Source organism: Mesoplodon bidens, assembly GCF_964165515.1.
Source record: "Mesoplodon bidens genome assembly, chromosome: 15".
NCBI lineage: Eukaryota > Metazoa > Chordata > Mammalia > Artiodactyla > Ziphiidae > Mesoplodon > Mesoplodon bidens.
In genome coordinates this window covers 23,276,165-23,521,474 of record NC_138171.1, presented here as the reverse complement: position 1 = coordinate 23,521,474, position 245,310 = coordinate 23,276,165, and the positions used below count along the sequence as shown (strand labels likewise).

The 245,310-nt window shown below is 49.7% G+C and overlaps 2 protein-coding genes across 24 annotated transcripts; both read left to right on the top strand.

The window, feature by feature from the left end:
* The first annotated feature begins 19,341 nt into the window (after window positions 1–19,341).
* EPB41L1 (erythrocyte membrane protein band 4.1 like 1) lies at window positions 19,342–162,086 on the top strand. 22 transcript variants are annotated; one of them, XM_081255771.1, is made up of 25 exons: window positions 19,342–20,375; window positions 52,398–52,448; window positions 105,911–106,101; window positions 107,011–107,175; window positions 109,108–109,212; window positions 109,826–109,868; window positions 113,184–113,259; window positions 118,660–118,878; window positions 121,203–121,290; window positions 121,829–121,981; window positions 123,232–123,329; window positions 123,599–123,774; window positions 126,677–126,825; window positions 127,703–127,738; window positions 130,120–130,302; window positions 136,961–138,964; window positions 139,471–139,578; window positions 140,641–141,051; window positions 142,801–142,905; window positions 144,963–145,046; window positions 149,783–149,869; window positions 150,636–150,719; window positions 152,712–152,792; window positions 153,098–153,214; window positions 158,635–162,086. In XM_081255771.1, exons 3-25 carry the CDS (start codon window positions 105,925–105,927, stop codon window positions 158,641–158,643), a joined length of 4,758 nt encoding a protein of 1,585 aa, XP_081111897.1. In that variant the 5' UTR covers window positions 19,342–20,375; window positions 52,398–52,448; window positions 105,911–105,924; the 3' UTR covers window positions 158,644–162,086. The 22 variants fall into 22 exon arrangements, with proteins under 22 accessions (XP_081111897.1, XP_081111898.1, XP_081111896.1 ...); XM_081255772.1 differs by lacking the exon at window positions 19,342–20,375 and adding an exon at window positions 34,192–34,255; XM_081255770.1 differs by lacking the exon at window positions 19,342–20,375 and adding an exon at window positions 34,711–34,843.
* Window positions 162,087–165,215: 3,129 nt separating this feature from the next.
* On the top strand, window positions 165,216–187,862 carry AAR2 (AAR2 splicing factor). Of its 2 annotated transcripts, none has more exons than XM_081255210.1 (4): window positions 165,216–165,275; window positions 167,912–168,720; window positions 172,295–172,524; window positions 185,192–187,862. In XM_081255210.1, the coding sequence occupies exons 2-4, from the start codon at window positions 167,964–167,966 to the stop codon at window positions 185,357–185,359; spliced, it is 1,155 nt and encodes a 384-aa protein (XP_081111336.1). In that variant the 5' UTR covers window positions 165,216–165,275; window positions 167,912–167,963; the 3' UTR covers window positions 185,360–187,862. The 2 variants fall into 2 exon arrangements, with proteins under 2 accessions (XP_081111336.1, XP_081111337.1); XM_081255211.1 differs by lacking the exon at window positions 165,216–165,275 and adding an exon at window positions 165,421–165,505.
* Window positions 187,863–245,310: the final 57,448 nt, after the last annotated feature.

Genomic DNA, 245,310 nt, shown 5'->3' with positions numbered 1-245,310 from the left:
TAGAGCCTGACCCTTTGTTTGGGACTCTTGGGTTATGTCAAGTGAGGTGAGCAAGATCCTGTTTTGTGTGGTGAAGCAGGAGGCACCCATGAGCTATTTGCCTCTTCAAGCATTACTGGTAGCGCCGTGAAATTTAAATTCCCTTTTCATAGGTCTTCATCACAAGAAAGGTCATTTAAAACTTCACTGGCCTCAAGTAATTCCTAAAACATGCTTTAAAGATATAGACAGACAGGTAGTAGGTAGGTAGGTAGATATTTATCTGTATAGATATAAATATTAGAAAAATTCTAAAAATTTTGTTTTCATAATCCCAAATTTTAAATGTATATAATGAGAATTGAAACATTTCCACTATCTCACCCGTCTAATCTCATCTCACAAGGATAACTTGACTAACAGTTTGGTATGTAACCTTCTCAAAGTTCACATACTCATATCCATTTCCTTATTTATTATTTTAACAAAAAAAAAAAAAAAAGGAAGCTATACCAGCTCTGTCCAATAGAATTTTCTGCAGTGAAGACAATGTTCTATCATACATGTCCACCAGCCATATACGGCTACTGGGCACTTGAAATGTGGCTAATGTGACTGAGGACTGAATTTTTAATTTTAAGTAATTTAAATAGCTATAGGTAGGTAGTGGCCACCATAATGGTCAGCACAGTGTTATACATTTTGGTTTTTTTACTTAGAGTATCATGGACATTTCTTTTTTGTTTAATTTTATAAATTTTGAAATCATCTCACAGAAAAGTTGAAGTTACACTACAAAAAAGCCATTTGAGAGTAAGTTGGGACCAGATGCAACAGCACATCCAAATAATTTAGTGTTTATTTCCTCAAACAAGGACATTCTCTTATGTAACCACAACCATCAAAATCAGGAAATTATCATTGACACATTACAGCCATCGAATCCTCAGGGCCCATCCACACGTTGCCAGTTGTCCCAATAACATCCTTTATAACAAAGGATCCAGTTCACGATCGTGCAGTACACTTCGTTGGCATGCCTCTTTGGTTTCCTTCTGATACAGTTCTCAACCTTTCTTTGACATTCATGACCTTGATACTTTTGAAGATTATAGACCAGTTATTTTGTAGAGTGTTCTTTCTACAAGAAAGGGCCTGTTTGATGTTTTCTCATGGTTCGATTTAGGTTATGCATCTTGGGCAGGAAATCCCAGAAGTGATGCTGTGTTCTTCCCATTGGATGTTATCAGGTGGTGCAAGATTTCAGTTTGTCCCATTACTGGTGGTAACTTATTATTGGATTAAAATGGTGTCTCCACTGTAAAGTTACTCTTGTTTATTTCCTTTTCATTTTAAAATGTATGTATGCATGTACGTATGTATGGTGTTAAAAAAAAAACACATAACATGAAATTTACCATCTTAACCATTTCTACGTGTATAGTTCAAGAGTGTTGAGTATATTCACATTGTGAGAGAGATCTCCAGAACTTTTTCATCTTGCAAATCTGAAACTCTGTACCCACTAAACAACTCCCCTTTCCCCCTCCCCCCAGCCCCTGGTAAGCACCCTTCTACTTTCTGTCTCTATGAACTTGACAACTTTTGATACCTCATATAAGCAGAATCATACAGTCTTTGTCTTTTTGTGGCTGGCTTATTTCACTTAGCACAATGTCCTCAAGGTTCATCCCAGTTATAGCATGTGTCAGGATTTCTTGCTTTTTTAAGGCTGAATAATATTCCCTGGCATTTATATACCACATTTTGTTTATCCATTCATCTGTTGATGGAAATTTGGGTTCCACCTCTTGGCTTTTGTGATAGTGCTGCTATGAACATGGATATGCAAATATCTCTTTCAGACCTGTTTTCAAATTTCTTGGATATATATCCAGAAGTGGGACTGCTGGGTCATATGGTGGCTCTAGTTTTGATTTTTTTGAGAAACTGTCATCCTATTTTCCATAGCAGTTGCACCATGTTACAATCCCACCAACAGTGAACAAGGGTTGCAATTTCTCCAGATCCTTGTCAACACTTGTCATTCTGTTCTTGTTAGTAGCCATCCTAATGGGTATGAGTTGATATCTCATTGTGGTTTTGATTTGCATTTCTCTAATGATTAGTGAGGTTGAGCATCTTTTCATATGCTTGATGGGAATCTGTATGTCATCTTTGGAAGAATGTCTATTCAAGTCCTTTGTCAATTTTTTAATTGGATATTTTTGTTGTCAGAGTTTTTTATATATTCTAGATATATCAGATATATGATTTGCAAGTATTTTCTCCCATTCCATAGGTTGCCATTTCACTCTGTTGAGCGTGTCTTATTCCCTTCTAATAGGTATTTTGTGAGGAGGTGCTTTGGAACTATGTAAATATTCCCTTCCTTATCATGCTTTCCATTTATTTATTCATTTACTTATATCAGCATTGGACTCGTGGCTCCCTATTTTATTCAGTGTATTATCTGTTATTATCATTTTCTTTTCTTTTTTTCTTTTTTTGCGGTACGCGGGCCTCTCACTGTTGTGGCCTCTCCCATTGCAGAGCACAGGCTCCGGACGCACAGGCTCAGCGGCCATGGCTCACGGGCCCAGCTGCTCCACGACATGTGGGATCTTCCCGGACCGGGGCACGAACCCGTGTCCCCTGCATCGGCAGGCGGAGTCTCAACCACTGCGCCACCAGAGAAGCCCCTCATTTTCTATTTTGATGCACAAATTGCCACAGATTAGGCCAATGGAAGCCACTTGATGCTGGCTTCTGGGGTCCTTTTGACATGTCCCTATCATTCTCTGAGGCCCTTTCTTGTTTTCTGCTGCCACAAGATATTCCAGGATGATCTCGTACTTTCCTGTTGCAGCCCTGGAATTAACCATTTCTCCAGGGACCCTGCTTCCTTTTAATAGAGAATGGGATTTAGAAGCTTCTGGCCCAGGCTCTTCTGCTGAAATCTGTGGCTTTGAAAAGCCCAGCATCTGATCTGGAGAGGCATACCTCATCTACCAGCCAGAACAAACCCCTCATTTACAAAGGAGGGGACTGATGCTCAGATGGGATCAGGTGGCCAATGTTCCCTAGCTCGTGAGAGAGCTCAGACGAGAGCTGAGGCCTCTGCCTCCCTTCCAGTGCTCTTTCCCTGGCAATACATGTTGTTTGTTATGAGGTGTGATCCCGGTGGGGCCTGTCCCCTCTCTGGACTTCACTTTCCTCTTCTGTCCACTGAGGGTTAGCTTTGCCTGGGGGTCCAAGACTGCCTTTCTGAGAGCTAACCTTTTCTCTTTAACTCTTCCTGAGCCTACCTTCCCCCCACCCCCCAGACCTTTATGGGTGACTCCACCTTTAATTACAGAGAGCTTCACCTTTTATCTCCAGCTCTGGTGGACTGGGGTTGCAGACTGGTCCTAGCCTGGGATGAGTTGTCCAAATGCACCTGGTTCTCCCCTTCCAGGCCAGGGGTTCCAGGCATATGTGCCTCCCTGAAGCCCATCTCCGTCAGCTAACACCTGTCTCATAGGGGCGTCAATAGAAGATGGCAATGGGAAGGGCCTCCTCTACCTGCCCTCACTGGCTCCCAGCTCACCCATGTTATACCAAGAGCACCCAGGGAAGCACCAGAAATGCCACCTCCCCACATTTCGAGGCCAGTGTCTCTTGAGCTTCACTCTCAAAGCTGGGTGTAAGAAACCCTCTGGTATTCCATTAGAGAATACTTGATGCCTGACTGGGGTGGGTGGTGCTGCATCCAACCTTCACCCTCTGGTTTGGTCAGCTGATAGGAACCGCCAGCCTGGGAAGCCCTGTCTATTCAACTGATGCCAGCAGCAGCTACGCCATACAACTGTCTGAAAAGCTGAGCTTTTGGCTCTTTTGTATTCAACGGGCATTTCCTAAGCACCTACTATGTGTCAGGCATTGTGCTGCACCCTGTGGTAAGATGATTTAAGCCAGAGCTCAATCCAGTAGAATTTCAGGTAACAATGACAGTAGAAGTGGGTTCCATATGTCAATACAAGAGGCACAAGTAGGGGCTGCAAGGGAAGGGCCTAACTTCTGACATTTGGTTCTGGCATGTCAGGTTCTTGTAGGCAAGACTGTATACAAAATTTGAGAGGGCAACAAAGAATGATTTTGCTAGATGAAAAATTTGGAAAGGGGGGCTTTCCTGGTGGCACAGTGGTTAAGAATCGCCTGCCAACGCAGGGGACACGGGTTCGAGCCCTGGTCCAGGAAGATCCCACGTGCTGAGGAGCAACTAAGCCCGTGCACCACAACTACTGAGCCTGCGCTTTAGAACCTGCGAGCCACAACTACTGAGCCCACGCGCCTAGAGCCCGTGCTCCGCAATGAGAAGCCCGCGCACCGCAACAAAGAGTAGCCCCCGCTCGCCGCCAACTAGAGAAAGCCCGCGTGCAACAACAAAGACCCAATGCAGTCAGAAATAAATAAATAAAATAAATCGATAAAAAGAAAGAAAAACGTGGGAAGGGCGCCATGGGTGGAAGGAATAGCTTGAGCAAAGCTGCAATCACCGAAGCGCAGAACTAGTTACCTAGAACAGCAGGGCACGTCGCTGGGGCTTGTGGGGCTAACATCTAAGCAATGGAAGGCATCCTAAGACGTGACACTTCAGATACCTCAGAGCCCAGGCATGAAGGGTGTGGACACTATGCTTCTATGGAGACTTCATTAAGGTTTTCAAAATAACATTTATTTCTTAAAAGTTAACATGTGCATAATAGGAAACCAAAGAACACAAGAAGCAAAAAACAAAGTCATCCATCATCACAAGTAGTTTACCATCTGATGTGTCCTTCTAGGTCTCGTTTGTGTATTTAAACACAACTAAGCATCCATTTTTATGTAATTAAGATCATACAGTTATGTATCATGCTTTTTCACACATCATGAATATTTACCATTTCAAAGTCCCAAAGCTATGAGTATTTTGATAACCAAAAATACACTACACCAACTCAATCTGGAAGGAAAAAAAATGTAATCCTTTCTTGGCGACAAAAGCTTCAGAAAAGACAAAAATGGCAACAGTCCTCTAGATAAAGATATTGGCAGAGTTATGATTAAAATACTACATTCCCTTAAAGTTCAATTAAAAATGAGACATAAAGCAACACAGTACCCAAAGTATGATGCTTTTAAGAGGATTCATTATCTGATCTAACTATTAAAGTATTAGCAAGGAGGTATGTTTCCACTGAATTACTTAACAATGTATTCCTATAGTACAGCTAAGAGATGCACACACATCAATGGTTATCATCAAAATATAAAAAGGAACACATCCACATACTTCCCTCCCTTTTATACTTCCTTCTGCCCCTCTGCTGCCAACCTAATGAACAAGTCCTGGTGTACATTTCTCAGATGGTTTAACAATTCCATGTCCAAGATGCTACTATTTTACCAATTATAACAAAGATATTTACAAATTGGTTAATTCACTAGCTCTACTTTTTATCATACATTGTCACCTCAGGACTCCTAAAAAGCCTAGATGTTGCAAAATAATGAATGAACCTTGTCCATAATAAGCATTGGTACTTTATAAAAATGCACATTTAGACCTATGGTTATAACCTAAAACTGTCTTCTAGATATGGAGATATTAGCTAAGAGCCCTTCCCTTCACCCTTCCTCTTACCCCTCCTCCAGCATATCAGCGACTAAGTACAGGACTATATCTAGCTCCAAGAGGTGGATTAACATAGACACTCCCAGAAGACACAGCCCTTCCTAAAAACCAACAAAAGGGCATTTATTAAGGGGTTATTTTACTACCTCTACTTTTAATATACTTTGGGCATTAGGACTTGCTTATTCTTTAATACACAGCAATATTAACTAAAACACACAAATAGAACAATGGTTAGACAATCTGAACTTGTCTGAAGACTCATGGGCACAGATCCCTTCTCTGTACTTCCTTCCCTGTCCGCTCCCCGCCTCCCCACCCCCCAGTGAATAGTCAGCTTACTCTCCAAGACTCAAGTTTAACAATTTCCACTCCCCCAATACAAACATTCCTATGAATTAACAGAAAAAAAAAATACTTAAAAGGTCTTACTTTTAACTATTTTCAACATATGTTGTGCACTTTTACACATCTAGAAAGATTAGACGTTTCAAATACAGATTTAAGTTTGTCCACTATATATACACGTAGTAGCACTGAAGAAACTGCACATAAAGGCTATAGTCACAAAGTGTCTCCTAAACAGGAACACTCTGGCCTAAAAGCTTCCCCTCTTCATCTCTATCAACCCAGTGGACAAGAATAATAAGCATCTGTAATGCTTAGAGGGGATTTTGACAATTTTACTTCCTCCAGTTGTTTTCAGAAGTCTTTCCAATGAATTTTAACACAAAGTTACACAGTGTATTTATCGGCTCTTTTTGTCATACACTGGCGACCTCTTTAACACCCGGGAAGACGAGATGTTGTAAATTTGGACCCTCTGTCCTTTATGTACACTATGTACACAGCCAAGTAAAACAAAACGCAGAGACACACCAGACAATGGTTAGTCTTGGTATAAAGCCCTTTACACTTTCTTCTTTCTCCCTGAACCAGCACAAATAAAATAACGTGTACTGCTCAGAGAGGTGGTTTGATCATTTTGATCACTCCATTTCTAAAAGACAGTATTTCATATGAATTTTAACAAAAGGATATATCTACAAAACATGTTACTTCACTACCTCTACTTTTAACATACTTTGTGCACTTCTAAACATCTAGAAAGACTAGATGTTTCAAATAAGGACTTAAGTTTGTCCACTATATACACAGTAGTGTTGAATAAACTGCACACATGTAACAATGGTTAGATCTGAAAGTGTCTTCTACATAGGAACATTCTAATCTAGAACACTTCGTTTCTCCCAGTACCTCCTTTCTGCCATCCATCCAACATTGGGCAAGTACAGGCACAGGTGTCACTTAGATGTGATTTACAATTTCACTTCCAAAGGCCCTTTTCAGAAGACGGCCTTTCAATGAATTTTAACACAAAGTGTACAAAATGTGTTAGTTTACTAACTCTACTTTTGTCATACATTGGCAACCTCTTTAATATCTAGAGACTAGATATTATAAAATTGGGACCCATTGGTCCAGTATATACAAAATATATACAGTAAAGTTAAACAAAATGCATGTAACATATAGAGCAATGGATAAGTTGAAATGTTCTAGTACCTGCTAGCAAAACATCTTTTGCAATCTTTCCCTCCCACCTCCCTAAACCCAGTGAACAAGCACAGAGTATACTGTTCAGAGAGGAGGTTTAACAATTCCATTTCCAAAGACAGTATTTCCCATCAGTTTTTAAAAGCTATTTACAAGAAGCATTATTCTATTAAAACTACTTTTAAATACATCGAGCACTTCTAAACATCTAGAAAGAATAGATATTTCATATAAGAGCTTACTTGTCCACTATGTACACAACACTGTTAAATAAAATTGCACACATGTAACAATGGTTATAATCTGAGGTATCTTCTTCTAAATATGACCATTTGGGCCTGAACCATTTCCTCCCTCACTTCCTTCTCTCCACCGCCAATCCAGTGGACAAGTACATGCATGTGTAATGCTTAGAGGTGGTTGAACAAATTCATATCCAAAAGTCATTTACAGAAGACAAGCATTCCTATGAATTTCAATAAAGTATACAAAATGTGCTAATTTTACTACTTTGTCATACACTGGCAACCCCTTTAACATCTAGAGGCTAGATGTTGCAAAACTAGGACTCAATTTGTCCATTATATACACTATATACACAGCAAAACAAAATGAACATACAAAAAATGGTTTTGTCTGAAAATATCCAGGTATGAACACACTAGCATATTACCTTTTGCAATTCTTTCCCTCCCTCCTCCAAACCACTGAACAAGTATAAACAATAGTATACTGCTCAGAGAGGTGGTTTAACATTTAACATTCCCAAAGACTACTTCCTGTGAATTTTAGCAAAAAGATATTTACAAAGTGATATTTTACTACCTCTACATTTAACATACGTTGGGCACTTCTAAACATCTAGATGGACTAGATGTTTCAAATAAGGACTTAATTTGTCCACTATATACAGAGCAGTACTGAATGAACTGCACACATGTAACAGTTACAATCTGAGAGTGTCTTCAAAATACCAGCATTCTAGCCATTCTAAGACCAACCCCCTTCTCTCTCTCCCCCCTCCACCAACCCAGAGGGCTATCATGCTCAAATTTTCAGAAGACAATCTTTCCTAGAAATTTTAACACAAAATGTACAAAACGTATTATTTACTAACTCTATTTTTGTCATACACTGGCAACCTCTTTAACATCTAGAAAGACTAGGTGTTGTAAATTACGACTCATTTGTCCATTATATACACTATATACACAGCAAAGTCAAACAAAATGCAGGAACATAAAAAAGACAATGGTTAATCTTGCCTCACTATAAACACACTGGCACAGAGCTCTTTGCACTTCCTTCTCCTCCCCCCGACCTTGAACCAGTGCACAAACAAACACAGTGCATACTGCGTACTGTTCAAAAAGGTGGTTTGGCCACCCCTGCCCCCCAAAACAACATTTCATACGAATTTTAATAAAAAGATATTTACAAAATGTCTTTTTACTACCTCTACTTTGAAGATATATCAGGCACTTTAGAACATCTAGAAAGACTAGGTATTTCAAAAAAGTACTTATTGTCAACTACATATACAGTAGTAAGGAGTAAAATGCACACACAAAACAATGATTCTAATATGCAAATGTCTTCTAACTGTGACCAGTCTGGCACAGAACCTTCTTTTCTTCCTCCTCAACGTCTTCCATTCCATGGTCTCTAACCCACTGAACAAACGTGGACCTCTGTGGCTCCTGATGTCGCCTCTAGAGGTGGTCAAACAACTCCATTTCGAAAAGTCATTTCCAGAAGACATTTCTCTTCTACGTTTTTTTTTAAAGAAACAAATGGGCATTTACAAGACATGTGACTTTAACTCTATCATACGTCGGCAACCTCTTCACATCTAGGCCTATATGTAGCGAAAAGTTTTCTTTCGAAAGGTTGGGGGGAAAGTTGAGAGCAGCTTTTTCATATTATATACACAGGCCTTCTATAAACGGCCAGTAAATCTTCCCAAAGGGTGGCTGGCACTTCCTATTGGCCGCATGTGGTACGTTATTCTACCATTTCTATCTTCCGACATCGAGGTCTTGGTAGAACGACCACCAACCGCCCGATGACCCGCGAACGTTCCACCCGTCGTGGACCGGGGCTCCGCTCACCTTCCGGGCCCGTTAAGGCCTTTGTCCGTCGTTGTCCGGACGAGGTGAGGTCTCGTCCAACTGGGGCAGAGAGGTCACCTCAGGTCCCCGATCCGCGCGGGCTCCAAGGCCTAAGGGTGGCTGAGCTGGCGTCCACGTAGACCCCCCTTCCCGGGCCCTCGAGGCTCTAACGGCCCTCCGCGGCGTTCCAGTGGCCGCCATTCTTCTCGCCCTGCCACGCCCGACGCCCAAAGGCGCCACGTCCTCGGTGGCCTGCCGGGGGCTTCGCCTAACCCCTGCAGCGTGGGGTCAAGAGACCCGGCGGTGGGCGGGATCTGGGCTCCGAGGGGCCGCCGCCATTAGGTCGCGGAGGTGGGGGTGGGGGAGCAGTTCGTTGCTGCTTCCAGGCTCGGGCCCTGCCAGTGGGCGGCTGCGGCGAGGGCTCTGGGGCTCGGCAAGACGCAGCCTGAGCCTGTCCCGGGGGCCCCCCAGTTCACCTGCCGACCAGAGGCCGGAGGGCCTGGAGGGCCCCGGGCTAGAAGGCCGCGATCCGCTTCTTACCGCGCTCTCTGCCGGAACTGACTTGGCAGTTCTCTTTGCTGGCTAGAGAAGAGAGGTACCGGAAGTGCCAGCGCGCGGGACCCGCGAGCCAAGGTTCCGGGACTGAAACGTTCCGGCAGGGAGAAGGACGAGGGAGGTGTCACGTGAGGTCCGGTCGCCCTCTTGGCTTGCCCTAACAAACGGTAATTTTTCAGAATTCCCTGAGCATGCGTATTTCTCCATCCCCTCACACCCCCACTGTTAAGACACTGAGGCTCCTTACAATCTTTCATTCGTTCACTCATTTACCCCTTATTAACTGAGCACCTACTGTGTGCCACATAAGCACTGGGGAATGCAGCAGTGAAGGGGCGCGAAAATTTCCGCCCTCTTGAAATTTACACTACAGTAGGGAAAACAGACAACCCGTAAAATGTGTAAAAGGGCAGATGGTGAAAGTGCTATGAAAAAATAAAAGAAGGGGAATATGAGGTGTGAGTGTGGAATGTGGCCATGTGACTTTTGACCAGACATACGGAGGTGAGGGAATGGAGCCATCCAAGGGGATGTCGGGTGGAAGAGCCTTCCTGGCAGAGGGAGCGGCCAGTGCGCAGGCACTGAAGTTGAGGCGTATGGGGCTGGCCTGATCGTGGGACAACAAACAGGCTGGAGCAGAGTGAGCAGCAAGAGTGTAGACGTTAAACCACTCACATAATGCGAAAGACGGAAAAGGGAATTTGGTGTATTTTTCTGAGTGAAATGGGAGACGTTGGAGGGCTTTGCCCTGCAGTATGGAGAAGAGCTGAAGTGGGACCCGAGGTAGAGGAAGCAGGGAGACCTGCTAATAGGCCATTGCTGTCAGTGGGGTGAAACAGGATAGTGGCTTGTACCAGGATGATGGCAGCAAAGATGGCAAAACAATGATTGAATTCAGGATAAGTATAAGATCCAGCCTGAAGGTTACTGATAGACCAGATGTGAAGTTGGAAGAGAGGAATCGAGGATGGCTCCAAGGATTCTGGCCTGAGCAAATAAGGGAGGGAATTGCCATTAAGTGAGATGGGAGAAACCATAGCAGAGGGAGTTTTGGGGAGAATATCTTGACTTCAATTTGGGGCATAGTAAGTTTGAGATGTCTGTTTGACATTCAAGTGGAGATGTCAAGTAGATAGTTGTATTTGTGAGTCTGGCATTCAGGGGAGAGTTGGAGTTGGATATATACTTTTGGGAGTCATCAGAATACAGATCCCTTTAAAGCTATGAGGCTGCATGAGAGAACCAAGGGTGTACGCAAAGAGAGAGAAAGGTCTCAGGCCTGAGCTCTGGGGCACTGTAATGTGTAGAGATGAGGGCAATGAGAAAGAACCAGCAAAGGAGACTGAGGAGTGACCAGAGTGGTAGGAGAACAACCACAGAATGTGGTATCCTGGAAGTAAATGTGTTTCACGGGAGACTGCTGATAGGTCATGTAAGATATGGTTGAGAAGTATACTTTTAGCTTTTATAATAAATGCTGTGAGGAACTTTCTTGTGGATTTTCAAACTTTGTGGAGGCTTTCTAATTTCCTTTGGATGCAATTCTAGAAATGTAAAGAAGGATCAAAGCCTTGGTTCATGCTTAAGACTTTTGATGCAGACCCAGACAGGATTCCCAGGAGGGAAATCCTACAGTCAGAAAGACCCCTCTGCTAGAAGGCGGAAAGAAGGAGTGGTGAGAAGGCCAGGAGCTCTGGGCACTGCGGCTCTAGTCCACAATGAGATGACAAAGGCCTGAGCCATAGGAGTGGCTACCGGAGTAGAAAACAGGTGGGGTGAGGGTTTCTAGCTTTGCAAAGGAAGGCGCCCCTGAGCTCCATACCTGGAGAGAAGAGGGAGGAAGGGAAGGAGGAGCCACAGATCACAGGGTTTCAAACAAGGACTGGCTGGCTTTGTGGTTGATTGGAACAATAACCAAGACAAGAAAAAGGAAAGTCTCAGTGTGGAGTTCTTGGTCCCATTTCTGATCTCCCACCCTTCTAAGCAGTCAACAGCCTGGTATTGCTGGAACCTAAAGGTGATGATGGCAACCATGTACATATCCTACTTCCTACTTGATATCTCTAGTTGAATGTTCCAACAGTATTTTAAACTCTTCTTGTGCAAAACAAAACTCTTGGGACTTTCCTGGTGGTCCAGTGGTTAAGACTCCATGCTCCCAATGCAGGGGGCCCAGTTTCAAACCCTGGTCAGGGAACTAGATCCCACACACCACAAAGAAGATCCCGCATGCTGCAACTAAGACCCGGCACAGCCAAATAAATAAATAAATAAATAAATATTTAAAAACAAAATGAAACAAAACTCTTGGTATCTCCCCAGAGCCTGCTCTTCTCCAAGCCAGTAAATGGTAGGTATCATTCTCCCAGTTCCCCAGTAAAAAAACTGGGCCTCGTCCTTGATTCCACTCTCTCTCACTCCCTATCCCCCAACCATCACAAGTTCTATCTTCCTCCTAAATATATTTAAGGTACAGCCAATTTCCTGTGCTGTCCAATATAGTAGGCGCTAGCTACAGGAGGCTATTTTTTTCTTTTTCTTTTTTTTTTTTAGTATATGCATTTCTTTTTTTTTTAAACATCTTTATTGAAGTATAATTGCTTTACAATGTTGTGTTCGTTTCTGCTGTATAACAAAGTGAATCAGCTATACATATACATATATCCCCACATCCCCTCCCTCTTGCGTCTCCCTCCCACTCTCCTTATTCCACCCCTCTAGGTGGTCGAAAAGCACCTAGCTGATCTCCCTGTGCTATGCAGCTGCTTCCCACTAGCTATCTATTTTACATCTGGTAGTGTATATATGTCAATGCTACTCTCTCGCTTCGTCCCAGTTTACCCTTCCCCCCTCCCCGTGTCCTCAAGTCCATTCTCTACGTCTGTGTCTTTATTCCTGTCCTGCCCCAGGTTTATCAGAACCTTTTTTTTTTTAGATTCCATATATATGTGTTAGCGTACAGTATTTGTTTTTCTCTTTCTGATTTACTTCACTCTGTATGACAGACTCTAGGTCCACCTACCCAGGAGGCTATTTTTTAAAAATTGAAGTATAGTTGATTTATAATATTGTGTTAGTTTCAGGTGTACAGCAAAGTGATTCAGTTATATATTCATATTATTTGTATAATTTCAGATTATTTTCCATTATAGGTTATTACAAGATATTGAATATTGTTCCCTGTGTTACACTGTAAATCCTTGTTGCTCATCTATTTTATGTATAACAGTTTGTATCTGTTAATCCCACGCTCCTAATTTATCTCACCACCCCCCTCCCTTTCCCCTTTGGTAACCACAAGTCTGTTTTCTATGTCTGTGAGTCTGTTTTTATTTTGTATATAGATTCATTTGTATTATTTTTTAGATTCCACATATAAGTGATACAATATTTGTCTTTCTCTGTCTGACTTACTTCACTTAGTATGATATTCTCTAGGTCTATCCATATTGCCACAAATGGCAATATTTCATTTATTTTTACGGCTGAGTAATATTCCACTGTATATATCACATCTTCTTAAACCAATCATATGTCGATCGGCATTTGGGGTGTTTCCATGTCTTGGCTAGTGTAAATAGTGCTGCTATGAATATTGCGGTGCATGTATCTTTTCGAATTAGAGTTTTCCTCTTTTCCGGGTATATGCCCAGGAGTGGGATCTCTGGATCATATAGTAGCTCTGTTTTTAGTTTTTTTTTTTTTTTTTGCGGTAGGCGGGCCTCTCACTGTTGTGGCCTCTCCCCCTGCAGAGCACAGGCTCCGGACGCGCAGGCTCAGCAGCCATGGCTCACGGGCCCAGCCGCTCCGCGGCATGTGGGATCTTCCCAGACCGGGGCACGAACCCGCGTCCCCTGCATCGGCAGGCGGACTCTCAACCACTGCGCCACCAGGGAAGCCCTGTTTTTAGTTTTTAAAGGAACCTTCATACAGTTTTTCACAGTGGCTGCACCAATTTACACACCCACCAACAGTGTAGGAGGATTGCCTTTTTGCTACACCCTCTCCAGCATTTATTATTTGTAGACTTTTTAATGATGGCTATTCTGACGAGTGTGAGGTGATACCTCACTGTGGTTTTGATTTGCATTTCTCTAATAATTAGCAATGTTGAGCATCTTTTCATGTGCCTGTTGGCCATCTGTATGTCTTCTTTGGAGAAATGTCTATTTAGGTCTTCTGTCCATTTTTTTGATTGGGTTGTTTCTTTCTTTGTTATTGAGTTGTATGATTTGTTTGTATATTTTGGAAATTAACTACAGGAGGCTATTTAAATTTTAATTAATTAAAATGGCATGAAATTAAGAATTCAATTCCTCAGCTGCACCAGCCACATTCTAAGTGCTCAAGAGCCACAGGTGGCTAGTGGCTACTGTATGAGCACAGATATAGAACATTTCCACCATGCAGAAAGTCATAGGACAGTGCTGATCTATGACCTAGTCTAAATCAGCAATATCTCTAGTCCGGGTGACTCTAATAGCCTCTTAATTATTTTTTTTAATATTTATTTATTTATTTGGCTGCGCCGGGTCCTAGTTGCGTCTCGCGGGATCTTTTTGGTTGTAGCTTGTGGGCTCTTAGTTGTGGCATGCGGGATCTAGTTCCCTGACCGGGGATCGAACCCGGGCCCCCTGCATTGGGAGTGCGGAGTCTTACCCACTGGGCCATCAGGGAAGTCCCTATCTTCCTTTTAGAGATGAGAGGCAATGTAACTTATCTAGTTCTTAGGAAGAGCTAGGATTCTAACCTAGGTCATGTGACTCCAGAGCTCCCTGGGAAGGCACTATAGAGGGTCTAGAGGCCTGAGCACACACCAGCCTGCAGCCACCCACAGTTCAGACTAGAAACAGGGAAATTAAAAAACTTCTTTCTTGAAGGGCTTTCTATTTCAGATCAGGCCAGAGATTCTGGAGCATCACTCCTTAACCAGGAGGTAGATTCAGGGCCTCGGTCAGGGCTCAGGATCCTGCAGAGTAGGGCAAGCTAAATACTCCAGTTCAATGCTGAGCATCTTCAGTGGGGCTGGGGGACTGGTCTGCAGAACTCAGACAAGACTCTGAGCCAGGAGTGTACCGGGTCTGACTGCTAAGTCCGCCACGTCTTTCTGCCTATCTCAGATTAAGGATGAAACACGGGGAAAAAAGTAAAAATATCAAGCCTTCCTGGCACTTCTCCTCGGGAAACATCACATGTCAGGCCTGTGACACGGAACGTGTTTGTTAGGCCAACGGTTCCAAGCTCATTAGCAGGAATGGTGCTGAGCTGCAAGCCACCCACGCATCTCGTTTGGGAAACAGTGCAGCATCCATCCATCCCGGGCCTGGACATGCGCAGTTCTGCCGTTATCAACATCAGCACGCATCCGCACTGAGACAGGTCTACCTGGCAGCAGGGCCCTGGGAATGGCTTGTGTGTGGGTGTGTCCCAGAGAAGCAGCTCATAGTCCTCATCGTTATCATCACTGCCTGAATTTGGGACTTGGTTCTGCTTTAGTACAGATGTTTCTCAAATTTGAGTCATTCCCTAATCAACCTAACAACTTCCTCTATACCTATGTACCATCAATACCAGTTTTACTTAATAGCTGTCTGTGAATTGACTCACTTAGCACAATCAGCACTACATTAGCCTTGTCCTCAGTGGTATTTGTGAAATTGTCAATTTGACATGCAGGTTATGTTTTCCTAAGATCTATTAAAGTAAATATACAACTCTTAAAAAAGATCAGCTGAGTTCCACTTGAAATCATCTTAGTGTAACCAAGATGCAAAACAATTGGTGTCAAAGGGACATAAGAGACATCCTGAAAGAGTTCCCAATGGCCAAAGCTGGAGCAATTTGAGCAACAAAAGAAATAACATAGTACCAGATTACAGCCCAAAGTATAAACTAAATATCCATGAGTCCATACTGATGTCAATAAATAATTGAATAAATATATAAATGGAGGAAGAGGGACAAATCTTCCTAATAGAAGAATTCCAAATAATTTTCTCCTCCAAGATGTGGAGCTTAATCCCCCCCTGAGAGTAGGCTGCCCTTAATGACTTGCTTTCAGAAAGGAGAAAGAGAGAAAAAACAAGTAACTTCCCAGGAGAGAAACTTGGCGAACACTACCTTGGCTGGGTACTCAAGGTGATCAAGTCATATATTGATATCATGTACCCCTGACATGATGTCATGAAAAGGGCACTTCACCTCTGTGGTATCCTTCACCGAAACCAATGATCCCAGTCTAACCATGAGAAAACCATCAGAGAAACCCAAATTGAGGGACACTTTCTAAAACACCTAACCAGTACTCCTCAAAGCTGTCAAGGTCATGAAAAACAAGGAAAGTCTGAGAAACTGTCCCAGGCCAGAGGAGACTAAGGGAACATGAAGACTAAATGTAATGTAATATCTTGGATGGGACCTTGGAACAGAAAATGGATGTTAGGGGGAAAGCTAGTAAAATCCAAATAAAGTGTAGAGCTTAGTTAATAGGAAGGTACCAAGGCTGGTTTCTCAGTTGTGACAAATGCACCATAGTCATGTAAGATGTTAGCAATATGGGAAACTGGGGGAGGAGTGTATGGGAAGTCTCTGTGCTATGGGAAATCTCTGTATTCTGTAAATCAGAGATTTACATTTATTTTCTGTAAATATAAAATTATCTAAAAATAATTTTATTTTTTAATAAGGGGGGGTTATGTATACACTAGGGGTTTGGAGTATGAATTTTTGAAGACTTGTAGACCTGTGTATCTGTTTCCTGTAGCTGATGTAGCAAATTACCACAAAGCTGATACCTTAAAATAACAGAAATGTATTCCCTCATAGATCTAGAGGCCAGAAGTTCAGTAGCAGTTTTACTGAGCTGAAGTAAAGATGTTGCGAGGGCCACGTTCCCTCCAGAGGCTCTAAAGAAGAATCGTCCTTGCCACTTTCAGCTTGTGGCTGCCTGCATTCCTTGGCTTGTGGCCACATCACTGTGATCTCTGCCTCCGAGGTTGAATTGTCTCCTGCTGTTCTGTGTGTCTGTCTGCCTCTCTTTCTGCCTCCCTCTTACAAGGATATTTGTGATGGCATTTCGTGCCCACTTGGATAATCCTGGATGATCTCCTCAACTCAGCATCCTTAATCACATCTGTGAAGATTCTCTTCCCAAATAAATTAATATCTACAGTTCCAGGGATTAGGTCTCTATATCTTTGGGAGGCCATTATTCAACCTACTACAGTCTGGCTGTGTGAAATTTAGGACTTCCATAGTATCAATAAGCTTCCTCTAAAATTGAAAATAACAAAAATTATGTAACTATTTTTAAACTGTTCATTTGGGTTTCACCTGAAATCATCTCAGTGCAACTGGTGGGACCAAGCAACACCTTGCAGAACAACTGTTGTAAGAGACTGGCCTTAGAAGTCAGAAAGACCTAAGTTCTAAATCTGGCTCCATCATACACAAACTTGTGACCTTGGGTAAGTCAGCCAACTTCTTTTTTTTTTTTTAATAAATGTATTTATTTTATTTATTTTTATTTTTGGCTGCATTATGTCTTTGTTGCTGTGCGCAGGCTTTCTCTAGTTGTGGCGAGCGGGGGCTACTCTTGGTTGCCGTGCGCGGGCTTCTCATTGCAGTGGCTTCTCTTGTTGCACCGAGCAGGGGCTATTCTTGGTTGTGGTGCACGGGCTTCTCATTGCGGTGGCTTCTCTTATTGCAGAGCACAGGCTCTAGGTGCGCGGGCTTCAGTTGTTGTGGCACGCGGGCTCAGTAGTTGTGGGTCGTGGGCTTAGTTGCTCTGCGGCATGTGGGATCTTCCCAGACCAGGGCTTGAACCCGTGTCCCCTGCATTGGCAGGCGGATTCTTAACCACTGCGCCACCAAGGAAGCCCCAGCATACTTCTTGAAGGGCATTCTCATCTTCTCTACAAGAGGAATGCTAAGCCCTGCCTAGAGGAATGCTGTCAGAACCTGTAGACCATGTAGCAGATGTACAACACATATTCAGTCAACCTCCTCTTCATACCCCCTCCGCTTTACAGAGTAAGTTACAGCTCACAAAATATTTTCTACATACAAAAACATGTTTAATTGCCATAATATTTCACCCTGTGAGATAAAGCCAAATATTCCTTCCCATTATACAGATGGAAAAACCGAGACTCAATGTTAATTGACTTACCAACATCATCCAGTTGTTAGAAGGCTAGAGAAAACAGGTGTCTGAGAACATGATGGACAGGAGTCAAGAGGCAGTGCCCCCTTTAGATGGGGAGAGTTTGCCAATCTAGTCACTTGACTTGTTTTCATGACTTTCATTACCTTTTTGGACCTTGTAGGCATTTGTGTTTATGATCCATGATGTGTTTCTAACTCCTGACTCACATTGCTGGAATTTGTTCAAAGATCTTTCAGCTTGAACCCCTGAGGGGCCATGCTCATAGGGTTCCCCACCAACAGCTTTCAGTGGCCTCTTGGCCCTGGCTTCTTTCATCTCACAGGCTTTCCCGTCTCTGAACTCTGTGAGACAGACCCATAGTTTGTCCCCTGGTTGGGCCAGGTTCCTGGTTTTGATAGCTCCTTATTCTCAGTCCTAAAAGCAGAGACTCAAACAGGAGCCTCATGCACAGGGTTGGGCATTCTGTAACAGACCAGGGAGGCCTGCTGAAGGGGACTCATGCTCTGCCCTCGGAGGTCACAAGGAAAGGGCCAGAGGGTGTGTTGAGGGCCCAGGAGCGAATGTCAGGAGTTAGGCTGCCGGGCTTCCAATCCTGGCTCACCCCACAGCCCGCTGACCCTGGTCAAGTTACCAACCCTTCTGGTGCTTCAGTTTCCCATACGTAAAAAGGAAATCATTATTTCCCTCAAAGGAAAATTGTGAGGCCCAAGTGAATTACTGTACACGAAGCTGTTACTACAGAGCTTGGTACAAGGCGAGTGTTCGCCCTAGTCATTAGTAAGCCCAAAGAACCCTAAAAGCCTCTTTGCATGGGCTGTTCTCTCTTCTCGATACGCACCCTATGCCTGGGGAAATCTGATTCCTCCTAAAGGAGAGCTCAGGGTTCTGGAGAGGAGTAGGGGATCCAGAGGTTCTGGGTCTCTGCCACTGTGTAGCTTGACGTGCGTCGTTCCTGGTCTCCCAATCAGCCTCATCTGTACAAGGGGATGACAAAAGCGCGAGCCGCAGACTCTGCCGCCGTGCGGAGGGCAGCCTGCCCACCCCCGCCGCCCCTCCACTACACCGCCAGGACCTCCACTCCGCAGGCGCGGGGGTCGGGGGTCGGGGACCCCGGGGGCTGGGAAGGAGCGACTCCGGCCGAATCCGAAGCTGCCATGGCAACGTCCGAAGGCTGCCGGGAGGGGAGTGGACGGGAGGTCCTGTGCAAGAACGAGGCCCCGCCCCCAATGGGCCCCGCCCCCTAACAAGGCTCCGCCCAGAAGGAGGTCCCGGGCCTCAGTCCCTGGCTTTTGTGGCCTCCGCGGCCGCTCTGATTCCATCAGTGCCTGACAGACTGCCTCTGACTGGCCGACTGTGTCTCAGTGACCACAGACTGCCATCACTGCCTGATAATCCGTGTCTGTCTGGCTGTGTCGGACTGAACACAGATTTCATGGATGCCTGGTGGACCAAGACCGCGAGATCTGTCTGCCTGACCACAGTTGACTGACTGACTGACTGACTGCCCTATCTGGCTGATGGCATCTGGGCCTGATGGGGCGTGTCTGACTGAGTCGATCTGCTTCTGACTGACCAGACTCCATCGGTGCTCGACAAGCTGTATCTGACTGACAGAGGCCCTCTGTGACGGAATGACCAGTTCACGGATACCTCTGTGCCAACGTTTTGACCCCAACTCTGCTGTGTGGGCTAAGCAGACAGCCTGAGCAGCCGATTCTGACTACGGCCGGGCCCGCACGTCTGCCCGAGTCCCCTGACTGGCTGGCTGACAAGCTGGCTGGCTACCCTGACTGCACAGCCTCTGTGCCTGGTGGGGCCCGCCTGACTGGCCATCTGACAGGTGGGATCAGCCCACCTGATGGGTGGACCGACCGCATCTGCCAGACTGCGGTGGCTGAGGCTGTGGCTGGCTGGTTCTGGCTGCCCCGTCCGAGTCTAACTGGATCTCAGGCACCGGGTTCTGAAGGACGGAGTCCGCCTGACTGTCCCTTCCTGACCACCTCTGCCTGACGCAGCTCGATGGACAGCGTCCGTGTCTGGCTACACCTGCCTGACGGTCGCCTCCTCTACATTCGATAATGTCAGTTGAGTCAGATTGCTGCCTGAAGCACAGCTGACCAACTGAATCTGACTTGGCCCCTGAAATTCTCTCCCTGATGACCTCCTTCTCTCCAGCTGCCCAACAAATGGCTTCTGAAGTGTTACTTGTCCAGGGGCCTGGGGCCTAGACATTTTCAGCTAGAAGTCTGGCCTTGGGGGGGTCCATAACAAGGCCGCCAACAGGAAAGGGAACCCAGGATGGAGGCGCGTGGGAGAGGGAGGCAGCAGGAGCAGGATTCAAGGCCAGGTAGGGAGCAGCTGGGAGGAGCTGTTGGGCTCCTCAGGGCCCTGAGCTCAGGGATATAATTGTGTAACAGAGTCGGCGCCTGGCGGAGGTGGGCTGGTGTGTGGCTGCCACAATGCGTGACCCTGGAAACCTTGTTTCTTCCTGTTTGTGGGTTGTTTCTGTCAGTGCCTTGCTGCTCATGCAGCAGGGCCCTCCCACAGAGCTCAGGTCTCCTCACAAATTCCCGAATTTAAATCTTTCCCATAGTGTGTGTTTGTACTGGCCACATCAACTGCATGGAATGGAAGAAGAGGCTGTGTACTAGAATAAGGGGAAAGGAAATACAGGGCATTAGATTAGAGGGAAGTGAAAAAAAAAAAGCCTGTCAAGTGCATGGGTGTGCTATGAATTATAGCTCTTGCTATTAACAATAATAAACCAGAGCACTGGACTAGCTTATCTCGATAGAGCTCTAGCATTCTAAGATGCTGGCTTTTCCTTAATAACAGAGGTCTAGCAGCTTCATTGATTTCATTATAAGCCAAGGGAGGAATGGGAGGAAATAAACAGCTCTGCTCCCAAGGGCTGCTATAATAAAATGCCATAGACTGAGTTCTTTTTTTTTTTTTAACTATTATTTACTTATTTATTTTTGGCTGCATTGGGTCTTTGCTGTGTGCGGGCTTTTTCTAGTTATGGCGAGCAGGGGCTGCTCTTCGTTGCGGTGCGTGGGATTCTCATTGCGGTGGCTTCTCTAGTTGCAGAGCACGGGCTCTAGGAGCACAGGCTTCAGTAGTTGTGGCGCACGGGCTTAGTTGCTCCGTGGCATGTGGGATCTTCCCGGACCAGGGCTCAAACCTGTGTCTCCTGCATTGGCAGGCGGGTTCTTAACCACTGCGGCACCAGGGAAGTCCCAGACTGAGTCCTTAAACAACACACATTTGTTTCTCAAAGTTCTGGAGGTTGGAGAGTTCAAGATCAAGGTGCAGGTGGATTCGGTTCCTGATGAGGCCCTTTTCCTGGCCAGCGGATAGCCACCTTCTCACCGTGTCCTCACATGGTGGAGAAAGAGAGGGAGCTCTGATCTCTTCCTCTTCTTATAAGGACCCTAATCCCATTGTGGGGGCCCCACCTGCAAAACCTCCTCCAAACCTAATTACCTCCCTAAGGTCCCACCTCCAAATATCATCACATCGGGGGTTAGGGCTTCAACATATGAATTTGGGGTGGGGAGGAACACAAACATTCAGTCCATAGCAGGCTCTCACAACATGAAGCTGGATCTCAGCCAGTGTGGGCAGTGGAGCTTCCCCAGGGCAGGGGCTCTCAGGGGGCTGGGAAAAGAGACAGAAACAAGTTGCATGGAGTACTTATACCTCATTTACTTATTCATTCATTCAACAAGTATTTATTTATTTATTTTTGCGGTACGCGGGCCTCTCACTGTTGTGGCCTCTCCCGTTGCGGGGCACAGGCTCCGGATGCGCAGGCTCAGGGGCCACGGCTCACGGGCCCAGCCGCTCTGCGGCATATGGGATCTTCCCGGACCAGGGCACGAACCCGTGTCCCCTGCATCGGCAGGCGGACTCTCAACCACTGCGCCACCAGGGAAGCCCAACAAGTATTTATTGAATACTATGTGCCAGGCACTGTGCAGGGCCTTCAAAGAGCTTAGATAGATGGGCTCCAGGAATCCTTGTCTGTGCCTCTCAACTCTGGTCCTATCAAGGCCAGTTACTGAGTACCAATTGCTTTCTTTCTGGACAATGTGAACAACTGAAGGTGGAAGAGCTATTATAGTGCAGTGGGTCTCAAAGAGTGATCACCTAAGAATTTGTTAGAAATGCAAATTCTTGGGCTCTACCATAGATGAGCTGAATCAGAAACTATTAGTACTCTATGTTTTTTTTTTTTTTTTTTTTTTTTTATAAATTTATTTATTTATTTTTGGCTGTGTTGGGTCTTCGTTTCTGTGCAAGGGCTTTCTCTAATTGTGGCAAGCGGGGGCCACTCTTCATTGCAGTGCGCGGGCCTCTCACTATCGCAGCCTCTGTTGTTGCGGAGCACAGGCTCCAGACGCGCAGGCTCAGTAGTTGTGGCTCACGGGCCTAGTTGCTCCGCGGCATGTGGGATCTTCCCAGACCAGGGCTCGAACCCGTGTCCCCTGCATTAGCAGGCATATTCTCAACCACTGCGCCACCAGGGAAGCCCAGTACTCTATGTTTTAACAAGCCTTCCCAGTGGTGTTGATGTGTACTAAAGTTTCAGAACCACTAGTGGAGTGATTGAGTGTGTTAGCTCTGGTGTCAGACTGTCCACATTGGAATCTCAACTCTACTATGTAAGAGCTGTGTGACTTGTGCAAGTTAATGCATCTTTTTGTGCCTCATTTGCATAATCAGTATAATTACGATCACTTTAAACTCTTTTTGAGAGTATTAAGTCATATAAAGAAGTTAGCACATAAGTTCAATTCTAGGAATGTATCCTGTAGACCTATTCCAGCATATTCTGGATGATGTATGTTCAGGATATTCATGGATGCATTGTTTATGATAGAAAAGAAACTCCCTAAATATCTATCCATAGGGGACTGGTTTAATAAATCATGGTCCTGCCGTACGAAGAATGAGGCAGCTCTTTATAGACTCATATGAAAAGATCTCCAGAATTTTCAAGCAAGGTACAGAACGGTGTGTCTAGTATGCTCCCATTTGCATAAAGAAAAAGAATCTATAGAATCTTTAAAAATGCATGGATTACCTGTGAAAGCATACTCAGGATACAGTGGGACAAGAAATCGGTGGCTGGAAAGAGGGGAAGGAGGGAAATTTATTTTTACCATACATATATCTTTTTATGACTTAAAATTTGCAGTATGTACATGCATTTTCTGTTCACAAAAATGAAGTTTTTAAAAAAAGGAACTACTTAGCATAGTGCCTGGCAGCGGTGGTGGTGGCAGTGACAGCTCTAAGCAGATGAATCATTGCAGAAATGCCGCCCAGAGGCGTCCAGGGTGTGGCCACGGCCTCTCCTCCCTTCATTTTCTATAGTCCATGTTGCCCCATTAGAGAATCCTTGCACTTTAAAGATGGAAAGGGCCTTAAGATTCTCTGGTATAACGATTTTATTTTAAAGATGAAGAAACCAAGCCCCAAGAGAGGCCATAACCAGCCCAACTTCTCCCAGAGGACTGAGGCTCAACCTGAGGCCTCTTTTGTAAGATCTTAAGACTAAGCTTTCAAAAATTTTGCTTTTAGAACCCCATCACCACTCTTCTTGGAAATGGTAAGGACTCCTCCACATAGCTGTTAAAAGCTAGTTGAGGTTTAGTTCCTAACCAAACTTTCTAGCCTTATTTTCCACCTTCTCCTCTGTTAATTCTCTACCCTAGCCAAATAGGTCTCTTCATTTACCCCAAATGCTGCTGCTTTCCAGACACAACAACTTGCCAGTTCTGTGCTCTGTCTGAAATGCCTCTCTCCTTCCTGTCTATTTGTGGAGATTCTACCTACACCTACACACTGCAGCAGAATCACACCTAAATCACACTTCCTCTAGGAAGTCTTCTCTGATTACTCAAGCTCACGGAGCTCTCTTTTCCCTCTGAACTAATTTTAAAATTTCTTGTAAAACATCTACTTCTTAAGACAGGAATAGGATGGTTCTCTGCTCCTTGAACAATGGGAAGTGGACTAAGATAGAGCCAGCTCCTTATCCTGACTCCATTTCTGGAGAAAAGTGGGTAAATGACCTTGGCCTTCCTTATTGTCTCAGGGAAGCCCTGGGTGAGGATGCCACTGAGCCAGCCCGGAGCCAGGACCCTGTCTGCAAAAACTGCTGGGCCTGTTCCTACCCTGATGTTTACTTGGCCAGGAGGCCCAGCGTGATGAAACCCGGCCCTGTTGCCGAGCACCTTGGGAGGCCTCCCTCCAGGGTCCCTCTGTGCTCAGACAGTGGCCCTTTGTGGAGGAGAGGAGCAGGACTGAAAGTGGAGCCGCTGGAAACCCTTCCTCCTCACCCCATCCCCCCGCCCCCCACCCCCGGCAGTCATGGACCATCCTGCGCCTGGGTGGCCTCTGTGCAAGTCCACGGCTGGCCAAGTGTGGTAGGTCCTCCAGGCAGCCAGCTAGGCTGGAAGGGCGAGGAGGGGTCCCGCCAGGATGGCCTGCTGAAACAGAGGCTGCTTCTAATGGAGCTCTCCAAAGAGGAGACTGGTCCCCCTGCAGGCCAGAGTGACACTTTCACCATTCCCACCACTGCCAAATATGCCCCTAGGATTTAGGGCTGGCCCTCCCTTCTGAGGTGGGTTGTCCCTTCTGCCCCTGTTTCACTGGACCCTACGCTCACTCGGGGGTGGGGTTTGGGGGGTGGGGGATGGGAGGGAAGATTGGGAATGCTTAGATGTCCTCCCAAACCTCGTGGGTAGGAATCAAGGGGAGGGACTAGTGACCACAGGAAGGAAGGTCACGTGTGGTATAGGTGAAAGTGCAATCACTGGTCGGGGGTCAGGAGGCCTAGGACTCTAGTTCCTGCTGAGCCACTGACTTGCTGTGTGACAATAGCCAGTTGCTTTCCTTTCCTGTGCCCCTGTGTCACTTTCCCAGATGCAAACTTATGGAGGCAGAGTGAACTTTTGCAGTTCTGATGTTTCAATATTCTGTGATCACAGGCAGGAAAAGGAAGAGCTGGGCGTGGGTTGGAGGTAGGTAACTGACACAGTACTCTCCGTGGAGGAAAAGGAAGAGCTGGGCGTGGGTTGGAGGTAGGTAACTGACACAGTACTCTCCGTGGATTCACCAGCAGTCGCTAAGCAGCCTCTTCTCTGCCTCCAGGATTCCTTCCCCCTCTTGTTTCCACCCCACTTTGAGGGCTTCTTGTGATGAGATCTAGAAGCTGTTTGATTTGGATTTGTTTTATCCCATATTTTGCCCTCAGAGGGAGGGGACCGTGCACAGAGCAGGAAGGGGGTCAGGAAATAAAAGAGAGAAGAAAATTAAGAGGTAAGGGTGGTGGGATTTCCTTGGTGGCGCAGTGGTTAAGAATCTGCCTGCTAATGCAGGGGACACGGGTTCGAGCCCTGGTCCGCAAAGATCCCACATGCTGTGGAGCAATTAAGCCCATGCGCCACAACTACTGAGCCTGCGCGCTAGAGCCCATGAGCTACAACTACTGAGCCCATGTGCTGCAACTACTGAAGCCTGTGTGCCTAGAGCCCGTGCTCCGCAACAAAAGCCACCGCAATGAGAAGCCCACTCACCTCAACGAAGAGTAGCCCCCGCTCACCGCAACTAGAGAAAGCCTGCGCGCAGCAAGGAACACCCAACACAGCCAAAAATAAAATTAAAAAATACAAAATAATAAATAAATAAAATTTAAAAATAAAAGAATGTCATAGCCATAGGACATGACAAAAACTGGTTAGAACCAAGTAGGTCCAAGATGGTGGAAGATTCAACTTCCAGTAAACCTTGAGCCTCATTATATGCTCATTGTAATATATTAGCATACTAAATGACACACCACTAGCACCATGACAGTTCTGAGGTTAACCATAAAAGGTCAAAACATGGGCGGTGGCCCAATTCCTTGAAATCTCCGCCCCTTCCCTGAAATAGTTGGAATACTCCTCCCACTCATTAGCCTATGAAATTACCCAGACCATAAAAACTAACCACCCATATAGTTTGGGGCCTCTTGTCTTCTGAGATGGCCCATACTCTGTCTGTGGAGTGTGTTTCTCTCTAAATAAATCCACTTCTTGGACTTCCCTGGTGGCGCAGTGGTTAAGAATCCGCCTGCCAATGCAGGGGACACGGGTTCGATTCCTGGTCCAGGAATATCCCACATGCCTCGGAGCAACTAAGCCCGTGTGTCACAACTACTGAGCCTGCGCTCTAGAGCCCGTGCTCCGCAACAAGAGAAACCACCAAAATAAGTCCGCGCACCACAACGACACAACTAGAGAAAGCCCATGCACAGCAACGAATACCCAAATCAGCCAAAACAAAACAAAAAATCCACTTCTTACCTATCACTTTGTCTGTCACTGAATTCTTTCTGCGATGAGACATAAAGAACCTGAGCTTCATTAAGTCCAGAGACCAAGTGTGTGATCTCAATTAAGAGACGATAGGTTGGGCTTCCCTGGTGGTGCAGTGGTTGAGAATCCATATGCCAATGCAGGGGACACGGGTTTGAGCCCTGGTCCAGGAAGATCCCACATGCTGTGGAGCAACTAAGCCCGCGAGCCACAACTACTGAGCCCACATGCTGCAACTACTGAAGCCCACGTGCCTAGAGCCCGTGCTCCGCAACAAGAGAAGCCACCACAATGAGAAGCGTGCGCACCACAGTGAAGAATAGCCCCCGCTCATGGCAATTAGAGAAAGCCTGTGCGCAGCGACGAAGACCCAGCACACCAAAAATAAATAAATAAAATAAATAAACTTATATATATAAAAAAAGATGGTGGGTTCTGGCTGGGTTCAAGTCCTGGCCTACGGGTTCAAGTCCCATCTGAGTCGCATGGTTTCATAACCATATGAGTCAATTCCTTATAATAAATCTATCTCTATATCTATCTATTGATATAGACATAGATATATAGAATATATATGCTACTGGTTCTATTTCTATGGATAACCCAGAGTAATACAATTTGTGATTTTTATGTCTTGTTTAAGAAATTCTTCTGTATCCTGAAGTCCTAAATATAATTTTCTTTAGTTACTTCTAAAGATTTTAAGGTTTCCTTTCCAAATTTAGGTCTTTAATCCAACAGGTTATTATTATGTATGCTATGAGATAGGAATCCAATTTTATTTTTTTCCAAATGAATAACCAGTTGTTCAGTATCAGTTAAAAATAATCCATCTGGGCCTCCCTGGTGGCGCAGTGGTTGAGAGTCCGCCTGCCGATGCAGGGGATACGGGTTCGTGCCCCGGTCCGGGAGGATCCCATATGCCGCGGAGCAGCTGGGCCCGTGAGCCATGGCCGCTGAGCCTGCGCATCCGGAGCCTGTGCTCCGCAACGGGAGAGGCCACAACAGTGAGAGGCCCACGTACCGCAAAAAAAAAAAAATAAATAAAAAATAATCCATCTGTATTAATTTCCTAGGGCTGTCATAACAAATTACCACAAATTGGGTGGCTTAAAACAACAGAAATTTATTCTCTCACAGTTCAAGAGGCCAGAAGTCCAAAATCAAGGTGTGGACAGAATTGGTTCCTCATGGGGGGAGGGAGAAAATATCCATGCCTTTCTCCTAGCTTCAGGTGTTTGCCAGCAATCCTTGGTGTTCCTTGGCTTATAGACACATCACAGTAGTCTCTGCCTCCATCTTCACATTGCCTTCTTTTTGTTTCTGTGTGTTTTCTTATATGGATAGCAGTCATTGGATTTAGGGCACAATCTAAATCCAGGATGAGTTAATCTTTTTTTTTTGCGATACGCGGGCCTCTCACTGTCGCGGCCTCTCCCGTTGCGGAGCACAGGCTCTGGACGCGCAGGCCCAGCGGCCATGGCTCACGGGCCCAGCCGCTCCGTGGCATGTGGGATTTTCCCGGACTGGGGCACGAACCCGTGTCCCCTGCATCGGCAGGCGGACTCAACCACTGCGCCACCAGGGAAGCCCCAGGATGAGTTAATCTTGAGATCCTTGACTAATTACATCTGTAAAGATCCTATTTCCAATAAGGTCATACTCTTTTTTTTTTTTCTTTTTTGGCTGCATTGGGTCTTCGTTGCTGCACACGGGCTTTCTCTAGTTGCAGTGAGCAGGGGTTACGCTTTGTTGTGGTGAGCGGGCTTCTCACTGTGGTGGCTTCTCTTGTTGTGGAGTACGGGCTCTAGAGTGCAGGCTTCAGTAGTTGTGGAGCTCGGGCTTAGCTGCTCCGAGGCATGTGGGATCTTCCCGGACCAGGAATCGAACCCGTGTCCCCTGCATTGGCAGGCAGATTCTTAACCAGTGTGCCACCAGGGAAGTCCCAAGCTCATATTCTGAGGTTCTAGGTAGAAATGAATTTTGGGGGGATACTATTCGACCTGTGACACCATCCTTTGCGAGCCTTTTGCAAATGTCATTTCTGTTGTATATCAAATGTCCATATATGTATGGTCAGTGTGATCATTTTATAATGCAATTTCTGATGAAATGGTTATACACTTTTCACAAGGTCATCTTATTTAATCTTCACAACAGTTTTATGAGATAAGTACTACTAAAATCACTAGGTTATGCTAAATTATGTGATAACAAACAACCCCCAAATCTCAGTGGCTTACAACAAAGTTTTCTCCCTCAGATTACACATAGATAGCTGTGGGGCAGCTGTGTGTTGGCTGCAGCTCTGCTTTCTGTGTCTTTTCACTCTAAGGTCCAGGCTGAAGGCACAGCCCCCATCCAGGTCATGCCATTCCAGTGGCAGAGATTAAAGAGCTTGATTTTAGACTAAAACATGCAATGGTTTTTCAAGTTTCTGCCTAGAACTGGCATATATCTCTCCAGCTCAAATTCCACTGGCCAAAGTAAGTCATGTGATCAAGTCTGACATTGGTCTGGGGAAGTGTACTCCTTCCTCTGGAGTCACATGGCAACTGGCTAGAATGTGTACCCTTACTGGGAAGGGGGAGAGCAAATAATAGGAGACAATGATATCTCTCCCGGAGGGGTTAAGTAACTTGCCCAAGGTCAAATAGCTGAGAAGGGACAAGAGCCAGGATTCAAACTCAGGCAGTCTTTCTCAAAGCCATAGTGCACGCCATACCTCCCTGTTGCCTGCTAGATGGTGTGCAAATATATCTTAGCTTTAGCGCTTCTGTCTGTGCGTTCCTGCAGCCTGGAGTGCCCCTCTACCTCTGCATGTTCAACTTACCCTTTAAGACTCCACTCTGGTCTCAACTCTTTGTGAACTCCTCTCCTTGGAATTCATCACCATGGATCCCCATCACTCTTTATAAGTATATATTATTATTATTATTATTATTATTATTATTTTTTTTTGCAGTACGCGGGCCTCTCACTGTTGTGGCCTCTCCCGGTGCGGAGCACAGGCTCCGGACGCACAGGCCCAGCGGCCATGGCTCATGGGCCCAGCCGCTCCGCGGCATGTGGGATCTTCCCAGACCGGGGCACGAACCCGTGTCCCCTGCATCGGCAGGCGGACTCTCAACCACTGCGCCACCAGCGAAGCCCAGCATATATTATTTTGTACTTACTGTCCTATCCCCTCTGAAGGGTGGGAATGCACTCTGATTTCTCACGTCTCCTCTGCCCCCGGGCTTTGCACAGTGTCCCCTAAATGTTTACAGTATTTCGGGATGAGATGAGTAGGTGGCGGGGCCCGAGCTGCAACTGGGCCGTGCTCCTGGGGATGAGAACACTTGGCCTACTTTTTCCCCCTTCTAACCTAAGCTTAGCACCTGATGCTCCAGTGACTGGCAGGTCAGCTCTGCGTGACTCACTCTGTAAGCCTTCAGCACTGTCACCTCGAGGCCCTGGGCTGGGGTGTGTGTGTGCTGGTGGTGGTGAGTGAGGAGATGGGAGTTAACTTTTGCCTTTCAGAAATCCTTCCCTCCCCCTGCCCCAGAAAAAGGACAAGTAAAAGTCCTTGTCTTAGATGGTCTGGGCAAGTCCCTACCGATCAGGCCTAGGAAGACTGGGGAGGCCCTGGAAGGTGCAGGGAAGGAGGAAAGCACTGCTGGGTCATAGGAGAGGAACAGAGAACAGGAAAGAGTGTGAACTGCGCATTGAAAGCCTTTACTAACTTGTCCAAGTGACTTAATTTAACCTTTCCGAGCTTCCGTTTTCCCACCTGTAACCTAGAGACCGTACTGATCTTGCCCTCTTCCCTAAGCTGTTGTAAAAATACATAGTAAAATGCTAGAAGACTCTAGGAATACAGCCTTGACATCACACAGACCTGTATTGGAATCCCCCTCCTAAACTATGCAACTGTGGGAAAATTGCGAATCTCCATGAGCCACGGTGTCCTCATCTGTAAAATGGGGATAATAATTAGAGCTACCTCCCAGGGTGAGAAAGCTATGTAAGTAAAGGGCTTAGCACATAGTGCTCTATAATATTGGCTGTTTTCATATGCGTAGATGATACTTATTATTTAAAGGAAGGACCACAACTGGTGTCATTTGGGAATGTTAAAAGGAGGGGAACAGAGTCTAACTTTTCCTAGAACTGATTGCTTCCCTTAGCCAAGTATGAGGTGTGGCTCAAAGGAATGAGGAAGCAGTTCGTGTGGTGACAGCACGCTGTCTTCACAGATCTTTGGGGAGGAGTAGAGAGGTTAGCTGACGCTCCCCAAAGACTGGAGGTCCTTGTCCCCTGAGCCCACCCCCTACACATGCAGTCCATTGACTCCTTCTTGTCCCCTCCTACCAATCTAGTCACCAAGTTCTGGGGAGGCAGCCTTTGTAATAATAATGATAGTATGAGACTAGTGATATCGTTCCTTTGAAGTGTATAAAGGCTGTCTACTACATTGTCCCAGTTAGCCTTCATGATCTCTTTCCCATAAACAGAATCCAGAGTTAGCAGGGACTTGGAGACTCTTCTGCATTTCACAGATGGGGAAATTGAAGTCCAGAGAAGGGAAGGGATTTACCCCATACCCCACAATAAGTTAACGGCAGACGCAGAACTAAAACCTGTAGCTCCTGACTTCCAGCCCAGGGCCAGTGCTTCTGTCACCACACACCTGTCCTTGGCTTTCCATTCCCACTGCCACCTAATCTATTCTGTTATCTTCTGGACCACTGCAATGGTCCTCCCTGCCTCTGGTCCCTTCATATCAATCTCTTCTATATATACAGCCAGGTAACTGTCTGGAAGCACGGCCTTGATCTTGTCTTTCCCCTCCTAATAGAACTTGCTCATTTTTCAGTTTGAAGGGTCATCTGATTCCTAGTTCAGCCTCCAGTTGAAGACCCAGTCTTTCTCTGAATACATTTATTGGCAGGGAGTTCATCACTCCCAGGGTGGTCCATTGTTTTCTTGGATCGTGTGGACTGTTAGAGATCTTTATAATAAGCTGAAGTTCTCCCCCTGGATGTCCACACACCGGAGCTGAGTGGAATTCTTTCACATCCATTTGTCAGCACATTTGTGTTTAATATGAGCCAGGTCCTGGGTGGATTAAGTGCTGAGGGGAACAGAAAGGGGAATTAGAGATGGAGAGGGGGGCTTAGGCGTTCGCAGAGTTTTTTATTTTGTTTACTAGACCTAAATGATAAGAAACAAATCAAATCCCCTTTCTGTGTGACAGCCCTTCAGATGTTTGGAGACAGCCACTATATCCTCCAGTGCTTTAGCTTCTCAAGGATATTTAAATCATTCACCACACAACATGGCATCCAGGTCCTCAGCATTCTGGTCTCTTCTAGACTTGCTCCAGTGTGACAGTGTACTCCTCAGAACGTGGGGCCCGAGCTGAGCCCCGTGGTCCAGGTGTGATCAGCCCAGGGCAGCATAGAACCTCTAACAGAGGCTAACAGAGTTAGAACCACAGAGGTCTAACCTTTTGTTTCTTTGATACAGTTTATCATGTTCACTCTCCTCCCCTTCCTTTAAAAAAAAAATTAATTATTGATTGTGTTGGGTCTTCACTGCTGCGCACGGGCTTTCTCTAGTTGCCGAGCTGGGGCTACTCTTCATTGTGGTGCGCGGGCTTCTCATTGCGGTGGCTTCTCTTGTTGCGGAGCACGGGCTCTGCTCCGCAGCAATGTGGGATCTTCCCAGACCCGGGATTGAACCCGGGTCCCCTGCATTCGCAGGCGGATTCTTAAGGGATTGAACCCATGTCCCCTGCATTCCAGGCGGATTCTTAACCACTGCACCATGAGGGGAGTCCCTCCTCTTCTTCCTTTTTTCTTTCCTCCTTCCCTCCCTTCCTTCTTTCTTTTTTTTAGCCACATTGCATTGTTGAGCTTGAGGTCAATTCAAACCTGTAAGTCATTTTCACCGGAACTGCTCTTAATCTAGATTCTTTCTACCCTGTATTTTGGGCACTTGTCCAATATGGCAGCCACTAGCCCCATGTGACAATTTACATTTAAAGTACTTAAAAAGAAAAAAAGAAAAAGTTAAAATTAAAATTTTAAAATTAATTGAAATTAAAATTTTAGTTTCTCAGTTGTAGGAGCTACATTTTAGGGGCTCAACAAGCCACAGGTGGCTAGTGGCTACTACATCAGACAATGCCAATTTAGGATATTTCCATCATCACAGAAAGTTTTGTGGGACTGCTGTGGTTTGGACTGAAGGGCAGGAGTTTACATTTATCCCTTGTGGTACCTCATCTTGTTGGTTCCAGCTCAGCTCCAAGGCTGCCGAGATCTTCTGGAAACTAATTTTGGTTTCTGGAGTGTTTGAGGGCCCTCCCAACTTCCTGATGGCTGTAGATATGATTAGCGTTTCATGCCCTTTTCTGCTTCACCTAAAACCACTGATAAAAATGCCCAGCACAGCAGAGAGAGCTGCAACCAAGCCCTGCACATGGCCCTGTGATCTACAGCCTCAGTCATGCAATAGTTTAACAGATGAGCCTACATTCCAGGCCCTGTGTACTGGGTACTGGGTACACATAGGGAGACAGAAGACGGCAAGTAAAGAGTCATGCTGCGGTGGGTGCCCTAAGAATTCAAATGCCTTTGCCTCGCATTCAGGCCTGCTTCTGTCTGGCCTGTGGTAGTTAAGTGCAGGCTTGGGAATCAGCTTCCTGGGTTTGGATCCTGGCTCTGCCACTTTATAAACTATGTAATGTCTTTGTGTTTCAGTTTCCTAAAAAATAACCTCCATCCCACAGTGTTGTTATAGGATTAAATGAGTTAGTGCAAGTAAAGCTCTTAGAACAGTGCCTGGAATACAGTAAGTGCTCCAAACACATTAGCTATGATTAGTTCTCATGATTAATTATAATTTTCCCCTGGACAAGCCATACTCAGTCCTGCTGTGGAGTCTCAGTGCCCTCACTTCTGCCCTCTTTTAGTTTGTGGAAGTCTTTCCAGGCCCAAACTAGGCCTGCTCTCCTTGATTTCTTATGTTCTTAGCTGCTCACCTGGCACTTAGTATCCTATACTGGAGGGGGGATCGCAGTGAAGAACCTGAATAATTGTTGGGCTTCATCTTGGTTCTGCGCTGCCTGCTGGAGAGACCTAGGACAAGCTTTCATCTATAAAATGGGGATGATCATAGCTGCCGCATAGGACCACGGTCAGGGCTAAGTGAGACAAAGTAGGTGAGAGTTCCTGCACTTAGTAGGCCTTTTCATCCAGTGAAACCTCTGAAAGTGCTTCTTCCACGTCTCTGTGTTTCATGTAGTATCTAACAAAGGAGGTCAGGCTCATTATTCCCTGCAGTTCTGGAGGGCCTGTCCCTGTCCTAGGAGCCCTGGGCAGGAATTCCCTGTTTCTTCTTCTATGTAATGTGGATACCTAATCTGTTCCCCACCTTCTCCTCGCTGCTATCTCGGGCTTGCTGACCTTGGGGTGGTTCCTCCCCATCAGCCTCAGTTTTACTAGGACCGGAAGGAGCACCTATAAGGGCAGTGGTGATTTTAACTCTAATTTAGGAAAGCTCTTTACTTTGGGCGTGCCTGCGATTGTGGAGGGTGGGCGTCGGCGTCCAAAGCCAGGGTCCAGCCCTTGGGGATCCCCTCCCCAAGGGTCCAGAGGTATCGCCACCTGAGGTGGGGCTGAAATGCGCGGCGCGGTCTTCCTCGAGCTCGGGCCGCGGGAACAATGGGAGGGCGGCGGAGAGCCGGGTGGGCGTCGGCCAGGTCAGGGCTGGAGGTGGAGGAGGCCGGCGAGCTGGGCGCCGGGCCGTGGGGTTAGCCCGGGGCACCGGGCCGAGAGCCGAGGCGTCTGGGCCAGGGAAAACCGAGGTTGGCGCTGGCGGGGACCAGAAGGAGGCGGGGGGCGGGGCCCGAGCCCACCGGGCTGGGAAGGGAAGGGCGAGGGGGCCCGGGGTGGGGTCTCCTTTTCGTCGCCCCGTCGCTCGCCCCAGCCTACGAGCTCCGCGGCGGCACAGGTAGGCGCCGGCCCACGTTGGGAAGCGGGCGGCAGGTCACCAGCGCCAGGCGGGCTCGCAGGGCTCAGCCCCCTCCGCTCCTCCTCTCCCCAGGGGCCCGCGCGGCTCCTCCCTACGCGCGGCCCCGGCTCGGGCTGCTCGGGCGGCGCTCCTCCGGTTGCTCGCTCGCTCGCTTGCCCGTGGCTGCCGCGGCGGCCGGGATCGCCGCCGCTTCCTCGTGGGGAGCCGGCCGGGGCGGGGCGGAGTGGGGAGACAGGGTGAGGGGGGCGGGCGGGGAGGGGGCTGCGCCGCGGGAGGGAGGGAGGGAGCTAGCGAGCAAGCGAGCAAGCCAGCGAGCGGGGCATTTGTGCGCAGCTCAAGTGCGCCTCGGAGCCCGCCGAGCGGCCGCGGGACACACCGACCGAGGACAGACAGCGCCCGGAAGCCGCGCCGCCGCCGCCAGGTTAGCCGACCCCGCCGCCTCCTCCGGGCCCCCGGGACCCCGCCGCGTCTGGGCTGGTGTGTGTGGGAAGGGTGATCGCCGAGGGCTCCGGGCTCGGTTTCCCGTCCTCGAGCACTGACAGGCCGGCGGGCAGGCTCCGGGGGGCTGGACAGCACCGAGGCGGGGGGCGGGCGCTCGAGCCGGGAGCCCCGGGCCTCGGTTTGTGCGTCTCAGTGCTGGCGCCGTATGTGTGTCGGGGTCCACGTCGCCGGGTGTGTGCTGGGTGTGAGCGCGCGTGTGCCCGTGGGTCTGTGCAAGTGGATGATCGGTGTGTGCGCGCGTGCGTGTGTGCACCGGGTGTGCATCTGTGTGTGTGAGAGGCTGTGTGCCCTGTGTGTCTCCGCGCGTCTGGACTGGGCGGTGTGTGTGCGCGCGTGTCTATGCGTGAATGTGTTTATGAGAGGGTGTGTCTGAATGTGTAGCCGAGTGTGTGTGCATTTGGATGAGTGTGTGTGCCAGTGGCTTCGCTTGTGGCTGGAACCTGTGGCGGGAGTGTGTGTGTGTGCGCGCGCGCGCCACTGTGAGTCCCCGTGTGTGCGCGTGTGAGGGCGGGTGTGCACCCGCGTAGCCCCGCGTAGCCCCAGAGTGCGTGTGCGCGGCTTTGTCTCCGCACAGCCGGGAGGAAAGGGTGGGGGCGGCGGCCGAAGCGCTGCCGTCGCCGGGAGCCGGGCACCTGGCCGGGGCAGAGGGCAGCGGCGGCGGCGGGAGCGTCCCCGCCGGGCCTAGACTCCTTGCTGGCAGGTGGGCGGCCACACCCCGGGGGCCGGAGGGAGCCGGACTGACAGAGGGGCCCGCTGGAGCGGAGGGCGTGTCCTGCCTGGAGCCCGGGAGTGTGTGTGTTGGTGATGGTGGAGACAGCGGTCCCCAGGCTGGTGACCCAGTCGGTTCAGGGATCCATTTCCTGTCGTGGTGCGGGGACAGTCGGCCAGAGCCAGACCGGGTCTGGCCAGCTCAGCCGCACTCCCATCCTCACCCCTCCCAGCTCCCTGGGGTAGAGCCGCACCTTAGGTGCCCTGAAGGGAGGAGGGAGAACCACTCTCTTAAAGGGCCAGTGTCGTCTCCCCCCCCACCCCGCTCCAAGGAACGCCCCCTCAGATGTCTACTTTGAGAGAGGTCTCTGGGTGTGTCTTACTCCGTTCTCCATGTATCGGTGCAGCGCCTGCCTTTGGAGATGTGTGCATGTGTGTGTTTCTTGTGCATTTGGGGGTGCAGATGTATCTTATCCGTGAACAGTGAATAATGCATCTCTTGAAGTCTATGTGTATGTGTTTCTTAATGAGTTTTAGTATATTTGTTTTTACGTACACATAGCTGTTTGTATGTTAGTGAGTCTGTGCATGTGGGTTTGCAAGATAAGTGGCATTTTGCTGCCAACTGGAATAGGATAGAAAAATTCTGTCCAGGGCCACCCTATTTCAGAAAAACTGGGTGAAAAGGCGGTTTGGAAATTTAGCCCCCGGCTTTGTGGGTTTCAGATGCTGGTACTGAAATGTAGGTAGACTGGGATTAGACTGGATATGAGGATAGAAACCGAGACTCTTACAAGAGGAAGGAAGTGTTCTGGACGAAGGCTATCCAAGTGTAAGAATTCACCCTCCACTTCCAGTTCTTCTTCCCTAGAACTTCACCTCCCCCTCTGCTACTCAGCTTGCCAGGATAAAATGCACAGGATTTGGAGTGTAAAGGGAGGGAGCTGGGAGTATGAAAGGAAGGAGGGTGGATGGGTGATAGGATTGGGGACCAACAGCAGATTTTTGCAATTTTAAAAATGTTTCCCTACTGAAGGCAGCAGAAGCTGGGGGAAAGCTGAGCTTGCTGTCCCCTTTCCTGAATCCCTTTCCCAGGGCAGGAAAGGCTCTGGTCTGCAGCTCAGGAGCCCTGGAATTTGGTGCAAGGGTCTCCTTTGGACTTCGGTCAAACCTTTCATGTTTTTACCTGTTCACTCAACACATTTTTATTGAGCTTCTCTTATGTAAGGGTCTAAACCCCCTAAGCCTCAGTTTCCCTAGCTGAGCAGCTAGTAGGCTGGATTCTGAGACTTTGAGTCCCCTTCCCTTTCTCAGAGTGCTGGAGTTTGTCTCATCGTTACCCAGATTTAGGAATCTACCCTTTTAGTTCCCAAGGATCCTGGCCATGGGCCCCGCTCACCACTCCTCCTTGCCCTCGTATATTCTAGTCTAGAGCAGTGGTTCTCAAAGTATGGTCACCCCACCAGCAGCAGCAGGGTTACCTAGGATCTAGTTAGAAATACAAATTCTTGGGGCTCCCACCAGATCTACTGAATCAATAACTCTGGGGGTGAGGCCCAGCAGTCTATGTTTTAACAAACACAGGAAATCCTGATGCACATTAGAGCTCAAGAGAGGTGCAGGCAGGGAGCTGGAACCTCCTATAGGATGAAACACCTGGAAAGCATCTCCTGCCCCCTTCCACACACATACCTGAAGTAGCTGACAGCCCTAACCTGGCAAGTAGAGGTTCTGACTTCAAGTCCCAGGTCTTCCTTGTGATCTCGGACAAATCACTCCTTCACAAAATAATTCAATGACTTGTTGACAACATCTGCTCTGGGCTAGGTTCTGAGCAAGGGGTTTCCCTGCTCTGCTTCGTTTCTCCATTTATTACGTTGATTTACAAGGCCTGCCCACCTCTCTAGAAACCAGTCACTCTGGCCTTTTTTTTTTTTTTTTGCGGTACGCGGGCCTCTCACTGTTGTGGCCTCTCCCGTTGCAGAGCACAGGCTCTGGACGCGCAGGCTCAGCGGCCATGGCTCACGGGCCCAGCCGCTCCGCAGCATGTGGGATCCTCCTGGACCAGGGCATGAACCCGTGTCCTCTGCATCGGCAGGCGGACTCTCAACCACTGCGCCACCAGGGAAGCCCCCCCTGCTTCTTATGTTGGTTAACTACCACTCTTCAGATTTCAGCTGAAAAATCACTTTCTCAGGGGAGCCTTCACCAACAACTCCTTTAAGATAACTCAGTCTTCCCTGTTATACCTTCTTATAGCTCCCTGTATTTCATAGCACTTATGAGAGTTCATAATTGTATGTGAGCTTGTTAGTTGTTTGTCTCTCCTCACTGGATTGCAAATGCCATCTGGGCACAAACTTGCCTATCAGTCTTCCTAGTGCCCCCACACCGTGTCTGGCTTATGACTGGTGTTCAATAAATTTGTTGAATGGATGACTTTATAATATGGGACATGGTATTAAATGATACCCTTTGTCCTCTCAAGCCCTGACATTGTAATATCTAAACAGTCTTCAGACTTTTCTTTTTTGGCTGCGTCAGATCTTAGTTGCAGCACGCGGGCTTCTCTCTAGTGTGGCGTGTGGGCTCCAGAGCGCATGGGCTCTGTAGTTGCAGCACACAGGCTCTCTAGTTGTGGCGCATGCTCAGTAGTTGTGGTGCGCGGGCTTAGCTGCCCCGCGGCATGTGGGATCTTAGTTCCCCAACCAGGGATCAAACCTGCGTCTCCTGAATTGGAAGGTGGATTTTTAACCACTGGACCACGAGGGAAGTCCCCAGGCTTCAGACTTTGTTGAAGTAGATTTATCTGTCTTTTTTACTGCTAAGTCGCCTGGCTATAGATTTGAGCCCCTATTGTGTGGCCAGGCCTATGCTGGGTTCTGCTCTAGGGGAGACGGGAAAAAGCTCTTTAGGAGATACAGCCTACCTTGTTTTCTGTGTCCTCCTGGATTAAGATCCTGCAAGAATGAGAAGAGGAAGAACACTGAATAAGGAATCTAAAGACCTAGGTCCACGTCTTGTTACCTGACTGTGGGCAAGTCACTCTTCCTTTCTTGCTTGTTTCCTCTTCTGTAAAATGAGGGTATTAGGATGTATGGTGTACCTAACATTGGTTACTAGCACTGGCGCTAGAGTAGGGAGCACTGTCTTCGCTACCTACTAGTTGTGAGGACTTGGGCAAGTGACTTCATCTCTTCGTTTTCTCACCTGTAAAACAGGATCAGTAATAGCATCCGTTTCAAAGGGTTGTTTTGAGAATGAAATGAAGTAACATACGTGGACTGCTCGGCACAGTGCTGAGCACATAGTAAATGTTTGGTAAATGGTAGCAATTGCTACTGTTATGGCTACTCCACAGTTCAACATTCTTTTTTTTTTTTTTCTTTTTGCGGTATGCGGGCCTCTCACTGTTGTGGCCTCTCCCGTTGCGGAGCACAGGCTCCGGATGCGCAGGCCCAGCGGCCATGGCTCACGGGCCCAGCCGCTCCGCGGCATATGGGATCCTCCCAGACCGGGGCACGAACCCGTATCCCCTGCATCGGCAGGCGGACTCTCAACCACTGCGCCACCAGGGAGGCCCTACAGTTCAACATTCTTGAATGCCTTTATACTGGGCCCTAGGCCTACAGTGACAGAAATGAATACAACAGTGTTCCCAGGCTGAGTGTGCGGGGCAGACCTGCAAAGATGAACAATGTACAAGGTGGCGGGGTATGGCTGTTTGTGGAGGAAAAGGCAGTGTTTGGGCTGGATTTTATCTTCCAGGTAGTTGGAGCAGCATGTGCAAAGGCACCATGACTTGTTAGGGGAAATACAAATAGTTCCATGTGGTTGGAGCAGAAGGCGGTGAGTGGTGGGGACAGGTGGGGTGAGTGGCTGGAGATAAAGAGGAATTTGAGGCCAGATCTGACACAGGCTGAAGAGCCTGAGTCCTACAGGTTGTGAAGAGTTAGGCAAGATTAAGCTAGCCAGGAAGGATCGAATTTGCATTTCAAAACCACAGCTCTCCAGGTGGTGGTAGAGGCTGGCATGGGTGGAGGGGGAGGATGGTCCATCTGGAGTCGGGGCTCAAAGGGTGCTTATGTGCATGATGGAAGGGCCCAGTGCGATGGCTAGACACCTGGGACATGGAAGAAGCCCAGTTGATGGACTTCAGGCCAGCCTGAACCAGGGGAGTGAAGGAGAGCTGAGAAGGACTCCTTCATGGGCCCCAGGCCTCCATTAACCTCCAAGGCTGCCTAATGAGTGGGAATCTGAAAAATGGAATTTAAGAGTCTCAGGTCTGCTGCTCAATGGACTCACTGTGTATTAATTTCCTAGGGCTGCTTATTGAAATACCACAATCTGGGTGTCTTAAAAAAGCAGAAATTTATTCTCACGCAGTGTGGAGCTAGAAGTCAGAAAGCAGGGTGTCGACAATGTTGGTTCCCTCTGAAAGCTCTGAGGTGGGGTGGCAGGGGCATCTGTTCTGTACCCCTCTCCTAGCTTCTGGTGGCAGCCAGTAATCCTTGGAGCTCCTTGGCTTGCAGCTGCATCTGCCTCTGTTGTCACATGGCTTTCTCCCCTTTCTCTGGTGTGTCTCTGTGTCATCTCCTCTTCTTCTAAGGACACCAGTCATCTTGGGTTTAGGACCCACCCGTATCCAGCATGACCTCATTTTATTTTAACTAATTGCTTCCGCAAAGACTCTATTTCCAAATAAGGTCACATTCTGAGCGTCTGTGTAGACATGAATTTGGGGGGACACTATTCAACTCAGTACATACAGGAAGATGGAAAAGAGTGCAGGTCTTGGAGTCCCACAAGCCCAGGTCCCAGTCCAGGCTTTGCAATGGAGCAGCCATGAGGCTTTTTCTCAGCCTCAGTGTCCTCTTCTCTGAAACGGGGACAGTAGCACCTTCAGTGCCGGGTTGTGGTGGTGAGACTCGGTCAAGATAACAGATATGAGTGAGCCTAGTGAGGTGACGCACAGCAGGCACCCCGTAATTACTGCTTCTGCTTTGGCTCCCCCTTCTCTACACTTAGTAGCCTGGACAAGCCACTTAAAATTTTTTTTAAATTAATTAGTTTATTTATTTTTGGCTGTGTTGGGTCTTCATTGCTATGCACAGGCCTTCTCTAGTTGTGGCGAGCGGGGGCTACTCTTTGTTGCGGTGCGCAGGCTTCTCATTGCGGTGGCTTCTCTTGTTGTGGAGCACGGGCTCTAGGCGCGTGGGCTTCTGTAGTTGCAGCATATGGGCTCAGTAGCTGTGGCTCGCAGGCTCTAGAGCACAGGCTCCGTAGTTGTGGCGCATGGGCTTAGTTGCTCTGCGGCATGTGGGATCTTCCCGGACCAGGGCTTGAACCCATGTCCCCTGCATTAGCAGGCAGATTCTTAACCACTGCGCCACCAGGGAAGTCACAAGCCATTTAAATCTTGCTTCACTTTCCTTATCTGCCAAATATGAATAATCATCGTCCAGCTCTACTTAACTCTCCAGATTGTGAATCTCAGGGGATAATGAGAAAGCTCTTTGTAAACTGCTTTAGAGTTTGTGGCTGTGTTTTTAAATTATAATCGTCATCTTCATAATAACGCTTGGCCATTGCCACATCCATGGCACTCTCAGCAGAGCCCAGCTCGGCACACTCCTCTTCTGAGGCAAGTTCTCTTTGCCCCTTTGTGCTCCAAGGTATCCTACCAGCAGGATAGCTGCTGTCGGAGTTCGGAGAACCTTAGAGAAACTCCTCGTCCTCCGTTGCCCTCATTAGCCAGAGGAAGGAAACATGCTCTGAGGGAAGTGACACCCCGCAGGTCACACAGCTGGTCAATGGCAATTGGAACACCTCGTTTGTGGTTCCTGTTTAAAGTCTGAATGGTGCTTTTTCCCTAGTTGCAACTTCAGCCTCTGAAGCAGGACCTTGGGGCAGGTAGAGGCCTGGAGAGGGCTCCGCATGGGACCTGGAGGTGGGGACCCAGTGGGGAGAGTCCTGCTGAGTCAGGATCAGAATCCACAAGGGGGTCCCTGGGTCCTAAGTGAGCGAGTAGTGCCTCTGCAGGCTGAATGGGCAAGTGGTTTTGTTCTCAGCCTGGCTCTGGCCATCTCTGCCTGCTCCAGGGGAGGAGGCCGCCATGGGCAGGCAGCAGCCGTGTGGGAGCCAGAGCCTGGAGGTATCCCAAGGCTTCAATATCCCTACTGACAGCCAGGGTGGTGCTCCTCAGCAGACTGTATCCCTTTAAGCCTTGCCTTGGCGGACCTGGGGGAGGCTCTGGAAAGGAGAGGAGGCTTATCCTGTCTTGGCAGTTTCCCTGAAGTCATCTTCCTTTCCCCCAGGCTGGGGAAGCCAGGCCACTCCTCAACCTTGATTTTCCTTTCCCTTCCTCCCTCCTCTTCTCAGTCTTCTTTCCTTCCCTTCCCCTGCCTTCCCCTCCTCTCTCTCCCCATCATCTCTCCAGGTTAAAGGTCTAAAGAGAAAACCTCTAGACCCAGTTCATGTGGGTGGTTTGGGGGTTGCTTGAGGCCACCTAAGAATTAGAAAGCCTAAAGTCTTCCTCGTCAGAGGCTCGCTCTGGTGACTGATAAACAAGTGCTTACGTTTATTGGCTCACCATGTGCCAGGCCCCGTGCTCAGTGCTTTATGCACCTTACGTCTTTTAATCCTTGCAACTACCCAGTGAGGCAGAGATTACGGTCCCCATTTTATTAAAGGAGGCTGAATAACTTGCCCAAGGCCTACCCAGTCCTCAGCCAGCAAGTGGCACAGCTAGGATTTAAAGCCAGATCTAGCCAAAACCCACAGGTGGTCTGGATTCTTTCCTATACTGCCCCGGATGGAGCCTGTGAGAACGTTTAGGGGTCCACAGAGGGATGCACACTTGCTCAAATTTGGAGAACAGATTCTTGGCTCAGAGAGTGGAGTCTCCTGCTTCCTAAACCTATGCTGTCACCCCATCAGGGACTGGCCTTCCTACCAGGAAGGACAAGGCTCTGAGCCCCTCTGGTTCTAGGCAGCTGCCCACCTGTTGGAGAGATGCTGCATCAAGAGCAGGTACCAGGGCAGGACTGAAGGCACTTGGCTTTTTCTTTAGATGTTGTTTTGTCACTGGCCACCTTAGTTCTTCATTGATTATCTTGAGTCTCCCAATTAAATGAGCTTATCATCTGCAAAGCATGATAGTTTTATCTCCTCAGAAGGGTGCTTGGGGGCTTGGAGGTCCTCTGTCAGGCTCAGTGATGGAGGGGAGGGAGGCAGAGGCTGCAGCCAGGAAACGGAGATTCAGGAGCAGAGTTGTGTTAGAAAGGAAAAGGAAGGGAGCCGGACCTGGCTGAGGGCCGGAGTGAGAGTCTGGAGAGAGGAAAAGAGCCTTTAGGCTGGGGATGATAGGAACCCTCCTCCCACCCCAAGTGCAGCCCAGGAGTCCGGACTCCCTCCCAGGCAGGGCTGCTGATTTCAGAATGTCAATTCAGAATCTAGCCAGCTGCAGTCAGCTTGTTGGGCCTCCACTCACCCCCACCATGTCCATGACCATGACCAGGGCCAGCTTGAGCAGGTGGCTCAACCAGAAGGGACCTTGGTTAATGAGCAGTGGCTTTAAAACTTCTAGCCTGGGGGCTTCCCTGGTGGCGCAGTGGTTGAGAGTCCGCCTGCCGATGCAGGGGACACGGGTTCGTGCCCCGGTCCGGGAAGATCCCATATGCCGCGGAGCGGCTGGGCCCGTGAGCCATGGCCGCTGAGCCTGTGCGTCCGGAGCCTGTGCTCCGCAACGGGAGAGGCCACAGCAGTGAGAGTCCCGCGTACCACAAAAAAACAAAAAAAGCAAAAAACCCCAAAAAACTTCCAGCCACGGAGCCCTCTCTATGTTCAATCTGTGAACCAGCTAAAAGGAGAGCGGCTGAGCACCCTGTGGTGGGGGCCCCAGAATCAGCCTGTTTTAATAGGTTCCAGTCGAGGTGACTGGGACACAGAGGGTTCTCAGACTGCCCTCGGGAACGCTGGTCTCAGATGTTTGTGAACTTCCGAAACGGCATGCACAATTCTCAGAGTGTTCCCTGTCCTCCGGAAAGGATCCACAGGCACCATGTGAGTCTCTGAGTCACGACCCATAAAAGTTCAGAACTGTCGACTTCAGGGCTGTTTTGTGGAGTGGGAGCCTAATGACTGGAGAAAGGTGGCTGGGAGGTCACGGCAGAGTGAAGCATTGAAGGCAGATTTCTCCTACCGCTCAGCACATGGCTGGCTCTGCTGCCAAGGGACTGCGAACCGGTCTCTTCCCTATCTGGGCCTCAGTTTTCCCAGCTGTAAAAATGAGGGTTGGACAGGATAAGCCCAAGGTCCCATGCAGCTTTGATCTGTAGTTCTGGAAGCCAGGTCTCCTGCTGCCCAATTCACAGTCTTTTCCCCTTTCCTTGTTTCCTCCCCAGCATCACCCACTTCTGGTGGGGCCACTTCCTCCCTTCAGCATCTCCCATCTTGAGAGAGTCTGTACAGAGCCTGGATTCTAGCCCCTTGAGCCCCTTCTGGCAGACTATGTGCCCAGGCACTCAGCCCTCTCTCCCTTTCCATGCCCGCTTACCAGAATGAATCAGCTGCCTGGGAGTCTGGGGACGCTCATGGTGGCCTCTCTTCAGGGCCGGACACCTGGGACCAGTGCCAAGGGGAGGGGCTTGGAGAATGCATTTGCTGTGGCTCCTGGGACATGCCCAGTGCTTACCTGTGTCTTTGCTCCAACTTCCTGGGTTCATCTCTGCCAGGAATGCCACACCCCATCCTTCCCCAGTCACTGCTGAAATCCTGCCTGCCTTGTCAAGGCTCAGCTCAGATGCCACCTCTGTCCCCCAAAGCCTTGTGAGCCCTCCCGTCCCCAACCCCACAGGGAGATTTGTCTTTCCGTCCTCTGCATTCCCTTAGCACCTTATCTGGTCTCCTCTGGGGACAAGTTCTGCTTGCTCTTGGCTTTATCCTGGGACGTGGCTTGTCTCTCTTGCTAGATTGTGAGTTCCAGATGTCTCATGCTGTGCTCCCAGCACCTAGCATAGGGCTTTGCACAGAGTAGGTACGCAATAGAAGGTTTTGAAGTTTTATTTACGGAATCTGCCTCTGGCCCTGGGCTGGGCTGGCTTCTATGGGGCCCCCATAGCCCCATCACTGGCAGGTCACAGCTTCTCACATATCCCCTCCTTTATGTGTGGATTGGAGGGAGGCCAAGTAGGGCGGTGGATAAGAACTTAAATTCCAGTCTTATGACTGCCATCTCCTGGCTCTGTGACCTTGGGCAAATCATTTCACCTCTCTGAGCCTCAGTTTCCTCAGTTGAAGACAAAGGGGTAGGAATGACAAGTCTACGGGGGGCTTGAGAGGATGAACTGAAATGATACGTGTAAAATGCTGAGATCTGAGCATTGTAAAGAATAAATGGTCAATAAGCAATTATAATTCATTATTTTTCAGGTAATGGTTATTATCATTGTTGTTTTAGCAGGCACCTACTGTGTTCTCATGGTGCTGGGGGGCAAGGGTGAGGGACAGAGAAAAATAATTGCAGGAGTTCCTTGGTCTGCAGGGTCTTAAGGTCACATAGGGCTGGTAAGCCTCTCCTCCGGGGAGCAGTGTCTGGGAGAGACATGGCTGAGTGACTTGAGGAGTGAGTGACCAGTGTAGACCCTGTGCTGGAGGTTTGCGCTGGATGGACAAGAAGCGGGAGGGAGCCGTGGGGAGCAGGGACACAGGTATTCCCCGTGGAGATAAAGGAGGCGAGCGCCAGGCGGGGCATGGGAGAGTGGGGCACATTCTTGGAGCGATGCGGGCAGGATGCAGGAAAGGGCAGAGTGGAAGCCGAGGCAGCTCTAGAATCTCCACTTAGAAGGGCCTTAGGGTCAGCACCCCAGATGGAGGGGGAGCTTCAAGCTTTGTTTCACCAAGAAGAAATTGGGGGAATGGTAGCTCATGATGCCGCTACTGAGAACGACAGAGAGAAGACTGGAAAGGTGGGGCAGAAATAAAAAGTTGGGGCTTTTGTTGTGAGCCCGCAGGGCCTTTGTCCCTCTGCCCAGGCTTGAGCTGAGAATGCTCAGGGGTGAGCTGCAGCTCCCGGCGTCTGCAGGCCTGTTCTCAGAGTCTTTCTCGTAAATATCAAGGCTGCCTGTTTCCCTGGCCAGGATCTGAACTCTGGTCTGTCTGAAGTTAAAACGCAAACTGATCCCAGAAATGTCAGAATCTCTAAATACCGGGAGAAGCGATCCCTTAATCCACACCCCCTCACCTCCACATTACACAGATGGGAAGCAGAGGTCCAGAAGTGGGAGGCCCTGCCCAAGAACGCAGAGTGAACGGGCCACAGTGAGTTTCGCTCCAGCCTGGTGTGGGCTTTTGTCGTTTGTAGGCCTGGGTTAGGGGTTGGGGGAAGAGGGTGAGGAGGGGGCCCAGGGAGGGGTGTAAATGACAAACAAATGCCAAATTAGGAGCCGTCGGTTGCCAGGGTGTGTGTGTGTGATCCCAGGTGAGTGGGATGTGAGTGGGCTGGAGCCATCATCATCCCGGGCTTTCCTTCCCGGAAAGGAAAAAGGGCCACATAGGTGTGATCCAGGGGAATATTGGGATGTGGGGGAGTTCAGGGGGTGGCCTGAGAAGAGGAGGCTGTTGCCAAGCAGCAAGAGACATGACTGTATCACAGCGGCACAGAGTATCCCAGCCTCTTGGGCCTGGCCTTGTACAGCCCTGTAGGTGATACCGTAGTGTTATCTGTCACCCCTTGTTTATGGGGAAGAATGAGGGCTGCAAAGGTCACAGCTAGGAAGAGCAGCGCCAGGGCTGGGGGACTTCAAAGCCATTTCCCGGCATGTCCTGGGTGGCTGCCCTCTTGGTTCTCAGCCCAGCTTGGTCTCAGCAAGGACCCAGGACAAGTGAACTTTTGCCATCCTTCATTTCTCCTCCATCACTCCACCCCCTTATTTGTTAATTAGAAATATTTATTGAGCACCTACTATGTGCCAGGCGCTGTCTGTGACCTTATAGAACTTATGCTGTCACCCCTTAGCTGCCCCACACTGGTAGGTTGGGACCAGAAGGAGGAGGTGGGTTGCTTCACTCACCCCTTTCTCCCTTCACACCAAGCCCTTCCCCTCTATCCCCTTCCAAGTCCACCTACCCCAGATGGGACTTTTTGCTGGAACTGCCTCCTGCTGAAATGGAAACCAATCAGAGTTAATAGTTAAACCTAATAACTGGCGAGAGTTTCACGCGGTTAGGCTGGAGTGAGGGGGCTAAGTGCTAGCTGTGCCCCCCAGGAGAGGGGTGGAGCTGCCCAGGTTTTTCTAGCCTATACCTGCCACCCTTTCCCTGCTCTGGAATCTGCCGCCAGGGCCTGCTCCTCCCCTCGTCCCCGGGGGGTGAGGGGTGGACTGCCTCTTGGATCCTTTCCCTTGACTCCAGCTGAGGTGACCCTGGGAGGTGAGTACAGGTTCTGGCCCTAGTCCAAGGGCCTCTGGGTGAGTGTTCTTGGGTGAGATGTGGGGGAGGGCATGGCGCCGAGCCTCAGAGACCCAACCCAGAGGGCAGGCAGCCAGTGGACCTTGCTGGCTTTGCCTCCTGCTGGGTAGGGGTGGGGAGGGTTGGGAAGCGTACCCCAGTGGCCTAAGCCCCGTGTGCAGGACAGTCACCCAGTGCAGCCCATGCCACTTCCTTCCCTTTTCCCCTCTTCACTGGGTATCCTGTTAGGGGCCATTCTTTGCCATTTAGACTGGGACAGGAGGGAATTTAGTGGCAAAGGCTAGAAGCCTGAGCCCCAGACCGGGCCCCTGCCAAGCTTTAGGGACAGAGCTTAGGCTTCGAAGTCAGACAGGCTGTGGGTCAAACCTGGGAGACCTTGGAGTGGTGGCCCATCTCTCGGAGCCGTAGTGCCATCTGAGCAATGGGTACTCTATCCCTTTGTCACCAGTGCTGTAAGTATAAAGGCACCAGAGGTAGATATTAATATCGGGCTCCTTAGGGGGTTGGAATGAGTAGACACCATTCTATTGACATTCAACTTTATTTATTTATTTATTTATTTATTTATATTTTTTTGCGGTACGCAGGCCTCTCACTATTGTGGCCTCTCCCGCTGTGGAGCACAGGCTCGGGACACGCAGACTCAGCGGCCATGGCTCACGGGCCCAGCCGCTCCGCGGCATGTGGGATCTTCCCAGACCGGGGCACGAACCCGTGTCCCCTGCATCGGCAGGCGGACTCTCAACCACTGCGCCACCAGGGAAGCCCTCAACTTTATTTTGAGAGGCCTAGCTCTGGCTTAGGGCCAAGGAGGGCACCAGTCCCGTGACTTGACCGTTAGAGCTGCCCCATACAGTAGCCACCAGCCACATGAGACTACTGAGCATTTGAAATGTGGCTGGTGTCACCGAGAAACTGAATTTGTAATCTTATTTAATTTTAGTGAATTTAAAAATTAAAAAGAATACTCCGTTATTGGAAAACTTCTATGTATGTTTCTGAACTTAGATTTGTGCAAACACTTTTTCAATTGTAAAGGCTAAGAGACTCTAAATATCTGATGAAAATTTAGTGTCAGAATTGAGATGTGCTGTAAGTGTAAGGTATACACTGGATTTAGAAGATTTAGTATGAAAAAAAGATTGTAAAATATTTCAGCAATACTTTTGGATTTTTTCTTTTTTTGGGGGGTGGGTCTCAAGGCTTGCGGGATCTTAGTTCCCCAACCAGGGACTGAACCCGGGCCCCCAGCAGTGGAAGTGCAGAGTCCTAACCACTGGACTGCCAGGGAATTCCCTCAATAATACTTTTGATATTGATTACATGTTAAATAAATGTACTATTAAAATTAATTTCACCCATTCCTTTGTACTCTTTTAAATGTGGCTACTGGAAAAATTTAAATTACATATTTGGCTTGTATTATGTTTTGATTGGACAGCGCTGTTCTAGCCTAAGTTGAGTTGGACACATTTGAATAATCATACAAGAAAATAGAGCCTAGTTATTTGGGGAGGTTTGGGGGTGAAGGTGAAGTCGAGATATTCCCCCACTCACCACCCCCCATACCTGGGCCACACTCCATGGTGGAATGTTAGGCAGAATAACTCCACAGCCTCAAGGATAAGATCAGGGCTTCTGGTGTCAGATGAAGAGCCCCTGTCCGGGTGGCCATGCTATGCACTTGCTCTGTGGGTGACCTTAGGCAAGTCACTTCACTTTGCTGAACCTTAGTCTATCATCTGTAAATCTAGCCTAAGGGTGGGATTTATCTCATTGATGGAGGGGATCACCTGAGATATAATCCAAGTGCACGCTTAGCACAGTGCCTGCACATTTGCACGGCCGAGTCTTAGCTGTGGCTGTGGTTACTACTACTCCTGGTTGTGGGAGTTGTTGCTACTGCTATTGGATCTATCAGCTTGGATTCAGTTGTTCCATTTGTCCAAATGGGACATGGGTCAGAGGGAAAGGAGAAGTTAAAAGAGCTTGAGGGTGGGAGCTGGGATGGGGATTGCTTGCCTTTAGGGGAAGCTCCTTGGATCTTCTGGTTCTATAGGTGATCAGGCAAAGATGTGTGCCCATTTTATAGATGAGGAAGGTGAGGCCTGTTGAGATGAAGTGACTTGGCTATATAGCCAGAATCTGAATGCAGGACTTCCCATGCCTATTGTAGGAATATTGGAGCCAGCGTTAAGAGTCCCCTTCTGGGGCTTGTGAGAGCAGGGCCTGACCAGGAGTCTGGCACTTATGAGAAATGGTTATGAATAGTCTTCTATAACTGCAAGGGATCTCGACACCATTCAGTACAACTGTCTCATTCTTGAGTTGAAGAAACAGAGACCTGAGTGTGTGTATGTGTGTGTGTGACCTCCCTAGGATCAGCCAGCAAGTTGGTGGCCAAGCTGGAACTGTTTCTGTTTGTTTAGATCCAGCCCTCAGCTCGGCCCTGGCGGGACGGATGGCCCTGCTTGTCAGCCCCTCCTCTCCTGCCCAGTCCCCAGTGAGCACTGAGAAAGAGGCTTTTGTTTCACCCGCTCCTTCTGGTTTCCTCTCAAGGTAGCTTCACCACCACCCTCACTCCATCTGCCCAGATTTGCATTTGTCCCTGTTCCAGGTTTAAAGGGCCCTGAAATCTGAAGCTTCTCCACACACATCTACTTTCTGGATAGCCGTGGGGGAGACCAGGGGATTTTTCATCAAGAAGGCCTAGGTTCAAATCCCTCTTCTACCATGAATTCCCCCTGTGGCTCTGGTCAAGTCACTTGTAAGTTTTTCATCTCAACATCTTCATCTAAAAAAGAGGAACCCAGGGGCTTCCCGGGTGGTGCAGTGGTTCAGAATCCGCCTGTCAATGCAGGGGACACAGGTTTGAGCCCTGGACCGGGAAGATCCCACATGCTGCGGAGCAACTAAGCCTGTGCGCCACAACTACTGAACCTGCGCTCTAGAGGCCGCGAGCCACAACTACTGAGCCCGCACGCCACAACTACGGAAGCCCGTGAGCCTAGAGCCCGTGCTCCGCAACAAGAGAAGCCACCGCAATGAGAAGCCCACGCACCACAACGAAGAGTAGCCCCCGCTCGCTGCAACTAGAGAAAAGCCCGCACGCAGACGAAGACCCAGCACAGCCAAAAATAAAATAAATAAAATTTAAAAATAAATAAATAAATAAATAAAAAAGAGGAACCCAAATGGTTAGCGTATAACCTGGCAGTTAAGACCCTGAGCTCTGGGTCTCACCCCTGTGCTGATTCTCTAATGCTCTTCAGTGAGTCATTTCAACTCCCTGGATCCCGGTGTCCACATCTGTAAATGGCGGCTCCTCCTGGATTGTTGTCATAAGGAACTGTGCTGAGTTCTCCACATGTAGCATCTCATTTAATCCTCCCGTTAGCCCTGGAAGCAGACACTATGACTCCTGTTTTCCAAATGAGGAAACCGAGGCTCAGAGAAGTGAGGTGACTTGCCCCAGGCCACTTTGCTAGAAAGAGGTGGGGGCAGAATTCAAACTGGTCTGCGTGGCTGCAGAGCCCCAGCTTAAATCACTGTCCTGCACTGCCTCTCGGGTCCCTCGGTACCTGGCCCCCAGGGTGAGCCTGGGCTCTGGGAAACAGTAGATGGGGAACCAGGTTGTAAGCTGCTGGGTGATGGATGTTACAGCTGCAGTGGCAATGTCCTGAGGCCCCTGCTGGCCTCCGGAGCGGGGGCAGGAACAGGTTGCTCGGGCACACAGCTTTTGCTTCTGCTGTTCCAAGCTCAGCCCAGGTGGTCTTCCTATTTGCTCAGTTCTTGTGTTCTATGTGAAGCGGAAATACTTCATCCCACCTGGAGATAACTGTTCTAAGTGTGTGACTCCAGGGGCCCCGAGGTTGCTCCCTCCAACGATCCTGCCCACTGTGTACTAGGCCAGGCCTGCAGTTGGGGCTTAAAGATGATTGAAAAGGGGCTTAAATACTCTGTGAGTGAATTAGACCAGAACAGAACATTAATGCTAAAAAGACCTTAGGGACCCCTGAATCCAACCATGTTTATTTTATTTTATTTTTAAATTTTTTTTTTTATTTTTTTTTTGCGGTACGCAGGCCTCTCACTGTTGTGGCCTCTCCCGTTGCGGAGCACAGGCTCTGGATGCACAGGCTCAGCGGCCATGGCTCACGGGCCTAGCCACTCTGCGGCATGTGGGATCTTCCCAGACCCGGGCACGAACCCGTGTCCCCTGCATCGGCAGGCGGATTCTCAACCACTGTGTCACCAGGGAAGCCCTATTTTTAAATTTTTTTAAATTTTATTTTTTGGCTGCATTGGGCCTTTGTTGCTACGGGTGGGCTTTCTCTAGTTGTGGTGAGCAGGGGCTACTCTTCGTTGTGGTGCGCGGGCTTCTCATTGCAGTGGCTTCTCTTGTTGGGGAGCATGGGCTCTAGGTGCGTGGGCTTCAGTAGTTGCAGCACGCGAGCTCAGTAGTTGCGGCACATGGGCCTTAGAGCACGCGGGCTTCAGTAGTTGTGGAGGCAGGCTCAGTAGTTGTGGCTCATGGGCTCTAGAGCGCAGGCTCAGTAGCTGTGGTGCATGGGCTTAGCTGCTCTGCGACATGTGGGATCTTCCTGGACCAGGGATTGAACCCATGTCCTCTGCACTGGCAGGCAGATTCTTAACCACTGTGCCACCAGGGAAGTCCCCAACCATGTTTATTTGACAGATGGGGAAACTGAGTTAAGGATAGGCCAGGTTGAGAGAACAATGGGTGTGTCTCGTCCTGGGTGCTGGAGACCAGGGGACTGACATGAAACAGGCACCTGAGGGGTTGGCAGACCTTTCTCTCCCTTATCCCCCCAGATCTGGTCCACCGCCGAAGTCTGGAAATACCACCAGTCAAAGAGCTCTGGAATCCATCCACCTCATCCCAGCTCTGCTGTCCCCACCCCAGCCTGGGCCCTTGTCACATGTCCCCAGACAGCCACAACAGCCTCCTAACTCACATGCTAAAGCTACTCTTGCCTGTTTCCAGTCCATTCTCGACCCTACAGGTCAATGGTTTCTCATCGCTCTTAGACTCAGGACTGAATTCTTTACCTCGGCCTCCAAGGCCCTTCATGGCCTGGCCCCTCCTGGCCGCTCCAGTTTCATATTTGTTACTTTCCCTTTTGCTCTGCATAGTCACACAGGCCTTTCTGTGTAACAGGTTCAGCAACTTCCCAAAGGTTCCTCAGAGAGTCAAATGCCTGCCTCTCAGTTTCCAGCTCCACGCTGGGTCCACGAACTCAGTTTGAGGTGCTAACACTGTTTCCTCCTTCCAGGTGCCTGACTGCCGTCCTTACCCCCAGGGAGCTGGTGTGGTCGCAGCAGGGGTGAGTGTTACAGAGGCTCAGCCTCATCCTGGCTCTTTTGCTTGGGTTGGACAAATTTGGTCTTTCAGCCCTCAGGCTGTTTTAATATATTTTACTGCTGGGGAGGCGAGAGGGTTTGTCTAGGCCACAGATTCCTGGTGGGTTTGAAAAAGCGGGCCAGTGCTGAGGGTCATCTCTGGTTTTGGCCTGTTTTGAGGAGGGACTGCAATAGATATTCATTAAGCACCTCTCTGCTAGGCAGCATGCTTTGCCCAAATTGCTGATCCATCCACCATGGCTGGGGACGGATGGCCTTGGACCTAGAAGCTGGATCTGCTGACTTGCAGACCTTGTTTTCTTTTGCTTAACCACTGTGAAGTTGTAGACTAGATTCAGAAGAGGGTGTTTTCATTCTGTTCTGCCACTGACTCCTGCGTGACCTGGGGCAGCCACGTCCCTCTCTGTTGGCCTCAGGGTCATATATACATTGTCAGGGCGGGGAGGTGGGGTCAGAGTAAATGAGTTGCTTGCAAACTTTCCAGCAGTGAAATCCCCTTTTCAAATGAACCCCAGAGAATCTCAGTGTACAAAACAGTAAAGGGGTGGGATTGCAGCCGTGGTCAAAGTTGGGGTGGGCCGGGGGACTCTAATTGGCTAACTCCTCAGCACCAGCAGCCCTCTGTGCAAGACACTTTGCAAACTGCTGGCCTGGGACATGTCAAAGCCCCTTTCCACCTCCCGGGTTCCGTGACACTGGCAGGGTGAGGGTGTGGAGAGGGAACCGGGCCAATGAAGTTATACTGATTGGGAAATTGCGAAGTATTATGCAAATGTCATTGTGGGGTTATTAGTAAAGCACAACTGCCAGGACTGTGATGTTGTCATTCTAGAATCCTCTGGTCTTTACTTTTTTTTTTTTTTTTTTTGGCGGTACGCGGGCCTCTCACTGCCGTGGCCTCTCCTGTTGCGGAGCACAGGCTCTGGACGCGCAGGCTCAGCGGCCATGGCTCACGGGCCCAGCCGCTCCGCGGCACGTGGGATCTTCCCAGACCGGGGCACGAACCCGTGTCCCCTGCATCAGCAGGCAAACCCTCAACCACTGCGCCACCAGGGAAGCCCTGGTTTTTACTTTTGATTAGATGTGAGGCACCTCTGTACCCAGGGGAACTCTCCTGTGTGTGTATGTGTGTGCGTATGTGTGTGTGTGTGTGTAGGGAGCGAGGCTATGGGCGTTGAGGTGGGGCTGAGCCAGGCCAGGGCAGGTAGAATAGATGCCAAACAGAGCTGGGAGCATGTTGCTCCTGGGGGTGGTAGGGACAGAGGTGCTTTAATGCCAGTTAAAAGGAGCGATTTGGCTCTTTCCTGCCAGCGCATGGGCCCCACAGAGATTTCTGGGCAGGAAGCACTGCGAACAAGGAATCCTCTGTCCACAGTCACGGAACAGCCAGGACAGAGGAGGTGGATTAGGAGTTCCCAGGAGGGGGGCCTGCCAGGCTTTCCCTGACGTTTGGGCAAATGGGTGGGGAGAAGGGGAACTAAGTGTATGTGTACGTGGTAGGGGGAAGGTCGCGGTTGGTTCATACATTTATTCCACAAGTTCCTTGAGCTTCTGGAGCCCTCCAAGGAGCCAGGCTCAGAGGCAGGCAACTCTGTAGGAGTCAGAGCTGAGAAAGGTGAGACTCTAGATATTAACTACCATCAGTTTACCGGAGGAGACAGGAAATGTGAGAGATGATAGATTTTCACAGGCAGCCTGGTGCAGTGGAGTTCATTTGGCCTGCGAGTCCAGAGCCCTGCATTCAAGTGCGTGCTCTGACACTGACTTGCTCTGTGGCCTCGGCCTCATCACTTCCCCTTTCTGGGCCTCAGTTTTCTTTTTTGGAGAATGAGGGTAGACACAGCAGTCTTGTTTACTTCTTAATACTCCTCTGAGTATCCATTAGAATAAGGTATCTCAAATCTTTGGGGGCAGCAGAATCCTGATACGTAGGCATTTGCAACAGAACTGCTGTGGTTGAATTGGCAGCAACTTACACAGAATCTTGTTGCCCTCCTTACTGCCCTTTGTTCTGTGGGTGTTTTTGGAGGTGTCTCTGCAGATTCCCAGGGCTCCGGGAAGCAGTGTGTGAAGGCCATTGGGTCAGGATGATTCTTTAGAACATGCTTTGCGGACTGTCCTTTGCAGCCCAGATAACAGGGGTTGTGCTGGAACACACAGGAGCAGTCATAATACTGCCTCTGCCCTGCCCTGCCCATGGCCAGCACAGACTATGTCTTGGTCAGAGCCTGTATAATTGGGCCTGGATTTTTCAGAAACAAGTGACAAAAACTCTATTCAAAGTGGCTTTGAACTTCAAAGTGGACTTCAATGGATCCTGGGGCAGTTCATAGAACTGAAGGATGAAGAATCAGATAGACTCTCCAGCTCTCTCCCATCACGGCTTGTCTCTCCTCTCTGCCCTTATGAGGAACTGGCTGTCCACTGCCCCAGCTTAGCAACTCAGACAGAAAGAGAGAACTATTTTTCTTCTAGGGTCTATATATCAACCCAAGGGAAGGACTCTGATTGGTTCAATCATTGTTGCTGGGGATAGGGACATTCCCTATAGTGGCCAGGCCTGGGTCAAGTGTCTACCTGTGTAGCAAATGGAGGAGCAGAGCTAACACCAGAAGAAGGGGGAGTGGACAGAGCCCTGAGAACATACGAACATGTGAGTGGAATCTTGGGTTACAGGAGAGTGAGTAGCTTATAGGCCTGCAAAGCACCATAACTCCTCTCTTCAGTAATAGTAATACAAATATCAACAATGATAACAATAGGTAATGTTTATTGAATTACTCTCTCTATGCTGAGCATGGTCTATTGTTTTTCATGTATTATTTCATTTAATCCTCATGACAATCCTTTGGGTAGGTGCCATTACTCTCCCCATTTTATAGATGGGAAGACCGAGGCATAGCTAGTGAAGGTCACACATTGAGTAAGAGGAGAAGCTGGGGTTCAAGTCCAAGGAGTCTGTCTTCAGAGCTCACGCTCTGATCACTATGTCTACTGCCTCCTGTCAGCAGTTCAAGTGGATCCTATATCTACTTGCATGCTGCTCCGTGACACGGAGCTCATGACCTGCAGAGACAGCCCAGGCCCAGGTTATTCTGCTCTGGGAGTAGAGAAAGTCTTCCTTATGTTGCACACAGATCCACCTCCATAGATATCTATTCATCCGTTGTGTGGCTCTGTGGTAGGCTTTTCAGGAGATGTAAAAACTCATCTGTGGGACTTCCCTGGTGGCACAGTGGATAAGACTCCATGCTCCCAATGCAGGGGGCTTGGGTTCGATCCCTGGTCAGGGAACTGGATCCCACATGCATGCTGCAACTAAGAGTTTGCATGCCACAACTAAGGAGCCTGTCAGCTGCAACTAAGGAGCCCATGTGCTGCAACTAAGGAGCCAGTGAGCTGCAACTAGGGACCCCGTGAGCCACAGCTAAGGAGCCCATCTGCTGCAACTAAGACCAGGTGCAACCAAATAAATAAATAAATATTTCTTTTTTTTTTTAAAGTGCAGATTATTGGGCTTCCCTGGTGGCGCAGTGGTTGAGAGTCCGCCTGCCAATGCAGGGGACATGGGTTTGTGCCCCGGTCTGGGAAGATCCCACATGCCGCGGAGCGGCTGGGCCCGTGAGCCATGGCCGCTGAGCCTGCGCGTCCGGAGCCTGTCCTCCGCAACGGGAGAGGCTACAGCAGTGAGAAGCCCACGTACCGCAAAAAAAATAAAATAAAATAAAAAAGTGCAGATTATTAAAAAAAGAAAGAAAGAAAGAGAGAGAGAGAGAGAGAGAGAGGGAGGGAGGAAGGAAGGAAGGAAGGAAGGAAGGAAGGAAGGAAGGAAGAAAACTCATCTGTGAACTTGCCTGAAGGGTCACCGTAACAAATAAGTCACGTTACTGAGCTCCCAAGCTGTGCCAGGCTCTGTGCTGAGCACTTAATGTGCATTGTCTCATTTAATTGCAACAACAGCTCTGTGGAGTAGGTACTATTATCGCCCCCATTTTCCAGAGGAAACTGAGGCTCAGAGAGAAGTGACTCTCCCATGGTCAGGTGGCTAATAAATGGCAAAGCTGGCCTTTGAGTTCAGGTTTGCCTAGCTCTGAGCCTGCGCCAGGAACCACTGCAATCACCTGTGCCCCCCAGAGGGGAATAAATAAATATGTGCAGGTGTTGGCTGTGACACAGCCAACAGTGCACATTGCCACTGGAGAGGGACAGGAAACTGATGCTCAGAGAAACGGGGGGGCAGCATGGGGCACAGCAGTCAAAATATGCTTCTGGGAGGAGGGGACATTTGATCTAGGCCTTGGATGGAGCTGGACTGGGACATCTGGTTCAGGGAGGGCTCTCCAGGAGGACGGAGCTGCCTGGGAAAAGGCGTGGAAGGGAGAAGCAGGAGTGGTTCAGTTTGGCCGGAACTAAAGAGCTGGGGTTGGGGAGGGTGACTAGCCCATCTTTCAGGCTTCCCAGAAAGACCCCTCCTTCCATACTATTCTCTTCAGAGATGTGAAGAAGTTTGATCGTCTCCAGCTGCACACAGGTGCCCAGATCCTTCACCTTTTATCCCCCATAGATGGTGAACAAGGGCATCTGGGCACCAACAGGTGTCAGTCCTTCATTCCTGGTGGCGAATGATGGGAAGAGTGCTCCCCTGTGGTCCATTGCCCAGGGGTCAGCCTTTCCTCCAGGCAACACAGGCTCAAGGAACCAGGATTGTTTCTAAGAGCCTTGGTGAGCAGTAGGATTCCCCATCCCCTCCCCAGCCAGCAGGCTGAAGCACGTACCTCTAACCCACGGAGGGGCCCCCTTTCCTCCCCCCCCCCGCCCTTCCACACACAGCAGATCTCATCTACCTTGTCAGGAGATGGATAACGCCCTCAGGGCCTGGGCTCTGTCCTGAAAGTGCCTTCAGATTTTTTCTTTAAATAACTCAGGTGGAAAATTGGGGAAGAAGATGTCAGGACTGGGAGCCTCCCAGGTTTCATAGGATGGGAGAATGACAGGCATGTTTATTGAGCTGGACTCACGGTGTGTCAGAGGCTTTATCACCCCCATTTTACAGAGGAGGAAAGTGACACAGGTACAGTTGTCACATGAAAGGTGACATCATTGTCTCTTGCAGGAGGGATGGAGGTGGGGGAGACTCAACAGGGGAACACCTCCCACCCCCAACAGCCTCCTCCCTGCTCTTGCCCAGAAACTCCTCTCACAATGGTGGCTCAGAAATGCTGACTTTGGCTTCCCTGTCTGTTCCCCAGTCTCTCCCCCACGTGGATACTGACCATTTCCCCTGGCTTGCTGCCTGCCTGAGAGGTAGAGGGGCTGTTTCGGGGACGGGGGGGCCAGGCTTCACAAATGTCATACAGGCAAGACGCAGATGTCCAGTATTCCTTCTGTGACCCCTCTTGTCTCTGGGATCCCTGGATTTCTCCGACCCTTCTTGGAGGGATTCTAGCATTGCTGTAGGGGGAGAAGAGGTAGAAAAGGGCAGGGGAATTTTTTCTTGGGGCGGGTGGGGTGTTCTTCATTGCCATGGCTCTTATCTCCTGGACTAGAATCAAAGTCCCTTATATTTTTCCTATAAGGGCTTTTCTATTCATCATCTCATCAGATTTCCCCCATAATCCTGAGAGATAAGGCAGGGAGGATAGGATTATCCCCATTTTGCGGATGGGTTAACTGAGGCTCAGAGAAGGTAAGTGACTTCTCCAAGGTCACACAGCTAATGAGTGGCAGAGCAGAGCTAGAAGATAGAAACCAGTGTCTGGAATCCTGACCTTTCTTCCTGTTGCTGATGGCTATAAGGACAGCCCCCTTTCTGGCCCAGTATATGGGGGTAATGTCCCCAGTTCAAACTTTCCCAAGCTTCCTAAGGCCTGCAGAATAAAGCTTCATCACCAGTTCTGAATTTGATCATCCCCTAACCCAGCCCCGAGCCTACTGCTCTTGCCAATCTCGGCTGACATAAGAGGATGGCCTTTATCTTCTGATAAGGTGGATGAGATTAGACATTTGTTGGGGAGGATCCCTCTGTGGAATGTTGGAGGCACATGTTTCAGCCTGCTGCCCAGGGAGCAGATGGGGAAACTGAGGCCAGGGGCAGCACAATCGTTGCACCTAGGGCAGCTACAGAGGCAAGGCTGGGAAAAGGCTTGGGCTTGGGCTGGCCTGATATAGTGGGCCCCTTTCCCAGAAAATCCACAACTTTGTTTCACTAAGTGGAACACAGTGTCCACTGAGTGTTTACATTTTGCTCCACTTCTGCCCCAGAGAAATTCTTTCAGGGGCACCCTGGCCTTTTGGCATCTGGGCCAAACCAGGGAGGAGCCCTGTGTTCCTAGGAGCGTTGGGGCTTGAAGCTCAGCACTTGCTAAGTATAAATAGGGTTCAGGCAGGAATTAGTGGTGATGGTTGCACAACTCTGTGAATACAGTGTGGGCATGTTCTCTACCTCCAGACCTCTCTGGATTGGGGGCAGCAAGAAGCAAAGGTGCTGAGACTGGCTTCCTGGGCTTTATGGGGGCCTGGGGCAACTGTTTTGGCGTCTAGAACTCTTTGCTGACCAAGTTAGTTTCCCCATTTGTAAGTTGGGGACTAAGATTCAGACTAGGAAAGTAATTGGCATCAGTTGCTGGCCCTGGATGCAAAGACGGTGCGGCAGCTAGCAGTGGAGTGGGGGGCAGCATTATAAAACTAGAAGAGCAGACACTGCTTTCTTCATATGTGTGTCTCACATATGAAGAAAGGTCTCAGGAAAGGTCTGAACGAATGACCTGGGCAGGTCCCTTTCCCTCTCCAGGCCTCAGTTTCCCCCTCGGGATCCACTCTCCATAGTCCTTTGTATTCCTGCTCTTCTATGATCAGTGAGTTGAGATACATGGTTGCCAAGTTTTCCTGGGGGTCAGTTGCCTCATTTGTCAAACAGGGATGACAAAATCAGCCAATCCTACCCATCTCAAGGGTTACTGCTGCAAGGGTCAGAGAAGTGACCATGTTGCTTTGGGCCACGTCAGGCTTTGGCAAATGGGGAGTTGCTTTAGCAAGGTGACATGCTCCCACGGGGCAGTGGAATGAACTGGAGCTCCAGACTCAGACAGAATTGGGTGTAGTCTGTCCCTGCTCCACCACCTCTGGTGTGAATTTGAATACTTCATTTCTCTATGCCTCAGTTTTACCATCTGTAAAATGGACACAATAATAATTCTTGCCTCAGAGGTTATGGAGCCCAAATGAGAGAAGGCAGGCAACCTGCCTGGGACAGATTCAAGTGTTTAATAACTGATAGATTTTGCTATCAGTTTTTGGTGGCCATAATGATGATGATCACTGACCTTTAGAGATTGGGATTCTCTGGGGGCCAGCTGGGCTAGTGGTGGCAATGTTATTGTTATGAATAATCTCTTATATCTCTTTGGCACTTTACAAAGCATGTTCACATGCATCACTGTATGTGGCTTTCAGAGCATTCCTTAAGAAGGCATCACCATCTCCATTTTATTTATTTAAAATTTTATTTATTTTTGACTGCGTTGGGTCTTCGTTGATGCTTGCAGGCTTTCTCTAGTTGTGGCGAGCGGGGGCTTCTCATTGTGGTGGCTTCTCTTGTTGCGGAGCACGGGCTCTAGGCGCGCGGGCTTCAGTAGTTGTGGCTTGCGGGCTCCAGAGCGCAGGCTCAGTAGTTGTGGCGCACGGGCTTAGTTGCTCCGCGGCATGTGGGATCTTCCCAGACCAGGGCTCGAACCTGTGTCTGCTGCATTGGCAGGCGGATTCTTAACCACTGTGCCACCAGCGAAGTCCACCATCTCCATTTTATAAATGCAGTTGTGAGTCTTAGGAGAAGTGGCGTGCCCCTGATTTTAGCTCAGGTCTTCACGCTTTGGGAGCTCAACTCCTGGCCAGATGTGTTACTGGGATCATCTCTGGGTCTGGCAGCACCGACAGGAAAGTGGGGGATGATTGTTACTGACCCTCATTTTTACCCCATAAGTTTTGGAGAGTGAGGGAGCAAGTGACTGAATTAAATGACAGAGTGGCTGGCTTGGTGGCCTTGCCAAGTCACAGAAACACACACACAGGTCTTTTATTTTGGCCGTGGCGTGCAGCACGCGGGATCTTAGTTCTCCGACCAAGGATCGAACCTGTGCCCCCTGCAGTGGAAGTGTAGTGTTTTATCCACTGGACTGCCAGGGAAGTCCCCCTCACCACGGTCTTTAAGTCCATACATTCAGGGTGATTGGGGGCAACCTGTCTCTCACTTTGGGGCCCAGGATTTCTGAAGCTGTGGGCCAACAGTGTCCCTGCTTGTTCAATGCAGCCTACCTGGATCCTGAGCCTCTTCCGTTTCTCGCTTCTGTTTCTCGCTCCCCACCCCCATCCCCAGGGCTGGGGCCTAGAAGTGGATTCTGCCTCCAGTCAATCCGCCACTGAGTCTTGATTTAGTCAACCAGTGTGCACTGAGTTCCTGCCGTACACCAGGCACTGCCCAACGTGCTAGGACACAGAGGCGAACAGAACAGGTATACACGTGATCTGTATTGAACGGCAGAACTTTGTAGCTGTCTCTGGCAGTTTCCAAGCAGTGGCGAGGAAGGTGTCTCTCGGCTCCCCCGTGGGATGCGTGATTTTGAATTTGGGAAAATGTGCTGTGGGAGGAAGCAGGTGCTGGAAGCCCTGGGCTGAGGGGTTCCCCCTCTGCCATGGCCTTGCTGTGTGACCTTGGGCTGGTCCCTGCCTCTTTCTGGGCCTCCTCCTCCTGTCTACCAAGGGAGGGGATTGGTTGAGATACGAGAACAGTCTGACGTTTGTGGGACACCTGCCTGGCCCATGTGTCCCAGGCTCACAAAAGCCCAGACTGATGCCAGGGTCCCTTCCTGCCAAGCGGTTGGCTTCTGGGTCTTGCAGGCCTTGGGAGTGGTCTCTGAACTGGGTTCTGAGCACTTGGGAAAAGTTGATAGAATCATGAGCCCCCCAGATAGTCTGGCCTGTGGGCCCCGTGTCCCCGGCTGGCACTAGTGCTGACAGAACAGGTTCCGGCAAGGCAGCCCCTGACACAGAAGCCCTGTCCAGCAGGGGCCCTGCATACTGGTGGGTTTAACCTCTTATGCTTTCCTTTGGGCAGGAGGTGGTGAGAGGTGGGGTGGAGGTGGGCTGAGAGCAAAACTTAAAGGCTCCCTGAAACATGGAGTTGACCTAGCACCTCCAAGGGAAGGGTGGCGAGATTGAAGACTGAGAGGGCAGGTTTTCCCAAGTCCACACTGAGTGTCGAGTGCTGCAGAGCTACCTAGGAACGCTGATCTCCTGCCCCCCTCCTCCAACAGCCACATCTTGTGCTCAGCTATTTCCTGGGTCTTGGTTACTGAGGTTGGGGGAGGGCAAGGGGTAGAGCATGTGTGTCCCCAACAAAGCAGAGAGGGTGGTGGGACTTCATCCTGGTGGCTGTGGTTGGGAGGGGAGAAGTGTTTGTGTGTCATTTTTGTCACATTTCCCTGCCTCCTGTCATGTCTCCCAGATAAGTTCCTGGGTCTCTTGCCCTGGTGGCACTGACAGCTGACACGTTGAGAGTCCAGAGGGGGAGGGGAAGCAGAGGGCAGGCCCTTGTGCCAGTTGGCGACAGGAGGCCTGGCAAGTCCCAGCTGTGCCTGATTCCGGGTGACGGAGCAGTTCAGCCCTGAGTGCCCACCCTGGCCCTGGGGCAGTGCCTGTGTGGCCTGGCTGGCAGGCCAAGAGGCCTCTGTGTCCTCCCTGCCCCTTAGCTCTTGGTGTTTGTAGCCTACTCACACCCCTGTAGCTCTGGGCTCTGCCCCTTGGCCTGGGCACAGGCACTGGTTTGGCAGGTTTTGCTGCATCTATGAACAGTGGGAGGGTTGCGAGCTGGAGCAGGGCCGGCCCGAGGAAGCAGTGCTGCCCTGTCCTTGCCTCCCTCCCCACCCACAAGGCCAGCCTCACCTCTGCCCCCTTTGCCATCTTTCTCAAGGGAGGCTGCACGGGGAGCTGGAAAGCAGAAGCTGCTCAGACTCCTAGTTCTTTTTTTTTTTTTTTTAATTTATTCATTTATTTATTTATTTTTGGCTGCATTGGGTCTTCGTTGCTGCGTGTGGGCTTTTCTCTAGTTGCGGAGAGCGGGGGCTACTCTTTGTCGCGGTGCGCGGGCTCCTCATTGCGGTGGCTTCTCTTGTTGCGGGCTCTAGGCTCATGGGCTTCAGTAGTTGTGGCTTGTAGGCTCTAGAACTCAGGCTTAGTAACTGTGGCGCGTGGGCTTAGTTGTTCCGTGGCACGTGAGATCTTCCCGGACCAGGGCTCGAACCCGTGTCCGCTTCATTGGCAGGCAGATTCTCAACCACTGCGCCACCAGCGAAGCCTTAGACTTCTAGTTCTGACTCTATCACTTACTCAGCATGTCACATCTCTTTTCCTTCTTGGACCTTAGTGTCTTCATCTGTGCAACACGGTTTTCAGCTCAGTAATCCTCAAACAGCCACATACTATGATTCTAGTTCAAGCTCTGCCATGTTCTTTCCATCCTTAGGCAGGTCATAGCACACTGAGTGCCTCAGGTCCTGAGTGGGTAGAATGAGGGCCACAACCCTTGTCTGTTTCCTGGGTCTGGGGAAGGTGATAGGATCAGCCAACATCCTAGCAAGTAGCCCGTCTCCATCTATAGTCTGGCCTGCCCTTATCTGGCTCAAGCGGAGGGAGAGAGTGTACCTAGACTGGGGGCTCACTCCAGGGCGCCCACCACCCCGCCATCCTGAGCCCATAATTGCCTGGGAACTAGGCTTTTAGAGCTTCTCCATGAAGAGGTTGGGGGAGAACCTAGGGGGAAGGCCTTAGCACTTGCTGCCTCCTCTTCCTCCTGACTTTTATACATCAACTGGGGGTCCAGTTCAGGGGAAAGGGAGAAGGCAGGAAAAGTCCACCATTGCTGCAGCCCCGCTATGTGACACTGGGTACGTTGCATCCTCTCGCTGGTCCACATCTATACAGATCATTATATCCTCAGAAAATTCAAATTATGAAAATGTATAGGTCAGAAGAAGGAATAGAAGTTAAAGAGGACATTTCCAGCCTGGGAAGGGAGTAGAGAGAGAGAGAAGGAAAAGAGGATTAACATTTATAGTGCCAGTTACTTTGCATACATTACATACATTATCTATATTCTCAAGTCTCCTTTCCAAGTGGCAGGCAGAGTGGTCTTCATAAAATACACATCAGACCATGGCACTCAGTGTCTTTCCTCTGCTCCTAGAATAAACTCTGAACTCCTTACCATGGCTCCAGGGCCCTGAATGAGCCTGTCTCTGCTTCCCCCTCTCCAGTCATGTATCTCCTCATTGGTCATTTATTTCTTCTGTTGATTTAACAAATTTTTCCCCACCTCAGGACCTTTACATGTGCTGTTCTTTCTGCTTTGAATTCTCTTTCCCTGGCTCTTTGCAGTCTAGGATCCTTCTTATCCTTTACAACTCAGCTTAGTTAGACACCTTCCTTGCCGGCCCCCTGCACTGTTCTCTACCTCCGCCTCGATTCCTCACAATGCTTACCACAATTTGTAACCATTTGTCTTTTATTTTTAACAGCACGTTCACTCCACATTGCATGGCACCTAGTAGATATTCAGTAAGTATTTGTTGGATGAATGAATGAATGAGTTGTAGGGAAATGAGATGCTAGTTAAGTGCCTGGCTCAGGGCATGGCTTTTAGTAGGTGCTCAGTAAATGGCAGCTTTTAGTGAGAACCAACATGGCTGGGATGGTAAATACCAGTTTACTGTGGCTAGAGCACGCATGCATGGGGCTAGGGGATGCAGTGGGAAATTAAGGTTGAAACGGTGAGCTGGGGGACTTCTCTGGCTGTCCAGTGGTTAAGACTCTGTGCTTCCAATGTAGGGGGCACGGGTTCGATCCCTGGTCGGGGAACTAAGATCCCACGTGCCACTCAGCATGGCCAAAAAAAAAAAAAAAAAAGATGAGCTGGTACCAGATCCTGGTGATCCTCTGATGCTAGGCCAAAGAGTTTGGACTTCCTGAAAGACATTGCTGGGAGTCACCGCTGGGCCATTTATGGGAACTGTAGAGCTCTACTTCTGAGCTGGGGGCTCAGACTCTTTGTGCTTGAAGAGGTCGTGCTGTGTGGTTGGGGGAAAGCAGGGTTGGAGGCAGCCTCAGAGGAACAGGCTGGGCCCTCTCCGGAGGCTCTCTGAGGCAGGCTATTCCCAAAGCCCAGAAAGAAAGAGCACTGCCGGGAACAAGCTGTGTTTTCTGATACCACGTTGCCACTGCACTGTTCCTGGGGGCGCAGAGGACTGGGGCCACCTAAGAGTCCGATGCTTGGACTTCTATTCTGGCTCCTCTCCTTATCAACCATGTGACTTCCGCCAGCTTCATTCACATCTCTGATCCCATTTCTTCAGCCGTAAACAGGCTGCGTTAAGTACCTGCCTCATAGGGTTTTGGCGAGGATAAATGAAATGGTGCCTGCACAGGGCTTAGCAGAGAGCCTGGTGCATACTGAGCACTCAGTAAAGGTGAGCTGTTATCTCCATGCAACAGTGGGGGGTTCAGAAAGGGCATTCCAGGCAAAGGGAACCACAAGTGCAAAGAAAAAAATGCACAGGCGGGAAACAGGAGGGTGCTTTGGAGTGGTGGGAGTTTGCTGCGCACACTGGGGACGGCAAGAAAAGAAAAGTGGACCACAGGCCGGCCCAGGTCCTGCAGCACATGTGTACTGGGCCAGGAGCTGGAACTTGTCTGGAGGGCGATGAGGGCCACTGCAGGGTGTTAAATTGGGAATGGTGTGATCTGATTTCTGGTGGCGGGAGATTGGGCTGGAAGGGCAAGGCTGAGGCCTGGAGGCCAGTGGGCAAGCTGTTGGTGTGGCCCTCACCACTGCTGGCAAGCTGCAGTGGTGGGAAGTGATGGGCCTGAACTCGGGCCTGTGGAAGGACGAGAGGGAACAGATGAGAGAGTGGGTGACAAGGGTGAGAGGATGCAGCACAGGGCCTGATGGGAACGGGGCTGGGGTGGGGAGAGCAGCCGTGTCCTGGATGGCGGCAGGCTTTCTTTCTTTCTTTTTTTTTTTTGTGGGATCTTAGCTCCCCGACCAGGGATTGAACCTGCACCTTCGGCAGTGAAAACACAGAATCCTAACCACTGGACCGTGAGGGAATTCCCTTTTCTATCTTTTTTTCTTTTTTTTTTTAGGGTTTCTTGATAGATGCCTGAGGGATCGTAGAGCTGAAAGCACAGCCAGTGCATGTGGGTTTGGATGTCAATAGTTTGGCTTTTCTGGGAATTGAGAAGCTTCCTAAAAAAGCTTTTTTTTTTTTTTTGTTCTGACTCTCGGTGTGGAAAATCTTTCTAAAATCTGAATGATTGACTCCTCCCTGAGTGACAAGAGAGCCTTCTGTGGGGATGCTGCGTACACCTCGTCCCTGCTGGGCTAGGGACTGGGCAAGGGAAGGGGTGCTGGCTTGGCCTGTAGGTGGCCAAAGCTGGGGGTTTTATCTGGAAGCGGTTTTTCAGAGTCCATCAGTTTTGTTGTGATTTTCTTCCTTCTTCTCAAAGTGTGTACAAAGAGGTAATTCCGGGGAGTGGAATGATCTATGTATTCCAAGGCTCTGGACCAGGGGCCAGGCAAACTTTCAAAAGTGGTATAAGGGGGACTTCCCTGGTGGTCCAGTAGTTAGGACTCTGCGCTTCCACTGCAGGGGGCACGGGTTCAATCCCTGGTCAGGGAACTAAGATTTCGCAAGCCGTGCGGTGTGGCCAAAACAAACCGAAACAAAACTAAAAAATAAAACCCCAAAGTGGTGTAAGGTGAGCTCCTGCCTGTGCCCTGCCCTCAGTAATTTTTTTGGTGAGTGTGGACTGGGAGCTGTCATTCCAAAGAACCATAGGTCTTAGATTTTACACTTTACAGATGGAGGAAATGAGGCCCCAAGAGGAAGCGGATGAGACTTGCTCAGGTCCAGCTGTGAATGAATGCCGGAGCTGGGCCTGGACCAGGCGCCACCCTTCCAGCTCCAGGCTCTCCTGTGGCTCTGCAGCTGGCACGGCCTCTCAGAGGAGTATGGGGCTGATGAGCTGAGGAACATCCACACAGGGCCCCAGCCCAACTCAGGGGCACACACACTTGGTGAGAGAGGACCCCTCCAGACAGGGCAGGACTCAGCTATTGTCCTAAGTCCCCAACTAAGAGGCCCATCCCTACTCCTCCTCCAGATCTGAGATGGGTCCAGAGGCCTGGCTGGAGGTCGGAGGCTAAAACCAGAAGGATTGGGTTGGTTCCCTCCTTATGAGAAAAGGATCAGAGAGCCCAGTCTGAATGGGGTGGAATACAGCCTGCATCCTACTTCAGCTGATTGCTGTGCTGAGCAGAGGCCTTTGTCTGTGTTGCCAGGGGAACCAAAGCTTCTGCCTCCTTCCGGGGCTGTGATTGGCTCCTGGTAGAGCTTGAGCTTTGGTGAATGGAGGGGCTTCCCTCCTGCCCACGTCTTCCATGGAGGTGAGAGACTAGAGCGAGGCTGCGGTCCCCATGGAGGCACCGCATAGGTTTTTGTGTTCTGTTCCTTCAGCTCTAGCGGCGACGGGTCCCCTTGTTCGTTCACTCTTTCATTTATCCCAGGCAGCATCCGCTCCAGGCCCTTCATTCTTCCGGGTCTAGGAAAACTAACCTATGAGTCAGAGGACCTGGCAGAGCCACAGACTCACTCTTGGCCTTGGGCGGTTCCCTTCCCCTCCCTGGGCCTCAGTTTCCCTACTTGTAAAAACAAAGGCATTGGGCTAAACTCTCCCGGTTCTTCCAGCTCCGACTTCCCTGACCACACAGCTCATATCTTCTCCTTTTTGACTTCCCATCCTCCCGTCTGGCCTCTTGTTGAGCTCTGATCATGTTCTTTTTTGTAGGTGCCCATGCAAGATGCAGGGCAGAATAGGAAGTTGCAACCAGGTCTTAGCATCGTTTCTTTTTTTTAATTTTTTTTCCTCTAGGAAAATTTTGTTCTCTGGAGCCTCTCCTAGAAGCCCCAGATCCTGCAGCGCCTCTTGTCTCATCCCTTTCACTTGGACCGAGGCTCAGGGTAATATGCCAAGGAGTAGCTAACGATGGATGCCCATCTCTGCTCAGGGTGGGGTGGAGCATCAGGCAGGGCAGAGCGGGCTGGGGCAGGCGGGGATGGTTGGAAGAGCCGTGGGGCTCAGCAGTCCTGGGTTCCAGGCCTAACTCAGCTACATGCTGGCTGGGTGACCTTGGTCGGGTTGCTGAGCTTCAGTTTCTGCATCTGGGACACAGGAGTGATAATGCCACCCTTGGGGTTTTGCAAAGGTTGAACGCGATGACATGCCTGCCCTACAGGAGGCACCGAGTCCCCTTCCCTGGTCTCTCCCCTAAAAAAGGTAGGGAGCTGGGGAAAGTCCAGACTGAGGAGGGCTGGGGGTGGTGCCACGTGGTGGACTGTAGTTGCTGCTCTTTCCTGGCAGTGCCAAAAAGCAGGGAGCAAAGCGTTGCCTTGGGCAGCTGATGTCTGAGTGGGGGAGGCCGTGTGTCAGAGCTAATGTTTGAATAACACTTTTAAGATCCTCCAGGGACCTCAGATAAGGATTTTTCAGATGAGCTGAAAATGGAGCAAAGTAATAAGGCTGAGCTCACTGGCAGGAAAGGGTGCAGCCTAATTGGTACTGGCCTTGTCTCGCCCAGCCATGCTCATTACCACAGGCTGACTGGGAGAGTGGCCCCTGCATCTGGACTGTGGGCTGCAGCAAGGAAGGTCGGTTTTCTTAGAACGAGGGCGTAATGGGTGACTCGGCCCTGCTTCTTGTTGACTCACTAGATTGATGGTCAGAGGTGGCTTCTTAGGTCATTGGTCTTCAGAGGCTGGTTTAGCGTTTAGCTCTATGACCCAACCTTGCTCCACCACTGGGCTGTGGGAGCTGCCGCCTGGGCTGGGCCACCGCCTGCCCTGGGTGTGGTGGGAGGCTGGGATGGGACAGTGAAGTGGGATATGTGCACTGCTGGGGGCCCTTCCCTCCTCTGCTCAGGTCTACCGGGCTCCGTGATGAGGCGGGTGGACAGAGGAAGGGGCTTCTCCGGCAAAGAAAGCATGCTGGTGGTGTGACTCTGGGCATGCTGGATGTCTGCTTACACCAAGGAGGCCCAGCATCTACGGGATGGGCCTCAAAGAGGCTGAGGAAAGGCCCAAGAAGTGAGTGTGTGTGTACGTGCGTATGTGTGTGTGTGCAAGTGCACCCGTGTACGTGCTTGTGTAGAACGTGGTCCCCACGGAAACAGGTGGCAGAATTGGTGAGTGGTTGTGGACCAGGAGTGCCTTGTCCTGAAGACAAAGAAACTCCTGACCGGGCTCTTCTACCTGAAGCCTCCTCTGCTTTGCTGGGCCTGGGCTGGGAGTGGATGGCCGTGGGGTAGCGCGTCACTGCTTCTCCTGGGTGCCTGGTTTCCACTGGAAGTGCTGCTCCTGGGACACTGGCCACTCTGAGACTCCTCAGTGGGGAACGTGTGCGGGTCAATGACTGATTCTTCCTGGTGCCTGGGTTGCCTTGTGAAAGCTGTTGGGGACTTAGGGACAAGCATCTGGTCACCAACGCCTCCCAGGTGCCTCCGGGGGATCCCTACTTCCTTCTCTTCCCTCATCTCCGAGACACCACAGCCTTCTTTCCAGCTTCCCCACTACCTCCCCGGCCAGCTCGAATTTGCCTGTTCCCCCTCCTCTCCTTGACTACTCAGTGTGTGGCGTCCTCAGGGCTCCATTGCAGTTGTTTTTTGTTTTGTAATAATCCCTTTTTTTAAAAAAATGAGCAAAGTAATAACAGTACAGAGATTTTGGAAAACAGGAAGAGGAAAACAATGACTCCTGAGTATTGCTGAGAGTTTGGTTTCCCTCCAGGTTTTTTTTTACACAGTCATCATCCTCCCCAGTTCATCTTCAGGGTTGTCCTGCGTTTTTCACTTAACGGTGGATGCGAAGCCGCCTTCGGTGTTATTACAGAGGATTCCGTTAAATACGTGATCCATTTACCCCTTTTCCTGTTGATGGATAGTCCGGTTGTTTCCAGTTTATTCTCTTGTAAATAACATGGCAATGAACATTGCCTAAAAGTGTTTTTTCTTTATTTCAGATGAAGTCTCTTAGGGTGGGGTCCCAGAAGGGGAATTCTGGGTCAAAGGCTGTGGATGCCTTTCAGGCGCTCAGTAAATCTTGCCCAACTGCTGTGCCACTTTACAGCCCCAGCGTCCAGGGTGATGGAACAGGAATTGCTTTGGATTACTTTCAGGTCTGAAGAGTCTGTTCCTGGCGTCCAGCCCCTCATTCACCCTATGATGGGGGCAGAATAGGGCTGTGGAGTGAGGCTGCGTAGGTTCAGACCATGCTCCCCACTTGACCTGCTTGAGTCTGTTTCCTCGGCTGTAAAATGGGCATGATGGGAGTGACCACCTCGCAAGGTCATCGTGGGGCTTTATCAATCCGTGTAAAGTATGGAAGCACACAGCCTGGCACTTGATAGATGCTGAGCCATGGTGACAGTGGCTCAGAGAGAGGAAGCTACCTAGTGACTCAGACTGAGCTGAGACCAGCACTCAGGCTTCTGCTTTCCGGGAAGTCTCTTCCCTGAAGCCAGCCTACCCATGCAGATGGTCTGCCTTATGGGGATCAGTGTCCCTTTGTTGGAGAATGTGGTCGAGGGGCTGAGTCCGAGTGTAGCTGTAAGGTAGTGGCTCCCTTTCCTCCCAGAACCATCCGTTTTTTCTGGAGTCCTGTTTCCACCAAAGATGTCTCTCTGGCCTATTCCCTAGGGGTGATTCAGGGTATGTTCTGGCCCTAGGAAGCTCCCTGGCTGGCCCTTGAGGAGAAAATTTCATGGAGGGTTTCAATCCTGGAGGGAAAAGTGGGCTCCAAGGCTATATTAATTTTCTTTTTCTTTTTTTTTAAGGGTTTTTTTTTTTGATGTGGACCATTTTTACAGTCTTTATTGAATTTGTTACAATATTGCTTCTGTTTTATGTTTTGTTTTTTTGACCACAAGGCGTGTGGGATCTTAGCTCCCCGACCAGGGGTCCAACCCACACGCCCTGCATTGGAAGGCAAAATCTTAACCATTGGACCGCCAGGGAAGTCCCAAGGCTATATTAATTTTCTATTGTTGTAACAAATTGCCAGGGAAGTAGTGGCTTAAAACAACCTGAATTTATTACCTTATAGTTCTGGAGGTCAGAAGTCTGAAAGTGGACCTTATGGGGCTAAAATCAAGGTGTTGACAGGGTTGTGTTCTTTGTAGAGGCTCCAGGGGTGAATTAGTACCTTGCCCTTTCCAGCTTCTAGAGGCCACCCACATTCCTTGGCTTGTGGCCCCCTTCTAGTAATGGCATCATTCCAACCTCTGCTTCCATTGTGACCCCTCCTTCTCTGACACTCACGCCATCACTTCCCTCTTTTACTTATAAGGACCCTGTGGTTTCATTGGACCCACTTGGATAATCCAGGATAATCTACCCATCCCCAAATTATTAACCTAATCACATGTACAAAGTCCCTTCTGCTATGTGAAGTAATACATTCACAGATTCTAGGGATTAGGATGTGGTCATCATTGGGGGGCCATTATTCTGCCTACCACAGTGGCCAATTCTGGGGGCATCTCTGGATTAGTGGACCCCCAGGTACTGCTGGAATTGTACCACCAACCTCCATTATGGAGGAAAGGTCAGGGGAACCCAGCTCTAATTATGGTGCAGTTGGGGAGAGGCCTAAGAGACCGTATCACCAGGTTCTCTGTGGTGGAGGCCCCTGAGGGGAGGCAGTGTACCCTGCTGCAATGTGACAAAGGTGTTCCACAGCGTAAGCATCAGAGAATGTAGCCCCTGGCCTTCACTGATAGGTGTGGGCCTGCTCTGAGGCACAGGAAGCCAAGCAGCCCCATCCAAAAAGCGCCATCACTGCCACGTGTATATGTGTTTGTGTGTGTGGTTGGTCACTCATCTGCGTCTCTGCAGCAATACTCTTGGGAGGGGCCAAGGAGCAACTCTTTATAAAAGCCCTTTCTGGGGCTTCCCTGGTGGCGCAGTGGTTGAGGGTCCGCCTGCCGATGCAGGGGACACGGGTTCGTGCCCCGGTCTGGGAAGATCTCACATGCCGCAGAGCGGCTGGGCCCGTGAGCCATGGCCGCTGAGCCTGCGCGTCTGGAGCCTGTGCTCCGCAACGGGAGAGGCCACAACAGTGAGAGGCCCGCGTATCGCAAGAAAAAGAAAAGCCCTTTCTGTTCTTGTTCTAAGCAAAATAATTACACAAGTGACTAATTTTATCCCTAATCCAGTAATTACTTTATTATGTAACTGGTGAGAGGGCTCCGAGCAGTGCTTATAGTGCCACTTTGGCTGCTGGCCAAGCAGGCCTGGTCGGCCAGCACGGAACGCCGCCTTACGTCCGCCCTGGGCCTTCCATGATGCCAGGGTTGCTGCTCTAGTTCCACTCTGGCTGAAGCCAGCTATACTTTGGTATTTGGGGTCTAAAAGACCATCCTCCCTTTCCCCCAAATCCATGCACAAACGCAGCAGCCTGGAGAGTAAGAGCTCGTGCTTACGGAATTAAGTCCGTAGGAGTCAGGAGATCTGGGCTCTCATTCAACGTTCTCATTAACTTGCTCCATGACCTTGAGCTAGTCATTTCCCTCTGGGTCTCGATTTATCTGTAAAATGGGGCCCTTGCCAGCTCTAACATTCCATGATTCCATGAGGGGAGCTGAGCGAGCAAGAGCTTTGAGACGGAGGTACCTTCTTGCTACCTGCTGGCAACATGCTCCAATCATAGCATTAAAGGTCGCAGTACTAACAAGAGACATCGTTTATTGAACAAGCACTGTACCAGGTCCTTTCTTAATATTTTTCTCATTCTATATTCAAATGACTGTACGAGGGAGGCTTTACAGAAGAGGAAATAGAAGCAATGATTGTATAGGGACTTACCCACCAGGAAGTGGCAGAGCTGGGACTGTAAGCTCTGCTCTTAGCTGCTGCCCTCCCATTCAGCTGGGAAGTGGTGGAGCGGGGGTTTGAACCCAGGTGTATCTGTCCCCAGAGTTCTTGCCTTTCCCATAAAGCGAACACCCCAGAGTTAGGCTTATAGGGGTGACTAAACCTCTTGAAATTTGAATATTTAAACAAAGTTGACACAACAAAAAAATAGGGAAGGCAAAATAGGAAACTCCAGTAGACCAGGGAGACAGGTGCCTCAGGGCTGTGTTCCAGCTTTGCCGCTGGCTCACATTATGGCCTTAAGCAGGTTCCCACTTATCTCCAGGCTTCAGTGTTCCCATCTGTATGATGAGGGATGGAATTGGATGGTCTCCAAAGGCCTTCCTGGTGTTGAGGCTCTGCGACTGTAGGTCACCTGGTTCCGGAAGTTGCCGTGGGGTGGGGGTCAGCCCATGGTGTAGGCCAGTGGGTAGGTGAGTTGGCAGCCCTGGTAGTTTCTATTATGTCCAGTCCCGTGAGAATGGAGACTGCTCAGATTTCATCCCACTGAGCGTCTGCAGAGCCACTTAGGTGGGCCATGGAGCCAAGAACACAGTGGAGGAGGTCATTTCCTGCTGCTCCTGCCTGGGTCCTGCCCAGCTTGGGCTCTTAGCTCTCTCTGGGGTCTGGGTCTGGCCACTGCCTTGCTCCAAAGACCGCACTAGACTCAGCCAGGGACAGGCAATGGCTGCAAGTCTGTGTGTGGTTTCTGTGGCGGGTGCCTAGAGGCCTAAGCATAATGAATAATAAAAGCTACTTTGTGTTTCTTAGGATTCCCGCGTGCAAAGCACTTTTCTTGCGTTATTATGTTTGATTCTCTTAAAACCATATGATGTAGGTGCTATGGTCATTCCCACTTAACAGTTAAGGAAACAGACACTCAGAAGGTTGAGTAATTTTCTCCACATCACACAGCTAGTGAAGGATAGAGTGGGATTTGGGATTCTGACTGTAGAACCCTGGTCTTGGCCTTATGTCCTGGTATCCCATGGGCTGAAGGAATAAGCATGAGGTTAGGAGTCAGCTGGTTTTTAAATCCCTACTCCCTGTTTACCATCTATGTTTCCTTGCGTAAGTTACTTTATCTATCTGAATTTGCATTTCTTTCTCCATAAAACGTTAATACCTGCCTGTTAAGATTAAAGGTTACTGAGATGATGATGTAGGACAATGCCCAGCATGTGGTCAGTGGTCCGTAAAGGCCTTTTACCATTTGCCCCACTCTCTCCTTCTCACTTTCCTCTATTATACCAGAGGGTCCTGCCACCTTGGAGTGCTCCCCACATGTAGCACATAGCTCAAGGCCTTTGCACATGCTGCTCTGCTGCCTGGAAGTTGCCATCTCTACACGTTATTCCTTCCTTCACTTCCTCTGGGCTTTGATCCTTCCCTGTTTCTCTGAGGATTCTGGGCAGCGGTGGAGGAATGAGGCTAGATTTTCCCACAGGCTTGTGCTCCCGTGATGACCAGAACCACCACGCGGTGGGGACAGAATTGAGGATAGAGAGCAGGCCCTGAGCATCCTGGAGGTGCAAGTCCCTACTGAAAATTCCTGCATTTATGCTCGATGGCTTTGCAAGGGTGTGCATGCAAAGTGTGTGTTTCCTCTTTGGGTCACCCCATTTCTGTATTACGATACTCTCACTTTTTCAGTTCTTTCTCTAGTTTGGTCTTAGTCTTTTTACTCTCATTCTTGGTTTTCAGACTGGCACTTTTTGTTAAACATTTTTTATTGTGGTAAAATGCTCGTAACTTGGGCTTCCCTGGTGGTGCAGTGGTTGAGAGTCCTCCTGCCGATACAGGGGACACGGGTTCGTGCCCTGGTCCGGGAGGATCCCACATGCCGCAGAGCGGCTGGGCCCGCTAGCCATGGCCGCTGAGCCTGCGCGTCCGGAGCCTGTGCTCCGCAAAGGGAGAGGCCACAAGGGTAAGAGGCCCACGTATCGCAAAAAAAAAAAAAAAAAAAAAAAGCTCATAACTTAAAATTTACCATCTTAGCCATTTTTAAGAGTAGAGTTCAGCAGTGTTTGGTACGTTCATGTTGTTTTGCAGCCGTCATCACATCTCTCACCAGAACTTTTGTCCTGTAAAACTGAAACTCTATACCCATCAAACAATAACTTTCTATTCTTCTCTCCTCTCAGCTCCTGGTAACCACCATTCTCCTTTCTGTATCTACGATTTTGACTACTCTACATATACCATATAAGTAGAATCATACAGTGTTTGTCCTTTGTGATTGGCTCATTTCACTTAACATAATGTCCTCAAGGTTCATCCATGTTGTAGCATGTGTCAGAATGTCCTATTCTTTTCTTAAGGTCGAATATTCCATTGTATGTATATACTGCGTTTTGTTTATCCATTCATCTGTTGTCGGACACTTGTGTTGCTTCCACCTCTTGGCTATTGTGAATAATACTATGAACATGGATGTACGAACATCTCTTCGAGACCCTGCTTTCAATTCTTTTGGGTAAATTTACCCGGAAGTGGAATCGCTGGATTAGACGGTTAGCACTTATTTTGAAAGCCACTGTTTATTGTGTGCTTACTATGTGCCAGGAACTGGGTTAAGCACTTGACATGTCTTGCCTCATTCAGTGCCTACATTCACTCTGTATTGTGAATACAATACAGTGATAGAATTATCCGCAATTTGCAGCGGAGGCTGCAATTTGCAATAAAGGCTCAGAGAGGCGAAGTTATTTGCTCAGTCTCCCAGCTGGGAAGCACTGGAGCAGGGCTTGGAGCTCTGACCTGCCGCCAGTCCTTGACCATCGTGCTGTACTGCCTCCCAGTGGCCTCTTGTTCTCCACCTGTCTGTCACATTTTCTGCTTCTGCTGTGTAGTTTCTCTCTCGTTCATGCTAACATTGTCATTCTCCTGCTTTGTGTGTGTTCACTCTCTCTCTCGAGACTGTGTTCACCCTCTCTGGAAACTTTGAGCAACTTGAGTAAAGCCCCTCTGATTGTTAGGAAGTTTTTGTGACTTGGAAACCTGCAGAGAGAGGCCTGTAACTTGCTTTCTAATCATGGTTCTCTGGATTTATAGCTGCCTCTCTCCCAGTGGCCTATGGGATCTCCTTCTGCGTCATGTGGTTGTGGATCCACAGAGAGCCTGCCCGCTAGGGTCAGTTCCCCCGGGGGCAGGGGCACTGTATCCCCCAGAAGGGCAGTGTGGGAAGGGAGAAGGCCCAGCCAGTCAGAGTGGGATTCTCCTGGCTCACTGGTTTCCTAGCAACAACACAGAGGCGGAGAATTTTACAGAAGGATGGAGAAAGAGAGGCTATGATGTGGGTTCCAGCACACTTGCCTTTTCCTGAACTTCAAAACAATCAGAACGGACTTCCCTGGTGGTGCAGTGGCTAAGAACCCGCCTGCCAATGCAGGGCACACGGGTTCGAGCCCTGGTCCGGGAAGATCCCACATGCCGCGGAGCAACTAAGCCCGTGCGCCACAACTACTGAGCCTGCGCTCTAGAGCCCATGAGCCCGCGTGCCACAGCTACTGAAGCCCACGTGCCTAGAGCCTGTGCTCCGCAACAAGAGAAGCCACTGCAATGAGAAGCCCGAGCACTGCAACAAAGAGTAACCCCCGCTCACTACAACTAGAGAAAGCCTGCGCGCAGCAACCAAGACCCAATGCAGCCAAAAATAAATAAATAAATAAATAAATTTGTAAAATGGGACAGCCTGGTTAAAAAAACCCAAACAATCAGAGCAAAATAGCCCCAAGTTTGGGTGATTTTACTGATTATCTAGTCCAGCTAGACTTAAAATTTACATATTAATCAACCATCTTTCTATAGTCCTTTTAAAACTTTTTTATTATGGAAAATTTCAAACCTGTAGAAGAGTACTAGAGAGAATATTATAATGAACTTCCATGAACACATTGCTCAGCTTTGACAATTTTCAGTAAATAGTCACTGCCCGTCTATCCAATGGTGTGGAATTGAAATAGTTTATTATTCACATTTCTAGCTCCATGTATCACACACAGTAGTTGCTCAGTAAATAAGTAAATGCTGGATGATTACAAATCCTTTCCCCTCTCTAGGTCTCAGTTTCCCTATCTGTGTAGTAAAAGGGTGGGACCAGATGATTTCTAAGAGATGCGGCATGGTACGGTGGTCAGAGCATATGCTTTGGTGTTAGACACACTTGTTCAAATCTCGTTCATTCCTTAGCTGAGTGTCTTTAGGCAAATTGCACCTCAGGTTCCTCATCTGTAAAATGGGGATGCTAGCTCCTGCTTCTCAGGGGTGGTTTTGAGCACTGAATAAAGTAAGTCTTTTGTGGCTAGTACTTATTACTGCTATTTTTAATATTAATATTCAGATGGGAAGATTCCATGTATTTCAAAAATGCAAAAGTAAATCGGAATTGACCAGAATTCAAACCCTAGAATTCAGCTTCTTTTTTTGTCCCAGTCAGCAGATAGTCAGGAGCTCAAGAAAAGGGCAGTATAGCCAGAGCCAGTGCCCCAAGTGTGGAGCTGGGAGCAGGCCCAGAGTGGGGGCCATGCAGGCTGATGCCATCCCTTCCTCTCCCTGCCCCTACCACACATGGGTGCCACAACCCCTATGAGAGGAGCCTGCTGGCTTCCCCCTCCCTCAGTGAGACAGGCCCAAGCTGGAGAGCCCAGAGGTGGAGAGAGGCGCCACAGGATGTCTCGTTGCTAGGAGACCCGACGAGGCAGCAAAGACCTGTTGCCAGAGCTGGAAGGGAATGATGGACTGGTGTGGAGATGCAGGGCATGTGTCCCCAGAAGGGCTTTTGTGGGGTTCTGGGCAGGGGGCGGTGGTATAGCAACTGTGAGCTCAGCTGGGCAGAGGGGCTCTGTAGAATTTGGCTCCTTAGAAGTGGGCTCAGGGTAACCTGTTCAGTTCTTCCATTTAACTCCTTTTGTGTCAATCTCAGACCTGCATTTGTATCCTGACTTACTCTGTGACCTTTGTCAAAGGTTGTGCAGCTATACTTGCTGGGCCTCATCTGTACAATGGGTATAATAATGCCTGCCTCACAAACCTTTGGGAGGGTTCAGTGAAATGTGTATAATAAAGTGCTCTATAAAAAGGAAGACAAGTATAAATGTGAAGGTTCACTACCACTCATCTTTATTATAATAATTATTATTTCTCTTACTGTAAAATGAGACACACTCTCTCTGGGATTGGACTCTCCCTGTCTGCATGAGATTCATGAACAGGGGGCCTTGGAGGAGGGGACTTCCAACTGTGGAGACCTGTGTCAGGGGACTCTGGGGAATGGCTGGATGGGGCCCCCAGTTAGTGAAATTCCAGGGGGCAACTTGAGGAAGGCAGCAAAGTTCAAAGCCAGAGGGAGACTTGATAAGAGTGGTGGCTGAAGTGGGGGAGCTCTGCTGAGATTTCAGGAAGGGCTATGATGGTTCAGGCCAGAACCTGTGAGTGAGGTGAGGGTTATGGGCCTTTCTTGTTGCCTCTCTCATATAAATAATATATGTCCACACACATACACACAGCAGAAAATAAACAATGGAATAAAACCAAACCCAAACAAGCACAGAAGAAATTCCGCTATCATAAAACAATCCCTGGGAACATTATGTTTTGAATATTTCCTTCCAAGTTTTCTTTTTTCTAGGTATGCATGCACATACTTTATAGAAATTGGGTCACATATCCCATATGCTTTAAAAAACTCTGTATTATGTTATGAGCATTATTACATAGAATCATATAGATCCATGACACTATATTTTAGCAGCTGTATAGTATTTCAAGATATGTGTTATCACTATTTATATAAAATACCCACTATTTTTGGACATTTATATTAATTCCAAATTTCCACTTCACTCTGATATACAAGACTCCTGTATACAATAGACAAATGTTCTTTTGGCTACATCTTTGAGTATATCCATTGGTCTCACAGATAAATTCATAGAAGAGGAATTTCTGGATGAAAAGGTATGCACATTTTTAAGGCTTATCATGCACTTTTCCAAAGTGCCCTCCAGAGGGGACTTCCCTGGCAGTCCAGTGGTTAGGACTCTGCACTGTCACTGCCAAGGGCCCCTTTCCTCCAGAAAGATGAAACCAGTTGATGGCTGCATTGACACTATCCAAGTCTGCCTGGTTAATTGGGTGCCCGTTCATAACCAGATTGCAGTGGTGTGGGAGTGGGTGGTTTACAGATAGACTGGGGAGGGGAAGAGGTATCAACAGCCACTCTAAAAGGACTTGTGCAGAGAGAGGCCTCTGGCACAGGCTGGGCTGGGCTGGGCTGGAAGAGGCTGTCGGTCTGGGTCGGCTGCACTAGCTCAAGCTGGGCGTCTTGCCCCTGGTGTGATCCTGGACTCGTGCTGGTGTGATCAGCATGGTCACCAATCCAAGGAATTCGTTCCAGAAGCCAGTGCAGCCTCTCTGGTCATGCTGACAGACGTGGACATTCACGTAGTGGGTAGTGATTCACCGGAGCTGGTGGTGGCAGTGGGAGCTCTGACAGAGTGGAACGGCTCTCACCCGTCCTGTCACTCAGCCTCTCAAAATAACCCTCACCTGTTCCAAGAGGCCACCCCCGCAGGTGTCTGCAGGTGCAGTCCCTTGGCTGTGGCTGTGCGAGGGAGGGCATGGGCGTGGCGCTGTGTGTGTGTGTTTTGGGGGGTTGGAGGTGGCATCTTGGAGCGTCTTTAGTGATTGGCATCTGAGGCAAGGATTTGGGGTGGGGGAACAAGAGGCAGGCCAGAGTCGTCCTCTTCTACCTTCTCGTGGCCGGGTACAATCTGTCTACTCTTTGGGAAGTGCCAGAGACAGCTGGTGGGGCAGGGGTGTCTTTCAGGACTGTGTGCTCTCTGCTGAGTCGGTGGGGACAGTGTGGAGAGACTGCCAAGGCCATATGACAAGGGGGGAGGTAGGCTCTTGGAGGGATGCATAGCATTTAGCCGATCAACAACTGAATCTTATGAAAGCCCATTTCACATCTCATCTTTTTGGTGAAACTTTTAACATAGGGTTCCTTTAAATTAGATACAAATATAGCTGACTTCTTATCATGATGACTAGTGACCATCTAGCCAAGGTTTCTTAACTAAGTGTCCATGTACCCAAGGGGTGAACTATGCATGGGTTTCATGAGGTTTCTTGATGCCTGAAATCATAATAAGGTGTGTGTGTGTGTGTGCATGTGCATGTGTGTATGTGTGTGTGTCTGGATGTGTGCCCATGTGCATTTTTCTGGGAAAAGCTCTGCAGTTTTTATCTCATTTTCAAAGGAAACCATGACCCATAAAAGGTTAAGAACACACTAGTCCAACACCCTCACATTAGAGGCAAGAAAATTGAATCCAAAGAGGAAAATGACTGCCCGAGATCTCACAGCCAAGATCAGAAGCCAGGTTTATTGACACTGTCCTCCCTGGCTAGTTCCCCGAGTCAGGATTGAGCTACCTGCAGTAGACAGAACCCCAGGTACCATTTCCTATGCCCTTTTGGCTGGCATGGATCCGAATGAAAAGGCTTGAGGCTTTCAATGGCAGTGGGCAGCTGGGTGCTCACCTCCAGACATCCTATTCCCAGGTGGTCTTGTAGGGGAAGACTCCTGGGGCATCTCCTGACCTGCTTCCTACCGGGACATCTTAGCTCAGGACATTAAATCTGCCCCTTTTGCCTTGACATTCTCCCCTGGTGGAAATGCTCCCTTGACACAGGAAGTGCCCCTGCCTTCCGGGAGAAGAACTGGCACTCTGGGCCTGGAGAAAAGTAAATGGTGGGATGGGGAGTGGGCCTAGGAATATCGTGTGATGGACGGGCAGGTAGAGACAGATGCTGGTCCATTGTCTGTGGGAGGAATTCAACTTTGTACCATAGGAGTATAGATGAAGTGGCCCATGAGGATTAAAAATAATTAACATTCATTGAACACTTCCTATAGGCCAGGCACTCTTCTCAGACAAATACATGTATTAACTCCTTTAATCCTTATAAGACTGAGGCACAAAGGAATTCAGCACAGCTAGTAAACAGCTGAGCCAAGACATGCAAGACATGGAGGCAGGTCTTCTGACTCCAGGGTGTAGAGGCGTAGAGTCTGGAACCAGAGTGGGCTCCTAGCCTCTATGCCGGGAGCATGCATCAGAATCAGGAGAGGGCTGATAAAAGCACAGGCTGCTGCTCTGAACCCCCAGTTTCTGACTTAGTAGATCTGGGATAGGGCCCGAGGATTTGCATACCAAGAAGTTCCTGGGTGATGCTGGTGTTCCAGGGACCACACTTTGAGAACCATGGCTCTCTGCTTTCCTGCTTACTGATAGGCAGAGAGGAACCCAGGGAACAGACGTGGTTATTGATCTCACCTGGATTATTGCAATGCCTGCCCTGGGTCCAGGCCTCTCTTACCTCCAGGTACCTACCCTTTACCGGGGACAAATTAATCTTCCTAAAGCCCAGCTCCGATCATGTCGCACCTCTGCTCAAAGGCTTCTGGATTTTCTGCTGTGTGTACCGGCGCTGTCCAGTAGAACTGTCTTTGGTGATGGAGATGTTCTACATCTGCACTGTCCAATATGGTAACCGTCAACCACACGTGGCTATGACTTTTACATTTTATCCCATTTTAACTAATTTAAATGTAAATAGTCACATGTGGCTACTTGCTGGACAGTGCAGGAAACCCTTGGTGTGCCATCTGAGGCTCCCATTGGCACTATATGCCATTCCAGCCCCAGCCTCAACCTTTGGCATCCTTGGTTCTGGGTCATTCAAGGCCAGTTTCCTGGGAATTCCCTGGCAGTCCAGTGGTTAGGACTTGTCGCTTTCACTGCCGGGGCCTGGGTTCAATCCCTGGTTGGGGAACTAAGATCCCGCAAGCCATGAGGTGCGGCCAAAAAAAAACAAAAGGCCAGTTTCCTGCATCTACCCTGTACTTGCCCACCCTGTGCCTCGTTTTATGCTGTCTCCTCCATCTAGACCTGTCCTTCCGGCCTCCCTTTAATGCTCAACCTAAATGCTACCTCTGCCTTGAACCTTTCTTTGACACCTGCACCTCTCTCATTTCTTTCTCCTCTGAACTCCCAAAACATTTTTTCCCTCTCTGACAACCTTTAGTATTTTAGCCTTCTCTTGCGGTTGGCTGATATTGGTGTTTCTTCTCTTTCCTTAAACTTTCAGCTTCCGGAGAACGTGACCGTGTTTTCTAGTGAGCCCGCGCCCCCATCACAGGTCCCTCCAGGCACACAGAGGCGCCCAATAAATCCCACAAACCTTTGCCCTGGTGCCTTGGGGAAACAGAGATGGATAACGTGCCCTTCCTGTCTTTAAGCTGCCACAGGCTCGCACGAGAGTCGGATTTGTGCCCAGGGAACCGCTGAAGCTAATGGTTAATTTGGGCAGGAAGATAAAAGCCACAGAGGGCCCAGGTGACCAGGAGAGTCCGGCAAGAGCCGCCCAAGCAGAAGGCTGGGTTTACATACGCAGACGGCTTCTCTGCCCAGCCTGGCCTGGTGCGAGGAAATGGGAACATCCAGACGTGGCTGCCTGGCCATCTCATGAAGCTGGGGATTAACAGTGATGCAGCGGCTGGTCTAGCTGTCTGGGGCAGATGGGTGGATGAGGAGAGGATTGCAAAAACTGCAGAGCAGTGCCAGCTTCTGGAAGTTGAATATTGGCTAGGTGGCACCTGGGCTGGGAATGTAAGTGCAAGAAAATGTTTGTAGTCTGAGCAGTGGACAGACAGCAGGTGAAATTTTGCTGGTCTGGCTTGGGGGTTTATGAGTTCTTTAGGACAGTCCCTATTGAAATGGAAAGATGGTTGAAAAGAAAAAAAACAAAACCCAGCTTTCTAGCTTCAGACTCTAATACTAAGAGTATTTCACACCCCAAAAATCTCTAGCATAGATTAATCTCTGGGACAAAAACATTAAAAAAAAAAAACCTTATTGAAGTTATAATGTAAATGCAGAAAAGTACACAGATCATAAGTTTACACATATTTATGTAACTACTTCCCAGACAGGAACTAAAACAGGGCCAGCATCTTTAGAGTAAATTTGTGTTAAATCAAATGTATGCAGGATTAATGGTGGACAAACAAGCTGTGGAGTCAGGCAAACCTAGAATTGAATCCTGGCCCCCTACCTACTAGCAATGTGACTTTGGACTAGTGGCTTATCTGCTGTGAGCTTCATTTCCTCCCCTGTAAAATCAAGGTGGAATATATAATCTCTGCCTTACAGAGAAGTAAGAAATTAAAAACTGAAAATGTACGCATATTGCTAGACACAGTGCCAGCACGTAGAGGGGTCCCAAAGGCTCTCTGCGATGCTGATGTTGATTGATGGTGTCGCTGCAGCATCTTCTGGCACAGGGGACCACAGGCAAACACACATAGCCTTTCTCCTGTTGCCTCCCACTGCTCCCAGCCTCATTGTGATCCTTTGCAAGGTCTCTTCTGACTGCAAGGAATCTGTGATGCTGTGATGATGCAAACCTCAGCTGACACTTCAGGCACCCGATGGGAGGCTGGGTGGATGTCTGAATCCAGTGGGAACGTGGCCAGATCTTTTATGTTCAGGCCCCAGGAGTATGGCTCCCAGATGTCTTAGGGGAGGGCTGATTTCCCAGGGGCAGCAGGAGCGTGGAGATCCATTAAGAAATGTAGCCGAGGTGGAGTTTGGGTCAGCAGGACTCAGCGTCGGCAGGGTCCTGCCATCCTGGGTGAACTCCTGACTCCGGCTTTCTCCCTGGCCTCTGGCTCTGAGAGTGCAGATGTGTCCCCAGGGACACACACCATGCACATATTTTGAGCTGGGCACTGAGGGGAGCAATTCACATACCCCAGGGCTGAAGGGCAGAGTGTAGGGGGCAGGGGAGAGGCCAAGAGGTTCCTTCTAGCTCGGAAGGCTTATTGTAAAGAGGAGGGGATCAGGAAGGACTTCCTGGAGGATGGCTGAAAGAATGACCATGGGAAAGGGAAAGAGGGTCTCCAGGGAGAGAAAAGAACCCCTGCAAGGGCCCTGGGGGCCCAGAGCCATTCAGTCTGACTGAGCTTGCCCGCAGGGACCCTGAGGATGAGGCAGAAGAGGCAAGTGAGACCAGGCTGTGAAGGACTGCAGAGTCAGGCGGAGAGATTGGAGTTGCTTCATCAGAGAATGTGTGGCCACTGAAGGTTCTTCCCGCAAGGGAGCGGAGCGGGACCAGCTCCTCAGAATATGCACAGTCATCCGACCCACATTGTTTTTGGCCAAGGATAGTGGCCAAGTGTTCAAGCCACTAGAGTGGGCTGTGAGAGCCTCTGGGATGCGCAGCCCTGTGCAGGGGCCTGGCTGTGGGGGAAGTGCCAGGAGAGCGGGAGTGGGGAGGAGCGACGGAAAGGAAGGGACAGGCAAGGTTCCCACCGTTGACAAACTGCAGTCTCGTTGGAGAGGTCAGAGAGCCTCATCACAACTGAACCCCAAATTCAGAAGTAGAGACAAGAGATGTGTGGCCCAGCAGCCTAGAGGAGGGACAGACTGGGTGGCAGAGGCATGGAGGGTGAACTTCCTGGAGGAGGGGTGACCTTTGGAGGCTTTGGAGGGACTGAGGGTACCGCAGGGGCCTGCTAAGCCCTTCCTGGGTATTCTCTCATGTCATGAGAGCTTGAAGAGGTGGTGCTGATATTACCCCCATTGTACAGAGGTGGGAACTGAGGCTCAGAGAGGTTTCAGCCTTGCCCAAGGTCACACAGCTCCTGTACTATGAATGTAACTCCCCTGTCCCTGCCCCCGACCCACTCCCCGGAGGTAACCATTGCCCCCAGGCTCTTCACCACACTAAGGATGGAAAAGTGCTTCGTGCTGTGTGACCCTCTGTGCAGCTTCATCATCATTCCAGGCCAGAGTATGACCGAAGGCAGGAGTGTGTAGTTCCCACGGCCTGGGCTGGAAGGTTTGAGGGGACGGCGAGGTCCCTGGGGACTGTAGTGCTTTGGGAGGCTTCTTGGAGGAGACTGAAGGAGAGGCAGTTGGGGCAGCTGGAGCCGGGAGGTCCCTGTCAGGTGGGCATTGCTGCCCATCCCTCCACCTACACCCGGCCACAGCTGCCCTGCGGGGCCTTCCAGAGAGCACCAAAGATCAGTGAGAGAGGCCTTGTCAGGCAGAACTTCCCAGGCCTGTAGATCACGTTGATCTGGAAAGTTTGGCTCCAGTAACTTCCTCCACGAGCTGGCCCAGCTCTCAGCTCCTGGGGCTGCAGCACAGCCCACCCAGACCTGGTCGCCCTCTGGGGCCAGAGCCAGAGACCCTGCAGCTCTCTTGCCCTGGCATACCTTCCTCCCCATGACCTTGCCTTTAACTCAGTTCGGTTTAGGTGTCCCCTCCTGCAGGAACCCTTTTCTGAGCCCCATGGGCTGGGCTAGGACCTCAGAGAATCTAAACCTGTGCTGACCAAAAGAAATATGTGAGCCACATATGCGAGCCACATATGTGATTTTAAATTTTCTGGTAGCCACGTAAAAAAAAAAAAAAAGCCAAAAGAAACAGGTAAAATTATTCTAATGATATATTTTATTAAACCTAATACATCCAAAATATTATAATTGCAACACAAAAGTTATTAAGGAGATACAGTACATTTCTTTTATTAAATCTTCAAAATCTAGGGACTTCCCTGGTGGTCCAGTGGTTAAGACTCCAAGCTTCCACTGCAGGGGGTACGGGTTCAATACCTGGTCAGGGAACTAGGATCCTGCATGATGCTGCACAGCGCGGCCTAAAATAAATAAATAAATAAATAATAATAATTAATAAATCTTTAAAATCTAGTGTGAATTTTACACTTACAGCACATCTCAACGTACACGAACCACATTTCAAGTGCTCAGAAGCCATATGTGAGTAGTGGCTATCTGATGGGTCAGCAGAGCCTTAGAGGCAGGGAGAAAAGCATAAGGGTTGAAGCTCAGTGCTTGGCATCAGACAGATCTGGCAGTCACATCCTGGCCCTGCCATTTATTAGCTGGGTGAACTCTGGGAAGTCATTAACCCCGAGCCTCAGTGACTCCAGCTATGAAAGGAGTTAATAATTTCGATGCCAGAGAATTGTTCTATGGATTAAACAAATGTGTGGCTGGGGCCAGGCACAGAGCTAGTACTCAAAAAGTGGTGGTGATTCATCTTACAGTACCCTCTGATGTGCCGGTTTGTGTGCCTTTCTCCGCCACTGGACTGACGGGAATTCAAGGACAGAGGCTACCCAATTCCTCTTGCCCTCCCCAGGCTCAGTGTGCACATCACTGATTGCTGAATGAAAGAGTAAATCCTTGCACTACGAGTGCTTGCCAACCCCACCCTGCCGACCCAGGAATCAAGGGGCCCCTGGTGTTCGGGAGTCGTGAGACCATTGACTACCTGGGGTGACCTTGGCAAGGTGCTGCTTTGCTCTGGCCTTGGTTTCCTCATCTGAAAGATAAAAGGGGAGGGGTGGGAGGGGCCTGCCGGAGTATTTTGTTTGGTCTCTGCCCCACCAGTGGCCTTGGGGGACTGTAGTGGACACCATGTGTTTTGCCTTCCCAGCCGAGGGAGAGCATCACTTCCATCCTCTTCCTGGCTTTCCTGTATCCTAGCACTTTTGCACCATCAAGTACCCTCCAGTTAAAATTTAAGAAGAAAGACTTTCTCCTGCTCCCCAGGCAGACCCGAGAGGGGATGAGGGGTCCTGTCCTTTCTCTTCTGCCAGCATCTGCTAACCCATCACAGCAACTCAGCGACAGAAGCAGGGCAGGAAGAATCTCTCCCACTTTATAGGTGAGAAAACTGAAGCTCGGAGAGGTCAAATCATCTACCCAAGTAACACAGAAAGCAGTGGCAGAGCCAGGGCTGGAAGAGCCCCTCTTTACAGGGTGTGGGGTGGAGGCTCCTCATCCTCCACCTGGGGCCCTAGCATTTCTCCATGGGGGCTTTCACAAGATGTGGTTCTGGGTTGGTCCTGTGCCTCAGTTTCCCTGCCCTGGGAATGAAGGCAGCCAAGTAACTGGGGTAGTGATTTCAACTGATGCCTACAGGGGGCCGTGTGTTCTTCAGAGAGTTCCCCCACCCCCCTGCCCCACCACAATCAGATTTCTCTGGAAAAGGTTATTGTGGGGTGAAGTGGAAGATGTCTGGTCCAGAGAGTCAGTGTTACTGTGCAAGTGTGACCTTGGACAAGTCACTCACCGCTCTGGACCTCAGACCGCCTGTTTATAAAATGGGGGTGGGTGGGTGACAGTATGTCACAAGATGTGAGGCTGGAACATGAAAGTCCTTTGCAAACTAGAAAGTGCTAATAGAAATGTTAGCCAATAATAATAATAGAAAGAGAAATAATGATAACAGTAGAAGCAGCCCAGTTTTCTGTGTGGTCCCACTGACCTGAAGAGAATTGGGCCCTTCGGGTATAAAACCAGAAGAATGTTCTGCCTTGGTTTTTGGAATGTAGCCTGGATTCTTCTGGGAAAGTGAGAGGCTCCATCTAGCTGAGGAGGGTGGGAAAGTGGTCCTGCCCCAGGGGAGGGAGGGGAAGGCTCGTGCCTGGGGAAAGAAAGGAAGGGGAGGAGGGTTGAGGGAAGGAGAGTTGAGCTACTCTGGCTGGGCAGCTCGGTCCTGCCCACAGGAACCCAGGGTTGGGAAAGGCAGCAAGCAGAGGAGGCTAAGAATCAATTTGGAATAAAAATACTTGAAGCAGGCAGTCAGAAATCTCTTAACAGATGTGTGTATGAAACAATAAGTTCATCTGGTGTTAACTCCTAAGTTTTACTGGTCCTTTCACTCATTCATTTGAATAAATGTGTGGTGAATTGAACTCAAGCAGAGCACCGCAGGGTGGCAAAGTGACTTGCCCAAGGCCATACTCCTGAGGGCCTGGGGAGTTCCTGGGAAGAACTGAATTTTGGAAGCTGGGGAGCGAAAAGTCCAAAGGCAAAGAAGAACGTCTACCGGGAAGTCCGCCCAGCAGGACTCTGGTCCTTTTGGGAATTGGCCCTGTGCTGGTTTGTCATCTTCCTGTCTCCTGTCTGGAGGGAGGGCATGTTCTCTAGGACTGGGAGGATCTGGTTTCCTTCGGCTCTCTGCTCTCTGACCACCCCTGAGCCTAGTGGGCAGCAGAGAGAGTGAAGGCACCGGAAGCTGTGTCTTGGGAACATCTGGTGAAGGAGTGCGTGACGTTTAACTTGGAGAAGAGAAGGCTTGATTCGGGGGTGGGGAGAAGGGACATGGTTGCTATCTTGGGTTCTCTGAGGGGGGCTGGGGAGAGGGCATAGCCTCGTTCTGTGGAGGCCCTAGGGTTGGTACTAGGACCTGGGGTGGAAGGTCACTGTGATGGAGCATCCACCCTGGGAGAGAGGAGTGGAGGGAGGGGGCTGCCTGCTGCTCGAGTGTGGGAGTTCAGATGGATACTGGTGAGGCTGACACTGAAGGAAATGCAGCCTGCCATGGGGAGGGGGTGGTGGCGTCCCAGCTTTGGACCTCCGTAATTTCCAGTGTGGTGGACTCTGCAGTGCCTAGAACAGTGGCTGGCACATAGTAGGTCCTCAGGAATGATTTGAAGAATGAAAGAATAGACGTGTATGCCTGGGATGGTGGCGGTGCTGGCTAGGGAGTAGGGGTCATGTGGCCTGCAAATGCTGACCCATGGGCAGAAATCTTTGGGGATCATGTTGTGGGTTACACAACCATCTCTCAGGACTTCCCCACAAACTGGGAACCCTAGAGGTAGGTACATCCACCCTTTCTTTCACTGTTGGCAAAGTGAGGTCCAGAGCAGGAGAGCAGTGTGCCCACAGGTACTGGGTGACCCATGACAGAGCTGGACTAGAGCCCAGGCCATTGGAGGTCCTCGCTGTGGATCTCCTAAGTTGGTCTGGAGGGCTTTCTGAGACAGCGCTGCTGGAGGGAGGAGCAGGGCTTCACTTGGTTTTGAGCCAGGACCTCAGTGCCACAGGCCAGCTGGCCACCCCCCAAGCCCACCTTCCTGGAGCCTGGATGCACATCCAGAAACATCTGTACACGGGCCCACTCCCCGCTGTTACACTTACGGTCATTGTCACCGAAGCACATATGAACAAATGCACACATACACACACGGGATCCCAGGAGACATTTGCATGACCTCCTCCCGGGTGGGGGGGGGGAGGAGCGCTGAGTCCCAGGGAAGTTCTGACCCGAGCTCTGAGCTACAGGGGAGGTGAGGGTATTCGGCTGGGCTCGGTGGGCTGAGGCTGAGTCACCCCTTCTGAGTCAGGGATCCTCTCCTCTTCCTCTCCCCTCCGCCCCCACCCTCCCCCGCCGAGCCCCCAACAGGGGTTGGCCCGAGCGGGGACAGGGGCTGTCCAAGGCCAGGGCGGGGTCAGCGGAGGCGCCGGGCTTGGCTGCTGATGCACAGTCCCGCGGTGGTCGGGTAACTGCCGCTGTGGCAGCGCCCGGGAGGAGGTGGCCTGGGAGCCTGAGAGAGAGGGAGAGGGAGACCGGCAGGGAGGAGGCGGAGGCAGGGGCAGGGCCGCCGCGAGGGAGCAGGCAGGCGCGCGGCGGCTGCCCCAGGGCTGGGCGCAGAGGCCGGGCGGGGGCGGGGACTGGCCGCGCGACGGGCGCCAGGCCCGGGGCTATAGGCACGGTGCCCAGCCCCCGGCGCACGCCGAGCCGCCGCCGCCGCTGCTGCAGTCGGCATCCATCAGCGGGTGGGGGTGTCGCGGACCAGGCTGCTCCGCAGAGCCCAACGCGGCCCGGCGCGCCCGCCCCGCCCCGCGGCCTGCCGGCCCGCAGGAACCGAGGGGGCGCCCCCCTCCCAGCCTGCCCGAGATGGGGACCCCCAGGCCCAGGTAGGCATGTGCGGGGGATCAGGTGGCACGGGGGGCTAGGGGCTCGGTACCCGGAGGCCCAGCCTCCAGCCCTGGGGGAGGTCGGGACCGACCGGCAGGAACTGAGTTTGCAGGCTCTTGGCCCTCCGACCAGTGCGGGGGAGGTCCTTGCTGTTCCTCCCTACCTCCCAGGTCTGCAGCCTCCCCGAGGCCTGGAGAGAGAGGTGGGCAGGCGAGGGGGCTGACGCTTGCTGTAGGGATGAACGATTGTGCTGGGTGCTGGGCTGGCCCGCTCCGTCCTCCGAGACCACTCCTGCCGCCGCCGTGGAGGCCGAGAGTGCTCTGGATGTCTCCGTCCAGGCTTCCGATGCTGCAGGACAGTCTCTTGGCTGAAGATTGGGGTGCTGGGGAGCTCTCGCCCTCACCCTCACCCTCTGGTTACAGTCCTTTCCCCACTCGGGGCTCACTTCCCATCCCACCTCCCTTCCGAGTCTCCCAAAGCTGGGGGGATAGAACTTAGCCCTAGGACCACTGAGGTTCTGGCCTGGTGTTGTCCTGACCAGAGGCTTCCCCTACCCGTTAGAGGGAGAGGACTTGTGGGTCCCAGTTGTGTCTGGCACCGTCACACTTGGGGACATCCAAGGCCCCAAGAGGCTGGGATCTTGAGGGCAGGCATGGTTGTGGTGGCGAGTGACTACAGCCGTCAGGGTACTTACCAGATGCTAAGGCCACTGTCTGGCAGAGCTATGGCTGGGGGTGGTCCCTGGGGACAGTAGGAGGCTGGATAAGGACACGGAAGGAGTTCTGAGGATAGTGGTCTCCTTTGCGGCACCGGCCGTGGTCCTTGCTTCCCAGCTCCCACCCCCACCCCCTCTCCCCCCGCCAGGGCTCTGAGAACGCATTGGTGAGGGAGAGACACTGCTGTGTGTTCCTGCCTTCACTTCTGGATCCTTATATCGCCTCCTCTGCACCCAGAGGTGGGAGTGTAAGAGGGCTGCGTTTAGGACCTCTCTGAGGCCCTGTGGGGTTCAGCTGCTCTATCTCTCCACCACCTCCCAGCATTAGGAGTCTTCCAGATTCAGTAGCAGCTGGGCCAGGTTGAGAGCTAGGGACGCGACTGATGCCCTCAGCAGCTCCTGGAAGAATCGGTGCTGCCTGTCCCGGACAAGGGTGTGGAGAAGAGAGGCGACTGTGTGCCCGCCTGCCCACCCATTCCTCCATATGGAGCCTGCGGCAGTGGCGGCCTGTGCCAGCCTCCTCTCTGAGCCATTGTGGCCCAGGGAGGCTCTGCCAGCTCCATGCAGAGATGAAGCTGGCTTCTGCTGGCCAGTCTGAGGTCATGCCTGCCTGCTGACCCCATGTACCAGATTTGTGTGTGTGCAGAGCATGGTTCCTTGAGGGGCCCCTCAAGGCAATCCTGGAGGAGATCAGTGCAGGGGGCATTATTCCTATTAAACTCTTCCTGGGCCACATGGCCATTCCCTGGGCCCAGTTCTGTGAACGTCATGGAGGACTGCTTCCCAGAACCGGCATGAGTGGAATACTTGGTCCTGTAGTCCTCACTCAGTAAATATTGAAACGTTGAATGAGGCCTAGAGAGGAAAAATGACTTGTCCAAGGTCACAGGCAACTGGGTGAGAGAGCCAGCACTAATGTACCCAGCTCTTCTAACTGGTTTGGGGTTTTTGCAGCCCAAATGCCTGCTTCTCTGCTGCTGTGGCTGTTCCATACACAGGACTCTGATGGGCTGGGCATTATAGCCTGGAGCCTGAGTCTACCTCTTAGGAGGGGCCTTACATTGGTCTCCCAGCCCTTAACCCCCAGAAGGTGAGAAGGAAAGGTCAGGCTGCCTCACAGATAATGGGCCAGGGCTGAGGCATAGGTGGCTGGTAGCCCTGGTCCCTCTTGGGAGTATCCAGAGCCAAGAGGATGCTGGTGCCCAGGCAAGTTCTGGACCTGAGCATGCGGGGGCAGTAGAGAGGGTCTCCTTACTAGGCCGGCTGAGGTAGGAGGTGCCTCTGTGTTCGCTCCAGCATGGGTGTCCTTGTGAGCCTCTTGAGCTTCTGTGTCCCCATTTATAAAAAAAAAAGGATAATAATCTTTATCTGGAGTAATACCAATGATTACACAATCAGAGTGAGGACATCTATTGAGCACTTACTGTATGCCATGCACTGGGACAATAAGTGCTTTGCATTATCTCACAGCAACCCTGACAAGTAGGTGCTATTATTATCTTCTTTTTACAGATGAGTAACTAAGGCTCAGAGAGATCTTGTTACCTGCCTGAGGTTACACAGCTGGAAAGTGTGTGGTTGAGTCCAGAACCCCTCTCTCTACCATGGCATTGTACCTGGGGCAGTGTCTGGGAATACCAGGTTGGTGTCCAGCAGAGCCAGACACCTGATGTGCCAGGGCTGGTCCAGGTGGAGAGGTCTACGTGTTGGATCTTGCGAGGCAAGGGTGGCTCTGTGGCCCGAGTGCTCCTGTGCTCCTGAGGGGTAGGGGCAGAGAGGTACTGGCTGGGAGCCTGAGAGAGGTGTTGGCTGTGGCTTTCTGCTTCCCGGCCAGGATCCCCCGGAAGTGGGGAATGCTCTGGACTCCCTGCTCCCATTGGCTATGAGGGAAGACTGGTTGGCTCTGAGGGTGGTTGGCCCTGACACTCACCCCTGCCACATTTGATAGGAACCCAATGACCAGAAAATATAAGGGAGGGAATGCAGGAGCACCAGCTGGGACTGTGAAGAGGAGGTTCTGAGGGAAGGAGACGGGAGCGTGGGTGGGCCGGTGGGGGTGGGAGCACGCTGGCACTGCTTCCTTTGTGGGCGGGAGGCTTGTGGGTAAGAATAGTCACAGCCAACATTTATCGAGCACTTACTACATGCCAGGCACCTGCTTTAAGGGCTTAACTCATACAATCTTCACAAAACCCTTTGAGGTAGGAATTCTTCTTCCTCCCATTTTACAGATTGAGGGAACTGAGGCTTAGCAAAGAAAAGACAGTTGCTCAAGGTCACACAGCTCGGTTGTTGGGGAGCCAGGATTCAAATCTAGGCAGTGTGAGTCAGAGCCACATTCCTGATGGCAATGCGAGCCGCCCACAGTTTCTTCTCAGAGGTCATACTCAGTTTTGTTCAATTTGAAAAATATTCCCTGAGTACCTCCTGCAGGTCGTATACGGCCTCTGGGGAAGCATCCTCTCCTCAAGGGTCTCCCAGTCTAGCCTAGAGAGACACGGACATGACACAGGGGAGGTAAAGGAGGTGCTATGGCCTATCTCAGCGTGGATTCCTATTGTGGTGATCAGGGGAGGCTTCAAGGAGATTGGGGCCTTTGTGCTGGGCACCAAAGGCCAAGTGGAATTTTGATAACTATGGGGGTAAGGACACCCACTCCCCTGGATCAGAGGGGAGGGAAATAAGGGTGTCTTTGAAGAATGGGCAGTCTGGTGTGCATGCAGCAGATGGTGCAGGGAGCTGGGGGTGCTGGGAGGTGACTCAGAAAGTCAGCTTGTGTTTGGGTCTTTGTCAAAGCTCTGGAATCTGCCGGACCTGAGCTCTAGTCCCAGCTCCACTGTGTACTAGCCACGTGCCCTCGAGCTATCACTTAGCTGATCTGAGCCTCGGCTTCCTCATCTGTCAAATGTGGACAAACACACCTATCTGATTGAGACCACGTTAAGGTTGTTATATAAAGGACCTAGAGCAGTGCGGGCACACCACAGGGGCTCAGCTAACATCAGTTCCCTCCCCCTTTAGTCTCTCTCAAATGTCAGACAAAGGTGTTTCCACTTGACAAGGAGCCTGGAGGCTGCCGGAACCTTTGCGGGTATTTGGTCTGCACGGGGCACGCGTTTGGGGCATGACAGAACCATGTCTGGGGAGGTCCCTTTGGCAACTGTAAGGACCATAAGTAACGGGTGGGCTTGGCCTTGCAGGAGAAACATCTGCACTGTGGACCTCAAGGGCTGGCGAGGAAGGAAGGTGGAAACCGCACTGAGATGTCCCCTGGAGTGGTTGGGGGAGGAGCAGGTTGGGGTGGGGGGCATGCATTTGGTTTGCAGCCTCATGAATTTAAGATGAAGGACTGGTCTCCCTTCAGTCATTCCAAAGGTTGTGCAGCGTCTTTGTGCATCTTTTTTTTTTTTTTTTTTTTCTTTTTGCACAATTTCCTTTGGATGAATCCCCATCAGACTTCTCCCATAATAGTAGCAAATTGGGACTAAGTGCCCAACAACAGGAAGATGATTGAGAACGTTTGGGAACATCCAGTGGATAAAATAATATGCAGCCGCGAACAGCCACAGAAATATTTATGGAGTTGTGCACTTGTGAAGCTCCTTTGCATCCTTTCTTCATTTCATTTCATGTCCCTGTGACAGAGGCGGGACGGGGGTTAGAGCTTTCCCGTGCATGAAGAGATTCAGGCTAGGCTCTCATCTCTTTGAGGGCAGCGTTCATGTTTTCTTCATTGTTCTGTCTTCGGCGTGTGGCTAAGTGATGTGCAAATGCTTGTCTGGTGAAAGAATTGATTGAGTGGACAAATCAGAGGGGAAGTGACTTGTCCAAGGTCATGCAAGTAGGAAGACCCAGGACCTGGGTCTCCTCATCCCTACTTGCTGCATTCTTCTCACTCACCACTCAGTACCTGGGAGGGGAGTAAGATAGAGAGGTTCGCAGCGAGGACTGTGGACAGACCAGGGTTTAAGTCTAGTTTCTGTCCTTACTGACTGTGAGATCATGGCAAATCAGTTCATCTTCTTAAGCCTCAGTTTCCCCATCTGTAATATGGATTGTCCAAGTACCTGCTTTTAAGCTTGTCGTGAAGACTAAGTGATTTTAGGCATGTAAAATTCTTAGCAAGGGAATTCTAGCACATTCTAGCACACAGTGAAGCACCCACGAATGTTAGCTGTGTGATAATGATGATATAATAATGTGGAAATATTTCTGATACAATTAAAGTTTTTTGTTTTTTGTTTGTTTGTTTTGGCCACGCCGTGTAGCATGCGGGATCTTAGTTCCCCGACCAGGGATCAAACCCGTGCCCCCTGCAGTGGAAGCTCAGAGTCTTAACCACTGGACCTCCAGGGAAGTCCCTCCTATACAACGAATGTTAAATAGAAAGAAACCCATAAAACTGTGAGCACTCAGATTAAAGTGGTATAAAATTAGGTCTGACCATAGATACAGATTGGAAGAGAACAGGCAGAAATGGCATTACAGCAGGTACTGTGGGAAGTAAATGACTAACCCAAACAAACCTTTTTTTTTTAAATATTATATTTACTTTTTCTTTCTTTTTTAAACCAGAATTTAAGGCCACATTTCCACTTTTATGAATTTATTTATTTATTTATTTATGGCTGCGTTGGGTCTTTGTTGCTGCACGTGGGCTTTCTCTAGTTGTGTTCTCTAGTTGCGGCAAGCAGGGGCTACTCTTCGTTGCGGTGCGCGGGCTTCTCATTGCGATGGCTTCTCTTGTTGCGAGCACGGTCTCTAGGCGCACGGGCTTCAGTAGTTGTGGCTCGTGGGCTCTAGAGTGCAGGCTTAGTAGTTGTGGCGCACGGGCTTAGTTGCTCCACGGCATGTGGGATCTTCCCGGACCAGGGCTCGAACCCATGTCCCCTTCATTGGCAGGCGGATTCTCAACCACTGTGCCACCAGGGAAGCCCCCTTTTTCTTTCATTTTAATTACAAAAGATTTATGTGAAGAATCCTAATAATTCAGAAGCATATTCTCTCCGTGGCTCCCCAACCAAAATCCTTTTCTCCAGAAGTAGCCAATGATAACAGTGTGATACGGGTCCTTCCGGAACTTTTTTCTATGCCTACATAAACATACAAACCAGAATGGGACCATAACTTACATTATTGTTTTACAATGTACATTTTTTCATTCTATATGCTGACATCTTTCCCTGTCAGTGTATATGAAATCCATCTCAAAAATGTTCACAAAAGATATGTAATACTTTTGTAATTCATTTTTCTTTTTAAAAAAATTTATTTATTTATTTATTTATTTTTGGCTGTATTGGGTTTTCGTTGCTGCATGCAGGATCTCCCCAGTTGCGGCGAGCGGGGGCCACTCTTCTTTGCAGTGTGCGGGCTTCTCATTGCGGCGGCTTCTCTTGTTGCGGAGCTCGGGCTCTAGGCCTGAGGGCTTCAGTATTTGTGGCACGTGGGCTCAGTAGTTGTGGCTCGTGGGCTCAGTTGTTGTGGCTTGCGGGCTCTAGAGCGCAGGCTCAGTAGTTGTGGTGTACAGGCTTAGTTGCTCCGCATCATGTGAGATCCTCCCGGACCAGGGCTTGAATCCCTATTCCCTGCATTGGCAGGCGGATTCCTAACCATTGTGCCACCAAGGAAGCCTCTGTAATTCATTTTTCAATGGATAAATCCTAGTTCATTTGGCCATCAACAGGGGGTTGATGGACATGTAAAGTTGTTTCCAATTTTACTCTATTCTAAATAACGCTGACAATGAACTTTCCTAGTGTTTAAACAAAATCAAGTGAGAGAGATTCAGAAACTGCGAGATCACGAAGCGTTGCCAAGGAAGGTCTGCTGCTTCTCCTGTCTTCTTTCCCCTCCTCGCCTCCCTTCTCAGCGGAGCCTGGAACCCGAGGGGGCAAGGACGCTGCTCCAAAGCCCATGTTTGTAACTTCAGCTCCGTGCTCCCTCTCACCAACTGCCAACTGGTGAGGTCCAAGCGAATGATGATAATAAACGGATCCTTTAGATTGTAAAGCACCCTGCACGTGGGAGGGGTTGATACTGCTGTTATTATTTCTACATCCAGAGCAACGGTAGCTTTGGTTACGTGGTTGACAGCAAGTCGGAGGTGGTGGGATGTAGCAGGATCGAGGGGGAAGGGCATAGGGCTGTGAGTCAGCAGACCTGGGTCCATGTCCTGGCTCTACTCAAGCTGAGTAGCTGTGTGACCTTGGCCAGCTGAGCCTGCCTGGGGAATAAACCTACCTATCTTGGGTGACCCTTGTGGAGCTCACAGGAGACGAAGCCTGGAAGCTCATTGTCCGGCTCTCAGAGGATGTCTCACCAGAGGGAGGTCTCTGTCTGCCTTTGCAGTCGTCAGTGTGGTCCAAGCGGGAAGCATTTCTCCTTTCTGATGCTGTTACTCTGCAGTTCTGGGCATGTCACGTGGTCCCCGGCCTACAACTGCACATCAGTCTGTGGCTCCGCGGTGGCACGTGAAACCTTTGGGCAAGAAGCCAGTGCTGATGGGTGGCAGCCTCTTCACATTGCTTGGTTTTATTTAATGCGGTGCCCATGGGTACCACAGGCCTCTGACAAATTGCCGTCTCCCCACTGCCGTGTGTGGACCTGAGCATCAGTGGGAATGACTGCAGGCCCAGCTCCTGTTTCCACCCCTCTGACTCCCATTAGGGGACCGGCTGGGAGGGCAGCACAATCCCCCTCCTCCCTCCTCACAGGCGGTCATTTCATTCATGTCCACCTGGAGATTGTCACTCAAGGAAGTGAATGTTCCGTGCTGGGGAGAGCCCGATGGCAAGTAACATCATCCCCAGAGGGGAAGAATAGTAGACTCTACTCAGCCATAAAAAGAAACGAAATTGAGCTATTTGTAATGAGGTGGAGGGACCTAGAGTCTGTCATACAGAGTGAAGTAAGTCAGAAAGAGAAAGACAAATACCGTATGCTAACACATATATATGGAATTTAAGAAGAAAAAAAAAAATATCATGAAGAACCTAGGGGTAAGATGGGAATAAAGACACAGACCTACTAGAGAATGGACCTGAGGATATGGGGAGGGGGAAGGGTAAGCTGTGACAAAGTGAGAGAGTGGCATGGACATATATACACTACCAAACGTAAAATAGACAGCTAGTGGGAAGCAGCTGCATAGCATAGGGAGATCAGCTCGGTGCTTTGTGACCACCTAGAGGGGTGGGATAGGGAGGGTGAGAGGGAGGGAGACGCAAGAGGGAAGAGATATGGGAACATATGTATATGTATAACTGATTCACTGTGTTATAAAGCAGAAACTAACACACCATTGTAAAGCAATTATACTCCAATAAAGATGTAAAAAAAAAAAAGAATAGTAGGATCTCGCTCTCTCTCACGGCGTTTTTTCTTTTAATTCTTTTCTTTTTCTTTTCTGACTCCTAAGTAATACATGCTCATAGTAGGAAAATTGTGTAACACAGAGAACCCCCTTTAAAAAGCCCCAAAAATTCCTGCTCTAAGGGAATGGTATTGTTAACATTTGAGCCTTTAGACTCAGAACTCAAGATGAGAATTTCTAATATTTCTTAAGCACTAACTGTGGGTTTTGGCATGTAAGTGCTTTACGGGCATGGTCCGATTTTGTTTTCATAGTAAACCTGTGAAGTGGGTAAGATTATCATCGTGATTTTACAGATGAAGACACTGAGTCACAGGGAAGTTAAGGGAGTGTTCAAGGTCTCCAGTCTCCTATTTTATCCTTAGCCACTAGACTAGACTGCCTCTTCCCAATTTCTCCTCCCCTCCCTCTCTAATTCGTATATCTATTTAGGGTCAGGTGATGTATCAATCAGCTTCTGGCAGAAAACAGAATTCCACTCAGATGCTTCAACTTGGAGAAGTTAATAAAGCTGCGAGCAGGGTTAAGGGAACCCACAAGGGGTACCTGCAAACTCACAGTGACAGAAGCTATTACCTCCCTTTGGCCTGAATGAACAGGGGGAGGGAATAGTGTTACCAGAATTCAGCGATGGCTGGGCCTGTTCAAGGAGCTGTCACAGAGGGGGGGTTCAGCCACCACCAGAACCACAGGAAGGGCAGTTGGGAAGATATACCCCTGTCCCTCTCTGCTTCCACCCTCTGACCTCCTGCCAGTGCCTCCCATTGGCCAAAGGCAACCAGAGGTTAGCAGGCAAGGAAGTTCAAAGGATAGTCCAAGGGCTCATCCTCCCGCATCTTTGAGCAGGGCCTGGTTCTGGGGGTGCAGATGAGGACCAACAGCCCAGGAGATGGTTGTAGGGGGACGGGGAAGATGTACTCCCTGGTTTCCCCCAAAGGAAGAAGGATTATCCTGGTAACTCTGATCATTGAAAACATCATTCAGAACAGAAGAATCTCACTTTCTGCCTAGCATTCTCTTTGTTTTGGTGTTTTCCACACCCTGTCCATTTCTTTCTCTCTCCACTCCTTCCTACTGTTAGTTCCTACCTGGTTCAGCATTCCCACAACACCTGGGTAGACGTCGTCAGTGTCTTGGATTTAGAACAGAACCTTCCTGGCTAGGGAGTGATTGTTCATGACCATGGGCACTCGTGGCTGTGTGTGCCCTCATGCTGTTCCATTGCTATGTGTATGTATGCAAAGGCACGCTTCCGGTACACATGTCGTAAGCATCTGTGATATACTCTCCCTTGGCTTTAGTGTGACTGTAACTTTTGTGTTTCAAAGTCCTTTTGTTCTCTGAAACATCCTTTCTCTACACAGCCCTGCTCTGAAGTGGGAGGACAGGAGCTCTCATCATCCTTATTTGACAAATGGGGAAACTGATGCTCAGAAAGGGGAAGTGACTCACCCAAGGCCCATCAGATAGGAAGTGGCAGAACTGAAACAAGAAACAGTGGTCCTGATTTTGAATTCAGCTCTTCCAAGTGTATTTGCCTTTCAATCTTGGGAAGTTTTTCCTTAGCCAGCTTCACCCCTGGGAGAAATTATTCAGCACGAACCCCCCTAGGGCTACTGAAATGTCATGTAGTGGGCTGGACTTTGGAGCCAGAGAGACTTGGCACACCTTATGACCTTGGGCAAATCGGTAGAACTCTTTGGGCCTCTGTGTCCTCATCAGTAAAATCAGGAGGATAATGATCAGGAGTTTGGATGGGAAAGTCAGCTGCGTAAGGTCTGATAAGTTGTCAGGACAGGCTGGCTGGCTGGTAGCCAGAAAGGCTCCTGAGGTGAATGCAGCCCAGATCTCTAGACTTGTCTCGTTGGTGTTCCATCCACCCATCACCCATGTGTTTGTCCATTTATCCATCTACCCATCCATCTGACCCCAGACTCCCTGGGTTTGAATTCTGACACTGCTATTTACTGGCTGTGTGATCTTGGGCAAGTTACTTCACTTCTCAGTGCTTTAGTTTCTTCTTTTGTAAAATGGAGATATTAAGAGTACCTATCATAGGTTATTATGAAGATTAAATGACTTAATTGATGTAACATGCTTAGATCAGTGCCTGGTAAATAGCAAACTCTATAAATGTTAGCTTTATTGTTGTTATTTATTAAGAACTGTGCTAAACCCTGGGGAAAATGGCAAATGAGACAGATATGTTTTTTTTCTTTTTTTGGGCCACGCTGCACAGCTTGTGGGATCTTAGTTCCCTGACCAGAGATCAAAGTCAGGCCTCCTGCGGTGGAAGCGCAGAGTCCTAACCACTGGACCGCCAGAGAATTCCTGAGACAGATAAATTTTTGTCTTTGTGGAGTTTATGTCCTAGAGGAGGAATAGAAACAAATAAGTCAGTCAGTCAATCAGTGTAAGTTCCGTTTGTGAACTTATGAAAAAACCAAACCCGGCATGCTTGCTTCATGGGAACAGAGTTTCTGTTTGAGGGGCGATGAAAAATTTTGGAAATAGATGGTAGTGGTTGTTGTACAACATTGTGAATGTAATTAATGCCCCTGAATTGTTACACTTAAAAATGGTTAAAATGGCAACAACAAAATAAAGCAAAACTGAAAAACCAGCTATAACCAAAAAATCGAAGGAGGGACCCACTTTAGACAGAGTGGTCAAGGAGCACATAGATTGAGATCTCAAAGGTGAGAGATGTCAAGAGACAGGGGACAAGCCCACTGTCCCTGCAGAGGGACCATTAAGGGCAACCCTCAAGACCGGGGCAAGCCTGGCGTGGCTGAGGTGCAGACGGAAAGCCAATGTGACACCGTCATCACAGTGATGGTGGCAATAGGGGAGGGGATGTAGTGGGAGCTGAAGCAGGGGCTGTGTGCAGGGACCCGGAGCTTTGATAAAGAATTTCTCTTTTATTTTGATGGGAGGTCATTGGAGGTTTTAAAGAGGGCATCATCCAGTGGAGTTTTGAAGAAATCCTTGTGGCTGCTCTGTGGAGGATAAACCCTAAGAGGGCCCGAGTGGCTACAGGGAGGCCATGGAAGAGATAGGGCAGCCATTCAGGCAGGAGCTGAGAGAGGGTTGGACCTGGACGGAAGTGGGGATGGAGAAAAAGAACAAATCCAACTTACTGGGCTCCGAGATGCTGAGTCATGCTAACCCTGGTGGGACAGCTTGATGTATGAACCGGTCGATTCATTTTTAATGAGAGGTACAACTGCAGGCCCAGTGGATATTGCCTCTTCTGGGCAAGGACACCCTCTCCCTGCAGGCCACCAAGATGGAAAGCCACAGCGTCTGAAGGCTGCTTAGCGACCCCGGAAGGCAAACCCGGGGAACCAGCCAGTGGTTGCCATGTTGAAGAGCATCAGAGTCTGACTGCCTGCTGAGCTGGCCCCAGAGGGGGCCAGGCAAGCACGCTGGGCCTCACTGGGCCCCTCTCTTCCAGACAGGGCTGGCGCAGGCACTGTCAGAATTTACCTCTCTGGCTGACCTTTCCCTTTTCTAATCCTGTGCATTTGGCTTTTCATATGTTAGTGTCATCAGTTAGGCTTTGCCGGCCTCTGTCTCCCTCTATCCATCTGTTCTGGGTGGGCACTTCTTTTTTTGTTGTTTTTTTTCTGGCCGCACCATGCGGCATGTGGGATCTTAGTTCCCTGACCAGGGATTCAACCTGTGCCCCCTGCAGTGGAAGCGTGGAGTCTTACCACTGGACCACCAAGGAAGTCCCTGGGTGGCCACTTCTAAACTCCTGCTTTGCAGACCACTCCCCACTCTGGCTTCCCATTACTGCTTGTAATTCTGGACCCTCTCAGGGTTGTTTTATTGGGTGCCCTCTTTATGTTATTTTCCTGAATCTCCATCACCCCCCTGAGAGGGAGGGAGGACTATCTCTGTTTTTTTTTAATTTAATTAATTAATTTATTTATTATTATTATTTTTTTTGCGGTACGCGGGCCTCTCACCGCTGCAGCCTTTCCCGTTGCGGAGCACAGGCTCCGGACGCGCAGGCCCAGCGGCCATGGCTCACGGGCCCAGCCGCTCCGCGGCACGTGGGATCCTCCCGGACCGGGGCACGAACCCGTGTCCCCTGCATCGGCAGGCGGACTCTCAACCACTGCGCCACCAGGGAAGCCCCTATCTCTGTTTTATAGGTGAGGTGACCTAGGCTCAGAGGAGTGAAGTCACTTGCCCAAGGTCCCAGAGTGAGCTAGTGGTGGAGCCGGGCTCCGTGTCTAGGTCTGACTGACCTGGGTCTGCCCCCTGCCTTGCTGCCCTGCATGGAGGGGTCCATGAGATGACTGTGTATGGAGTCCCTGATGCTGGGCCTGGCCCGCAGTGGCTCAGCAATGGGAGTCTTGCCCTTTCCAGCAGAGTAACACTTCTGACTCTTGCAAAGCTGCCAGCCCCCATCCCCCCACCGCACTCCTTCCCTTCTCCCTGACTCCAGCCTGTTCCTCCTTCCAGGCTGGGTGGAGCTCACCTTTATAGGCTTCTTGTTCCAAGAAGTCAGGATGTCAAGGCTCCTCCCTGTCCTCCCGCACAGCCCTACTTATTCCCACATCTAGGCGTTTGCCCACATAGTGACTCAGCCCAAATGCCCTCCCTGCCATCTCCTGTCTAGATTCTCCCTTTTTTCAAAACCTAACTCCCTCACCCTGCACTCCCTACCCTATAAGTCTTCTTTGGGAACTCCAGGCCATACTCCTGATCATCAGGTCCCAGAATCTCCTAGAGGCTGAAATGGACACTGGCAAATCCAAGTCACATCCTGGGTGAGTGTCATCCTCCCGTGTTGCAACGAGCTCCACAGGAACCAGCACGTGTCCCTCTGGGTCCCCTACAGCGCCTGGCCGGCTTGGCCGCCCAGCGGGCTCCATCAGTCTGTGCTGACCTGGGCCTGGGCAGGACTGTGCCCACGTGACTGACTGTGGTAGAAGCCAAGGCCAGGTTCTTGGCTCACTTTCTGTGCCCCAGTGAGAGAACCATGCCATTATCCCTGGACTTGTGAGATACAGAAGGATCTCATCATAGGTTTCAAAAATAATAATGTGATTTTTCTTTTTAATTCATAACTTTTTTTAGAGTTTAAACAGATTTTATTTATCTCTTTCTCATCCTGTCATACCAGGCCATGTGCATTGGAAAAATTTATTTTTTAACTTCTAGTTTTTTTTTAAATCATTCAAGAAATCTCCAAGTATAGTAGAAAAAATGAGAACTACAGTTAAACAGAAAGAAGAAAAAAATAATTTGTATACCTGCCTTCTAGAAACAACCATAGTTAATACTTTGCTGAAATTTCTGTAACTGTATGTGTGCATTAATCAAAATAGGGTCAATCTGTACAAACTGTTGTGTATCATGCTTTTTCACTCTGGTGAAAATTTTCCATGATTCCATTATTTAAAAAAAAAATATATATATATATATATATATATATATATATATATATATTTATTTATTTGGCTGCATTGGGTCTTAGCTGCAGCACACGGGGTCTTTCGTTGCAGCATGTGGGCTTCTCTCTAGTTGTGGCACACGGGCTCCAGAGCTCATGGGCTCAGCAGTTGCGGCACACGGGCTCTCCAGTTGTGGCGTGTGGGCTCTGCAGGGTGCAGGCTTAGTTGCCCCGCAGCATGTGGGATCTTAGTTCCCCAACCAGGTATTGAACCCACGACCCCTTCATTGGAAGGTGGATTCTTAACCACTGGACCACCAAGGAAGTCCCTTCCATGATATATATATATATATATATATATATATATATAATTTATTTATTTATTTATTTTTGGCTGCGTTGGGTCTTTGTTGCTGTGCGTGGGCTTTCTCTAGTTGCAGCGAGAGGGGCTACTCTTCGTTGCGGTGCGTGAGCTTCTCATTGTGGTGGCTTCTCTTGTTGTGGAGCATGGGCTCTAGGAGCTCGGGCTTCAGTAGTTGCGGTACACGGGCTCAGTAGTTGTGGCGCGCAGGCTCTAGAGCGTGGGCTCAGTAGTTGTGGCACACGGGCTTAGTTGCTCCGCGGCATGTGGGATCTTCCTGGACCAGGGCTCAAACCCGTGTCCCCTGCATTGACAGGTGGATTCTTAACCACTGTGCCACCAGGGAAGTCCCACTCAAGCCTCTTTTGCTCTCTGGGTCTCACCTGTAAAAGAAGAGGAGAAGACTGATTATCTCAGAAGGCTTCCAGCTCCTTTCCTCTGAGGTTCTCCCAGCACCAGGCAGTCATGCCAGCAGCCTCTGCTGGAGACCTGGGTGGTGAAAGACTGGGATATTTATTTAAGATTACTCTTCTGGCTATTTCCAAGATGATGCAGGCCCAGGGAAGGTTCAGAGAGTACGGGCTGAAATCAGACTGAGGCAGAGGTGGGAGAAGATGCGCTGGGCTCCCTGGACCCATGAGGGGCATGTGGATTCTGCTTCTCCCAGCACAAAACATACAGATTAGTCTATGGGTTCTGGTTGGTTTTTTTTTTTTTTTTTTTTTTTTTGAAGCAAACTTAAGCAGGCATTTATTTTAAGGGTTCTTCCCTGTAGGCCTTATCTAGCGTTATGGCTGATATCCTCCAGTAAGGGCTTAGAAGAAATCCAGAGCCAGGCAGATTTGTCTCAGTTTGACACCATGAGGCTGTGAGCCCCCCTGGAGCAGCTCTTCTTGCTTTGAGCTCTGGCACAGAGTCAGCACTTAGTGTCATATAAGCAACAGAGAGCCTTTATTTAACTATGGCTGTAAATTATACCCTTAAAGCCCGGGGTAATGACATGAGTGGAAAGCATTTTTGGGTGGGGATGAGGCAATGTGGACCAAGGCCTTCCCTTCCTCCTCATCTTCTTAACAGCGGCATCCATAACAACAGACCCTCTCATTTGTGCTATGAACTCCAGCTTACAAAATGTTCCACTCATTATCCACGAGGTGGGAACTGAGGATGCTCATGACCTCTCTAGGGCCCTAGAGATGTTGGGTGGCTGAGTGGGGTGCTCAGGGCCCCTGACTTTCTGTCCAGTGCCCCCTGGAAGGCAGGGGGAGAAACTGAAGAATAAAAAGGAAATGTGGGGCTGGGGCTTGGAGCATGTGCACAGCCCAGGGTGAATCCTGTGTCTGTCTGTCTAACTGCCCATCCAAGGCCCCATGGTGGGTGGGGTGAGGGAGGGACCTGCCAAGTCTCATCTGGATCTTTCTCATTTAGTGTGATGGATTCAGAGGAAGGCTTTAGACTCAGGGGTGAGGGTTCCTGCTCATTTCTCTGTTACCCGGTTTTAGCTCCAAACTTTTTTTTTTTTGAGAGGTTTGTTTTCACCAATGGGGGTCAGAAATGAGTGCTTTTGCCCTCCTAAAAACAAACAAACAAACAAACAACATGGGTTAAAAAAATAGATGTATTTTTAAAATTATACAAGTAATTCCAAAGTGTATGAAGTAAAAAAATGAAGCTCCCTCTCTTATCCCACCCTGTGGAACTCTCTCTTTTTCCTTTATCTACTTCTGAATTATTAACCTCTCTTAACAGTTTGGTAAGTATCCTTTCAGATCTTTTACTACATGTGTACAAACGCAAAGATGTGTTGTTGAGGTTATTGGTAATTTTTTTTAATATAAAAATGGGACCATGCCATTCTTTCTTTCTCTCTCTCTCCTTCTTTCTCTCTCTCCTTTTCTCTCTTTGCAATTTGCTTATTCCAAAGAGCAGCTGGGCAACAGGTCCTTGATTCTCTGAAATCTCCTCACTTCCTGCTCTGAGGGGGAAATGATAAGAATAGTCGGTTGCAGAGATAATTTCTAAGTCCCTCGCTTTTTGGATGAGTCCTAGTGAGACCAACCGACTGCCCATTTGTGGCAGATGTGGAGCCCGAGCCCAGTTCGCCTGACTTTGACATCATCAGGGCTATGCGTTTTTTAAGAGTACCTTCCTGCGTTATCCCTTTAAGTACATCCTGACAACATCCCTGTGAAGTCAGGGGGCAGGAATTATTGAGGCTTGGGGCATGAAGAGCCTTGTCCGATGTCAGGGCTGGAAAGGCCGGGAGCACAGGGCTCTTTGGGTTGAGTTCCATTTATCCCACATTGATTGAGGGGCTACCGTGTGCCAGGTGCTGTAGTGGGAGAGACAGCCTGGCCAAGGGCCTGCCTGGAGGTGGTCACTGACTGTCCCTGATGCTCTTGGCAGAGTGGGGCCCCCTGGACTCTCCTCGCCCTTAGGAAGGGCCCTGATTCCAGACCTGGGCCAAGAGCTTGGAGTCCCTGAGGAGCTATATGGGCACAAGGGTGGATGGGGGTCTGTGACCTCGGCTGTTGCCACCGACCCCTCACTTCTCATGACTCTGTCCCCATCCTCACTTCCTCTGTCTCTCCCTCCCTCCCTCCTCCTTCTCTCTGTGGCTCTTTGTCCATTTGTCTCCATCTGTCTCTCTCCGTGTGTGGTTCCTGTCCCCCTCACACCGTTCTGTCGCACCATTGCTGCCCCTCTCCCCCATCACATGCTCTCTCCTTTGTGCCAATGCAGGCGTGCTGGTCACCATGACAACAGAGACAGGCCCAGATTCTGAGGTGAAGAAGGCCCAGGAGGAGGCCCCACAGCAGCCTGAGGCAGCCGCTGCAGCTACTACCCCTGTGACCCCCGCAGGCCACGGCCATCCCGAGGCCAACTCCAATGAGAAACATCCGCCCCATCAGGACGCTCGGCCTGCAGAACAGGTGTGTGCCTGAGAGCAGGGGATCCCTCTTCCTGCCCAGCCAGTCCTCCAGAAGGGAGGCAAGAAGGAAACTGAGATGTATTATTGACCCATTACATGCCAAGCACTGTGCAGGGGGCACAGTGTTCATTTCTGTAATTAATTCTCTGAGACCTAAGAAGGTAACTATTGATTTCCCCATTTTACACTTGGGGAAACAGAGCCTCAGCAGGATGAAGTGAGTTACCCAAAGTCACATTGCTATAAAGTGACAGGAGTGCAAGTTAGATCTAGATCTGATTTTGAAAATCGGTGTTCTTTCAACCTTATTTTCCTATCCCCCAAGGCTGTCCATTCTAGCGGGGCAAGCCCAGGGTGACTGCAGAGCCAAATTCATCACCCTAAAAAGAGACAGGGGACTTGGGGGTTCGTCTACACATTGAATTCACACCTCCCCTAATTCACAACTGGACCAGAGAGGGCAGGGACTTGGCCAAGGTCATTGAGGGTGTCAGTGACAGAGTTAGGACTAGTGGGCAGGGCTCTGACCTTTCCCTCCACTAGATCAGTCCCAGCCTCATGCTAGACCCAGTGACAGACCGAGGAGGAGGAGACCATGTCCTGATCACTCATGCACTGTTCTAGGCGGATAGGACAGCTCTGGCCTCTGGGTTTGGTTTTTGTGGGATGCTCCCGCCTGCAGGGGTGCAGTGGACCCCTCGTATGAGCCCACCCATTGTACGCAGAAGCTCTGGCTGTCTTCCTGCACACACCCACCATAGACCATGGTCACCTGGGGGGTCTTAGAGGGCAGTGGCTCTCATCTTGGGGTCTGTCTGAGTCCCAGCTGCATCCTTATTGCATCTCATTTGGATGCAAGGCTATGGTTTCTAGCCCGCTGACTAAACCCTTCCCTTGGTTGGACCTGCAGAGCCTAGACATGGAGGAGAAGGACTTCGGGGAGGCCGATGGCCTGTCAGAGAGGACCACGCCCAGCAAGGCCCAGAAATCGCCCCAGAAGATCGCCAAGAAATACAAGAGTGCCGTCTGCCGAGTCACTCTGCTCGATGCCTCTGAGTATGAGTGTGAGGTGGAGGTAGGGAGCACCACAGGCCCCGCCCTCGGTCGACCGTCCTCAGAGCCAGGACAGGCCTCTGTGCGCATTCAGCCTGGGCCAAGCCAGAGGGCATCCACTCTTCATGGAGGCCTGGACCGACTGCCGCGTCCTGGGGAGATGACCTGGCCAGCCCTCCTTTGCACAGATGGTGGCACCAAGGCCCGCAGAGGGCTCTTCTGATTGCAGATAGTGTTAGCGAGGCACAGGGCTGGTGCCAGGAAAAGGCTTCTCAGGGTGGCTGTACCTCGGCAAGGAGTCACCGTTTTGGGGCTGATCTGTTGCCTGGTAGGACCTGGGCTCTTTCATCTCACCCAGCAGACGCTGAGGTTTCAACCAGAATCATTTTCACATATATAACGGGTGTGGAGAAGGGTTCTCCCTGTGAAGCACCCTATCCAGGGCACCAGGACAAACTGGTCACTCGAGGCTTCCATGGTGAGGTGTCCCCCAGGCACAGGGAGGTGGCCCATTGGAAGGACCCTCCCCCCCAGGCTGTGGAGACACCCTGTGGCATGGCTCTGGCCCACAGTGGGTGGTTGGGCAGACACCTCCTCTCTGGGGTCAGCCCTCCTGATCCCACATGTAGCATCTCCCTTTCCTGTACAGGCTGGAACTCCCACCCGAATTCTGAGCTCTCACTCGCCCCCTTCGAGGTTCTGCCCCGGTCCAGGCACCATTCCTGGCCCATCCACATGTATGGAAGAGTCCAGAGGGTGGCCTTACTGCTGAGAGTTACAGGACTCACCTCCCTTTCTCCCCCGATCCCTGGTCTTAAGGGACCGACTTCTGAGGCCTGGGAGGTTGGCTCTGTCGTCTTTGCCGGGTTGGGTTTTTTTTTTTTTTAATGTTTATTTCTTCCATAGAAAGATTGCAGGGTGGACACCTGTAGGACACCTTGCCTACTCCTGGGCAAAACAAAGGGATATCTTCTCCCTCTTTCCTCCTGCCCATGGTGGCCCCAAGGTGCTGTTTCAGCTGCCCTAGAAGAGTGTAAGGGTTTGGCCGAGGCCACTCTCTCTGAAGGTCTCCCCTAGGCCCAGGAATCCCTTGGTTTCCCAGCTGCTCCCCACGGTCAGGTCTGGTGCCATTCCCCGGTGACCTAGCCAGACCTTGCAGGGACCTCACCCGCTCCCTGGAGTCCGCTGCCTCTTTGGGTAGTGACTGCTTCACACGTCCCCTGCCCCGTGATCCCTTTATTGATGTTCATCCTCACCCCTGTGGGTTTGGGGTACCCAGCTAGGTTCTGAGCTTTGTCTTTCTGAATCCTCAGTACCAGATGGTGTTCAGAGAGGCACCACGCCTTGCTGATGGGAGTTGGGGGGAGAAGGTGGCTCGAACAGTGCTGCTTGCAACTGAGGCTGATTTAGACTCTGTGAGCCCCTGTGGAACCTCACTTGCTGCCTGGGTAGAGGTGATGCTCCCCTAGTGTAAGGGGAGGGGCCAGGGGAGGAGAGTCATGCTGTGACACTGAGTCCCAGGCCCTCCCCTCCTCCCTTGCCCATGTCCCTCACATGTCAGGTGGCTTGTCTCTTCCTCTCACACTCAAAACTCAGACTTCTGGTTTTCTGCTCCTTGGGTCCAACTTAGCCTGTTTCTCCTAATCACTGTACAGGAAGGAAAAATCAGTCACTGCCCCACCCCACTCTGGCTTTCCCCCAAGCAGGTCTGAGTTCTAGGAGGACCCCAGGAGGGCTTGGAAGAAGGCAGTCGATGGGCTAGGCATTAGTGTCCCCCCAGGATTCCTTAGGACTTGGAGAGCAGAGCCTGGTGGGTGGCAGGAGTGCTGAGATCCTCCCCAGATGCTGGAAACCTCCTGTGGGTTTTCATGTTGTCCTGGTGGAGCCTGGGGCATCTCCCCGCCCCACCCTGAGGTGTGTTCCGGCCTCACGGCAGCTCTGCCCTTCTCTTCAGAAACACGGCCGGGGCCAGGTGCTGTTTGACCTGGTCTGTGAGCACCTCAACCTCCTGGAGAAGGACTACTTTGGCCTGACCTTCTGTGATGCCGACAGCCAGAAGGTACCTGGGCTGGGGACTGGGGCTGGCTGGAAGGCCTGCCCTGGGTGGTGGGGGGGATGTCTCTTCCCTTAGGCACCCATTGACCTGGCCACATCCCATGGCTTCCATCAGTCCTCAGATCTTCATTAGGTACCTTCTGTCTGCACGCCTCCAGGGTTCAGCCTGCCCTGTCCATCCTCAGTTCTCTGTCTCCCCTGTGCCCCTGTCCTTCCTTGGGGTCCTGCAAGTCAGCCCCAGATGGGTATCTGGAGAGCCGTGGCATGGCTTCCTGTGGGAGCTGAGGCACTCACCCCCAGCCCCTCTTCCCCACCCTTGGGAAGCTCCTGCCTGAGTTTCCTTCTTCCCACCAATCCCACTGCAGCTGCATTACCCGTTCACCGTGCTGCCTCCAAGCAATGCCACGCCCAGGGCCCCGGGTCCCAAACCCTGAGTGAAGCCAGGCCTCATTCCCTCACCTCCCAGTCCCAGGGGAAAGGACCCAGACAGCTCAGCCAGGGAAGGGTGTTCCCAGCTAAGGGGCTGTTGGCAGGCCATTTCGGGACTTTTCTCTCTCCTAGCCCTACCCAAGTGCCCTCCTCCATCTCCCTCTAAAGAGCTCTATCTTCTCCTACAGAACTGGCTGGACCCCTCCAAGGAAATCAAGAAGCAGATCCGGAGTGAGTGACTTGCTGTGGTTGGAACTGGTAGTGGAAGGGTGGAGGGGGCGCTCCAGGCCTCGAGGGCCCTAGTTGTGCTGCCCCTTCCTCCTTTGGGAAGTGCGTTCGGACCCATGAGTTCGTTTGCTGTGTGTGGCAGATCTTGGGAAAGGCAGGGTATTGTTTTAGACATGAGGAGCCTGAGGCCTGGACAAGAGGAGTCACCCAGCAGGTTAGCAGAGGGATCACAGCTGCCTTCCGGATGGCAGCCCTGGAAAGGACCTGCAGAGTCATCTAGGACAAGGGGACAAACTGATGGCCTCAAAACAGCCACCCTTCTGTCCAGGGCCAGTGCAGGCTTCGGTGATCAGTGACCTTTGACTCAGCTCAGAATCCTTGTCCCCACAGTACTCTAGGCTACTGCCAACTGAGAGGAGTGAATGTGTCCTGTGTTTAATGATGGGTGACTGAGGCCCAGAAAGAGGCAGTTATTTACCCAAGATCACAGAGTGGGGTATGGGCCACGCCAGGTCTTGAGCCCTGGCCTCCCGGCACCATCCTGCACTCTTTTCAAGGCCTGGGTTGAAGACAGATGAGTAGGCCAAAAACCTGTCTTTTCTGGCCCAGAGGAAAAAAAGGCATGTTGCGAGGGGCGGGGCAGCCTTCAAACGCCAGAAGGGGGAGGTAGGTGGCCTCAGCCAGGGGGCATGCAGTGAGTGGGGACTTGGAGCCTAGAGGCAGCGCTGCCTCCACTGGGGGCTCCTCCCCTTGGCTGTGCTTGGGCTTCCTGGTCCCCTGGCTGGAAAGCTATAGCCAAGCCTGTTGCCGTGACAGCAGGCAGCTGGGCCTAGGGATGCCAGCTGACTATGCAGGAGGGGGCTTGAGGGATGCTTCCTGTCGCCTCCTGTCAGTTGGAGATAAAGAGGCAGGCTCACGGACAGAGCCCCCTTCTCTGGGGCCAACAGGGTCCTAGGCCTGGCCTTTCTGCTGTCCCCAGGAACCCCAGCCCAGCTGGGAGGCCTGGCTCTCGTGCCTGAAAGAATCAGAACACACACAGTGGCTGAGAGTGTTTGAGAAGGACCAGGACCTTAGAAAAGAGAAGCTGCTGACAGAATCTTTGGGTCTCAGCTCCCTCCCCAGGGCAAGAAGTGATCCCCTCGGGTTATGAAGGAGGAGGGCTTCCTCCTTTATTTAGTAAAGCCACAGTCTCTGTTCCTACCCCTGCAGTTTCCACCCATTCACCCCGGTTCTGGCTTCTGGGGCCCCCACAGAGCAATTTTTTACCCATTTTCTTGATTTGTGACAACTCCAACCTTCTGAAGGTGGCACCTGAGTCCTTATGTCCTGGCCTTCAGAGTTGGGTATGTTTCCTCCCAAATCTCAGGGCCCATCACCTAGGGCACTGGGGGCAATTCCTCTACCTCTCTGGATTCCCACATCTCCCTAGCAAGTGGATTAGTGATTACTGCCTCGTTAGGTGGGGATGAAGGTTCAGTGATGTGAGTGTGGACAACAGCCAGCACATAGTAGGTGCTTCACATAGTAGGAGGCAATCTGGTGTGATGGTTAAAAGGACAGACGCGGGAAGTAGACTGCCTGGATTTGAATCCTGACTCCATCACTGCTTCTCGTGTTATTTAATTGCTCTGTGCCTCATCATCTGTAAAGTGGGGGTAACCCTTATCTTTAGGGTTGTTGTGAGGATTAAATGAGTTATTAGGTGTTGCCTGCCCACAGTAACACCCAGGTTGTATTAGCCATTATTACTGTTATTAATTATTACCATTATTCTCTCGCTCTCTTTTTTCCTTGGCTGTGCGGCTTGTGGGATCTCAGCTCCCCGGCCAGGGATTGAACCCGGGCCATGGCAGTGAAAGCCCGGAATCCTAACAACTAGGCCACCAGGGAACTCCCCCATTATTATTCTTGAGACAGGGATTGTTTCCCCTTGAGGCTGCTGTTTCTAAGGAGTCAGCTGCAGTCAGGAGCCTAGGTTGTGGAGTCATATGATCAGAGGCTTAGACCTGTTTTCTGTCGCTAACTAGCTGGGTGATCCTGGGAGAATGACTTAACCTCTCAAAACCTTCATCTATTAAAAGGAAAGTCTACCTTAGGATCACTATAAAGATTAAATTCCAAAAACACGTGTAAAGTTCTTAGCAAGCCAAGCGACCAGCACTTAGTAAGTGTTGGAGGCATGATAGCTGTAGGGTGAAGATGGTGATGCCCACAGGGACAAGGATGGTAGTGATGGCATGGCCTCCCGCCCTTCATGTCCACAGCCCTGCCCTGGATGGGCCCCTCTTTCTCACTTTGTCAGAGGTCCCTTTAGAGCATGGAGCCCAAAATGTCCCAGGGGTGGTCTGACCATTGTTCTGGATTATGGCCTTTCATCAAGGCCTCCTCCCTCCCGCCTCTTCTTAAGTGGTCATCCCTCTTCTTGGTTTGCAGAGCTTGCTTCAGCTGAAACCTCAGCGTTTATTTTTCTCTACCTTGTAAATGTGTACCATTGATTTTTCATATCTAAACGTGGAGGTTAACATTTATCCCTGTGAAACGTTCTTTGTTACTTTTAGCCCATCATATTTGCTTTTGGGTCTTGTTTATAATCCAATTCTGCCATCTGAGATGGAGTCAACATTATATAGGGCAGAGTTTTGCAACATGTTTTCTGAGAAACTTTAATCTGAAAGGATGTCCTGTGACAAATAGATGCAACAGGTCAAATGGATTTTGGGAACTCTTGAATGCATGTCCCCCTTCAAGAGGTGCAATGCACAGTAGCAGAGTGAGGACTCTGAGAAGTCCAAAGTTAGGAAACCTGTTTAATGTGGTATTTTCTAGATTAATTATCTTCCCATTAATGTCCTGGGGCACAGACTTTGGTGTAGAGGGAAGAGCATGGGCTCTGGATCCAGGTGGCCTGGGGCTGAACCTCAGCATTGCCACTTCCTAGCTTGTGACCTTGGACTGGCCACTTTACTGCCTGGGCCTCACCGTCCTCATTTACAAAATGGGGATAATCATAGGACTTACTTACAGGGATATTGTGAGGTTTAATGAAGCAACGTTTGTAAAGTAATTAACAGCATGCCTGGCATGCACCATTGTTTTCTTTCTTTCTACCTTCCTTCCCACTGCTAGTTCACAAGTCTGTTAATCTGGGCCTCAGTCTCCTCATCTGTCAAGTGGGAATAATGTGCCAGGTTCTCTTATTGGATTGTCCTAAGATGATTGTTATGGGAAGACTGAAAAATTGCCCATGGCATGGTGCATCTGGGACACCCACGGGGGAGATGGGGCCTCTCTGATCTCTCCCCTATCTTCTCCTCTCAGGCAGCCCCTGGAATTTTGCCTTCACAGTCAAGTTCTACCCCCCTGACCCTGCCCAGCTGACAGAAGACATCACAAGGTGAGGGCTGGGGAGGGGTGGTGGTGGAGGGGGATGGACACAGAGCCCTGGGAGACACAAGGTGGTATATGGGTACATGGTGGCAGGTGCAAACCCAGATGCCTACTGAGGCCAGGCAGACAGCATCAACAAGGGCAGCCAACTCAGTGCAAGAGAAAGTGATGCAAACAGAGTGGTTGGCAACTGACCCTTGACTTCAGAAGGGGCGGTGTCGCAGGGAACAGTGGGGCTCAGTGTGAATTCAAGAGGACAGATGCCGCTTAAAACAGTTGCTGTTCTGCTCGGGCAGTCACTGCCATGTGGGGATCAGGCCTGATAGTTGGAGTGAAGCTAGAGATTTGAGAGTAAAAACCACACTTTTTAAATATTGGCAACTAATTTAAACTCTTAAAAAGCATGGTGTGGGGCTTCCCTGGTGGCGCAGTGACTGAGAGTCCGCCTGCTGATGCAGGGGACGCGGGTTCGTGCCCCGGTCTGGGAAGATCCCACATGCCGTGGAGCAGCTAGGCCTGTGAGCCATGGCCGCTGAGCCTGCGCGTCCGGAGCCCGTGCTCCGCAACGGGAGAGGCCACGACGGTGAGAGGCCCGCGTACCTCCAAAAAAAAAAAAAAAAAAAACGCATGGTGTGGGCCATCTCTGGGTAGGATAAACCATACATGTCTGAAGGTGAAGGCTGATGTGCTGGCTGGACCGCCAGGTTTTAACTTTGGGGATAGGAGAGATAAGAACACAGATGCCTTTGCAAGTGGGAGTTCAGTCCTGTGTGCTACTCTGTGCACATGGCAGGCGTGTGGGAGTCAAATGAGGCATGTGACCACCCCAGGGAGGCAAGCCCAGGCTGCTGGGGTGAACGTGGATTGTAGGTGCAGGCCCTGTGCCTCAGTGCCAGTAGATAACAAGGCTTAAAGATTAGAAGGGGGTGCAAAGCATCTCTCAGGATGAGCGCTTCCTTGGGGCTCATCCTGCCTCTGAAATCCAAAACAGGGAGGGGCCTTTCTCTTTATCTAAGCCCCTTCCAAAGAGATAGTCTTACTTTACAATATCCTGGGGATGTGTCCTCCGTGTGCTGGGCCCTAAACACCCACCAACCATAGGAAGTGGCTTGGAGTTATTCCTACAGCAGGAGAGGGAGCTACTAAGACATCCTCTGTCTCCCATTGGGTCCCTCCTTAATCTCTGCCATTTGCCAGGCAATGGGCCAAGGTCAAGATACGGACTCTGGCCTTGGGAGATAAAACAGATACCCCTGGAATAGATCAGACCTGAGACCTTGGCCTCATTAGCCCTGCTCTAATCCCTGAGGTCAGCTTGGGGCCAAGGTGGCAGCCGCAGGGTCTAAACGTCATTCCCGAAAGGGCTGAGAGCTTTAGACCAGTACAGCCCCCACCCCCTGGTCTCGCCCACTGGTGCCTCTCCTCTTTGTGCTGGTCCCTGGACATTGGGCCTCTAGGGACACCAGGAAGGAAGTTAGCCCTGCCCGGTGTGGCTGGCCTCAGAAGATGGGGTGGTAGTAGCAGCTGATTTAGTAAAAAATATTTAGACCCAAGTTAACTGGTCAGAATGACAAAGTGACTGAAATGAAAGACTGATCAGTGTGTTTGGTAATGATTTCTGAATTTGGAGACTTTTGAATGATATGCTTATAAGCCCACACGCGATGCCTGTAATGTTTGAGCTGCTGCTGATTCTGAGCCTCTGCCGTGGCTCTGAGCACACACTGAGGCCGCAAGTACTGTACTTTCGGCCAGAGCTTCAGTTCTGACTGCAAAATAATATCGTGGAGCAGTAAAAACTATACTAAGTAAAAGCCACTTAAAAGGAAAAGAAACATGTAATTGGAAAAAAAATGGTGAAGTTAAAATGAATAAAGTCAGGTCACGTGTGCTGACGTGGGAAGGGCTCTAAGGCACATAGTTGGGAGTGAAAAAGCAAGCTGTGTGGTCAGATATAGCATTTGATAGCATTTACATGGTAAAAGACACCCATGAACCAAAACCACATGCATTTTAAAAAATTTATTTTATTGAAGTATAGTTGATTTACAATGTTGTGTTAATTTCTGCTGTACAGAAAATGATTCAGTTATATATACATATATTCATATTCTTTTTCATATTCTTTTCCATTATGGTTTATTATAGGATATTGAGTATCGTTCCCTGTGCTATACAGTAGGACCTTGTTGTTTATCCATTCTATATATAATAGTTTGCATCTGCTGATCCCAAACTCCCATTCCATCCCTCCCCCACCCCGTCTCCCCTTTGGCAACCACAAGTCTGTTTTCTATGTCTGTGAGTCTGTTTCTGTTTCATAGATAAGTTCATTTGTGTCATATTTTAGATTCCACATGTAAGTGATATCATGTGGTATTTGTCTTTCTGTTTCTGACTTCCTTCACTTAGTATGATAATCTCTAGTTGCATCCATGTTGCTGTAAATGGCAATATTTCATTCTTTTTATGGCTGAGCAATATTCCATTGTATATATGTACCACATCTTCTTTATCCACTCATCTGTCGATGGACATTTAGATTGCTTCCATGTCTTGGCTAATGTAAATAGTGCTGCTGTGAACATAGGGGTGCATGTATCTTTTCTAATTACAGTTTTTTTCTGGATATATGCCCAGGAGCGCGATTGCTGGATCATATGGCAACTGTATTTTTAGTTTTTTGAGGAACTTCCGTACTGTTTTCCATAGTGGCTGCACCAATTTACATTCCCACCAACAGTGTAGGAGGGTTTCCTTTTTTCCACACCCTCTCCAGCATTTGTTTTTTGCAGACTTTTTAATGATGGCCATTCTGACCGGTGTGAGGTGGTACCTCACTGTAGTATTGATTTGCATTTCTCTAATATTTACCAATGATGGGCATCTTTTCATGTGCCTATTTGCCATCTATATGTCATTTTGGAGAAATGTCTATTTAGGTCTTCTGCCTACTTTTTGATTGGGTTGTTTTGTTTTTTTGTTATTGAGTTGTATGAGCTGTTTGTGTATTTTGGAAATTAAGCCCTTGTTGGTTACATCATTTGCAAATATTTTCTCCCAGTCTGTAGGTTGTCTTTTTGTTTTGCTTATGGTTTCCTTTGCTGTGCAACAGCTTGTAAGTTTGCTTAGGTTCCATTTGTTTACTTTTGATTTTCTTTCTATGGCCTTGGCAGACTGACCTAAGAAAATGTTGGTATGATTTATGTCAGAATGTTTTGCCTATGTTCACTTCTAGGAATTTTATGGTGTCCTGTCTTATATTTAAGTCTTTAAGCCATTTTGAGTTTATTTTTGTGTATGGTGTGAGGATGTGTTCTAACTTCATTGGTTTACATGCAGCTGTCCAACTTTCCCAACACCACTTGCTGAAGAGACTGTCTTTTCCCCATTGCATGTTCTTGCCTCCTTTGTCGAAGATTAATTGACCATAGGTGTGTGGGTGTATTTCTGGGCTCTCTATTCTGTTCCATTGATCCATATGTCTGTTTTTGTGCCAGTATCATGCTGTTTTGATCACTGTAGCTTTGTAGTATTGTCTGAAATCTGGGAGGGTTATGCCTCCTGCTTTGTTCTTTTTTAAAAAAAAAATATTTATTTATTTTTGGCTGCATTGAGTCTTCATTGTGCCATGTGGGCTTCTCATTGCAGTGTCTTCTCATTGCAGAGCACGGGTGGGCTTCAGTAGTTGTGGCTCATGGGCTGTAGAGTGTAGGCTCAATAGTTGTGGCGCATGGGCTTAGTTGCTCCGCAGCAGGTGGGGTCTCCCCAGACCAGGGCTCCAACCCGTGTCCGCTGCACTGGCAGGTGGATTCTTAACCACTGCGCCACCAGGGAAGTCCCTCCTGCTTTGTTCTTTTTCCTCAGGATTACTTTGGCAATTCTGGGTCTTTTATGGTTCCATATAAATTTTAGGATTATTTATTCTAGTTCTGTGAAAAATGTCACGGGTAATTTGATAGGGATTGCATTAAATCTGTAGATTGTTATGGGTAGTATGGCCATTTTAACAATGTTAATTCTTCCAATGCAAGAGCACGGGATATCTTTCCATTTCTTTGAATCATCTTCAATTTCCTTTATTAATGTTTTACAGTTCTCAGCATATAAGTCTTTTACCTCCTTGGTCAGGTTTATTCCTAAGTATTTTATTTTATTTTTGATGTTATTTTAAAAGGGATTTTTTCAGCAATAATGGAGCTCCTGTATGTAGAGGATTGGTAACTTGTTCCATGGTGGCAAGAAAGAAGTTTTTTTTTCTTGCTGTATAATGTTTCAGTTTTAATAATTTTGAAGCACTTGGATGCATTCAGAAATTAAAAATAAAAACCATAGATTAAAAAAATAAATAAAAGGGATTTTTTTTTTACATTTCCTTTCTGATATTTTATTGTTAAGTGTAAAGAAATGCAACCAATTTCTGTATGTTAATCTTGTATCCTGCTATCTTGCTGAATTCATTTGTCAGTTCTAGCAGTTTTTGTGTGGCGTCTTTAGGGCTTTCTGTATATAGTATCATGTCATCTGCATATAATGACAATTTTACCTCTTCCCTACCAATTTTTGTTGTCTGCGTATAATGACAATTTTACCTCTTCCCTACCAATCTGGATACCTTTTATTTCTTTTTCCTGACTAAATGCTGTAGCAAGGACTTGAAATACTATGTTGAATAGAAGTGGTGAGAGTGGGTATCCTTGTCTTGTTCCAGATTTTAGCGAGAAGGTTTTCAGCTTTCACTGTTGAGTATTATATTGGCTATGGGTTTGTCATAAGTAGCTTTTATTATGTTGAGATATGTTCCCTCTATACACACTTTCATAAGAGATTTTTATCATGAATCGTTGTTGAATTTTATCAAATGCTTTTTCTACATCCATGGAGATGATCATGTGAAAACCACATGCATTTCTATATGTCCATGGAGGAAAATGGTCTAAACACCACAGGGATAACAGGAGTGACCTCTGGGGGTGGGAGTTAGGACTGAGAATGGGACATCAAGAGGAAATTTAGAATTATCTCTAAAGTTTACATTTTTCCCACAATAAGAGTATATTAATGGTATAATTAAAAATGCATCACATTAAAAAAAATGGTTAAACCAGCAAAGCAGTCCTAATTTAGCTTGAACTGAGTTAGAAATTGAAAATGTTCCTATAGTAGGAAAAATCCCTCAAACTTAGAAATGAACAAAAATGCTTAACGTTGCACGAAATGTTACATAACCATCTTCTAGCATACACCCAAAGTATTAACACACGATATGCCAGTGTCTGGGAACATTCCTCTTCTGCTGAGCTGAGCGTTGGTCAGTTGGTGCTGATGGACCGGTGGGCAGCTGTGCTTGGGGGAATCTAGGGAGGGAGTGGCCCCCGTGCCCATGCCAGCTCTCCCCTATGTCCAGATACTACCTGTGCCTGCAGCTGCGGGCGGACATCATCACGGGCCGCCTGCCCTGCTCCTTCGTCACGCATGCCCTGCTGGGCTCCTATGCCGTGCAGGCTGAGCTGGGCGACTATGATGCCGAGGAGCATGTGGGCAACTATGTCAGCGAGCTCCGCTTCGCCCCTAACCAGACCCGGGAGCTGGAAGAAAGGATCATGGAGTTGCACAAGACGTACAGGTGAGAGGGCCTCCGCCCAGGCCTCCCCTTGCTCCTTGCCCTGTTGGCCAGAACCTTCCTGGCTAGGCCACCGGATCGTATGCTGTAAGTGCCCCACCTGGCTCTGCCGCTAACGTGAGGTGTGTCTGAGAGCACATCATCTCATCAGATGGGAATGATGGTAACTTGCTCTGTGACCTTAAATGACTGCTTGGAACTTCAGGTTCTTAAGCTCTTGTACTGGTGTGGTAGTTCCCTGTCCTTGGCCTCTGAGAATCGGTCTCTTTAACTGCCAACTGGAGATGATAATAATGATTGTGTGTCCCTGGGTAAGTGTCCTGATGGCTCCAGGCATACAAAAGTTTACATTCTAAAGCCAGACCATCTGGTGCACCTTTTGGCTCTGTCTCTTTCTAACCAGGGGATCTCGGGCTGGTCATTTCACTTGCCTGTGCTTTAGTTTCCTCATTTGTTTAATGGGGGCACTAATAAAACCTATGCTGTAGGGTCCTGGAGGGGCTAAATGGTGCATCTTAGCGACACACTGCATGGTGGCTATTATTGTTGCTCTGTGATTTGAGGGGTTGAGTAGTTGATTGTGCAGTGGAAAGCAGCTTGTGCCAGGAGTTAGAAGATAGTTAACTAGTTGTGTGATTATGGGCTGGGTATTTAACCCATCAGCCCCATTTTTTACCTGTATTTGTAAGGACTTAGGTTATCAGTGTTTCTCAACTACTGGTATTCAGGGCAGGAGAATTCACTGTGCAGGATGTTTGGCATCCCTGGGCCCCAGGCATTAAATGCCCATAACATTGTAACAACCAAAATGCATCATTGTAACAGTCATTGTAACAACCAAAATGCATCCCCCATTTCCAACTCCCTGCCGTGAGGGTGATACCTGCTCCCTGGGGAGACCCTTGGAACTAAATGATCCTTTTAAGCTGGAAGTACTTTGGATTCTAAGTCCAGGCTTGCCAGGGGAACCCAATGTGATAAATGACATGGAAGTGCATTGTAAACTGTAAAGTGCTATGCATGTGGGAGGGGGTATGGTGATATTATCACATTGCTAATAAGGATGGAGGGAATGAGGAGGGTTGCGTCCTGGGGAGAGAGGCCATCTGGAGAGAGGGCCAGGTCCAGAGGTGGAGGAGGAATCATGTACGTGGGGAAGAAAGCCTGCTGGGGTGTGATGGGACACGAGGTCTGGGTGGCAAATGTGTCTCTCAGAGACTTGCACACCAACTCTGATTGGCTAGTAACAGCTGCTGTTGTGTTGTGTTGAGCAGGATACTGAAACCGTGCAGCTGGTTAGCAGTGTCTGCCTGGGCTCTTCGTCCTCCCTGTTGTAGGCAGCAAGGTGTGTTAGGGATTCGCAAGAGTCCTAATAATTCAGAGAGGGAAGTTCAGATCAATATGGGCTGGAGAAATCCTAACGGCCGTCCCTTCAGCTGTAACAGCTCTTTTCACTTAAAGCAGATTGACTTCCAGTGTCCAGGTATCCTGCACAAAAGCTCCCCGAGGTAGACAGAGCACAGGAAACTGAGGCTATGAGACAGATGTGAGCGAAGTGGCTGGGAACATGAACCATGGAGCCACATTGTCTGGATTCAAATCCTGACTTTGCTACGTAATAGCTGTGTGCCCTTAGGCAAGTTATTCAACCTCTCTGTGCCATAGTTTCCTCATCTATAAAGTGGGAATAGTGGTATCTACCTTATAGTGCTTTATGAGGATTCAAATGAATTAATACATGTAAAGTGCTTGGAACAGTAACCAGCATGTAGTACTCAATAAATGTTACTCAGTAAATGCTGTGAGAGTGTACAGTTTCCTGGCCGCCAAAGCCGAGAAGGAACTTGATGAATTACATAACTCCTCTTTTCAGAAAGGAGATTCCTCCTTTCCTCAAGGGCGATTAAGTCGTTTCTGATACAAGATTCTGCAAAAAATAGCCTTTGTGGGTAATAATTTAGGAGCCCCTGGGTGATAATGATAAGCAATGTCACCCACAGTGGTTTCACTGTTGTGAAGAAACAGAATTTATGGCTCCCATTTAATCCAGTGGCAGAATGAGGCAAAAATCCGGACTCCCGGCTGAGGCCTTGAACGCTTCCTGGAGAAAATAAGGTTGGACCTGAGCTTTGGCAGGAGATGAGAGTTCAGTGGACTGAAGCGGGGGCTGAGAGCAGAGGTGAGGGACCGGGGAGGCCCAGCCACACTCCTGCTCCGGAAGGCTTGCCTTCCTGGAATCACAGGTTCTGATCGCGGTCCTCTTCGGCTGGCAGGACTCAGGCCTTGGTCCTTCCATCAGCCACCAGTGATCACTTTCTTTCCCTTAGGGGCATGACCCCAGGAGAAGCAGAAATCCACTTCCTAGAGAACGCCAAGAAGCTTTCTATGTACGGAGTAGACCTGCACCATGCCAAGGTATTGCTGGGTGCCAGGGTTCCCCTAGGTTCTGGGGGGTGCTTCTGAGGAACTCCCAGGGCCTTCTGGAGGGCTTGGTGTGCCAGACTCTGTGTTACCTCCAACCTGAAGCCTTTTCTCTTCTCATTTCTCATAACTTGATGTTCCATAACCCTTTATTTCCCCATGACCCTTATTATTTTCTCCTTGTATTATATTTATTTATGAATCTGTCTGTGCCACCGCTAGATGGGGAGCTTCATGAGGGAAAGACATAGGCCTTAACTTATTTCTGTATCCTGAGCATATAGCATATGACCTAGTATGCATAGGTACCCCTAACTGTTTGTTGGGTGAATGAATGATTGAGTCATTGATAGAGAAAATGATTGAACCAGTGAGTGGGTGAATAAAGGACAAAATGAATGAACAAATGGCCCTGTGAGGGATTGGTCAGTGGGGCTCCAGCATGGATGCTCAAACCCTGCTCCTGAGGGCTCATTACAAGCAGAGCTCAGAATGGGGTTTCGGGGTCATTCCATAGTCCCTTCTCACACAGGACTCTGAGGGCATCGACATCATGTTAGGAGTCTGTGCCAATGGCCTGCTCATCTACCGGGACCGGCTGAGGATCAACCGCTTCGCCTGGCCCAAGATTCTCAAGATCTCCTACAAGAGGAGTAACTTCTACATCAAGATCCGGCCTGGGGAGGTGAGCCTGCCTTGGGAATCCCTTCTTCACCAGGATCAACTAAAATGGAGGGGTCCGTGGCAGCTGGGCCTGGGTCTTTTCCTACCCAGGATACATGGATGGAGGTGCTGGGTGCTGGGTAGGGAGACAGTCCTCTTTTGCTGGAGCTCTCTACATAGACTTTGCACTTTAGGTATGTGCCTGCACACACACACACACACACACACACACACGGGAGTATACGCATAAAGAAAACCACATATATTCAGGTTATACCGATCAGGGAATGTATGTCCATGTCCTTGATTTGCTTACATGTGGTACTCAGACGAAGATACACACAGACACACGACTACACACACATGCAAACATGAATATGCCCACCCTCCACATCCTGCCCATCACAAAGTCCACTCGGTTCTACCTCTAGAATAAATGCGAGCCCGTCTGCTTCTGTCCCTCGGTCCACTGCACCAGTCACCGTCTCTCCCCTCCATCCCTACACTGTCCTTCTCACTGGTCTCCCGGCCTCCACTGCCACTCCAGGCCATTTTCCTCCTAGCTGCTGGAGAGAGCTTAAAAGTCCCTTGCATCAGTTCATGTCAAACCCACCCCACTCCCACTCCTCACTTGAACCTTCTGAGAGCTCTCCTTTCTTGGACTCAAGTCCTAACTCTGTCTGGCCACCTGCCTCTGCCCCGCTGCCCCGTGCCCACGGGCACTCCAGCCCCTTCACCCTTCTCTGGGATCCTTGAATAAGGAAACTCTTTCCTTCCGAGCCCTTTGCATTTGATGTTCCCTCCACCTGAAATCCTCTGCCCCGCCTTCTCACATAGCTTTTGTTCCTTTCCCATCCTCCAGTTCTCTGCACAGAGATCACCTGTGTAGAGGGCGTTCCCTGATCACCCTTTCTAAAGTAGCACCCGACCCCTGCCCCCCGCGCCTGCGCAGGCATTCCTTGTCACATCACACATCTCTATCCATTCCTTTGTGCCCTTATGAGTATCTGAGATGAGCTTGTTTACCCATGTATCATCACCCCCCACCCCCCCAACCAAGAATCTTCTGTCTTGGTCACCCTGGTGTCTCTGTTGCTTAGCTCTGGACCTGTCACTGAGTAAGGGCTTAATCCAGCTGATTGATTAAATGAATGAATAAATGAACGCACAGGCCAGAGTCATACAGGCCTGAGAAAGAGGGTCAGAAAGGATGGACTGGTGGTGAGAGTGGGCCCAGGCCTTGCTTCTGACCCCGCCTCCCTGGTTTTGCAGTATGAGCAGTTTGAGAGCACGATTGGCTTTAAGCTCCCAAATCACCGGTCGGCCAAGAGACTGTGGAAGGTCTGCATTGAGCACCATACGTTCTTCCGGTGAGCCTGCCCCTGGGGTGTGGTAACAGGGGCTGAGGCCGAGGCTGTGAGTGGATGCGGGTGACGGCTGTGTTTTGTCAGGAGGAGGAAGCTAGTAGGGACTCTAGGAAAGCCCTCCTCCTCCTCTTTCCCCAAGTCTCTCACCTTCTGGACCACTTAGAGTTGTCGTAGGTGGTGGGACAGTGGGACGGAAGGCCAGCTGTGGTCCAGCCTTGGGCCTGGCGTTGCGCGTCTGATCCTCTCTCCTTGCCTCCATCCCTCCCCTGCAGGCTGGTGTCCCCTGAGCCCCCACCCAAGGGCTTCCTGGTGATGGGCTCCAAATTTCGGTATAGCGGGAGGACCCAGGCACAGACCCGCCAGGCCAGCGCCCTCATCGACCGGCCTGCGCCCTTCTTTGAGCGTTCCTCCAGCAAACGGTACACCATGTCCCGCAGCCTTGACGGAGGTATGCCCCACGCTGGAGGTGGTGGGGAGAGTGGTGTGTAGAGGGGGGTGGGAGCATGCCGGGTCCTGTAGAATGAGCAGTGGAGGCGGTGAACACATCACAGTTGATTTGCACCAGGCATGGTGGCCCCAGAGCACTGCTGCATCTGGGGACTCTCAGTGGATTAGTCTAGCCTACGGTACCACTTCTGCTGGAATGTGACACTGACACTCTGGGCTTCTCACAACTTCCCTGAGTTGTGGCCTTTTGGGGTCCCAGGTTCAGCCATATGGTTTTCTGGGCCCCCGTCCCAAGAAGCTTAGCAGTTCACAGCTTGTCACCATTTTGGTTATTTTATTTATTTATTTATTTATTTATCTTATTTATTTTTAAAATTTTTTTTGCGGTACGCGGGCCTCTCACTGTTGTGGCCTCTCCCGTTGCGGAGCACAGGCTCCGGACGCGCAGGCTCAGCGACCATAGCTCACGAGCCCAGCCGCTCCGCGGCATGTGGGATCTTCCCAGACCGGGGCATGAACCCGTGTCCCCTGCATCGGCAGGCGGACTCTCAACCACTGCGCCACCAGGGAAGCCCTTGTCACCATTTTGGAATGATATATTGTAACTGCACTGTGGAGCTGGTGATGCCTTACTGGAGGCGAAGGAGTTGTTTCCAATCATTTTTTTGGTTCCACTGGGCTCTGGGCTGATGGACATTTAACTGCATGGCAGTCTCCACTGCCCCCATTTCTCTTGAGTTGATAGGTGCCCTGACTATTAATGAGAATTGGCCATACATTGCCCTGTATCAAGCAGACCAGGGCTTCTCAAAATGTGGCATCAGAACCAGCTGTGAGCTTGTAAACATGAGAAGTCCCAGGCCTTTACCTAATCCTACTAAATCAGCACCCTTTAGGGCCAGAACTCTCCCAGGATAGGCTCACGGGTTTATAGGAGAGGGTCAGAAGCCACATGGGGCATTGGGAGTTAGGCAGAGTTAGGTCTCAGCCTTGACACTCACCAGTTGCTCCATGGATGCAGGAGGTGGTCCATAAATATTTGAATGAAAGGATGGGAGGCCTTGAGCAGCTTAACTCCCCTGGGCCTATTTCTTCTTCTGCAAAATGAATAATACCTACTTCATTGTGTTATAGGGAGAACTAAACAAGTAATACCTCTACCACACCCAAAACAGTTCATGGCACATAGTAAGACCTTAATAAATTGTAGGACCACTAACAAATTATTATTGCTTTTAGGTTTGTAGGGGGCAGCTTGAAGGTAGGAGATGGGGACTTTGGTGGAGGACCAGCAGATGCTCCCAGAACATATTGGGGCTGGCCTCCAGGCAAGGCAACAAATATTTTCTTAGTGTTAGATGTGTGCCAGGCCTTGTGTTAGGTCCTGGGTACCGTTTTTAGTATAAGTGTGGCCCTTTCCTTTGAGGAGCTCACAGAATAGTAGGTTTGTCAGCATTCAACGTGATTCAGCTGGTGGCAGAAGTGTGTACAAAATACAGAGCAGCCCTGTGGAGAGAGGGTGACAACTGGGCTAGAGTCTTGAAGGATGCTTAGGAGTTTGCCAGGTGAGCAGGAGAGTCTGATACGTTTCCAGTAGTATGGAGGTGAGTCCCGCCCCAGGACTCCCTGGCCGTGTTCGGAGGACGTGCAGTTTTGCAAGGGTCCATGTGGGGCTCAGGAAGCTCCCTGTTCTCCTTGAGTAGGTACAGGGCTGAGAGCTGAGATTTAAGCAAAGGGAAAGGAGGGCTGTGCTTTCCTTCTGTCCGCCCCTGCAGCTCCCATTACCATGCTGGGGGCTGAATGAAACCCAGATTGTTCCGGGCAGCAAAGATTGGCCCAGAACTGGTGAAGTTCATTATCTAGGAAGCCCGGACGCTAAGCCAGGAGGCCTGGGTCCTTGTCCTGATTCACTGAAAGGTTACCAGTGGGACCTTTCTCCTTTTGAGGTCTCCATTTATCCTCTGTAAAATGGGGATAGTAATTCCCATCCTAGCCATCAACACAGAGTATTATGTGGATCTAATGAAATAATGTGCATACATGGGCAGTTTGTCAAGTGATATATATGAATAAAAGGGATAATTATTCTTAAAAAAAATCTATGCCAATCCTGAGGATAATCTGTGCTCTGATGATTTTAATGCAGTATTTTCCAGCCATTTTTTCCACTGAGACACAAGCCCTGGGCATAGTCTGGGTTTTGCCCAGTGTCTGATGTAAAGTCTGTAATTCCATCCCTCTCTTTCCTGTTCAGAAAAGGACTTTGGAATGCCAGTGAGTGAGAAAGATGTTATTGCAGGGATCCCCTTGATTTCTCCCTAATTTAAAAAGAAGGTAAATCATGTGCAAACCTCAGGACTTTAACTTTCACTAATAAAAGCTAATCTCACAGTATCTGTGTATTGTTAAATAACGGTCAAGCGAGTATCTGCTATGACCACCACAACCAAAACAGCAACATTTGTGAGCCAACACTGATGGAATTGGCTCACTCTGAGCCAGCCACTGCTTCTCTGAGACACATTAGCATCTCTGTTCCTCCTCCCAGTCGTCTGAATTAGGTACTGTTTGTAGATGAGGAAACTGAGGCCCAGAGACGTTGTATAACTTACCCAAGATCACACAGCCAAGAAGAGATGGATTTGAGATTTGAACCCAGGCCCGAGTGCTGTAGAAGTCAGGGGAGGGCCTGGCGCTGGAGGTGGCTCTGGCTCTCACCACCTGAGTGACCTGGGGAAGGCCACGCCACTTCTCTGGGCATTGGCTCCTTAGCTGCAGCATGTTGAAGCTGTGGAGGTGTCTGCTCTGTGCCAGGCGTGGTTGGTCGGGCGGTGGGTTGGCTCCTGGTCCCTGTGCCCGGGAGGTGACTCACGTGGCCCTCTGGCCGTCTCTGCCCACTTCAGCAGAGTTCTCTCGCCCAGCCTCTGTCAGCGAGAACCATGATGCAGGACCCGACAGTGACAAGCGGGAGGAGGATGGCGAGTCTGGGGGGCGGCGGTCAGAGGCTGAGGAGGGAGAGGTCAGGACCCCCACCAAGATCAAGGAGTTAAAGGTACGAGCCCGGCTTTCTCGCACCCTCTGACCTGGGGGTCAGGAGGCTGATCCTGGGTCTAGGCTCAGCCTTGGCCTTCAGGTGCCCCCAGCGGTGGCCTGGCACCCTTGCTGTGCAGCGCACCACAGACAGGGCCTTGCTCTTGGGCCGTGCTCAATACCTGGAATCCCCAGGTGGGGGTGGGGCATGCTGCCCACCCTGTACCCTTCCGCTCCTTTTGCCCTGCTTTCCTGGAGGGGCACTCTGTTCCCTGGTGGACTCTGGCCTCCTCTTGCTCACTTCTAATTTGCCCTTTTGCCTGTGATCTGGATCTGCACAGCCCCCGTTCACCCACGATAGGGTGTCCCTGCAGGCCACAAGGGTGAGGTTCAAGTTCCTGCCACCCGCCCCCATTTCCCACCAACCTGTGCTGCACGCTCGCACAGGCCCGCGTGGCCTCAGACTCGCAGGTGTTCACTCACAGATGTGTACCCCCTCGCCCACAGGGTTATGCACCCAGACGTGCAGACAACGTGCACACGCACACGGGCATGTGCATACACGGGTGTGGTGGGTTTCCATCATACACCCCCACCTTGGGAGCACAAGCCCCTGAACACACACTGACAGCAAGAAGCATGACTCTCCAGAGCCCCACGTCCCATCTGCCGAGTGTGATGGGCCACTTTGCCTCCAGGCCTCCCGCCCCCTTCTTCGCCTTCCTGGGCTCCCTGCTTCACGCCCCGTACCTTCTGACGACCTCACTGCCCTGCTGGTGGCCCACCCAGCTTCCCAGAGTGCTCTGGGCTACCTGCTGGACCAGGCCAGTCGCGGTATCTCTAATCCATTTGCTCTACTGACCCTGCTGGTTCCTTTTCCTCCTCCCACGTCCCGCTAGCCGGAGCAGGAAACCACGCCGAGACACAAGCAGGAGGTACTGCATGGGGCCTGTCCCCACCCACCCAGCCATTCACCCACCCCCAGCTCATTTGTCATCACCCCACCGTCCATCCCAGGCTCATATCCCAGCACCACCTCAACTTCAGCTTCTCCTCTGCTCCCGGCCCTCCTCCTCCCTCACCCAACCCCACCCTGCATCACCCCCTCCCCATCTTAAGCTCATCGAGAGACTCCAGCCCCCCCAACCAACCACCCATGTTTCCCTCCTTCCCCACCTCTCCCTCCCTTTCCCATCTTCATGCTCCGCCTCTCCAGACCACGCTGTGCTTGCTTCCCACCCACTGACCATCCCCCACTGTGTCCCCCAGTTCTTCCAGGCCATTCTGTGCTTTCACTGAGCTCATCTCCACCCCCATCCCCCCCCACTCCCGCCCCAAAGCCTTCTTTTGACTCTTCTCCTTCCTGTACCACTGTCTTGTCATGCCTCCACATCTGTGTCCCCTGTGTCCCCCCCCACCACCAAGCTTCTTTTTGTATCTATGGGCAACCAGATGTGGGAGTGGGGGGTGTGGGGAGGGAGGGGCCTCAGAGCACATCTGTCTTCTCAGCCCCAGGTGCACTTCCCACGGGCGGGGCCCCTGCTGCTCCAGCTCTGCCAGGAAAGCCTCCTCCTCCCATTTGCTGCTTCTCTCAACACCCTCATCCTGTGCTAATCACTTCTCCTTCCCTTTCACATAGTGTCCAACTCTTCCTTTGATACTTAACTGCAGGAGAAGTGGGTCTGTTCTTGGGCTGCTGAGGGAAAGGCCAGAGGCTGGGGCGTCAGAAAGGCCTGGCTCTTGGGTTTCAGCCACAGCTCTGCCACTGACTCTTTGAGGGTCTTGGTAAAGTCCCCTCAGGCCCCAGTCCCCCATCTGCACAGCAAGGCATTTGGACTAGGTTTCCCCCAGGCCCTTATCTTTCAAGGATCCACTGCTCCCTTCAGCCTTGGGGAACACCACATGCTCACAGGACCAGTGCGGCAGGTTCAAGAAGGAAGGTCACCAGCCGCGTCTTAGGTCCATGGCGGCCCAAACCCACCCACCTGTGCACCCTCTATCAGGTTTGATTTCTCAGACAGACGTTGTCCTGAGACAGCCCTGCTCAGGAAGGGATGCAGGAGGTACAGACAGATGTCTAGAGGGAAAGCAGAGCCTCAGTGGCATCGGTTTCCTTCCTTAGTTAACTTAGGAGTCAATCATATTGGATCCTTGGATGCCAGAGATAAGCCCAGGGGAACTCTAGCCTTGTCCAAGGGCAAGCTTGCCTTCCAAGTAGTTGTTCCAGAATCACTGATCTGACTTTATAATAAGCTGAGGTTGTCTATTTCTTGTCCTGAGTCCTCAAACAGCTTTGCAGATAAGAGTCCTTGGGCTGCCAGCACACCTGCCCTGCCTCCAGAAGTAGGCAGACTACTGCTGGCTCCTGAGCAAAGGCTGGTCCTCCCTTGACCTAAGGGCAAGAGTACCTCTGTACCGCACAGAGCTCCGACTTGGCAATTTAATAGGGACACTCCTATGACTCCAGCTGTACCTGGCTCGGTTCTTGTGCCCAGCCTTGGGACTTACCTCCCTTCTTCCTGGTCTCTAATTCTAATCTTCCTGAACACCCCACAGAGCCCTAGTTTCTCTGTCTGGCTGTATCTCACCCTGTCTGCCCTTGAGGAGTTGGTACCCACAAGGAATCTGGAAGATCCTGGGTGGTTGGGGAAGGTAGTGGCTCACAGCAGAGAACGCTAAACATCATCTCTTCCTGGCCCCTGGTATGGAAGCAGGGCACATTTCTCTGGACATCCTTGGATTTAGAAGGGCCCTACAGGGCCTGAGCAGTGACACACGTTGGGCTAGGAGGGGCCTAGACTGAGGATCCTGCTAATAAGCACAGTGGTCCAAGTCGTGGCCAGAGGTAGGGACCAGGATCCAGGAGGCCAAGGAGTGGGCCAGAGCAGCCTAGTGAACAAGATTGGTGATTTCTCACTGTGCTTTGGTTGTAACCAGAGGGAAGTCACCTCTGCGCCTTGTGAAACTAAAGGGGACTTACCCAGACCTGTGGGATTTGGGTTGACTTAGGTGTTCCAAGGCCAGGAGCCAGGCAGGGGAGAAGAAAAGATGGTATGTGGCCAGAAGTCTCCTCTTCTTAGCCTTAAGTGCTTTTTGCTCTTCTCTTTAATCTTGAGTAGTTTGTGTACCTGTTGGGGCTAATCATCCCTGCCCTGCTTGGCTTATGGGACGCTCTGAGGGTAACACAGGGCCATGGAGGGGAATCACCTTGCTGATGTAGGGCGGTGATGGGGACCATTACCATTTTCACCATGCCTTGCATCCTCTTCTTGGAGCTGTTCCTCTGATACCTGACTGTCCTCTCTGTGCACCCCAGTTCTTAGACAAGCCAGAGGATGTCTTGCTGAAGCACCAGGCCAGCATCAACGAGCTCAAGAGGACCTTGAAGGAACCCAACAGCAAACTGATCCACCGGGATCGAGACTGGGAGCGGGAACGCAGGCTGCCCTCCTCTCCCGCCTCCCCCTCCCCCAAGGGCACCCCTGAGAAGGTCAACGAGGTAGGTCTCACCCGAACCCCTCAACTGGGACCTTGGGTAAAGACGCTGGGGAAGGTTGCTATGTACTGACTTACCCTCCCCCTCCACACCCCGTTGCTACGTAAGGTGGTGATGGAGATAGGGCAGCAGGTTAAGCCGACGAAGACAAATGCACTCACTCTTGAAATCCTGGGCCCCAGGGACCACCTTGAAAAACTCAAAAGACTCACTGCAGCATGGTGTATTTCCCTTCCATCAGCCAGAGTGTAATGGGGAAGGGGTGCTGGTTAGAAATGCAGGTTCTGGGGCCCTAACTCGGACCTACTGAATCAGAGTATTTGGAGGTAGAGCCCTGGCATCCGTATTTGAAACAAGTGCCCCAGGTGGTTCTCACACACACTAAATTTTAAGAATCCTGTAGTTCTGTCCAGTAACCGGACCCTTTTGTGCCTATTGTGAAAACACAGATGGTGGGAGTGTTCCTTCCTAGGAAGATCCTCAGAGCCCACCAGAAAGGAACAGATCATCTAGGAAAGTCAGCGCTGTTCCTGGTGCTCCAGAAAAAGATCCCACATGACCTGTCTTTCAGAGCGGAAAGCATGGGGTGTTTTCTCATTGAAAAAGAGAAAGATAGGATCTTGAGAATTCCTGTATTTATAACCCCAAGCTGGTATTTTTAGCACTGCTAAATCTTGGCACTCTTTACCCCCGTTTATATTAGGCGTTTTCTCTCCAGTGATGCTGCTTACTGGTCTTAAACCCTTCTGAGGTCTAGACTTACAGTGCCTGGGTTTGAATTCTGGCCCTGCTGCCTGCTAGCTGGATGACTCTGGGCTTGTTACTTAACCCTTCTGAGCCTCCGTTAGGTAGAGATAATAAAAGCACCTAGTTCCCAGGACTATTGTGAGCATCCAGTGAGATAAAGCATGGAGGGGCCAGCAGAGGACATAGATGCTCAATGTGAGTTACTTATTGTTTCATTGGGAGAGCCTTGGGACTCTCACACAAAAGGTTAATTTCAAATCAGAATCCTTTTTAAAGTGGGAAGGACCCTCGGAACCCAGTTGGTTCAAGGTCATCATTTTACACATGGGCACAGAAGCTCAGGAGAGGGAAGGACTTGATCAGTGTCATAGCTGATAGAAGAGGGGCCAGAATCTGATTTTCTTATGCCCCAGGCCACTGTATTTGCTATTAAATCACAGCTGCCTGGGAGCAAGACCAAATCATATGAAGACCAGGAGAGAGTCAATTGTGCCTGTGCTGCCCTTTAGAGCTTTGAAAATTGGTGATGCAGCTGTGATCTAATAAGTGAGCCTTTGATTGAATCAGCACTCTCGTGGCCACAACATGCCGGGTAACAGGGCCTTGTCTAGCGAGGCTGCTGTGGTAGCTCCTTGGCTGGTGATTCACAACGTCAGGGATGCTGTGGGGGCCTCTACGGCTGGTGCCATGGAAGGAGGGCAAATCTCTTCACCCACTGAGGGCTTCTGTGGTCACCGCTGGCACAGTCAAGACACTGAAGACCCTGGATGGGGCCATATGGGGCTGGTCTAGTGATCCAGTTACACACCCCCGTCCTCCTGACCTGAGAGACACTTGACCAGAGTGGCCTCTAGTCAGTCCTGAAGTCGGTGAGGTGGATGTAGAGGCTTCCAAAGGGGTCAGACTCCAGCAGAGAAAGGAAGGCTGGGCACTGGAGGGCTGGCCTCCGGGGAGCTGAGATGCTCTGAGCAGCCTGGCATGGGGGTGCCCCACCTGCTGGTGATAGCTGGAACTGCCAGAAGATGCGTCTCATTAAAAGGTGGAGTCGGGCTTCCCTGGTGGTGCAGTGGTTGAGAGTCCGCCTGCCAATGCAGGGGACGCGGGTTCGTGCCCCGGTCCGGGAAGATCCCACATGCCGCGGAGCGGCTGGGCCCGTGGGCCATGGCCGCTGAGCCTGTGCGTCCGGAGCCTGTGCTCCACAACGGGAGAGGCCACAACAGTGAGAGGCCCACATACCGCAAAAAAAAAAAAAAAAAAAAAGGTGGAGTCTGTTCCACCTCCCATCCCCCGACTGCCTCCCCGCAAGAAGTGTAGTCCATTGCTGGAGAGAAGTCTGGTCCAGGAGCTCACCTTGGAGCGATGGACCTTTTAACTGGCTTACAGGTCCCACTGGCATTTAGAGGCTCTTGAAGATTTGGGAGATGAGAGGAGCTGTCGCCAAGGACTGGACTGGGTCCTTGGGTGAGTGACATCACCTCTCGGTAGCCTCACTGCCTTGTCAGTCCATCTAAAAGGGGACCAAAATTGCCACTCCACAGTGTTGTGGGGAAGGTCGAGTGAAATAATGGATATAAAAGCACTTTATAAACTGGAAAGTGCTGGACAGTCCTGGGGCCACTGCTGATGGTAACTGGAATCCCTGATCCAAATATGGGCTCTCATGGCGTGGCTCCTTCCTGACCTAAGGATGCGGGATTTACAAAGCTGGGCTATTCACGGACTCTGTGTGTGTGTCTCTCTCCTGCTTTCTGTCTCTCCCTCTCTGTCTCTCCTTCCCTTCCTCCCTCTTCCCCTCTCCTCTGGCCCTGGGCCTCCCCTGCAGTCCCAGAGGACCCAGGACACCTCTCAGCAGGACTTGGCACCTGAGCCTGGGACGGCCACAGGCTTGGAAGTGTTCACTCAGAAAAGCCTCGCAGCATCTCCTGAGGTTACTGTCGTCACCTCCCCACCCACCCAGAACCACCCTAATAATCTTAAGAAAACCCTTTCTCTGGGCTGAGGGGGTGGGCCAGACTCTGCCCTGCAGGTGGGAGCAGTGGGTAGCTCATGTTGGCCCCGTGCTGTGACAAGTGAGCGTCCCCTGTCCCAGGGGTCCATAATGGGCCAGCCTGTCCCTCATCCATGGTTTCTCAGGAAGGATAGGACTGAAACCATTCAAGGAAGACAGAATGGTCTGAGTCGCCTTTGGCTTAAAAAGGGCAGGTAGAAATGACCTCTCAGGTCCCCCTGAGGCAGGTGACCTGGAGGCAGGTTCTGACTGCTAAGCTTGGGATCAGGGATCATGGCACCTAAGTACCTCTGCTCTGAGGTCTTGTCTGTATTCAGAAGCCTGAGTAAGGTCTATCAGTGACTAATTAGCCCCTCCATCCCCTGCTTCCATTCTCTAAACTCCCCTTGGAGTTTGGGTCTGTCAGGGTCCCCAGGCAGGCAAAAGTGGGCGTCTTTCACCAGGGAGCATCCTTGGGGTTGTACAGATGTCGGTCAGGCAAGCATTCTAAATGAGGAGAGCATTGCTTCTCTGCCCAGGATGGCAGTAGGCTGAGGGTCCTCGGAACTTCCTGTGCCCCTGCGTGGGTGCCGGGTGGAATCCAGGCCCAGGAGCAGGAGGCTGCATCCTCCCTCTTTGCTGGGACTTCATAGACCGTCGGGATTGGAAGGGACCGATTGACCATCTGGGTGAAACTTCCTTCTCTCTGATAACCAACCCTCCTCTGTTGGCATAGCGTGTATGAGGGCATATACCATTCTCTATTCCCAGAGAAAAATTTCGTAGCCGCTAGAAATGTCCTGGAACTGTAAGGGAGCCGTGAGTCAGCTACGTAAGTGGTAAAACATAAATCACAGTTCTACTCTGAATTTTTCCTAAATGTAAAAATAAAAACAAAACTAGGAGCACTCTTGAGAGAAGTTGGACAGGAGTCAACGGCATCCCAAGGTTAGGGAAGCAGTGATGCCTTGGAGCACAGAGATTCGCGTAGGGCCAAGCACAGGTGCCCTAACTTGGGGTGTTGCTGGGTTGGGAGGGCAACATGCGCCCTTCACCAGCATCCCTGAAAATTGTCCGTCCAGCCTCTTCCACAAGGGGGCTCTCCCTGTTCTCAACATCAGTCCATTTTGTCTTCTTCAGTCATCTGTTGGGAAGTTTCCATATTGAATTATAACCTGCCCTTCTGAGTCACCTGCCTGTGGGCCTCGCTGTGCCCCCTGGCGCCTGTAGTTCCACTCTGCATCCTCCTCCAGGAAGGCCCTTCAGAATTCAGCGTCCCCCCTGGCCCCCCAACTCCCACTTTCTTCCGCAGCTTCTCCCGTGGTTTCTAGAGGGCTCCTTGTCCTGGACCCCTTCCTCTGGGGGGTCTCCTGTAAAGAGCAGGGCCCAAAATGTGACCCAGAGCTCCAGGTGGACCCTGAACAGCCCAGGGTCAGCAGAATCCTGGCTGGAGATTTTCTTCCTGTCAGCTTGTGTGGGAACAGAACTGGCCCCACTCCAGCTCCCAGCTCCCGTTTCATGGCCAGTTTTGCTGCAGTGGCTCCAGCTGACAGCAGGGGGTGCTCTGAACAGGCAGTGAAGGTCCCCTGGCTCAGTGGAAAGAATGGCCCGGCGGCTTCCCTGACATCATTTATCCTGTGAATTGGGTCAGAGAGCCAAAGCTTTCCTCTCTTTGTTCAGACTTTTTCTCTCTTCAGGATTTTTACTTGTTAGATGCAGAGCCTCTTCTTCCCTCTGGGAGCCTCAGTTTCCCCTTCTGAAATGAGGGTAACAGGACCTGCTTCACAGGTCGCCATTTGGATTAAATTTAATAACTTCTCCAAAGGGCTGACACTGCCTGGCACATAGTAACTAAATATAAGTACGTTTCCCTTTCTCTTTCTGCAGAAACTTTCCGTTCTGTGCCAGCTCCCACCCCACTCAACCTAGTTTCTAAGCTTCTGGTTGCTAGAAACAAGTTTCTAGTTAGACGTGGGGCAGGAATGTTCCACAAGGGGTCTCATGGACCATCTTTGGCCATCCTTGCCAGGCTGATGATGTCAGTACAAGCTGAAATGGGAGCAGCTAAAGGCGCCTGCTTCCCAAGTAGAAGAGAAAGGAGGCTTTGTAGGCTCTCAAAACTCTTCCCTCTGGGATGGTTCAAGTGTTGTTGTCCTGAAAGCTTACCAACCTGAAGTAGAATCTCAGAAACCCACGCAGGTTTTGTCTGGGCCTCCCCCCTTCCTTTTCTCTCTCTTTCCTGTTAGCAAGATTCTCTTAAAGAGGTTTGATTCCCTGACAGTCATGGAGATTTTGCTAAAATGGAGCAGGGGGAGGGGTGGGGGAGGTCAGAGGGCTTATAATGCGCCCTTGATTCTTCAGAATCCTTCAGGTCTTCTGGGATCTGACAAACTCCTCACCAAGTCATAGCCTGAATTGGAGCCCAAGTGCATGGGAACCTGCCCCCCGCTGTAGTCAGGAGCACTTTTCGGCACTTCTTACTGTGGAGCTTTTCACAGGACACAGAATCAGAGACCGGGTTTTAGGCCTGCCTTTGCCACTGGCTCACTCTCTGACCTTGGGCACGGTGCTTACTTTCCCCAGCCCTCAGTTTCCACATCTGTGCCATGAGGGACTTGGGTCAGAGCAGTGGTTTCAAAGGAGGGAGGCACTTCGGGGCACTAGGGCAGCCCAGGCCTCCAACTTCCACGGGGGGTGGGGAGGCCCTGTATCTGTGTTACATATTGGATTGCCATGAAGATTTTGTGTGAAGAAAGTGTTCTGTGGTTGCAAGAAGATTTAAATCCCATTGGCCTTCTTGCTTCTTTGTTGTTGTTGTTCGCACCTCGCGGCTTGCAGGATCTTAGTTCCCCAACCAGGGGTCAAACTCGGGCCCCTGGCAGTGAAAGCACCGGGTCCTAACCACTGGACCATCAGGGAAGTCCTGGCCTTCTTGCTTTTTTAACAATTCTCGAAGTCCATCCTTCCCTCCTAAGTGTTGCTTGAAACATTCCAGGGGAGGCAGAGGGCTGTTGTGTTGCTGGTTGACACTGCTGTACTCAGTGCTTTGGACCAGTGATGATGCTTGGATCTTTAGATCTCTTCCTTCGGTGATATGTTCTGGTTAGTCCTCTGCCACTCTTTCTGCGGATTTTGTTAGAATTCTCCAAGAATAGGCCTTGGTATTTGTTTCTTTGGGAATGAACTCCACAAAGTTCAAGCTGTTTCAGCCATTGTAGTGACTGGCACTAACCTCTAGAGCTGGCCGTTTGGTATATTTTGGTCTAATCTCTTTCCTTCCAATTAGCTCTTGCAGGAAGGTCCGATTTCAGGCTGTGGGTGTGGCCTGTGAAACTTAACTCAGTGCCTCCCCGACAACTAGACATTAGATCGCAGTTGGGACCCATATTCCATTGGCTGTAAGTCAGCAAGGCTCTCAGGCATTCTCTTCCTGACTCGACTAACTGTGACCTTGAAAAAGTCACTGACCTTCTCTTGGCCTCAGTTTACCCATATGCACAATTAGGAGACTGGACTGCAGGAAGTCTTAGGAGTTCTTTTGGCTCTAGCCTTCAAAGATTCCATGTGATGTAAGCTACTTTCCCCTCTGACGCTGGCAGCTTTATTATTAAAAGAGGAAGAGTCCTGGACCATTTGTGGATTTCCATTCCCCGATGGTTACCACGGGGAGGGTATGAGACCGCATCCCATTTTACCCAGTTAGGGTGGTGGTTGAGGGCATCAGTAGATAATTTGTTGGGTGCCTTGATGGGGAGAGTAGCCTTGATGAGGCTGACCAGCACTGTCATGCCTGCCTCTCCCCAGCCAGTTGACCTTGACCAAGGGGGCAGGTTGACCTTGGTCCCTTCTTGCAGAGGGAAAAAGTGAACCCATTCTTCAGGTGCCTGATATTTCATGTTAACTCTTCTTGCTCCAATTAAAACGCAGGGTTCAGAGCATTGGGTATTTATAGAAAGAGAGTACATTAGGCCAGAAGAACTCGGTCTCCTAAAAGTGACCACCACACAGCGGGAAGAAAGGGAGGCAGGCATCGCAGACACGCTTGCTGACGGCAGACTCTCCAAGGTAGACGTCCTGGTGGACAAGTTCACCTTCGAAATGGCCACAGAAGAAAAGGTGGGAGCCAAAGGAGCAAACACCCAGCGACAAGGAAGAATGATCACGAGCCCTGAAGGCTTTGAGTCAGTGTGGGAGGAGCGCCCCTGGGTCAGGGAAGGCCCAGGAGGGGCTCCTCTGGCTGCAGGCTGCACGCTGGCAGGAACGCTCCCAGAGGGCTCCTGGTTCAGGGTGGACCCTGGGGAGGCAACCATCAGGAAGCAGTGGGCCTCCAGGGGTCAGCTGGAGGGCCCGGCGGAGCTAAGGCGGAAGTGGGAGGAGTTCCAGGCTTGCGGAAGACCCGCCGCCCCGGCCACTGGCCCTGCAGAGGTTGACGTCCCCTCTCCAGCCTCCGACACGGGAGGACTCCGGTCGTTTCTGCTGGACCCAGCCTACACAGAAGCCAGAGCCGACTCGAGCGATGAAACCGACACTTCCTTTGCAGAGAGAAGCTTCTATTTAAACTATGGCGAGAAAGAGTCTGAAGACCAAGTCCTCCGTCCGGCCCTGGAGGAGAGAGAAGAGCACGTAGATGCCCCACCTGGCTGCGAGACCAGGCGGAAGCTCTCGGAGGACCTCACGGAGAGCTCGGAGCTGGACTCCTCAGGCCCATGGGGCTCTGCCGCCGCTGTCGGCAGAAACAAGCACCACGAGGGTGAAGCCCACTCAGCTTCCTCAGAGGGAGGGGCGGGGCTCCCCAGGAACCAAGGACCAGATGACCTGGCGGTCTTTGTCAAGCAGCTTGGAAAGGGACCTTCTCCAGGGCTGATGTTTGCTGAGGACTGGGACGAAGCCCGGTGGGAGGTGGAAGGAGAGTCTACCCACCCAGCATCCTCAGTAACTGCAGAGGAAGAGACCCCCCAGAGTGGAGATTTGATGGGAAAGGCTGAGAAAAGTCCCCCAGGAGAATGGAACCACTCACCTCACAGAGGAGGGGGCGTGCGTCCAGACCGCCAGGCCTGTGTCCTTCCGTGGGCCGTCCCTCCTAGCGGTGTCAGGAAGCCAGCCAAGCCGGACAGAGGCAACTTCCTGCCCAGAGAGAGGGGACCATTTCACACCCAAACAGGAGAACCTGTGAAAGAGGACAGCAAGGCCCCAGCGTTTCTTCAGATGGAGGTGATCACCCCCCTCCCAACCTCGCCCCGTCCCTTTGCGGCTCAGACATCTCCAGAGGAAGCTTCTTCAAGCCCAGCCCCTTATGGGTCGGGGGAGCCTGTGCAGCTCAGGGACCGCTTTGGAGAACAGTCCTCCATATTTCTCAGACATGCCCATCCTCCTAAAGAGAGCCCGGAGCCCAAGGACCGAGTAGGGCTGGCTGTGACCCCAGACGGAGGTGAGCGCAGGGCCCCTCCCATCGCCAGCAGGAAGCCCAGACTTGTCCCTGAAGAAGCCCAGGGGTTGCTGTTCCCTTCAGGGAAGCAAAAGGAGATGACCTCTTTCCAGGCTGGGGGTCAAGAGGGCTCCCTGGAAGATATTAGCAAGACCTCTGTGGCCAACAAGATTCGTATCTTTGAGACCCACGGAGCTGAAACTCGCTGGGCGAGTCAGGGTGAAACCAGGGCCTTTGCAAACGAGTTGTCTTTGGAGGCTTCTGTGGGCCAGGTCGAGCAACAGCGGAGTAGGCGTTTAGACCTGGGATTTGCTCAGTTTCAGCCCCCAGGGGACTTTGCTGCCCCCAAAGCCACACATTCCTCCATGATGCCGCCAGCTACCAGACACTTCTGGGAGGGCATTTCTACCCCATCCCCCCGGGAAGGATGCATGGACGTCGAGCTCGTGTCCCCCAGTCCAGGCTGCGAAACTACACTGGAGGAAGCTACTGGGGGAACTGGCCACGTGAGCCCCCGCCCCCATGCTGCCCCCAGCCCGGGAGCTGACCGCATGCCGCGTAGCTCTTTAAAAGCATGTTTCTGTGGCCCCTCGTCATTACTGCCACCAGAGGCTGCTTGTCCATCCCTATGAGTTCTTTTCCCTAAACGGGCCTGAGCGTAGCCCAGGCAGAATGACGGGTTCATCTGCTTGGCCCATGTTAGCGTAGCCACGCAGACCCTCGGCTTTTGGTGTGACCTGGTGCCCGGAGGGTCACACAGCGCCGGTGGAGAAAGTGGCACCGCCTCCAGCAAACTACACATTTGCTTTGCCTTGCTGCCCCCACCTGCTGGGTTCCTACCGTTTTGCTTGGCTTGTCCAACGATCTTCCTTCATCCTTTCCCTTCCCTGGTGCTCCTGCCTTGGGGAAGCTGACAGTCCAGAGGTTTCCATCCTTCACTTCTGGCTCCCTCTCGGTCCTAGTGCCAAGTTCCTTTCTGCCTCCTTAAGACTAACTGTCTTCTCTAATCCAGAACAAATCCGGAGACGCGGTCAGGCAAGAGAAGCACGTTACCAGCTTAGCAGCGAATCCCCCAGGACAGGGGGGGCACCTGAGATTCACCAGCCCCTCAGGCCCTCAGGTCTCTGCAGCCCCTCGGTGCCCTGATGACCTGGTCATCTTCGCCTGGCCAGGGTGCATCGCTGCCTTAGATCCCCACCTGCTCTGGCGGCGCCTCTTGTGGCAGCTCAACTCTGGCTTGTCTGGAATGTGTCCTCACACCTCTCAACCTTCCAGAAACTGGCTAAATGGAGGCTTGTCTAGCAAGTGAATCTCTAAGTGTATCGAGTCTCTAGAACCTGAAGCCAAGTACTTTAAAAATATTTGGTGGGGGTTAGATTGGTCTTAAAAAAGAATGTCGTAAAACAGCCAAAAACGTGTGTGGTGTTTAATCCCTGACAGGCCAGTTGAGAGGTATGTATGTCGGACAAGAGTTGCTGGTCCCCCTCCAGCACTTCCTTGGCCTGCTGTTGTCAATTACACTGATGGGAGCAGAACCTCCACTCACGGAGCTCAGGGTTGAAGTGATGTAGCGCCCAGCTCCCAGGAATTACCCCGTGTTGCTTCTCCCTCTGGACGATGCTGACCCCTCCCACAGAGACTCAGTGGAATTGACAAACCGTGTTGGCTTCCTCTTTGTTCCTCAAAGCTCTTGGCTCCAGCCTCTCTGCCTCCCTGTCCTGGGTGGTCCTGAATCCCTGGGTCTCCCTCCTTGGTTTTTGCCTCCTTGATGTCCGCCTGCACGGATGGGCCCGGGGTCCGGGCTCCCATCCCTGCCTTGTGCGCAGTGCCGCTTCTGATAAGCTCCCAGATCCAAACCTTGGATGGGGCCTCCTGTCCAGGACCAACTGGCAGGATGTTTGCTTTGTACTTGCTTCTGCCGTCAGCCGGAGACCCTCGGAAAGGAGTGTCCTCACTCTTGAGAAGCGTTCTTGTTTTGTTTTGTTTTGTTTTTTTTAAGCTTATTATGGTGTCAAAGAACCTTTCCGGGGGTGTTTTTCTTTTCCTGACCTGCTCTTCCATTTGGGGCATCGAATGGCTCCGAGATTTCTTCTGTCATTCACCATCTTGATTTCTCTCTTTCTCTCTCTCTCCTCTCCCCCCATCCCACACCCCCATTCCTTTGATTTTTACCTGGCCATAGAGAGCAGGGCTGAGGGAGGGCTCCGAGGAGAAAGTCAAACCGCCACGGCCCAGGGCCCCAGAGAGTGACACGGGAGACGAGGACCAGGACCAGGAGAGGGATGCGGTGTTCCTGAAGGACAACCACCTGGCCATTGAGCGTAAGTGCTCCAGCATCACGGTCAGCTCCACGTCCAGCCTGGAGGCCGAGGTCGACTTCACGGTCATCGGCGACTACCACGGCAGCGCCTTCGAAGACTTCTCCCGCAGCCTGCCTGAGCTTGACCGAGACAAAAGTGACTCAGAAACCGAGGGCCTGGTGTTCTCCCGGGATCTCAACAAACGGGGCCCGAGCCAGGATGATGAGTCTGGGGGCATCGAGGACAGCCCGGACCGAGGGGCCTGCTCCACCCCGGATATGCCCCAGTTCGAGGTACAGTGGAGCATCATCGGGACCCGGGCCCACCGGGCACTGCATGTTCAGAGGCCCCTGGGCCAAGTGTGAGAAGACTGAGCCACCAGCCTGAAGCTCTGTTCCGTGTTGCATGACCGCCCCTCCGCAGAACAGCATGGTTCTGTGCTCGCATGTTCGGCAGCTCGGTTTACCCCTAACGTGCACTCCTGGGTGCTTTAACCCTGTGACCCCATCTCTTGCCTGAGGTCAAGTGATGACAGGCAGTCTGGTCCTACTCGACTCCTCCTCCCCCTGTCTGTGTTGCATGGCACCTGCAGAGACCGTGTGCTTGTGGACTCACGGGGGCGCCTGCCGCCTGCTCTGAAAGCCAGGTGGTGTTTTCTGATCCCGGCCCTGGCTCCCCTCCCCAGGGCCTGGGGTCTTGGGGTAGTGGTGGAAACTCCTAGAGAAGAGGAAACGTCATCACCTGGGGGGACACACGGGTAGACTGCATCTGGGCGTCTCTGCTCCCTGTCCTTCTTTCAGAGGATCTTTTTTCACATTTTTCCTTTGCTCTCCCACCTCTTCCAGCCCCAGCTACCTCCCATGTTCCAGGCATTGAAACAGGAGCTCATCTACTCTGGGCTTTCACTCCATGCTGTACCCTCTGGAGAAGGTGTCTCCTCCCTTTGCCTTGCAAACTTGTCACGTTCCAGGGCCAAGTTCAGATAGCACTTACCTAGCACATGCTTTCCTGACAACCCTGGGCAGAAGTGTTGCTCCCTGCTCAGCCCCCTTGCTCTGCAATGCTTCTGCTTCCAGCGGTATCACAAGTAGTCAGGTTACTGGCTGACAGGTCTGCTTTCCTACCAGGTGGCAGCTCCACTAAGCTTGCACATTCCAGGCACTAATGATTAACTGAATGAACGGCTAGATCTCTGAGTTACAACCATCTAGAAGAATCCCCTCTTAACCACCCTCCCAACAAGCTAACTTTCATTCATTCATTCAGCTCACATATGTGAGCACCTGCTGTGTGTATAGCCATGAACTAGGTTCTACGGAGGACTCAGAAGAAACTGATCATTTAACATAAGACTTCTAGAGGAGGCGTTGGAAACTGGTGGCCCTGGGCCAAATCTGGCTAGCAGATGTGTTTTCTTTGACTTTGATTTAAAAATCAGGACACTGAATATAAAATCCAGGGATTTTTTTTATATCATTAAAAAAAAATCAGATTATCCAGTCACTCAGGCCAAACCTGAGTGGACCCCATGTGCTCTCCAGTTCACCCTGGTCCTCAACAAGCCTGCTTCACTCGTTTACATCTCCTGCCTGGCCCCCCTGGGCATCCAGGTGTGACTCCTTCTCTAAAGAACAGTTCAGAGAAAGTAGCTGGGAGGTGGTGGCATAACCATTGAAGTCATTCAGGACTATGTATTATCAGGAAAATGCTGAGTGTGGGGCACGGCACAGAGCATGTTAATTGAATGGTGAATGTTCTCTTAATGGTAGCCTGAAACCCAGCGTGCAGCCACCATGAGGTGGTATGGTGGCAGTGTCATGGGCAGGCTGTCTGGGTGCTGCTGGTGGTTCTGGCTCCCCTCTTGGGCTGTTTGTCTGTGACATCACACCGGGCCTCTTTGGCCCTGGGCTTCAACCCCCTCTGGAGACTTGGTCAGCGGCAGTGGTGGGAGATATCCTGCTGACCCTGCGCTGCAGTTGCCTGTGAGTAGGAGTCGTGCCGGGGCTTGAGACACAGAGTGTTCTTCCCTCATCTGCCTACAGCCTGTGAAAATGGAAACCATGACAGTCAGCAGCCTGGCTATCAGGAAGAAGATCGAGCCGGAGGCTGTACTGCAGACCAGAGTTGCCACTGTGGACACCACCCAGGTAACCTGTGCCTTCCTGTGCACGCTGAGCCTAGGTACTGGGCATTTAAGGGTGGGGTACCCATCATGGCCAAGCCCCTTGGCCAACTCTTGCTACCTTGGCTCCCCCGGAGCCACCATTTTAACCCTGATGCTCTTCTGAGCTTCATTGTCCTCCCTGAGCTCTGGGTGTGGGTGGTGGGATGGGTTCTTATCCTGGGCAGCCTACACCTCTTAAAGCCTCAATTTTCCCATCTGTAAAATGGGGAGGGTCGTGTCTCCTTCATCCTCCTGGGAGTGTTATAAGGACTAGCGGTTAGTGGATTAGACCATGGTTTTCAGATCGCTTGAAGGAGGTGAAGAGGTTTCTTAAGATATCCCAGGGGAAGAGGAGAGAGAACCCAATTCAGCTTGGGTCAGAGCAGCTCACATTGGGTCATTTTTGTGTGTGTGCACGGGGGTTCCACATCAGATTAACAAAATGAACAAACTGAAAAAAAAAAAAGATAAAATGTCGTTTGTCTTAGCAAGATGAAACATACTCAGTCCCCTGGAGACGCTGTTGTAAATAGACACAGGTGCATTACTTACAGTGCATTTCCTAAGTTCCTTTTGTAGTTTTTAAGCTTTGAAAATGGAGACTAAGGGTCTGATAGATGCCCTCTTGGTTCTTTCTGGCCAGAGGAACTGCAGTGCTGGGGACTTTTTTGCCCTGGAGACCAGTCTTTGTCTTAAGAACTAAGGAAATATGTAAATCTGCAAAATGTGGGCAACTCTGTCGTTTCCAGAATTTTTTCTCTCACTTTTATAACATGCATAGAGGTTTATGAGGCTGCTGGTGCAGCTGTCAAGACTCTTGAGTTCTGACAAGCTCTGTGACCCCGGGGCAACTTACTCCCTCTCTGCTCTGTTTTGTTTTTAGTAATGTGTGTTGGTTTTGTTTTTATACAGAGAAATACAAAGAAAACTAAAAATGGCCCCAAATTTTACAGCTCAGTAACCCCTATTGACATCAAAACAAAATAACAAAATATTCACAGTTATGAAATTCAAATAGAACAAACTGAATTTTTTTCTGTGAGTGCTCCCAGAAAAAAAAACATATGCACATACTAACATATGTCCTTATATGTTTTTTACACAAAAGAGATCATTCTCTTTTACACTTTACCTTTTTTCTTTTTTTAAATAAATTTATTTATTTTATTTTTGGCTGTGTGGGGTCTTTGTTGCTGCACACGGGCTTTCTCTAGTTGCAGAGATTGGGGGCTACTCTTTGTTGCGGTGCACAGGCTTCTCATCGTAGAGGCTTCTCTTGTTGCAGAGCACAAGCTCTATGCACATGGACTTCAGTAGTTGAGGCATGCGGGCTCAGTAGTTGTGGCCCGCGGGCTCTAGAGCGCAGGCTCAGTAGGTGTGGTGCACAGGTTTAGCTGCTCCACGTCATGTGGGATCTTCCTGGAGCAGGGATCGAACCCATGTACCCTGCGTTGGCAGGCGGATCCTTAACCACTGCGCCACCAGGGAAATCCCTACCTTTTTTTTTTTTTTTTTTTTTTTTTTAATACTTACCTTGGAGATCACTCCATGTTGGCACATGTGGCCCCACCTCACTCTCCTTGTTTCCCCTTAGGAGTGGATCCTGACTTAGCATGCCTTTATCACCTATCAATGGACCTGTGATGGTTTTTGTCTTTTGCAGTTAATGTTGAAAGCTGCAGTGAACTTTTTTGTTCAGACTTCCTGGCGAAATTTTCAAAGTTTATACCTGAAGGGTGAATCCCTAGCAATGGGCTCGCTCAGTCAAAGAATACAGGCATTGAAATTTGGATAGAATGTATCAAATTTTATGGGATTATTTTCCCTTTGTGAAATAAAATGATTGGAATGAGCTGGAGGACCTGTGAGACCCCTTTGTAGTTTGGTCTGTGTGTGGACGTACCCCCTCCCCAAGTGCATGTTTGCTCACACTGCCTGTCACTTGGTACCTGGGGATGCCACGAGCCCAGGTGGCAGATGTTGCAGGCGTATCTGGCACTCTCTCTCTCTTCCCTCTCTAACAACTCCTCCTCTGGCCAGCAGGTTGACGGGACTGCCCCAGGGGGGAAGGAGTTCTTAACAACTACTCCCTCCATCACCACGGAGACCATATCAACCACCATGGTAAGTAGGACCCGAGACCTCCCTCTCTGACCAGCCCCATTGCCCCTGAAACAGCCGGATAACAAGCTAACCTCGCCAGCTATGGCAGGAAGTCCTCATCCGCCCTCACAGCATCAGGTGTGGCACACACAGTCAAACTTTTATTGTCTGACACACAGTCGAACTTTTATTGACTGGCCACAGGACATCCAGTCAGACCTCAGTTTTGCAAACTGAATAATGTAGGAGGTGGCATCCCCGAGTCTCAGTCATCTGGACCATCTCAGCTACGGCAGGGATAAAGAGAGGATGGTACTATTTGATTCACTGACTGTCGGCAACACAGGAGGATTGTGCCTGAAAGTCCTCCCTGAGTGAGGTCCATCCTCCTGGCAGCCATGGCTCAGGATTTGGGATTGTGTCCTGAGGGACCCTGTGGTTCTGCTACCTATTTGCTGCCTGACCCATGAAGGAAGGTCTTTAGGTGTCCTCATCTATAAAATGGGAGTACTCCCCATTCTGCCTGGTTCACGGGCTCTTAAGAGAGTTCAGTAACATCAGATTCTTCAAATGATGACACAGCACAGCTAGCATTCAGCCACAGGTTATGATACCATGCAATGTGCTCATGGGGTAAAACCAGAGCTGTGAAGTGGATGCTCTTTTTCCCACCCTTTACAGATGAGGAAAATGAAGTTCAGAGAGGTACAGTGACTTACCCAAGGTCACACAACCAATAACCTGAGAGAGCCAGGTCAAACCCAGGCATTCTGATTCCAGAAGCCCCACTGTCCACCTCAGCCACTCTGCTCCCTCATCCTGACCGTCGTGAACAGCGGCTGTGTGGGGCTGGGGCTGGGGCTGGGGCCGAGCAGGTATCAGTGCCTGGACCAGATCTGTCTTGAGCTGTGGGAGGTTGTTTTCAAATGCTTTCCCTTGCCAAACCCCTGATATGCACATAGGAAGAAAATTACATTAATTTAGACTACCCAGCAGGAAGGTTTTGAGTAAACAAAGATTTTAAGAGAAATAAGCCCAAACCAGTTATCAGCTTGCACACTCTCCCCTGGTCACTCAGTTCCTCCTCTCCCCTCACCCCTTCACCACGTGGCATCAGGATGCTTATCGGGCTAAATGTAAATTCTTACCGTGGTGAGCAGGCAGTCATATCATTCATTTACTCATCCATCCATCCATCCATTCATTTGTTCTAAAAACATTTCTTAATCTCTACTCTGCCCAGTATGGGGAGTGGAAGAAAAGATACTGCCTGTTAGAACTCATTCATCGAAATAATAATCACAGGCACATCTAATGGGCTGTGCCTTTGTGTTTAGGTCCTGGGCACACAGTGGTGAACAAGGTCCAGCTCTCCCACTTCCTGGCTGGATGACCTTGGGCAAGTTACCCAAGCCTTTCCAGACCTCAGTTTCCACTTCTGGAAAATGGGGTGAGGGGAAATAATAGCATATCCCCCAAAGGGTTGATGTGAGGCTAAACTAAGGTAATCTCTGCAAAGCCCTCCAAAGAGTGCCTGGCACATTACAAGTGGTCTGTAAATGTGAGCGGCCGTTATTTTTTCCTGCCTTTCCTAGGGGACATAGGGTGTGGAGTGACACTGACACTGTAGGAGCTGGGGAAGGCTTTATCTAGGCGGTGACATCTGAGCTATTCTTGAAGGATAAATTAGGGTGCAGTCGGGCTTCCCTGGTGGCGCAGTGGTTGAGAGTCCGCCTGCCGATGCAGGGGACACGGGTTCGTGCCCCGGTCCGGGAAGACCCCACATGCCACGGAGCAGCTGGGCCCGTGAGCCATGGCCACTGAGCCTGCACGTCGGGAGTCTGTGCTCCACAACGGGAGAGGCCACAACAGTGAGAGGCCTGCGTACCGCAAAAAAAAAAAAAAAAAAAAAAAAAAAAAAATTAGGGTGCAGTCATGGGAGGAGGTCTCCTAGGCTGTGGGAACAGTGGATGTAAAGGCAAGGATGTGAACGAGCATAGCATTTAGGGAAAGGAAATGGTCAGTGAAGCAAGATGTCAAGTGGTGGGGGGCGGGCAGGGGGAGAAGAGGCTGGAAAGGAAGGCTGGGCCAGGGCTTGAAGGACCTCGAATGCCACGTATGAAGTTCAGACTTCATCCTGGAGACCATGGAGAATCACTTCAACTTTTTAAGTAGGGGCATGATGTCATCACGTATGTGTTTCTGTGTTTTAGAAAGATTACTCTAGCAGCCCGTGTGGAACATGACTGAAGCAAAAAATTCCTTCCCTTGGGGGCGTGGGTCCTTTTTTCTCCTTCCTTCCTTCCCCTCCTCCCTCCTTCCTTCCCTCCTTCCTTCCTTCAGCAAATATTTATTGAACACCCACGATGTGTGAAGTAGTGTGCCAGGCGCTGTGAATCCAGCTCTGCGGGAGACAGACAGCATCTCTGAGCCCACATTCTACTGGGAGAGACCGGAAGAGCAGGCAGGGAACTAGTTTAGGGGCGGGGGCAGGGCCAGGGTGCGAGGAGTTGGAGGCTGACCAGGAGGTCAGGGTTGAGGGTGCCTGGAGGGAGGAAAGTACAGGATTGGGTCACTGGTAGAACGTTCAGGTGATAGGATGAAAGACGGGCCGCGACGCCGCGCACCAGCCCCGCTGGTCTCCGAGAGAGCGAGCGCGGCCCTGGGAACCTGTTCGAGAGTGAATTCCCAGGCCCCGCCCTAGACCTCTTGACTCAAAAGCTCCGGGGCGGGGCCCAGGGGTCTCTGTTTTCACAAGCCCTCCAGGTGACACCCCTCAAGTCTGAGAAGCACTAATAGGAACAGGGAACACAGAGGGAGGGTGCTCGTTAGCGGCAGCTGTGTGTTGGGGGTGGGAGGCAGCGAATTCCATTTTGGGTCTGATGAGTCTGAGGCGCCTGTGGGACGTTTCCAGGGGAAAGTGTCTAGGAGACATTGGTTTTCAAGTCTACGGTTCAAGAAAGATCTGAGCTACAGATAAAGCGAGAGGGGACAGTGGCCTCGATGAGGCAGTGGAAGCCTTGAGTGGCCGAGGCGTCCCAGAGAGAGGCGGCGAGGAGGAGAGCCCGGAGTCCGCCGGAGGAAGGGCCGGGGGCGGAGATGGCGGTGTCACGTTAGCCACGGAGAGGGGCCGCGCCTCCTAGAGGCGGGAGAGGGGACTGGCTGAAGATACAGGAGAGGCAGGCGGAGCAGCTGGCACCTTGTGGTGCCTTGGAATGACCTGTGTCCCCATCAGTGTGAAGGTGGAGGTGAGGCTTTTCCGGGAAAGAGGGGTCAATGGGAGAAGAAGAAGTTTGAGGGGAGAAGGGCCTGGAGGGACAATAGGATTCAAAGGGGCTAGTGGCTGTTTCCTACCCTGGGAGAAAGGAAGCATTGAGCCCAGAAGGCTGCCCTTTTAAGGCCTGCTGCTGGGCCACATTCTGGGACTGCCTCTGAGAAAGTAAGTGCCTTGTGGAGGGAATGCCAGGTAACCAGGCCACCGACAGCCTCAGCTGGAGGCAGGCCTCGGGGAAAGGTGGGGCGAAGACAGAGGGCTGCTGTCGTCACCTGTCCCCTGGCAGGCAGAGGTCCAGGTCTAGTACCCTGCAGCCCACTGGGGAGCTGCAGAATGGACACAGCTTCTGGGCCTCTGGACAGACAAGGCTGAGCCCTGAGATGGGGCAGGATGTAGGAGGTAGAGGCCGGCAGTTGGGCCCCTTCCAGATGTGGGCCAGTAAGTCTGGGGCCAATTCCAGGAGTATCTAGCAGTTAGACTCCAAGGTAGGACCAGGAGAGCTGGCTCAAGGGCAGGTGTTCCAAGGGCAGAATGGCATGGCAGAAGGAGTGCGTTGAATTTGGAGCCTGAACAACTTGGGTCTAAATCCAGGCTCTGTCACTCACTTTCAGGGGGGCTTGAACAAGCCACTTAACATGCCCTGACCTTCCAGTTTCTCAACTATAAAGCAGGAATATTAAAACAACTTCCTATGGTTGTTCAGAGGCTTAAATGAGATCATGCATCCTTAACACAATACTTAGCACATAGCAGGTACTCAGAAAACAGTAGTTAGTATGTTCTTAGTAGCCAGCCTATACTCCTATATTTACCGGACAGATTTCCGTTTGCAAAGCCCTTTCTCCTCTGTTATCTTCATAATGTCTCTGTGAGAGTGGGACAGGGGTCCCCTTTTTAAAAAATTTCTTAAGACTTTATTTCTGGAGAGCAGTTTTCAGTTCGCAGCAAAATTGAGAGGAAGGTACAGAGATTTCTTGTCGACCCCCTGCCCCAGCACACATACAGCCCCCACCACCAACCCATTATCAACACCCCTACCAGGATGGGACATTTGTTACCACTGATGAACACACACTACAGGGGTCCCTTTATGTAGGTGAATCCATGAGGCCCGGAGAGCGGAAGTGGCTCCATCAGGGTCACGTGGCTGGAACGTGGCAGGGCGAGGACCAGAACCTCGATGTCTCGACTCCTTTGTTAGTGCTTCCAGGGGGCAATACCGCGTCTTGTTCACCACAGTGCCCCTAACGCCAGGCACTCAGTAAATGTTTGTTAAATGAGTGGGTAAGTGTGTAAGCACATGTGTGAGCGAGCGAGCGAGGGATGAACAAGAGCAGACTGGACTGAACGATGCCTTCAGCTCTCTGCTTCTGACGTCACCATTCAACCCTGTGGCCATGAGAGCTGCATGGCCACGTGCTCCAGTCACCCTGAGGGCCCGCCCACCTGAGACCTGGCCCTCTGAGCACTATTGTTTCCCCAGGAGAACAGTCTCAAGTCCGGGAAGGGGGCAGCTGCCACGATCCCAGGCCCACAGACGGTGGCCACGGAAATCCGTTCTCTTTCTCCGGTAAGTGGGCAGGGCCAACCCAGGCTAGGGGACTCCAGGCAGAGAATGTGGACGCAGGTCCACAGGTGGCCTGCAGCAAGTACGGCGTAGAGCGTGGGGGGCCGCCCCTGTAAGTGCAGCACCAGGAAGTGGCATCACATTCAGATGCCCACAGGACTCCCTGGTCCCCACTAGAGTCTCCTCCATCGGTGGTGCCTGCAATGTGACAGCTGCTTTGCACCTGCTCTCCTAACTGACCAGGAGGAGCGATGGACTAGGGTTCCAGAAGCTTGGACTCTGGACCCAGCTCTGTTGGTGGCTGCCTCAGTCACTGCCCACGTCTGTCACTGTGAGGTCTCTTGCAGCTCCTGTGTTCTCCACATCTGTTGTTTTCATCATTTAGTCCCAGAGAGAGCACTTCCCCAGCCCTGACAGGGTGGGGGAGTGGGAGGCCTCTGTTTCCACCCTGGATCCCTCTGTTCATTCTTCTAAGATGCCAGGATTCTTAAATTCTAGGGTCTTGTTAGGATTCTGGACCTCAGGAATCTCGGGTCCTAGGAATCTTAGATTCCAAGGTTTGAGGATTTCATGGGCCTAGCATTCTGAAGATTCCAGTACCCCTGAGTTCTTAGACTCAGTGGCTCAAAGCATCTTGGCTTCCAAACTTCACCTTCGTAGGACACCCCCCACCCCGACTCCTCCCTTGGTTTACCCCACCCCCGCCCCCGTCCAGCAGAGTCCAGTGTCCTCACCTGAGCCCTGGGTGGGGGGTGGTTATATTCTGCAGATCATCGGGAAAGATGTCCTCACCAGCACCTACGGCGCCACCGCGGAAACCCTCTCCACTTCCACCACCACCCATGTTACCAAAGTGAGTAGCAGCAGGATGTCGTATGCCCCCAGCCTGGCTGTGGGGCTCGGGAAGGTCATCGCCATGGCTCTGCCTTGTAACGTGGACAGAGAGGACCTGCGGTGTTCCCAGTTTCTGGGAGCTTTGTTCTGTGATAAGGGTTGTCCTAGGTGCCGACCTGCCCTTCAGTGTTGACAGCCAGGCTGGGGGGATGAGACCATCTCCTTGGAAGAAATTGTGAACCGTGGCGTTTGCGCCTTATAGATCCTAAGTGCTGGAGGGATTTAGAGGGGGGCGATTGAAGGAAGGCTCAAAGACTGAGGAAGGGTCTTCTGGAAAAAATGGGGTTTGTATAGGGTCTTGGAAAGCCAGGGCGGACGCGTGAGGGAGGATGCAGACGTTCTAAGCCACAGGGAAGATGGGAACAGAAACCGTGTGTTTGCTTATTCATTCACTGAGCAAATGTTAGTGAGCATCAACCTCACGCTGGCCTCTGGGCTGAGGGCTGCTGGAGGGGCTGCAAGCAGTGCGCATGGGGAAACAGGAGAAGCGGTCTCTGTTCAGGAAGAAGCAGCACGTAGGGGACGTAACTGGGAAATTAGGTTGGACTGGAGGTAGGGGAAGCAGGATAGAGACAAAAGACAAATCCCAGGACAAATGTGATAACAGAGGGTCTAAGTCTGAGAGCCACTGGAAAGCCATCAAGGTTTTCAAGATGGGGAGTGACCCAGTGCAAAGGGTTTAAGGAGAAGAGATTAGGTCCACCAGGACATACAGGCAGATAGGAGAAAGAAGAGAGAGAGTTTTTGAGAGACTAGGGATGGAGGGCCTGGCGCAGGGTGCGGGGAGGAAGAGGCGGGGCCAAAGAAGGGAGACATTCCTGGTGAGACAGCCATGACTTAGCCCATGAGGACAGAGGGCTGAGGACAGGCTGGCCAGCATGTCCATGCCTGAGTGGCCAGGGCCCAGGGCAGGGATGGAGGCCTGGAGGAGAGAGGCCAGAGAGCCAGGAAGAGTTGGAGGTTTTGCTCAAGCGTCAAAGGAGGAGTCTGGTAGGCAGCGCTGGCCCTTGATGAGCACAGACTGTCCCAGCCCTGCCCACTCCCATGCAGCACGGTCCCCAGAAAGCACCCACTCCTACCAAAAGCATCAGTGAGCAATGATGACTTCACTGAAAGCTTTATGGGAAGCTGTTCCATCACACACCCCACTGCATACAGCTCAGATAACTCTTCTTCCCAAAGTCCCTCCTAGCCCTGCCAACTGGGGGCCCCCCTCTTCTTTCTGTCCACTCCTGACCCCAGCTGGGGTTTCCCTTAGCCACCACCCGCCTTTGATATGCCAAGCAAGTAGGTCCTGCCCCATCTTCTACTTCTAAACTTGCACCCGAACCCCACCCCTTCAGAAGACAGTGGCGGTTTTAAGCATATGTATAAGCATCATCAATGCAGTTTTCTAGTATTGTTTGAAGTCATTTAAAGTAGAACCTTGTCACCATTCACATTTCATTCATGTGTTCATTCAACAAATCCGCATTTAGCACCTGCCCTGGTCAGGTTGGACAGGGGAGTGGGGGAGGAGGGGATCCAGAGATGAACCAAAACACAGCCCCTGCCCTCATGAGCCCCAGCCCAGTGAGCAAGGCCAGGTCACACACACAACGTCAGTACAAGGCAGAGAGGCCCAGAACCGTGAGAGATATGAACTTGCCGCTCAGGGAGTACCAAGGCAGGAAGGAGGAAGGATCGCTCACCAGGGTCAGGGTGACAGCATTTGAACCGGGCTTGGAGGAGCTAGAGGGGGCAGCTTGGTAGTTGGGGGAGTGGCGGCAGCCAGGCAAGATGTGCAGTCTGAAGTCCCAAAACCAGAAAAAGGAAAAAACCGAGGGAGCTAGGAGAGAAGGCGACTGCTGGTTCCAGCCTTGCCCTTGAGGGATGCTTTGGACCGGTCCCCTGTCGAGGCTGCTGCCCCAGCAGGACCCAAGGCTGACCTCACCTCCCTCTCCCTCTGCAGACTGTGAAAGGAGGATTTTCTGAGACGAGGATCGAGAAGCGGATCATCATCACCGGGGACGAAGATGTCGATCAAGACCAGGTATGGGGATGGGGAGCATGGTTCCCAGAGGCACTGCCCAGGCCCCAGGCCCTCCCATATTGGTTTACCCATGGACGGCTGCATCTGTGAGCATAGATGTCCACTTCCTACTGACCCTGTCCAGAGGAGAAGCCCTCAAGGAAGGGGCACTGAATGGGAGTCAGAAGGAGCCAGAAGACCTGAGCTCTGGCCTCTCCCCTTAACTCCTGGTCCTCAGCTGTGCGCTGGAGGGGCCTGTTGGTCTCCATGGCCTCTCCCATATTCCATATGCTCTGACTCCTCACTTTGCCATTCTTTTCCTCCAGGCCCTGGCTTTGGCCATCAAGGAGGCCAAACTGCAGCATCCTGACATGCTGGTAACCAAAGCTGTCGTATACAGAGAAACAGACCCATCCCCAGAGGAGAGGGACAAGAAGCCACAGGTGAGGCTCATGGGGCTCAGCAGCCATGAGACGGAGGAGAGAACAAGGTCCTCCGAGGGACATTTCCACCTGAGGACCCACCAAGAGGCTTGGTCCCCAGCACAGCTCTGACCTCCCCAACCTTCCTGGTTTGGGGCTCCAAGTGGAGAGGTAGCTCCCTCAGATACGACAAATCAGAGTGCAGAGGGGAAGGAAGGCTGGTTCCTTGGTTTCTTTGGGCTTTCAGGCTCCAGACCCAGAAAAGTAAATCCAGAAGTGGTCAGAACAGGGGAGAGAGGATTGACAGTGGGTACTGAGGTGGGACAGACAGAGACAAGCGTACCCTCACTGGCCATCGCCTGGAAGCTGGAAGTCGGAAAAAGTCCTGCCAGGCCCAGGGCCACATTCCTGTCCCTGACTCTCTGTCTCCATCACTGGTCACTGGATATTGCCAGGGAGGAATTTTTTTTTTTAATTGAAGTATAGTTGATTTACAATGTTGTGCCAATTTTATTTATTTTTTAATTTTTTAAATTGAAGTGTAGTTGATGCCAAGGAGGAATATGATGGCCAGAGCCCTCGATCCCATCTGTCTTGCTAGATTGGAAACCCTTCTCAGGCCACCTGGGGTGAGAATCTTAGGGACCCCAATCCTTACTCTTTCTACTGAAGGGCTATCAGTGCCTTCGTGAATAAGAGGAATGAGATGGTGCTGGAGCACAGAGGTCTTTTAGCAGCTGAAATTGGGGGCAGCTGGGGGAAGGGTTCTGGCCCCTCTAGAAATTTACTGAATTTGGTCAGACCAATAATAACAAAATCTCACAGACATTGAATTGAGTGAAATAAGTCAAACACAAAAAGTACATACAATGTGAATCCATTCGTAGGAAGTTCAAAAACAGGCCAAACTAATCAGCAATGATCAAAGTCTGAATATTGGTTCCTTCTGGGGTGTGGCATTGACAGGGAAGAGCCACGAAGGGAACTTCTAGGGTGCTGGAAATGTCAGCGTCTTGAACTAGGGGGTTGCATGGTTGTGTATATATGTAAAAGTGGGCCAAGCTCCACACTTAGATTTGTATACTTTACTTACTTCACACCATATACCTCAATGAAAAATAAATGCATTTCAAAGTCCCCCACCAACAGCAGGTCTCCCTTTTGTCCTCTTCCTGGATGAAGAAACCCAGTGTTTTCTAGAAAGATACAGAATGTTTCTTTCTCACCCTTTGATTACCACCCCCTTCGTGTCAGAAGGAAAAACACTGAACTTCCTGCAGTGATGGAAATGATTTTCTGTGCTGTGCAGTGTAGGAGCCACTAGCTGCACACGGCTGTTGAGCACTTGAAATTGGCTAATCTGAAATGAGATGTGCCTTGAGGGTAAAATAGGTGCCGGATTTTGAAGATTACATATGGAAAAAGGAGTATAAAATGGCTCAATAATTTTTATATTGATTACATGTTAAATGATAATGTTTGGATATATTGGGTTAAGTAAAAGACATTATTAAAATTAATCTCACCTGTTTCTTTTTACTCTTTTCATGTAAATTAAAACATTTGAATTTTAATTTAGAAATTAAAATTTTCTATATAGCTGGAAAATTTTAGAAAACCAGAAATACTATAAAATTTAGAAAATACTGTCTAGAAAATCTATCATCTAACAAATTTTAAATTCTGTCTGTGGCTTCATTTCTGTTGGACAGCGCTGGTCTAGAAGATGTATAAACTGATTACGGGCAGAGCCTGTCTCCCAGCCTTCCTCAGACTTTCAAGTAAATTGTCACTCCTTTTCTGTCAGTTGCCCAGTTATTGTTGCTTTTTGTCCCCCAGATCTCAGAGTGGTAGAGTGTAGGTCACTTGCCAAGCTGGTGCTGGGCTGGCAGTATCAGCTGGGGAACACAAATACTAGAAAACTATTGCCATAAAGTCTGACTTAGAAGTGCTGGGCCAGGACCTGGGAATCTTTATTTATACGTTTGTCCTTAGGAAGTCCGTGTGCAGCCAGGTGTAGGAACCACTGATGCAAAGAACTCTGTGCTGGGAATCAGGACCTGACTCCAGTCCCAGCCGTCCTGCTGACTTGGCTGTGTGGCCATTGGGGTCTCAGTTTCCTCATTTGCAAAAGGAAGAGATGGACAAGCCCCCTTCCTGTTATGTACAGTCCTCTGGCTGTTTGTTTGCTTTCCTAGCTTCTTGTATCTTCTCCATTCCCCGTCTCACTCCTCCTTATCTTTCCTGGGGCATCCCAGCTAGCCCCCCAGGCTCCTGCCTGCCCGTGTTCCCTGGCCATTTGGAGCTCTCGTCCCAGCCTCCACGTCCTGCCCACCCCATGCAGTCTTTCACATCTGCCCACCTCACTGCTCCCATTGTGGTCCTTCCTCCTCGCCCCTCTGGTAGTCCTTTCTTTGCTGCCATTGTCCCATGCATCACCACACTCCCTCCCTCTCTCTTTTGGATCCTTCTGTAAAGGTCACCTTGTTATGTTGTCCTGGAGAAACAGAAGTTTCTCCCTTGCCTTTTCTGCCCACCTGCTTTCCCATTAGTTATTGCCAAGTAGGAACCACCTCTGACTTTTAATATAGTCAGACTCACTGATTCTGGGGGAAAGGTCTTCTCTGAATTAGAAAACTCTTTTTTAAAGTACTTGAAAAATGTTGGTTTGATGGATGGATACATCTTGAAACCCGGGATGATAGTCCTGACTCGAATCTCAGTCCTGACCGTTATTAGCTGTGCAGCTTTGAGCAAGCTATTTAACCTTCTCGGCCTGTGTTTCCTCATCAGCCAAATGACAATGACGATGACATAGTAACAATTGCGGTAACTTATGGAGTCCTTACACTCTTCCAGGCACCTGGCTGTGCACTAGGCACAGTACTGTCACCTGCTCATTCATTTTACAAAGAAGGGAACTAAAGCTCTGAGATGTTAGGCGATTTGCTCACAGATTTGGAGCTGGGAACACAAAGAATTGGTTAGAGAGTCAAACCTCATCTGTTAGACTCCAAAGCTGCCTTATGGCCTTAATCTCCTGACCACGCTGACTGTTCACAGTATCTATCTCATAGGGTTACTGAGATCATACAGCTACAGTAGTAAGCACCGTGCCTGGCACATAGTAAGTGCTCAATAAGAGTTAATTATGACTGTGATTACTATTAACACAAAGTAAGCTAAGAAAATGCTGCCCGTTTGGACTCTGCTGTAATAAACAGAAGAACACATGATCATACAGTATTGTTTAGATGTCCCCGGTCCTTCTGAAGTGTCTGTGGGCTTTAGAAGATATCCCACAAACCCGGAATCATGTTTACACTGAGTTTGGGGCAGGCACTTTATTAATCGATGAGGAAACTTAAGGTGAAGCCGGCACTGTAGGAAAAAATCCTCAGAAAGTAGCAGAATGGAGTAGCAAGAACACACCCAGCCCTGGACTCAGAATGTGTGCCCAGAGGAACCTGCCTGGGCCTCAGTTTTCTAATCTACAAAATGGAGTTAATCTATAAACTGGAGCTGCTGTAATAACTAAACAACATCTATGTGTGTCAGAGTCCTCTCAGGCTGCTGTAACAGAACACCAGAGACTGGGTGGCTTAAACAACACACACTTAATATCTCACAATTATGGGGGCTGGGAAGTCCAAGGTCAAGGTGCCGGCCAGTCTGGTTCCTGGTAAGACCCTCTTCTGGTTTGCAGACAGCCATCTTCTGTGTGTCCTCACGTGGTGGAGAGCAGAGAGAGAAGTTATCTCTCTCACGTCTCTTTTTATAAGGGCACTCATCCTATTTATGAGTGCCTTATAAAGGCCCCGCTTCCATATACCATCACCTTGAGGGTTAGGGCTTCAACATGTGAATTTCAGGGGGACATAAACATTCAGTCCATAGCAATGGTGTACCAGGTGGTATCTCACATACAGAAGGTGCTCGGCGATGTGAAATTGCTTCCTTGTCCCAATAGTTTTGTCATGTTGAGGGGTTGATGAGAGCCCTGAGCAAGTCAGACCCTAAACTTCTATCACCAGCCTGGTGCACGAGGCCCTGTTTCCACGTGGGCATCCATCTTGCCAGTCTTCATCTTCTCTCCCCTCCCTGAATCCTCCAGGAATACCTGTCCCTGCTCCAGTAGATTTCTTTATGAAGTTCTTCCTCCTTGAAGTTCTTGTTGTGAGTGTGAAATCACGCCCCTCTTACAGTCTTCTCTTCTCTCCCTGCAACTCACAGGCCAGATGTGTGGCTTCTGCTCCATCTTTGTTCACTGGCCCGTCTCCTTCAGGCAAGACCTGTCTCCCAAACATTGCCAGCAAGAGGGCAGCATCCAGCCAGCTTCCCAGAGCTTTCTTACTTTCAAATTTTTAATTAAATGGGGGTGGGGATGATCTATTCCAAAGCAGGAGCCAAGGGTTCTCGTCTTGTTTCTGCCACCAACTTGCTAAGTCATTGAACACTCTGGGCCTCAGTTTTCCCATCTGTCAAATGAGCTGAGAAGGATCAAATTTCTACAACTCTGTTAGCACCTGACCATATGTAAGTGGCAAAGGGCAGGGACAATATGCCACTTGTTAAATGGTTTGGGGTAGTTGCTGTGTGTCAGTCATGGTGTTGGGCCCTGGAAAGACAACAATAAGTAAAACACAGCCCTTGCCCTCAATGAGATCAAATAGTATGTGGTTAAGTTAACAACAGTAGTAATAAGAACAGCCAGTGTTTACTCAGCACTTACTATATGCTGAGCCTTGTCTTGAATCCTCCCTACAACTTCGTGAGGTGGGACCCATCTTACCGAGGGAGCAACTAAGGTCTAAAGAGGTTAGGAAACCTGCCCAAGATGACAGAGCTAGTAGACCGTGGAATGGGATTTGAAACTAGGATTGTCTGATTTCAGAGCCCATGCCCCTTAACCACTGAGTTTTGGAGTCAAACCTGAGTTGGAATCCAGACTCCAGTTTCTTTACTTAAACACTCCTCTCTGGGGTTTAACCCCCAGGACACAGCAGGCAGTGGCAAACAGAAGGGAAAGACAAAAAAAGAAGATCTGCAATCACGACTAAACATTTCTTAGAACTGAGAGCAGATAGAAAGACAAAATGAAACAAGTATAATCTTAGCTTTCAGTGTTCAAGGAAACTTGGACAAATTTTCCAGCCAAAGTAAAAGACACCACCTGCCTGGAAACAACCCAGCAAACATGCATGGCCTTTGGAGTCAGAGAGTCAGACAGAGGTGGCTTCAGTTCTCAGCAGCCACTTTCTTACAAGCTGTGTGGCCTTGGACAAGTCACTCTGTCTTCCCGAGTCATAATAAATGGCACACAGTAAAGTCAGGGAAAGCAACCTCTTGCCATGTATTTAAAGATGAGTGACAAAAGTTACTAACTCTTCTTGTCCTCCTCCTTCCTTTGCATCTCCTCCCCGCAACGCCTCTGGCTTCAGGAATCCTGACCTCTGTGAAGAGATGCTGGCGTTTCTGGTCCAACCCAAGCCAGAGAACCGTAAAGAAGGGGCCTTCATTCTGGATTCTCCAACTCAACACCGACGTCCCAGCTGCGACGTACTGTCCCTGACGAGAGACTGGGAAAGGAAAAGCATATATATATAGATATATATAGATATAGATATATATACAGGAAACATCACGTCCTTGCACTGCTGCCGGGGCTGGCCGAGCGTTCGGCCGACAGCAACGGCCAACATCTGAACGCCTACATTTCCTTTGCAGACAAATTGAAGAATTGGTGGGATTGTTCAGGAAAAAAAAATTATAACAACAATAATCCCTTGCTCCGCCCCGCCGCGCCTGTCCCAACCCCCCTTGAAGCCCTGCGGAACAACCAAGGCAAGCCAGACCGCGCTGATTGTAGAAGTACAATGCGACCCGGGTTCTACATGTTCCGTTCAGTGGACGAGCGTTCCATTTCTTCTTCTCCTGCGTCTGTTGCCCACTCAAATGCAAAGGAAAACACTTTCGCAGCCAAGCAAGAGAAGCTGCAGCAGCAAGACACGCCCTGTCAAACGTTTTCCAAGAAGGAGAGAAAAGTCCCTGCTCGGAAAGGAGGAGGAGGAACACTAGATTCTTATTTTTTGGGTCTTGACACTGGGCTGCAAAATCCACCTTCCTTTCTTCCACCTCCCCTCCCCGTCGACTGTCACACATCTTGTCAGTCATTTTCTGTCTGGGTTCCCTCCTCCCTCTCCCCCACCCCACCCCCGCCTCACCTTCTGTGTCCTGGTCCTGCTGAGGGCCACCGCAGATGACTCTCACTGGAAGCGAGAAAAAGCAAAGCAAAGCAAGAATGTGAAACCAAGCCACAGGAGGTGAAGTAGACCTTGTATGTTATGGGTTCTCATTATGAAGGTGCAGCTCGTAGATTTGTATGGATGTGCTTTTAAGTTATGTATATTACATATAACAGGAAGCAAATATTAAAATAAACAGTGCTGGTAAGTATGAAGCTGACATTTTAAAATTATAATTATCTGACTGTGATTGATGTATCCCAAGGTTCCTAGATCTCACCGAACCGACCCTGCCAAGGAGACCCGGACTCTGGCTGTGGGTCGCTCACAGTAGGAGCCGACGGTTCAGTGTAGAAATACAGTGTGTGGTGTTTGTAATTGACTGATTGGTGGGGAGGGGCGGGGTCCCCAGGTGGAGAGGCAGGGATTTTGGCAAGAAGGAAGCAACACGGGTGTGGTTCAAGATGCCTTCTCCCCCTGGGCAGTAACAACCGGGGGCTGGTCTGTGCTCAGGCGTGGTCCAGAGTTAGGATTCTGCTGCACAGGTCTCCTGGCTCAGCGCCCCCGCCTCCCTAGGAGGCTTGCCTCCTTTCTCAATCTCTCTTTGTTTTGCCACGTCTTGCCTTTTCCTGACCACATTGTGACAGCTAACTCCCATCCCGAAGGAGGTGACGTACCCAGCTGCCGCAGAAGATGGTGGCTTCCACCTGGCTGTCTGAACATCCCCAGCCCAGTCTTTTCCTTTACCACTCCTGTATTCTGTCTGAATCATTCTCTGCTTCCTGGGCCAAAGCAGCCATGGTAGAGACTGAACACAGGGCAGGCCCTGATAGGTCAAAACCGCACTCCCAAAGGCTTCGCCTGCCCCAGAGTAAGCTGAGGAGGATCTACATATAAGACCCTGGCTTTAGAGACCTCGCCTTCAGTCGGCGTCTGCGCTCCGAGCCTGTGCCCTTGGAGTCCCCAGAATGGCCTTGAGACCACAGAAGCCCTTGGAGAAGACCCCCATCAAAAGCTTGGCATTGCCCTCTGGCACACGTGGGCCTTCCCAGGCTTTCCTGACACAAGCTGCTTCCCTGAGCTTAATGAGGCCCCTTCTGAGGGAGCTTTTCCCCACTGCCCTTTAATTTCTCAGTCCCATTTCATTTCCCCCATCCTGCTTCTAAAGCAGGCGATAAATTCACTCAACAAGTATTTATTGAGTACTTACTCGTGCCAGGCACTATCATTAGGCTCAAGGAGAAAGCGTGGGGGGAAGCAGAGGGACCTGAGAAGACCCCTGAGCCAGCCTTACGTCTCTAACCCCTCTGAGAGCATTTCCGAATTCTCTCCAATTATCAGACATTGCCTAGGGATGTCCCAGAGAGGGGCTTGGCTTGCTTATTAGTTACCCCGGTGACACATATGCTTAGCTGCTTAACTGGTGCTGACCTGAGGCAGGACAAGAAACCAGAACAGTGTTTGCCTCTATGGGCAAAAATGGGATGGAGAGAGGGCAGAGAGAGCCCTGCACCTGGGGCTCAGGTGGCACAGTCAGCCATATCCCCTCTGGGGCAGGCTGGTGGCCCACTCCAACTCCCCCTGAGAGCAAAGGCACACTTTGAATGCACCAGGTTCTTTTTACAGTCCTGGGAGAGAAGCCACAGAACCTCGTTCCTGTCCTCCTCAGCCTGAGAGCCCCCGGTGTTTCTGGGCCAAGAGCTGGAGTGGCTCCGCCCTCTCCAGGCCACCTGGAATTGGGCTCAGGCATCCCTGTCTTTGCAGGAACCAGGTGTCCCGAGCGCACTGGACATACCTCAGAGAGAGAATATTTGTTCTGGGTTCTGTACCTGCCTACAGACCCTAAGTGTGTGGCTTTAGGGCAGGGAAGATGTGACCCGGCTTAGCTTGTGGGCCAGCCAGGGTTTGTGGAGCTCTCCATCCCACAGATGTTCTGACCTTCCTCTGAGAGGCAGGCAGTGCCAGCAGGGAGGAGGGGAGCTGCAAAGCTGAAATCTAGGGCACTGTTTCCTCCCCATCCTCCTCTTCATAGGGAATATAGACGTTTGTCTTGTCTGTCTTCAACCTACTTTTCCTTTTTACATTTCTCATCCTTTCTGTGCCACCTCTGCACCCAGGAGACCATGTAGCATGGTGGAAAAAGTCCTGGAGGGCAGTCAGGAGTTCTGGGTGGCCATCCTGGCTCAACCCCTAACTCACCACGTGCCACTGAGCTAGTCCCATTCTCGTTTCGGGGCCTCAGTTTCCTCATGTGCAAAACGCAGAGGATAAAGCAGAGGCTCTCCATGCCCTTTTGCCACTCTGCCAGCCTACAGATCTTTGTTTTCCCTTCTTTTGCTTTCTTGGGATCTTTTCCATCTGAGGGTATAGGAAGTGCCAAGGCCTGTTTCAGTTTTTGAGTCCTGCAAGCACATTCCAAGACTGGCCTGAAATTGCATGAACAACATCACTCTAAATATATAATTTTTTTTTTTTTTTTCCTAAAGCACCTTCCCAACCAACTGCGATGCTGTCCTGGTCCTTTTTACTCGCACCCTTCTCTTCTCTCTTGTCCCCGCGCTCCCCCACCTCAGTGCTCCGTGCTGTATGCGTGTGCTCTCTGTTCTTGTATACTCAATAAAAGTGAAATAAATGTGTTTGATGCTGAACCACAAACTGCCTCGGCATCTCTCTCTCTGCCTCTGACCTAGGCTACCAGTACAAGTTGGCATTGTGGGAAGGGCTAAAACTGGGTGGAGAGATCCCAACTGGGACACTTTCATTCAACCTACAACACTTTCATTCAAATATTTGCAGATCCCAATGTGGTCCAGGTCTTGGCTTTGGCTTTACACGTACAACAACAAATAAGACAAAGCCCCTGACCTCCAGGAGCTCACAGGCTAGTGGAGGAAACTGATAACAAAACAGGTGAGCACTCAAAGATGATTCCAGAGTGATCAGCACCAGGAAGGAAATGCATCAGGGAAGGGGATCGTCACTGAAGGAGACCACTTTAAATAAGGTGGCCCGTTACGGCCTCCCTGAGGACATGATTTTTGAGCTGAATGAAGGGAAAGATTGAGTAAGGTGAAGAACTTGGGTGAGAGCATTCTAGGCAGCAGGAAGGGTAGACATGCGGACCCAGGACACAGAGGGGCTTGGTGTGTGGAGACACACTTGAAAGAAGAGCACCGCCATTGGGGTCTTTTCCTACATCCTCCCTCATGGGAGCCGAGTGGATAATGTATACAGCAAATGTTGCCGTATCCCCATACATGCTACCCATCCCGACGTTGACATTTTTCTTTCAATTGACTCTCTGTAAAAAAAAAAAAAAAAAAAAATTATTTAAAAAGGAAACTATATTACTTCCACAAATGAAAAACTAGCGTGTCACCTGGCAAAGGAAGGAGGTCTTCATAAAAGTAAATGCAAGAATATTTAAATTTAAAAACCATAATCCATGTGAAACCTAAATGTGTCCCTTGGGCTATCTGAGGTGGTGCAGCAGCACTTTGCTTTCATTCTACCAGACAACTCACCCCAAACCACCTTTCTTTACTACACCCCCAATCTCACAAGCAAGAACCACTGCTAACTCTCTGGTCCGTCTTCTTCCAGTTTTTTCTCGTGTATATGTATTTTATCTGAGTTGAAGTCACCTTGTACATGCTGTTCTAAACACTTTTTTGGTGGGGAGGCTGTGACGCAAGGCATGCGGGATCTTAGTTCCCCAGCCAGGGATGGAGCCTGGGGCCCCTGTGGGGGAAGCCCGGAGTTCTAACCACTGGACTGCCAGGGAAGTCCCCCATTCTAAATACTTTTAAAAACTTAAATCCTGAGCATTTCCCTATAACTTCAAACACTAAATACTGTCTTTTCTTTTTAAAGGTAATTCATTAAATGCTGCAAAATGCTATGCAGTGAAAAGCAATTCTTCAACTCTCTCCAGACTCCTGTCCATTGTCAGAGGCAATTGCTTCCAGGAGTTTTGTGAATCCTTCTCTGAATTTTCCCTGTAGGTTTCCTTTAGTTATCTGTCACACCTGGGGTCCTGAGATAGGACAAGTTTTGCAAACTGGGTTCCCACCCACGCTGGATCTGTGTCTCTGTCTCCCATAAATACAGAGTCAGCCTCCAAGCTGCTTAGGAATAACCTGGCTGATTCATTTAGATCAGTGACTCTTAACTTGTGTGTGTGTGTGTGTGTGCGTGCGCATGTGTGTGACTTTGTCCCTCAAGGAACATTTAGCAATGTTTGGAGATATTTTTGGTTGTCACAGCTGAGAGGTGCTACTAGCATACAGTGGGTAGAGACCAGGGATGCTGCTCAACATCCTACAGCACACAGGACAGCAGCCCTACAACAAAGAATTATCTAGCCCAGAATCTCAATAGTACCAAGGTTGAGAAACCTGATCTGGGTGGACATACAACCCACCAGCTGGGATTCCTGAGCTACCATCTACGGCTCCTGTGCCCACAGTTCAGTGCCCTGAAGTCTCAGAAGATGGTGAGTCCTGCTAGAATAGGGAGCTCTGAAAACAGACCAAGGAGCTCAGCACCTAAGGCTGGAAATGGGGAGGGGTGGGGAGGGAGCTGAGCTTCTTCATGCAGGAAATGGAACTGACATGACAGACAGATTGATATGCATGACTGTGACTCATGGAGGCCATCTCTGGCTAATCCAGCAGCAGCTCACTGTGATCAACCATGACTGCAGGGCCCAGTCTAGTCTAACCCACTAAGAGATGAATTTTGACTGAGACAGATTGGCATGTCCAGCTGTCACTGAGGAAGTGTGACAGGCAAGCTAAAGAGCAGCAGCATAGGGACAAGAACAGCTAGTCACCAGTCAGACCTTGGTTTGCCTCCCAGCCCGGCCACTCTGGCTGTGTAACCTCTTTGAGCCTCAGTTTTCTCTTCTGCACATTGGAATGCTAAGTCTGCTTAGTAGGGTAGGGTTAGTGCAAGGATTAGAAATCATACACCAAGTGGCCTGCCCTGTGGATTTTGGACTTACCTAGGCAGCCCTCACAATCATGTAAGCCAATTCCTTGTAATAAAGCTCTTATATACCGCCTGCTGGCTCTGCCTCTTTGTTTGAACCCTGACTGATACAACCACCCAGCACAGGGCTAGGCTCCAAAATAGAAGCCATTAATTAATAAAGAATTACTGTCATTCATTAAATGCATAATATATGTATTGAGCTGGGCCTTTGTGCCTGGCTTTGTGCTAGGTTCCAGGAAAACAGTGGAGAACAAGACAGGCAGGTTTCCTCCCTCAACAGCCTGAGATATCGTACTAGGCCTGCACTGTCAGAGGACACTGGGTGGTTATAGCTAGAGGGACCGATGTGGTGACTACTGCTGTGAGACTGGTTCTCTCTGGGTTGGGTTTCTGAAGCTCTCCTCTACAGCTGAGTATGGTTGGAAGCTGGGACCGGGTGATAACGGGCCAACTGTGACACTGTCACTCGGATAGAGATCGACTGACCCGGACCACGACTGAGCCTCTGTCTGTGGTTACTGGGCAGTCATGAACTTGACCCCAGCCTCAGAAACCATGGCTGATTGAGACCGAAAAACCATGGCTGGTGGATGTGTTTCTGGAGCAGGATATAAAATGCATCGTTTGATGAAAGTTATTATCCACTGTTCAGGATCTAAAACCAGTAACTAAAAGTAGCAAAAGGCAATGTTTGATGGGGCGGAACCTGCAGCCGCGGGCCGTTCCTCCCGCGACCGAGAGATCCGCCCGGCCCCTTTTCCCATTGCTCCAGTCCGGCGCCAGAGAGGGAGAACTTCCGGTGCGTTTCCGCGGTGCCTGAACCTGAGGCAAGACCCCAGTCGGTGAGCGCGGCCTCCTGTCCTCTTTTAACTCCTCTGCTTTCTTTCTGTGTGGGCCGGCCACCCCTCTTCCCAGCTCGGGATCGCGGAGGGCCCTGCACTAGGGCACCTAGCGGGGACTGGGACATCCCCGTCTGTGGGCCGGTGGCGGGGCCCACCTGTCTCTACAGGCCTTGCTCCCTGGGAAACCGTCACCAGATACACCGTCGCCAGGACTTCCTGGGGCACCCGCGGTAACTTGCTTTTTTTCGTAACTTTAGAACTTGCGGGCCGGAGGCCGTGGCTCCGCCTGACGTGGTTCTGAGCTACTCTCTGTAACTTCGGCTAAGGTCTTTTTTTCCGAACCGAGGCTTTGTTTCTTATCTACAAAATGGGTATCGTGTTTTTATTAAACAAATGTTTACCAAGTGTCTAATATGTGCTAGAGATACAAAAGACCCTCGTCTCCTGGAGATGACAGCCCTCTATTAACATTTGCAAAATTGCAGCTGTGATAAGTGACATGGCGCCGTGAGAGCGAGTTACAGGAGAACTGACTTAGCCCCGGTCAAAGAAGCTTTACTGAGGAGATGAATATTGAGCAGAGATGAGAAAAATGATTTGAGAAGGAGGGGAGGGAAGAGTTTTCTATCAGGGAAGCCTCCTGTTTGAGGGTCTGAAAGAGGTCAGTTTGGCTGTAACAGAGAGCGTGTGGGGGAAAGCATGGTATGACACAAGCTGGAGGAGTTGCCAGGGACCAGACCACGCAGCCCTTCCTTGTAGGTCATGGTAGGAATTTAGTTTGCCGAGAGCCACATGAGAAGCCTCTCAGAGGATATTAAGTATGGGTGGTGACATGCTGAGATTAGTGCTTTGAGAAGGTCACTCCAGCTATTGGATGGAGAAGGGATTGAAGGGGCGATCACTCTCTGGGTGAGGGATATGGTAGCTTAGATTAAGGAGGTTGTAGAGAGAAGTGGGTGGATGTGACTTTCTGCCTCCCAAGGCATCTTCTTTGTGCCAGGCCATGTGCCAGCTGCTGAAGATATAGTGAGGAGAATTACAGTCTGGTGGAAATAGAAGGAAAGGAATGGCATTATCAAGGAGGGGCATACAGATGCCACCAGGGAAGATGGCTAGTTGATGAGCAGTTGTTCTAAATGCAATAGCTGTTCATCTAGCAAATATTTATTAAGTACCTTCTGAGTTCAAGATTAGGAATAGGAAAATGATATAAATTATTCAGAGCAGTGGCCTTCAGACTTCTTTGATTGTGAGCTACAGTAACAAATACATTTTATGTTGTGACCAAGAGTCCATTTTTGCAAACACACAAAGCTTCAGAAAACAGTGCTTAGCTTTAATATTTATGATGTACTCTGATTTTTTTAAATTCTATCCTTTTATTTAAAAAAAATTAATGCTGGTTGAGATTCCCTAAAATGATCTCTTGACCCATTAACAGGTTGTGACTTGCAGTTTGGAAAAATAATGCTGATTTAGAGTGAGAGTCATTTGTGGTGGGTATTGGGTTAAGACAATAAAATATGTCCTTAACATTTTTGGAAAAGCGTTGCTCTTCCTTTCCTCATGGTTTTATTTTGTTTTGTTTGTTTAAATAAAATGAGTAAAAAGGATTGAACAGGCAGCTGGTCCTTCTGTTTGTGAAGTTTTGGGGCCTTGTTTGTATGTCTGGCTAGATTGGAAGTGCCTAGAGGGCAGTAACTGTCTTACTCTGTGAATGTTTCTGTTAGTGCCTGGCAAAGATCCTGGCACAGTGCAGGCATTCCAGGGTTATTTGTTGAATTGAATAGGTAGGTGTCTTGGGACTAGAGGGTTAGATAATTGTCCTGTTTAAATTAGTTCATGTTGGAACCATTCTTACAAATACAGAGGCAGTGTGTGTCTGCTTACAGAAGTTTTATCAGTGTGTCCTCATGGGTAGTTCAGAGGTAGACAAAATAAATGTTCTATGGTCTTTCTCTTTGGATCGAAGGCCAGCTGTGCCTCCTGGATCCCTTCTGGGTGAGCAGTCTAGAGCTGCTACTGACTGTGAACCCTTTGGAAAGTCGGTTCAATGGGTGTGGTTATGGTTGAAAAGCTCTTCACTGCCCAAACCTTTTGTGAATTTTAGATGCTGAGCACCCACTTTCCACCTTTGGTCCATTTCTGGGCCTTCCCTGAGGCTTATAGGAAACTGAGTGGGTGCTTCTCAACTCTTCTGGGGACTCTCCAGCAATAGGTTTTAGACAGAGTTATAGTTTAGAATGGACCAGCCAAGCATTCTCTGCTTTCATCCTCTGTTGTGAGAAGGAGATCTGAGAGTAGATCCTGAGTGAACAGTGGAAAGAACACTGGCCTGGAGGGCAGGGTACCCAGGTTCTAATTGGGTCCTCTGTGACCTTGAACATGTCACTTTTCTTTAACCGATGTCTTTCCAGCTGTGAAGTGAGTGTTCTTGCTCATTGAGCCAAAACACAAAACCCCTCTTCTCTTTGAGTCTTATTTTCTTCATCTGTAAAACAGTGTGGGGTTGTGGTGACAATTAAAGGAGATAATTATGTCAGGGGTCTAGTTCAATATCTAGCACATAGAGAATGCTCAGCAAATAAAGCTTCCTTCGCCAGGTTCTGATGAACTCTGATATATTTCTTTTTCAGCTGTTCTGGAAAACTAGAAAAGTTTTCTTTTTGGTCACTCACCACTGGTCCCATGGCTGCCATGCAGATGGATCCTGAGCTTGCCAAGCACCTCTTCTTTGAAGGGGCCACTGTGGTCATCCTGAATATGCCCAAGGGGACAGAGTTTGGCATTGACTACAACTCCTGGGAGGTGGGGCCCAAGTTCCGGGGTGTGAAGATGATCCCTCCAGGCATCCACTTCCTCCACTACAGCTCTGTGGACAAGGCCAATCCCAGGGAGGTGGGCCCCCGTATGGGCTTCTTCCTTAGCCTACAGCAGCGGGGGCTGAAGGTCCTGCGCTGGGATGCAGTCCAGGAAGAGGTAGACCTGTCCCCAGCCCCAGAGGCTGTGGTGGAGGCCATGAGGGCCAACCTCCAGGAGCTGGACCAGTTCCTGGGACCTTACCCATATGCCACACTCAAGAAGTGGATCTCACTAACCAACTTCATCAGCGAGGCCACAGTGGAAAAGCTCCAGCCCGAGAGTCGGCAGATCTGTGCCTTCTCAGAGGTGCTGCCTGTGCTCTCCATGAAGTACACCAAGGACCGGGTGGGGCAGAATCTACCCCTCTGCGGCACTGAGTGCAAAAGCTACCAGGAAGGCCTGGCCCGGCTGCCCGAGATGAAGCCCAGAGCCGGCACAGAGATCCGCTTCTCCGAGCTGCCCACACAGATGTTCCCGGCAGGTGCCACGCCGGCCGAGATAACCAGGCACAGCATGGATCTGAGCTATGCTCTGGAGACCGTGCTCAGCAAGCAGTTCCCCCAAAGTCCCCAGGACGTGCTAGGTGAGGAGGAACAACGCTTTGAGAGTGGGCCAGGGGAGGTGCATATAGTCGGAGGGCTTGAGAACAAGGAGTACATCTTGGGTTATCTAGTCCAGTGGTTCCTAAACCTGGCTAGGAGGCGGTCTTGCCCAGAATGCTTGTTAAAGATACAGATCCCCGGGTCTTAGCCCTGGAGGCTAATTCAAGAGATCTGGATTGGGGCCCCAGCAATTTATCTCTCTGTCTACCTGACAGACAAGCACTGTAGGTGAACCTGATGCAGACAGTCCTGTGTTTGGGTACTGATGGTGTGGCCCAGCCTCCCTGCCACCACATCTTACAGATTGAGGTCCATAGAGGGAAAGGATTTGGCTGCTAAGTGGTGTAGTCGAAGTGAGACCAAAGCCCAGGGCTCCTGGTTCCCAGGCCCAGCCGTGTTCCTGGGGGCCTCTCACCTCCCCCCTTAGCTTGCTCCTGACTCTCTCAAGGCTTCATCCAGAACAGTGATTTTATTTTTCTTTTTTTTTTAAAGGTCCAACTCTTTTTCTTTAATTTTTTAAAATTTTATTTTTAAAAAGTTTTGGCTGCATCGGGTCTTAGTTGTGGCACGTGGGATCTTTCATTGTGGTGTGTGGGCTTCTCGCTAGCTGTGGCACGCAGGCTCCAGAGCACGTGGGCTTAGTAGTTGTGGCGCATGGGCTCAGTTGCCCCATGGCATGTGGGATCTTAGTTCCCCAACCAGGGATCGAACCCACGTGCCCTGCATTGGAAGGCGGATTCTTAACCACTGGACCACCAGGGAAGTCCCAGTGATTTTCTTTTAATTGTCATAGTTTTTATTGTTGTTTCCCCCCCTTATTACAAAAAAATAACATATATTCATCCTAGAAGAAAAACAAAAATAAAATTCCAAATCCCACCACCTAGAAATAACCATTTTTTTACACTTTGTTGTACTTATTTTCCATCTTTTAGATATATATTTATATGTATTTCTCAGTTTAATATATTTTTGTGTTTCCTTTTAGTCTTTTTTTATTCAATTATATGTGTTTTTGTATATATGATATTTTTACAAAAACAAGACTACAGTAAATTATTCTGTAATTTGCTTTAATATAAACATTTTTCCATGTCACTGAAATGGTCACTTCTCTTTAATGGCCACTTATGTTCCATAGTAATTGAACCAACCCCTGTTGATGGATCTTTAAGATGTTCCTATTTTCCCTATTATAAATGTTGTCTAATGAATATCCTTGTGTGCCCTTCTGCATACATTTCGGGGTGAAACTGTTGGATCAGAGTGTGCATGTTGCCAGGAGAAGGTCATGCATCCTTGCCAGCTGGTGAGGCTGTTGCCCATCACCTTTGACATGGCATTTGATATGGCAGTTTAGCAAAGGTCTCTTCCAACTGGATAGTTGAAAAATGATATCTTGTTTCAATTTATATTTCTTCTATTACTAATGACAGCAAACAGTTGTCACATCTTTAATAGTTGTTAATATTTTTTCTTGTATAAGTTGTCCAATATTTACATATTTTTCTATTGGAAGATCAGTGAGAATTTTGAATATAGGGCCTTTTACATAATAGGCTTAGCTGATAAAAAGGGACATTTTATGGGGTGTATCTATTTTCATTTAATAAGTAACACTTGAAATTCTGGCTTAAAATAAACAGAAAAAAAATGAACAGAAATCCTGTTTTCTACCTCTTAAACATTTCAGTTCTTCAAAGTAATCTTGTGAAAAGGTCTGTTTCAGGGATTACTGTATCTTCATGACAGCCCTTTGAAATTATTTCTGATCTCATAATTTAATTTTAGACTGAGCCAGAAATGTATGAATTTAAACAAATGCCCTAAATTCAGAGAATAAGCTCGTATTTTCACAAACTAACCAGGTAAAGCCAACTGAAGAAGCAAATCATTAACCTCTAGAAAAGGTTAAATTCTCTAACCTATAGAAAGTTTAACTATATTTTGAAAATATTGATCAAATGGTCAAAATATCTAGACCAGGTAGCTATCCACACGAATCAAACCTGGTTCCACAAGCCTAGGAACAGAGAACTAGTTTTTCCAGGTCTCCAGAGGTGACAGATCAGACACCATGCGTTTAGAGAGGTATTCAGTGTTGAGTACATCCGTTCTTTTTATGGCCCACACGTAGATATACCACAGAAGCCCTCCTTAAATTTGAAGCCAGAGAGAGCGTCTCTGATCAGCAACAGTTTATCTTGGCAACTAGAGACCCAGCTGCTTGCCCAAGGACAGCGGCTTCTGGATTACCAGGTCTCTGTGTGAGACAGGGATCTGGTGGGAATGTGGGAATGATAACTAAGATTTCTTGAGTGATACTTTGTGCCAGGCATTATGCTAAATGCTTTATATGTACTATATTGATTCATTTAATCTTCACTACGACCCTCAAATAAGGAAATTGAAGCATAAACAGATTACGTAACGTGCCCAAAGTCACACAGCTGCGAAGTGGTGGAGCTCAGATTTGAACCTATGCATTTTGGCTCCAGAGCCCATGCTCTTAACCACAGGCTGCTCATAGAGATCAAATCACAGAGCCCTGTGATTAAACAAAGAATAATAATTTGGCTGGCAGGCTAACCCTGGAACAAGTACTCATGAATTTTCTTGTCCAGGGAGGCTCTAGGACTGTTCCCACCCAATAGAAATCTGTTTTAGGGCTTCCCTGGTGGCATGGTGGTTAAGAATCTGCCTGCCAATGCAGGGGACATGGGTTCGAGCCCTGGTCCGGGAAGATCCCACATGCCATGGAGCAACTAAGCCCGCGAGCCACAACTACTGAAGCCACAACTACTGAAGCCCATGCGCCTAGAGCTGGTGCTCTGCAACAGGAGAAGCCACCACAATGAGAAGCCCGCGCACAGCAACGAAGACCCAACGCAGCCCAAAATAAATGAATTTTAAAAAGAAATCTGTTCTATCTTTCCATTGTTCAGTTGCTAAGCATTAGATGTGTGACCTTGGGCAATTTGCTTGACCTCATCTATGAAATGAGGCAAATACCACCTTCCCTGATCACCTTGCGGAGTTGGGCTGAGGATTATGTGGTGTAATGCAGCATTTCTCTGACCCTGAAGCAGACCGTGTGCATCAGAATCACCCGGGAAGCTTGTTAGAGCTACAGATACTGAGGCCCCATCATCTGTCCTCAACCAGGATCTCTGGTGGTGAGGCCTGGGCAGCTTTCTTTTTAACAAGTTCTCTTAGTATTTCAGATGGGCAGCCAGTTTGGGGGTCTACTTGGCATAATATCCATGGACACATTTTGTAAACTTGTTAAATGCTAGGCAAATACTATGTGTGCCTCTTCTCTTGCAGTCAGATATCTCAGAAATCCAAAACCAGTTTGGTTTCTCATGGCTTGAGTTTATAGCAGTTCAGCAAACTTTTATTGAGCAGCTGCTAGGTGCAAAACCCTGTGCCAGGCTCCGGAAGGGTGACAAGGATAGAAAGCCACTTATTGCTGAGGCCCCGTGGAACTGACGGCTCAGTAGTGTCAGCCAGTACTCCTGTCCCTCAGGATCATTTCTCCTGTGCACCTTTCAGGTGAACTCCAGTTTGCCTTTGTATGCTTCCTGCTGGGGAACGTGTACGAGGCATTCGAGCACTGGAAGCGGCTCCTGAACCTTCTATGCCGGTCAGAAGAGGCCATGGTGAAGCACCACACCCTTTACGTCAACCTCATCTCCATCCTGTACCACCAGCTTGGCGAGATCCCCGCCGACTTCTTTGTGGACATCGTCTCCCAGGACAACTTCCTCACCAGCACCTTACAGGTGAGCAGGCTTTTGGCTGACACCCAAGCGCGTCAGAATTAAGGCCAGGGTATGTGAAAGTACCCTTGGAGGCTTACCTTTTTGTTTTTTGCTGTTCTTTCCTGAGCCAAGTTGTCTTCATTTCAGTTTCCTAATAGTAGGCTGTTCCCTGGTTCTCTCTCTCCTACTTGATTATAAGCTCCTTAATTCCAGAGACCCTCTCTGTGTACCACCTTCTCCCCGCCTCGCCCCCCAAGGTGCCTAGCACTGGGGTACTTGGAATTTGAGTCAGCCCCACCCCTTGAGCAACTCGGCACAAAACAGTTCTTATTTCTGCCTCCCTGTAGCTGTAAGTTGCTGCAAACCAGTAGGACAGAGTTTTGAAGCTAGTTATTCCCAGGGAAACATCTGCAGCTCCTTAGATCTCATTTAGGCATTAAAGTAACTTTGATTTCCTGTTCAAACAAAATGTGCCAGTTTCTGCAGAGATTCTCTGACAGAAAAAGTGAAATTTGCTTTTAACTCAGCAATTAAATTTTCATTATGAGTGATAATTAGGGAAGAAGCTTCAAACAACTTACAGTCTTCGTCCTGTGCTGTTTCCTCCCTTTGCAAACAGATTAGCTTCCTTTATGTTCTTGGGACAGCCTCTGTCACTCACATGGTGTAACTTTCTCAAGTATAAAAGAGGCAGAAGCTGCAGGCTGTCAGTTTCCATACTTTCTGTTTCATGACTGTTTTTTTCCTCACTGTGTGTGAGACCCCCACAGGCCTGCTCCTTAAAAGGTGGCTATTCACTAACCTCCCACTCCCACCCATGGTAAGGGAAGGAATGAACAGTCATTAAATGCCTGTTGGCATTTAATAGGCACCATGCTTATCTCTTTATATGGGTCCCCTCATTTAATCTCTCTGGAGCACGTAAGACAGGGAGGATTATTCCCATTTTACGAATGGGAACACTGAGACTCAAAAGGATTAAATCATTAATATACGGTCACACAGCTGGTAGGTGGCAGAGTCAGGATTTGTACCCAGGCCTGAGTCTTGGTTTAAGGCCTATGCTTATGCCCCTACTTACCGAATACAGTGTAGATCCCACCCCACCCCCCAAAAAGAGTCTTGATTGACATTAGTGGACACACTCTCAGGGGCCTGTTTCTCAAAGGCACAGAATACTTTTCTAAAACCAGCATACTGTTGGAGGAAGAGTCCCTGTGATCAGGCAGCTGACATAAACCTCTGAAGTTGAAGGACTTGTGTGGACCGTGGGGATGCGTCAGTCAGGCTGATGGTTTGAGCCTGGTGTATTCCACTTCATGAGAGTTAGAAAACTGCCCTTTTATTGGTTCTTGGTATCACAGAGAAATTAAATCCCTTTAGCCTTCCTCTGCAGGGAAAATCGCCCCAGTTACTGGGTCATGGGTTGCAGAGCATTAGGAGGCAGCAGCCTGCTAACTGGCCTCTGGCAGCGGGAATACGTGCCGCCCTTGTGATATGCGCTAGTGCTGTTGTGCAAACATAGGAGGGCCACAGTGTGTCGTTGGCTGTCCAACCATTTTCAGCAGGACCAGCAGCTGAGCTCTCAATGCTGGGGCTTTGTTGCCAGCAATGATTTACAAAGCAGAAAGGGCCCAGCTGGATTGCTCGATGTCCAGGTAGGGTGTGCAAAGCTGATGATTAGAAGAATTTTGTCTTTGGACTTTTCACTAAGAAAATTTGATGTCGTTATTTGGAAAAATCCAGGACATGTGCCTTAAAAACAATATATCAACATCTGTTTTTTAAGCATCCTTTCTTTATATACAACGTTCTTCTCAGAGTGTTGAGGAACATGTATATGAGTTAGCCTGTTTCTCAAAGGTACAGAATACTTTTCTAAAACCAGCATACTGTTGGAAGAGTCCCTGTGATCAGGCAGCTGACATAAAACTCTGAAAGTTGAAGGACTTGTGCAGAAGCATCTCTTCATTGATTTAGCAGGTGTTTGCTGAGCACCTGTTGTATACAAGGCCCTGTTCTAGGATGGGGCATGTAGCTCTGGGCAAGACAGACAGAGTCCCTGACTTGGAGTTTAGATTTTGGTGGGAAAGTAAACAAATGAATAAACCAGATAACTCCAGGTAGCCCAAAGTGTTTTGGAAGGCAGTACCATTTTCCTAAGCCAGGCCTTTTGGTCTCATCTAGACTGCATCAGAGTTTATCAACTTCCATGTTTACCCCCATCAGTCCATCTGTCTCCCACACTGCCACCAAAATGCACCTCTGATTCTATTTCTCTGTGGTCCTCGTGGCCTAAAAAGTTAGAAGCCCAAACCTAGGTCATAATACCCATCCTGATCGGGCTCCTAATCTGTTCTCCAGCTTTTCCTTCCTTTCCCTATTTTCCACCATCAACTCCAGCAGCATTGGTCTCCTTGCAAGTTGCCAGACATGCCATGCTGTTCCATGCCTTCCTCTTTTTTTTTTAATTGTAAAAAATATGTAACATGAGATTTACCCTCTTAATATTTTACGTGTACAGTACAGTACTGTTAACTATAAGCAGAGAGGATCTCTAGAACTTTTTCATCTGGCACGACTGAAACTTTATACCCGTGTTTCATGTCTTCCTAACTGAACCTGATTTTCCCTCTGCCTGCTATGTACTTGTTCATCCTACAGGATGCTCTCTAGGCATCCCTCTCTGTGGTGCCATCCCTCTCTGTGGTGCCATCCCTCTCTGTGGTGCCATCCCTGATATCTCCCTCCTTTCCATACTGTTAGCCTACTTTGTACTTGTCACTATTACATTGCACAGGCTGTGCCTGCTGAAATGTATATATTGTCTGCCTGACTTCCCCGCTGAGCCATGGGCTTTTACCAGAAGCCTATTTTTTGTTCATCTGGTTATCTTCAACACCTACTTGAGGCCTAGCACTGATCTCACTTTGTGTTATTGGGTGTTTTTTTTTTGTTTGTTTTGTTTTTTTGCGGTACGCGGGCCTCTCCCTGTTGTGGCCTCTCCCGATGCGGAGCACAGGCTCCAGACGCGCAGACTCAGCGGCCATGGCTCACGGGCCCAGCCGCTCCGTGGCATGTGGCATCTTCCCGGACCGGAGCACGAACCCGTGTCCCCTGCATCGGACTCTCAACCACTGCGCCACCAGGGAAGCCCCTATTGGGTGTTTTTAGTGCATAATTCCTGTGGCAGTGTGAACAGATGACCCTGCTATGACAGGTGTAAACAGTGAAGTCTGGTCAAAGGGCATTAGGAGCACCAGAGAAGGGTTGGTTGGTTCATTCAGGCTGGGGTTGAGATTTGAGGAGACAGAGGGTCAGGAATGGCGTTTTTGTGAAGGGGGGCATTTGACCATGAGCTTGAAGGATGACACAGATTTCAATGGGCAAAATGCGGAAAGGGTATTGCAAAACTTTTCTCTTTTTTGATGGCAAGTTACACTGATGCCATCTTGGCAGTGAGATCCTGTCACCCTACACACAGGCACTCACTCCGGGTGTTTGTGAGTGAATGAATCAGCCCATAAAAGCCTTCCTTAGCCAGCCACCTGCTCTCCCTGCAGGTCATCAAGTAAGTGGAACCGGCTTTCTTACTTCAGTGTTTAAATGGCTGCTACCCATGGAGAGGGACTGGTGTTTGTGTGTGAGCACTTAAAGACAGCCACATTAGCTTGTGTAAAATCAGCCACATAATGCCCTCTGCCGTTAGAGGCCCCTTTGAATAGGTGCCACTGGTTTTTACAATCCCATGGATTAGCTTGAATAAAAATTATTTGTTTTATAAAAATAGATAGTTTTTTCTTTTATTTGAAGCAACTTGAGTCATCATAATTTGTTTAAAACCAATGAAAGGATAATCTGAATTTAATAGTATGTTATAAAGTGAATTATGTACAAAATAAGAATTCTTATTACTGATTGCATAGCATTTAGGCATATAGTCATGTAACCTGTTTTTTTTTTAATACTTTTAGTCGCAATAGGCCATATAGGCTCTCCAGCTTCATTTCTTGCCAGTATTCCAAATACTAGTGTCCATCTTTTTTTGTGTGTGTGTGTGTGTGTGTGGTACGCGGGTCTCTCACTGTTGTGGCCTCTCCCGCTGCGGAGCACAGGCTCCGGACGCGCAGGCTCAGCGGCCATGGCTCACGGGCCCAGCCGCTCTGCGGCATGTGGGAGCTTCCTGGACCGGGGCACGAACCTGTGTCTCCTGCATCGGCAGGCGGACTCTCAACCACTGCGCCACCAGGGAAGCCCCACTAGTGTCCATCTTTAACTCTCGAGGGAAAACACTAGCTCTGACAATGATGTCTGTAGTACCGGCATACCTTGGAGATATTGTGGGTTTGGTGCTGGGCTACCACAATAAAGTGAATATCACCAAAAGTGAGTCACATGAATCTTTTGGTTTCCCAGTGCATATAAAAGTCATGTTTACTCTATACATAGTCTATTAAGTGTGCAGTAGCATTATGTCTTAAAAGAAAATACTTTAGTGAAGAAGCACTTTATTGCTAAAAAAGGCTAACCATCATCTGCGCCCTCAGTGAGTCGTTATGTTTTTTTTTTAACATCTTTATTGGAGTATCATTTCCTTACAATGGTGTGTTAGTTTCTGCTTTATAACACAGTGAATCAGCTATACATATACATATATCCCCATATCTCCTCCCTCTTGCATCTCCCTCCCACCCTCCCTATCCCACCCCTCTAGGTGGTCACAAAGCACCAAGCTGATCTCCCTGTGCTATGTGGCTGCTTCCCACTAGCTATCTATTTTACATTTGGTAGTGTATATATGTCCATGCCACTCTCTCACTTCGTCCCAGCTTACCCTTCCCCCTCCCCGTGTCCTCAAGTCCATTCTCTATGTCTGCATCTTTATTCCTTTCCTGCCCCAAGGTTCTTCAGAACCTTTTTTTTTTTTTTTTTTTTTAGATTCCATATATATGTGTTAGCGTACGGTATTTGCTTTTCTCTTTCTGACTTACTTCACTCTGTATGACAGACTCTAGGTCCGTCCACCTCACTACAAATAACTCAATTTTGTTTCTTTTTATGGCTGAGTAATAGTCCATTGTATATATGTGCCACATCTTCTTTATCCATTCATCTGTGGATGGACACTTAGGTTGCTTCCATGTCCTAGCTATTGTAAATAGAGCTGCAATGAACATTGTGGTACATGACTCTTTGATTTATGGTTTTCTCAGGATATATGCCCAGTAGTGGGATTTAGTTTTTTAAGGAACCTCCATACTGTTCTCCATAGTGGCTGTATCAATTTACATTCCCACCAACAGTGCAAGAGGGTTCCCTTTTCTCCACGCCCTCTCCAGCATTTATCGTTTGTAGCTTTTTTGATGATGGCCATTCTGACTGGTGTGAGGTGATACCTCATTGTAGTTTTGATTTGCATTTCTCTAATGATTAGCGATGTTGAGCATCCTTTCATGTGTTTGTTGGCAATCTGTATATCTTCTTTGGAGAAATGTCTATTTAGGTCTTCTGCCCATTTTTGGATTGGGTTGTTTGTTTTTTTTTGTTTTGTTTTGTTTTGTTTTTTGCGATACGCGGGCCTCTCACTGTTGTGGCCTCTCCCGTTGCGGAGCACAGGCTCCGGACGCGCAGGCCCAGCGGCCATGGCTCACGGGCCCAGCCGATCCACGGCATGTGGGATCTTCCCGGACCGGGGCACGAACCCGTGTCCCCTGCATCGGCAGGCCGACTCTCAACCACTGCACCACCAGGGAAGCCCCTGTTTTTCTGATATTGAGCTGCTTGTAAATTTTGGAGATTAATCCTTTGTCAGTTGCTTCATTTGCAAATATTTTCTCCCATTCTGAGGGTTGTCTTTTCGTCTTGTTTATGGTTTCCTTTGCTGTGCAAAAGCTTTTAAGTTTCATTAGGTCCCATTTGTTTATTTTTGTTTTTATTTCCATTTCTCTACAAGGTGGGTCAAAAAGGATTTTGCTGTGATTTATGTCATAGAGTGTTCTGCCTATGTTTTCCTCTAAGAGTTTGATAGTGTCTGGTTTTACATTTAGGTCTTTAATCCAGTTGGAGTTTATTTTTGTGTATGGTGTTAGGGAGTGTTCTAATTTCATTCTTTTTTTTTTTAGAAATGGCTTTTATTTATTTATTATTTATTTATTTTTGGCTGTGTTGGGTCTTCGTTTCTGTGTGAGGGCTTTCTCTAGTTGCAGCGAGCGGGGGCCACTCTTCATCACGGTACGTGGGCCTCTCACTATCACGGCCTCTCTTGTTGCGGAGCACAGGCTCCAGACGTGCAGGCTCAGTAGTTGTGGCTCACGGGCTTAGTTGCTCCCCAGCATGTGGGATCTTCCCGGACCAGGGCTCAAACCCGTGTCCCCTGCATTGGCAGGCAGACTCTCAACCACTGCGCCACCAGGGAAGCCCTCTAATTTCATTCTTTTACATGTAGCTCTCCAGTTTTTTCCAGCACCACTTATTGAAGGGGCTGTCTTTTCTCCATTATATATTCTTGCCTCCTTCATCAAAAATAAGGTGACCAGGGGCTTCCCTGGTGGCGCAGTGGTTGAGAGTCTGCCTGCCGATGCAGGGAACACGGGTTCGTGCCCCGGTCTGGGAAGATCCCACATGCCGCGGAGCGGCTAGGCCCGTGAGCCATGGCCACTGGGCCTGCGCGTCCGGAGCCTGTGCTCCGCAACGGGAGAGGCCACCACGGTGAGAGGCCTGCCTACCACAAAAAAAAAATAATAATAATAAGGTGACCATAGGTGCGTGGGTTTATCTCTGGGCTTTCTATCCTGTTCCATTGATCTGCATTTCTGTTTTTGTGCCAGTACCATACTGTCTTGATTACTGTAGCTTTGTAGTATCCTCTGAAGTCTGGGAGCCTGGTTCCTCCAGCTCTGTTTTTCTTTCTCAAGATTGCTTTGGCTATTCGGGGTCTTTTGTGTTTCCATACAAATTGTGAAATTTTTTGTTCTAGTTCTGTGAAAAGTGCCATTGGTAGTTTGATAGGGATTGCATTGAATCTTTGGGTAGTATCGTCATTTTCACAATGTTGATTCTTCCAATCCAAGAACATGGTATTTCTCTCCATCTGTTTGTATCATCTTTAATTTCTTTCATCAGTGTCTTATAGTTTTCTGCATACAGGTCTTTTGTCTCCTTAGGTAGGTTTATTCCTAGGTATAGTCGTAATCTTTTTGGTTTGAAATATTTTGAGAATTACCAGAATATGACACAGACACAAAGTGAGCAAATGCTGTTGGGAAAATGGTGCTGGTAGACTTGCTCAATGCAGGGTTGCCACAGACCTTCAATTTGTAGAAAATGCAATACCTGAGAAGTGCAATAAAACAACATATGCCTGTGTTTTTGTCATAACACCAGCTCTGATAAATTTCACCTACCTACTCCTACACCTCCTGCCATCACCTATCACTTCTGCACACTTACTGTGCATTATTTCATTTAGCCCTCACAACAATGCTAGAAGTTAAGCATATAATCCCATTTTAACAGATGAGAAGACAGGAACAGAGAGGTCACATAATTTTGCCTGAGTTTGCCAGAGCTAGTGGATGGCAAGGCTGAACTTTGATTCTAAAGCCCACTGTGGTGGGCTCCCATATCTGAGTAGAGCCCAGATGAGACATCCCAAATTCTTTAAACTGACCTCAGAAAACAGGATTCTGCTGCTTTTCGCCTTCTTGGTAATTGCTGTGAAGTGATAGTCTTGCTTTTAACACCACTTTCTTCTTCTGCAAAAGTGGAAATAAAATGTACTGCCTCTGGCTAGTTTCATTCTAAGTTGAATAATCATGTGGGAATTGAAAAAATTAGGAAATTTCATCTTTTTGGTCTAGCCACAAAATAGGATGAGCAGTGACTCAGCTATCTACCGTGGTATTTTGAATTTCTCAAGGTGACCTGACTGAACTCAGTTTGTTTAACTGGGGTTTAAAAGAAAGCTTTCACATTTCTGACTAAAGTACAATTTTACAATATATAGACTTAATGGTAAAAGTATTAATACCTTTTTTTTTTAATTTGAAGAAAAATACCCAATGGGTATGCTTTTAGTTCTAAAATGCAGATGTTTGTGAAATGTTATCATCCTATTTCAAAAGTATTTTTAAAATATCCAGGATTAATATTCCCATATTAAGATGATTCATTTCTCAGTGATTTTTAAAAGTTTACTTGTTTCACTTAAGTAAATAAAATAACCAGATCATTACTAAATTTATATAAGAAGGCATACAATTAGCCTAAAAACAAGAGAATCAAAGTAAATTGTTGTTTGGAAACCAGATACTGTCTAAACATCTCTTCTGAATTGTGAATGTTTTAAATAACAAGTTTCTAAACTATAGGGACAAAAACAGATCAATGGATGCCAGGGGCTAGGGTCAAGGGGAGGATTTGATCCGTAAGGGTCAGTGTGAGGGAATATTTTTGGAGTGATGGAACGGTTCAGTATCCTGATTGTGTTGGTATATGGGCCTTTAAACTCATAGACTGGATACCAAAAGAAAAAGCTATAAACAGATACCTATCTTGATTACATCATATAGTGGTTGCATGGGTGTATACATTTATCAAAACAAATTGAACACTTAAAATGGATGAATTTAATTGTGTGTAAATTATGCCTCAATAAAGTTGGTTTTTTAAAACAGACAAACCTAGGCTGTGACCTGGGTCCTGGAAGCCTGCAGAAGGGACAGTTCCAGAAGCATCTGGTCTCCAAGCCCCTTGGTTCCCCATAGGACACGGCTGAAAATATCAAGGATATATTACGTCTGTGTCAAGACAAAAAGAAAGTCTTGGTAGGGAAGAAGGATTTCGATTTGCCTACTGGGACAGGATCTTGCTTGACATTTATCACTTGCTCAGCACTTATCACCGTCCTTATCTGTACAACGGGAATAGTAATTTCCTATCCTACCTCCCAGTTTGTAGTAAAGATTAGACTGACAAGTTCTTTAAAAAGGACATAGCGCTTTTCAAATTAGAAGCCTTATTTTTCACACTGAAGGCTTCAGTTATACCTGCCTCTAGTTGATGTTACCCCCATGGCGATGTTGGAGAGGTGGGTGGGAAGGATGAATGACGAGTATGCACCCCGCCTGTTCCAGTCTCTCACTGCTGGCCATCCCTACATCTCATTCATATCCATTCAGTGAGCATCCTGTGGGCCCCAACTCTATGCCAGGCCCTGGGCGATCTGCTGTGTGGGTCACATTGATAATTAGGAAGTGACCCCTACTCTGAAGGGCACAGATCACTGTGATGCAGGCAGAGTGTGAGAAATGCCATAAGGGATGCTCAGGCACAGTACTGGGGGAACGGAGGTTGGAGCAGTTCCTTTCAGCTTGGGCTTTTATAAGAGAACTGTCACAAGGAGATGGCTTGTGAGCCGGTGGCATCCAGGGGCCTGGTAAATAAGCCACGTCCTCCCCAGGACGACTCCCTTATCCTGTCCAGCACCATCATGTAATTATTGAGCAATTATTTGGTACAGGCACTGTGCAAAAGGGACCCAGAAATAGATTTTCATAGAACCTATGATCTTCTTCATTCTTTTGTTCATTAAGCATCCAATGGGTCCTTTTTATATGGCAGACTCTGTGCCAGGGGAGTGGGATGCAGGTAGGAAAAGGAGTCTCTGCTTTGGAGTTGCTCCTTGTCTCTTGGGAGAGCTCAACGGTAAATGGACGGTTACTGACTGAGAGTGAGGCTATGTCTCAGGTAACCCTGGGCACCGGGGGAGCACAGAGGAGCACCTGTTCCATCTTTGGTCTGGGAAGACATCCCAAAGGAGGTGGCATCTGAACTGAGCTTGGGTCACTAGTAGAGATTAGTAGGTGAAGGAGGAGAAAGCAGGGGTGGAGAAGGGTGTTATAAGCAGAGGGAAAAGCCTGTGTGAGTAGAGGCACAGAAGAGGCAATGGAGCATGTTTGGGCAGCTGCTCAATGTGGCAGGAGAGGAAGGGCTGTGTAGAGAGTAGTACAATTTACCGTGTAAGGAGGGAGAACAGGAAGAGGCTTTTGCTAATTCAGCCAGCAGGCCCCCCCCCCAGGACCTCTGGGGGCAGACCCATGGGTGCACAGGGCCTCCATCGCTAATGCTGTTTGAAACAAGGCTTCTCTGCTTCTCATACCAGGCCCCTCCCCAGGGTTCAGCCGGCCTCACGTTCAGTGCTCCAGAGCAAGCTCCATTAGCTGCCTATGGACAGGCCGCCGGCTTCCCCACTGCCCTCTCACCACTGAGCTCACACAACCCCTCTAATTAGTTATTGATCTGGTATTTTGTTGTAGCTGTGCTTCCTGCTCCTGTATTTAGTCGATTCCCAAGTAATGAAACCAAATTCTGTAACCCCCCCACCTTCTGCTTCTGAACTCCCCTCCCCGTCACTTCAGTCCCTGCTACCACCCCAACAAAGTGTCTCTAAACAAAGACCACTGGCCATGAGCCTCACCCCTCCTGCTAACAGAAAGACAGTGGAGAGGCGGTTAGGAGGGGGGTTGTCCCTGGAAGCAGCTGCAGAGTACACCTGTTACCTTTGTCAGGTCAGGGCCCCTGGAGCCCAGATTCCTTCCATGGTGGTCTGTGGGCCAGCTGTGACACGAAGGTGATGTGGATCAGATTGCTGCTTTCACCCTCATGCCCCTGTGTCTGGGGTGGTCTTGCAGGGAGCCAACGGGTAGTCTGGGAAAAACTGTTCCTTCCTTTCTGGTAATTTTGACCCAGCCATTTAACTCCCCTCAGCCTCCATTTCCATAAAATAGGCATCCTAGTGTGTCTTCCCAGGGCCTTGTGAGGATCCATTGGACTACTCTATGAAACTTCTTTGAGAACAATAAAATAGTGTGAGAAGGAGTAATGGGTTTGCTGTCATTCTTAGAGAAGCGGTTGAGATCCGGGACAATCTGGAATGGAGTTTCAGAGGTAGGAAAAATTACTCTGTTTGCCCCTGCCCATGTTTATATTAGATGAAACTGAATTTAAAAGAACATCAGAACAAGGGATTAGTATCCAGAATATATAAAGAACTTCGATGACTCAACAACACAAAAAAACCTGATCCAAAAAGGGCAAAAAGGGCTTCCATGGTGGCGCAGTGGTTGAGAGTCCGCCTGCCGGTGCAGGGGACGTGGGTTCGTGCCCCGGTCTGGGAAGATCCCACATGCTGCGGAGCGGCTGGGCCCGTGAGCCATGGCCGCTGAGCCTGCGTGTCCGGAGCCTGTGCTTTGCAACGTGAGAGGCCACAACAGTGAGAGGCCCGCGTACCACACACACACACACACAAAAAGGGCAAAGGACTTAAATAGACTTTTCTCCAAGGAAGATATACACATGGCCAATAAATACATGAAAAGATATTCGGCATCACTAATCCTTAGGGAAATGCAAATCAAAACCACAATGAGACACCACACCCATTTGGGTAGCTATTGTAAACAAACAAACAAACAAAACCAAAATAACAGATACTGAAGAGATTGTAGAGAAATTGGAACCCTCATTCATTGCTGATGGTAATGTAAAATGACACAGCCACTGTGGAAAACAGTATGGTGGTCCCTCAAAACATTAAACAGAATTACCTTATGATCCAGAAACTCCACTTCTGGGTATATACCCCAAAGAATTGAAAGCAATGACTCTGTAAGAGATATTTTTATATCCGTGTTCATAGCAGCATTATTTATAATAGCCAAAAGGTAGAAACAACCCAAATGGCCATTGACAGATGATTGGAAAAGAAATGTGGTATCTACATACAGTGGCATATCATTCAGCCTTAAAAAGGAAGGAAATTCTGGCACTTCCTACATGAGTGAACCTTGAGGACATTATGTTAAGTGAAATAAGTCAGGCACAAATTGACAAATATTGTTTGATTCCACTTATATGAGGTACCTAGAGTAGTCAAATTCATAGAAAGAAAGTAGAATGGTGGTTACCAGGGGCTGGAAGCAGGGAATGGGGAGTTAACGGGTGTCATTTCAGTTGGGGAAGATGAAAAAGTTCTGGAGATGGTTGGTGGTGATGATTGCGTAACAATGTAAATATACTTAATGCCACTGGACTATACTCTTAACATGGTAAATATTAAGTGTATTTAGTACAGTCTTTTAAATGATAATTTTTTGATGTTTAAAATGGTAGATTTTGTGTTATGTATATATTACCACAATTTAAAAAACCCAAAGCTTTTAAGGGGAATAGAAACCTCAGATTGGCAGCCTGGCGCCCATTTAGATTAGAGCAGCAGTTCACCCTCACTGGGTTAGGGCCTGGGATTTTATGGGATCCAAGGGCTTATAAGCACCCCCATGCCTTTCTTAGTACTGGCTGGTGTAGCTCTGCCTCTTTTTCTAAGTTACTGCCCAGGTGCCCAGTAGGTCTCCCTGGAGAGCAGGGCCAGGGTGATGGCCCTGCTGGCCTTACTCTCAATGGGGCATCTCTGCCCAAGATAGTAGTTTTCCATTCAGGTCCTGCCCCAGCTTCTCAGCTGGGCTTGGACCTTCTTTCTTGGTTTGGGGGGAGCACATTAGGTGTCCTGAGCCTGTGCCAGCAGCGGCTGATCCACCCACCCCCGAGAGCTGAACACCATGAGGAAATTTCCACAGCTTTCTCAGCCCCTCTGTGTTCTCAGGAGTGACTTATCCTCTGTTCTCTGTAGGTTTTCTTTTCATCTGCCTGCAGCGTTGCCGTGGATGCCACCCTGAGGCAGAAAGCTGAAAAGTTCCAAGCTCACCTAACCAAGAAGTTTCAGTGGGACTTTGAGGCGGAGCCTGAGGACTGCGCCCCGGTGGTGGTGGCTCTTCCCGAGGGTGTGGGGACTGGCTAACTGGAAAAGCTCTCAGCCAGAGGAGGCCCCTTCCCCACGGCTGCGGTCCTGGCTCCTCCATTCACCTGTCCCACTGGGACTTACTGGGGCAGCAGCCCTGCCAGGTTCTACAGAGATGGAGCCAGAATTCCCTCCTTCACCAATAAATAAGTTCCTTTAGTGCCAGAGAGGCTGTACCCCATCTAGAAGGCATATTTGTGGGTTCCCCGTCAGCCTGGCCTCGGTGCTATAACCTAACTGAATTCCAAATGAGCTCTTGGGAGAGACCTGCCTCAGCAGCAGCTTGCTTCCTTCCAGAAGAGAAGAAGTTGAGCCAAAAGCCCAGGAGAACCAGTTGTTTATTCCGTTGAATGGTTAGAAACCCTGGACTGCCCAGGAGTTTGAGATGTCAGTTGGTGACTTTTTTAAAGTTAATCAGAGGGTAATAGGGAGATGAGCCAGATTTCTGCCTGCCCCTTGTTGGATGGGAATACATCACAGAAAACATGGGCGTGTGACCACCCTGGAGCCCCAGGTTGGGGAGGGCATAACAGAAGGCAGTTGGGTTGAAACTGACGAGTGGTCAGCTTTTGCTTTAAGTCCCTTTCTCCTGTCCAGAGGTCCCAGTGGATAATCTTTCAAGATCATTGCAGCCCCTGACCTCAGAGGCGTTGCTAGTGCCACACCCCTCCCATCTGCTCCGTTCTGAGGCCTCAGACCCAGAAGTGGGCCTTGGCAACCCTTTGTATGGCCCCATTCCTCACCAGAGCCACCACGAGTGTTCCTGATGACCCGGAGATTCAACAACAAAGAGAAAGGTTCTTGCTTTGTCCAGGCTTCTTTGGCCCTGTTGAAGTTCTGTGCCTTTATTCAGAGCTCCAGAGGTGACCTGGTCAGCCTGGGTCCACCCCCCGTCCTGCTGTGGGGCTGTCAGCCACAGGAGTGATGGTGCTCTGGTTTCCTGGGAGTCCTGAGGGCTCGCACATCATGCACACAGGCCCTGCCACCCTGACCTCAAACTGTTGTACTGTGATCAGAATCCCTGTGCTGCTCTCTCCCAAGGCTGCGGCTCACACTAGGTTTCTGAATAAGAATCCCCTCTGGTTAAGACTTTCGGTTCCACTTGTCTCCTTGAAGTTGTTTTTCCAAGAGCATAACATACATTAAAGTCTTGGAGTTGAGACTAAATCCCCTTGTGTGAGTCTCTCTTATAGTTCATCTGCCCAGTTCCCACCGCAGCCAGGCACTGTCCTTAGATGCACATGTCCTCCCTACCGGGCACCAGGAGACCCTGCCCAACCTCTGCAGGCTCTGGAGGAGGCAAGTGGCCAGCGATGTCTCCTGTCACCAGCGGGGCTTCTGAGATGGGCACACCTGCAGGAAGGATTGAGGCCCTGTATCTCTAGAGCAACCAGAAGGTTCACCTTGTGTGAATTTGCTGTTCTTTTTCTCCCCAAAGCCCAATCATCAGAACCACTGGGGAGCTTGTTAAAATTGCAGATTCCAAAGGAATAAAGCCCTGATCCATGCCGCAGCATAGACAAACCCTGAAAACACTGCGCAGAGTGAAAGAAGTCGGACACAAAGACCACATGTTGTACGATTCCATTCTTATGAATCGTCCAGAGTCGACAAATCCATAGAGACAGAGGGATTAGTGGAAGTTCAGACTCCCAAGTCCCACCCTACAGGAACTCAGAGGCAGTGAATCTGGATGCAGCCTGGGTTCTGAGGCACACTCAGTTTTGAGTTACTACCTAGAAGTAACAGCACTGCAATTTAGTACCTAGAGCTCCACTGGGACAATTTGTCTCCCACTAGCCTTGACAGGGCAGCACCTGGAAGTTGGATCATGTGACCTGTTCTCTAAGCTTGTTGGTCTTAGGTCTACACAGACACACACCCCCCAACCGCGCCCACTCACACACATGGGTTAAGGAAAAGCAGCTACAATGTATAAGTGCTCCGTTCTGTTAGTTCACTTAATCCTCACAACAGTATGTGGTAAGTGCTATTATTTTCCCCATTTTACCGATAGGAAAATGGGCTCAGAAGGCTTCCGTCATTTTGCTAGGGTCCCACAGCTCGTAAGGATTGAGCTCCAGAGTCAAACCAAGCCCATTGGTGTCCAGGGTCCGCACTCAGTACTGCATTCACTGCTGTGATTTACTCCTTCCCTACCCTTGCATGTCCAGGACAGCCTTGCTTTCTTCCTGCTTCCCCGGATCTAGCCTTGGCCCTGTTGACAGCCAGCTGTGTGACCTTGGGCAAGCCACTTAACGTTCTCTGGGCTTCAGTGTATTTTTGTATAAAGTAAGAGAGTTTGCTTGGACTGAAGATTGCTGGTAAAGGTACTCCAGGCTCCTTCGGGCTCCCTCCACTTAAAATGGACCCTTGTGTTTTAAATGTTTTCAAAGGGAAACTACATTTACATGAGATAATATGGCTGGGCTGACAAAAAAAAACCCCAAAAAACAATAGGTCTCTTGTTGGGGGCTAGAGTGACATCGATGCTGTGTCTTCTGCTTCTCCCAGCTGGCAGTCCTCTGTGTCTTTGATGAATAAAAAATGTGAAAACAAATTAATTATTACTTAATACTTGCAGTATTTTTGGAAAGCAGAAACCTTGAAAACGGAGAACCAGTGGCGTTGCTGATCTCTAAGCTCCCTTCCAGTTCTAACACATCTAAAAGTGAAGCTATTGGCAGGAGCTGGCCTGATTTTAAAATCCCCTCAAATGCAAGCCTCCTGGGGTCTGGCTCTTGTTTGCGAGGCTGCTTTATCCTATTAACAGAATCAGCAGAGGTAGCGACTTTCCAACCCCTTCTGCTGTCCCCGTGACAAACCCTCGCTGCTCAGAGCCCCGGTCCGTCTAATTTCGTCTAATTTCTTACCACCTGAGCAGTGGAGGAGTTCCCGCCGCTGATTAATAATAATCAATTACCATCGGTAATTATTTTCCCAACGTCATCCCTTTATAAATATTATTTAATATTCTCAGGGTGCTCTGACATGTTGGTTTCTCCAACTAATCAGACTTTGGCTTGACCAAGATGCCATCCCCTGCTGAAACGGGGGCTGGCAATGCAGAGGATGCCGTGGCAAAGCCATCGCTGAGTCACATCTGCCAGACTTAAAGCGGGACAGAGGTGGGCAGCTCACCTGAGCCACCTGCTAATACTGGGGGCCGCGTGGTCCTGTGATTCTGCAGAACCACCCCCGCTGGCCACGGCACTGCCTCACCTCGGAGTTCGCCACATCTGGCCCAGGCAGGCTTTGTTGTCAGTAGGCCCTTCTAGACCCTTCGTTCTCCTCAGCATCCACCGTCTGTCTCCGAGGTGGCTCATTCTCCCCACAAACCCTGGGCTCCTGCTGTGGACTGGCCTCCCTCCTGAGGTGGGGTTGAGAGCCAAGGTAATGTCAGCTGCTCCCTGCTGGGGGGGTGGGGGAGGAGTGTGTCCAGCCCTCCCCCACCTGCTAGGCCTTCTGTCCTGTGTCCTCAGTCTGGCGCTCACCTGTGTAGACTCAACAGATTTCTCTGGAAAACAGGGATCCTCAGAGTTCTCAGGCTGTCAGTTAAAATGCTCAGTGGGAGGAAGGTGGGAGAAGTCGGCGGCTTCCCAGTCCAATGTCAGACGCCTGTTCGAAAGGAACTCCACAGGGGTCTCTTGCTTGGATCTCTGTCTTGCTTCTTCCCTCCCCCAATTTCTCCATTTTCCCTCTGTCCGCCTCCAGACGTTCGTACCTGGCTCAAGTCTGGTCTCTACACGGCTAAGGGGATGCCGACAGATGGAGTTTCATGTTGAGGAGAGGGAGCCATCCCATGAGAAGCAGGGAAAATGTGGGACCTACACCAAAGATCAGAGAGGCTGGGAGAGCTGTCTTGAAGGAGGAGGTCTCTGCATCCTTTAGAAGGGAGAGCTGGGACCCATGGGAGAAACTGCAGGGGGCAGAGCTTGGCTTCATTCCTTCTCTACCCAGCTAATACTTTCTGAGCTCCTGCCCCTGGGAGCTTACATTCCAGTGGGGCGAGGGACAGGCAATAAACTTAATAAATAGACTGAAGAGTATGTTTTAGTTGTGAGAAATGCTCTGGAAAATAATAGAGCAGGATAAGGGAAATTGGGAGTCCTGGCAGGGTAAGGGGACATGTTGCAATATAAATGGGGTGACGCTTGAGCAAGGATTTGAAGGACATGAGCAAGGGAGCCATGTGGGTATCTGGGGGAAGTGTTCCAGGCAAAATGAACAGTGAGTGCAAAGGCCCTGGGGCAGGAGCATGTCTGATGTGTTGGAGGAGCACCAGGGGGTCAGCATGGTGTGAGTGGAGTGATCAAGAAGAGAATGGAAGGAGAGAACATGTCAGAGGGTACAGAGCAATCAGATTGTCCAGGGCTTAGGGACTGTTGTAAGAATGTTGCATTTTAGTCAGTGAAATGGCATTAGAGGGTTTTAAGCAGAAGAGTGGTGTGGTCTGACTTCTGTTTTAACAGGATCACCAGCTGTCCTGTTGGACATAGACTGCAGGGGGCTGGGTAGAAGCAGGGAGACCAGTAAGAAGGCTAGTGCAGTGGAGGTGAGGGACGACGCTGACTCAATCAGAGTGATATCAGGTATGCACGCTGGGGCTATTCGTGACTCAGGTCAGGGTTGGACTGGAAGTCTTCCAAGGGCCCTTCTAGCCTGATAACCTCTCCTCTGAAGTCTCAGAATCTGGGCAGAATACTGACTCGTTGGGTCCTCCCCCACCCCCCACAAGTCCCCTGTCTACTGTGCCATCAGGGATCTGCCAGCCCTGCCTGTTCCCAGATGTCCCTGGTACCTTAGGGCAGGCGAGGCAATGGTGAAGGGCTGGGGAGGAACTCACAGGAGTTCTGGGCGGTCGGGGTGGAGGCAGGGGACTCGACGGCTCTGTTGAGAAGGCATAAATGAGTCAGGGCCGCGACAGGCTCTGGTCACACGGCCAGCACCCGTGCGGCTGTTCTTGCTGCCAGCGAGTGCTGAGGAGGGTCACACTTGCTGTTCGGGGGTTCTCGTGACTCACAGAGTTGAGGGCTGTTGGGACTAATTTGTCTCGGTCAAGAAGCGTTCACACACCCATTTCCACCAGGGAATGTCCATGGACTTCGAGGTGACTAACATGAGCCGGCATGGAGTGGGGCGGTGCTCCCTCTTTGCTGAGAACGTGCTGGATCCTTTATTCACCTTATTCAGGCAGAGCCGTAGGTCTTCAAGGAAGGTCTTATCACTCCTCATCGTACAGACAAGGAAACAAGGCTCAGAGAGGTGAGGCACAGGCTCACAAATCTCAGAGCCAGAATCCCAGCCTGTCTGAGTCCGGCACGGCCCTGCCACCACACAGCTCTCCTTAATAAGAACAGTTACATAATCTGTGATAATTACCAGTGGATCCAAGGCCGCCAGCCTGATAACTGAGTGTCAGCCACTTACAAGTGTGACGGACAGGCCCCACTGGCCTCTTGGTTCATGACAGCTTGCTAATGTTTCCACCCAGACTCTTAGTGTCCGGATCTGGCCTTGGGTACAACGGACCGACTGGCTCATGCGAGGTGGCACCTGGGTGTGGTAGGAGGGGGACCCGCATCTGGTCCAGAAGGAGTCTGCTTCTAGACTCTTTGTGGACCACTGGGGACCCTGAGGGGCTGCTCTGTCTGGGGTGCGCCTGAGTAGAGGCCTCTCCCACCCTGTCCTGCCAGAGTTGCTATTGAATTTGCAAAAGGTCTTTGCTTTACTGCCAGATGTGAGGCCTCTGAGGGGCTGATTTAATGCCCAGACATCCTCCATGGGTCAATAAGCTGTTTTGTTCCGAGTCTAGGAGCCCAAAGGTAGAGAACAGGATGTAGGGGATTGAGGGGGTGTCTCTTCGTCTCGATTTTTGAATGAAGAAGGCTACACCATTGTTCATTTCCCTTTTGGAAATTGTCTGTTTATGTCCTCTGCCCATTTTTCTTTGGGATCTTCTTTTTTTAAAAAATATACATTTGTCTTATATCTTAATATTAGAAATATTTCCCCCAATTTGCCTTTTAATTTTATGATGTTTTGAAATGTATACTTTACTTTTTATGTCAAAATGCCAAGCTTGTTTTTTTTGATTTGATCTTTGTCCCACTGCTTTAATGCTTAAAAGTCTATTCCCATATCAAGATGAAATGTATACTAACCTATATTTTGTTCTAGTATTTCTCAGTGTTAGGTTTTTTATTCTGTATTTTGCCAGAGTCAAAACCATGTTTCCTCGGCCCCACTTAATCCATCTCCACTCCTACCTTTCACACCTCACATCCGTTCTCGATTTTTCCTCTCCAGATTTTAAGTCCTAACTACCACCTCACGCCTCTGTCCTTTTCCTTTCCTCAGCCACCAAGGGCTTCTCATAAGCCTTCCTAATCCCCTCACAGCATTTACAGCCAGAGCCACACCCATATCTGGCCCTTGGTATTACAGTCTTGTGATGTGGAGTGCTTTTCTTGTTGCTTCCCGAGGCTAGAATCATTTGTTCATGATCCTATACTGCCTTGCTCCAAGCATGGGGCTAAGTGCATCAATGCTTAGGGTTTTGTTTTGTTTTGTTTTGTTTTAAAGAAGATAGAATTCATTAGAGGGAAGGGTCGCTTCCAGAACAGTGGGCTGACTTCCTAGTAGTCTGGGAGAGTTGAGCCTGAACATGTGCTATAGATCAGTTTTTATAGCCAGAAAACAAAAGAATGGTCCGAGGTGAAAATTTTGTTTACTGACTGGTCGAGGCACATATACCTTCCTTCTATAGAGTGGGAGTGGGAGTGGGACAGGGCATATGCTTTTCCTTATTTGGGACAGGTCCCGTTGCCAAGGTGGGCATCGCCCAGGTGGGCTCAGGAATTTTGTAACCATCATAACAGGATGGGGAGGGCGATTTAAGAGTCCGGTAGGGGGGCTTCCTTGGTGACGCAGTGGTTGAGAGTCCGCCTGCTGATGCAGGGGACACGGGTTCGTGCCCCGGTCTGGGAGGATCCCACATGCCGCGGAGCGGCTGGGCCCGTAAGCCATGGCCGCTGAGCCTGTGCGTCCGGAGCCTGTGCTCCGCAACGGGAGAGGCCACAACAGTGAGAGGCCTGCGTACTGCAAAAAAAAAAAAAAAAAAAGAGTCCGGTAGGGAGTGTAATGCTGAAACTTTTTCAGGCAGGTTTTCCTTTGTCCTTGAAGCACCACTGTCCTTGGAGCACCACATTCCCCCATCTATTTATAGGGCCAATTCCTTGGCCCTGTTGTATACCCTGCTCATATCTACCTAACTGCCTAATTCCCTCTCAAGCATCTGGGAACCCCTTTTGTGAGAAGGGACAACGAACTCTCTGGCTGCTTCCTGCTGAGCGGAGGCGTCACGGGGCCCTGGGTTCCCGTTGCCTGCTCTGTCAGGGTGTATCTAGGGAGGAGTGCGGGCGCCATGGAAAGTGATGCCGGCTTGTTCAAGGGTTGTATGAGTGTTGACTTGCTGGTATTCTTGTTGCATCACCATTTGGAGGTTTATTTGTTGTATTCTGGAAGAGACAAACTTAACAAGGAGGTTAAAAATACATGGCCCGAAGATTAGTAAAAGTAGAAAAGCCACTATAGGGCCTAGGAAAGGGGTTAGCCAAGAGAACCAGGACCAGATGTTAGTCTTGAGGTCCCACCAGTCGAATGCCCCTGAGACTCCTTCCTTGTAGAATCCACTAGCTCTTTCAATAATGGCTCGAAGATGAGTCTGGACCTTGCCTGATTGGTTGACAAGAAAACAGCAATCCTCCTTTAACATTACACAGGTCCCTCCTCGATTAGCTGTTAGGAGGTCCAGAGCTCTTCTATTTTGTAAAACCACTGCTGCTAGAGAATTTATTTGCTCCTGTAGCGTGTTCATTTGAGCTGCTAGGTTGGCAGTCTCTCGTGTGAGTTCAAGAGAGAGCTGTCGGACAGTGAAAATGGAGTTTAAAAGTCCAGCTGAGCCTGTTCCCATCCCTGTTAGGAGGATCGAGGAACAGCGAGTGGGACCAGAGGGGCTGAATAGAACCAGGTCAGGGTTGAATAAGTAGCCCCGGTGTCAATTAGAAAGTTTACAGTAGCCCCTGCTACATCCAGTGTTACCCGGGACTCCTCTGGTCTTATGGGGAACATAGGGGCTTGTAGATTGAGCCTCAGGCACCTTCAGTCATCTGCTTCCAGGAGCCCCAGATCTAGAGTGCAATCCGGTTCTTGATCCTGATAGTCAGTTACCACTCACAGGGGCAATTGGCCTTGACCTCGGCCCAGGGGGCTGGGACCTGAAATATCCCGGGTGTTGAGTGGTTGTGGAATTGGCCTACCCGCTTGAGGGTGGGAGGGACAACTCCTCTTCCAATGGCCCTTTTGGCGACGGTAAGGGCACAGCGTAACGGGTGGTGGGGTGCGGCAGTTCCTGACAGTGTGCCCCTGGTGACCGCAGTGGTAGCAGGTCAGCGGTGGTTTCTGAGACGGGAGAGGGGCTCCCATGGGTCCCTGATTGGGAGGGACTGAGTAATGCCAAGAGCCATATACTGAGCGCGCCGCTTTAATTTTTCCTCCTCTCTTAGTTCTCATCTGTTCCTAGAAGCCTCCTCCCTATTGTTGAAGACCTTAAGGCCGTGTCGAGTAGGACAGAAAATGGGGTCTGTGGCCCTTGCTCTAGTTTCTGTAATTTCTGTCTTATGTCTGGGGATGCCTGGCTTATAAAGTGAACTGCAAGTATAGCCTGACCTTCAGGGGTCTCAGGGTCTAGGTTGGTGTATTTCCTCATAGCCTCTACTCATCAGGCCTGAAAAAGGGCTGGATGCTCAGAGGGTTCCTGTGTGACTTCTCTGAGTTTATTATAATTGACAGATTTGATGATTGCCTTTTTCATACCTTCTAGTAGACAGGGAATCATGTAATTTCTCCTAGTGGGCCCTCCTGCTGGCCCATTTTCATTTGCCTGGTATCTCCATCCTGGGTCTGCCCATGGGACTCCCCCCCCCTCGGCTCTCATTAGGATTTCGGGCATGTGTCTCATCTGCCTAGGCCTGAGCCAAGGCCCAGATCCTGGCCCTTTCTTCGTGAGTGCAGCAGGTAGTTAGGACCACGTGAATATCTTGCCAAGTTAAGTCAAAGGCTATAGTTAGGGCCTGGAATTCCCTGATGAACATGGAGGGGTCCTGGTTAAAGGAGCCCAGTTTCCCTTGAATATGAGAGAGATCAGACATGGGGAAGGGGACATGAACTCTGATAGTACCTAGGTCTCCAGTAGCGACCTCTCGTAGGAGAAGCATACTGGGACTCGATTCAGAGCATTGGGCTGCTCGTGACCGAGTGTGGGGAGGGGAGGGAAGGTCTGCTTCCAGTTATGGAGGTGGGGTTGGGGAGCAGAAGGTTGAGGAGGAGGCTGGGGAGACCGGGGACAAGAAGGCTCATCCAAGATACCTGGTGGAGGGGGAGATGCGGAGGGAGGAGGTAGTGAAGCTAAAGGAGGAGGAGAGGGGGGAGGGCGAGGCATTAAAGTGGTAATGGAGAGACACATGTGACAGGAGTCCCTCGGGCTCAGATTCTGACTGAGGACCGTGACGGCCTGGATATATGGAACCTTGGAATCCTTTCCTATTTTCCGACAATAGAGATCAAGTTGGAGGATCATGTTGTAATTTAGCGTCCCATTAAGAGGCCATTGTTCTCGTTCTCTCAGTTTGTATTGGGGCCAAGCCATATTACAAAAGAAAATGGCAACTTTCCTGGTGGTGCAGTGGTTAAGAATCCGCCTGCCAATGCAGGGGACACGGGTTCGATCCCTGGTCCAGGAAAATCCCACATGCCACGGAGCAACTAAGCCCGTGTGCCGCAACTACTGAGCCTGTTCTCTAGAGCCCGCGAGCCACAACTACTGAACCCCGCGCACCTAGAGCCTGTGCTCCGCAACAAGAGAAGCCACTGCAATGAGAAGCCCACACACCGCAACGAAGAGTAGCCTCTACTCGCCACAACTAGAGAAAGCCTGTGCGCAGCAACAAAGAACCAATGCAGCCATAAATAAATGAATAAATAAATAAATAATAAATAAGCCTCTTCTTTTTAAGATTGTCTGGGTCAAATTCCTTCCAATTGGTGAGTCTAAGGGAATAGATATACCTGAACACATTCTTAGCCTCAGTGCCATAGAATGGGGGTACTGAGAATCACTGATGGGCAAAAAGGCATCCCTCTTTGTCTCAGTGATATCTCCATGTGACTAAGGCACCAGTGACCAGAAAAGGGAATTCCCGGAAGCCAGCAGGAAATTGACTCACCGTTAGAAGACGGGAAGGAGCTCTTGGGACAATCTAGAGGCGGTGGGGTCCTTTAGAGTCAGTCCGAGCCGAGGAGAAAGAAGCAGAAGCAACAGAAAAGAGGACTGAGGATTCCTCTTCTAACCCTACCGAGGAGGCGGTGGCCAAGGGACTGGGGGCTTTGTGTTTTGCTTTGTCCATGATGTGCCTCATGTTACACAGAAGTTGTCTTGATGAGGGCAGACTCTCTAATAGCCTGGTCCATTCCGTGACCCCCCTTATCCTTTCACGGGAGCCTTCAAGCGGCAGGCGCCCTAATGGCTTTTTTTTTTTTTTTTTTTTTTGCTGTACGCGGGCCTCTCACTGCTGTGGCCTCTCCCGTTGCGGAGCACAGGCTCCGGACACACAGGCTCCGCGGCCATGGCTCGCGGGCCCAGCCGCTCCGCGGCATGTGGGATCTTCCCGGACCGGGGCACGAACCCGTGTCCCCTGCATCGGCAGGCGGACTCTCAACCACTGCGCCACCAGGGAAGCCTGCCCTAATGGCTTTTAAATGCCTGACCCGTGTTCACACGATACCCTTTGGCCTAGTCCTCAGTCAGAAGGAAGACAGAGGGATCCTCACCCGTTCTGGGCAGCAGTTACTGGGGCAAAGTGAACCGTGGAGCCTTCAGAACACACCAGGGTGTGGCCCAGGCCAGAGTTCCTCCGTTGCTTCCACAGCAACTTGCCTGTTCAAAGAGGGTCCCAAGGAATGAGGAGAGGAGGTGGGGAAAGAGATCCCCCCTGGAAATCCCCGTACAGGCCACCAAATGTCGTGGCCCAAACGTGGGTTGGAAAAGAATCTCCAGACACAAGGCAGAACGTAAAGAAGATAGAATTTATTAGAGGGAAGTGTCGCTGCCAGAACAGTGGGCCGACTTCCTAGTAGTCTGTCCTCAATGCTTGATAGGAAGATTACCTCTCCCTCTTTGAGAAGGCTCCGTCCCTGCACTAGAGGCCCTGGAATGGCCAGTAGTTGCTGTTTTGTAGACTGCACAACCCATTTCTCTTCACCACCCTTCTGATGTCGAGCCTTCTTTGCTTTGAGGAAGACTTTTTCTACTCCATGTCATCTTCGGTAGGAGTGCCAATCATGGGACCTCATTCCATCCTTCTACCCTCAGAGATAGACACATAACTTCAGCTAGGCCACTTGTCACCTTCCCTGGGATGCTTCTTCTGGAAGGTGCAGAAAGATACTGCATGCTTTTGGAGTTATGGTGGTAGAGGACTCTCACCTGGACCTAATAGGGCTCATCATACCCATAAAAAAAAGAAAGAGCCCTTGCACCAGAAATGAGGATGAGGACAGCACAGAAGGAAGCTGAGATGAGAGTGAGAGAGAGAGCGAGAGCCAACAACATCACTGGAGCACCTGGATCCAGCACCACCTGCAGCCCACAGTCCCCAGGATTCCTTCAAATGAGCCAATATAATGCCTTTTTTTCTTCCCTAAATTTTATTTTATTGTGGTAAGAACATTTAACATGCGATCTACCTTCTTAAGAATTTTTTAGGTGTAAAATACAGTATTGTTGGTTATAGGTACAATGTTGTACAGCAGATCTCTGGAACTTAATCATCTTTCTTAACTGGAACTTTATGTCCATTGACTTGTAACTTCTCATTTCTCCCTCCCCCCACCCTCTGGCAACCACTATTCCATTCTTTGATTCTATGAATTTGACTGTTTTTGATACTTCATACTATTCACAATAGTATGTGGAAACAACCTAAATGTCCATCGGCAGATGAATGGATAATGCAAAAGTGGTATATGCATACAATGGAATATTATTCGGCCTTAAAAAAGAAGGAAATTCTACAATATGTGACAAGCTGGATGAACCTTGAGGACATTATAGTGAGTGAAATAAGCTAGTCACAGAAAGACAAATACCTCTTTTCTTTAAGCCCCTTTGTGACAGGTTCCTGCCCTTGCAACCAGGTGTTTCCTGACTAATTCATTCTTGCATTTGTGAGGCTTTGACCTTCATTGCCTACCCATCTGCAAAACTCCCAAGATGTCAGAGCTCAAAGGAGCACTAGAGACCACAGGCTGACTCTGCTGTTAGTGAAACCAAGATCCCAGGAGGAAAAAAGAACTCATTCAAGGTTACATGGTAAGTTGTTTTCTGCCCAAACAGAAAAAGAGCTCGAACTCACTGGCCAGCAGCCTGGACCATGGCGCAGGCCTCAGCCATGGCATTGGAGTGCTGAGTGGCTATCGATCTGTTGTTTTCGGAGGCATCACCCAGACAAGATTGCCGCCACCCCACAAGCATTTGTGCAGCCAAGAGAGAGCTCCAGGATGGGCCCAGGCCAGGCTGGGGAGGGCGTCAAGCGCTGCTGCTTCTGCTCTTCCAGACCCTGCGGCCCCTGTCGGGAGAGGGTGGCCATGATCGAGACCAGGGTTGCCATTTACTGAGCGCTCACTATGTGCCAGGCAGCATCTTCAACCATAGCAGCAGCTTTACATACACTTGCCTCCATATGGAAGACTTGCCGCGTCCATATGAAGGAAGTACTATGGGAATCCCCATTTCACCAGCGAGGAAACAGGCCCAGAGAAGTTAAGGAACTTTCTGCTAGTCACGCTGTAATTGAGCCACCCGCTTGGATTAACCCAGGCCGGCCTGACTCCAGAGCCCATGGTCTCACCCTTTGCATCAGGGGAGACGAACTCGGATGCTGACAAGGGGCCAGGCAGGCCCGTGACTGAGTGGACGGGAGCACACCTCTGCTCCCCAGCTCTGGCCCGGGGCGGCCAACTCAAGGCAGACTTGTCAAAGCTTCCAGTTTTTCAAGAGAAGCCAGAAACCTGGATTTTTATATGAAACTTCTCTATTTTTAAGTGTTGGCAACAAATTCAGATTAAAAAAAACAACACTGTGCAAGCCAACCAAAAGCACATTTGCAAGCCTGTGGATTGCAGCTTGTCTGCTTTACTCTACTCTGTGTGGCTGGAGAACGATATTCTTACCCACAGGGGTCTCTGTCCATCCCCTAGTGGGAGAACTGATATTGTTAGACCCTGACCCTGCCCGGGCCCACACTCATTCGCTCTCGAATATGCCTCAAAGGCGAAGCACCAGAAGTGAGGGCCGGGTGGGAGCTGAGACAGCAGAAGAGACTTACTATTCAATTTTATAGGTGAGGGCGGAAGACCAAGTGAGGCAATGTAAATGGTCGACATCCCACAGTAACTCAGTGAAAGAGCGGCTGGGACTAGATCTGAGGTCCTTCTGAGCCACAGGTGAGGTGCTCTTATCACTGTATTACGCAGCTGATGGCCATTTGGCTAGAAAGAGGAAACACCTGGATTCTGGAAATGACAGACTTCCAGCCTTGCTCATAATGATAATACTAGGGAGGTTACTGAACCTTTCTGGGACTCAGTTTCCTCATCTGTAAAATGGGGTAGTAACCACCTCTCAGGATAAGAGTGAAGAGCAAATGAAGTACAGAATGTGGGAGTGCCTGGCACACAGTAAGTCCTTTTCTTCCCGATCTGTCCAGGACAGTGCCGAGGACCAGGAAGGCAAGGGGAAGACCTCGCTCTTGCCCTTCACTCTCGGTATAGTTCTCACTGCCTTCACTCAGACGCTTCACTTGTATTCAGTCCACACTGAAGGCAGGCAGTGTCCCCTCTGATCGAATCGCTTAGAGGGGAAGGCGATGGGGAACTGGCCATGCATCAGGGCTGTGTCACTGTGAAGATGGGCCCAAGATCACAAGCCAACTGGGCTCAGTGGCCTCTGGGGGCAGGGCTGGGCCATAGCACACGATGCCCTGGGTGCTCCTCAGAAAGAGGCTTCAACGCGTTTCCTGCCTCCCATGGAGCAAGGAGGGTCCCCGGCAGGCATTCGTGGAGGCTTCAGGCTTGTGGACTCTGCCCGGTGGTGGGGACTCCTGGTGATTCTCTGATCCAGACAGGTTGTCCCCCGACACACGCTGCCACTCCGATCCCTCACCGGAGATGTGACGAATTGATCATGACACCCTTTCTTTCTCAATGTGATGCCCCAAGCAGCCTCAGCCAATGCAGGAAGCTGACATATGAGGGGAAATCTGCTTGTTTTTCCTGATCCAGTTGAAGTGCCCTTGTCTTAGAGCAAGGGGGAGACAGGCCCAGAGAGGGCAGAGGCTTCGTCCAAGGTCACCTTGGATGTCAGGGTGGGCATCCCAGCTGCCCTGTGCAGCCCAGAGTGTGGGGCTCGGGCTGCTCAGTAGGGCAAGTGTCCTGCGGTCTCATCTACCTGCCCCAAGCTCAAGATCTGCATGCTCACCTGTGTTCCCCACCAGGAAGCCGCAGCTCTGCAAGCATGTCGGGAGTCTTAACCCTGCCGTAATCCTTGGACCAGTCCTTCCGCTTCTCTGGGGCTCAGTTTTCTCCTCTGTCCCATAGGGTATTGGCTGTGCCCCAGGCTCCTGTGAAACCCCAGTGCCCAGTCCCTGGAGGATAAGGGGTTGCGTGCTCCCCACCTCCCCAAGCAGGGCACTGAGCTGAAGATGCTCACAACCCCTTCTGCGCGCTGCATCTGGAGCCGGGGTCTGTGTGCCGGGCAGGCACTGATGCACGATGACTCGCCAGAGCGGAGCCTGTCCCCTCCCGCCTAGTCCTCGGGGACAGGGGTGGGGCTGCACCTGCTTCATCTCCAGGTCACCAGCCCTCAGCCCTGGGCCTGGCACAGAGGAGGAGAGTGAGTGAATGAATGGGTGGATGGATGAATAATATCCTAACAGCAGTGCTCATCCAGCCCCCTCCGTGTGCCAAGCTCCCTGCACACATCATGGCTCATCCTGGCGGCCTCCTTGTGCTGTGGAGGGAGCCACACCCCCTCCCCCTCATCTGTTCAGTATGCGCACATGCACTTCTCTCCAAGCCATGGTCCCCAGAGACCCCCAGAGCTCAGAGCTGTCCCTGAGACCCTGACCCAGGCCCAGCCAAGGCAGCCACCCCCAAGCTTCCCTCAGGCATTAGCGGCCTCACCCTGCATCCTTGGCCTGGCAGGACCGGGGAGTCTCATCTCCTCAGCCATGAGATCAGCCCCTAACAGAATGATCAGCCCTTGGCCTCCCTGTGTCTGCTCAGCTTGGCGTGTCTTTGAGGTTCTCAACCTATCACCTGGCCTCAGAAACAGCCTCTGGACCTGAGGGTCTCCACAAGGCTTTGTACTGACTTACCCCGACCTCAGCAGGAATGATCAAGGTTGAGCCTCATGGGAGGGCAGGGCTGAGACCCGTGAGGTGAGGCTATGGGAGGCAGATCTAAAATCTCAGTATGAGGTAGAACTTACAGTTAAAGCTGCCCGGAATGGAATGGGCTCTTTGGAAGTAGTGAGTTCTCCGTTCTTAGAGGTATGCAAGTAAAACCTAGGCAGCTTAATGGGGCTATCAGAGATATCCACCAGGACAGTAACTTCACTAGGTGGTTGTGAAGTTCTCTTCCAGTTCTTTGACCACAAATCTCCTTTTTTCTAGGACTTTCTCCTTAAACCACCCCCCCCAATACAGACACAAGCAATAGCAGACCCAATTCAGGGCAGAGGAAAGGGGAGTCTAGAGGCTAAAGGAAAGTTGTTTGTGAACACACAACTGGGCTCAGAACCAGGGATTCTGGAATCCAGCTGCCTTTTTGCAGGGGCTTAACTGGTCCTCCCTGGATCAAGTCCAAGGCTGATGTGGAACCCTAATCTCCAAGAGATTCCCCTGGTTGTGCTGGGTGTGAGGGCCAGGGAAAGCAATGGGCGTAGGGACTATGGACTCTGGGTTCAAATTGGCAATATGTGGGGATACCTGGGGGACAGGCAGCTTTTCAGGGGCCCAATGCCATGGACCTCTGAAGGCCTCTACCCCCACCCCTACGAGGAGGACGGGAGGGAGCATAGCCCAGAACTCTCTGGCACCTGCTTCCTCTCGCGGGCTCCACAGAGCTCACTCTCATCTGTCTCTCTCACACGCTCCGTGCCAGGACAGACACAGCAGCACCCACATCCAAACCACTCACACATCAGACGCACACACACGTTGGGCACAGGGACACCCACACGGAGACAGAGACACACCCTCCCGGAGCCACGCAGACACCCACGTGCATACAGGCACAAACGTGGGCCCCCTGGCTGGGGAAGATGGGCAGGCCGGGGGTTGTGCTCTGGGTCCTAGTTCTGGAAGTCCTGATTGTGTGGAAGCCATTTCCTGCCTCTCCCCATGACTGACTCCCCATCCGGGGCCAGCAGGGCTGGGGTCTGCAGGGAGGCGGCAGAGCAATTCAGCAGGCTCTCAAGTCAGCTAATCTGCGTTCAAGCTTTAGCTCTACCTCAGTCTAGCTCTGTGACCTTGGCAAGTCATTGGACTTCTCTGAGCCTCAGCTTCCTCATCTGGAGAATGGGCATAAACATAGTACCGCTTAGATCCAGTCATCTCTGTAGCCTGCAGGCCTGGCACATAGTGGTGTGGAGTAAATGGAGGTATTGCTGTTGGTTCAGGGCAGAGGCTCAGCCACCAAACGGCCCCTCACTCCTTCCAGCCCCACATATGGTGAGGGCCCTTATTCATGAGCTGTCATTTCCACGTCTCCTTCAGGAGGCTACCTGAGGTCTGAACCTATGTGTCTCCTTTGCAGGGGACCAAGACTGGTGTGTTCCCCACCTGGTGAAGACAGCTCCCAAGCCCTTGGCAAAGGTGGGGCTCGGCCTGGGGGGCTAGGAGAGGGATGTCCCCAGAAACAGTCTTTGATATTGAACAGTGAGCAGCCCCTACGCTAGAACCTGAACTAGACTCCTAGCAATTTCATACCATTGCATTCTAGAACCATGGACTGCAAAATCCAGAGGCTTTGCCAGCGTATGTTAGACTCTCAAGGATCTCAAAGCACAAATCTCAGAATCTTAGAGCTGTAAGGAGGCCTAGTAGATATCTGGTCCAGCTGCCTCACTCCTGGGATGGGATCCCAAACACGGAGCCTCCGAGTGGGAAGAGAAAGTTGAGTCCATCCTAGTCCAATTTGATGGAAGTGGCAACTGAGGCTCAGAGAGGGTGAGCCACTGGTGTGAGGTTGCACAGCAAGATAGTGGAAGTGTTGAGACCAGAACCCTGCTCCTGGCCTCACAGGCTTAGACTTGGCCCATCTATGGAGGCCTGGAGGAGGTGGGGGAAGATGGAGGAGGAAGCATTTGGACCAAAGCAAGGATTTTCCAGAGACTGTTTTTGAAAAATCAAACCAAAAAGAAAAATGGGAAAGGGTGCTGGCTTCCCTTTATTTTCTGCCTTGTCTTCCTCTGGGCACTCATTCTCTGCAGCTCTCAGCCAGCCCCCAGCTCTGCTCACAAGCTGCTTCCAACCGCCCACAGGCTTCCTAAAACGGTCTCTGCAAGCTAATTCCAGAGGGTGAATGGCAGAGAGCAGGCCTTGGGGGGGGAGGCGCTTCCTTAGCTAGCGCAGGTGCAGGGAGTCTCCCTGGGCAGGCGCAGAGATGGCTGCCTCACTCCCAGCCCTCTCTCCAGGTGCTTCAGCCCCTGCCCGCCCTGCAGGGGAGTAGGGATGGGGTCCAGCGCCCACCACTCACTGTCTGAGCTCTCAGAATAGGTTATTTATTTTTACTTCTTCAAAAATTAATTTTTAAAACTCTGTATGTAATAATACATATGTAATAATAAATATGCGGTAATATATATTTATTGTATAATAATTGGGAAAGTGTAAAGAAGAAAATTAAGATCACCTGTAATCAACTTCTGTCAGTGAAACAACCATTAACATCTAAACATATATCCTTCCAGATTTTGGATCAAGCACATATTATAGAAAGAAGGGCTGATTTCAGTACATAATGTTCTAAAACCTGTGTTTTCTTCCAATCATATATTCACAAACATCTGTCCTAGTCAACAATTGAACTTCTACAGCATGATGTTTAGTGGCTGCATAGCATGCTGCATATGACTACACCACACTTTACTCAACCAATCCCCAGTGCTGAAAATTTTAGCTTATGTCCCTTTTTTTTCCCCGTGAGAAGCAACGAATCATTGATTCTTGTAGTTAAATCTTTGTGTTTATCCTAATTATTTCCTTAGGTCAATGTTCTGGAATTGGAATGACTGGTCAAAGGATTTACACTTTTTAAAAAATGATAAACGCAAAATTATAACTCTATTCTCTCTTCCTACAATGAACGTGTGATAAAGATTAGAAAATACAATTGATGAAAAAACTCCTTAAGTTCCCCTGATTCTTTTTTTTTTTTTAAGATGTTGGGGGTAGGAGTTTATTAATTAATTTATTTATTTTTGCTGCGTTGGGCTTTCTCTAGTTGCGGCGAGCGGGGGCCGCTCTTCATCGCAGTGTGCAGGCCTCTCACTATCGCTGGCCTGTCTTGTTGCAGAGCACAGGCTCCAGACATGCAGGCTCAAGTAGTTGTGGCTCACGGGCCTAGTTGCTCCGCGGCACGTGGGATCCTCCCAGACCAGGGCTCGAACCCGTGTTCCCTGCATTAGCAGGTAGATTCTCAACCACTGTGCCACCAGGGAAGCCCAAGTTCCCCTGATTCTTACCACCAAGCCGCGGTTAAGAATTTTGCTGTAAAACACTAGGCTTTTTCATATGCGAGCACGCACGTGTGTGTGTGTATACACACACACATATAAATAATGTGATTCTACTGAACACTGTTTTGTAAAATTCTGACTATTTGTTCATGTCAGTAAAGTTACATTCACAGCGTCACTTGTATTGGCCACATAGTATTTCATTGTAGGTATGTACCCCAGCATAACCGCTTTCCTACGGCTGGGAACAGATTTCTGATTTTGCTCCAGTATGAACAGTTCTGTAATGAACATGCTTGGAGAAGCATCTTTGCTTCTCGTCCACATCCATTCTTAGGCTCGATAGTAGTGAACTTGCTGGGTCAAGTTCATTGATATTGCATCATTGATATTGCATCATTTCTGACCGTAACTCCAAACACCAAGCTGGCACAGAGGCTTGACCAGGCTCTGCTGGGGGCTACAGGGAAGGCCCTGCGATCTGTAGAACAGGCAGGCCTCCTCTCTTGAGTGGCTGCCTCTCCTCTCCCCCCCCCCTCTTTTTTTTTTTTGCGGTACGTGGGCCTCTCACTGTTGTGGCCTCTCCCCTTGCAGAGCACGGGCTCCGGACATGCAGGCTCAGTGGCCATGGCTCACGGGCCTAGCCACTCTGTGGCATGTGGGATCTTCCCGGACCGGAGCACGAACCCGTGTCCCCTGCATCGGCAAGTGGACTCTCAACCACTGCGCCACCAGGGAAGCCCACACCTCTCTTTCTCCCTCTCTTTCCTGTTGGCTCTAAGCTTGCCTTTTTCTCAGATGGCTCTTTCCTCTCCCAAGTCTGAACAGAGCGAGACTCCAGAGAACAGAGCAGTGCCATGAGGGATGGAGGGGCACCGAACGAGGAGAGGAAGTCCTGGGCTGGCCTGGTCCCCAGCAGCCAGGAAGCTCTAGGCAGAGCCCCCTCCATGCTCTCTCGCCTTGTTCTGCCCCACTGTCGGGCTGGCTCCTGGCCCTTCCTGCTCTGAGCACCTCAGCTAGGCAGTGTCACCTCCCTTCCGTGTTGACCACCCCCATTCTCTCCTCTGCCCAGGGTGACCTTCAGCCTCTGGTGGAGCTCAGCCTCCTTCATACACCCCTCAGGCATGCCCCCCAGGCCCCCCGTGCCCTGCAAGGCCAGCGGCTCCCATCCGCCCTACCAGCTCTAAGCACCAACTGCCAACTGGCAGTATCCTGGCTGCATCTTTCCTCTGCTCAGAGCAATGATGACATGTCACACTTGCTCTCCAGCTGTCCACAGTCTCAGGTGAGTGGGGAGCTGGAGGCACAGAGAGGGGCACATTGACCCTGCCTCCTGTTATTATGCCCATTTTATAGATGGAGAAAGTGAGGTACAGAGAGGTTAAGGAACTGGCCCAAGATCTCATAGCCAGAAGGTAGCAGAGCTGGATTTAGAGCCCACGCTTGTCACCCAGAGCCAACCAAACACTAATCAGGCTTTATATCATCCGAGCTCTGTGAAACCCTCAAGTCTGTCCTGGGCTCCCCAAAACCTTTCTTTCTCTGGCCTAGGCCTTGGAACCCACCCCTTGTCTGGGCCAGAGAGAGGAAATCTGTAAGCCACCCATTTCCATCCAATGCAGTATGCTCCCTGAAGGCAGCTTTGTCTGTCTCACTCCCTGGCATTTCCAGTGCCTAGAATAAGTGTTTGCAGCATAGTAACTGCTCAATAAACCTTTGCTGAATGAATGAACAAGATTTGCCCTGAGAAGAGGCGCTGTTTTGATGAAGTGGTGCCATCGCAGGCACGCAGTGCAGTTAAGAGAGAGGCCTGGAGCCAGGCTGCCTGGCCCAGTCCTCCCTGTGTGACACTGGACAAGTCACTCCACATCTCTGAGCTTCACTGTCCCCACCTGTGAAAGAGAGATGTCATAGCGCCTTCCTCCCATTTGTGGGGCCACTGCACAAATGCTCTGGGGATATCTAGCTGCTATTATTACTATGTTATTACCCAAGGACACCTACCACCCACATTGGAACCTGGGACTGGACCAACGTGGTTCTCTCCCCACACCCCTGCCTCTGGAGGCTGCCCGGGGCTTGGGGTAGGGGGTGGGGGCTGCTGCTGGGCTGGACCATGCCCTCCCCTTCATCCCTTGTCAGGAAAGAGGCCCTGTTGACACCCAATCCCAGCCCCAGCAGCTATTCTTGGTCGCTCCCCATATCACTCATCGCCAGGCATTTTCCCTCCTAAACTCGTTCTGCGTTTCCATAGGAACCGGGGGGCGGGTGGGGATGGGGGGAGGGGCCTCTCCCACGGAAGGGAACTTCATTTGAGGCCTTTCGGGAGCAGCTGGCAGCGCCTGGCGGAGCTTCTCCCACTGCTCCTCACCCCACTTTACAGACCCCTCCCTGAACGGCGTGTTCCTCCGACCGTGATTTTTAATGCATTTATCCTGGCGCTTAATTTATCCCGCATTGTGATCAGATTTAGTGAGAGCGCTCTCTGTGCGCGGGCCTGCCTGCATATTCATGAGCCGGTTCATTCATGCCACCTGAGAGGATGCCAGGTGCCGGGCGCCGTGGGCAGCAGCAGCCTGGGCCCACGGATCCCACCCGCGGCAAGGGCGCCCCAGGGTCAGGGGTCAAGGGCCCAGACTGGAGCGAGGCAGGTGGCCTAGGGTACAGCCTGTGTGGGGAGTCACTGGGCGCAGGCTCTGGAGTCTAACTGGCTTTAAGTCCTTCTCTGCTGTCGCTAATGAAGTCGCTTCACCTCTCAGTTTACTCATCTGCAAGGGGGGCTGATAACAGCACTGCCCTGGGTCACTGGAAGGCTTGAAAGAGAGAATGCACGTCAGCGATCATGGTGGTGGGGTGGGATGGGGTAGGAGCGGTATAAGCAATCAACACATTCTACCATCACCATTATGGTCACGGCTGAGCAGTCGTTCATCTGGTCTGGTTCCCCAGGGATAAATAGGGCAGCAGCAGGGTGGTGCCTAGGTCTGTTCTGGTGGGGGAAGGAGGGGGGGGTTGGTATTTCTCCCCAGCCTGTGCCTGCCTGCTGATACCCTTGATAAGAGCATTGGGAGGCCAGTCCCCAAGAAGGCAGGAGAAGCCCAAAGAAGCCATCCAGCCTCTGAGGCAAGGCCACAGATGTGGATGTGTGAGCCCTTCCCTGGGCCAGCAGGTCCTCAGGAGGCTGCGGCTCTGGAAGGAGGCCAGGCTCTTGGCTCCAGGTTCTTGTTACCCGTGCGAATTTCTCTGTAGATTTACTCTGTTTACTATCCATTCTGTCAGTTTACTGATGCCAACCCCTGCTGGGCTCTGGGGACATGCATCCTCAAGGAGATCTCATCCTGTGAGGGAGGTGAGCTCAGGGTAGGGAATAGTTAGGACCTTCATATGAAGCCAGATCAATTTCTGTGGAAATTCAGAAGCGAAGTGGAAGAAGCCACCCCAGCTGGGGCATCAGGGAAGGCTTCCTGCAGGAGGCGGCATTTAGGCTGAGCCTTGAAAATGTGGCTGTAAAGAGACAGGATGGAATAAGAAGGTGTCTTGGTGTCTAAGGGACAGCAAAGGCCTGGAGATGGGAACTCGGCTTGGGAGGTGTTGTTCAGGTGGCGCTGGGAGAACCACGAGCCCCAGGCGGAGGGGTCAGGACTGATTTCAGTGCGTCCCTGAGGCAGGGAGCCAGAGGGGGATCACCTCTGTCCCTCACGTGTGTGTGCACTCAGAGGTCACGTTCCAGCTTGCTGGAGAAAAGAGGAGAGCTCCCGCCCTGGCTCTCCTGATTAACCTATAATTAAATCAGCACAGATGCCACAGAACCATGTTGTCATTAGGGGGCTGGTGAGGGAAACAGTGATTTCTCTGTGAACCAAGAGCCCTGCCAGGTGGCGGTGTATTAGGCCACTCACAGGCAGCCATCAGGGGTGAGGGACAGGCAAGGGAGGCCGGAGCTTCAGCCAGGAATAAGAAAACCAGCAGCTCACAGTTGGCCATTTACATAGTCTTCCCATCACTATCTTGGTTAATCACGACAGTGCTACGAGGGGATTACCATTATTTGCTTCCATTTTACAGATAGAGAAACTGAGAGGCAGAGAGCAAAGGGGTGAGATAGCCTGGTTGAGGACATGGGTTTTGGAATCAGAAAATCTTGGGTTCAGAATTCCCAGATTTGCCTCTTGCTGGCTGTGTGGCCCCAGGCAGATTGCTTACCCTCTCTGTTCCTCAATTTCTTCATCTGTATATTGAGGACAAAATACTATGACTTCAAAATAGTATTGTTGTAAGGATTGAATGAAGCAATCCATGCAAAGAATTTAACACAGTGTTTGGCACTCGGCAAGTTCTCATCAAATGCTACTACTTACCATCACGATTTGTCTAATTGCTTACTTCTTGTCCATCTTTCTCACTAGAATGTGGGCTCCCTGAGGACAGGGACTATGTCCACCTTGTTTACCTCTGTGACCCCAGCAATTGTCACTTGGTAAATTATTCGTATCTGAGCCAGCAGTTGGCAGGCTTCAAAATGGCAAATAGGGCTTTCCTGGTGGCGCAGTGGTTGAGAGTCCGCCTGCCAATGCAGGGGACACGGGTTTGTGCCCCGGTCGGGAAGATCCCACATGCCGCGGAGCGGCTGGGCCCGTGAGCCATGGCCGCTGAGCCTGCGCATCCGAAGCCTGTGCTCCGCAACGGGAGAGGCCACAACAGTGAGAGGCCCGCGTACCTAAAAACAAAACAAAACAAAACAAAGCAAAACAAAAAAAACCCCAAATAAACGTTAGATACTGTTTTCTCTGTGTTCTGCCTTGCTGTAAAAAGGATTCAAGGAGACAAGTATTGTTATTATTGTTGTTATCTTTGTTATTATCACTGTCATGTCGCAAGTCTGTTATTTACAGCTGGTCCTTCCTGAAACGGGTTCAGGAAAAGTCTAGAAAATGCAAGAAGCCTCAATCCACAGGTGGCTGCTAAGAAGTAAGGGAGCGGGTTGGAGGAGACCTGGCTTCTGGAGGAGTCATCTGGGCACAACTACAGAATCTTATCGGATCGGGGGTCCCCTTGCTCACCACTTAACCAAATCAATACTCACAGGTGCTGATAGAAAGGAAAGATGCCTTTAATCAGAATGCCGGCAATCTGGGGAGATGATGGACTCAATGTCCCTCAAAAACCACCTCAGAAGATTCTGCTCAGCCATGAAAGATTTAAAGGGAAGAAGGGAAGTAATCTCAGTTAATCACTGAGCTAGGAGGTCAGAGTCATCGCCATCCCCCTGCGTGCAGGCTCATGGACTTCTTGTGATCTTCCTCTAGATGTTATCTTGTTCACACAGTTTGGTCACACAGTTTGTTTGCGAGATTACTGAAGGGGAATCTAGGGAAGAGGTCTGGTCATCTGTTAATTTCTTATTCTTCATTTCTACTTCTTTGATCTATGGAAATAACCGACAAATTAGACAAACTATGTGTGATTAAAAGATTTGAAAGGTGTGCTTGGGCCAGAGATGAGTAGAGAGCATGGGGGTGCCTGGTTTAAAAGTTAGTTACTGGGACTTCCCTGGCAGTCCATTGGCTGGGACTCTGTGCTTCCACTGCAGGGGGCATGGGTTCGATCTCTGGCTGGGGAACTAAGATCCTGCATGCCACGCAGCCAAAAAACAAAAAAAAATTAGTTACAATATAGCTTTGCTAAAGTGACAAGAAAAGGGGCTTCCTGCTGAGGGTGGTTTCCTGCAAAGACCTGCTTACAAAACCTCTGGGCTACCCAGCAAGCCACAGCCTGGGTCAGGGGGTGCCTGGAAGAGCCTCTTCCTCTTGTCATCTGGGGGACTTTGGACTTGAAGAGAGATCAGAGGGGCTGGAGCCTGCAGCCCACTTAAAGCAGATTGGATCTAAGGGAATCAAACTTCGGTGATTCAGAGGGCATTTGGGAATCATTATTATCTCTGTCCTGTGGGGCAGTGGTTTCCAACCTTTCCACTGGGATCTAAGGTTTGTTATACAAATAACCGTTAAAGTCCTAGGCTCTCCAAGTGATTTGCTTTAAGTATGATCAACTTGAGTAGATTCAAAGTCACAGAAATAACTGTGAGGCCCCTCTCACCTGCGTCCTTGAGTGGAAGATAAAGGAATAGTTACCTGGAGCTTGCAGGACCTGGCGCCTCTCACCTGTACCTCAAGCCATGAGTAACTGATGTCTGTTGGCAGTCACTTACCTGTGACAAAAGGGCTTGTATGAATATGGCACCGTCAGGGGCTGGTGTGCCCTGCCCACGTTCCCGGAGGTGCCGGCTGATGGCCTCTCTGCCCGAAGGTGTTCTCCACTGTGTGGGCACACTCAGCCAGAAGCGCCGGGGCCTTAGTGCCCCAGGAGCCACCCTCAACCATGGGGGATAAGGGTGGTGGAGAAAGACTTTCTCGCCCCTCAGTGGGACAGTCACCCACAGTGGTAACTTGAATATTAGCCCCGTTCTTGACGTCCCTCCCTTTCCTGGCTCATTCGCCTCAACGCAAGTAGACTATCGCACCCCAGTCCTCATCCAGGATCTGCACCAGGGGAACGTGGCCTAAGACACCCTCCAAAATCATGTGTGCTTTCCTGACCTACAAAAATTTTTGAGAGGTGTCAAGGGCCTGCAGATGCTCAAGGGACTGCGTCCATCATGGGGGCTGTGATGACAAAAATGTGGGAGCCTGTGGCTCTAGGTGGGGACGTGCTGGTCAGCAGATGGTTCTGGTAAAGAGAAGTTGATGGTAAATGGAAAACCGGGTAGCAGAGAGCTCTGTATTGTGGCAGCTTCACCTCAAACCCTTGTCGGGAGCCCGATGCAGATCCTCAACTGAGGACTCTGTGCCGAACCAGGAAGGCACTTGCTTTGCTTTAGTAATCACCAATTAAACACGTGCTGTATGCTGGGGATACAAAAGGATAAAAAAGGTGAATAGGAGTGAGTACCCTTGCCCCTGGGGATGTCAGTGTCAGTTGGGGCAGAGATATGTCATCATGTGAACTGAGGTTAGAGAGGAGCTGAGAAGACTTGAGAGGACTTTGAGAAATTCATCCATTGATCTAAGATACATTTATTGAGTGCCTAGGGTATACAAGGCACTGAACTAGGCCTTGTGGATAGAAGAGAGATGGGTTACAGCCATACTCCACTCAGGAGTGAGGAAAGGTAACTGAAATGTACTGAGCTCTTCCTGTGTGCCAGGCTCTGAGTAGGGTGCCTTCCAAAGTTCATCTCATTTCTTCTAACAACAAACCCATGACGAGGTAGCTATTCTTATCTCCACTACACAGAAGAGGCCCAGAAACGTGATATAACTTATAAGACCATACGGCTGGCAAGTGGCAGAGCTGGGATTCAACCTAGATCTGTCGACTCCTAGACCCCAATACTATTTTTTCCCCTTGAATCAGCCTGTGGTTTTTGTCTTAAATACCCACTGAGTGAACCAGTTTTAAAAAGAACAAAACCTGGGAGCAAACCAGGCCAGTCTCAGATGGAGCCAGAACACGCTTTTGCTGGAGTCGAGCTCCTGCTCAGAAGCCCCGTCTCATCAACAGGGGCCTCAGCCTGGTCTTGACCCCTGTCTGTAGGGAATCCAGGACACCTGGAAGCCGACCTCATTCCACCCTGAAAAGTCATGGAGGGAGAGCTTGGTAGAGGCCCTCTCCCCGTGCTCACTGGGCCTCAGATGCGACTGATGTGGGATTCAGGGCGGCTCAGGGCTCAGACCCTCCCCCTCACCTCCCCAAGAGTAGTTAAGGCGGGGCCTGGCTGGTGGAGGGAGGATGTTCTAGTTACTGTTACTGCAAAATAAACCACCCTAAAACTTAGAGGCACAAAATATCCATCTAATTATGCTCACAGACTCTGTAAGTCAAGAATATGAACACTGTGAGGATGGATGCTTCCCTATGTCTGGGGCCCCCTCTGGGAAGACTCAGTAGCTGGGGGTGACTCGACAGCTGGAGGCTGGAATCACCTGGAATTCCTTCACTCACACGGCTGATGGCTGATGCTGCCTGTCGGCTGGGACCTCAGTGGAGCTGTCAGCCAGAACAACTACCTGTGGCCCTTCCATGCCACCTCTCCCTGGACTAGATTGGGCTTCCTCACAGCATGGCAGCCGGTTTCTAAGAGTGAGCACCCCAAAAGAGCCAAGTGGAAGTTGCAGCACCTTTTATGACCTAACCTTGGCAATCACATAGCCTTGTGTCACTTCCGCAATAATCGCAAGCCCACCCAGTTTCAAGGGAAAGGAACATAGACCTTACCTCTCGATGGGACAGCATGTGGAACTGGAGATGTTACTGTGTCCACCTCTGTCACATAATCTGCTACAGACATCATTTACGACTGTAGGGTGTAGGTGGGTGTTGGCTGTCAAAGCTATTAGACCAGTTTGAGTGAGTGGCTGCCCTGAGTGGAGACGGGGCCAGCATTGTGAATGCTAGAATGGGAGGTGGGTGGCCTGAGTGGGTCAGACAATAAGTAGGTTGACTGAGGTTGACTTCTGAGGTCTAGGCAACAAGGCTGGAGGTAACAAGGCAGGGCTTGATCTGGCAAAGAGGAACAGAGATTATTTTATTTGTTTATGTACCATCCCTGCATCAGTACAGCCACACTTTCACCCATCTATCCATCCGTCCATCCAACCATCCATCCTTTTAACCATTTACCTACCTACTCTTCTATCCACCTGTCCTTTCCTTTGTTCAACAGTACAGTTGGATCATATGCACATTGAACTTACATAAATTCAACCATATCCTTAGCCAAACAGAGAGAGGGAAAACTAATTTTAAAAGCACAATTGACTCTACCTGCCATTCCACTCAGTGGGTGTTTGCCCCTGAGGGAACGTGAGCTGAGCCACGAGCCTTTCCAGATCATCATATAGGAACATGCTACCAAATAGGGTGGTGAAAGCAAAACCACAAATGCCACAGTTTGGGGGGATTGATTGGATATCATAGGGCGATTTTAACTGTTCATGTTTCACCTTTCATGCTGACTTACCTACCTTCTGTATGGGATGGGACCCACCTCTCTGAGATGGGCTGGTCCCTGGTGGCACAGATACAGTAAGACCTGGTCCCTGACCTCAGTATGCTCTGTCTATGGCAAGTGCAATGGGACAGGCACGCAAACGGATCATTACAGTGTAATATGGAAAATACCATGACTGTATTAAAATACAAGTCTGTATAAAATTGAAGAAGCATCAAAGGGCACAAGACTGCTGGTCGTGGGACAGGAAGAGTGTGAGGGAGGGCTTTGTGAGAGTAGGATGTTTGAACAAAATCTTTTTTTTTTTTTAATTTTATTTTATTTATTTTTTATACAGCAAGTTCTTATTAGCTATCTATTTTATACATATTAGAGTATATATGTCATCCCAATCTCCCAATTCATCCCACCACCACCAGCCCCACTGCCACTTTCCCCCCTGGTGTCCATACATTTTTTCTCTACATCTGTGTCTCTATGTCTGCCCTGAATACTGGTTCATCTGTGCCATTTTTCTAGGTTCCACATATATGCGTTAATATATGATATTTGTTTTTCTCTTTCTGACTTACTTCACTCTGTATGACACTCTCTAGGTCCATCCATGTCTCTACAAATGACCCAATTTTGTTCCTTTTTATGGCTGAGTCATATATTCCATTGTATATATGTACCACATCTTCTTTATCCATTCCTCTGTTGATGGACATTTAGGTTGCTTCCATGTCCTGGCTATTGTAAATAGTGCTGCTATGAACATTGGGGTGCATGTGTCTTTTTGAATTATGGTTTTCTCTCTAAGAGTTTTAAAATTCCTATTATTATATTTTTCACTTCTGGAAGTTTGACCTGGTTCTCTTTCAAATCTGCTTGTTCTTTTGGGAGAGTCTATTGCTCCATATTCATGTTTTCAACTGGCTCTATTACTTCTCTAAACACATGGAACGTATTTATTTTATATTTTCAACCCTAGAATACAAACATCTGAAGTCTTTCGGGATCTGATTCCATTGTTTGCGGTTTCTCCCATCTTGCTCAGGGTGGCATGTTTCTTGAATGCTTTGAATCTTTTAAATTGTCAGTTGGATCTATATCTGTGGGGATTCGCTGAAGACTAGATTGAGGGTATTTTCTTCCAGGGAGGATTTAGTTTTGTTTCTGTTGAGCACCTGGGAGCACCACAGAATTTATTTTTGTAATTTTTATACTTTCAAAAATTGAACTATTTCCTATAAAAAGTAATGTCCATAAGACTTTAGAGGGAACCATTATTCTAACTTCTATTATTCTAACTTCTGATTAGTTGTGAAAGTTTATACAAATGGAATAATTCAGGATTCCTTATCTTGATGTAACATTGATGTGATTCATTCATGCTATTGTATGTTGTGAGAATCTGTGTACTATTCCAGTGTATGAATATACCACAATTCACTTATCCATTGTCCTGATAATGGACATTCAGGTTGTTTCCAGTTTGACGCTATTATGAATGAAGCTGCTGTGAATATTCTTGTATATTACCTTTGGTGAACACAAGCACTTATTTTTATTGGATAAATATACCCAGGAATGAAATTGGTGGGTGATGGAGTATATGGATGTTTGGTTTTAGTAGATACTGCCAAACAGTTTTCCAAAATTGTTGTGCCAGTTTAGCCTCCCACGAGCCATGTATGAAAGTTCCCAGTGCCCTACACCCTCACCGACGCTTGGCCTTGTGTGTTTTTAATTCTTGCCGTTCTGGTGGGGACGTAGTGGTATTTCACCGTGGCTTTAATTTGTACTTTCCTGGTGATTAATGCTGTAGAACACCTTTTATGTTTATTGGCCATGTTGATATCCTATTTGGTGTGTGTCCAAATCTGTTGCCCTCCTTTTTTTGAACTTAGGCTTAATTGGAATTCATTGGAAAAGTAAAAATGGTGCATATTCCACATTATGTAACACTTCCAGCAGAGCGTAGGGCAGTGGTGCACTGATACTGGCTTTTGGAAGTAAAAAATAGCCTGATTTGTGGCATTTTCTGATTTCTGTGGTGTAAATACTCCAGCCATAGCCGATTTCAAGCTACCAACTGAATGGCTCACAAAATTCCTGAATATTTGACAAGCAGCTCTCGTGAGCCAGTCTTGATCAGCTCTGGGACACCACTATGTCTGGGATAGCACCTCTAATGAAAGTAATTGATATTTCTGCAGCAAAATATGTAAATATTCGCACTAATTGGTATAAAACAAGCCTCACATCAGTTGAGGTCAGGCTTTTTTTGCCTGTATATGAGTCAACCGCCAATTAACTGTAAAAGAACTTTCGGTTTACAGAGCTCTTTGGATTTTCGCATTGCACATAAAAGATTATGGATCTGTAACTGTTTCTAGTCCACTGTTTGAAGGTTTGCTGGTGCTGTTAGGGCACGTCTGGAAATCCTCTTGGACTTGTGTGCACAGCAGCAAACAATGATTTTGAGCTAACTGACCTCCGAGGTCCCTTCTAGTCCTGGAATTCTACAGCTTAAAGTTCATGAAATATTCCATTGTCCCCTTGGCTTTATTTCTATTTTAGCATTGCTGTGGAATAGAGACTTTCAGAACATGTATCCATATTTTCTTCTGGAACTTTTATTGTTTCAGTTTCCACATACAGATCTATGATCCTCCATCTTGAATTCATTTTTGTGTGAGGTAAGGATCAAAAATCTTTTTTTCTTTTTCATATGGATATCCAGTTTTGACGGCACTATTTATTGAAAATAAAAAATAAATATACTTTTTTTGTAAATATTTTTTAATTGAAAAATACATATCCTTTCCCCCACTGAATTTCAGGGTCACCTCAATAGCCAGGTGTTCATATATGTGTGCGTCTGTTTTTTGTACTCTCTGTTCTGTACTCCTGATCTACTTGTCTATCTGTGTACTGGTGGCACACTGTCTTAATTACTATAGCTTATTTTTATTTATTTATTTATTTTTCCTTTTTTAAAAAAAATAATTTATTTATTTATTTTTGCTGTGTTGGGTCTTCGTTTCTGTGCCAGGGCTTTCTCTAGTTGTGGCAAGTGGGGCCACTCTTCATCGCGGTGCGTGGGCCTCTCACTATCGCGGCCTCTCTCGTTGCGGAGCACAGGCTTCAGACGCGCAGGCTCAGTAGTAGTGGCTCACGGGCCTAGTTGCTCCGCGGCATGTGGGATCCTCCCAGACCAGGGCTCGAACCCGTATCCACTGCATTAGCAGGCAGATTCTCAACCACTGCGCCACCAGGGAAGCCCCTATAGCTTATTTTTAAATTAAACTTTTAAATTCACTTTTTATTGCCATATAAGATTATATTAGTTTCAGGTGTACAACATAATGATTTGATATTTATATATATTGCAAAATAATTGAACATTTAATTGCAAGATAATTGTAGGTTCTCATACAGTTGTAAGAAATAATGCAGAGAGATCCTGTGTGCTCTTTACCCAGTTTCTCCTAGTGGTAACATCTTGCAAAGGTCACAACCAGGATGTTGATATTGATACAATCTACCAATCTTATTCAGAATTCCCCAGTTTTGTACTCATTTTTGTGTGTGTGTGTGTGTGTGTTTTCAGTTCTATATAGTTTTATCACATGTGTAGGTTCATGTATCCACCACCATCGAGATACACAACAGTTCCATCTCCAGAAGAATCCCCGTGTTTCCCTTTTTTAGCCACATCCCCACCTCCCTCTCACACTCTCTCCCCACGATATCAACCATCCCTAACCCCTGGCAATCACTGATCTAGTCTCCATTTCTATAATTTTGCCATTTCATAAATGTTGTATAAATGGAATCACACAGTATGTAACCTTTTAGGATTGACTTCTTTCTCTCTGCATAAATTCCCTTGAGATTCACTCAAGTTGTTACACTATCGATAGCTTGTTCCTTTTTATTACTGAATAGTGTTCCAGGGTGTGGATGTACCCTTTTGTTTAATCATTCACCCAGTGAAGGACATGAATTGTTTCCAGTTTGGGGCTATTATCAATAAAGTTGCTATGAACATTCATATACAGGTTTTTTTTTTAATAAATATATTTATTTCAATCTCTTTCCAGCTGTTAACCAGTATATGTGTAGGTTTATTAAGGGATATAAGAAACACTTTTAATTTTATTTATTTATTTTATTTTTGGCTGTGTTGGGTCTTCGTTTCTGTGCGAGGGCTTTCTCTAGTTGCGGCAAGTGGGGGCCACTCTTCATTGCGGTGCACGGGCCTCTCACTGTCACGGCCTCTCTTGTTGCGGAGCACAGGCTCCAGACGCGCAGGCTCAGTAGTGTGGCTCACGGGCCTAGTTGCTCCGCGGCATGTGGGACCTTCCCAGACCAGGGCTCGAACCCCTGTCCCCTGCATTGGCAGGCAGATTCTCAACCACTGCGCCACCAGGGAAGCCCATATACACATTTTTGTGTGAACCTAAGTTTCTATTTCTCTTGGATAAATGCCCAGGAGAGTGCAATTTCTGGGTTGTATGGTGATAGCATGTTTAGTTTTTTAAAAATACAGACTTTATTTTTTAGAGCAATTTTAGATTCACAGCAAATTGAGTGGAAGGTACAGAGAATTCTCATATACCTCCTGCCCCTGCATTTGTACAGCTTCTCCCACTATCAAAATACCCCACCAGAATGGTACATTTGTTATATCTGTGGATCTACATTGACACATCATTATCACCTAAAGTGAATAGTTTATATTAGGATTTACTCCAAGTGTTGTACATTCTATGGGTTTGGACAAGTGCATGACATGTATACCATTATAGTATCATACAGAGAAGCTTCACTGCCCTAAAAATCCTCTGTGCTCTGCCTGTTCATCCCTCCCATTTCCAACTTCTGGCAACCACTGATCCTTTTATTGTCTCCGTAGTCGCCTTTCCCAAAAAAGTCATACAGTTGGAATTATACAGTACGAAGACTTCTCATAGTGGCTTATGTCACTTAGTAATATTCATTTGTTTCCTCCATGTCTTTTCGAGATGAGCTTGATAGCTCATCTCTTTTTTGCACTGAATAATATTTCATCGTGTGGATGTACCACAGTTATTTATCCATTCACCTATTGAAGGACATCTTGGTTGCTTCCAAGTTTTGGCAATTATGAACAAAGGTGCTATAAATATTTTTGTGGACCTGACTTTTCAGTTTATCTCGGTAAATACCAAAGAGTGCAACTGGTGGATCACATGCTAAGAGTATGTTTAATTTAGTAAGAAACTGTCTTCCAAAGTGGCTCTACCATTTTGCATTCCCACTAGCAATGAAATGAGAGTTCCTATTGCTCCACATCCTCATCAGCATTTGGTGTTTTCAGTGTTTTGAATTTTGGTCATTCTAATAGGTGGGTAGTGGTATCTCATTGTTTTAATTAGCAATTTCCCAATGACATATGATGTTGAACATCTTTTCATATGCTTACTTGCCATCTATATATCTTCTTTGGTAAGGTGTCTGTTCAGGTCTCTTGCCTATTTTTAATTATTTTCATTTATTTATGATTATTATTGTTGGCTGTGCCATGAGGCTTGTGGGATCTCAGTTCCCCAACCAGGGATAGAACCCAGGCCCTTGGCAGTGAAAGTGCAGTGTCCTAACCACTGGACTGTCAGGGAATTCCCCTCTTGCCTATTTTTAAATTGGAATTTTCATTTTCTTATTGTTAAATTTAAGAATTTTTTGCATATTTTGGATAACAGTCCTTTATTAGACATATCTTTTTCAAATATTTTCTCCCAATCTGTGGCTTGTCTTCTCATTCTTTTGACACTGTCTTTCATAGAGCAAATATTTTTAATTTTAATAACTTCTAGCTTATTATTTCTTTCACAGGTCATGCCTTTGATGTTGTATTTAAAAAGTCATCACGGGCTTCCCTGGTGGCGCAGTGGTTGAGAGTCCGCCTGCCGATGCAGGGGACACGGGTTCGTGTCCCGGTCTGGGAGGATCCCACATGCCGCGGAGTGGCTGGGTCCGTGAGCCATGGCCGCTGAGCCTTGCGCGTCCGGAGCCTGTGCTCCGCAACGGGAGAGGCCACAACAGTGAGAGGCCCGCGTACCACAAAAAAAAAAAAAAAAAAAAGTCATCACCACACCCAAGATTACCTAAGTTTTCTCCTATGTTGTCTTGTAGGAGTTTTATAATTTTACATTTTACATTTAGGTCTATGATCCATTTTGACTTAATTTTTATGAAGGGTATAAGGTCAGTGTATATACTCTTTTTTTTTCCTGTGGATGTTGTTCCAGCACCATTTTTTGAAGACTATCTTTGCTCCATTGTATTCCCTTTACTCCAACACCAGTTGACTATATTTATGTGGTTCTATTTCTGGGTTCTCAATTCTTTCCATGGATCTACTTGTCTATTCTTTCACCAATACCACACTGTCTTGATTACTTCAGCTTTATAGTAAGTCTTAAAGTTGGGAAGTGTCAGTTCTCTGACTTTGTTCTTCTCCATCAATATTGAGTTGGATATTCTGGGTCTTTTGTCTCTCCATATAAACTTTAGAGTTAGTTTGTCAATATTCATAAAATAACTTGCTGGGATTTTGATTTGGATTGTATTAAACCTATAGATCAGGTTGGGAAGAACTGACATCTTGACAGTGTTTTCTTCCTATCCATGAATGTGGAATATCGCTCCATTTCTTTAGTTCTTCAATTTCTTTTCATCAGTTTTAGAATCTTCCTCATAAAGATCTTGTATATATATATTTTAGATTTATACCTAAGTAATTCCTTTTGGGAGATGCTAGTGTAAATGGTATTGAATTTCTTAATTTCAAATTCCACTTGTTCATTGCTGGTGTATAGGAAAGCAATTGACTTTTATATATTAACCTTGTATTCTGCAACCTTGCTAAATTCTCTTATTAGTTCCAGGAGTTCATGTGTAGCTTTATTTAAAAAAAAAAAAAAACAACTGTCATCAAACTGTTTTCCAGAGGAGCTATACCATTTTACATTTCTACCAGCAATGTATGAGTCATCCAGTTTCTCTGCATCCTTGCTAGCATTTGGTGTTGTCGCTACTTTTTACTTTAGCCATTCTGATAGGTATATAGTCATAGCTCATTGTGGTTTTAATTTGCATTTCCTAATGGTTAATGATGTTGAACATCTTTTCATGTGTTTATTTGTCATCTGCATGTATTCTTTGGTAAAATGTCTATTCATGTCTTTTGTCCATTTTCTAGTTGGATTTTTTTTTTACTGTTGAGTTTTTTGTTTGTTTTTGTTTTTGTTTTTTGCGGTACGCGGGCCTCTCACTGTTGTGGCCTCTCCCACCGCGGAGCACAGGCTCCGGACGCGCAGGCTCAGCAGCCATGGCTCACGGGCCCAACCGCTCCGCGGCATGTGGGATCTTCCCGGAACGGGGCACAAACCCGTGTCCTCTGCATCGGCAGGCGGAATCTCAACCACTTCACCACCAGGGAAGCCCCCTACTGTTGAGTTTTTTACTGTTAGAGTTTTATATACTCTAGAACTAGTCCTCCAAACTATAGTTTTCAATATACCCTGAAATCTAGTATTTTTTAAAGATTTAAAACATTTTTATTTTATATTGGAGTATAGTTGATTTATAATGTTGTGTTAGTTTCAGGTGTACAGCAAAGTGATTCAGTTATACATATATATATATCTATTCTTTTTCAGATTCTTTTCCCATATAGGTTATTACAGAGTATTGAGTAGAGTTCCCTGTGCTATACAGTGGGTCTTTGTTGATTATCTATTTTATATACAGTAGTATGTAAACGTTAATCCCAGCCTCCTACTTTATCCCTACCCCTCCCATCTTTCCCCTTTGGTAACCATAAGTTTGTTTTCTAAATCTGTGAGTCTATGAAATCTAGCATTGTTAGTCCTACAGCTTTATTATTCTTCTTCAATATAGTCTCTACAATAGAAAGTCCTTTGAACTTTCATATAAATTTTAGAATGTGCTTATCAGAACCTTGAGAAGATTTTGATTTGGATTGGGACCTATAGATCTATGTGAGGAGAAATGACACCTTTCAAATACTGAGTGTTCCAATTTATGAACATAGTATATTTCTCAATTTATTAAGGTCTTATTTAATTTCTCTCTGAAAGGTTTTGTAATTTTCAGTGTAGAAGTCTTGCACATCTTTCATTAGAGTTATTACTAGGTATTTTATAGGCTTTGGTGCTATTGTAAATGGTATTATTTATTTAAATTTTATTTTTAATTGTTTATTGCTCATACATGTAAATACAACTAATTTTTGAATATTGACTTTTTATACAGAGATCTTGCTAAATTCACTCATTTTAATAGTTTGCTTGTAGGTTCTTTGGATTTTCCACATACACAAAATGTTATCTGTGAATAAGGATATTTTTACTTCTGTTCCAATTTTGTACATTTTTCCCTTCCTGATTGCACTGGCTAGCCTGTAATGTTGAATAACTATGGTGATAGTGGACAGTTAATCTAAAGGGAAAAGCATTCAAATTTTCACCAATAAGTATGATGTTAGCTGTAGGGTTTTGTAATGCCCTTTGTAAGATTAATGAAGATGCTTCTACTCCTAGATTGCTGAGAGTTTCTATTATGAATGGGTGTTAAAGTTTATCAAATATATTTTCCACGTCTTTCGAGATGATTATTTAACAAACTCTATTAAAGTGGTGAATTACATTGATAGATTTTTGAATGCCAAACCAACTTTGCAGTCATGGAATAAATCACATTTGTTCATGATGTATTATGATTTTATATATGAATAGATTTGTTATGTCAATATTTTGTTTAGTAGTTTTGCATCTACATTCATGGAGATATTGGCTTATAATTTTCCTTTCTTGTAATGTCCTTTTCAGAATTTGGTAACAAGTTTAGGCTGAAATCATCAACCAGGTCACGAAATATTCCCTCCTTTTTTATTCTTTAGAAGAATTTATAGAATTGATTCTTTTTATTTTCTAAATATTTGAAAGAATTCACCACTGAGATCATCTGGGTTTAGAATTTTCTTTATGATAAGTTTTTTTTTTTTTTTTTGGCCATGCCGCATGGCATGTGGGATCTTAGTTCCCCAACCAGGGATCAAACCCAAGCCCCCTGCAGTGGAAGCATGGAGTCTTAATATGGTAAGATTTTTAGTTATAGATTCAATTTCCTTAATAGATATGACTATTCAAAACTGTCATTTCTTTTGTATCTGTTTTAATAAGTAATATTTTTTGAGGAATTTGTCCACTTCAATGAAACTATCCATTTTTTGGCATAAAATTGTTTACAATATCTTGTTACCTTTTAAATGTCTGTAGCATCTGTAGTGATGTCCTTTCTTCATTCCTGATGTTGATAATTTGTGTGATCTTTTTACCTCTGTCTCTTCTTGATCTTTTTTCAGAGAACCAACTTTTGGCTTTGTTAATTTGGAGGTCCATTTTATTTATGTATTTATTTATTTATTGGTTGCATTGCGCAGCATGTAGGATCTTAGTTCCCGACCAGGGATCGAACCCATGCCCCCTGCAGTGGAAGCACGGAGTCTTAACCACTGGACTGCCAGAGAAGTCCCTGGAGGTCCACTTTAAATTAAAATCTCAGCTTGAATTTTTTTTGGTAGCTCATCAATACTTACAGTTCAGACCTAAAAGCCATATGAGGGCCAGTCAATGTCCATACCTTCGCAGGGGAGATTTTTCTTTAATCTCACACAGATCTCAGGCTGAGACAGACAGTTGTCTTTGCTGCCTGCCTCTGTGAGGCAGAATTTCTTTTTAAATTCACCTTTTTTTTCTGTGATGTAGCCCTTCCTGAGTTCATAATTTATGCAGGATGATCTCTGACTCATTTGGCTCTCTGCCCTATGTGGACCATAGACTTTGTGTTACCTGAGCTGTAGGTGTCTGCGTGGCATCTCACAGCTTCAGTGTGGGTTTCTCATTGGTCTCATGTTCCCAATTTGAGGATTTCCCTACTTTCTTTAAGACTTATCCATTTCCATATTTTTTTTTAATCTAGAATTTTTAGATGTTTAATAATAGGAAGATTTTAGTATCTCAGACCTTAGGGCATTTGCAGTGGCTGTTCCTTCTATCTGGAAAGCTTTTCCCCCAGATACCTGCAGGGATGTCATATCCCCTTCACTCTTTTCCTCAGATATTACCTTCTCAGTGAGCGCTACCTGACTACCCTATTTAGAATTAATAATCTGCACCAATTCTCCAACTCTAGCACTTCCTACTCCTCTTACCCATATCTACCTTTTTCTTCCTTTTTTCATAAAACTTATAATCACCTAATAAACTGTATCATGTCTTTCATTATGTTTTTTGCTTATTGACCAGTCCCCTATGCTCTAGGAAGGCTGGACCTTTATCTTTTTGGTTTACTGAAGTCTCCCAAATTCCTAGGACAGTGTCTGGCATATAGCAGGTTCTCAGTAAATATTTCTTGAATTAATTGAACAAATAAAGGAATGCTTCCAGAAACTGGAGCCCTCTTATTAGATAGAGAGAGAAACAGGGGTCTCAAGAGAGAAAGGGATTTGTCCAAGGTCACCTGGAGAGGTGGTGGCAGAGCCAGGACCAGAACAATTACCCTTGACCTTTGTCCAGCACTCCACGGTACTGAAGTACAGTCACAGTCTCCTTGGAGCTTTGCCCCAGCCCCCAAGGTGTGGGCAGCGCAGGAAAAACAGTCCTCACTTCACAACACTGTTGGCCACTTTCTCCTGGAAGCATGGCCTTCCCCAGTTCGGCCCCCCAGCAGTCTCTTGATCTTTCTTCTGCTTCTCTGCTCACATCATTTTAGGCTCTTCTGCTCAACTCTTTTTTTTTTTTTTTTGCCATGAATACCTTTTGCTGAAATACTGTAGGACTCACTTTCACAATAGGGTAACCAAACTGTTTCTAATAGAGGAACCAAGTAACATCCAACTCTCCATGTACAGCATCTTGTCATTTCTAGAAAAATCCTTTCACATTTTTAAATCAGCTTCGGCTGGAAGGCCTGGGCTATTGATCGAAGCCCAGAGTGTCTCTGGAGATGCTGCGTGAGAGTTTTCATTGCTGCTTCATTGGCTGGGAGCCTCACTGGCCGCTGAGGAGGCCACAACCCCACTGACGGATGAGGAGACCAGGCAAGATGAGCTGGAATGTAGGCAGGAGCTGGGTTCTGCACGTAGGAATACCCAGACTGTTGGTTTCTCATCCCTCCTAGATGGGCTCTGGAAGATGGTCGTTTATGTGCACCTCTTGGGCTGCACCCCCCCAGGCCTATAAGGCCCGTGCTTGCCCAGCTTCAAGACCAAAGAAAGAGCCCAGAGTCAGCAACAGAGACATCAAAAAAAAGAAAAAATTCAAGCTGAATTTTAATTTAAAGTGGACCTCCAGGGACTTCTCCAGCAGTCCAGTGGTTAAGACTCCGAGCTTCCACTGCAGGGGGCATGGGTTCGATGCCTGGTTTAATGAATGGGGGAGCTTACTTGTCTGAAGCAAGTCCTGGTGCGTGACACATGGCCGTGCGCGGTGGCCTGGGGGCAGGACATGGCAGCAGTCTTCACTCTGCTCAACTCTTGAAGGTTGCCGATTCTTAAGGTTCTGCCCAGGTGATTTTCTTGTCTCTCTCGATGCCCTCTCCATGAGTGACTTTGTCTACTCCATGCCTTCCCTCTCTCTGTCTCCAGCCCCAGCCTCTCCCCTGATTTCCCATTTCTCTGGACATCTCCTTACAAACCTCTGGTGACTGGGAGGCCCCTTTGGGTGCAGGAGAAAAGCCTGGGTATGGCTCCATCACCCACTTGGATCAGTCATTGCTGCTCTCTGAGCCTTGAATTTTCTCTCTGAGAGAAATGGGGTTGGCCTCACAGGTTGTTGGCAGGCGGTGGCTTCCAGGGAGTCTGTGGATCGACAGCCCTTTGAAAACTGTAAACTACGGAGCCCGCAGGAGGAGCAGCGCCATGTGCCCTGAGATCCCTCACGTGACCCGGGTGCCCAGGTGGCCTTCCTCCCCTTTGCCTTTTGCCCAGTCCTCGCCTCTCAAGGCTGTCCTATCAGACGCTCACACCAGAAACCTGAGCCTCATTTTTACCTCCTCCCCTCCTGTCGCCCCACATCAGGATCCATCAGCAACAACTCTTTTTTTTTTGCAGTACGCGGGCCTCTCACTGCTGTGGCCTCTCCCGTTGCAGAGCACAGGCTCCAGACGCGCAGGCTCAGCGGCCATGGCTCTCGGGCCCAGCCGCTCCGCGGCATGTGGGATCCCCCCGGACTGGGGCACAAACCCGCGTCCCCTGCATCGGCAGGCGGACCCTCAACCACTGTGCCACCAGGGAAGCCCAGCAACAACTCTTGATTCTGTCTCTTTGATGTCTCTCCCAACTATCTCCTTCCTCTCCCTTTCCACAGCTGCAGCCTAGCCTAGGCCCATCACCTCTCTGGATAGTTACAGCGGCCTCGGCACTAGCCTCCCTGCCTCCAGTCTCACGCTCTCTTGATGGCCATCCTCTACACTGGCCACGATTAAACAACATTGGACCACATCTTCCCTGTCCTCTAAACCCTGTAACAGCACCTCGTTGCCTCCCAGATGAAGGCTGAGCTGTTCACCTGGTACCCAAAGTCTTTCCTGATCAAACCCCTGCTCTAGCCTCAGCTCTGCTGTTCTCCACATGCACTCTCACTCAAATGTTTGCTTTTCCCTGAATCCCCTGTGCCTCCTGCCTTTTGTTCATGCCAGTCCCTCCACCCAGCATTTCCTCCCTTCTTCCCTTGCCTGCTGTGGGGTTGTCACAGCCCCTGTAGTGCACCGCAATGTAGGAGAGTGAAAGGTGTACACACAGCATGCAGGCATTTTGATACGACGATGATCCCACTTTTGCCAGAAATCTTTGGAAATAGCCTCTCCTCCCCTAGGCTTAACCATCAGATGTGAGAGTTGCCTCTTAAACCCAAGATTTAGACTAGTGTGATCAACCAGATGGGCTGCTTGGGTAAGGTCAACCAGAGGACACGAGGGTTTAGGGTTGACCAGATATCCACGGGGTGAGGTATGTCTATGAGATGCTTTGAGTAGGATTCACTAGATACTAAGACAGGTGGGATCTGGTCACCTCTTTGCTTGAGCTGGTGGTGTCAGATACCCTGGTGATGTCAGCCTTGGAGCCGGCTCAAGAGGACTGAGGCCAGAAAGGGGCTGAGACCCATCTGTCCACGTCCTTTCATTTCTCCCCCTCCACTCAAGGGTCCTTGAGCTGCCAGCTACCACTCCTTCCCAACCTCACAGCAGCACTTTGTCCAGGTCTCTGGGGGGCATTCCAACAAGTTTTAGCATAATCTGGGACTTTATCCTGGTTCCACCACCTTCTCCCTGTATATCCTTGGATAAGTGAATTAACTTCTTTGGGCCTCAGTTTCCTTGCTGAAAAATGGGGCTCTTAAATCCTACCAACTGCGGTATTCAGAGGATCAGCTGAAATGGTCCCTCCGTAGCTTTTGGTGTATGCACAGGAAATAAATGTCCTTCTGTCCGTCCCACTCCCCCTACACTCTATTTCAAGGGAGAAGACTTTGTTCCATTCACATCTGAGATACTTTTCCTATTCTGCGCGTGGCCCAGGGCCTAACATACGACAGGTGCCCATGAGTGTTTCTGAATTGGTCATGTAAGGGAGGGTGACTTGGGGGGATAGGTAGTGCCCTGTCCAGGGCATTCAGACATGGGGGCAGGGCAGCACAAATGCACCTTCCCCTTATGTCACACAGGCTTTAGGTTTTGAACCCTACAGACCCGGGTTCAAATCCTGGCTGTGCTCTTACTTGCTCTGAAATTTGGGGCCTCTGATCACCGGTCTCCATGCCTCAGTTCCTCATCTGAAAAGGGATGGGGGGATCCCCAGGTCAAAGGGGTGTGATAAGGGTCAGAGCTGACACACAGTAGGTACTCAGGAAATGGGACCCAACTTGTCCTCCTCCTCCTCCCTCCCTCCCTCCCTCCCTTCCTTTCTTCCATGTGAGAGATGTCTCCAAGGAGACGAGAGGAACTATTTAAGGAAAAGAGCTAAGGCTCTGGTGGGAGCAGATGGTAGCTCGGGCATCTGGGAGGCTGAGGCAGGTGGTCTGGCCCTTCAAGGAGACAGTGGAACCCAAGCACCTCCCGTCCCAAAAAGCACCAGGGCTGGCCCTGGAGGTGAATCTATGTTGAGGGGCAGAGAAAAAGCATTTCTGGCGTCACAGAGCAGGGAGAGAACACTGGACCTGGCTGTGCTTTTGACTCACTTGATGACCCTAGAAAAGTTCCCGCCCTCCTCTCTTGGTCTGTGGGCGAATAGGAGGCCCTACTGAGTGGGTAGGGCAGGGAGAAGGTAGGATGGCGGGGAGGAGGCTGAGTTCCAGGCTGAGACTAGCGTGAGGGAAGGTACCTGGCAGAAATTCATTCATTCATTTGCTCACTCGTCCATTCATTCCATTCATATGAAGGAATGGAGCGCCTTCCTCAGCCAGGCCCTGAGCACACTTCATTTCAAGCCCTCCTCAGAACATCCTTGTCGTGATGTTTTTTCCCCCAGTGTACAGATGAGGAAGCTGAGGCTCCGAGAGGCAAAATGAGTTGCCCTGGTTCACAAAGAAAGTCAAAGATTCTTTCCCAGTCTTGTCCTCATTTTCCATAGATCCCCACCACCTTCAGTTGAAAATCCTGATTCCTCAGAGGACTTCAAGGTCGTGATGATCCAGCGCTGGCTGGATTCTGGCTTCATCTTTGAACTCTGAGACTTCAGCCCCAATGAGCTGCCCACAGTGGCTTGCAAGGGCCCGGCCTGGCCTCCAGGCCTTAGTGTACACTGTCCCCTCTTGCTGGAATGTCCACTCTGTCCTTCCTTTGCTCATCAGACTAAGTCCTGCACAGCTTGGGAGTCAACTCTTCCTGGACATCTTCCCACACTCCCCCGACAGTTGGTCAGGGCCCCTCTGGGAATGTGGGTTTTCTTGGGTCTCCCCTGGAGCTGGCAAGGCTCCTGAGACCAGAGACATTCCTCCTACAACTGTGTATCCCTGGTGCTCAGCATAGGGCTTGGCCCAAGTGGTATCAGTGAGCATGGAATGAATGAATGAACAAGATGAGGAACACCCTGGGGCTCCACTACTAGCTTCACTCCCTTTGTTCTCCAGACATTTCCCAGGCACCTCCTCCATGCCAGGCTTGATGCCAGCCCCAGGGACAACAATAACCCAGGCTTGCAATTTACTCTGTGGTTTACAACGAGCTTGTATCATAAAAGTCACAACCACTCTGCAAAGTAGGTGCTCATGCTTATGTCCATTTTCCAGATGTGGAAACTGAGGCCCAGTGAGGTTGAGTGACTTGCCTAGTCACAGCTAGTATGTGACAGAGCCAAGATCTGAACCCAGGCTTGCTCAGTCCAGAGGTCACACTCCTTCCACACCATCAAAACAAAGCAAAACAAAGCAAAAGAATATGTGAATACTCAAAAAAATTGGAAAACATAGGAAAAGAGAAGGAAGAGTGAAGTCCTATATTCTGCCCCGCTTCGACCCTGGGATATATTTCATTAACAGTCTGGGAACTTCCTATTTACTTTTGCTGAGCCTCTGTGTTCAAGGAAGTGACTTGGTCAAGGTCACACAATGCAAGCAGCAGGATGTGAACCCAGATTGCTGGCCACAATTTGAGGTGAATTCTATGTGGCCTCAGACCTCAAGGAGCTATATCCAGTTTTATGTAAGAGATGGAAGCAAACAGGTATGTTTTACTTTGGGTTCCCCCCAAAAGCAGCAGCCCCTGAGACAGTGACTTGAGCACAGGTAGTTCATTTGGGAGGTGATCCTAGGAAGTGGGAGGGAGGGAGTCTGGAGAGTGAGACAGGAGAGGAGAGAAAGTCAATAAAGTGTGCATTAGCACACGGCCACTGGCATGCCATCCTGCTGGGGACCTTTCGAGGAACAATGGAGAAGATGCCTCAGAACTATCTCCCTGAAGGAGGAGCATTTACCCACTGATTCCTGACCCCATGATGGAAGGATGCTCCTAAGGGCATTAACTCCCCTGCATTTCCAAGTTTTCCTGTGCTTGAGCTCCTGTGACTTCAGAAAATGCTGTTTGTTTACAACAGCTAAGACATGGAAGCAGCCTTCATGTGCCCAACAACAGAGGAATGGATAAAGAAGATGTGGTACATATATACAATGGAGTACTACTCAGCCATAAGAAAGAATGAAATAATGCCATTTGCAGCAACACGGATGGACTTAGAGATGATCATACTCAGTGAAGTAAGTCAGACAAAGAAAGACAAATATTATATCACTTATATGTGGAATCTAAAAAAATAACACAAATGAGCTTATTTACAAAACAGAAACAGTCTCACAGACATAGAAAACAAACTTACAGTTACCAAAGGGGAAAGGGAGGGATAAGTTCTGAGTATGGAATTAACAGATACTCACTACTATATATAAAATAGATAAACAGCTGGAAGTTACTGTATAGCACAGGGAACTATACTCTGTATTTTATAATAACCTATAATGGAAAATAATCTGAAAAAGAATATACATATCACTGAATCACTTTGCCATACATCCGAAACTAACACAATATTGTAAATCAACTATACTTCAATTATTTTTTAAAAAGCCATCAGGCAGAAGAATTGGAGAGACCTGTTGGGTGCCTCCGATGGACCAGTGTCTGGGAGCTGTCCACCTTGGCTGCTGCTGGACTCCAAGGTGAGTGCCAAAAGCATTTGTTATAAGGTGTTTGAGACACGGTGTGTCTTTGCAATCATAAAGCATCTGGGGAGTCTACAGTTAACAATACTGTATTGTATACTTGCAAGTTGCTAAGAGTGTAATCTTAAGTGTTCTCACCACAAGAAAAAAAAAGGTAACTATGGGAGGTGCGGATATGTTAATAAACTTGATTGTGGTGGTCATTCCACAATGTATACATATATCAAAACATCAAGTTGTACACCTTAAATATATACAATTTTTATTTGTCGATTATACTTCAATAAAGGTAAAGAAGAAAGAAAGAAAGAGGGCTTGGTAATACCAAGGGGAAAAAATAAAGTATTTGGGGTGACAAACTGGGAATGGGGAACGGGGCGTAGAAGTTAGGGAAGGTTTCCCCAGAGTAGGTGACATCTGAGTCGAATTTCAAAAGATGAGTATCCAATGGGGAGAGGCATTCCAGGTAGAAGGACCTGCACAGGCTGAGGTGTGAAACAGCTTGTCTTTGGGAGAAACTGCAGAGCCTGTACCTGAGTCATGGGATTTGACCAGAATTGAATTAGGAGAGGGTACAAAAGACAAATGGTGAAGAGTTCTGAATACCAGGCTAACTCTGAATACCAGTTCAAACTTTCACCCGAGGTGGTAGGGAGCCATTGCAGAGTTCTGAGCAAGGGAGGGACACATCTGTTTTATAGAAAGATCTCTCTGAGGCTGGTGTGGAGGATGTATTGGAAAGGGAGAGATGGGAGCAGGAGTCCTGGGAGGAGGCTGGAGTGGTCCAGTCAGGGGATGCAGAGGCTGAACCAGGGCAGAGACAGCAATGAGGAGGAGGGGCCAGCCCCAAGGCTGTGGCGGGGAGAGAGAGTTCATCGCGTGCAGTGGGGTGTGGAGAAGGAGGCCGACCCGCACTGCCTGCAGGGGCCCTGGGATGTTCCTCCCTCTCCACTTCCCCCAGGGGCTGACCAAGGCGGACCAGATGCCTCGTTGACCTGGAGAGCAGTGTTGGGGCCAGGCATCCCCAGATCCGATCTTGACGGATATGGACATTATCTGGTTTGGTCACAAGCCAAGACGACTCATTAGCTAGATGTGGTTACCCCTCGGATCTAGTCATTACCAGAGCTGGTCTTTACCCAAGGCTGGAGGTTACCTGCTGCCAAGTGGACTCTCTCCACTTGGTCTGAGTCATTCTGTCCTGTCCTAGGGTCTTTCTTGAAGTCTGTGGCTCTGCATGGTCTGAGCTGGTGGCCTGATGGCAGGAGTCAGAAGAGAATCTGACACCCAGGCTGCCACAGCCTCTTCCCCACCATATCATCCCCTTTCTGGCCCCTGGCTGGGTCAGGCAAACATCCCACAGTCCCACAACTTCTGTTCCCTTCAGGGCCCTGACCACTCTGTGCTGTGCTTGGGTTAGAACACACGTTCCCAAATGGACCATGCCTGTCCTCAGCTCTCCCCATCTCTCTCAGTCTCTCCATCTCTCTTTAAGTCTCTGTCTCTATGAGTTTCTCTCTCTCTTTTTAAATACGGACCTCAGGGACTCATGATTGAGTTAAGAGCATCCTTGGCTCATGACACAATCTCAGGATTGCTCCATGCACGGCCCTATGTATATAATACAATACACTATAAAACACAACATATGTGCCTGTGAACCACTGTCCCCTACCCCGCCCCCCGCGCCACAAGAACTAGAACAGAAACAAAATCTGACATCCATTTCTGTGCTCCAGCCCATCCCATCCTCCAGCTCTCTGCCAGAGGTCACTAATATTCTGAATTTTGAGTTTATCCTTCCCTAGTTTCTTTGATTTTAGTCTTCTTACATGTATGAATGCCTGAACAATTTATTTGTTTTTACTTGTTTATTATTTTAAACAGTATACTGTATAGAATGTTGTCTTTAAAAAAAAACACCTCTATGCCACGTTGGTGAGAATTCATCCATGTTGTGTGTAGTTGTGATTCATTCATTTTAAGGGCTATGTGTGACTATACCACAATTTATTTATTTGTTCCTTCTCTCGTCAATTGATAATTGGATTGTTTTCAGGTTTTCTGATCTTATGAACAGTGCTGCTGTGGATATTCATCTGCATTTCTCCTAATGGTCTTCAAAAATGTGTTGTGTTCCAGGGTCAGCATCACCTGGAAACTTGTTAGAAATGTAGACTCTCCAGCCCTGCCCTAGACCTGCCGAATCAGAATCTGCCTTTGAACAAGATCCCTGGGGGATTCCTATGAACATTGAAGTTCGAGAAGCACTGGCCCAGGCTACGTGTGCAGGGTTCTCTTGGGCACACATATCCAGGAGTGGATTTTTTTTTTTTTTTTTTTGGCGGTACGCGGGCCTCTCACTGTTGTGGCCTCTCCCGTTGCGGAGCACAGGCTCCGGACGCGTGGGCTCAGCGGCCATGGCTCACGGGCCCAGCCACTCCGCGGCATGTGGGATCCTCCCAGACCGAGGCACGAACCCACGTCCCCTGCATCAGCAGGCAGACTCTCAACCACTGCGCCACCAGGGAAGCCCCTCCAGGGCTGGGTCACAGTGGTGTTGCAGTACAGAGAGCTGCACTGATCTACATCTTTACCCACACTTGGTATTGTCAGACTTTCTCATTTTTGCCAGTCGAATGGGAATAAAGTGGCAACTCATCATTGTCTGGACTTAACCTCTCCCTGATGACTAATGAGGTCAGGCAGCTCATGTTTACCGGCCATGTTTCCCTTCTGTGAAATGCCCTGTTGGTGACTTTTGCTCTTCTGGGCTCACTCAGCTCTACCCCTGCCTTTGCACTTGCTATTCTCTCAGCCTGAAACAACTTCCCCCTTCACTGCCCAGTGTCAGTTCTTCCAGGAAGCCCTCCATGACTGCTGCTCAGGTTGTGAGCCTCTTCAGCCTCACTGGCAGGAAAACTTGGTGTCACTGTCCCTTCATTTCACCTCCTGGAGGCTCTTCCTCACCAAAGAGATTGCAAATCTTACGGCTTGGCCCCCACAGAGTTTTGATTTTTTTAAACTTAGTTCCATCATTTAAAATTTGGAAAATTTTGTATTTTAAAAAATCTGAAAAATTTTGTATTTTTAAAAATTGGAATTGCTGATTTCTCTTCAAAAAAAACAAGATGTAACCCCACTGGGCCTCTTTTCCTACATGGCAACAATCAGCTGGTGCTGAGTAGGGGCTGCCCCTGCCAGACCATGTGTCACAGTCCCCATACCTCCATGCTCACCGCCTGCTTAGTGACCTGCCTGGGCTCTGTGAGCATTTAAGTTTGTGATGCTTGGCTAAGCACACCAGTTGTTTATTCCTCTAAATCTCTCCCATCCTTTTCCTTCTCCCCATAACTCCATCTCTGTCCCCCCTCAGGCCTTCACACCTGTCCCCTGGACTGTCACACCAGCCTCCCCATGACCTTGCTTTTCTAGTCTTGCCCCTTCCAGTCCACTGACCATGTCACAACCCCACTCAAGAACCAACAATGGCTCCCCATTGCCTTCCCAGGCATCTCCTGACTTTCTAAAAAAAAAAAAAAAAAAAAGCAGGGACTTCCCTGGTGGTCCAGTGGTTAAGACTCTGTGCTCCCAGTGCAGGGGGCCTGGGTTTGATCCCTGGTCAGGGAACTAGATCCCGCATGCCGCAACTAAGACCCAGTGCAGACAAATAAATAAATAATTATTTTTAATTAAAAAAAAGCATTATTACATTATGAATATTTTATGTTCACAACAAAGTCTAGAGAACAGCATAACAAACACCCATGTACCCACCACCCAGCTTAAGAAATAAACCATTTCAAGTGTAATTGAAGCCCCATTTCATTCCCTTCCCTTTCTCCCTCTGGGTCACTACTCTCTTGAATTTGCTCTTTATCACTGCCACGTGTGTTTTTATGTTTTTATGTAATACACTTATATTACATATGCATGTGTCCCTAAACAATATATAGTATTGTGGGTTTTCAAACTTTATATATCTGGCATCAAACTGTGTCTTCCATCTGCAATTTGCTTTTTTCATCCAATGATGTATTAAAAAATTTTTTTATTGTATTGAAGTATAAAATTCATACAAAGAGTGCACGAATCATAAGTGTACAACTCTGAATTTTCACGAATTGCGTCAACAGTGTGTTTTTCTGAGATTTATTTTCATGGATGCATGTGGCTTGCATTCACCTATTTTGAAGATCATGGTGTGGAGAGCTTTCCCACTGCCTGAATTCATCACTATTTACCCCATCTCTGCTTGATGGATAGCTAGGCTGTGTCCAACTTTCCACTATTACACATGACGCTGCTATGAACATCCTTGTACAAGTCTCCTGGGACCCCTGTGTGAGGTGTTCTCCAGGGCAAAGCCTGCTCGTCTTCAACCTGACCATATGTTGCCAGGTCACTGCCCAGCTCTTAGCTCTTGCTGGCTCCCAGCTCAGACAATAAGGTCTTCCCAACTGCTCCAGGCGGCGCATCCTCTGTGGCCCTACTGACACTCTGCCCAAACATAAACCACCTCTTTCCCTGCCACACACTCTCCTTCCTCCCCCTGGAACTCCAGACTCACTTCTCCTTCCAGGCCCTACTAAAGCTGCCTCCTCCAAGGAACATGACCTCATGGTGTCATTTCCTCTGAGTGACATCCTCTCACCACAGTTGTCAGAGCCCATGAAGACAGAGGCAAACCTAGACCAGACAGTGGGAAAGGAGAAGGAAGGCATGGATGGGCAGATAGGGAGTGTGAGAAACTGGGATATGTGACTGATTGCTCAGGGCTTTGATGGATGAATAGGAGTTTGCCAGGTAGAGATGGTGGGAAGGCATTGCAGACACAGGGAAAGGCAGAGAAGCAATGGAACAGACGTTTCTGGGATGAGGATGAGGCAGGGTGGGTGAAGCCGGAAAAAGAGCTTGTAAGGAGCCTTGAATGCCAACCTTTAACACCATTTTGACTCTGCATTCAACTGGCATTCTTGGGAGATGTGGGAGCCAGGGAGAGTGAGCACATTCATTTGACACTTACTGAATGCCAGGCACCAGCAAGGAGCTTAACATCCATTATCTCCTTGTTTCCTCGAACCCAGTTGGGGATACTCTACTAGTGTTGTTCCCATTTTAGGTGGAGAAACTGGGGCTCCAAAAGGACAGTCTCTCATCTCTGATCTCAGAGCCTCAGGAGAGGTAGGATGGGTACTCTGCCTGGTCCATCCGACTTCAGGGATTGTTTTTAACCCCCGTGCTGCCATAGGCAAGAAGACACCAGGGAGAGGTTTCTGCAAGAAACAGGTCACCAGGAGGGGGCACACGTTCCCAGCGGCAGGACCCCTAGGTTCGAATCCCAAGGGCCTCCTGACTTGCACGGTATGGCCCACACCAATCTCGTCCTCTGTGGGCCTCAGTTTCTCTTCTCCACGGGGCCGGCGCTCGTCAACCTACGTTCCCGCTGACCCACTCTGCAGCCTGGAGTTCCAGGTTCCCGCGCTACCGCAGCCCGCGCTGTGTGACCTTGTGCCAGTAGCCTGCACTCTCTGGGCGGCCAACCAGGGATCTCCAAGCGCCCTTCCGGCTCGCGCGCGACCCAGCGTCGCCGGCTGCGGAGACCCTCCCCATCCCGCCCGGGGTTGCGGGGGCGTGAGGGGGTGGGCGTTGGAAACGGCGCCCCCCAACCCCCAGCCCCGGGCCGGTGGCTGCATCCGCGCCTGGTTTTGGGCGCAGCCGCGCGGCCCCCTCCCCCGCGCGCCTCTCCCCGCCCCCCGCCCCCCGCCCCCTCCCCGCCGCTCTCGGGGAGCCGGGGCCGCGCGGCTCCTCCTCCCGCAGCCGCATCTGGGGCGCCGCGCCGGTCAGAGGAGAGGCATGGGGCGCCCGCGGGCCGGCGCCGGGGCCGGGGCCGGGGCCGGGGCCTAGGCGAGCGGACGTGCGAGCGGACCCGAGCGGCGGCGGCGACGGCGCAGCGCAGCGGCCGAGCGGGCCGGAGGCGGCCGGGACGCCGGGCGCAGGTGAGGGCGCGGGGGTGGCGCGCGGTAGCTCAGACCCCCTTTCCGGGGCCGGTGCGCCCCGTCCTCTTTCAAGACCCCCAAATCCGGTCTCCTCTCGGACAGACCTCCCTAAACCGAGGGGCGGCGCTGGCGCAGAAAAGCCCCCTCCCCCTGCCAGTTCTGTCTTCTGAGCCCCAGATCCGAGGGGGCGGCTCTGCGGCTGGGAAGCCCCCTTCTCTGGGTGGGATCCCCCAATCTAGGTCTCCCCCGACCCTCAAGCCGGGCGGCGGTGGCGCTGGGCCCGGAACCCTCTATCCGGGGCCGGGCCCCCATTCCACCTCTTTTTCCCGCGGACTCCCCCTTGTCAACCGGTTGCCAAAGCTGGGAAGCCTCTCCTCCGGCCCAACCCTCCATCAGCAGGGTGGACAGGGGGGTCAGGTAGACCCCTCCCCTGCCCACCAACCTTGGAGCTAAGGAGGCGGAGGGCTCTGCCGGCCGGCCGGCCCGGGCATTCCTCCATTCAACCCAGCTGCTTCCGATCCTGCCTCAGTAGCCCCGGGAGCCTGCCCGGCCGGCTACACCCTTCCCGAGCTCTTTCCCCGGACCTGGCATCTGGGGAGGGGGGCCGGGGCCACCCCCCTCCCCGCTGCATAGCGCCCCCTCCCTGTTTGCGTACCCGGGAGGGGCCGGGCTGACCCGGGCACCTGGGCTGGGGGGTTGCTCACATGGCTACTGGAGGCCCCCACGTGCGGCGCCCCGCGGTGAAAGGGGTTCGCGTTCAGAGCGGGTGGCGGGTGGACCAGGTGGCCCGAGAGGCCAGCTGGGTTCAGATGTTCCGGGCCTGCTGGGAGGGGACATGTGCTACCTGGACATGTGATGGCCTCTGGCCTCTTTAGACCAAACCTAACGCCTCCAATCCCCCTGCATCCTTCCATTCCTCTATCTCTTCATCCCTCTCCCGTCTCCCTTCTTCCTCGGCGCTGCCTGTGTTGCAGAGGGGCTGCCAGAGACTGTTGATGTGGGGAAAAAATGAAATAGGGGGAGGGCTTATGGGATGGGGAAGGCCAGTTGGGGGATGAGGGGGCGGAGGAGGTGCCCCTAGGATGGGAAGCTTCAAGCTTGGAAAGCAGGGCTAGTGGGGGGAGGGTTCCTGCACCCACACCTGCCTGGAAGTGGAAATGACAGAGCGGGTAGGGGGTTGCAGTCCCCAGCCTCGAGGGAGGCTGGGCTGGCCTGGCTCTACCCGGTTGCACCTGCTGGCCCAGCCCAGTTCCCTGGGGTCCTGGCTCCCTCTACCTCTGGGCCTTCGCTGGTGGGAGGGGGCTGTGTCTTCTGCCAGGCCAGAGGTGGTGAAGCGAGATTGTACAGGACCGTCCCAGAGAGGCTGTTGGAGGAGCCCAGTTTCTGTCCCACAGGGGGGACTGTGGACTGCCTGGCCCCAGGGTGGCCTGAGGGGCCTGAGCCAGACTCCTGTGGGCAGCAGGACTGGGTGGGGCCGCAGAGCCGGCTAGCCCGTTGGTAGCTAGAGTGTCGGGAGCCACCGCCAGGCCCCGGAACTGGGCTGCTGGCAGCCAGTCAGCGGCAGATGCCAATTGTATTCCCAGCAGCTCCTGGAGACACTGGCTGTGCACGTGGGGCAAGCGTGTGTGCTCGTGCCTGTGCCGTGGCAGGGGTGCGCCAGGACTCCTGGGTCCTCCTGGAGCTGAGAGACGGCCGCTGGACTTCAGCGAGTGTGCTTGTGTGTGGTGTCCCTGGCACCCGCCCCTCATTCATCCATCAGAGGCCAGGCTAGGCCTGTGCAAGGTGCTGGGGACATGTGATGGCCTGATGTGGTCCCCACCCTCGAGGAGCCCCTGTTTTGTCAGGGGTAGACGGTCTGTGCTGGGCACTGGGGACAGAAGGCAAGGTCCAGACTGGAGAGGAGGTGTGGGGCGGAGCGGGCTGATGGACGGCTGTTATGTGGGACCCGGGGCAGCACACCGCTAGTGCCAGCCTTGCTGTGGAGCTGTGGGTTTGCGGGCTGTGCCCTGAGCGCGAGGCTGCCTGGCAGCTGAGTTCGTGTTTTTGAAGACAAGCTGTGCAGCACTTGGAAACTAAGGATAGATTGTGTACTTTGGAGCTTTCAGAAGACTCAGTGACGTATTGGACGTACCGGGGGCACCCACTGGCATCTTGTTAGGTTCTTGTGTGGTTTATGGGCCACTGGCTTCATCAGTGCCAGTGTTTCTCCATGATGGGGAGGCCCTGAGGAACTGTATAGGGCACTCTGTGTGATGGGGGCAGGTGGTCTCTACCCTCCTATACATCCGTGATTGGTTGATTGATATTCACTCATTCAAAAAAGCATTAAAAAATAGCATTGTCTGATTACAGTGCATTTAAACACTTTCACTTAAACATTCTGGAATGTGAATTCATAAAATCGTGAATGCAGATTTTTTTTAAGCACACAGTAAGTACTTAATAAATGCCCACAGCTCCCGGGATGAAGCCCAGCCTCCTTCCCCAACTCGCTACTCCTCTAGCCACATCTTGCACTGCTGCCCCACCCCCCCTTTTGGCTCCTGTTCCCCTAGCCTGCTTTCAGTTCCTGGAACAGGCCAGGTTCCCTCCAGCCTCAGGGCCTTTGCACATGCTGATTCCTCTGCCTGAACCTCCTGCCTTCCTTCCCCTCATTTGCCTACTTAACTACTACTCATCATCCAGGTCTCCAGAAAAAAGCTTTCCTTGGTACCCAGGCAAGATGTGTCCCTGTCACCACCTTTACAGCCCCATGGGCCTCTGCCTTCACTGACCCAGTCACCATTCCTTATTATTGGATGTCGCTCAGTGTGGTTGGTGTGGGGAGGGCCAGGGTTATGCCTGCCTCTTCATGCCGTTCCCCTGGGGCTGAGGACACGTCTAGGCCATTCTCAGTCATGGACTGGGTGGTAGGGTATGGTGGGACCCTTGGCCAGTCCCAGTCGCCACCTTGACCATCCCTATGGGTTCCTGGCCTCCAGCTGGGTCTGCAAACCTAGAGGCATTTGGCTGGTCTCTGATAGGCCTGTGGCCTCTAAAATCCCAGTACATCTAGGAGCCCCCAGAGGCTCTACAAGAGGGTGAGGGGCCACACTTGGGCAAGACACTACATCTTCGGTGGTGTGTCTGTGCCTATCTTGCCAGGCATTTATTCCTGAATCAGTTCATCTGCTCACATCATCACCTATTTACTGGTTCATCCCTTCTTTCTTTCACTAGGCCACCAGCTCCTTCACCTCTCCAGTTCCTAATCCTCCATTCTGTCTTTGGGCCACCAGTGCTTCCTGAGGCCTGCTGAGTGCCCAGCCCTGTGCCAGGCATGGGGACCCAGAGGCCCCCCACAGGGCCCTGCTCTGTAAACTCTAGTCATCCTGCCAGGCCCCTCTCAATGATGGAGGCTGGGGCTGCTCGAGTGCTGGGAAGGGGCCACTAGTTAGGACCTGCAGGGAATGCTTCCTGGAGGACACACACTGGATCTGGGGTGGATTTTGGAGGATTAGAGGGATTTGGGTCGATGGAGAATGGCGGGGAAGGGCACTGCTGGCTGAGAGAACTGCATGGTTAGAGGCAAGGAGGCAGCCAAGTGCTGGGCAGGCTTGGGGTTGGTGTGGGTATGTGTCCTTCTAGGAGGAGGTGGCCTCCTGAGCAGGCTGGCCATGGAGGTGGGCAATGTACTGTCATGGTGGGTGTCCAGCCTGTGCCAGGAGCCTTGTTGCTGCCTTGCTGTGTGCTGCTCTTGGATGAGACATGTCCCCTCTCTGGACTGCCTTAGTAAAGTGAAAGCTAGGGCCTGGTGAACTCAGAGGGGCCTTGCGTCTACCCACAGTCTGGAGTCTGTGATCCTGACAGCCCGGGAAGGGAGTCCTCAGGGGCCCTGCCTCTTCTTTGCGCGCGAGGAGGGCTGTTCCACATTGGGACTTGGTGGCTTTGAGGGGCTGGGCGTGAGGCTCCGAAGTTCCTTCTAATGGAGGATCCTGACGGTTCAGGGAGTGTGGAGGCCGACTCAGCTGGGAGGGGGCCCCTGCCGTGCAAACTCTCACTCCACCCTCTTTGGGAAAGGCTCTCACTAAGGAGGGGCTTCCTGTGTTGAACCAAAGACAAGCCTACTCCCCGCTTCATCAGACTCTTGTGGGGGGAACCCTTTAAAACTCAGGTGACTAGATTTTCTTTTGTTGTGGCCTCTGGGTGGGGGGCGGGGGGGTGGAGCCTGTTCTGTTCCCACACCCACTCCACAGTGTCTCCTGGTGGTGGCCCCAGGCCAGGACTGAGGCCTGCAGGGTGTGTGCAGTACTCTACAGTTTGCAGAACACATTTAATCCCCTCATCTTCTAACCACCCCCAGGGAGGGGTACACATAAAAAACAGAAATTGTCTCCATTTGACAGATGAGGAAACTGAGGCTCAGAGCAGTTGGGTGGCTGCTCAGGGTCACTCAGAGAGTGGGGATAAACCCAGGAGTCCAGGAGTCCCCTGGACCGAGCCCTGGGGGTGCCGGCTCCGAGGGCCCCCTTGCTCACGGATCGCACATCATTTCCCCAGCCGAGGAGCGGGGCCCAGATCCCTCTGTGCTGGGTTTCGCAATGTCGCCTCCTCCTCGCCGAGCTGTCTGACGTGGCCTTTTCAAAAACCCAAAATGAATGGAAGCAAATTTTGTTTGGAAAATTTTGCTACACCCTGTACCAGGGCTAGTTGCAAAACCAGGCTTGGGGATCCCTGCTGATGTAGACGATGATAATAGTAATGACAGCGGATCATTGACTATCACCCATTCATGCCACAGAGCGTCAGTGGCCGTCGCCTAGGAGCCATGCACAGTGCTGGGTCCTCTGTTGAGTGAGCACCGCCTCTGAGCACCGTAAATCCGGCCCCTCCTTTAGTCCCATCCCACCCTATGATTACTCTCCCCATTTTACAGATGAGGAAACTGGGGCAAAGAGAGCTATATTAGGTTGTCCAATGCCCCACAGCTGGTGAAGTGGTGGCACCAGGGTTTGAATCCAGGTGGGTTAGAGTTTAGGGTCTAGTCTTAGCCCTGTGTTATGGAAATTCTAAAGTTCCCATTTGTTCAACAGAAGTGATGGGTGGAGGGCATGGAAGGCCGGTATTAGGCCGTGGGAATCCAATGCGGGTGGCAGACCCAGATCCTGGTTTGAGGGCACCTGGACATACACTGGAGGTGGAGCTCAGCCTGGTCTGAGAGTGTCTGTGGATGTCACTGGTCACTCACTCAGCAGCGCCTCACCTCCCAGGCCCTGCTGGAGGCCCCGGGGGAAGCATGCTGTTTGTAAGAGAACAGTGGCCTGTCCCAGCTCCTTTAGTTGCCACTAACACACAGTTCCGGTAGGTGGCCCATCTCCCCGGCTTCCGGGGGGATGGGGAGGTGACATGGGTCCTGAGAAGTGACCATGACTGCAGAACAGAGGGAGAACAAAGCGCTTGGTTCCTGGGGCTGTCCAGTGAGGGGGCAGACCCATCTCACACAAACACCGCAGCCCCCAGGGCCCAGTCACAGGGGTGCAGGTGCTCCTGAGAAGGCAGCAAAGCCAACACGGCATTTGTATTCCTCTCTTCAGCGTAAGACGGCCTGTGCAGGTGATCCATCTCCTGGAGTTTACTTCAAAAGTGGCTAAAGCGACATTTCGTACACGAGGGGGTCATCTTTAGAAAACACTTGATGTGGGCGGGTTCTGTCTTTGACAATGTAGAAATGGGGCCAGCATCCCGGCACATAAATGGAGTACAAGACCACTTATTGAGCGCCTGCTGTGTACCTAACACTGTGCTGCGCCCCACGACAGGGGTTCAGAACCACACCCCGCTGAGGTGCTTGTGCTCGTGCAGGTGGGGGTCTCTGTGCTTCCAGGTGCCAGGGCCGGGAGTGAGAACTAGGCCTCTAGTTCAGACCTTTTTCTTTCTGCAGTGACAGATGAGCCCGTGGTGACAGAGGTGGGTCCAGGAGGCTTTTGCTTTGTGGTTGCTAGGAGATAGGGGCTTGGAATTTGAATGATGAGCTAGCTTGCTGCTGTGTGTCACCGACTGAATCCCATCACCTCTCTGAGCCTCATGGTCTCCATCTATTTGTGGGAAACTAGGGGTTAAGTCTCCGAGGCTCTCCCAGCTCAGCCCTCTGTGATTCCAGGGGTGAACCCAGCTGGGCTTCCCTCTGGGAGCAGTCAGGGAGCCCTCACTGTCCTCACCCCTGACCCTCTGCCTGGCTCCCCACCACCCCCTGCCCCCCAGCCCCTGCCAGAGGGAGGGAGCCTTCCCTTCCGCCCACTGCGGGCTGACTGCGTGCAGTGACGCAGCAACTGAGGGCTCTGGAGCGCAGCTTGGAAACGGGGACCCGAGTTTGCTAAAGACAGGGGAAAAAAAGGTTCTTCCCACCACCTCCAGCTGCCTGCCTGCCTCCCTCCCTCCTCCGGCTGCCGCCAAGCCCTGGCACCTCCTTGGCTCTGCCAGATCCACTCTGGGGTGGGAGGCTCGGGGCTGGAGTTTCAGCTGAACAGGGCCCAAGTCCAAGTCTCTGCATGCTGGGGTCTTGCTGTGTGACCCTGGCATCTTTTCTGGGCAGGGTGCACTGTGAGGGCCGGGCTTTGGGATACTGAAGCTGAGCAGGCAGCTTTGCAGTGATGGCTCTGAGGGGGTCACCTGCAACTCGGGAGGTGTCCTGGCTGGACTCGGCCTGCTGTGGGAGGACAGGGCCCTCTGCCACCTGTGTTCTCCATGTGTGCACCCCGCAGTGAAGGGGGCAAGGTGCTGTGATCATCCCCATCTTATCTCCGAGGAAACTGAGGCTGTACAGCTGGTGCAGGTAGAGGGAGGATCTGAAGCCAGGTCTGTGTGACTCGGGCATCCTGGTGAGAAGGCAAGCAAGTCCCAGGCAAGAGGCCAGCCTGGTGACCATGACCGCCCCCCCCCCCCATGCCCTCTCTGGGTCTCAGTTTCTCCATCTGTGCAGTAGGAGTGGGATGGGGTAGGAGGGGTTGAGGCTGCCCTGGCCCTTCTCTGGGCCTCCACCTGGCTGTGCTGGGAATTTTCTGAGCTGCAGCTCCAGTCCTCGAAGCTGAGGTGAGATGGTGGGAGAAGGTGTTAGTATCTCATGCCTCTCCTGGGTAGGGGTGCGAAACCTGCCACCTTTGGGGTGTGAGAGATTCCTGGAGGACTGGGAGTGTGCAGGGCCTTCCAGGGACAGAGCAGGCGGGGACGGAGGCTGGTTGGCTCTGGGCAGCCTGGTGGTCTTGGCGAGTCATGGGGCCAGACCCACCTCTGCCAGTCTGTGCATCTGACCCTTGTCTGTCTGGTTCATCAGGGCACTCGGGGAGGGTGTGGGCGTGGACAGGGAGGTAGGGCCGCCGGTGGGCCCCTTCCCACCCCTGTGCGATATGTGTATGTTTGGGTGTGTGGGGCTGGTGTGACGTTGCCTCCGCTCAGGCCAGGCCTTTTGCACATTGTCAGATCCTCCTAACACTGGGAGATAGATATTATCATCCCTCTGGACTTCCCTTCTCTTTCTCCCTTTCTTTTTCTAAGTATTCATTCAACAGACAACATGGTAGGTGCCTGCTCTGTGCCCAGAGCAGGTGCCAGGTACATATCAGTGAACTGAGCCCCCGGTCCCAGCCCTCTGGGGCCCACGATCCTCTTGGGAGGCCAGCGGTCATAACCTAACCTCCCAGATGAATGTAAACGTACATCAGTGACAGGTGCGGCCGCTGCAGAGAAGTACAAGGAGATCTTCCCTAGACTGAGGCGGTCCGGGAGGGCTGCCCCAGGGAGGCGACACTCAAGCTGAGACCTGCAAGCGGGAGTTAACTGGTGCAAAGGCCCTGACCTGGGGGCAGCATGGGGAGCGTGAGGGTCTCAAGCCTGGAGGGAGCTTAGAGGAGCTCGATGTGAGGGGCAGTCAGGGCCTGGTGGACCACACGGTGCAGTGCTGATGTACAGCGTACCTGAGGCTCAGAGAAGTGAAGCAGCCTGTCCAGGTGGGGCTCGAAACTTGGCCAGATGTGGTTGGATCCCTGAGGGGTCCCTGGGGAAAGCTTTTGGCTCTCACTGAGTCCAGCTTAGGTCGTTTGAGCGACTTGCCTGAGGTTCTGCAGCAAGTCAGAGTGGAGCTGGGCCCCTCCTCCCAGCTTCTTGGGCTCCCCCTGCAAGGGTGCTTCCCACTGAGAGAAACTGGGGAGCCACAGAAGGTTCCGGAGCAGGGCAGACCCACAGTGTTCTCCTGGCCGGCCATGCCTCAGGCCTTCCCGGCACTGGCACGGAGTGTTGGCCATCTGCCTGCCTGCTGAGGCTGAGGCCAAAGCCGACTGACTGTGCTGACCCGGTGTGTCCCCACCCTCTGCTGACACTGGACGGGGCAGGGGCAGAGGCAGCCGGCAGCCTGTTTTGTGGGGGGGAGGGGTAGGGGCACCACCGCACAGCCAGCAGCCCCGAGGCTTCCAGGAACCATTTGCCAGGCTGGGTTTGATAAATGACAAGGCCGTTCCTGGAGGCTGGGGGAGGGGAGGCAGCCTTAGGCATGGAACCCTTGGGGTGGGACTAGGGGTTTGGCTACAAAGCAGAAGTTGGGCTCCTTCCCTGCCCCATGTCCCCTTCTCAAGCATCTTTTGACTTCAGCACATCGTGGCCTCTCATCAAGATGACTGTCCCGGCCCTCTCCTAGGTCTCCTGCCCATATACCCTCCACACACAGGCAAAGAGATGGATCCAGAACCACACCCGGCCCCTTACACCCTGTCATGGCCCAGAGCCCTGAGCAGTCCATGCCTCTGTCACCTGCCCTTGTCACACCCTCACCTACGGGTCAGCTGAATGACTCGGGACTCCCAGAGCACACCATGTCCCCTCTGCCCCCAGCCTCCCTCTGCCTGGAAAACCCTTCCCCAGAGTCTTTGCTCAGGAACTCCTATTTGTTATTTACCACTCGGCTTAGGTCTCATCCTTCCAGGAGATGGGCCCCCTCGTCCCACGTGGGTCACTCCTGCCCTCCAGGCAGGGGCCAGGCTGGCGCCTCTTGGTTCCCCTAGCCGTGCCCAGTCTGAGGCCTGGCACACAGTAGGTGCACAGCTCATAGGTGTCAGCCAAGCACTGTTGCGCCCAGTGACCAGGTGCAGCCTGTGCCCCCTCAGGCTCCTGTCCCACAGAAATGTCCGGGTCAAGCCCAGGTCATGTGGCAAGTGCCTCAGACCAGAGCCCAGCCCGTATATCCCACTGTGGCCCCTCGCGCCTCTCCCCCCCAACCAGGAGCGGGGGTGATGGCTGCATGAGCCCATCTGGGACGCCATGGGGTGCCCAGGGGCTGAGCAAGTGGG

Bases quoted from the DNA above. Each gene is read 5' to 3' on its own strand.
- EPB41L1 (XM_081255771.1), top strand. From the start codon at position 105,925: ATGACAACAGAGACAGGCCCAGATTCTGAGGTGAAGAAGGCCCAGGAG. The intron at 107,176-109,107 runs GTAGGGAGCACC...CCTTCTCTTCAG, and splicing joins AGTATGAGTGTGAGGTGGAG to AAACACGGCCGGGGCCAGGT. The intron at 150,720-152,711 runs GTGAGTAGCAGC...CTCCCTCTGCAG, and splicing joins CCACCACCCATGTTACCAAA to ACTGTGAAAGGAGGATTTTC.
- AAR2 (XM_081255210.1), top strand. From the start codon at position 167,964: ATGGCTGCCATGCAGATGGATCCTGAGCTTGCCAAGCACCTCTTCTTT. The intron at 168,721-172,294 runs GTGAGGAGGAAC...TGCACCTTTCAG, and splicing joins AAGTCCCCAGGACGTGCTAG to GTGAACTCCAGTTTGCCTTT. The intron at 172,525-185,191 runs GTGAGCAGGCTT...TGTTCTCTGTAG, and splicing joins TCCTCACCAGCACCTTACAG to GTTTTCTTTTCATCTGCCTG.